A 255361-nucleotide genomic window follows, 5' to 3' on the forward strand; every position below is an offset into this window, starting at 1 on the left:
CCTCACCAACCTGATCTCCTTCTATGATCAGGTGACTGACTGGTGGATGTGGGAAGGCTGTGGATGTAGTCTACCTGGACCTCAGCAAGGCCTTTGACACCTTCCCCCATAGCAAACTCCTGGCCAAGCTGTCAGCCCCTGGCTTGGATGGGAGCACACTGTGATGGGTTAGGAACTGGCTGGAGGGCCGAGCCCAGAGAGTGGTGGTGAATGGTGCCACATCCAGCTGGCGGCCAGTCACCAGTGGTGTGCCCCAAGGATCAGTGCTGGGCCCTGTGCTCTTTAACATCTTTATTGATGATCTGGAGGAAGGCATTGAGTCCATCATCAGTAAATTTGCTGATGACACCAAGCTGGGGGCAGGAGTTGATCTGCTGGAGGGTAGAGAGGCTCTGCAGAGGGACCTCGACAGGCTGGGCAGATGGGCAGAGTCCAACGGCATGAGATTTAACACATCCAAGTGCCGGGTTCTGCACATTGGCCACAGCAACCCCATGCAGAGCTACAGGCTGGGGTCAGAGTGGCTGGAGAGCAGTCAGGCTGAGAGGGACCTGGGGGTGCTGGTCGACGGTAGACTGAACAGGAGCTTGCAGTGTGCCCAGGCAGCCAAGAGGGCCAGTGGCATCCTGGCCTGCATCAGGAACAGTGTGGCCAGCAGGAGCAGGGAGGTCATTCTGCCCCTGTACACTGCACTGGTTAGGCCGCACCTTGAGTACTGTGTCCAGTTCTGGGCCCCTCAGTTTAGGAAGGATGTTGACTTGCTGGAACGAGTCCAGGGAAGAGCAACAAAGTTGGTGAGGGGTTTGAAATGCAAGCCCTATGAGGAGAGGCTGAGGGAGCTGGGGTTGCTTAGCCTGGAGAAGAGGAGACTCAGGGGTGACCTTATTGCTCTCTACAACTACCTGAAGGGAGGTTGTAGACAGACGGATGTTGGTCTCTTCTCCCAGGCGGCCAGTACCAGAACAAGAGGACACAGTCTCAGGGTGCACCAGGGGAGGTTCAGACTGGATGTTAGGAAAAAGTTCTATACAGAGAGAGTGATTACCCATTGGAATGGGCTGCCTGGGGAGGTGGTGGAGTCGCCATCATTGGAGGTTTTCAGGAGGAGACTTGATGGGGTGCTTGGTGCCATGGGTTAGTTGTTTAGGTGGTGTTGGATTGGTTGATGGGTTGGACGCGATGATCTTGAATGTCTCTTCCAACCTGGTTTATTCTATGTATTCTATCCCAACCAAGCTCCATAGGATTTTGATGGGGAGTTTATCCACAGGGTAGGTGGAAGACAAGAAGTATCAGGCTAGGACTAGTTGTGTATACATATTCCCTATGCATACAACCTGCCCAGAGGCTGGGCAGGAGGTACAGTTTATAGGCAATGTGCTGTTGATAACAACTCCACATTTCACCTTTGCCCTCCAGAGTGTCCTTGCACAAGGGCAGGAAGAAATGAAGTACAGCTTCCAAGGTCCTGAGGTAAGTCCTTTAAAACCCCTTCTAACATTTCATAAATGCTTTAATCTTCCTCAAGCTGAATGACAGCTCTCAGAGGGTGGTATTTCACTTCTAGCATGGGTGCACATCTGGACAGTATTAACACTTGCATTCCTGATGGTGCTTCCCCTGACAACTTTGTACCCGCGATGCCCGTTCTAGTTGTGGGACATTAGTGTAACAGAAATAAATATATAGAGGAGTACTAAGGATACCATTTATTTTCAAAATCACTAAAAAACCCAAACAAAACAGTTTATGGCGATACAGATTTACATAACAGAGACAGTAAATTGAAAAATGTACAAGCTATTTCATGTTATTGCACTCACCTTTTTATAATATACAAGGCATATTAAAGAGTTTTCATTAAAAGAAGTTTTATTTATATAAATAAAAGTGTAACTATACAGTATCATACAATAAGTGTTTCAGCATAACACACAAAACCTACTTAAAGTGGGATCCCCATTACTCACATGATCTAGTCTACTCTTCATCAATATGTTCACTTGTACATTTACATACCCTAAATGTAGAAGCAGGTAAACATTCCCATCTGGGAACAGTTCCTTCAGATTTTGACAAGAACCACCGCAGTACACTAACTAGGGTTAATTTTAAGTGAGAGTCATCAGAAAATATTTATCACTCAACAGTTTCGTAATACTTATCTACCTTCATTATTTTTAGCAAGAAAATAATCCGATGTTGCTCCCTCCCTCATTTAGGCCTAAGCTCACATTTTCTAATACAGATGCAGTCCGCACAGAGACTGGAAAGAGCTTCCTAGTACAAAAGGCATGTATTGCACCAGAGCCCATTCTCATAGTCAGGACATGCACCCTGAGGTGCCCCAGGCCTGGAAGTGGCACCAGATCTTCTCCATCTACATACAAATTCACCTTATACAGAATGCCTTCAGGTCCCCAGTGATGACTTGTGGACCAAATGCAGAATTTCATCACGATTTTTTGTTCTTCCGAGGTGCAGCTGCAAGCCTCTGGAGAGTCACTGCTCTCCTAGGGCTTGGGCAACCATCCAGCTTGGCAAAGAATCACTATGGGGACTGACACGCCAAACATGCTTGCAAAACTACTGAATACTGATGGACTAATGCAATGCCCTCTGTCATTTCGGTGCAGCCAGACTCTCAGGAAAATAACACATACTTTTCCAGGTGCATAACCAAAGGTTCACTACATCTGTTTCATCTACCCATCCTGTAATAAAGCAGACACCTACACTGCATAAATCCTGGGGCTTTTATGGGGAATGTCACCCCAGCAGAGACATCAGGAAATGCTACTGTAATCACAACACCACCAGTAGCATCAATAAAAGTGTTTCTTGTTCTTTCACCAAAGAAAAAGAGAGTATTTTCAGGTACAGAAACAATCAGGGTTAAATACTATTCTTCTTGCTGTAATGTTAGTATTATGTCATTCTACCCATAGTAACTATCAGACTTAAAACATTAAACCTATCTCTTAAATTATAGCCACTACTGAATCACACACAAAAAATCCCCGCCTCTCTTTGCTGTTACTCATCCAACACATATCTACGTGCATGTAAAATAAAATACTCAACAGTATTCAATTACTGAAAAATTAAAGCCTTCTAAATCACTCACAATGAACAGTACCTGCAAATAAGCATCTGCAAATATTCACCACCTATCATCTTAAGACACTTCAAATTAAACTTAATTTACAAAACGAAGACTTTACCTTTGAGCTCATACTGGTTTAGAAGTGAGGGAGATACATGCCTCCCTCCACTGGAACCTCCAAAATTTTAAACTGGACTGAACAAAAATGCCATCTCCTAAAACACAACTGTGATTTCCCACATTAAAGCAGCAAATAGTCAGTACTGCACTTGTACATATTATACGCATACAGGTATGTATTCACTACGCTGCGTTAAATTCCACATGCATTTTATGTACCTATTATACACACCATTACGGTCAGATTTTGGTCATTCCTGAACAAGGCCTCACTTTTTAATTGTCATTGCCAAATGTCTTCTCCATGCTTTTCAGCAAATATGCAGGGGTAACCTCTTTTATTCCAGCACAGGCCTGCACCCTCAGTGGGATCCTATGACCACAAGTGCTGTTTTCTCCTGAAGACTCTCCCACCACTGAGGTGACTGGAGGCAAGGACTGGTCCTAACAGATCGGCTGAGCTTCAGGGTCACAGAAAACCCAACTCCATAGTCATTTCACTGAACCTAAATTATTTTCTGCAGAAATCCTGCAGGCAAACAGCTGTAGGACTACTTTTGTAGTATTGCTTTTCCTGTAACCAAAAAGATGTGACTGTCCCTGGACTCACATGCTAATATGCCATTGAAAATGAAGTACATCTGTTCTAACTTTTAGGCAAACCTTGCACAGCTTTTCTGCTCACCTGGTCTTCAGTTGCCTTTGCAGAACTGAATATTCCTCTGCACACCATGAGCTGCAGTCTAATGCAGCTGTCACAGAAATGAGCCAAAGTGAGTGCTCCGGTAACCTGGAAGCAATTGCTCCAAGCACCGTTGAATAAATGTAAATTAACTGAACTATAGTGCTATCTTGGGGTAGCACCAAGTGACAAGCTCAGACCTTTTCCTAGTAGCTACGCAATGTGTTGGCTTACTATAAATATAGGCAGCACTTCAGATCTGGACTGGTTTCAGGACAAGAGCTCTTCGCCCTGGGTATGTTGCCTGCAAGCAGCTTTCAGCCTAATGCGATGAACAACCTGGGCACTCTGAAACAAACAGCTTGTTCTCAGCTGATAATGACACAGGCCCATTTCCTCTTGTATCTCTTTTATGTTGCTTAGCTATCTTCGATGTATAAGAGAAATAACAGAGTCTAATCTTTTGCACCCATACACTCTCCTTGCAACACAGCAGACTATAAATAACACTCAGCCACTACTGATCCCTGGAGTGTGTCCAGCAAATCAAGGGAGGTTTTCCTCCCCCTCTACTCTGCCCTGGTGAGACCTCACCTGGAATATTGCATCCAGTTTTGGGCTCCCCAGTTGAAGAGGGACAGAGATCTGCTGGAGAGAGTACAATGGAGAGCTACCAGGATGATTAAGGGACTGGAGCATGTGCCCTACGAGGAGAGACCTGGAGCAGTTTAGTCTGGAGAAGAGAAGACTAAGGGGGGATTTGATAAATGTTTCTGAGGGGTGAGTGTCAAGAGGGAGGGGACAGGCTCTTCTCTGTTGCACCCTGTGATAGGACTAGGGGTAATGGATATAAACTATGGCACAGGAGGTTCCATCTCAACATGAGGAGGAACTTCTTCCCTGTGAGGGTCACAGAGCACTGGAACATGTTGGCCCAGGAGGTTGTAGAGTATCCTTCCCTGGAGAATTTCCAGACCCATCTGGATGCATTTCTGTGTGACCTGTGCTAGATTCTATGGTCCTGCTCTAGCAGGGGGGTTGGACTTGACAACCTTTGGGTGTCCCTTCCAACCCCCAACATCCTGTGATCCTGTATTACCTCTACTGTGACTAGAGGTCAGAAAAACGAAACGAAGTGCCTGCAGCATTACACCCCTTTGAATTTTGCTGTATCTATGACCATGGTTTCTCCCATGCACACTTTTCAGTTTCATCATCCAGAACCCTCAGCATCAACCCGTTCCTGATGCAGCTGGGCACACTTGTATCTTTCACACACATCCTCACCCACTCTCACACAAGCAAAAATAAATACGTGACAGGAGAAAACAAAAAAGAGCAATTAGAAGCCACCACAAGTATGGCCTGTTCAGATTCAATTTGTTATAATCCCCGTCACTAGACCACCACTTCCCAGCTTGAGTGTTTCAAGCCAGGCAGCCTTAAACCTCTAGTAGCCCAGCTTTCAGACACACTTAGCAATTGCTGAAGTCTGTGGGCTCTGCAAGTGCTCAGCACTTGAAATTATCCTTCTTTAAAAATATATATATATATATAGTAAAGGTGCCTAATTTTAGAAGTCTAAATTTGAAGATTCAGACCCCAATTTTTGTCACTTCCATTTTAATCATAACTAAGAACTCAGTCCACACCTTGGTGGACAATTACCTATTATTCGGACATGATTTTCTTGCTCACAGATTTATATTGCATTAATGCCAAGTGCTTTCAGATTTAAGTTGCATCCTAGAGCAGATTCAGTTGTGGTGGATGCTGAGTTAGTTCATCAGTTTAATCAGAGGATTTTTTCAGATCTGCAATAAACTGCTCATGTTTTAGGCATAAAAGTTGTGCAAAATTATACTTTCATCATGCATTTTTTAGCAAAACTGCACTTAGAAGAATAAAGTGAGATTGTTCCAGACATTCTCTTATTACAACAACAAAAAAGGACCAGACCCTAAGTAGGTGTCCTAAAGTCTTATTACAACTAAGTGATATAGTACAGTCTAAATACCCATCCTTGTCAACAGGATGGCAACCAACAATTTATATTCCCAGCGCTCTGCAGATACTAAAAATATCAGGGACAGGCACAGTGTTATTTGTCTCAGTCAAAATAGTTTAAATCAGACCCAGGAGAGGTCTTGAAGTTCCATTAAAACTGCCACATAATAAAAAAATGTCTTTAACATTTGGCTTTCTTTATCCCCAATAATTAAGTGAGATTTTTACGATGCTCATCACGTGCTTGCTCAGTGGTTCTTCAAGGCTCTTAGCACCTCTCTGTAGAACATTAAGACACTTTTGTGTGACTTTAGAAACAAAGATAGCTTGTAGCCACTTTTACATGTTTTTGTTTCAGCAAGTGTGATTAGATTTAGTGCTTCCATCATACTGCAGATTTGTGTTTTCTGATCAGTAACTGAACAGGGCCCTCTGGCACAGATTTAATAATGTTCCAAGCATCATAATGCATGAGGCCGAGTAATGATTTTCCACTAACGGCAAGAATTTCGTCTCCAGTTGCTATGTTTCCAGATTGCTCTGCAGCACCACCTAGGAACAAAAAGGGGGGAAAGTCAGTGTAAAAAAACCCCACAAACCCAAAACCCAGTAAACCTTTCTACTGTGATTAACAGAAATAAACCATTTTTTCAAATGTGACAATTTCAGTACAGATCACTTATCTTCAACCTACTCCATGCTGCATCTCACAGAAAACATTATTTTAACCCTAAATCCTTGTCCCCCCCCAAAAATGACAGGTTTTAAAGGAAGCAGTGTGAGTACATGACTATACTGTGTGTTATCTCTGTAGCTACAAGAAAACCTGCATGATAAAGTAAATATGCAGATTGTATGTAGAACTGATACATTTTCTCAAGTGGAATTTTAATAGGGTAATAATAAGGTAATGCAGTGGGTTGTAAAACCTGGGCAACAGGAATGAACAAGCCAATACAGGTGGCAAATACAGGACAAACACATTAGAGACAGGAAGGGAGACATCCTTCAAAGCTCAAGAAAAGTATTTTCTGCAATGACAATTTAACTAATATCAGCTATCACTGGGAGGGGAATTAAACTGTGTCTAAGAATATAGATTAATGAGACCAAAAAATGAACATATCCTTTACCTTCAGAATCACTTTCTAAAGAGGAGAAAACAAACACACATAGAAACTGATGCAAAACTCAGGAAATATCAGTTTGATTTTTTGCCTTGATGAGAGAATAAGCCACTGAAAAGGAATCCTGTAAAAATGCTGTCCACTCACAGACTGAGTTTCAGCATCCTTTAGATAGTGCTGCTTCTACTTTTTTTCATAATGAATCCCAGACTATCACAGTATCACACAGTATCACAGTATAACTAAGGTTGGAAGAGACCCCAAGGATCATTGAGTCCAACCTGTCTCCACAGACCTCACAACTAGACCATGACACCAAGTGCCACGTCCAACCTCCTCTTGAACACCTAAGGCATACTAAAATCACAGGATAGTTATGGGGTTTGTTTCCTTTCTATACATTTCATATAAATTTAACTATACCTGCTAACAAACAAAGCACCCAAGAGTGGCAGGTTTTGAATACAAACATTGCATATTCTTGGCAAAAGCTAATATTGATACTTAACAGAAAAATATCAACCAACCAACAAATCCCCAAACAAAACCCAGAAGACTAAAATTAATAATTGGTAATTATGCAGGATTGTGCTTTGAAACCACACTGATTACCTGCACAGCACTTCTCTTAAAAAAGAGAATCAGATGACGCATAAACTTTCTCAAACGTTACTTTACAGCAGTACTACTGCTGTAATTTAATGTCTATAGAGTAGTGGACAAGCCCAGGAAGTAACTGCATCATATTTAGTAAATCAGATTGCTTCACAAACATTTACTAGCAGATGCAAATCCCTAGCCATTCCCAGGAGTGTTTTTTTTTCACTGACCACTTTGGCGAGCAAGTATGTGGGGGGGAGAACTGAACTTTCTCTCACCACCACATAATTTCAGCCTAAAACGGTCACACAAGTAGTAAGAAGCAAAGGCCATAAAACCCACTGTAGCTTAAAGAAAAAAAAGAGTAAGAGAAAAAAAAAAGACCTCATGAATTTGAATGTCTGTACAATGCACAACAGGAAAACTGGCATAATATCCATTGCATGCTTGTAGTACCTTTAAATATTCTTTTTACGAGCAAGGGCCTGTCTCCGGCAATGGAAGCTTTTCCACCATCAAGACTGAATCCCAAGCCAGCAGAGGTTTTCAATAATTCAACACAGATGACATCATTCATATCCAGGTTTGGATCTGTGACAGAATATAGACAGCATCTTGTTAGGCAGTCAACAGTAAAGGACAAGCTGTCTTTGGTTGAGATTGTTTTTGCTGCGGTGACAAAGCAGTTCAGAGTTCAGTTCCTATTCAGACTAGAACATGCTGAACATGCAGTCATCCAATGAATGTGTATTATTGCCGCTGTGAATGGAAGACAGTACAAAATGTATTTACACACAGAGGCATTCTCATTTTGCATGTTCAACAAAAGCCTGCCATGGCATATTTGTGGGCAAAATTAAAGTTTGGCAGACTTATCAAAGAATCTGAACATCAACACAGTAACAGAAAAATTACAAAAATAGAGAGTGGGAAGCATTTCTTTTTCTTTCATTTGTTCCCACCTGCTTATTCAATGAGCTGCATCTTTGTAAGTAACAGAAATTAATCAAATGTTACATTGAATGAACATGTTCTATCCTCTTAAGGGCAAGTTTGTACTCATTCACAAGTATGAATAATTGCTTCTGGTCTCATTTCTATGGAAAGAACCATAATTACTTGTGAGCTCATTCTGCCTCCTAAATAGCAAATATTTTTAGAACACAATATTGCTGTAGCTGACATAAAATATTTTTTTTCTTAGGAGGAAGTAAATCTGCAGTTCTGGAAACAGGACCCTTTCTGTCCTGTATAAATGTAAAAATCACACAGTCCACATTATCACAGACTACGGACACCATTTCCTCAAACAACTGTAAATGTTTAAATCTAAAACATTAGAGATGTGCTTTGCCTCAAAGGATGGATGTTTTCCATAACCCAATACTATGTTGTTTATGAGATAATATTGCCCTCTAGTGCCTGCACCCAGCAGATACTCTGCATTTGTCAACTGCAGGACATGAGGGAGTTTAGGGTAGAAAGGGATTCCAAAGTAATTACACATATTATATACGTGGAAGCCATTCCAGAAGGGCTGATCCATTCCCGTACAAAGCATTTCCTATTTCTTCTAAGGTGTATTACAAAACTGTGCTATAAAACCCAGTGAAGGCATGAATTATAAAAACTACTACAGAGAGGAAAAAAACCCAATTACAGCCAGTGGATTAAAATTGGGTGAGTGGCTGCTCCATGTTCACATTTTGGGGTGGTCTGAGCTGCATGCTTGGTACTGCCCAGGAAGGCAGGGGAAATCACATCCCAAATCTCTCAGCAGGGAGCCATAACCACTGCACATGCCCTCTCAAGGACAGTGCACAGGACTGAAGTAGGTCACCCTCCTGCTCCCAAAGCAGTGGTATGCAAACAGGTGTCTTGATTCTACAAAAAATCGGAGAGATCTCTTTGTAACACCCCAAGTGCAGTCTTCACACTGAAATGCTGTCTTGTTCCCCAATAGGAACTTACCATTCCACTAACAGAATTCCCCTTAAACTATTTATCCCTAGATTTTTATGGGATGGCTGACTTGGATTTGGCTTAGCTCCACTTACTGTAATAGCAGCAGTTTTAGAAGAAACAGTACAAAATCTGATATTAGAAAGAGCAAGCTCAATTCCAATATTCCAAAGCATAACAAATTGCAGGGCCTGGGATTTTCTTTGAGGTTTGGTTTTGTTTCTTCTTGTATTTTTTTTCTTGTTTGCTTTCTTGTGCAGACTACTGTTATGACTTAAAATGACTTTATCCTGGATTGGAAGCATATGTGGAATCACTAACTTTATAGAAATCAGATTAGGCCCGAAATGTTCTTCTAAGTTTCTGTCTGATTATGATATTAAAAGAAAATCCCACCAAACAAAAAACCCAAACCAAACCAACCAACCAACCAAACAAAAAACCCAAACCCCAAACTGCATTTAGGCTCCAAAAAGAACAAATAAAATGTAAAGGTAATTTCATTTGCTCTCTTCAATGACATAAGGCACAGACACTTTTAATCTGAAACACATGGGCATTTTCCCCTTCAGTCTGCTCTGCTAGGGAATCCTTCCAACTGTTCTTGGACAAAGATCATACCTGTTCCTATTTCCATGGAAACATCTTTTCCAGACCCCACACATTTTCTGCCAGTAGCTGATATCTCAGGCCTGGAGGAATTGTTTGCTTTGTCTTTTTCCTTCTGGATGACGACGATCGCGTGTTTGTGTAGCCTTGCCTGATGAAGAGTATTCAGAACATCCCCATGGACTGAGCTTGCAAGAGACTTGCCATTGATTGACAAAACAAGATCTCCTCGATGAATAGTCCCTTCTTGAGATGCCACTCCCTTGGAAAACACTCTGTGAACCTACAAGAAAGACTTTTAACTTAAAGTTGCTTTAACCTTGTGACCACACAAGCCAAGGTGAACACTGAGAGCCCACCAAAGTTTGCAATCAATGTGCACTGCCTGGATATCAGGCACAATGCATTTCTCTAATGAACAGCCTCAAATACTAGGGTCTAAGTGACCAGACGAGAACTGCAGTTAGGGATGGGGAGAAAAGAGAGGAAGAAGTGCTATCATTGCATGGTCATTTCTAAACCAAAGACAACCAAAACCAGCTAAGGAATGTAGTGTCACAAATCGCTTATGCTCTTCCTGGACTCCTCACAGCTCTTTAATTAACTTATTGCAAGTAACACACGGGTTAAATCTACATCTATGCTACAGCAAAATCCAAGAACAACTTTGTGGTGTGTGACACCCACTCTCCAGATTCACTCTGACTGGGACATGCATCCTGTGCTGTTTTCAAATGCATGCTTTTAAGCACTGAACAGCATCTGTGCCCAGAAAGGCTCTGACATACTGCAGCTGAACAAGTATTTAATTGTCCACCACAATTGGCTGATCAAAAAGCATGCAAACAGATGTAAAAGTGATGATTTGGTGTCTTGAAATAAATTTTTCCTAGAGAATAAAAAAACAACTCTCTATTCAGAGTCGATTAAATTTGGAGTAAATTCAAGCAAGTGCATCTGAGACTTAGATGTGTGCCATTTACAGAAAGGAACTGACTGGAAGACTCAAGACCCAGTATTTAAAGACTTGCCTATCAGGCACTGTAATTTTAGCAGCCAGAATATGGTTTCCCACACACACAGGTCTAGGTCCATGGCAGCAAATCTGGACACAAGCACACATTTCTACATGGCATTCTCTTGGAATTTTTCCTAATACCCAGAATAATAGGAAGGAATTGGAAGCCTTTTAGCTCCCATTCTTTCTCATTGCAGGGCCATACTGAGAATGACACCTGCCACAACCCCATACAGATCCAGGGAGAGACGTTTCCAGGGAGTCCAAGCAGGCTTTCGTACCTGGAATAATAGCCTCAGTGATAGATGCAGGCACCTAACTGCAACAGGTAAGTGGAATAGAGAGGTCATATCAAAGACATCTGGTGATGTACATGAGGAAAAATTCCTTTACTGAGAGGGCAGCCGAACACTGGCACAGGCTTTCTAGTGATGTAGTCAATGTACCAAGCCTGTCAAATGTTTGAGAAGCATTGGACAATGCCTTAAATAACATGCCTTAACTTTTGGTCAGCCCTGAAGTGGTCAGGCAGTTGGACTAGATGATCAGAGAGTGGTGGTGAATGGTGCCACATCCAACCAGTCAGTAGTGGTGCCCCACAGGGATCAGCGCTGGGCCCTATCCTGTTCAGTATCTTTACTGATGATCTGGATGAGGGGATTGAGTCCATCATCAGTAAATTTGCTGACAATACCGAGCTGGGGGCAGGTGTTGATCTGTTAGAGGGTAGAAGGGCTCTGCAGAGGGACCTTGGTAGGCTGGACAGATGGGCAAAGTCCAACGGCATGAGATTTAACACATCCAAGTGCTGGGTTCTACACACTGGTCAAAACAACCCCACACAGTGCTACAGGCTGGGGTCAGAGTGGCTGGAGAGCAGCCAGGCAGAGAGGGACCTGGGGGTACTGGTTGACAGTAGGCTGAACATGAGCCTGCAGTGTGCCCAGAAAGCCAAGAAGGCCAGTGGCATCATGGCCTCTATCAGGAACAGTGTGGCCAGCAGGAGCAGGGAGGTCATTCTGCCCCTGTACGCTGCACTGGTTAGGCCACACCTCGAGTCCTGTGTCCAGTTCTGGGCCCCTCAGTTTAGGAAAGATGTTGACTTGCTGGAGTGTGTCCAGAGAAGGGCAACAAAGTTGGTGAGGGGTTTGGAGCACAAGCCCTATGAGGAGAGGCTGAGGGAGCTGGGGTTGCTTAGCCTGGGGAAGAGGAGGCTCAGGGGAGACCTTATTGCTGTCTACAACTACCTGAAGGGAGGTTGTAGGCAGGCAGGGGCTGGTCTCTTCTCGCAGGCAACCAGCACCAGAACAAGAGGACACAGTCTCAAGCTGCACCAGGGGAGGTTCAGACTGGATGTTAGGAAGAAATTCTCCATACAGAGAGTGATTGCCCATTGGAATGGGCTGCGTGGGGAGGTGGTGGAGTTGCCATCATTGGAGGTGTTTAGAAGGAGACTTGATAGGGTGCTTGGTGCCATGGGTTAGCTGATTACCTGGGCCATTCTATTCTATTCTATTCTATTCTATTCTATTCTATTCTATTCTATTCTATTCTATTCTATTCTATCCTATCCTATCCTATCCTATCCTATCCTATCCATCATTGCATCTCCCATGCAGGTAACATAGACTATTATATTCTGTGTGCTTATACTGGTCATATTTGGGAGCAAAGCACAGATTCCTGCAAGGGCTGCTGCAGGCCTCAAAGACTGAAAACATAACCTTCTTCTAATGTCAGCACTTAATGGATCTTTCTCTCTCTGGGCAGGCTTTAAATGTCTATCTTGTGCAAAGAAACTGACACATGGGACACCGGTTTTCTTGTAATTTTATCCCACGGATCTGTTTTTTAACAGCATATCAGTTGCTTGCTATCATTTTTTACACACCAATGTCATTTAACGTCACACAGTATCTTTGGTTCAGAATACCATGTAAGAATTTTTATATTTTTTTTTAAACAAGCTAACAGAACAATAATCCTCATTTACTGGCCACCCACAGGTCTTAAATAACACCAAAATACAATCTGTGAGGTGCAATCTAGAATGTTTCCTTATGTCTGAAACAGTCACTCTCAGGATTTGCAAAATCCTTAAAAAACTTTGCTGCACAAAGATAATTTTCAAGGGCTAGGGATAAAAAAACTCCCCTAAAAGGCTGCATGAACTGCAGTTGCACACACAATTTCATTTACACAGATAGGATTTAGATCTGGCCAATCCCACCCAGTAACAGGCCTTTAACAGACTGAAAACATAACTGGCATCCATCTCCAATGATAAAAATTAAGCTTCCCAGACACTCTTTGATTTCAGTAGCAGATGGCAATGCAGCCAGCTCTGAGAGAAGCTGCTTTATGACTGTGAATAACTTCCATTGAGTCTTGATAAACAAACACTTGATCTAATCACCAGCCTGAAATAAAGCAAGCTTTGCAAAAAACCCAACCAACTCCCCCCCAACCTCAAAACCCCAACCAACCAAACCCCAAAACCAAACCACACAAAGGAAAAGCAAAAACAAAACTCCAATAAAACAAACAAACAAACAAAACCACCACTGAGCAAACCTGGAGCCATCACTTACTGTGACTGATTTCTGTTCCAGATCTATTCCTCCAGCAACACTAAATCCCAGGCCAGCTCCTTCTTCTTTGTGCAAGACTACAAAGTATGTGTCTTCTTTATTCTAGCAGAGAAAGGGAGGTCAAGGGGAAGAAGAAGTAAAACAAAACCAAAGATCAAGACCAAGTTCCTGCACAAATTCTCAGTATCCTCAGATTATGACAGGCAAAAAAAACAATTCAAGGAATTAAGCCCAAGTCATTAAATGCATTTCTCTTCAGGCTGCATATGGGTAGCATCCAGAAAAGAGAATTCAGGTGATATCAAAGATTTATTCAGTCAATCCAAGGCTATAAAACAAAGCTGAAATTTGTATAATGGAAGGGTATTAATACCTTGGGCAGTCTCATTTTTACAGGCTGTAATCGAATTTACATTGCATGACATTTTGCAGTCAAAACTCAATAGTTCCCACACACCTTTCTAGAATAAGTATTGTACTTCCCAAGAATTACTAACACATTTTTTATCCCATTTCTCCTTCCCTTTGAAAGGCACTTATGAACGTGTAAAGCAGGGCAGCTGCATCGACCTCTTCCAGGCAGTGCTGGTCAGTCACAAGGAGCAAGTGCTACAAACAGAAGCTTTGGAAGGTTACATGGGACATCAGGAGAAACTGTGTCACTTGGCAGATTAAAGTAACGTGCCTATTAGTGATCTGAAAGGGACTAAAACCTGTGCTGTCGTGGAAATGAGAGCATATAGCACAGGAAGGGGATGGTATTAGTCTGCACCAGGGCTGAACTCGGCTTCAGAACAGAACAAAGATGTAAAGCTGATCTCTTCAAGTGATTGCCTGCTGACAAAATACAGAAATTGCTATGAGAAACAAGCAGTCCTGTCCAGCAAGTCTGATATCTTCCTAACTGTTCTTAGGACAAAACCAGACACTGTTACAGAGACCACATTTTGTGGTGTAAGGGATATTATAAGCAAGCATTTTGTGGACTAAGGGGATAGTAACCATCTGTAAGACAGAGCCTCAGAAGTAGGAAGTAGAAAGTACATCTTTTAGCTTTTCTCTGGGATCCTATCCAACATCAGTCATTTCCAGAAACTGTCAATATTAAAATTAATGGCATATCATTAGAAACCAACCTCTTAATCTGTTTAGCAGTCAATGACATATTTAGTCCACTAAAGTGGCATTGAAAGCCTTTCTTTAGAGGCATCCTTGCAATGCACAAAGCCAAACTCAGATACTGATGCCACCCTGTTCCACATCAGTGGTCCATCAGTACTTGAGGAGAGAGGAGAAGCCAGGGCTGAACATCTTAGCCCACAGTCTTTTGCAGATGTTAGGACCTTTCTGACCTGTATTTAAGTGAGTATTCAAGGTAAAACAATACGAGTTGAGTATCTAGGCTATCTCCTTTCAAAGTGCAATGAGTGTAATAGATACACATATGTATCTTTAACTGAATTAATGACAGTCAAAGTTGAGTTCACCATAGCAACCTTTTTGTTTAAGAGGTCACATTCTTTCCAGTCCTTGCTATCACAACTTCTTTTGCTTGAACTGGAGAAGAAAAATATCAGAGGCTCAGATATTACAGGGTTGTACAGGACCATATGTCCTGTGCCAGTCAGCAACAGTATGAATCCTGGCTTCCCATTGCTGAGGTCACGTATTTCCTCCCTCTCCAGCTCAAAGTGCTCTCCTCAGACAGCATGTGTACTATATGGCACAGAGATTTGGCTGAAGATGCTCGTTGCTTTGTTTGGTCACATAATGGAGGCACACGAGGCCTCCAGATGATCACCTCTGTTCAGCCTGTTAGCCAAAGATTATTGTAAGTAGAGATATAACCAAGAAAATGACTGTACATTTACTCTTTTTTTTGGTCTTTCTTTCTTTTTTTTTTTTTTTTTTTAATATTAGTAGCAGTTATTAAATCCTAGCAGGAAATTCAGCACTGTTTAGAGTAAAAGATGATGACAAACTTTTTCCTGGGAGGTTCTCAGTCCAAATCAGGCAGTCCATCTCATTGTTCAGCAATAGTCTAACTATGAAGAGCTGTCCTATTGTACATTTAAATCCAGCATTAGACTAAAATAAAAGTTTCCAGAGTGCCATGCTGGGCTTAAATAGGGGTAAGAAGTTATGCAGACAAGGACTGCATTCCAAAACACATTCAGATTTATAAATATTTGAGTTCTTGACCTTTGACAAATGGCATAAATAAATACTCTTTCCATGAGTCCATGCAAATTACTTTAAAGAACACCTAATTACTGTTGGCCAGAAGTACAATCCAATCCTAATTTTATCAGTAAACCTACCAAACCCCCTTAACTTACCAAGATCTTGGGACTTGCAAGATTTAGCTATTCTGCCCCTGGTAGAGTATTTTTGGAGGGTCCTGTTCCTCTCAGCCTGTTATGCATTTGAAATGTCAGTCTTTGTGAATAAGACTCAGGAATGTTCTGTGTCCACCAGAACAAGAGGACACAGCCTCAAGCTGTGCCAGGGAGGTGAGGAGAAAGGTCTTCACAGAGAGAGTTGTTAGCCATTGGAATGGGCTGCCCAGGGAGGTGGTGGAGTAACCATCCCTGGAGGTGCTCAAGAGGGGATTGGACGTGGCACTTGGTGCCATGGTTTAGTAGTCATGAAGTCTTGGGTGACAAGTTGGACTTGATGATCTTTGAGGTCTCTTCCAACCTTATTGATTCTATGATCCTATGATTCTATGATTCTATGAACACTGTAAATGCAGCTCACTCAGCAGTTATGCAGACCAGATGGCAGTTTCCCCTACCATGCTGTCATTATTTTATCAATTTATGTTCTGATTTTAAAAGGATGTGGATGTACCTCACTAACACAAACACTGCAAACAAAGGAGTAATACCCTGGCAATCATTTAACTTTGGATGCCTTCTATTAACATCTAGATAATGAATGAGGTTACCGTAATGCAATAATCCATTTCCACAGGAGAGAATGGAGAGGTCACGGTAGTTTCCCACAAACTCTCCAGCAGTCACTTCCTGGTGTTCAACTCACCAGTTCAGCATTAAATGTAATAATTCCAATTTCCATCACTGCTATTTCTAGCAAAAGGCAAGTGTTTCTAGGCACAGAGAGGAGCAAAGCTTTTCCTCTACTGTTGGGTAAGTGAGTCTGACCCAGATAGTTGGTGGAAAGTTAAAATTCTCATTGGCAAACTCAGAAGTTTCTCAGCTGTAATAATGACTGAAATGGAGGCATAGTTCTCCACTTAAAATAGGTCTATTTATTGTGGCCCAAAACTGCCTTCCTACTGGACAAACAATACCTTTTTGTTATACAAACCCCATTCAAATATATTATGAGTTTATAGCAGGCATTCAAAAACCAGCATTAGTAAAACTACCATCAACTGTAACCTACCCTAGGACTACTGAAGGAGCTCTGAAACTGATTGGAAGATATTTTAGCTTCCACTAAGAAAACCCTTAAAAATGTCACTGATAATCTAGTTTTATCTTACAAGTTTTTACCTTTATTTGTGCTTTGACTTCTTGGAGCATAGCATCAACATTACATTTTGGTACTACTGCTGACAAAACAGACTGCAGTTTTTGCTGGTCCAGACTTGAGATGAGAAGCTGATCCAAGCTAAAATTAGCAGAAAAATATAAAAGACAGCTTTAGATTTCTACACCATGTAGAGCTAGATATCAGGTATACAACAAAGGTTGCATAAGGGTAAATGATGAAGGACCAGCTCATTAACAAGTAGAAATCTTGAAAACAGGAAAGAAATGGCACGTTGGGAGAATGGGAATGGGCAGAAAAGGCAATTTAAAAATTAGTCTGAAAACTAGCCCCCATTCTGTTTCCCTCTGCCTTCCCCAATAGTTTTAGCAACAGACATTGAAAAAACCATGGAAACAGCCACGTCTGAAGGCTGCTTCTGTCAGGACAAGCTCATTTGTCACTGCAGGCTGTGCTGGCAGCCAGCACTGTGCAGTCTTCCCTCCACAGCAGCTGCTGTGCTGTTAACATGGCCAAAAGCTGACCCAAACCACCTAGAGGGGACACAGAGGAGTCTGGCCCTGCCAGGGTAAAGTGTTTCACCCTGTGCCTGCCTCCAGACAGCAGCATGGCAGCTCTAAGCAGTCAAGAGTGTGACGAATGGCACTCTAGATTGTGAGGGGAATGGGGGCTGGGGCTGAAATATGCTTTGGGGTGGACATGGGCAGTGGGGAAGCTTTGCCTTGGGAGAGGCTTGTGGGGTTTAAAACAAAACAGCAGTAGCAAATGAACACCAACCTGATGGACCAGCTGTTTCCTGAGCACTCCCCATCTGGAGAGCTGCCATGGGGCACATCATCATCTGAGGCAGATGCTGGTGTTCCTGAACCACTGTTCCGAGGGCTGCTGCTGTCCTTTCCCATCCCACTTGCTTCAGCAGGGCAACAGCGGGTTGGCAGGGGTGTGCTTCTCTGGGTGGGCATTTCGAGGGTTCTGCAGGGTGTGATTTCCAGTTCTGTCTTGAAGCATGCAGGCTGCAGGGGACCCGAGAAGCCCTCTCCACATAACTTATCCAGGTCGGGCATGCTGAGAGCCCTCAGCTCCCGCAGCCGTGAGCGGGACAGCAGTGGACGCCCCAGGCCCCGGCTGCGGCGCGCCTGAGAGGCTGAGGGGGGAAAGGCAGACGTGCCTGCCCCAGTGCTGTCCTCCTCACTCCTCTGGGGCTTTCCCTCCCCCTTATGACCCTCTGCCACATGCTTGGGTTCTGTGCTGGTGAGAGACTTGGCCATGGCATTGGCTGGGCTCGAGCTGGCACCATAGGAGCTCAAGCTCCGCCGCAAAGCCCATGGCATCTCGGCGGGGCTGGCTGCAGCAGGCATTCCACCACATGACCTCCTGGTGAGAGGGGACCTCACAGCTGAATGTATATCGATGGTCTTCACGATGGGGCGGTCAAAATTTGCTAAGTTTTCGAAGGATTTTATCCTTTGTTTGACAGAGAAGGATGAGGTAGGTTCATGTGGCCAGTTCAGCTCATAGTAGTAATAATTCTTCCTGAAGCTCCTCAGTTTATTGGTGGCAGGGCAGCTAACATCACTGGATGAGGAGCTGGTGTCATGGACCTTATGTATGCTTTTGGAGGTGTGTGTCTGATCCTTCCCACTCTGACCATTTGGCAGATTCAGATGGACCATCTTTAACATCCCTGTCACTGCCTGGGGGTATCTCTCTTCTGCGGCATGGGGGCCTTGCACAGGATGAACCTCTGCAACATGGCAGTCCTCCCTCAAGTGACCTGATAATTGGGCCGGCATTGAGTAAGTCCTTGTCACAGGTTTTGACAAGCCACAGAGATTTCTGTCTCCAGGGGCGTTTGATTTTGAGAAATACTGCATGGTCCCCATCTCCTCAGCCAGCTGAGGCACTTCTGTGTTCACCTCTTCTGTTTTGTCCAGCAATGGCATCTGCAAAAATGATGCTGGTGAGGAAGAGGCAGAGGATGAGGAGGAAGAGGAGGAGGATGAGGAAAGCTTCACCTCAATAAAAGTGCGCTGGATCTCCTGCCCTTCAAGCTGATCCTGCTGCACCAAGGGGGACCTCAATGAAGAAGAGCCTCCAGCAGATGGTCCTATGTTGTGCAGATCTAATTGCCTACAGTCATCTGCAGTATAGATGCTCTTGACTGCATTCAGGCCTGTTTCAGGCTTCTCAACCTTCCCTTTCACATATTCAACTTTTGGCATGCCATGTGGAGATGAAGTGACTTTGGACTGACCATCTCTGGCTCTGCAATCATCCATCTTAGTACTCTTACCCTGACACACCACAGGCTGCATGGAAACTTGCTTTTCTTTTGGCTTTCCCCATGCCTCCTGCAGATCTGTTAGCTCCCCACAGCCACATTTCATTTCATTGCTTGTTGTTGGGCTGCTGGTGCCATTCAAGAGAGGCAGAAGTGAATCTTCAGAAACTATCAAAGATGGTTTACTTTCTAGATCTGATTTTGGAGTCCTTGAGGCTGCTGAAATGGTCCTGCAAGGTTCTGGATTTGTAGGTGAATTATGGGACAATGGCATTTTCTTCCCCACAAGTTTTGGGGACAGCTGTGGAGAAACAGAAGCCCTTTTCTGATCAGCCCCACTGACTTTGGTAAGAATAGTGCCAGAAGAATCTGAATTTGACTTTGCTTTGCTTTTGATGGTGAACCCTTTCAGCTTTGGTCCTACTTTGGCTTTCTGATTATTTAAAAGAGTGTCCATTATACTTTTTTGTGCCATTCCCTTAGACTCCTGACAGGATTTTTTCTGTGAGGATGGACTGTGCGGTACAGCAGCTCCTTTGCAGTGATTTGTGCCTGAGTTTTGGACTTTTCCATTTGAAGTCCTTCCTGAAGTTACAGAATTAATTTTCTCATTTTTCCCTGGCAAGTCGTGAGTTGTATTAGCCTTTGGATCTTTAGATCTAGTAGGAAAGGGAGACCTGAGTGATATTGCTCTTGATGATGATGCATTCACATTATTGCTGTCTGTTTTAGAGAAGCTGGACAAACTGTTGTTTTCTTTCTTCACTAAGCAATAGCTAACAGCATGATTACAGTCATCAGCCACTGCTTCACTTTCAGATTTGGATCTCTGCTCATAGTGACATCCATCTTTCTGAACCAAGTTGTTCTCCACATCATTGCCATTTCTAGCAGAGCAAAAGCTTATCTTTTTGCAGTGCAGAGACCCTTCCTCTTTGCTGGATTCACAGCACTTCGTATGTCCATTACTGTTCTCCAATCCCACCTGTTCTTCTGTACTTAAGGCACCATTGTTACAGAAAGAATAAACTTCAGGGATACTGACTGAATTCTTTAGGATGTCTTTTTCTGGCAGGAAAACTGAGGAAGGAGAACACAAGGGTGCAGAGGACACATCTGAGCATTGTGAGGGACATGGAGTGGGACCACCATAATCTTCCAAGCCTAGTTTGTTAATGCTTGTCTCCAGTGACCCACACATTGCACAGCCTTCAGTTTGCAAAACTTTGCCACTGTAAGAGTCCAGTAGGGACAGAGAGGATGAGCTTGTTGCAGATGTGAGATGCTGATCCAGTGGGGGCTTTTGTGGCTCATTGTTCACACAACAAATCTCAATTTGCTCCTCATCTGATTCTGTTAGGGCACAGGCTGAAGGAGTGTTAGTAGAAGTGCATGGCCCAGGCAACACCTCATCAGCATTATCAAGGGCTTCTGTGACAGACTCTGCATCTGAGTGAGAGTCCTCAGCAGCTCCATACATTGACTTTGGAAATGGTTCGCTTTTTTTGCCTTCCAGACACTTTGCTGCAGGCAACTCATCCTCATTTAAGCTGCTAAAATTCCGAGAATAATTATTTAAAGAGTTTTTATTCACAGTAAAAAGCTTGCCCGTGTTAATGGAGTCCAACACAGACAGCCCCAAAACTCCTTGTGCACTAGCTCCACAATTCACATTTTTTTCCATCAGCTCCTCCTTGCCTGGCCGTGGCTCAGATCCAGGGCAGCCTTCGTCAGTCCCACAGCAGCACATCGTGGTGTATTCATCTCGGAGGGGGCTTTCCGCTCGCGATGGGGTGCGCGAAGCCCTGCTCTCAGGAGCACCCATTTGGCTGAGCAAGTCATCGATATCAGTGACAGGGATGGCTGCGCAGTCCCCGGCACGGCTGCTTTTTGTGGTACCTTTTCGCACGTCTTTGTTTGTGGCTTCAGGTGGCAGTGTTGCTCTCTCCACCACGCAGACACCACCAGCACTTTGCAGACCTGCTCCTTCTCTCTTACCAGCACTCAGTTCTTCCTCAGTTGCGAGGATATTGTTGACATCGGCCTGATTTTGACTGTCTACCCCTGGAGACAGGATGAGGTTTGTAAATCTGCTGACAGCTGCATCATGACAAAAATAAATACAAAGAAAAGGCATAATATTGTCAGATATAGGAAATGATACACAAAACACCAGGTTTTGTTACAAAAATAGACACTCACATAGTCAGACACATGATTTTCCTTTTGCTCTGCACCCTTCCTCTTCTGCAATGATGTTTACAATAACTCAAATTAATCATAATCCTGTGTATTTGAGTAGCACACAGGAAGTAGCGATTCACTTACCCAAGGTGAACAGGCATGATCTGTTTAATTCTCATCTTGGAAATCTCAGCAGTCAAACAGCCAACTACCAAAGTGTCAGTGTGCAGTAAATCAGGCTGAGCTGCACTGCCTCTCATTACCTATTTCATTGAAGATGTCTCCAATAGATTGCATAGCAAGCAAAGGTGAACAGGTAACATGGTGACAAACTGTGCATAAATAACTTGACTCTGATCCCCTTGGCACTTCTGCAGGTGTTTAATGTGACATGCATGGGTGATTTTATACACACATTAAGCATATGGGCTTTACAGGATTGTTGGCAGAGACCTTTCCTTGCTTCTAATACACGTTTAACCTACTCCTGGGCAACACACTGAGCTCCCTTTTACTGATGCACTATGACACATTCCTGTTCACACTGCTCTCCAGCTCTTCAAGTTTCAGCACTTCACCCTAAGCACCTGTTTGCACCTTTCTACTCTGCTTCTGGGACACTTGTTCTCATCCAAGCCGTGTTCCAGAAGCCACTTACTAGCAGATGAGGCCCAGAAGGTGCATGGAGAAGGAGGGGTGTATTCACAGAATCAGCATCCCTATCTGCACATTCAAATGTACCAGCACATCTCTCTAATCCTTGCACAAACCTGCAGGACTATCCACACACCTTAGGTAGCCAGGTTAAGAAGTGCAGATTCCTCCTGTAGTCAACCAAAGGAAAGACATCTAAGAAGGGCCATTTAAAACAGCTAGGTTAGGTTGTGAAGTACTGCCCTGCTTCAGCATGCTGGATCACACACTGAAGAGATCCTCTTGACTGCCAATGGCACAGGGTGAGGTGAAGCCTAAAGCAGAAGAATTGCCTGATAAAGGAGAGCCAATGTGCCTCTACTTCAATGCTACTAGCTTGCAAAAGCCACAGCAATCGAAGGAAACAAGGACAGGACTCTGTCAAGCCAGGAATTCCTTGAAGAACAACTAGAATGGAGGCATCTGGAAGCATTTTAGGCTCCCAGGTACTAGTAAGTACACAAGGAAGATCACAAGCTAGAATGAAGCAAGATATTATGTTCTTCTTGAATTTCAAAACATGCATTTCCACACCACATAATTTGTACAGTCTGTGGGGATGAATATATATTGCTGTAGCAGCATAAATCACCCCTGAGCAGAAACTAAGGAGGTATCAAACGTTTCAATTCAGACTGGAAAAATCTTCAGAAGAAACATGGAAATAAACATATTGCTAAGATTCTAGTTGTCTTGGGCTTTCCCTTTCATCTTTCTGCACATTAGAGGATTCTGACACATAGGAAGGAAGGAAGGAAGGAAGGAAAGGGAAGGAAGGAAAGGGAAGGAAGGAAAGGGAAGGAAGGAAAGGGAAGGAAGGAAAGGGAAGGAAGGAAAGGGAAGGAAGGAAAGGGAAGGAAGGAAAGGGAAGGAAGGAAAGGGAAGGAAGGAAAGGGAAGGAAGGAAAGGGAAGGAAGGAAAGGGAAGGAAGGAAGGAAGGAAGGAAGGAAGGAAGGAAGGAAGGAAGGAAGGAAGGAAGGAAGGAAGGAAGGAAGGAAGGAAGGAAGGAAGGAAGGAAGGAAGGAAGGGAGGGAGGGAGGGAGGGAGGGAGGGAGGGAGGGAGGGAGGGAGGGAGGGAGGGAGGGAAAGAAGACAACCTGGCTCACCAGTGCAGACAGTACCCTGTTTTTGTCTCTGAATGTAGACTGTTTCTCAAAATGCACCCCATTTTCCCCACTGAATTGATGTGAGAAGCTGGGGCAGCAGCAGACCCTGCTGATCCAAGGGAACTCAAAATATATGTTACGAAAGAAAAACTACTCTCTCACCTGATGCTGCTTTCTGGATCTCCAGGGTTACAGACGTGGGAAGACACTGCATAAGCAAGCAGATTTCCTCGTACGTCATCTTACTGACTGGGATACTGTTGATGGTGGTAATCTCATCTCCTACAGCCATCTTGCCCATTGATCCCTGATGCAATGACAGATTCAAAGAAAGTATAAATAAATATCAGAATCCCTTCCACAGGGGCAAAGATTGAAGAGATGTAACAAACTGCTTATGAACAACAGTCCTTATTTAACGTCATGGCAGAGCACAGGTACCACTGATGTCAGTTTGCCAACAGGGAAATAAAGATCAGACTGTGCGTTTGACAATAGGGGAATTAATGATCAGTCTCAAACAGGAATGTCAGAAGAGCTGCTGGTTTCTCTGAGAGCTCAGTCTCAGGGTGTAACACACAGACCTCTTCATTTAAATGAATTGGGACAAATCAGACCTAGACCGGAACACTGCCTATCATTTTTGCATTTCATGTATGTACTACATTCCTGGTCACAATCTCTCACTGGATTAATGGGACTCTCAGAAATAGCTACATTGGAATAGGACTGAGCTCTTAAGCTAAAAGCCGAAGTATGTTTCTAAACACTGCACAGTAAGTCAGAGAAAAAGGCAGGGAAAGAACTCAAATCATGATCTCTCACAGACCAATCTGAACAACTGCAATAAACCTCTTACCCTAGTGGCCACTAACTGAATTAAAAATGATACATCCAGCCTCCTTTCTCTTCCTGCACTTTTGTGTCTACATCAGCAACTCTACATCCATCATGAAGCAAGAATCCACACTAGTGCGTGCATGTATGAGATGTGGAAGAGCAGTGTGTTACGGGTACTACCATGGTGCTTGGCAAACCTGGCCAGCACCTAAGGCCTCCTGGTACCAGATTTGTGTAATACAAGAATACATGCATATAAAATGATAGAGCAAATAAACAGTTTTACCAGCAGGACTTACTTATTCTGTCTTTGCCCCTGGTGAAAAAGATAATAGCATTCCCTCAAAACTGTGACTGCAAGTAGGAATGAATCCATCTCAGCAGATCTGCTTTTGACTTTCTTTGTTTTGAATTGGCCAGGGTGTACCTCTGATTCAGAAACATTTCATTTAACAGCAGCTTCAGAACAATATGGGATGAGACATTCTGCCCAGCAGAGATGAACATCTCCCCTTGCACTTACTCTCAACAGATCACTTGCTTAATAATAGTAGTAGTAGTAATAACAATTAAAATAATAGTAATGACAATCCCTGTAAAGTGAAAGCAAATCACAACTTGGCAACCCAAATAAAAACAAATTACCATTTCTGCTGCTCCACCTGGCCGCAGCCCTGTGACAACAACCTTTAAGGGCATGGCCTGTATTTCCAAATCCAGGCCAAATGACTCATGCTCATTGCGGACCAGAGTGACTATTTCGCACTGGCCCTGCCCTATCCCATCAAGTGGTTCACACTTCTTGCTGTGAGGGAGCGTTCTCGCAACAGGCTTGTTGTAAGAGCCATGCTCCTCTGCCCTCTGCTTCTGAAGACTTCGGCACTCAGTGCTCATCATGCTTTTCACTCTTGTGAGTGCTCTGTGCTCAAGTTTTGGTGATCTCTTAGATTCAAGTTGTGCTTCTCGGAGCTCCTTCAAACTCAGGCTGCCAAGACGAACTTCAGGAACACTTGAGTAATCAAATGCTATGATGGGGAAGAAAGGAGAGTCGATTTGCTCCAGCGTGCTGTCTGCAGACTCCACAGAGTTGCTGAAGACAGGGGAAGACGTCTCTGTGCCACTGTATCTAGGTGACTCACTGTCCTGGCTCTCATCATCAATTTCTACAGATGGGGTTGTAACAACAATGCCAGCATCCTCCTGGCTCTTGGCCCTCTGGCTTCTTTGCAACTGGGAATTCTCATCATCATCACTAACATCACCATCATAGAAAACAACCCTTCTCTGTCGATGGAAGGGGCTACGGCCAGATTTGGGGCTGTCACTGAGGATGCCAGGTCGGATAGACTCCACAGGTTTGTTATGAAGGCAGGATGATCTCCCACTAGCTGGAGAAGCCAGACCATTTGCTTTTGCCACCCCTGTTTCTCTAGCAGCTATTAAAAAAAAAGAAAAAAAAATTGTACTTAATTTCTTAATTCATTTGCATTTATAGGTAATTATTAACACCATGTATCTGACTGCAGTATAGAGTACATGTGGCTCTGTTTGCAGGGAAAGCTTAATCTCTCCTTACCCTGCAAAAATCAGGTTACTCTTATCCTCCCTGTAACTACAGTAAACAACAGCAAGAGGAACAGCATAGAGCTCTACAATTTATGGGTAATTCCTGAAATCAGTTCATAGCACATCTGTTTCTGTTTTCCGTTTATTTCTGACCATGACCCAGAGAAGAAAGGGATGGAAATTCACATGTGTACTTTACACATCATTTCTTTCACATTATGCGTAAATCTATGCCCAGTACCACCTGCATAAACTTATAGAAAGTGAAAAATGCTTTCCTGAACAAAGACACAACCACCCCACAATCAGTTTCAAATTCAAGACTAATAAACCAAAGAACCCTTGTTTTGTTTTGTGGGTGTTTTATAATGTAAAAATACTTCTAAGCAGTAAGTACTGAATTTCTAGAGAGAAAAAACAAGAAAGACCAAGACAGTACTTGAGAAGCATAGGAAAGGGAGAATAAACATCATATTCTTTGATTTTGAGATCAGATGCGTGTCATAAAGGCAATGCAAGATTCTTTCAGTCAATTACTATGGGGAGAAAGACATATATGCAAAATATCTGACATCAAACTGAACATCTGATTATTTTTACACTGTTATACATGACATTTTGAAACAGCGCACTTGAAACAGCTACAACATTTCTATTAAAGTGCAATCCATCAGATGATCATCAGCCATGTGAAAAACACCCCTGTAGTACTGTCAATCTAGTTTTGGCCAAGACAGCCAAATGAAGTCATTTTCACATAATCAGAGTAGTAATTTGGACAAAATACCATGGAAATGAGCATTTATGTGCATTGTTGTAAACCCCTTCCATTTCCCAGAATTTCATATCATCAGCACTGGCTTGCACTATGCCGGCCAGCACTTTTAACCAGCACAGGAATCAGTGCAGTTCTCCTCTAATGCAAATCAGTGCTCAGTGACTCTGCCCTGTGCTAGTCAAATGACCAGACACATTTCTGTCACTTACTCAGGTTGCCAGGAAGAAGAGAGTTGTCATCCAAAAAACCATTTCTGTTCTTTTGACGGAGCTGCTCTTCATCACAGGAGCTGGTTACAGCATCAGAAAATGGGAGCTGGCTCGTACCGTCGTGTGAGAAGTACTGCGAAAGCTCTGCCTCAGAGCTGACAGATCCCTGCTGAAAAGAAGTGAGTCTGGTGACAGGCCATCATTGCTGCTTAAAGCCCCTGTCTACATGCAAGCACCACAAACTCCACTCACATTCCCACATCAATAAATGAAGTTTAAAGCAAATTTTTAAAATAGAGGTCTTGTCAGTATACTCAGAGCCAAACTGTCAAACTTGGATGGCTGAAATGCTGCACATCAATACATTTTTAGACAGTGTAATAAATAAGAAAGGATTCCTGTTTCCATGGCTATGCAGGTGTGGTTCAACACAGAAACAAGGGATGAAACCATTTATTCCCTTTGTACACCTTCCTCACTGAAAGAAGGAAAGGGTTTGTACTTCTGGACACAGTTTGTACATCTTCTTTGGCTTTTCCAGAAAAAACAGAGCTTCTCCTACAACAACTACAGAGAGAGACCTTCTGTTCACAGGCTAAGGTCTCTCCTGCTTAGCTTCATCTCTGAGTCCCACAGAGCAGGGGTGCCTTTGAGGTGGCAGGAGGTGGGAGACCACAGCTTTCTCCACCATGCTCTACACATCACTCCCAAAGGCTACAACCACACAGACAAAAAGGAGCTTGCTGCTGCCATGATTTAAACACGTGACATAAGAAACAAACCCTTTTATGGATCCCATGTCACATGGAAGCAGCATTGAGGTTTGGTTTTGAACTCTGATCAAATAAAAGCTTCAGCAAAAGAGGAATTTAAAGAAGACATTGTTTTTATTGCATCTAATCCTGTTACCCGGCTTGCTGGCTCCAGGAATCTCTTCATAGTCCAGCTGAGACCAGATGAGGTGTCTCCTTGTTTGGCCTTCACACTAGGAGATGGACTTTTCTGTATGGCTCCTGTTAAGACACAGATTAATTAGATGCTGCAAATTACAAGTTGTGGTCCATATATCCTCATTTGCTTTTGGAGTTGAGAGCTGCATTTAATCTCACTTACTTCATATGTGAATTGCTTTCCTAGAATAAGATTTATTTAACATTTCACAAGCTCTCCCTTTACCACACAGAAATATTATGCCAGCCAGGACCAGGACAGAGCTATGAACAAGAGGTAAGTAGGGGATGGTTTCCTTATCTCCTGGAACATAATGCTAAGTGCAACCTCAAAAGACAAATTAGCAGCCATTGGCAAGGTCTGCTTCAAAAAATGTCTTAGCTGACACAAATATAAAGAGGATAATTACAAATCTAACATTTCTGTCTAAAAATCACCTCACTAGTCATTCTGCCACTGCCAAGAGTTTCCTTTCATCTGTGTGATTTTAGTACGTGCTACGTCTAGAGTTTGAAAACATCAAACAAGTGCTAGAGGACACATTTTTATATAATCCCAAAGATTATAGTAAGAGTTAAAACAAATAGTTCAGTATGAAATACCTTGACTTCTTTAAATGGACACAACAACATTTTGATGGAGTTTATTCCTCCTGTCCTTTCCCTATTGGGACAGTCAGCTTCCCATCCATTTTGAAGAGAGAATCACAGAATCACAGAATCACCAAAGTTGGAAGAGACCTCAAAGATCATCAAGTCCAACCTGTCACCACAGACCTCGTGACTAAACCATGGCACCAAGTGCCACGTCAAATCCCCTCTTGAATACCCCCAGGGATGGTGACTCCACCACCTCCCGGAGAACTTTCTCCTCACCTCGAGCCTAAACTTCCCCTGGCACAGCTTGAGACTTGTCCCCTTGTTCTGGTGCTGGTTGCTTGAGAGAAAAGACCAACCCCCTCCTGGCTACCACCTTCCTTCAGGTAGTTGTAGACAGCAGCTTCTCCTCGTAAGGCTTGTGTTCAAGGCCTCTCAACAGCCTCGTTGCCCTTCTCCGGACACGTTCAAGTGTCTCAATGTCCTTCTTAAATTGAGGGGCCCAAAACTGGGCCCAGGACTCAAGGTGTGGCCTAACCAGTGCAGAGCACAGGGGCACAATGACTTCCCTGCTCCTCCTGGCCACACTGTTCTTCACAGTATTACAGTATCACAGTATCACTAAGGTTGGAAGAGACCTCAAAGATCATCGAGTCCAACCTGTCACCACAGACCTCATGACTAGACCATGGCACCAAGTGCCACGTCCAATCCCCTCTTGAACATCTCCAGGGATGGTGACTCCACCACCTCCCTGGGCAGCCCATTCGAATGACGAATGACTCGCTCAGTGAAGAACTTTCTCCTCACCTTGAGCCTAAACTTCCCCTGGCGCAGCTTGATACTGTGTCCTTGATGCAGGCCAGGATGCCATTGGCCTTCTTGGCCACCTGGGCACACTGCTGGCTCATGTTTAGGTGGCTGTCAATCAGTACCCCCAGGTCCCTTTCTGTTTGGGAGCTCTCCAGCCAATCCGACCCCAGCCTGTAGCTCTGCATGGGGTTGCCGTGGCCAAAGCGCAGCACCTGGCACTTGGACTTGTTGAATGCCATCCCGTTGGACTCTGCCCATCTGTCCAGCCTGTTAAGGTTCCTCTGTAGAGCCCTTCTACCCTCTAACTGACCAACATCTTCTCCCAACTTGGTGTCATCTGCAAATGTACTGATGATGGACTCAATCCCCTCATCCAGATCATCAATAAATATATTGAACAGGATGGAGCCCAGTACTGATCCCTGGGGGATGTCACTGGTGACTGGCCACCAGCTGGATGTGGCACCATTCACCACCACTCTCTGGGCTCGGTCCTCCAGCCAGTTCCTAACCCAGCACAGAGTGTTGCTGTCCAAGCCACGAGATGACAGCTTGGCCAGAAGTTTGCTGTGGGGGATGGTGTCAAAGGCCTTGCTGAAGTCCAGGTAGACTACATCCACAGCCTTCCCCACATCCACCAGGTGGATCACCTGATCATAGAAGGAGATCAGGTTGGAGAGGCAGGATCTGCCCTTCCTAAATCCGAATAGAGCAAAGAAAATTCTTCTTGGCAGCTGTACTTTCAGATCTAGCAAAACAAAGCAAGTAACATGAGCTATAGAGTTGATTCATCTGAAGTGAATGTTTTGGCTAAAATTTCTGCAGTGGACAGAGTGATTGCAAACCCTAAACTCTTCTGCTGCTTCAAGGGCCCACTGATGCTGGGGAGCTCAAGAGCATGTCCTTAAACATTCCTGCAACTGGAAAAGGGTACACATTAGGAGAGAACACGCTGCTACCTGTGATGTGAGAGGAACTGGCATCCTTGTTATCTCGGTGGGTAGTTCGTGCAATTGCTTCATCCATCTCCTGCTCAGAAACCTAATGCCAAATGGAAGACAGAGATCAAACTGGGTAGATGAGACAAAGAAGAAAGTCTGACCACTTACCACCACAAGTACGTGACCTGGTCAAAGAAGACCTGGTTAAGAGCTCCTAAGTACTGGTCCCCTGATTCAAACTCCCTCCACGCCACTCTTCTGCAGAAACCAGGATGCAGAAGCCTGCAGACCTCACAAAGACCATGTTCAAGCGCCACATTATGCAAGCAAATAAAGCTGCACCAGACTTCAAGAAATCAAATGAAGCCATTACAGCACAATTTTAACTTAATTAAGTGCTTTACATTAATTTATCAAGAAAATGTTACTCTAAAATAGACAAAGACTGTGTTGTACATCAGCAACGGAAAATACCCTACGTTTAACCCACCGGAAGAATACCAGACTTCCTAAGATATCAGCTGCCTTTTAAATTCTTGCTCCCTGCTTTCAAAAGGAAGCCTAAGTCAGCAATTTGCAATTAATAATTCTCTGGTTTAAGAATAAATACTGGTTTTCCGTGTTTGCTAATTTTACCCTGAATTACTGCCGTGCACTTAATTCTTATTGCTAGAAAAATCCATATAAATTTACAACAGGAAAAACTAGTCTGCAGAATATATATTTTAAAACAGCAAGTAAGTTAATTCTGTCAAAAATAATTTCTATGCACATTGCTTCACATGAATTAAAATTCAGCATAAATAGAGACTAGAAAGGAAACTCTTCCTGAACCATGAAGATTTGAAAGATTCCTAAGGAAACTCCAGCAGTTTAAACATAGTTTAAATGCCACATTCACTCAGAATAACAAGAAAGAGAATTTTGTGTTATTTCTCTTGGAAGTACATGAAAACATCAAAGTGAACATATTCAGTAACAAAATGTACTGTGGACCTTTTGTGTCACAAAATGAGACATCGAGTATAAAAATGTCCAAACCAACATGAGCCTTTGTAGAAATACATCTCTGTTTTCAGTCTGCAGGATGACCTTACAGAAAACCAAAAGCCTCTGAGCTCCTGGGTCACAAAGAGTTCCTACAGGACATAGACCAACCCCTAAGAGTATGTTTCAGGACCTTTATACACAAACCTTTGGGTAAAGAATGTCCCAGAAGTAAAATTAGGTGCTGGGCAGACTTCAGTATTTGTTAAAGCTAACCAAAAATCCACAATTCTGCAAGCTCTGACAATTTTTATTTTAAGCATCCTCAGTGGCAAATCAAACTGGAGAAGGACAAGCTAATTCTTAACCACAATGTGCAAGCTGGGGTATTATTAACAGCACATAAAATAAAATAAATAAAACTGGATGTGGTGGTTTTAGGTGATGCCTTTAAAATTTAGTTACAGATTTCGAGCAGAAAAGTAGAAAAATATAAATAAATCACTATTAGGTGTAAAAGGGAAAATAAGATTATTCTAAACAAATTCATTGGGCAAATATCTGGAATAAGAGGAGCTGTACCACAACAATGCTCCCCTTTTCTCTTCTCTTCTGATCTCTGGCTGTTTTGCTTCGCTCGGGAGAGATAACCTGCTTATTCGTCTGGCTTTGGCTAAGTCTAACTTTTCTCCCCCTCTCTCTTGTCCCTTTTGTACAGGGGGGTAGGGGAGCTTTCCCTGGTCTCTTGACCAGGGAGGGTTTTCATGCTGTTTGCTGATTGTAAATATCTGTATAATATCATAAATATTGTATATTTTCTACATATTCATTGCATTCCATTGTAGAGTGTAGATTTTGCTGGTCAATACAGCTTCATTTCCTTCTAACTGAGTTGGTCTGGCAAAAGTTAATTCTGGGGGGGGCGGGGTGGATTTCAACCCACCACACTGGATCAAAAAAACCCAACAACCAAAGAAACAAACCAAAAAAACTCAACCAAACCCAAACCACACACAATTCTGTAGATCCACTAGTGCTGTCAGAAAAACAGTAACAATGACATAATGATAAATATAGGTCCTCATGTTTATCCACTCCTTCAGAGAGCCAGAGATTCAGCACTGCCTGGGAAGAAAAAAATGCTTTAGGGTCTCTCCAGCTTAGCTTTAAGCTTTCCTTAGCATGTCCTGGCAAAGGATATGCTTTAAAACCACATATGGAAAACTGTAATGGGAGCTACTTAATAGTTTCCTTCTGTTACTGAGTAATAGCAAGTATCAGCTTAACTCAGTTCATCTTCTCAGCAGACACCTGGTTAGGTCACTCATCGGCTTTCAAGCCATCACCACAGCAATATGAATGACAGCGGAAAAAGGGCAGACTCCACTCCATGGAGTTTTATTCCATGCTGCTTACAGACTCTCCAAAAACTCTATTTTATGCTTTAATAATGAAATCAAAATGAGCCATCGTGCTGGTGCAGCACAGCATACAGACTCCCTAGAAATACTGTTATTTTAGGCTATAAGCCAAATTCTTACCCCCTCCATGCTTACCTTTAACTAACTGAGCCACAGCCTCTCTCTTTTTAACAGGACAAGGCCTTGCAGCAGTGATAATACACTCTCAACAGCAGACTCCTATTTGTTTGTTGTTTGTATATTGGATTTAGCAGAAAATATGCAACGAACTATAAAATAAGAAACCTGAGTTCTCCTAGATATGTATATATTAAGGCATCCATTTGTACTTATGAGTTCAAGAGTCAGAATGCTCTGCACCCACTAATGCAAATATTTTTACAGTTTCATTCCTGTTTAAACAGGAAGGGTTTGTGCACTTACGAAATTCTTTGAAATATTGAAATAAAAGAAGTTGTTATTCCCTACAGCTTGGTTAAGAGGCTTTCATCTTCTATCATCATTTTTTAAAATTGCTTGGAAATACTCTCTTTATAAACACAGCCTTATTTCCAAATTGCTCTTACACGGATTTCACAGTAGCAGCATGTTCCAAATTCTCACATCTTAATTCCTGAAAGAAAACTTTGATCTTTAGATAGACTTACTTTAAAAAAAAAAAAGAAAAAGAAAAACCCAACAAAACAGTATTCCTGCTACTTTGTTATAGCTGATCAGTTCAATCTGTTGTTATAGTTGATCAGTTCAACCTGGCCCTAAATCATATTCCACTCAAAGACAAACTAACTGCAAAATAACTTATAGGAGGAAAAGGATTTGTGCCATTATTTGTGCTGCCACTTGGTTCATGTACCAAGAAAGACAGAAACATGTTACTCAAGTAGTTCCAGGAAAATTGCATTTGATCAGTAGGTGACTAAATGAAAAAGCAGCAGGAACAGTCCAGCATGGCTACAGCTTACAAAACTGGAAGACAAAATTACAATCCTTCTTGCACAACACAATGCCATAGAAAGAAAAAATCCAATATTCTTCATTTGTGGCTTTGTGAACAGCAAGACACAAATTACAGAACCAGATGAAAACAGCCCAGATACAATAACACATTTTCTCCTCACCTTTGGGTTAGGATGCCGACTAATGATTAGGCTGACCGGACCTGGACCACATTCACTCAGGATGGCATAGGCTTCACTTAACGCTGCATGACGCAGACTCACTGAATCTGCCTCCAGGATCTGGTCACCTCGACTGCCAAGAGACACAGAGCTAGTTAATCACAACTGCCTTTTACAAAACCATTTGTGTTTTCAGCTGATGGCTGAGCTTTTCCAAAGATGCAAGTGTCTGGAACAAAGATCTGTCCTGCAATGAAGCCACTCTTGTTCCTGCTGCCAGTGACATGAATGCTTTATGTCCTGTTGACTTTGGGAGGTCCAGAGATCCCTTCTGTACTTACTGTCAGTGCTACAAACCCTTTGAAGTCAGCAGAGAAAAGTGTCTGCATTTGGATCAGGGTGAAAATAAACTTCAATTCCAGTTCTGTGGTCAGACACTTGTTTACCACAGAAGAGGAAGAATTGCAATCAGATAGGATGTTCCTTCCCATCATACTGAATTACTTAACACAAACAATGGTAAAAAATTAATGGTTTAGATATTAGTTTATGAAACATCTCCAGGAAAGAAAAATGAGCCTGATAAGCCTGTGTTTACTTAAAATTACGCATAGAACCCATTAAAAAAACAAAACAAACCAAGCAAACTAAAAAATCCCAAACAAACAAATTAAAAAAACCCTGAAACCCACAAAAACCCAACCCCTCAAATAAGCAACCAAAAAACTCCAATAAAACCAAACCTCTCCTGGAAGGAAAGCACTGATTGTTTAGTTTTGTTTTCCCAGTTTCTTAACTGTTGCTCATTGTGCTCAGACATCTGGAACTATTCAAAAGAAAAGATCATCAACTGGGGATATCATTAAAGCAGTCTTCATAATTACTAAAGCAATTGCTTTAAGAAGACACCCCCTGACAATCTACTACTGCTTATTTAAGTTGGGCTATTTGTGACAATGAAACTGAGTTTGCACTGTGAGTCCACATGCCAAAGGTAAAATTGAAACAGCACGTGGCAGCCTTCAGTAACCTGGACTTCTCCTATAAGCTTAGGAAAGCAAAGGGTGGCCCAGTGGCTGTGCAATCATGCTGCTACTTCACTCAACTTTTGTATTTACACAGATATTAGAAAATACATTAATAGGAGTCGCTTACACAGGCACATGATTGAGAGAGGGAGCTCACATACGAAGAAGCCAACCTCTCCTGGTACTGCAAAGCCAGTATTTGATCCACAAAACTTTCCAAAAAATCATCCTTTAAATTTTGGCTGATGGAGCCATAAACCACTACTGGGACAACAGAGGCAATGTCTCAAAGATGCAAGCTAGAAATCCTGGAAATATACCTGGATATAATCAATCACTTAAACCCTAAAACATGATACAGCTGTTACATACAGATGCAACAACTGCAATGTTTTCCAAAGAGGCTTACAAGAAAGCAAGTCACCATTAAACACTGTGTCCGATAGACATTTCTACAGAGTGGGAAGTCTCAAGGGTTTTGGCAAGGATGTCAGCACAAAATCATCTTCTTCCCTTATTAAAAAAAAATGAGTTGCTCTCAGTTTTTCTGGTGAGCAAGGAAAAAGAAGGCACTTCCCACACGTGAAAGCAACGCATTTTCTCTGCCTCTCTGCTCACACCACACATTCAGCGTGGATCACGCAGTCCCAGTGGGTCTTCAGTGCAACCTGCCCTCCTGTGCCATGCTCCCAGCACCCACCATTGATGCAGGTGGAAGTGTTTTGTAAAAACGAAGCCTCCAGGAGAGGAATATCAAACAGCTTTCTGTCACTTAATCCAACATAAAGCACAAGGGAACCCTAGGAATGACTGCTTCTCTCTCTTGTGGATCCTTAAAGACAAGCAAACTCCACGACAGAGTAAATAAGATGGGCAGATCAGCCTGCCATGATTCTGATTGACAGTAAGGCCAGAAAAGTGCTGCTGCTTCAGCCATGGGCACAGCCAGCTGCAAGAAAATCTCCCCCAGATCTTTCTTTAAGAGAGTTTCAGGTGACTGAGCTTTTAGCAGAGCTCTGCAAATTTCTTCCCGATATAAGGTCTCTGGCTGCAGCTCTGACAAAAAGATGTGAGGCTGCATTGCTTGCTGCAATTCTTCCTCAAACGGTGCTATTAGGTTTGACTCTCTCTATAGAGAGTTAAAACAAACAAACAAACAAACCCCAAACCCCCCACATTTTAATGACTGTGCTGCTTCCAGCATGAAGAATAGTGTTTCCTGGCTATTTAATACCATTTTGGAATGTCTTCATTTAAATGTGTACTTTTTGGTTAACCCTTCAGTATAAATCCCCTCCCTGCCATATCAACCAATTGGTGAATACACAGTCTCAACTGATTTTATGGCAAAACCACTCCAGCACATTTCTGCTTTAACTAACCTTAATCTGCCATCCATTTTAGCCACTGATCCTGGGGCCAGGCTGTGAATATATATCCCTGGAGAATTGTTTTCCAGTGTAAGACAACAGGCACCAATGCCCAGCCCAACCCCTGGCTCTGTGAAAAACAAAAAGTACAAAGAAAAGTAGCAGATTGTAATCACACAGGACACACAAGTGTTTGTGCTCCCACACCCCATGTGAGAGCAACCCTCCCTCATGTATTGTTTAAGGGCTGGCCTTAGGTGCAGTAAGTCAGGAAGCCAAAACCAACAGTGGAAATCAAGACTGAAAATATCTGATCCTGTTTTCTAAAATCCATCACTCCCAGCAGATTTTCTGTGTGCCGTGGGAACTGCCTGAAAATGCTGCACAAGGTCTGATCTGGTCCAAGGCACAAAGGAGTAGGGGCAGCAATTCAATAAAGATGTCACTTAAGATTATAGCAGAAAGAGCTGAGATGCTGCCAACTGTACTCATTGGTTTATGTTAATTATCTGCATGGAATTCCTCAGCAAAGATGTAGGAAAAAAGGTGTCTCTGGTTCAGTGACTTACTCCATCCACCTTCACATTTGCATTCCTCCAGGTGACAGAATCTTAGCAATTGTTAGACAACTTACATTTTCTCTCCACATTTTCAATCCAGTCCTTAAAATCAGCATATTTTAAACTTTTAATATAGGTCTATTTTTTCCACCACATATAGAATATTTTCTAGAGTATCATGTTCAATTGTTGATCACAAAAGCAACCCTCAAGTAGGAGTTAGAACAGCTCATCTGGGAAATTTTGAGCACACTGCATGGCTTTGCCTTACTCAGAGCTGCCTTTTACAAGAAGGGCATGGCCACTCGGGCTGATGCCAAGGTGCTGATTCATGTTTTGCCTGGTATCTCACAGTCTCCTTCTTTTAGCAGCAACAACATCATTGCTACCCCTAAGAGACTGCTCACTCTGAAGCAGAAAGGTGTGGATAGGGAAACCCTTGATAAGATTTTGCATTAGAGGATGTTTTTCTCCCCCATCCCGTGGTGCAAGACCAGATGAACACAGGTAGGTGCCTTGGATATTTAAGCCTCTAGTCTGTTACTAAAAACTTGCCTAAGAAGCTGAGATTCATTCTCCAAGCCCATTTCAGTGGACTTTTACCTTTATTGAGTGTCACATCCATGACAATCCTGTCCTTCGGGCCGGGTCCTTTGCGGCTGGAGGAGGAACTGTCCACCTCGTCAGGGCCAGGGACCAGCAAACTACCACTAGCACTGGAGCTAGGGGAGCTGGAGCGGCTCAGCAAGGTGGGAGTCACACAAGGTGTGAGGCTTGGGCTGCGCAGTCGAGTGCGCACAGTCAGTGTCACCACACCTTTCTTGAGTTGCTGGAGAGACAGAAGAGATCCCCAATAAGGTGACATGATACACCAACATTAGTCAGTAAAACCCGCATACAGTAACTCGTGGCAGCAACAGAATATAAAGACAAGGACACAAAATGGAACTGAAGAGAGAGGAGCATTAATCTCTCCTGTACACATCCATGTTACCTTAAACCTCTGAATCGCCTCCTGATGGGTCAGTCCTTGTAGAGATTCTCCATTAACTTCTAGGATTTCATCTCCTGGTAAAGAGATACAGAAAATGAAGTCAACAGTATACAAAGATGTAAAAACTTTTCCTATATGTAAGGCAACTGGATACTGTGATGATTCCAGTCAACTGCTCAGTAAAAAGCCTTTTGGAACTTATATTTTTACAGTTTGTTTTCACTTGTCCTAATGCTTTTACAAGCTAATAGTGACAAATCAGTGAAGACTGTTCTTCTGCAGAATCCTTAAACTGGCATTGTCATACTAAAAAACAAGTTGAAGACATTATGCATTTTAACTAAAGCCTGAAAAGCTCTTGTGACAGTTTGGGCTGTGCCTTTAAGAAAAAGACAGCTGCAGAATTCTCTAGCTGAATGTTTATGGGTAAAAAGGAAAATAAAGATTAACGGTAAATAAATTTCATTGGTCAGATGTGAGATGTACCATAGCAAATATCACTAACATTCTTTCTCTCACTCACTCCAGCTTCAGTCTGTTCTGACTTTGTTTCTTGGCCAGACTGCATGCATGCTGACCCTCAGCTGAAACTGATACAAGTAACTAACTTTCTTAACAACTGCTTTGAGCTAATGAATTTGCCTTAATATCCTTTTCTCTTTCTTTCTTCTTTTTTGCCTAATTAACTACTAGGGGAAAGGGAAGGAGGGGGAGAGAGATCTGGGGGGGAACCCAAGGTGGGATCCTCCTCTGGAGGATCTGTGTATGTGTTATTTCCTGTAAATTCTTGTATGATATTGCAAATACTATATATTTTGTATATATTCATTGCATTTTATTATTGATTGCAAAATACAGCTTTTCATTCGCTTCTCCTACTGGGCTAGCTGTGCTTTATTGTTGGTGCGTGTGGGCTAAAGCATCACACCAAGCTCTTAATATCAAGTCCAAAAGGACTATAAAAATCCCTAACTTTTGTGAAGTGAGAACCTAAGTGAAACACTATGGCACATCACCCTGAAACCAGTTCAGAGAAAATGAATCTTGCATCCACATGCAGAAAGCAAACATGTCTTCTTACTAAATACCTATGGAAGAAGTGTTTAGCTCACACACTGCAATAGCAAACGCTCTTCTCACCCCAACAACACATCCCATCAAATTTCTACCTGCTTTACAGGCTTTTGGTTTTACTACTTATACCCAGGTGTTTCAATCTAACTTTATTAAAAGGAGGGTCAGCATGATCCACTTTCTGCGATTTTACTTGCATTTGTGCAAAATTAGGTGGGGCAATGTTATCAGCCAAGTCCAGCCCTTCTCTCTTTTCCTAGCCCCAGTGAAAAAGGAAAAAAAACAACACCACAAAACAACATCAGAGTATGTGAAGCTCAGAATAGCCTGTAAATGCTTGCTGGGTTTATGGGATAGCTGCAACATATTGGCTTTCCATGGTGAGTGTGCAACCTATGCCAGAGGGACAGGAGCTTCCCTCTGGCAGGAAGTGTGAGAGTTGCCACCAAGCAGCCTCCAATACAAGCATGATGACATGTAAATAGGGGAATGATGATATGAGAACAAGAGAAGTAATGCAGGAGCAGCTTTCTGCGGACGACAAGTAATGCAACCCTTGCAGAAGAGTAAACATCTGCTCTAAGCTCATAGTCACTTTGCATTTTCAATAATGTATATGACTCAGTTTTTCTGGCACAGCATTCAAAGCAGGGTGCAAATCACAGATTGGGCTCTATGTCCAGCTCAGAAATTTAGACTGGGCAAGCAGTAATAAAATCAGGATGTAGCTGCTTCTCTAACCAACTGATTGATCTTTCTGCCAGCCCCACTCTTCCTTTTTTCTGGTTACAACTCTTGCTTGATTCATACCAAAATCATAACAGAAGTTCAGAGAGCATAAGGGCCCAGAGAGTCTCTTCCAACCCTGCCCCTCTGTGTAATTCCTTCTTGGACGAGCATCTTAAAGACAGGTGTTGGTTGGATAGATAGGTTTCTCTGTTATCACTGACCTTTTCCAACTGAAGAATTGCAGCTTAATGGCTTGGGCAAATAAAGTTCAGTGAAGCGGAAGGGAAAAAAACAATCGCCATTACACTCTCATTTCCCCTCCTCAATATGCAATATAATCAAGTTAAGTGCTATGAATGATCTTCCCCAGGACGGACACACCCCAGGGTGTGCTACATCCTCCACAGCCTCTTGCTGCTGGCTAAGTGCATGAAAAAAACCTGTACTTGAATTTTTCTGCTGGATTGAAACAATATCCCACTGTGATTCTTTATATGTAGTTGGATACTCTCTACCATACCTTCTTTAAGCCTTCCATCAGCAGCTGCTGCTCCATTCGGGAATATAGTCTTCACAAAAATTCCCATGCGTCCACGAGCAGAATCCTGACCTCCCACAATGCTGAATCCAAGACCCTACAGAAAAGGGAGGGGAAGACATACAGCTGGCAGCTTACTCTATGATCACCTGTATGAGAAAGACTACTGATACCATAAAAGACAATGCAAAGATTAAAATCTAAAAGCTTCCGAAGAACTGCACTGCCATTTTAGCCTCTGCTTGTATTCTGTCATGTACTTTAAAATCAACACACTTATTACTCCAAAAATTAGCAGCAGGAACCTTAAGCTGAAATATCAAAAATTCTATTTAAATACTTATTTTTTTTAATGCTGTGTCAGTGACTTTATGCTATCCTATTCATATTTTAAAAACTGTAACATACTTCTTTTAAACTGACAACAAGCAATTCCCAGTCCTCAGACCTATATCCAGGATTAATTGTAGTTTTCTCTCTTGTCACAGTTCCTGCATTTCCTCAGGAAAAAGAAAGACTTAAGAACATGACATAAGGTCAGTGCTGTAATGTCAGGAATGCAGCTAGGAAGGGGGCTGGCTTTGGGGGGCTGCCACGCACATGTACATTTTTAATCATTCTGCAGACATGTACCACGTTGTATTTAAATAAATCTAGATCAATACATTCCCAAGGGCTCCATCTGTTAGCTCTTGTCCTTGTGCTGCCCAGCTGGCTGTGGGACTGTCTTGCAAAGCTGATCAGGGAATGAATGAGCCCAGCAGAACGAATCTCTCCCACTACTGCAGAGTTATTTCCCTGACAAGTTACTTCCTTGATCTATTCCCTCCTCCCCCCATACTTCTCCTCTTGCCAGTACTGTACATGTATTTTACAGATTAAAGACATTGACAAGATGGACGAGGGAAGTGGAAAACGCTTGTGCTTCAGTGATCTGAAGCTACAGTTATTACTAGTGCCTCAGGAAGTGCTCTCCAGCTGAGAGATGCTGCCAGGGCAGGCACTTACACTGTGTTTACAACTTGATGCAACAACTATCTCCTTTGGTTTGCTTTGTGAATATAAAGCAGACCACCACAGTTACAAGCTTCTAGTGGTTTGGTCAGATATTAGTGAGTTCTAGAAAGGAAGAATGCTAGCTCCTACATGCAACACAAAATACCTCAACTGTTTACTGTGCAACTATCAACTGCGAGGTAACCTACAGAAAGCAGGAGGCTCCTTGCACCTTCCCATGCACAGACACACCAGCTTTCCCCATGGTTCTATGTGATGAGTTAGGAGAAATATGGCTGCAAAGTACAGCAGTTCCCACATTAGCCCACCTTCCTGGAGATGCACTGCCGGGCTATAGCAGAAAACCACATCTTGCGTATCTACCTATAGATGAAAACCAAGGGCAAAAACCTGGCTTCCAGCCACCAACATGGTAACTCCATGAAAACACTTTGCAAGTCCCAGCTCTGCAGAGAGATAATGAAGCAAATGCTACTGCACAAATTGTACCAGTACAACCCCTAAGAGTGGTCATCATTAAAAACATGGGTGGAAGGCACCCAAAATGGCAGCTGATTAAGGTGGTTACGATCACTAGAGTCTGCATGCTCTCCAACTGCTTCCTAACACCTTTGATCTAACTGTAGAAAGATAGGAGAGGGTGGCTTACCCCTACAGGAGACATATTCTAATTCTTATGAGAAAAATATTATGTGCAAAATGAAGAAATATTCACTTGGAAACATCATGGAAGACATGAAGTGCACAAAGCAAGGACAGTAATAGCAACCACAAGTCACTCTACACAGAGAAGTCATTATCTCTAACTATTTGCTGAGCCTAAAGAAAAGCAAGGTATTTGTTTTGTATTTGAGCCTGGAAGCCAAAACCTGCCCTTTTAGACCAAAATACAAATTTAGGAGTATTTCAGATTAAGACATGAATATTTTCAGCATATTTAAATGACAGGTCCAATACTACTGTGGATTGCATTAAGAAAATCAATATACACTCAGGCTATTTTATACACCTGTCTATTTTCCCTTAGCATTCGGCCAGTTTGTATCTAGCAAATGTGCAAAAACATTACTGGGGTGAGAAAAAGGGAGCCTCTGACCCAGAGGATTCAGTGCCCTCAGATAAGCAATCAACCGGAAACCTGTCTTTGGGTTTAACACTAAATTTGCAGTGATTTTTTTTCCCCCCAAAGTATCCAGATTCCACAGAGATAAAATATGTTCGTCCATAGAGATGGACAAACTGCCAGCAGACAGTCTTCTGTAGCTGCATCAACTTTTCATAAACATGCATATTTGTAGATCTATTATTAATATTTGGTATTTCAGTCATGACCACGTACATTAAATTAGAATGAAAGCTACCTAATGTCAAGTGTGTGATGCAAACATAGCTTCCCCTGTATCTTTCAGGTGTAACTTTGACATTTACATTTGAAAATGAGATATTATTGTTATCATTATTACTATTATTACTACTATTACTATTACCATCATTATCATCATCATCATCAGCTACCTTGAGAGCTGCTGGAAGTCCTGGGTATGGGAGACATATTTTAAATACCAGCTCTAGCTACACATGAGAAACCAGACACATGCAGAAATCCTCACCTTGCCTTGCCCTTTCATCAGGACAATATTGGAAATGATGGATGGCTGGGTCAGCCTCCATGGTGATTCCACTTGGGCAGCACTGAAGGAACGGGTAGATTTCTTCACGATGTGGTAGTCCTAACAAACATCAGCAAACAAGGGAAGTTGCTCTGATTGCTTGGCACAGGCAGTGGGATGTCATACTGGGAAAATTATGTGTGTTAGGGAAGGAGGAGGAAGGGATCTTACTAATATATTCAGAAAATCTTCAAGGGATGAAATCCTAGCTCATTACAGTCAAAGTGAATCTTGCCACAGTAATTTTCCTGCATTTTACACAGTAGGATGATTTTTGTAACATACCAGTCACAATTTAAATTAAAAAGATTAAGCGTAGCTTCACGATACACTGAAATCCTTGCTCTGACCAAAAAACCACCCAAACCAACAAAAAACCCCTAAGAGAAGTAGGATAGGTCACTGTTTAAGTCCCGAGATCTCTAGAACTGCAACTCATAAGATCTGTCTTTGGTCCTTCTATCACAGTTAGAAGCACCCTCTTTCACCATCCTCTGAGCAAAGTTCTCTACAGGTCACCAACACATCCATTTTAGGCTGGATGTTAGGAAGAAGTTCTTCATAGAAAGAGTTATTGGCCATTGGAATGGGCTGCCCAGGGAGGTGGTGGAGTCACCATCACCGGAGGTGTTTAGGAACAGACTGGATAGGTGCCATGCTTGGTGCCATGGTTTAGTTGATAAAATAGTATTGGATGATGATAGTTTGGACTCGATGACCTCGAAGGTCTCTTCCAACTTGGTCTATTCTATTCTATTCTATTCTGTTCTGTTCTGTTCTACTCTATTCTACTCTACTCTATTCTATTCTATTCTATTCTATTCTATTCTATTCTATTCTATTCTATTCTATTCTATTCTATTCTATTCTATTCTATTCTATTTTGGTGTCTAAACCTGTTTTTAATCCACATGATGTACCAACATGACCTTGTTTTGCTACCCTCACTTCTATGAGCTCCAGGCAGATCTCAAAGGATAGAGCACAGCAAGGTGCTTGGAGCTAGCCCTGGCTTTCCACCCACCTGCCTGGCTCCTGCTGACTCCAGCTGCTGGGGCAGAGAGTGCTTTCTTCCACCCCGGGAGTACTTCACTGCTATTTCGTAGTTCGATTCACCATTTTCCACTGTCAGCTCATCGTCTTCTCCCACAGACTCCAAACGGGATCCAGCACCTAGGGATAACCACAGAAACACATCTTGCAAACATCTCAGAACTGCTTTATCCTCTTGCCAGCACAGAATAATAACCTCCTGCAAATCCCAGCTTAAACAATGCTATGCTGCTCCCAAATGGGCAGTTAGAAGCCAGTTTTTGTCATCCTCCACTGAAAACTTTTCCTCCTGGCACAGGTTTTCTGTGATCTTTCAGTGGTGATGCTGAATTCTTCAATGCTGTCACTTGAGGTAGTAAGGAAAAGCAAATAATTGAGCTAGTAGCTCAGGGACAGAAAAGAAATTCAGCTGTTCTCACCCAATGGCACTTGCCAGTGCACTAAGCTCTCAAGCTTCATTTATTTAAAATTAAGAGGCCTGACACTGTAGCACTATTCATTTCTGAAGGTGTCATGTCACTTCAAGGGAAATTTTTCTGGAATGGAAGAAAGAAAAATGTGCCAAATAAATGGTATTTTCTTTCCTTCTGGCAACAATCCTAGTTGTCTTAGAGAAGAGTGCAGAGTTCATGTTAATAAACAGAATTATTTGTCTTGAAGGATCTCCTGTAATTAGCCACAGACAACTCTACTCCTCACACCAGGTCTCCTCCAATTCTCATTTCCTTCAAGGACCCCACAGGAACCCCATTTACAGCAGTTCCCACACGTTTATCCTTATCTATTTCACCACCATACACTGAAGAGCCATTAATCCCTATTTTACAGATGAAAAGACATAGACAGGCCACATTTGCCCAAGTTGGATTTCATAACATGGTTTGAAGATTATTTTAAACCAGCATTAAGCTGGAGCTGCCACAGAAAGCAGAAGTTCTGCTTTCCTTCCACCCTGACTACCTCATCCCTTACTCTGGGGATGGGTTAGAAGCCATGGACTGAGGCTAACCCACTACAAAGCTGTTCACAAGAGCTCTAAGCCTGTTTTCTGCCAGCTCCTCCTTGCCTGTAGGCTGTGCAAGCATTGCTGATGGGGAAGGATGGATCACAGACCTGAGGCAGCTGCTTGTTTCCACCCAGCATTAAAGCAATTCTGCTGCCCCATCCACAGGCAGAATCTGCACTGCCCACAGTGCAATTTAAAGATGTTTCCTGCAGGATGTGAAATTACTTCTGGTGTTAAAGCTCCCCTTTCCCTGACACAGAGGGTACTGCTGCTTCCTCACACAGCCAGGACAGCTGTCTTGGTAGGAGCTGGCATTCTGCCACTTCTTTCACTCCCAAAACCTCTTGGCACCTCTAACTAATCCCTTCCTATCATCTCTCCTAGAAAAACAGTTATACTTCTGTGTTTTCTGCCGATCTCTAAATGTGACTTCCCTTGCCATGCTGCAGCCCAGGCAGGGCATTCCTGGGGGATGCTCCAGGCTCACCCAAAGTCTAGGGGCATCAGTGCTCATTGGAGTGGAGCGAGATCCCCAGTGAATCACCAACACACAGTTGCAGGGGCACAGGTAAAGGAACTCCCTGGAGGATGCTAAAAATATCTGAGTAAATGAAAATTAAGGTGAACACAGCACCTGAGGAAGCTTCAAAAGTATTAGGGATGAAAACGTGATCAAGCTCTGCACACAGGTTACTGTTAAGCATTGGAGACAAAATGATAGAAAATGTTGTGAGTATTCACCATAATGGGTATTTTGGTGATGGCATGAGGAAACACACCCCCCACCTCATATGAGAGCACAATGAAATATATAGGGAGTGTAAATGTTCAAAAAAGAGGGGAGGGGAGGGCAGGGGAGGGGAAAAAAAAAAGAAAGAAGCTTCCAAAATTTTGCTTCATTTTTCCGACCATATAATAGTTCAAGTCAAAGAGGCTGAATGCAAACATTGTACAGGCAGGATTTTCCTTCCATATTAATTTAAGATGATCTCAAAGGAAAGAAATCCTACTTTTAGAGAGTTAAAATAAATATACAACATAACAATTCTACTCTTCTCATCTTTTATCAACCCATCTTTACCTTGGGATCGACTTCTGTATTTCAGTATGCCACTTCCCAGAGCTGGATTCTGGTTGTTTCCTTTAGACACTTCTGTAGAAGCTGCATCTTGAGACTTCTCTGTTTCCATCATCTAAAAAAAATTTTTACACATTTAAAAAGTATTTACTTGTAAACAAAAGAAGGTGATGTAATTCCTCTCATTTTACTAAAGGACAGAAAAATTCTACTCCACATCTATTTTATTTTTTCCAGAACAGGCCATTGTAATAAGCCAGCCTGTGTTTCTGTAAGTAATTTTCAGCAATGCCTTTGGACACTGTTGCAAACCCTTCCAATGGGTATAAGTACATTGTCTCCAGGGATCCTCTGCAGGGTACCACATTAATGCTCTCAGATCATCTGCAGCATCCACAGAACCTCCTTCAGATTCTTCTACATGCATTTTAACCACAATTTTAAAAAGCTGTGATTTCTGTGTAGCTTTTACTTTGTTCAGCTCAGTAAGCTTCCACAGATACCACATCTTTATAGGGAAACCCACTTTAAAAAAAGTGTTATATTGATGTTAGTGTCCAGAGAGGGATGTCTCTTAAGCACTGAAAAGGCTGGAAATACTCAGCTGATATTTACATGTAGAATCACAACAACGCCACACTAAGTAAATGCACCAAGTGTTTGTCTAGATGTAGATGATAATACAAGGCGATGATGCACAGCAGCATGGCCACACATCCTCTGTGTTCTGCTCCTACAGGGTCTGGAATGAGCAGAGATGCCCACATGCAAAACCCACAAAGACTCTCTACAGCCCATGCATTGTAGGAGATGCTGGTGACCTCCTTGTCCACTTGCTGCTTCCTTTACCAAGCTACAGCAGTCATACCTTCCTAGGTGTGCTACTACACAGTGATCCTCAACATGCTCTCCATGCACACCCTAATTCTTTAACACGTCCACCTCATCACCCATCACACGTTCTCTGTGCAATTACTCAGACAGCCTGTGGCAAAGATGACAAAATTTCCAGTACAGCCACTTGCTGGTTGCATTATACTTTTAAACTATTATGTAAAATGCTGGAAGTCAGTTAAAACAAACAAACAAAATCCCACCCAAATGACCAAACACTTATACTGTTAAAATAATTCCAAGTTCCTCTATTCAAGCTTTAAAATGTCAGAATCTTCCCCAGAACCTGCCTCAAATCCTTTAGTCCCTCTTACTTCAAAGGAAAGCCAGTTTGTATTTTGCACAGTCCAGACTATGTGATTTCCATTCAAAGGGTAAAAACTTATGGAAAACATAGAACTGGCAGATGACAGGAGCTTAAATGGAACTTGCTTTTTCAATATGCACACACATAGTTCACACATTGTTTACTCATAGTTTGAACATTTTAGCTGGTTCTTGTTAGTTTTTCAAGGCATTGCAGCAACTACTCCATAGTCCACCTCCAGTATCAAATGCTTTGCAGCTCACAGCTCCATGAAATCGCATTCATCTGAAGAATACTACATCAGCCTGAAAAAAGCCCAGTGCCACCCTGGCAGGATTTGGTCATCCTAATAAGGTATTCATTCCAGAAAAGATGTAAGAAATCAAAAACCTACCCAGGAGATGTAAACTGTCATTGATTAGGACAAAGTATCACAAACTCACCCTAGGAGACAATTGGGTACCCAGAAGACAGCAGAAATGTTTGGAAGTGAGCCAGGACTCCAGGGGTCATATAAAAGAAACTTGAATTTTACCACAACAGTCTGCATAACATTTATGCAGAAAGGCATAAATAATTTGCATAAACACAGAAAAATCACATAGCTGATGGTTTAAGTGTGCAAAACAATCAGTGCTCAGGGGTGGTATTAACTGTGGTGGAGAAATACTTGAAGCTTAGGGACAAAGAGATAAAACACGGATGGCTCACCAAAGCACACTGGCTGCTGTTTAACTATCCTAACAGACGGGATGGGTCTAACCTGACCTTACTGGAGCTGTGCACCACCCAGCTTGGTCATGGAGCTGTAGAGCTGTTTCATTTCTGCCACATGCATGGACACGAGACCACATACCTCTCAGTTCAAAGCCGGACTGCTTCCTCCAGCTCAGATCACCAGGTTAAAAATCTGAGGTAGTTTGCAGCAGGGTATAGAGAGAAGCTGAAATCATCACTGATATGGCCGATTTCCAACCCAAATCTGGGCTGAAGGGTGACTGATTTGGTACATATTGCATTTCTATTACACAGGATTTGGAGGTTTTCTTGCTTTTATTTGTTTTGACTGCAACAGAAGCAAACTACAGATGCATTCTGCAATTACACACATTTCCATCTAGCAAAGTGAAAGGCAAAACAGGAGACAGTTGCCACTTGCATTAAAACCATGGACCCCGCTTCTTCACCTCATCACTGCACAACCCCAGACGCTGTGACAATACAGGCAGCAACCCCCCAAACCCCACATGTGATCTGCAGAATGGCATGAGAGTGCAAACTGCCAACAGCAGGAAAAGCCTAAAGACATTCAAAGTGTCCTCCCCCCAAAAAACAAATTATCCAACCATGTTTCAGACTACAGTAAGAAGTGAAAACTTCTAAATTGCCTATGCCACTGTTGATTTCTTACTTTAGTAAAAATACTTTTCTGACACTAATCATAAACGTGTAGGGAAAGACACTCTAACATTTGCAAGGAAGTAGTATTTGTTAAGTTGTTAAGATTGTCTAATAAACCACCAGGACTGCTGTCCTGTTCAGAAAACACCTAGAAATCACACCTGCAAAGCTTGTGAGAACTCCCCAAAGCTGTGTGTCTGTAATCTTTGGCTTTCTTGTAACTTAGACATGAAGAAAAATCCAGCTCCACCTTATCCCTCTGGCCACACGTGAACATATCACTTTACTGTCTCAAGGCAGCTGCCCAGATTTAACCATGCCATTTTAATTTTCCTCACTTTCAAGGAAATGGAGCCTATTATTTCAGTTCTCTATGCCCCTTATTAAACTAAACCAATAAATCCTGGCCAACACCGTTCTGGCATTAAGGACAAGGGGAGCTTTAATACGCACAGTAGTTTGAAGGAAGATCTAAAAATAGAGCCCATTTTGCCAGCTCATTAAGTAGCTCTAGGATCAAGTGATGGTGACATCTCAATTGATTTCAAAGGAAACGGCAGCATCACGGACACGTGGTCCTGGCACCGCACCAGAACGAATAACTGCCCCCAGAGTCCTCACTTGGGCAATGCTCCAGTGTGACCAGGCCCTTAATTAGGTGAGATGAGGAGCAGGATTACGAAAGTCTGCATTGTTTAACTGCAAACAGCTTGGCAATCATCACTGATCTACGAAAACAAGGCAGCACACAAGGGATGATACAATTTAATAAGCAAACTGCTTTACTGCTGCTGCTGGGGAGCTCCTAAGCTGCTGCCTTTCCCATCAGCAAGCCCATCCAACTCCCCACGGCACAGCCTGCCAGCTGTCTGTGCTGAGGAGTGCTGGCAGTACACAGACAAGTTTAACCTGATTGTTAGGTAGTGAAACAGCAAGAATTAGACCAAGCTGTCAGCAGCACAACAAATTCAGCAAAGCAAATCCACCAGCAAGTCCCCTGTCTTTCTTTGAAGTGTTGACGTGAAAGAGGAACAGCCATGCAGGTCCTGCACACAGCAACCCTTGTGTAGACAGGGTTCATAGGACAATTCCTTGTCTTCAGTCCTGGTGCACCCTGGATAGTTTTTCCTAAAGCAGCACTGCACCAAACATATTTAATCATGAAACATCCCAATGCCTCTGCCTGTAGGGCAGCCATCAGGATGAACACAGCAAGTCGCCAAGAGAAGTCAGCATGAGACCATTCAGCAAAAGGTGCAAAACATCTGATGCCAGCCTGACTTCACTTGGTCTCTGCACAAAGACTTTATTCCTAGTCCCTCAAGACTAGCTGATACTTTAAAGGCTTTAACATTTCCACAAGTTTTGGAGATTTTCTTTCAATATCTATTATAATTCTAGTCGTTGTTCCAGTTATTTGTGCAATTATTTATTGCTTTATGAAGCACAGCATGTTTTAAGCTATAAATGTATCTGGTAGTCAAGGAACTCCACAGGCCCTTCTACTTTGCACAGGAACTAAAATACCTTCAATTTAATTGAATCCATCTCCCAGATAAATTACTAACTGCAGTACTATAATTTAACAGAATTAACACTGCAAATGATGCAGAGGATGTGCGCTTTCTAATCTTGGGAAGCACTGAGTTTTCCATGGCTTACTGCTCTGTTTTAGGGTACGTGCAAAGATGCCCAGATGCTGGAAAGAGCTGGCTATGCCAGTGCACCACATCAGGGTTGCAGGACCAAGGGGCATCTTTCCAAAACACAGCACCTCCCAACACTCAAGGAGCTCTTTTGGCTCACAAATCCAAATGAAATCCACATTTAGTTGGTTTTGGTGCAAGCTACACAACTCTCCTCTTTTAAAGACATTGCATTGCAGCTTGCCTCTGTCACGGTAAAAATACAGAGATCCAAATGGAGCCATGGATGGAGGAAAAGAAGAGGCATGCCACCTGCATGTCAGCACTAATTCAGTGCCTTAACAGGCATCTTAGGCATCTGCTTTTTTGCCCAGCACAAAGCTGCCAGGGCAGACAGCAGCTCTGCAAAATGGCCAGAGAAAGCTCCACCAGTGAGGTCCCAGAAGGGCTCAGATTTGGGCAGTATTTAGCACTGCTGGTGAAACCAAGCACCGGTCTACTTCCCCAGCAGCTCATCTGGGAATTACCTGTGCCAGTACCACCAGCTGCAACCTGTGCTTCCTCCTGCCTAGGCAAAGGGGAATCTGAGGCCTTCATTGCCTAGTTATAAATAAAGTGCTGTAAAACTCTTGGTTCATCTGCAGGTGTAAATGAGGAAATCTGATAAACAGTCTAGAACTGGACCTGCCCTGTTTTCTGAATAGGCGGAAATACCAAATAAACAAAGCAAAAGCCTTTCAATGTGATCTCTAAGAATGTCCAGGCACTCAATCTACCAAATGCTTGCGTTCAAAAGCCATCCTAAGCCTTCAATGTAATGCAGCAGTTGCTATGAAGGGGATTACTGTCAGCTTCAGGAGGTATAAACCCCCAGTAGTTATTTTTGCTGCTCCTTACCAAGTCTACATAGTAGCCATATACAAACCTGCATAGGAAATTTAACCTAGCACTTACCAGTACAAACTCAGCAGCAATATCTGTCCATGCACCCTCAAACAGCTTGGAAATGCATTATGGCAGAGCTGAGGTACTCTCATCTTCCAGAATGGTCTATTTATTTTGTACAACAGGGTCCAAAAACCTTCTTCAATCTGTTGGCTATGAGAAGCCCCGACACACTGACCATGGCCCAGAGAATGCTAACAGGTTCTTGATGTGGTAAGATCCCAGCTGTGCTGGCTCCAAAAACTCACTGGTGCAACCTTATGTACCTGGGCAGGTTTCATTTTCCAGTGCAAAATTACTATGTTTTGAAGAGACAAAGCCTTTAAAATATCCTTTCAAATAGGAAGAAATGCAAGAAATGGCTAATGCAGAGAAATTCTCTTAGAAACAGGTATAACAGACATGTGCCTTGGAAATAGCAAGATGCTCCCAGCTAAACAGTTCATAATCCTTTTTTGGACTAAGTTTACTCCTAAGGTGTATGAAGATTTTCAGTAAAAACAGCTTCAACCTAGAAGAAAACAAATGCACACATTTCTGGAATGGCACACAAACAGATGGCTACTGTTTTCCCCTTCATGCTTTATCCTTTTTCCTTCAAAACATCAAAAAGCATGACACGTTTGCATGCAATTCACTCACTGCCCACGAGATGTCTCCATGTGTTGCAAAGAGGTCCCATACTAGTAACATAGGAGATGAAAGTGGAACTCAAGTGTGTGCAAAAGCTGGTCCAGCACCTTCATTATTTGGTTGAGTAACAGCTTAGCTCATGGCTTAGCAAAAATCCAGAGCCAATGCAACATGGCAAACAATACATTGCTTCTGTTTTTAAAAATGTTGTTTTAAAACGACAACCCTCTACTCACTGTGAGGGACAAAGCAAGCAATAAACAGTCCTCAAAATAAACAACTATCCGAGGACAACCCAAAGCCTTCCTAATACCAACATCAACACACAGCTGCACAGAGAATTTCCATGGCACAGCTGGTGGAGAGCTTTGTATGTCAGCTCCAAAATCATGTTTTATGTCATCTTAGGTACATGAGAGGATATGGAATACCTATGCATGCATTGCCTTTCATGTCACTGTCAAGGAGCTGAACCCTTATGCATTATATATGCTGCACTTGTTTAAACACAGCATATCTCAAATGAGTTTTAAATGTGCCAAATCAGGACTGAACTGTGTAGACACAGGCCTGAGAATCTGCAGATAAACACACTGCAGATGTGATGATACAACATTGACACTAGCTCTCAAATCCTATGGCCTTTATCATCCTTCTGTTAATGTATGTGAACTGCATGGCTGTGACAGCATCTCTCTTGTTTCAAAGCCATGAGGGGGTTATTTTTAGCTTGTTAAAGGCAGTTGATCTCATTCAAAACTGGGCAGTTATCCAAACAGCCAAAGGAGAGAGACAGGCTGTACTGTATCTGTTGCTTTATGGGAAAAACCCTCATTCACAAAAACAAAGACCATGCAGAAGCTGTACTGCCGATAAAATTGTGTTTCTGTTACTCTGCTGACTTAGTTTTCAAGCATATCATATAGGAAGAGCAAAAACTTTAACTAAGTATTGTCTAACGTGGTATTTATGGTTGAGGCAAAAAAGGTTATCTTACACCAGCCCAAGCAACATGAGATATTTCACAGTTTGTAGGGTGCATTGAGTCTACAGGCAGCCCTCAGAGTACTGGCCTCTGGGTGAAGCAGTGTTCCCTGGCCTTGCCTTTAACATGGAGGCAGTAGAAACTGGCCCAGAAGGGCTGGAAGGTTGACTCAGAGAAGGATGCAACTGCTGCTGTTGCTGCTGCTGAAGAACTACCTCCTGACCTGAAGAACACATATATGTTAATGTCTCCCTGACAGGTTAATTTTAGAAAGTGTGAAAAAGAGTAATTCAATGACACTAGCCCTCTAGGGGCCTTTCACCACTCTTCCTCCTTCCTGAACTCATGTGATGTGTGCCCACACCTTCCCCAAGCCCTTGCCAGTACTACATTACCATCATCACTTGAACATCTTCTTGGCAGTAACATGAGCTGCAATTCCTTATTTGAATGTGATACAGCTTCTGGAAATCACACAAGAAGAAACAACATCCAAACTGGGAGAACAGGACTTAATCCCCCAATTTTTTGCCCCAATTCCTAACAACATTTACTCTAAAAACATGCATTTGGAGTCACTGTTAAGACCTAGTGTGTTTGCTCAGCTACAGCATGAATGAAGGGCACTGCACCCGCACAGATCCATGGATATGCTGCTCAAGACTGTATCTCAGGAAGGTACAGTCTGCCAGACTTTCAATAAATGCAGAATTTACAGCTGCACAGAAGTTCCTAGCCATGCTAAAGGTGCAGCTGGACTCTGCCCTTGCCTGTCCCTTATAAGGGTGATCTGGCACAAGGCAGGATCTGCATATATTGCAAGTCCCCATTATGAAGAGGAAAGGAGTCCTTAAAACCCTTCTGCAGGACAAGGGCTGGCAACAATCGAGCCTCATACCAGGCTCTTCATCTTCTCCCACTGCCAAGTAAAGTGTTTCACTGCAAAGCAGATTTCAGCCAGCAAAAGCTCTTTCTTGTTTTGGTTGTTGGTTTGTTGCTTTTTTTTCAGCCATCAAGGAGTGCAGGATTTTGAGGAGTGAGTTGTGTTTGAACAATCTCTTTGAAGATGGCAGTGCTCTAATGGTAATGAATGCTCAAAACCTCCAAGTAATGAGGGTCCCTCCCTGTGCTCTGCACACATCTAATTGTTGAGTTATGCTTCCTGTTCCTTCTCAATGCTAATGCTTTCTCTGAAATTCTCTTCCAATGTTTCCAGAAGAACTTTTGACCCCAAGAGTGTTTTTAAACTTATGTCATTGTTATCCTCTTCCTTATTATGCTTGCATGGTTACAGGTAATTATATATAGATTCCCTGGTAAAACAGAAAGGCTCACAACAGAAAATAACTAAGCAGCCCTACAGCTCACATACAAAATAAAAACCGGAGGGAAGTATGGGGTTAAACAAATGCATTTCTTCATATTCACAAAATTGGTTTATTTATCCACATTCAGCTGCATGTCCTTCAAAAAACACAAGTGGGTTTCAGGGATAAGGAAACCCAGCTCAGGAAAAAAACTTTAACCTGAGACATCCTAGGTTTGTTACCCATAGGAGGATCAAGACCTTGATGGACCATGTTCATCTCCATATGCAGCAGACCCATAGCTCATGTGAAGGTACACATCAAGCACATCAGGTCACTGCAAAGTGATGAAGCATGAGCAAAATGGACTTGTCACCACACAGCAGATAGTCACATAGCCAGTGATGCGGACAAAGGCTGTGTCCCTAGGGCTTGCCTGCATGGTGAGTTTGGGTTTGGGAAGGCAAATCACCTCCCTTCCCAGCTACCTTGAAAGAGGTAGGGATAACAACGACCTTATCAAATAAGGTATTTCTCTTTTGTACAAATCTATGCCACACAGAATAGACTCAGCTCAGGGTCCTGCCTCTAGCAACACAAGTAGCAGAAACCCAAGGAGAGCACAAATTAAGTACAGAGAACAGTCCCCAGCTTTCCCTCCCTGCCTCCAGTAACTACCAATCCAAACCCTTTAAGGCAGATACCCTCTTCTCATATTCAGTAACTTTATGGAATTTCAAGCCATTAGAATGAAGCTGGTTCAGGAAGTTGAAGACTTCAAAAATATATTGAACCACATAGCACTACCAGAAAAAAAAAGCAAAAACCTTTTGAAGCAACTAATAGTGGCACATGCCTCTGTCTGGGGACCCAAAATGCCCCAGATTAATCAGACACTTCGCAAACTCTTGGCAGAACTGCTTTCTCTTTGCAGTTCATTTCCAAGGTTGCTCCACCAGCCAATAATACACTGACAGATTTGATTTTGAGCAACAGAAATACTAGGAAGAGTGAATTAGAATTAAAAATAAATCATTAAAGGCAAATACTATCATCATCCTACTGGTTGGCATTTCATATCTGAAGTTAAAGAACATCTTGGCCAAACTCACACTGAAAGAAATGCACTTTAAGGATATTAATGTACTCTTTCTTCTGTCTGGTAGCACAAGTTTTATTAAAATTGGAACTTAGGGGATATTTCACGTTAAATAGGGCTTTACATGAGAAGACTGTAAAAACAGAGTTCCAATTAAATTGTATTATGATTTTTTTTTATTAATGAAGCACAATAAATGGACTTTCAAGTAAGACATGTAAGTGGTATTTCTCTTGAATTACAGTTTTCAAGTGTCCTTAAACTCTTCTGCTGTGTCCTGAGGATGGTGAACAGCTCACATGATATTTCCCTGGCTAAAACCAGTGGAGCAGAACTTAGGAGGTTTAAAGAACTTAGAGAGAGAATTTTTAACATGCAACCTACAAGGAAGAGATTTCTTTCTTTTTTTTTTTTTCCTTCACAGAATTAGAGTAAGCCACACTGGTAGCAACATTTGGGGGTCCTTAGTCCAGCTCACATCTCAAAGTAGATACAGCTTAGGTTATGTTCCTCAGGGCCTGGTCCAGCTGATTTCTATATATGTATAAAGATTACGATTTGAATATACACCTTAGTTCCAAGTGATTACTTGCCTGCTTCAGCCTTTATGAAATCAGCTGTGAAGTCATTAACAGCAAGTCCATCAGGTCTATAAATTATCATTCTGAATACTCATCACTGTACTATATTCACAGCAAAGTTAATTATAGAAGACCTTAGATAACCCTAAGAGCTCCTGCCACTTTTGTAGTATCTTCTACTCTTACTCAAGAATTAGATACTGAGCTGGTTAGAAAAGCAACAGTGAAGCTTCAGATGACAATAAAGCACCCAGAGTTACTTGTTACCTAATTGCCCAGCACCTGACAGCATGCCTTTAAGTCTCTACAAAGCCACGCACAATAAACAAGAAAAGTCATTAACTGTCTGTCAGAGGTGAGAAACTGGTGGTGAGAAAGGTAACTCCTGTCCAGAGTTTGGTTGGGAATCTAAGTCTGACACTTAAACTGAGTACCACCCATCTCAGAAATATAAACCAATTACACTTGCATTGACTAAAAATGGTCCATCTTAGTTCCCACGTTAATCATCAGTCACACTGTCACCCCTTACCTAAAGAACAAATATAATGGAATATATAGCAGTGAAAGAGAAGGCAAGACTCATCAAGAGAATAGGAGCAGTAAAGAACAGTATTTCTAAAGCAATTTTGCAGTAATCTCTATGACTATACATACACATATATATATTTAAAAATACAATCGTGGGATATTTCACATTTATACTCACCTTGAAATCAGCTTCTAAGCTTTGCTATGAAAAATGCCCCCCCTTGTTGCAAGGAGGGAAAAAGCCACTTTTGACATTTGTATTTTCCATATGTTTACCGTTCTGTGTCCTGCCTGTCACCAGGCAGGATTTGCAGAGCCCAGATCAGCTCTCCTGGTAGGTTGCCCTTATCTGATGAGGATGGATCAAGCTGCAGGTAGAATTTACACTGCACAGACTGCCCAGTCTAGGCTGCAGATATCCCCGTGTGCACCCTTGAGGCAGAGATAGCAATTACAAGGCGAATGCAAAGACATCTTCTGCTTTAGATTAGAAGAGGAAAGATTTCATGTGCTGCTCAAACACAAAGAGAAGAGGTCCTGAGAACTACCAATAACTTATGATATTCCTCCAAATTACATCCTTAAAACAAAACAAAAAACAAACCAAACCCACAAAGAATAAAATAATATCTTGTTGCTATTCTTCTGGGGTGTTTATTGTACTGAAATTTCTGTGATTGCTCCTCCATTCCCCAGAAATGCATTACTAAAGCACAGAGCTATTGCCATCAGGGCAAGCCAGGCAAGCAAATCAAATTGGCTACCACCATTGTCTGCTGCAGAGGCATTGGAACAGACATTGTGGCGGGCTCCAAACTCAGGTCCATGATGAAGGGCTTTGGCCAGGCTTGCGCAGCTGGTTCTTCATGGTGGTGTGCCCTCAGCACCTTCAGCTTTTCCCACCATTATATTATGTTAGTCTGGAAAGGAAACCCCATAAAACAAAGCCATCACTGGAAATGAGGCAAAGCATTGCTGGAAAGTCAGGAGGAAACCAAGTAACAAATAGCTCCCAGTGTCTGCCAAAACAGTCACTGGAACACTGGGGTGCTGCCTCTTGAAGCCACAGGTAATATATTTTTAACAAATTGATTTTAATGTTTAAGCACTGGTAAGGTACAGCCTTATGAAAAATCAGCAGAATTTGAAATATGATATATAGGAGAATTCAAAGTACTTTGATAGCCACAAGAATGCTTAGGTGCCCACTCAAGTTAGCACACAAACACTACACTGTTGTCATCAGCATCCCTGATTTATTTGTTTTTCCACTCCTTCCCACCAAAAAAAAAGGCATCCTGGCACACAGAAGAGATACAATGTGTAAATAACATAACTTGTCGCAGTAAAGACGTGTGTGAGAGTGAGGGCTGTTAAAGGCACAGTCTCAAAGAAAGTCAGAGATAACAGGCAGGTATGAAGTGAACACCAGCACCAGAGAGACTGCAGCACAAGATTCATCCTTGCATGCAGTCTTTTGATCAGAAATGAGAAAGCGTAAGAATACAAACTCAAAATAAATCACCAAACCAGTATCACATCTGAGTCATCCAAAAGTTTGAGAGATTTATTAAAATTGCTACAGAAGAGAGGGGGAAAAAATACAAGAAAGTGAATTAAAAAAAAAAAAAAAAAAAAAGGGTAAAAGCTTCAAGTGAATCCACCTGCTTTCCCTCACTGGAAACCTGCCTGCAAGGTCCTCAAAGTGGCAAACATCATTTTATTCTTTGTCTAGATAATACAACAGAGGCCTAGAACACTGATGAAGTTTCAGAGAGCTGTTACATTACAAATAAATAACAGTAATCCACTTAATCTCTGCTTAATGCAGCCCTGAAGGGAATGCAAGTGAGATTATCAACCAGCAGCATTCATTCAGCAGAACTTCAGTTACGGTTCATAGCCAGAAATTTGTATCCCTCCCTGCAAAAGCGTCTGTTGGCTTCAGCGGAGCAAATGAAAACTTCAAGTCTTGGATCACAAACTGTTAAAGAAGTTTAGTTACAAAAGGAGAGGAAAGAGGAGCATGTTACTGTGTAAGCACTGTGAGAGACTGCATCAGATCCAACCAAAGCAGCGAAGTGGGTGGAAAATGATCCAACAGCAGAGAGAAAAGCAAAACCAAGACTGCCACATAGCTTGGAGGACACAAGAGCTCCTGCTCCCTGTGCCACTGCTTTGCTGCAGCATAGTAGCAGAGACGGCAGATGCTCTGTGGTAGGTGGCAATCTCCATTTCAGCCTGTTACCTATGTCCCAGGTAAAGGAAGGGTGGGTGAGATTGCCCCATCCTGAGTACCTGCTCCATGTCAGGTTGTAGAAGAATGTGACCGATGCAAATGGATGCCAAGGAAGAGTGTAAAAACACCACACCCAAGCCACACTTACAGTGACCAGTTTTTCAGGGGACATTTCCACTCCTTTGACCTCGTCTTCTGGTTCTTCATTTTCCTTATTGTCAGTGCAAGAAACAGAGTCTTGGACTGAGCATGTACTAAGCAAGTCTGGCAAACTGGTAGATGGGTACTTCAGAAAATCCCCTTCAGCAGATTCCTACCCAAAAGACAACAAAACATATTACATCACACACACATGACACTGTTCCATTTTACCTGCTCCCTGGTAATCCTCCCCTTGTCACACATTTCCATGTGCTCAAAGATTGGTAGTCCAGTTACAAAAAGCAGACCTGGTTGTAGAGTGCATACATAGTAAACACAGGCCAAAACACATCTAAAACATTTATATTTCATAAAGCAGAATTTAAAATAAGTGCTTTCTCAGCAGCCTTCTGCTCCCTACTTTGGTGGTGATCAAGCGATCAAGTGTCACTGTGAGCAGACTCAGAGTTTACAGACCTCATTACTCATTTCACTGAATCCCAAATCACACTCTGTGCTGCTGCTCCCTCCCTGAGGATATTTGCTTTATACATTTCTCTATCTACATGCATAACAATAATACGGCAACAACCCTACCTAGGAGAATGAACAAAATGGAAACTGACACACAGATCCTCTATCAACTCAGTCCTGATGTTTCAGGATCAGTTTCCAGTCTTTGGCACCTTTTCCAGGAGGCAAACACATGCATTAGCTGAAAGCAGTGGCCAGACTCTCATTTTATTGCTTTCAGAACAAATCCTTCATTGAAGAGCATACAACAGGTCAAATTGCAAGGTTGCTTTTCCATAACAACAAATAATGCCCAGACAGAGCTGCTGGGGAACACTTCACCTATTTACACCTTTTCTGAGACTGCCTGGAACACAGCACAGGCTGGATTTCCCACCACTTGCCTTTCCAAGTCCTCCTCCCAGGGACCTGAAACTCATCCAAATATACAAAGATGGGCCAAGCATTCACAGCACGTTCAGGAACATGTTTCATGCTGTAAGCTTATTCATTGTGATTATTTTAATGCAGTCATCACATGAGCAAACAAATAATTTTAATGAGAAATGTATGCAGTTTACTACCTTGTGTTTTTGGCAGGGAGTCCAATTGTCTAAAGTAAATACAAAATGTACCTACTTCAGATCAAAGTCTGTTGTTTATGGGGTTAGTAATAAGCTATGAGCTTACAAAAGGTCATCAACATACTTCATCCTTTAACTGACAAATTAGAGAAGTTACAGGCTCTTCACTTTCAATATGATGGAAAAGAGCCTCTTATTGAAGAATATGAGCATAAAGCATCCTGGGAAGCCGTAAGAGCATCCAGACATTAAGCCTCCAGAAATCTGCATCAGGTTGACTGAGGCAACCTGCAGATGAAGCTAAGACAAATTTTAAAAACACTGACACAGTGGCTTGCTGACACTTCAAGCTCCACCTGGAAATGCAGTTATGATGTTCCAGCAAACCAGCTCAAAGGCCCGGATGGCCCCCACTTGCCACAAATCCTGGAGGTTTATGGCAGCTACTGATATATTTCCCATAGCTGTGTGTTGTATCCAGAGCAGCAAATGTGCCCAGGTGGTTCTGTATCACAAATATGCCCTTTCTCGAAGGCCCTGATGGCCCAGAACTGCAGACAGGTCCTCCTTTGAGACCCCAGGCACTTTGGGAGCCATTCAGCCACCCACCAAACACCTGCATCAGCCCAAGATGGGGAGGAGGAGGCTGTGGTCCAGGGAGGACAAGGGTGTGTAGTAATTTCTAATAGAAGTGTAACATCCCCTCATCCTCTCCCGCAATGAAAGCAGAATGAAGAGTTTGATTCATAAATGAGTTCCACTCTCATTTCCCTGAAATTTCATGCTGCTTTATCTGCAAGAGCTCCACTCCAAGCTATTAACAAGGGCAAAATAAGGAACCAAGAGATTATCATCAAGAGACCTCAGGCACACAGATAGGACAAGAGATGAGAGAGATGGGGGCTACAACAGGCAGGAAGCAGAAGAGGCTGAGAACAGCCTGCTTTATTTAGCATATATTTTAAGAAATGGTTCTGGTCAAATTTTAACTAACATCTGCATGAATAAATACAGACTCATTTACACACTTAATGACAGTGGCAATACCAGCAAATCATTAAGTTGGTCTATGCCCTGCTGATTTGCCATAGATTTATGGTAGCTAGTGATTTATTTTCCATAGCTGTGTGTTAAATTTAGGGGAGCAAATGTACACATGTGATTCCATATTAAAAATACACCCTCTCCATGGAACACTTGCACTAACTCTTGTGGATGTACATTCAGGAGACTATCAAGGAGACAATTGTACCTTGCTTGCGACCACCAGCTGCACCAGGCCAGCAGCTGAACGAAGGAGAGCCACAGCATCCTGGTGGGAAAGCCCAACCAGTGACTGCCCATTGATCATGAGGAGCTCGTCACCTGCTGTCAGCCTGCCGTCCCTGTGGAAACAGAGTGGGAACACAGAGCTGCTGGGCAGTCCTCTGGTGCCAATTTCCAGTGGCAAGCAGTGGGAACACAGAGGCACGGAATACGTGACCCGGCTGATGCTAAGGTTGCAGTATTATTGGCCAAAAAAATAAATGGTTTATGAAGGCATCCCAGGAAATCATAGTTACAACCAAAGCCATTTCACTCTGGGGCTGATACCCCTGAAGTCTTCTCTGTGCCCTACAGGAGATGATCAGAATGCGGCAGTGAGCCTCATCTCCCTACTGTCAGGGAACAGAGCCAGGGCTGGCAGTGAGCACCCCAAGTTGTGCAATTCACTCACCCACTCAATCACTGCTGATTGCATGGAGAAGACTCATCTTCCAGAAGTGGACTTGGGGAAAAACCCCTACAAGCCACCAGATTCCTTGGTTTATGCTCTGTCACCAAGCAAATGTTTAACCTCTCTGTAGTTTGGACTACACATGCTGAAAGAAGCTTCAGTGACCAATCTCTTGAAAATAAGTTTTCAAGCTACAAATCCCAGAATTATCACGCTCATACAACTGGAGGGCAAAACTCCCACACCTGTCTCAGGAGTCTGACTAACAGTGGTGCCATCACATCCACACCCACGAAGACACTACCATTGCTCACCTGTGTGCAGAGCCACCTTCTTCCACGTGGGTGACAATGATGCTGTGAGGGGACCGCTTCGATCCTCTGCCTCCTGTTATCTGGATTCCCAGCCCATCTGTCCCCTTCAGGATGTGCATCTTCCATATGCGGCAACCTTCTCGCTGAGAGAAAACGTGCAGAGAGTCCTTGAATTTGGATTTGGACACTGAGAAAGGGCTGGGTGAGTACAGGTGGGAGCTGTTTAGCACCTTGCTACCCATCACCACACATCCGTACAGCTCAAGCTACACAGGTGTTTTTGCTGAGCTTTGCCATGTTAGCTGTGGTCCAAGCAAAGGAGGTAGAAAGGAAGAGGCAGCACAGAGCAGTCAGCACACAGAGGTTTCCTTGCAGGGCTGTTTGCAGCTTTTCTGAGCCCCACAGAGGTGCCATTCTCAATGCCCTAATACTTCCTGGAGCAACTTGTGGACTCAAATTCCATCAAAATTCAAGGATGAGCTGTGCAGGGCTGCAGAGAAGCAAGCTGTTGTTCAAGGGGGATCTTAAACACCAGGTAGCACAGCACTGTTGCAGTAGAAACCAGATGGGCATCACATGGCAGCACTTCCACTCCAGAATGGTTTGCAGGATTTGAGATATAGGAAAAGAAACCTCTCAGCTTCAAATCATCAGCTGCCAATCAAATATTTCTTATTGGACAGCTATTCTACAGATTGTAAATTATAAATTTATCCACCACAGAGAGCAACTTTTCAGTCACAAGCAGTGTTTACGACACCTTTCTTTCTTTATTTGAATGATTACAAATATTTATCCAAAATATGGCTTACAAACTCCAGAGCAATCTGAAATGCAAAACAAACCCCAGTTCCCATGGATTCCTACCAGCAGGACTGGGCACAAGGAAAAGCAAGTGTGGCAGATACCAGCAATGAGAAAAAAAGGAAAGAGAAAAGCACACAAGCAAGCAAGACAGGTAAGGCAATTGCCAGGATTGTCTCAGAGGGGAAGAACTAGGATAAGAGAACTATGAGAAACCCAAGGAAGTTTTCAAGCTTGGAAGACAGTAAAATGCACAATTTGGAAGCAATTTTTAGGCCATGTGTTGCAGTCACCAGGCACCAGGTCAGCTATTTCTGACTGGGTCTGTTCTGCACACAAGTAACGTTCTCACAGTACGCAAACACCCAAGCAGCAGAGATGATTAAAATTTCATGCCAAACGGTGAAGAGCATGTACAAATTGGCGCTTGTTTCTGAGAAGACGAACTGCTAAATATATCAGCAAATTCAAGGCTTCTGTCAACAACCTGCAGATTTTAGGTCAATGTTGTTTATCAAAGCCTTTATTAAGTGAAGAAAATTAAGAAAGTGTGCTTTTTTTTCTTCTTCTTCTTTTTTTTTTTTTCCACTTGATCACTGGGGCCCCACGTTGAAACTTTAAAATGCAATGCAAGAGAAGATACAGGAACAAAGAGGTCAGTATCTACACCAATGTCATCAGAACAAAGTGAAAAATAATTGTGTGGCACAGCCTCTAAGACCACAGGTAGAACAAACAGGAAAAACAAACCAGGTGTCTTAAAAGGTAACACAAAAATTTGAGTCTGAAAACATATACACCTGTGGTTAATTTGTTAACTTGATAGTCATGCACATGGACAATACCCCAACAGGGATCCTCAATGCACTGATAAAAGCCCAGTGTCCTGCTGAATAACAGGACGCATCAGGACAGAGAATGCACTGAGATAGATATATGAGATGCTGTGTTAAATGCAGGGGCAAGAGTCAACTATATTTATCTGCTTTAAAAACAGAACTGAGTTACAGCACAAAAGTGCTCCAGAGGGGTTTCATTGCCATAAAGTACCTCGCACCCATAATGAAAACTGTGTAACAGAGAATTACAATTTCTCTGCCTCCTTCAAGCAAGCTCAGCTGAAACAATGACCATCTATTCTCCCCATAAGATGCCACTGCAAATGTCCCATTGTTAAATTCAGTTAGGAAGCAGACCCTCCAATAAAGTTTAACAATGCAGACATCAAATTGCATTTAATGATCTGCAAAAGCTTTCTGGAATGCAAGTTACGCAAAGGCCCACAACGTGCAGTGCCCTAGCTTGCATTCCTCAGCACTCTTCACTATCACACATCTCATTAATAAAAAAAAAAATAAAATAATCTAACTTATTCTTAACTGGCCCACTCTCAAATATTCATTCACATAGCAAAACACTTAGCAGCAAATGGCAAGACTCCAGCGCTCTTAACGCAAGCACCATCTTATTTTCATTGAACTCCCACTGAAATCAAAAGCGCTTGCAAAATAAAGCATTACTCAGTCCAAACACAGACAACAGAATGTAGCCACAATAAAGACAACAAAACCATTTGGCACATACCCAAGTTAAGTATTTCTTTCACTAATTTTCAAATGACATGGTCACCATCTCCTGTGCCAGAAAAGGCTGTCCCTCCAGCCCCTGCTGATCTGCTGCATGCATTTCACTGGGAATAAACAAAATGGTGTCGACTGGAAATCAGATCCACTCACCGTTCTTTCCCCCTTCTTCATAAAACATCCATAACTTTTCGTTTCACCACGTGCTACAAAGCACACCCCACCAATACACACATACCTCCGAGGTACATCACACCACCATGCTGAAAGCTGAGGATTAAAAAGCAGATTGCTAGCCTTTGCTTGAGGCCTCTTGGAGAAAAGGGGTGCTCAGCAGAATGCCCATTTCCTCCCTATGAAGCTGCTAAGGAGAGCAGCGAAGGGATTCTTCACGGCCAGCCAGGAAATTTTACTGCTTTCAGTGTGCTTCCTACGTGACTCCATCACAGGAAAGCCTTAAGAGTAAAGATCTGTGCCAATTCCAAGCGTTTGTACACACATTTAAATTTTACTTAAACCCCGTTTTCTTGATTTTTTTTTTTTGAGATTTTCAGGTTAAGCAACACAAAGATTAATGATTTGAATTTAAAAAAATCAGAACGATTTGCATGCTTTGATTGTAATTTATTTTTTTTTAAGGATCACATTTTCAAGATTGATTTCATTAGGAAAAAAAAAAAAAAAAGAAAAAAAAAGAGATTTAGCTCAAGTCTTCTCAAGTCTTTAAAGAAACTTAGGGTTCTGGTGTATTCATTCCACTCCAGAAACTTACAATACCCAAGAGAATCTAAGTGTAGTTAGGTTTGACAGTTAGTAGGTCTGATGCTACTGTCCTTGGAGCCTACATAATCCCTGCCCAGAGGAAGAAGAGTTTAATTGCTGACTAGTGTCCCAGACGGGCTGCACAATCCTGCTTGCTGCTTGGCTACTGCCAGTTTCTTGTTAACATCTGGACTTCTCCATCCTCTCAGAATAATTCACATAGCTTTCATTTAAAACTGACTCAGAATAATCCCCTCAGCTTTGTTCACAAGTGACACAATAAATCTGTACACACGCACCCAGGGCTCTTGGTGCAAAAGCATTTCACACCTAAAGGAGTGATGTGCTGATGCCAGTCCAGCCAGGGTATCTCAAACACCAAACATCCTCTACAAGGAGTGAGAGAGGCACTGCCAGATCCTGTCACAAACAGAGATTAGGCAATACCCAGCTCTGGTCACTCTTAAGAATTACAAAACCAATTTATGTCCCTTAACCAAAGGCAGGTCACAATAACAAAGCTGAGCACTTGAGGACTCAGGTGGAAAGAGATCACCAAGCAGCATAGGCTAAATACTACTATTTGACAACACAGAAAACTTCATGCAATCCACTTGAGATTTGGGGGAAAACAGACACTCAGAAAGACATCCATGTTTGTTTTGAGACTGTCAAAGGAACAAGAAGCCAAAATTTCTCATTAGAAATTTGTTCCCCATCTCCAGGGAACAAACGTTACTCTACCCAGAGCCACCCCATGGACCTTTCTTTTAAATCCAGAGTAGCAACAGATCTGTCTATGCAGAGGGAAAGTGGATCACATAGACACAATGGATCAACATGTGTCAATGACAGTCTCGTTGAAGTCCCTTCCAGACCTACATTTTTTGACTTATCTCACATAGCAAGCAGAACCACAAACGGTCATGCCAGGCTGCAGCTGGGCTAATGGCTAATTTTTGTTCTGTGCAGTTCCATCACTGCAAGGTGACTCAGCCTTCCTCCTAAGTTCACTCTTTCAAGCAGCAGCCTTTTTGACCAGATTTTTCAACTTGAAGTTGATCAACTTCAAAGTGCCTGAGCTACAAATAATTAAAATGTTTTTTAATGATAGTATGAATATTCTTACTCGGATTAATAGCAAGCAAAAAAAAAACTGGGTCATCTTATGTAACAGACCGCAAGTGAGAACAGAGAACACAGCTGGCAGCCTCAAGTGGGTCCCTGCAGGCCACTTTTTCTCCACCATGAAGCCATTGTACATCAGGCAGCCTCTGTTCAGAGAGAGCCTACATCTGGAATGAACTAGAGTGCTGCAGATTAGAAAGGAAGCACGCTGCCAGCGCGATGTGGGGAAGCTCGTCTTCTGCCTGCTCCAAGTGCATACCATCAAACGCTCAATTTCATAAGCACATCATTAATAAAACAAAAAGAAATGTTTTTCCTCTGAGTACTGAGGAAAATAAATAAATTAATAAAAGACATTGGAGACATTCTTCACCCCCCTTCTCTCTTCCCCCACTTCTTCCCCGCCCCCTCCCCCCCCACCCCCTGGCCTGTTTTTTCCCTGCTAATTGCAAGGGAGTTTAAAGGGTTTTGACTGATTTTGACTGTGCCATGTTCAAGAAGCTGCAAATCTACATATACAAAGGAAAAATTGCTTTGAAATTTTGTATTAAAGAAAAGCTTGGCAGGAGCAAGGTGTAAACAAATGGAAAACAGAAATGCAGTAAGTAGTTAAAAAGCCAGACAGTAAAATGTAAAATAGCTGTCTATGAAAAAGCACTTTCTGTCACAGCAGCAATTTGGCTGAACCTGGTGTAAATATGCAACAATTTTTAAATAAAAGCAGATACAAACCCTGATGAGAATGCCAATAACCACACAAGGTCTGTACACACACACACACTGACTGTCATGGGCCCAAACAGCCCATGGGATATATCCCTCCCTCTGCAATTCAACACGGATTTTTCCTTTCTGTCTGCAGGGACTAATTCTGACTTAAGGCTTCACAGGTTTTCCCTGTAGGAACAACAAGCGGTGAACTCCTCCTCACCAGCCACAAAGCTGCTTTGGAAATGGGAGACAAGAGAAAGTTTTAAGTTTCATGCATTAAAAATAATGTATTTCAGTAGGCTTCATAGGTGCTGGCAGCCGATGTACTGATCACACACAGCTGAAAATCAGCACAAAACCAGCAAAGAATCCCCCAAAGAGAAATGCATCACAATCAGACGAGTGTATAAGCAACTGCCTTCAAGCAGCAACCAGCACAGCATCCTCCTCTACAGGGACAGGGAGAGTACTTGGATGGCTGTACTAGAACACCATTCCCCAGCTCCTTTTACTGATGTGGGGTAAGTTAAAAATACTGCTACCAGATACCTGTTCCACCTTGGGTCAAATCATGCCACCTGCCACTATTTCCTTTATCCAATAGGCAGGTGGGAAAGAGAGATCACTAGCTGGCGAATTAACTTGCATGATCACATACCATTGGAGCATCTCAAACATGTCAGTCTTAAGATGAAATCAAAAGTCACCACTCTTCACATCACAGATATTAGCATGAATGGCTGGGTACCAGAAAATCATGCCAAAATCTGATTTTTGCAGATTCTTAACAAAGCAATTATTTCATTAGTAGATAATAAGTGTATTCTCATCTGATCTTAACCAGGTTATTTTTAAGGCTGATCTGACAGCTAGACCTGCGCTTTCTTCTGCTGCCTGAGGTCTTGGGTTTATTATTGTATAAACAAGCTAATCAACTCCAAAACAAATCAAAAGTAGGGGAAAGAAACCTGAATTCCTTTATCAGTAAGTTACTCCAAGACAGGAGTTCTTTGTCCACATCTACTGCCAGTGAAAGCTTCTTAGCACTAAGACTTTGGCTTTGGCTTCTACCTCTGGATGACTGGTGTTTCCTACACCACTTGAAAGAAGGGAAATCAAAACCCAAGCAGACCTTAAAACTAATTACAGTGTTGGCCACATTAACTTTCCACATCCTCAAAATATGTAGGAACCAACAGCACAGACACAACTGCTATTGCATTCAAGTGTCCAATGGTGATCTAACAAGTTCTTGTGTTTGGACAAACAGCCACCAGGCACTTGGCATGTTTTCACTGAAAAATGTGAGTACTTTCCCCATGAAAAGAGAAGCATCCTAGGGGATAAAGCCTGGGGAACAGTCAAAAGTAAAACCATACCCTCGCATAAGCGCAGGGTTAAAATACACAAAACAGGCATCACAGCAGAGTGCATGAAAATTTGGCGAATTAAAGCAGACTGTCCCCCAGGGATCCATCTCCCGAGGCAGGCCACTTGTTGACATCACTTCCTTGGCAAGGGCTTTAAACATTTTATCATCCATTGCAAGCACCTGAACTACATCACAACTCCTTAGAAAAATCTGGTGGAGTCATTTGTCATCCTGATCCATCACCATCTGGTCTGCACCTCTCTGGGCTGCTCCCCTCTCCTCCATGAACTGAAGCCTTATTGCAAGATCAGCCAAAGGATTTTTCAGCTATCCCTGACTGGTGAGCTCAGGCTTTTAAGGGTTAGAAGGTGTCTGCATTCCTATGAGTACCTTGCCCAATCTCTTTGTCTTGCTAGGCTACTTGGAGTGGCCGGTTAGTTAGTTTCAGGTTTCTCAGAAAACACCGTTCCATGCTTCCATGTCAACTAAAGAGGATTTCCTTGTGGAGACAAGTATTACAACTCTCAGCATCAGGAGTCTTTTGGGTTTGCTCAGTGGTTTCAGCACCCTGCCTCATAAATTATGTGTATGTAGCTTTATAATCCTCACTAACACCTGAAACATTCCAGCACCTAAGCACACAGCATAGTCTATCTTTAGGAATGTCCCCTTAGTTTCAGACATTCACACTTAGATTTCAGCAAAAGCCAGCCCTTCACATTCCATTAAAGATGCAGCTTGCTGTATCCTTAATGCCATAAGCGAAATAAAGAAAAAAGTCCCCCAAAACAAACCACTTCCTTGCAAGTCCTGTGTCCAGTTCTGGGCCCCCCAGTTTAGGAAGGATGTTGACTTGCTGGAACGTGTCCAGAGAAGGGCAACAAAGCTGGGGAGGGGTTTGGAGCACAAGCCCTAGAAGAGGCTGAGGGAGCTGGGGTTGCTTAGCCTGGAGAAGAGGAGGCTCAGGGGAGACCTTGCTCTCTACAACTGCCTGAAGGGTGGTTGTAGCCATGTGGGGGTTGGTCTCTTCTCCCAGGAGGCCAGCACCAGAACAAGAGGACACAGTCTCAAGCTGTGCCAGGGGAGGTTTAGGCTGGATGTTAGGAAGAAGTTCTACACAGAGAGAGTGATTGGCCATTGGAATGGGCTGCCCAGGGAGGTGGTGGAGTCACCATCACTGGAGGTGTTTAGGAAGAGACTGGATGGGGTGCTTGGTGCCATGGTTTAGTTGATTAGATAGAATAGAATAGAATAGAATAGAATAGAATAGAATAGAATAGAATAGAATAGAATAGAATAGAATAGAATAGAATAGAATAGAATAGAATAGAATAGCATAGAATAGAATAGAATAGACCAGATTGGAAGAGACCTTCAAGATCATCGTGTCCAACCTATCATCCAACACCACCTAATCAACTAAACCATGCAACCAAGCACCCTATCAAGTCTCCTTCTAAACACCTTCAATGATGGCGACTCCACCACCTCCCTGGGCATCCCAATCCAATGGACAATCACTCTCTCTGTGTAGGATTTCTTCCTAACACCCAGTCTGAACCTCCCCTGGAGCAGTTTGAGACTGTGTCCTCTTGTTATGGTGCTGGTTGCCTAGGAGAAGAGACCAACCCCCCCACCTGTCTACAACCTCCATTCAGGTAGTTGTAGAGAGCAATAAGGTCTCCCCTGAGCCTCCTCCTCTCCAGGCTAAGCAACCCCAGCTCCCTCAGCCTCTCCCCATAGGGCTTGTGTTACAAACCCCTCACCAACTTTGTTGCCATTTTCTGGACTCGTTCCAGCAAGTCAACATCCTTCCTAAACTGAGGGGCCCAGAACTGGACACAGCACTCCAGGTGTGGCCTAACCAGATAGTGTTGGATGATAGGTTGGACTCGATGATATCAAAGGTCTTTTCCAACCTGTTTAACTCTATTCTGTTCTATTCTATTCTATACTATACTGTGTGGGAAACTGTTTCATATTGGTGCTCTCACCTATGCCTTATTATAGCTGAGTGTGGCTGAGACCTGTAACACAACCTTGTGCATATCTGTGATGCCTTTGAGGGCAGCTCATTTCGAGGAGGACCCCATTTCAAGATGACACATTAAAACTAACTTACCGCAACCTACCCATTACCAAACTATCTTTGTGCCCAACCCTCCACCACATATTTGGAAAATTCAATCAAAAAACAGAATAGAAGGACAGGTTTCCATATAAAATTGAATCTACAGATGCCACAGCTGTAGCTATTGCTTAAATCACAGCAAACAAAGGTAAAATCTTAAGTCATGGCATGAGTGAGACTTAATACCAGAAAGTTGTGATGATGGTTGTTTTATGGCAAAGTGGAACATAACCAACAGCAAAAGAAATGAACTGTAATTTCACTACTAGTTACATCAAAGCCCTTCCTAAAACCTCAAGCAGAAGCAAGGCCAAGTTTTGTCAGTACTGTACAGCTACAATTAAAAGACAGCCCTTATCCCTAAGAGAGTTTACAACCCAAAACAGGCAGGGGAGAAGGAAGACATGCTTATCAGAGTGCATATTAAGACTTCAAGACAGTAGATAGCCCCAGGATTCTTGTTAATGAAAGATGGAAGCAGACATAACAGATAAAAAGACATTAAGAACAGAACAGATTCTGAGGAAGGCCTTTACGTGACTAAAGGTAACTACATTAAAACTAAAAATAAGCATTATTTATGCTCAAAACATGCCTCACATAAGGTTCCCATTAAAGCCTTGATGAAACAATAATTACTGCTTAGGTTGCCAAAAAAAACTCCACCACCCCAAAACCTGATGTAAAGCAACTCAGCTTCAGTGTAGTACCTTGCTCACAGCAAGGTTTTAATTTTTTGTACAGCAAGGGGATGTGAAATATTTTTTCTGCATCATGTTTAAAAAAATAGTACAATGCTTAAAGCCAGTACATTATTTCAAAGCCTCATGTTTTGATTCCTGTAATGTGCTATTACGCTTCCTCTTCTGCTTGGCAAGATAAGGAACACTTTCTGTTAACAAAAATGCAAGGTAAGGCTGACATTTACTAGTGCTAGTTGGTAAATACTACTATAGAATGGTGGTCAGCCTTTCCTAACTGCAAAGCAAAATGCAATTCCAAAGCATTCATCCTTTCCCAACACAAGCCATCTTAATAAGATAGCAGTAACAGGCCCAAACAAAGGAGAGAGTTGCTGATAAAACAAAATGCCATGCAGTTGCAGTGACACAAAAGCAAATGCTGGCTGCCAAAGACATGGCTGGTCTCTCTCACCCACACACATGCACATCTGTGTGCATCTGTGTACACACTCACAAGTCTGGAGGGGGGTCAGTCTCCACCTAAGCTGGGCTTAGTTGGTGTGTAAGACAGCAAAGCAGATTCCAGCAACTGCGGCCCACTGTAGAGTGGCTGAGGCGCTTAACATGGAGCCAAGATCTTGAAGCACTACTGTAAACCAGACTTCACCCAAAACCCTCTTGCCTTCATCCCTCCCTTTTTTTTCAATTGATGATATGCTGACTGCACGCCTTACAGAGCCAACAGACTTTGACATTTCTATCCTGGAAAGGCATCCTACCAGAGTCCTGGTGCAACAATCAGCCTGGGAGACCTGGAGCACACCCTACACTCATCCTCTGCCATGTATTTCACCCAAGGAGAAATGCAGCACCCCAGTCCCTCTCCCACATGCCTTCTTTCACTGTTAAAAATATTTTTACACTGTCCAGTCTCCTTTACACAGGTTCCACTGGTGACTACTAAATTTGGACGTGGATTTCAATCTACTATTAATCTGCATTCCTATTTAGAAGCAAGAGGATTTAAGGGGGTTCTAGAGGTGTTAATTTGTGGTGTTATTTTTTTGTTTGGTTGGGTTTGCTTTTCTTTTAATAGCTGGTGCTACAAGGACTTTCCAGAGCATCCTTCTAGGGCCAGTGAAAGCAAAGGTGGCCAATCCACTCTGGTACACTTCATCTTCAACCAACCATCTTCTGGCTGCATCACCAAAAGCTCCTGTTATGCCAGCAAAATCTGAATCTAAGTTATTCTTAGAAACTACACTTGCAATCCTTACACTTGCAACCCTGGCATTTTCAGCCTTACTTCTGATCCCTGCCTACACCAGCTGTACCTGGCTGTGTCTAGGCACTCTTCAGGAGCTAAACAGCTAAGGAAGTGATCCACAGTCCTTCCAGAAACACTATGACAGATTAAATAAGAACTAAACTGAGGGACTTTTTCCTACTGATAAATGCAGTGAAACCACAAAATTGGTATTATGTGAAGAAACCTTTATATCATTTTTCAGCTGACTCCAGCAGTCCCTCTCCAAGCTCTTCTTTCATTTGTGCCTTTATAAACCTACAATACATTGCCCTGTCTCAGGCCACTGAACGAAAGAAGTAAACTTTAATTTCTGTGTTTAAGCTCCCCAGTCTTCCCAGGATGTGATGGATCATTACTCTGGCTCCGAGATCACCTGGTCTTAAATCACTCCCCATGACTCCTACTGCAGCCAGTTTGAGTCCCTCCAAGGTCAGGTCTCATTTCCAGACCTTTGAGGTCTTCCTGCCAGGCACAGAGAGCCTTGCTGCTTTGAATCCACACATTCTAAAGGGCATTTAGGTTCATCCTAAGAATATTGCAGCATAACTTAACCACTTGTAAACACTAAATGCTGCCTGCTAATTGGCAGGTACAATATTTACTGAGGGTTACTTACCAGCAAACAGACTGGCAGATTTGTTTATACATTGCAAAGCAATACCAAATGAGCAGGAGAGACAGACCAAGATCTAGGAGATGAAAGCAAGCCTTAAGATGGGGACTGACACATGCACACAAACCAGTAACACAAGAATCTCCTGGAAGGTTCAGGTGACAAGCAAAATTTGTCTTGCCTTTCATTTCATGACTCAACATGCAGTGAGAAAACCAGAGAACAACCCCACAGTCATGGGAGAACAGCTAATGACACTGAAGCAAAAGACACTGAAGACACATGGATGCCTCAAAAGCACTCTCAGCACAACATCCTCAAGGCATCAGCCATGAGCTGGCTGCTGAATTCACTACAGAAAGTGAATTCAAGCCAACTTCTTCTTTGTTTTTATTAAGACTACTTCAAAGTAATTTTCCATAGGGAGAAGAAGAGATGTTCTTGGACTCTGTATTCCAATTTCAATCTGCCTCCTGGGGCAGGAGAGGGAGAAGGAGCAGTGGAGAGGACCAGCAAGGTCCTGCAGCCATGTCTGTTGCTGAGCCATTTCTTGAAACCTTTCCTCTCACCTGCAGCAGACCTCCAACCCACTGCAGGGTGGCTCTCATCTTCTTGAAGTGAAGGTACTGCCCCCAAATTCTCAGGGCTGACAGCTCTGGATATTCAATTAGTGAATATGTGGAAGAAACAGCAAGCATGGATTGGACAGTGGGGATGGAGTTGCATGGGTTCCTGTGGAGAAGGTGCTCTGCCAATGCACCCTGCCTCTGCCTGGGAGGAGCTAACTCATTCCACAGCTATGAGAGGTTTGGCTCACACTTTGAAGCCTGGAAAAGCACCGCAACTTTTGACACAATATCCTCAATGCTGTTTTCCCAAGGGTCCTGACATGACTGGATCTCACATACCTGAGTGACAGGCCACACTTAGAAACTGGAGCTGGAAGTGAGATTTAAGGCTCCCAAGTGTCTTTATTCCTTGCCTTTTTTTTTTTTAAACAGGACTCACAGTATCACAGTATAACTAAGGTTGGAAGAGACCCCAAGGATCATCAAGTCCAACCTGTCCCAACAGACCTCACGACTAGACCATGGCAAAATGACTCATATAATTTTGAAAATTTTATTCATTGTCCCTGTTCAATACCTATTAAGAAACTGAATTAAGACTCTCATTACTATGATAGCAGCAATCCCCATGGATGCTAAAGAGATGGATTTCTAATAAGGTCCCCTTGTCTTTAAGAAGCAAAGGATGAGCACGCATGCTCTTCAGGTTCCAGCTATTCACACTTGTCCTTATTCAGATGTCAGGAAAATGTAATTAATACTGACACACACAGAGGTCAGCAAAGTATTACAGGGTGGGTGAAAATCAAGAAAGCAAAAGAAGCTGTTTTACTAAATAACTGTACCTCCTAACAGGTTCCATGACAGATATACCACAACTGAGCAGATTGCATCTCTTAAATTTCCAGTGACTCAGCTACACTTTTACATTTTACAAAGCCACCTTCTATGTGCTCTGCATTAAAAATGTATTTATTGCTTACATGGATACATATATGTTCCGAATTAAACAATTTAATTCTCAGAACAAAATTACTCCAAATGTAAGGGTAACACTAGCACAAAATGGCTCTGCATTAAGAGTGCCTTTACATATACACATACATATTGGCTTTTCTCAGAACAGACTCAGATCATCTTCATTTATAACATGTGTTTCATCAGACGTTTTCCGAACAGATTCATGAAGTCTTCTCATGGACCAGAACTTTCAATGGATTTTTTAAATTTATTTTTAAACTTTTGATGTTTTCTTTCAGAAAGCAATTGCAATTATGAGGCTTGCAAGAATGGTACACAAGTATCTGCCCCTACCTGTTGCACCATGAAATTCAACATGTCTCACTGATGGGCACAGCAGGTTTTCCTCAATTACACTTCTTTAAGATCACTAGTTTTTAAAATGTGTTTAACCCCTCCAACGTTCTTTAAATTAAACTGGTTTAAGTTCACAACCCTCATCACCACCTCCCTGCATTGGGGAGCATTAATTCAGAAGACACATTTAAACCCATACCTTCCTCTAGAGAATTTAGTGATGAGATGTCCACTCATACTGCTTTGTTACCAGCTTTGAAGTCTTAAAACCAAAACCAGCTGCTGCAGCAAGCTTCAAGCCCAACAAAGCAGCACTCATCTGTTTATACTATCAGTGTCTCTGGGAAGACTGGCAGACAGCTCTTCTGATGACAGATGTATACTGAAACCTGATTAAGGACTTGGGTTATTTTTCTCCATCCCACAACACTACCATTCTAGCCAGGCAACAAACACCAAGATCTCCACTAGGACGAAGAGAGAAGCAATGAAAGCCCAGATCACCCCATCATCTCAAATATTAAGAAATTGTCCATCTCATCAACTCAGAGCAAAATTCACAACAACTTCCATGTGGTCCTGAAACACAGGCCAAACAAGTTCTGTAGAACAAATAAATGCACTCTTGACTGGTGCATCAAAAAGGCAAGCTTCAATTCCAATTCCAATATGATCATTAAGGTGTTGTTAAGATCAGACATAGCTAGATACAAAGTCCCAAAGGCAGAAGGACCATTAATGGTCCAATGACACCTCCAACCCTGACATAGTAAATTCATCAGCTGTCTAAGCAAAAGAAATCCTGAGGCCAAATGTGGCAGGAGAGAGCTATAAAGACCTCTGCCAAAGATGGAGCATGACAGAGGTTTCTCACAGTTACTATTTAATCATCCTGCCCCTACATTTTGGACCCTATCCCACAGACTGGTGCCCCAATAGCTTGGATTATCTCTTGAAGGCTCAGCCTGGGCATGAAACACTGAAAGCCAGAAAGCCACTTGAGACATACCCTTAATCTGCTAGCACAACGGCTGCTTCCTCCTCTGGAAAACGCAAACTTACCAGGGCAGACTGGTCACCAAGGTCTGGCACAACACCATCTGACAACCGGTACTGTCCCCCAGTGCCCTGGAGCTGCTCTTCCCCGTTGCTTTCTGTTTCAGACGTCTCTGGATGAGCAGCCTCCACTTCCATTGGGGTGCAGTGCCCATTTCCATGCTCCAGGCTCAGCTTTTCTTTGCTGTCCTTGCCGCCCGGTGTTCTGGTGATGACCCCAAACTTCCTGGTCCTTTTCCCATTTTGGGCAGCTCTGTCGCTGGGTTCAGGACTGGGCTTGGCTTTGGGGTCACAGCTGTTGCTGTTGTTGCCGTTGGAGGGAGGAAGAGGAGCTTTGCGCTTGATGCGGCGCAACATGATCAGGTAGACGAAGCCGCCATTCCAGCACTGCTCGGCCAGGTAACTGCAAGGAAAGGCATGCACAAGGATTACTGGACTGCTCATTCTGTGTTGCCCACATCCTGTCCTGGCACCCCAACAAGTTGCACCCCATGATGTTTGTGCACCTTCTCAGGCAGATGATTATCCAGAATGTGGCAAATTAGGACATCTTGAGGCATTGGCAAATGCTCTCTTCCTTCATTACTAGAGGGAAATAATACCAAGGAGAATACCAGGAACAGTAACAGCCCTACCAGCCATCCAGGCTGATTCCACCACAGTGTGATGATATTACAACTGGTAAATTCCACCAAACGGGTTCCCATGACCCCAGCCTCTGGCCCTGCAGCACAGCAACATGGAAAGGTGGAGCAAGCCAAGCAAAGAGTGTTTCCAGTGGGGCATTAAAATAAATAAATAAATATTTTTTTAAAAAATCAAAATCAGACAGGCTGCATTTGTGCAGCAGCCCAGAGAGCATTTGCATGTAAAATGAGTCTCCTCAGTGAAACTAAATCTTCTATCTCAGCATATGTACATGCTTTGAAGACCTCAGGGGGGGGGAAAAAAATAAAAATCAGCCACTGGGATAAGCAGGCATAGCACCAACAGCTTCAGTGAGGCAAAGTATGGCACCATAAGGAATTCTGGCTCCTGTAAAGGAACATGGAAATAAGTACAGGAAGTGTATTCCGATGAGAGCAAGAGTCAAGTTGTCGCAGATGTACAAGGTGCAGCCATCAGGTTCTGGTACCACAGCAAAGCATCACCTTCCCTCCCAAAGTCTCTGGACATGCCTTGAAGGAACTGACATTTCTGCTTTAAGCAAGTTCTTGGTGACCTTACAGAAACTGCACCCATTGGTGCAAAAGGGGAATGTAATTTCATGCCTCTTTTGGGAAAGGATATACCTCAGCCCAAATTCTTGAAATATTTGGGTTCTGAGCCAAGGGTGTAACCAACTGAGAGTACAAACAAGCTGGAATTTGTACTAAGCAGGTTTGTATGTGCCCTTTCACACTAATTTACATCCCCAAATATATTGCTCTGCTCACTAGTGAAAACAGTAAGAGTTTTCCAGAGCATCAAATAAGCCTCTGCTCCATCTGCAATGAACTCTTCACTAACAGTGAGCAGTTGCTGAACTTACAGCTATCAGAGATGAGAAACTAGGTGTGGAGTTGAACCATAGAAGACCCCAAGAGAAAATAACACAGTGCTTGTAGTTGACAGAGGACTAGGAACTCAGGAGTCATCGACCAATTTTTTTAAATCCCTGCTGCTTGTAGGCTAATTTTCCCCTACCCTTTCTTAACAGTTGTTTGGCCTTACATATAAGTCTTCAGACTTATTTCTGCATAGAGGTGACTTAATGCCAAAACAGGAAAAGTGGCTGTGATAACCTTTGAAGCAAACTTCAGTACAGAGGGGAAAGCAGACTCAATTACTCTAAGTAATCTGGATCAGCCTGGCAGAAGCTGGAAATAACACAATGGGGGTGTGTTTCTGTCCAGGGACATGAGCTGATAGTTTTAGTCCACTTTTTCACAAAGCTTAGATGTCCCCCTGCAGAAAATACTGGCATTCAAATAACTTTTATTTAATTAAGAAGACTGATGACCAAATTAATATGGCAACTACATAACTGTAAAAGCAGCCCTGGAGCAGCAGAGGGGAAGGAAAGTATGTTGTCTGTGCCAAATTTCCCCAATTAATATAAAGTGGACTCCTTGGATGGTTCACTCAGCAGTTTTCACCAGGCAAGTGGTGGGTTTTTGTTTGCTTGTTTGTTTTTTCCCTCTTTATTGCTGTTGCTAGTGTTGGACAGTAGATAGTGTTGGGTGATAGCTTGGACTCCATGATCTCAAAGGTATTTTCCAACCTGGTAAATTCTAAATTCTAAATTCTATTGTGTAGTTTGGGGGGTTTTGGTTTTGTTTGTTTGCTGGGTTTTTTTTAATCATTAAGAGTATTTAAATAAAGCCCTAAACCCATCTTTTTGGAAACAGCTGAAAGCAGAAAGCCAACAAGCCCCACTGTTGGAAAGTCTCTGTAGCCAAGGTCAGCTGTCTGGGTGGCCACAAGGTGATGCTTGGCTCAGGGAGGCACCCAGTACTGGTAAGACCTGAAGGGTTAGTAAAATAAATACATTTTAAAAACATCTAGAACTAAGATGGAAGTTTTTTTTTTTTATTATCAAGATCAAACAAAAACTCTTTTAATCAACAGCAAAGAGGGATTTTGTTCCAGAAACAATATGGGCTGCCTGTTTTTCACATTAATCTTTCAACTCAAATTTCAAGGCAGCCAGTAAAGTTGATTAAAATTCATGAATTTTTTTTGCTTGCAGCAATACCACTGCACTCTGATCCATCACATATTAGCCTGATAGCATTGCTTCTCCTGGCACATGGAAACAGAAAAGCAGCTCCTCCTCCTCCTCTTCCCATAATCCCATGGTTTACACAGGTGTTGCTCACCTTCTTTTTATGCAGAGTCAGTTCTGCTTGACTTGTTTTTGTGCAGGTGCATGTACGTGTTTAGGGTTTTGTTGTTGCTATTCATGGTGGTGTTTTAAACACCAATCTCTATCTCTGAACTAATCAGTGATGTATTTTTGAATGCCAGTAACAAAGTGCATGCATTAATCAACCACTTGATTTAGGAACCATATGGAATGAGAGGGAACTTCACATGTGTCCAAATAAAGCAGTTTTATATAGGCAAAAACAGTTTACTATTTCACCTCCACTTGTAGCACATTTATTCTGTTCATAAAGGAAAGAAAAAGGGAGGAAGATTTTTTTTCTATCCACTGTTCACAAATAACCACCCTTAGAGTCTGGAGTGGGCTTATATGGAGTGGTAATACATGCAGTTATGCTAAAATTATAGCCTTGAGGTTGTCTTGGGCACAGCAATCACAAAATTATAGAGTTCTCAATTCTTTGAGAAGAGTGGGGTCAGCAAAAGTGACACCTTGGGCTACCAGCAGGCAGACTTTGGACTGTTTCAGAGACTGGTCAACAGAGTCCCTTGGGAGGCAGTCCTGAGGGGCCAAGGAGTCCAGAAAGACTGAACAGTGCGCAAGAGGGAAGTCTTAAAGGTACAAGAACAGGCTGTCCCCATGTGCCAAAAGATGTCATTGGGGAAGAGGGCTGGCCTGGGTAAATTGAGACATTTAGTTGCAGCTTAGAGAGAACAGGAAAGTTTACTGTTATTGGAAGGGGCAGGCCTCTCAAAAAGGACTACAAAGCTGTTGTGAAGCTATGCAGAGAGAAAATTATACGGGCCAAAGCCCAACTGGAAACTAATCTGGCTCCAGCTTCCACAAATACATTAGCAGCAGGAGGATTAAGGAGAATCTTTGCCCTTTGTTGAATGGAGAGGTGAACATTAGTCGTCAAGGCTGAGGAAAAGGCTGACTCAGTATCTTCTTTGCCTCAGACTTTAGCAGTAAGACCAACTCTTGGCTGGATACAAAGCCCAGAGCTGGAAGGCAGGAATGGAGAGCAAAATGAAGCCCCCATAATCCAAACAGAGATGGTTAGTGACCTGCTGTGCCACTTAGACATACACAAGTCTGCTTGACGAACATGATTTTCTTCTATGACAAGGTGATCCACTTAGTGAATGAGGGAAGAGCTGTCTGTGAATGTTTACATGGACTTAAACACATTTGACACCATCTCCCACAGCACCATCCTGGAGAAACTGGTTGCTTATGGCTTGGGTAGATGGACATTTCACTGGGAAAAAAAACTGGTTGGTCAGGCTCAGAGAAAGGCAGTGAGCAGACTTAAATCCAGTTGGCAGCTGGTCACAAATGGTTTGCTCCAGGGCTCAGTTTTGGGGACAGTTCTCTTTAATTATCAACGGTCTGGACAAGGGTATTGAGAGCACCCCCAGTAATTCTGCAGATGACACTAAGGCTTGAGGCTAGGAAAGCTCTGAAAAGGGACCTGGACAAGCTGGATAAATAAGCCAAGGCCAAGTGCATGAGATTCAAGAAGGCCATGTGCCGGGTATTGCCCTTGGGTCACAACAACTCCAGGCAATGCTACAGGCCTGGGGAAAAGTGTCTGGAAAGTGCCCCAGCTGAGAAAGACCTGAGGGTGCTGAATATGAGCCAGCAATGTGTCCAGACAGTCATGAACACAAACAGCATCCTTGCCTGTGTCAGGAATAGTGTGGCAAGCTGGACCAGGGAAAGTGACTGTCACAGAATGGCAGAATGATGCCGGTTGGAAGGGACCTATGGAGATTATGTAGTACAGAGCCCCTGCCAGAGCAGGTTCACCCAGAGCAGGCAGCACAGGATGACATGCAGGCAGGTTTTTATTAACTCCACCTACCTCTTCGAGCAGCCTGGTCCAGTGTTCTATTACCCTCAACATAAAGAAGTTCTTCCTCACTTCCTATGTTCAAGTTTGTGGCCATTATTTCTTGTCCCGTTGCTGGGCACCATGAGAAAAAAGACTAATCCTACTCTCCTGACACCAGCTCTTTAAGTATTTATAACCATGGATAAGATCTCCCCTCAGTCATTCCCTTCTCCAGGCTAAAAAGCCCCAAGTCCCTCATCCTTTCTCCATAAGACACATATTTTAGTCCCCTGAGCATCTTTGTAGCCCTTTCCTGTACCTTCTCAGTAAGCTCTCTGTCCTTTGAACTGGATACAATACTAAGATGAGGCCTCACTAGAACAGAGTAGATGGACAGGAGAACCTCCCTCGACCTGCTTGCCACTCTTCTTGATGCATCCGAGGATACTATTGGCCTTCTTGGCCACAAGGGCACATTGCTGGCTCACAGTCATCCTGTTGTCTCCCAGGTCAGCTCCCAACTTGTACTGATATATGGGGTTATTCCTTCCTAGGTGCAGTACCTTACACTTACCCTTATTGAACTTGCATAAGGTTACTCTCTGCCCAACTTTCCTGCCTGACCAGGTCGTGCTGGATGGCAGCACAGTCTTCTGGTGTGTCACCCACTCCTCTCATTACACCATGTGCCTTCATTCAGGTCATTACCAAAAATATTGAACAGGACTGGATCTAGTACTGACCCCTGGGGGACACTGCTTGTTACAGACCTCCAAATAGACTGTGCCACTGACCACAACCCTCTGAGCTCTATTTTTAAGCCAGTTTTCAGTTCACCTATTGTAGGTTAAGGCTTAATTGTAAAACGAGAAAGATAAAAGTCCTCAAGGAGACTAGATAGTCCCAGAGGGGAGGGCACAGGATATTCATCATAGTATCATAGTGTCAGTCATGGTTAGAAGGGAACACAAGGATCATCTAGTTCCCAACCCCTGCCATGAGCAGGGACACCCCACACTAGATCAGCCTGGCCGGAGCCTTATCCAGCCTGGGCTTAAACACCTCCAGGGACAGCACCCCAACCACCTCCCTGGACAACCCATTCCAGGGCTTCACCACTCCCATGGGGAAGAACTTCCTCCTCACATCCAGCCTGAATCTCCCCACCTCCAGCTTCATTCCATTCCCCCTAGTCCTATCACTACCTGATATCCTGAGAAGTCCCTCCCCAGCCTTCTTGTAGGCTCCCTTCAGATACTGGAAGGCCACAATTAGGTCACCTCGGAGCCTTCTCTTCTCCAGACTGAACAGCCCCAACTCCTTCAATCTGTCCTCACAGGAGAGGAGCTCCAGCCCTCTGCTCATCCTTGTGTCCCTTCTCTGGACACCTTCCAGCACGTCCAGATCCCTCTTGTAATAGGGGCTCCAGAACTGGACACAGTACTCCAGGTGGGGTCTCAGCAGAGCTGAGTAGAGGGGGAGAATCACCTCCCTTGACCTGCTGGCTACACTTCTCTTGATGCAGCCCAGGATCTGATTGGCTTTCCATGCTGCAAGTGCACACTGAGAGCTCCTGTTGAGCTTCTCGTCCACCAGCACCCCCAAGTCTCTCTCCTCAGGGCTGCTTTCCAGCCAGTCACTGCCCAGCCTGGATTTGTGCCTGGGATTGCCTCGACCCAGATGCAGGACCCTGCACTTGGTCTTCTTGTACCTCATGAGGTTGGCTTGTGCCCACCTCTCCAGCCTGTCAAGGTGCCTCTGGATGGCATCCCTTCCCTCCAGCGTGTCTGCTGCACCACACAGCTTGGTGTCATCAGCAAACTTGTAATATTATAATTTGTTAGTTTATTCCCTTTTCCTGTATCTCTCTCTGTTCTGGGAGCGTGGGTTTTGTTTTTGCTTGCATTGTGGGGGAGGATTTGCCGGTGGGAGCTGTATTTCTTTCTGCGCAGTGAGGCCTGCCACGGATTAGCTGGGGGGTGAGGCCAGGAACAATTTGGATTGTAAGTAGATAGAGAGATACACACACACATTCCCTTAACACATTTTGTACATTTTACTTCTGTGAGTATTATTTCTATTTAAGTTCCAATTCTGTGTGAGTGTTTTTATTTACTTCTTTGGAACAGAGTAGAATAGAATAGAATAGAATAGAATAGAATAGAATAGAATAGAATAGAATAGAATAGAATAGAATAGAATAGACCAGGTTGGAAAATACCTTTGAGATCATCAAGTCCAACCTATAATCCAACACTATCTAATCAATTGAACCATGGCACCAAGCACCCCATCCAGTCTCTTCCTAAACACCTCCAGTGATGGTGACTCCACCACCTCTGGACATACTGTCCTCCATCTGGAGCTGTTCCAGCTCAAAACCAGAATACCACCCCACTGTCCATTCATCTAACCCACACATTTAATCCTGTTCTCAGCACTGCTGAGCCACACCTTGAGTACTGTGTTCAGTTTGGGGGCCCTCACTATGAGAGAGGATCCAGAGAAGTGCAACAAAGCTGGTGAGGGGTCTGGAGAACAGGTCTTATAAGGAGTGTTTGAGTGACTGGCATTGTTCAGTCTGGAGAATAGGAGGCGGAGAGGAGACCTTCTCTCTTTACAGCTGCATGGAAAGAGGTTGGAGTGAACTGGGGGTTGCTCTCTTCTCCCTAGTGTGAAGTAGTAGAATGAGAGGAAATAACTCCCAGTTGCACTGGGAGAGGTTAAGATTTTACATTAGAAAGAGCTTCTTCACTGAAAGGGGTATCAAACACTGGAATAGGCTCCCCAGGGAAATGGCTGAATCCCCCATCCCTGAAGGTGTCTGAAAGGTGCAGAAATGTGGTGCTAAGGAAAATGGGTTAGCATGAGACTTAGCTGAGTTAGATAATGTTTGGACTCAATGATCTTACAGGTCTTTTCCAATCAAAATGATTCTATGATTTAGTGAAATCAGCATAGCTGTTCTGATTTACTCCATATGTTGAGATGCCCTACAAATACCAGACATGCAGCCTGTAGTAACTCATGGGTTTATGTCTTCCTGAGTTCTTCTCAGCAGTTCAAAGCACACAATAACTTTGCAGGGGAGCGGGGGGGAAGGAACATAAAAGAAAAATAAATGTCTTTGCTGAGGGAGTGAGCAATTACCTTTGCATGGCAGTAAGTGATCACATACATCAGATGATATCAGGTATTTCTATACAGGGCAAATCCAGCTGGTACCAGTGATGCAGTAATTGGCATTACTATCTCAACATTTGTTTCAAATCACAGGCCAGGCATCCTGTGCTGGAAAACCAGCACTGGTATAACACCAAACTCACGGAAAAAGACAGGAAACTAATACATCAAGAATTTGCAGTCTTTTGGTATATTGCATTCCCAAGACAGCACAGTTAAACAAGCAGCCTGAGACACATTTAAGTTCTGCTAAGTATATGGCTGCCTACTTAGCCCGCTTCCTTTTCCTTTGCCAAAGATAAAGCAAAATAATAAACACAAAAAAGACCCCCAAAACCAATAAAAAACACCAAAAAACCAAACAACACATGAAATCACAGCAAGTTCTCAACACTGGACAAAACACAAGGAAGGTTGTATTAAATGAGTGAGAAGATTCAGCTATTTAATTACTTGCTATTAATTCAAGAGTATCCCATTCCAGAAGGGAGTAATGGGATGGATTCAATAAAATGTAATTATAGAGCCTCTAGGCTTCAGAAAACTGCAAAAGCTACAAAGGACCAAAAATTTTACTTCTCAGGGGATTTAATGTGTATGATGCAGACAAGTCTTTTTATAGATTAGGTCCCTGCAGAGCACTCACAGAGATTTTAGCAATCAATACACCAAGTATATCTCAGGCAGAGCGGGATCAGAGCTGATGAGCATATGAGGCTCTCAGCACAGATGTTTGGAATCAGCTGCAACCTCCAAGTTGTTGTTTAGTTTGAACATGGTCTTGAGCTTGGATGGATAAGGCACATGGAACTTTGATTGACACAAATTTATTGAAAACTGAGACTCTAAAACATACTATTCCTCATTTTGGTTGGCACCCTGGCACCAGCCCTGGTGAAACTGCAGCCACTCTTAAGCAGTGGGGCAGACTTGTTCTTCTCTGTAGGACAGAAACCACGAGAATGCTAACAATCCTTTAAAACAGGGTAAAATTATTTTGCACTTGAAACAGAGCTGGGAGGTAACCTCTTGCAAAGCTCAACCACAGGTTGGAAAACGCAGCTGGTGATTTGTAACAAGGAGCATTTAACAGTCTTTTTGTATCAGAGCTTTGAAGAGATGGACGTGTCCACCTCCTTCAGAGACTATTTTGAGTTACACAGCCAAATCCCATTTCTCTCCTACACAGCTGAACTGATTGCTGCGATTACAAAAACTGATAAACTTGCTGAGCTTGTTCCAAGTTCCTTGGCACGTGTGTGAAGTGTCAGACTCAGAAATGGTGTCTCAGAGTAAGTTAGTAATTTTTTCATTTATATATATTTGTGTATGTATGTATAAATATAAAGCTTTACAGACTTGACAAGAGCATGCTGTGAGAGAAGCTCTCCGTCACATCCCATCTCACTTGAACAAATGCAGATGGCCACACTGAGCTACAGTAAAACCAAAGCAGAGCCAGCAGCCACAGAAAGCATCTGGATCCATTTTAGGATCCAAAATATTGAAGAAGTATGTTTATTTTACACTAATAGTACTATTCAGCATTTCTCCAGAATCTTTCATCCAGATACATCAGAAAGTGCCTTGGAAGCAATACACAAAAAGAGTACAAACGAAATCTTGCTTATCATGCAGCTCACCAGGGCATGGAAAAGAAACCTCAGCCAAGACAACTGCTTTCAGTAGCCCCCACACCCCTTGTAACTGCAATGTCCTTAATAGACACATCACTAATTTTTATACTCTTCTCTGAAAGACTCTGACATGGTAAAAGGTCTCGAAACTCAATCTTCTTTAAGCTGGAAAGATGAAGGGCAGTGCAGATCCTTGCAGAGCTTAAAATGTCCTAACCAAGAGGGATTTAAAAGCTAAACTTACCAAAGCACCTCTCCATGATACTGACAAATGAGCTAACCTGCTTTTCCGGTAAAGCAAGGCAAACTAATGACTAACAGAGAGTGACTGATGGAAGAGTGCATGGGTCCTCACAAAACCCTCACTTTGCTGCCCTCACTGTGTGAGAATACCCAGCCCACTAAGGACAGATTTCAGCAAGCACTGGGGGATACTTTGCAGAGATTACTGTGTTTTCAGGCAGGACTCAAGTCTTCTGTAATGCATGCAGGCAAAGGAAAACTGTGCTCAAAAGTCTCAGGCTGACCTTTCTGCAGCCAAGTGTGCAAGAGGTTTCACTTCCTCTATGCTGTAGGGGCATCCCAAGGTGAGCCACTCCTCTGCCTCTCCAGAGGACTAAACTCTCCAACCACAACTTACCTCAGCACAAAGCAGTGGTGCTGGCAAACACACCTGCTACTTCAATATACTGTTGTGGGTACAGAACTACGGAACACCAAGAACAAGTGCAATCCAGCATCTCATAATCGACAAGCCCTTTCCTGCCCCAAGCTCTGTGGACAACAGTACACACAAAGGACACCATGTTCTTTGCCTGCTTAATAAGCAGGTGGAAAGGCAGAAGGGGAAGGGAAAAGTCAGTCATGAAGCTGAGACACTAGTAACACACAGGGAGTGCATTCAGACAGCCTGGGCTATTCAAGAGGGATACTGTGTACTTTTTGGGGACAAATCCTCAGCTTGTGGCCAAGGTTACAGAGCAGCTCTCCAGATCTACAGAGGCTGTAGCTCTCTATGCCATACCAAGTTTTTCACAGGATAGCTAGAATGGTGGCTTTCTGCAGAACAAAATTCTGATTTATTTTTTTTTAATTGTTGTTGTTGTTGTTTGTTGTGGTTTTTTTCCCCTATGATCTATTTTCCACTATTAAATTTCACAGAATCATAGAATGGTTTGGGTTGGAAGAGACCTCGTAAAGATTATCTAGTTCCAACCTCTCTGCCATGGGGTAATTTAATACCAAGAAGAACAAATGCTCCAGCAATGAAGTTTGCAAAAGTCCTTGGGCAAACACCTCTGGCGAGACTGGCAGGATGCCCTGGGCAAGACTTCATTGCCCACTGTGAAATCCTGAACTCTCAGGAAAGGTGAAAAGGGAGTGAAGAGAGGTTTACTGCTGTTTTTTTGTGGACTCCCTGCCGGCTTACAGCTTTTGCTGGAAGATGAGATTGAGTTCAGCCTTGCAACAGAGGCCCATGACTAAATCCTGGTAAGACACCTCATTCTGTTTGGTATTGATGCAATGGTGTGTCTTCCAAGTTTGGGAGATCTGAATTCCTTTTCCCTTGCTGTGCTACTGGTCCTTGCAGCACGCCAGGCAAGTCTTTCCACCAAAATGAGAGAGGCAACAACATGTCCTATCCCACAGAGGTCCTGCAAGGTCTAAGGCGGGGAGCCCACTGGCTTTAAGTGTTAGTTTCAGAAACACCTTACATCTGGTATCAGGAAACACCAAAAACCACCACAGCTTTCCTCCCTCCCTGAATCCTGCTTAGGTGCTGGCACAGTCATTTGACGAACAGTACAAAGGAAACAAATAATAAAGGAATTGATCCACCTTTAACTTAACCCAGTCAAAGCAGACTCTGAAAATTGCAGATCTCAAGTTGGGGAGTTTAAACCCAGCCCAATACTCTGATCTTGTCACAGCAGTGCAGGGACAGGAATAGGAGAAGCGGCTGTCAATGGCAAAGAACCACACCACTCACAACAGCAAGCCCCACCTACATGCAGCAGGTATGGCTGAGAAACGCACAGCTGCAGCCTAAGGGAAGGGAGTTGCACACATGATGCAGACAGAAGTACTGGCTGGCTCCAGTTGAACAGCATTCATACCTCCAGTTTCTAAAACTGAAAGGGCATCCTCACCACAGACAAAGAAGTCTAACTGAAGTGCATCTTCATCACAGGTGTGGAAAGATGACAGGCAAGCTCATTGCAATTATGCTGGCACAGCACAAGAAGCTTATTTCTGGCCTCCATGTTGTACAGACACCTCAGAAGCACATCCAGGCTGTTAGGAGAGTGATAAGCAGACCAGGGACCTCCAAAAAACCCAGTATCAGAATGAGGGAAGTGAACAGTCACACTGAGCCATCTCCCCAAGAGGATGACTTGAACAGCAGTTTCTCCACGTCTAAGGAACCTCCTAAGCTCTGACAGACATCCTAAACCTAAAAGATCATACAACTGCAGCCATCATGATATCCTCTGGGATTTGCTGATTTATTGGCTGTTCTAGCAGAACAGAGTAGTGACACTGCATTTAGACTGTAGAGATTTGGGACTTTAAAGCTTTAAAACACCCCTAATGTTACTGAACATGTAATTCCCATAACTGCATCTAGAAGTCCTGAGAGACAGATGTAGCGGGTACTTTTTGGGTTTGGGTTCTAGGGACTAACTAATGGGTATTAAGGAGACAGATTCTGTTTGTCATTGGTCAGCAGCAGAGTGTACAAACAGAAGTGGTCTAATCCAGTGAAATCATCACTGTACTGAATCACAATTTGTTAATTAACAGCTCAGATACAAGCAGACATTTAGCTCAACACATGGTGACACTCACAGATGCTGTTTCCAGTCACACACACACACAAAAAAGCAATTTAAAATTAGTAACTACCAGTTTAAAAATTATAAATACTAGGTTTCTACCTTTGCTGCAATAGGCCAAAGCAGATTCAAGTTACAACTGGCCATTAGTGCCTCCAATTACTGCTCGACCCATGCATATTCTGTTGTTCAGATGTGGTCTCTACAACCACAATGACATCTTATCCTGCCTTTCTGAAGATACTCACACCCCTGAAGCTCTGGGCCATACAAACACAAGTTGTTGTTTTTCTTTGGTGTCCCATGCAATTGCTCTTCATTTCCAATTGTTTCTTCTTGTGGAAGCAACTGCAAATGAACTTGGAGACAGGTCACGTTTTACACTTCTACACTTTTGCCAAAAAAGGCATCAATTTCTCTCACTCCAAGAGCCCAAAGGTGGACATGCCCTCCCCTGGAGAACAGGTCAAAGCTAGACACACTCAGGTGTTTCATGCCTCTTAGCTGCCACACACAGGTGAAGGAATCCAGTCATCCCCTACATTCACATCTATATCCACACACCAGCACTGTCAGCAATGGAGAAACATACCTCTTACTCCATTTTTACCAAATACATTTTCCAAGATGCCTTGATTTTGGTTTAACTGCCCTACTCAAGCAATGTTTTACCAGATTCTAACGTGGCAAGAGAAAATTAACAATGCAGTCGTGTTACTGCAGGATGCACAGAGGGAAAAAAATGCCCTAAAACTTCAAATGAAGCTCAATCTGCAGGGAGCTTGCTAGCCACTGTCCCTCCCAGTACCCCTATGGCCAAGGACTGTCATCAGGAGCACCTACTGTATCACTTCAGAACAATTTCAGTACAAGTCAAGAGCACACTTCTGAAGCAAATTTCATTTTCCCTACTGCTGTGCTTTAGCATGCATGCCCAGGCAGTCTCCAAGCTCCCACCAGGTTCTTCTCAGATGAAATTCAAGTGGCAGATGTGTGCCAATGCACTCTGGTTGCTGTGCTGTATGCTCCCGCTGAATACATGTCAGTGTTCAGTCCGTAAGTCTGCACTGGAGTAACCCCCAAAATAACCATACTGTGCAGGTCAGGTCTCAGCTCAATAGTTTCCTCCAACAAATCCCCTACCCTCTGGGCTACACTACCGCTTAACACAGATAAGGGGTAATTGCTTCATGCCCCTAACAAGAGTACTCTCCAATGTATTAATCTGCAGGGACTTTACAAAGACTGAAGTCTATTAAGTCCATGCATAATTTTCTGTTTCACAAGAAGTGCAAGGGCCCAGACAGACAAGACTTGTTTGTGGTCATGCTCAGCACACACACAAGAATAGAAATATCCTTTTTTTCAGTAGTTGCTGTACATTGCTGTCAGCCACAGAGCAGTACTCAAATGCTGCTTAATTGCAGAAACCGAGTCTGTTATGTTTAGTTTAGACAGTCAACGCTTTTAGAAGCAATACTTGAATCAGATTTAAAAAAATAAAAATAAAAAAAGAGGCACTGGAACTCTGACTTTCAAACTGAGAGAATTATGGCAAAATAATGACTTTGCTTTATTGAAGACTGATTTGCATCGAGTGCTGTCTTTCTGAAACTATTTGGTCTTGCATGGTAGCAACTTTGCTTCTTTCTTCACACTGTTCCTCCTGCGATGTAAGAATTACTCCGTACCAGGAAGCCCAAACAAGTTTATATTTGCAAAACATGAAATAATTCACCCAACTATGTGCACATGTGCCCCACATGAAGAAACAAGAAAGAGGTCAAAAGCTATCCACCTGTGACCCATGTACAAAGTACACGCAGTATGTAACACTTCTCCCATTTCACCCCAGTGCTTGAATCTTGTCACTGTGTTTCACACCTCATCACCAGAGCTCTCCACCTTTCATCCAGGCTATTTTAGGATCACCCCCGTAAACCAACTTCTTTCTAAGCATACAGCAATCTCTTACATAGTTTTGTCCCTGATTTCCAATCACACCAGGCAGCTGTGACAGCTGGGAGTAGAACCTGAGAGAAATGGTTTGCACTCAAAACTGAATGAGCTCAGAATGGTAAATATTCTTTATCATAATCCAGAATTGTTGCACAGATCTACATCTGTGGAAGGCTGCCACAACAAAAAATCCATGAGTGATTGTGATGACTCCCCAGGTGCAAAGTTTGCTGGTGGGAGGTCTGTGTGCCCACAAAGGCTGGATCATGTCCCTAGCTGGCAATGGCATGGCAGTGCAAGCAGTACTAGTGGCAGGCCCAAGCTGTTCTTGGGCAGTGAGGTCATTGCTCTCAAGATATAACTTCCTATTTTCTCCCAATGCAAAAATGATCACAAACACTCAAATGGAAGAAGAAAAACACACCCCACTGAAAGAGCTTTTATTTAAGCAGCAAAGTTTTACAATGGTATTTTAATTTTATTTATTTTTTTTTTAATTAACATCTCTGCAACATGGTTTTGGCAAACCACATTCCTTAGGTTTCAACGTTAGCTGTCATTCATGATGTACCCCCTTCCACTGAGAAGTGAAGGTTTTGGGTGTCTGTGAGCAATGAATGGAAGAGCCAGAAATTGAAATCAAGCCTATTTTACAGCAGGAAATGATACATGGGGTTAGAAGAGACTTATTTCCAATGCTTTTGCAAGCTCACTTGAGCTCATGACAGGCGCCCTACTGACAGAGATATGTCATGCTTCAAACAACTGCACAACTGCTGTGGGGCAGATAGGGAACCAACAAACTCATGGTTCTCATATCAATTCAAGGGGGGGCTAATTTTGCAGTAAGAGTTATTTGCCTTCAAAAGACTGCTTGGTTTTGAGTATTTTCCAGGTTTCTTCCTAGTACTGAAAACAGTAGATACTCCAACTGCTCCTTCCTTATGAAGCAGAAGGACGTCCATCATTTAGCATCCTTAGATATTATGACTTGACCACAATGCTCACAAAGACAGAAACAGGTATTTGATAGGAGAAATTCAGCTCTCTACTAACTGCAAAAAGAAAACCTAACCCTTTGTCAAAGCAGGGGAAAATTCTGAAAGTGTGATCAGACAACTTTGTAAAAAAACTTTTATAAAGACCCTAAACTTGCACACACAAATGCACCACACACACACACATTAATTCTTGTGACTTTAGGGCAGATTTCAGTCCGCAGGAGGCCTGAAGAAGAAGAGAAAAGGAGTGCATTTGGCACATGGTATGTTCAGTGTGGAGAGGCTCTCAGTGCATCTGCTGCAATGCCATCACCCATCACTGTGCTCACAGGGTGCACGAGACCATGCTCATGAACTGCATGAGAACAAGCCAATTGCTCCTCTCAGCAAGTCCACCAGTGCTTCATTTCACTTGCAGCAACTCTCCCACAGGATATTTTTGTCTTTGAGGACCATCACCTGCAGGGTCAGGAGGTTTATTTAGCTACTTTGTTCTTGGCTGAGACAGGCTGCACATACAGTAAATCCTGGAGACGAACTGCTTTCAGCTCTGACTATGGGCTTGCTGAACCATGCTTCCCCTGCATGCTGTGACAGGTTTCTAACCATTATAACCCTGCACAAAGCACTGTCTCTCTTGCTCAAGAGTTTTCATCAGTCACACTAAAACTTCCCTCTCCCACTGCATCTTTGATATTCCTAACATTTGGCCAGAATAAAGGACTCACCCTCTTTAAAACAATCAAACCATGCTGATACTCACCCAGTTTTAAAATTCCTCATGAGCAGCAACATTTCCTAGCCCAGCTCCCTGGTGACAGGGCCAGTGTTGTTTTTGCCCAGGCAAGTGCATTGCTTTGAATTCAAGTACTTCACTCACTGATGTGCAGGATTCCCAGGCAGTGGTAGATCACCAGCAAAACAAGAACAACTACCAACTTGCAGAAGCTGGCACCAACCCAGGCAAAGAAAACCACCTATGCCTGGATAAGGCTTTCCTCAGGATGATAGCCCTGTTGAAAATGCATGACTCAACCCCCTTTGCTCAATTACATTTAAGATCTAAAGACAGGACTCTGCAACAAAACAGTTTGCAAAGGCAGGAGTTTGGCAGTGCCCAATACACATGTATGCTTGCCTGTTTCTTTGGATGCTTGCATAAATCAGCTTCTAATTACATTCTACTTTCTATTTTTACCACAGCAAGTTTGGATGAGGCCAAAAGGGAGAAGGACTTACTGCAACACATGGCAGCAACCACAAACATTCCCTAACTTTCACTCAGTTTGCAACAAAATATGACAGACATGCCCTCCTCAGAGGGCCAGTGGATTAATGCTTGCAGGCACTTTCAACTTCCCAACAAACACTTTGCACATAGCAAAGTTTCTGGATTTAACATATATTTCACAACAACTCTGACAGCTACAAAAGATAGGAGCATACTCCAGCAGGCCAAATGGGGGCTGCAACCCCAGAAATCGATGGGAGACAGCTCCCAGCAGCATCCCTGAATGAGAACATTATTTTAACAGGTTAGGAAAGTGGATGGTACTCTACCTCCTGCATCTCCTCACATAACCAGCTTTCCCCATCAACAGATCAGGCCCTGTAAGCTGCTGCCAAAATTCATCAGGATTTGCCCCAAGCTGCAGCTTCATTAGATGTTGTCAGATGTAATACATTCCTGATTCAACGTGGGCATGACAGTAGAGGGAGAAAATAAAAACTAATTCACTTTTTAAAAAATTAATTATTTATCTATTTTAGTTAAAACAAAACAAAATGAGATTGCAGGCCCTCACCCTCCATCCTCTGCTGGGCTATCTCCCCACAATGTTTCTGCCTAAGAGACCTGTGCCTCTTCCACCACAAAGACTCAGAAAGGAGCTTCCCATTGCCCCTGAGCAGTGGTGCTTCCACTCAAATACAGTTCCCTCTTGCCCACACCCAGCCTCCAAGCAGTGACTGATGCTGCCCCCCAAATGTTGACTGTAGGTACCACAGGCCAGTAACCGGTCAGGCCTGAATCTGTTAACACAGAAGCAGGTAGGGGCATCATCAACCACTGCCCAGGCTGAGTGAAGTGTCCCAGCACAAAATCTGGGGCATTTTGGCTCCTGCCAAGTGGGACAGTCTTGCAGAAGTGGCATGTTGTGGAAGGGATGCCACTCCATCATCCAGAACTACAGAGTCTACAGGGATAGGCTTGCAGGACACACTTGATGCTGTGGCCCCAGTGTTTTACAGGTGAAAATACTCTATCAGGAGCAAAGCAGAGGGTGTCCCCAGTGAAGAGGCATGATGGATGGTGAGGAGGTACAGCACCAGTCCTGCTCACCTTTCATGGTGCAGAAGAGATGATGTCCATTGGCAGCTCTCCTGCTCCACCTACCATATCCTGGGGCTATTAAATGTCTGCTCAGTGCCAGAACACTTCCAGTACATGAGAAAGGTAGAACCAGGGAAATTGGGAATTTAGCACATCGGTCTGCACTGTTACTGTGACTCCTCATATATCACATGACTGACTTATCTCCCAGAGCAATGCAAAATATGAAACAACTGACCTCATTTTTGGAGGGGGGACAGAGGTGGTTTGTTTGGGTTTTTTAAACTTTTATTTCTAGGATCCACTCAGAAATCTCCAGTTCTGGCACGAGAAAGACCAGCACCACGACACAAGAAATCCCCTGTAAGCCTTTTGATGACTTTCATCTATTATTCACTTACTGCAAATCCTTGCCATTAACAAACTGCACTAAGGGAATCCGAACTTTCAGAGCCTCAAATCTCCTAATAACTATAGCCGCTTTCTACATGCTCAGGATTAGCTATGTCATCTAGTTAGAAACTCAAAGCTGCTCTTCATTATTGGATTTAATTTGACAGCAAACAAAGAAGAGATTGATAATAACTGCCACTGATTTCAGTGGTGCAGGAGTATTCATTACATGACATTTTCCTCCTGGATGCATCAAGCCCAGTGGCACAGATTTATGCTATGCTACTGTGCCAAAGACCCAGAAACCTCCCTCGAGCACACTAACACCAATCCTAGCAAACTGCATTGGAGTAAACTTGACGGCAAGCATGCTAACACTTCACACTAGCTCTTAGCATGCAAACTGAAGACGGTTTCACAACTATCTGCTCTGTAAATTAAGAGTGCTTTTGGTTGCTTTGAAAAATAGGAGCTTATTTAGTTAGTATATCAGCTTCTACAAAGAGCCTTCAAACTAATTAGCCATACTGAGTTACTATTAAAATACAGAGCTTATATGCAATACTCTTGACCGTAACTGTTGATGCTTTGGTACCAAAGCTGTAGAATTAGCACAGACTTTATCAGATGCATTTTTCCTATAGGCTCCAAATTCTATTTCAAAATGAATATTTTCCATTTCTGTGGTAGATGTGGGAATTCATTTGATTCATTTGCAAGTACAAAGCAATAACCAATTTTAGCCAACGCGCAGATCAAGAGCTTGAATATTTAACAGTGAAAGATAACATAAGGGGACTGAAGAGAGACACACAGTGAAGACAGTGAAAACAAAACCAAAATCTGCAATGAAAAAACAAAGATGGTTAAAAAAAAAAAAAACCACAAAAAACATTTGCTGTACTACAGACAAGCCATACAGTTGCTCTAGATCAGCTTTTACTGGGGGAAGTGGTGGATGGGAGGTGGTGCGGGTGGTGGCTGGTGCTCAATTTAATGCAAAGGGCAAACTAGCCAGAGGCCAACTCTCCCTTATGGATGCAGATATGCTGTCAAGCAAAACAAAGTTTACAAACCCCCACAAAATATGCAAAGCCAGAGAAGCAAGCTGCAAGGCTCACAAATTTTAATTCCAAGAGTTTCTGCCCATCCCTGCTTCTTACAGAACGGATTTATTTGGCAGGTAAGCCCTTGCTACTTAAGGGGGGGGGGGAATCAAAGGCAACAGCATCATAGGAAAAGAAATTTCCTTTCCCCTTTTGACGTCCATTCATCTGCTCTACAGCAGGTTTACTTACAGCAGACACCAGCAGGTATGCATCCAAGAGCTCAGTGCTGCTCCCACTCCCTCCAAACCAGCTCCCTCTTCCTCTCCTCCCCCACTGCCTGCCTTATCCACAGCACCCCAGCTCTTCCACAACTCTTCCAGATCACTTCCCTCCCCAAAGGTGTTACAAAGGTGCTCCAAAGGTGTTACAAATCCCGATTCTGAATTTCAGAGCAGAACCTTGCAGCTGCTGCAAGAGGAAATATGTAAATCACAACAGAAGGGGGAAACTAAAAATTCCCATTACAAATCATCACAACTAGTTCATTAGTAGCTTATAAGATATCATACAGTTAATTGCCTTTACTTCCCTTTGCTAAACTTTCACTGAAGATATTGATTGGACTTGTCAGCATGTTCTCACATAACACAAAATTCAATTAAAACACATGTATTGGATGTCTGCTTAAAAGTAACAAGTAACAACTTGCTCAGGTAGTTAGTTTAACCCAAAAGGAGGATGCTCCACAGCATATTTTTTAACTGCACAAAAATATTCCAGAAGCAGACTTCAAGCAGCAACGGCCTGCAAGAGCAGGACAGAAGCAGAGCACAACTACTGAATCTTATTTTACACGCTGGATCAGAGTTTAATCTGAGCAGCAGCCACATAAATCCAGAAGGGCTCTATTAAAAAACCAGTGCAGTAACTCATCTCATGGAGAGGAGCATAAATCCTTGTATTCCTTAAGCCTTTTGTTTAGTGACAAAAATTTCCTTGTTGGACAAGCAGGGGGTTGGATCATATCCCTGTGGCAGGACATTTCTTCTCCTCATGAATCACGGAAAGGCACTAAACAGCCCACACACAATGTCAGAGAAATACTACCTGTATATGTGCATGCCAAGCAACTCTGCAATGGGCACTTTAATGTAGTGATATTTTCAATTTCCCCAAAACAGCCATTGCAACCCTGTAGCAGCCCTTAGGCTGTCCTAATCCACCCAAACTTCCAGCAGCAAAATTTTAACAATAATCCCTCAGCCCCCAAAAACCGCTGCTACCTGCCCCACAAAACTATGATTTCCTTCCCAGAGCACAGAGATGGCTACTCCTTCACAGCCCTGTGGGAAACATAGCCAAGAAGAGCACATGATCTTTTCTTCAGACACATGCCACCACTCACTGAAAAGGACAAGACTGTCCTCACCACCAGTCAGGACAGGAGCCCTCAACCCCAACACCCAGCACACCAACAACTGCTTCAGGCACTTTTAAGTTCCACTTCTCACCAAATACCACCCTTCTGCAAAAAGGAAAGTGTTTGGTTGTTTTTTTTCCCCTAGTGGGAAAAAAAAAATAATTAAAATTACAGCAATTCAGCATAACAGCAACTTTTGAAAGACAGAAATATTCCCATGCACACACTCAGAACCATACCCACATAGAAGCCCCTGTGTTCAAAGATAAAGCAAATTTGTGGATCCAATTTGCTTCTCACATGAGAAGCAACAAAACACACAGCCTCCATTTGCTGTGCTCATGAAAGTTGTACACAGCAGATAAGCTTAACAACACAACAATAATAGACACTTCAGCAGCCACATGCACCCCAGAAACAAAGGACCCACATCCATCTTAATCAGCACCATGCCCTGCTTCCATGACAATGATGACATGCACGCCATGTCAAACATTAGGACTAAAGTATTAAAAACAAAACTAGAAAACTACCAAAAACCACAGTACAGGCAACTGTTGATCATCCTCTCCTTTTTATCTGGTGCCATCTTGATGCCAAGGTACTATTAACAGCTTCATCTGTTGTATGCAAATCATAGAATCTTAAAATTAGCCTGCTCTAGCCTTTACTGTGAAATATGGTAGCACTTACCTCCAATGAATAATTTTTCTGTCACTAGAATATTTGGTTTCACACTGATCAAATATATAAACATATACACATACAGATACAATGAATAACCTCTCCTCATATGGATGCCATAAAAGTACCATATGTTTTATGAATAGGACCAAGATGAAGTCATAAGCATACTGAGATACTACAGAGCCCACACATATGTAACACATAGAAGCAAACGCTCTGTAATATCAATGGACAAAATTCTGGGATGTGCTGGAGGACTGTTTTTGGTTACCTATCAGCTTGGGTGCCAGGACAAAGTCTAGAGTCTGGAGATGCTTTACAGAATAGCTGTTAAATCTAAGACAATAGAGGGCACAGGACTTGGCACTTAATGTAGGACAACAATATGTATATTAATAAATATTATAGGATCCCAAAAAATGGTTATCAAATTCCAACATTTTTATTACATCTGTTGTATCCTACTGGGTTTCGCACCTATCCTCTATGTACATCAAACACACTCCATGCAGTGAAACACAACGCCTTTTATCACCTCAGTGTGACTGAGCCAGTACCAAATTTGTCATCTCATTGCATTGTTTGAAAACTTGGGTTTCATTTGACCAAGCAGAATTGCCCCCCTAATGCAGTTATTGTATTTTTCATGCAAGACTCTCTACATGTTACCAAAACCAGAGATAGCTACCTGCCTGTGTCCCCAGAAGACAAGAGGGGGACAAGGGGCAGAACCATCCTCACAAAGCCCTCCTTGCAGTGACTCTGACTAAATCTTTGCACTTTGGGGAAGTTTTTGGCATGGACCCAGTAGAAATGTGCCAGAAACACCAGAGGAAGATGTTACCAGCTCTCCAGATGTTCCTGCCCCTTTAAGATACCAACGTATCTTCCTGTTTAGAAGTTAGCCTTCCCCTCCAAAAGTTTTTTTGCTCAATCCTCCCATCGTTTTCACATCCCTTGCAGGGGAAGAGAGGCAAAAATTCTTCTTTCATTCTGTTTCTCCTAAACACATAAACAGATGTTGGAAAGCAAGGCAGCTCCTTGCTCAAGTGAGGAGAACACAAAGTCAAAGCACGAAGCCAACTTTTTGATCAATACTCTTTGATTTAATTAGTTTTGGACCATGTTCAAAGCTGATGCCTAAGAGGAGTCACCACAGGCAAAATTCATTTTTCAGGAGGGACTGTTTTCTCCATCTGAGAAATAAAATTTAAAAAAAAAGAAAAAAAGAAGACATAAACCTAGAGAGATGAATATACCACCTAGAGAGGCTTGCCTGTAGCAAAGCAGCAGTCAACTGACATACCTGATAGTTGAACTCCTAGAAAGCAAATAGCTGTCCCATCAAATGTAGTGACATATTTTGTGCCATTTCAGTTTCACACTTCAACTTTGTTAATATATTCTTATTATTTTTCATCTGTACCTTCCTAAGTCAGTTCTTTGGATAGGGAGGCAGAGTTAGGGCCTCAGCAGTACTGCTCAGCAGGCGCCAGCATGAATCTCCTTCTCTCTGGAATTGGTCACAAAAGCCATTTGCTGCACATAAAAGCCTATCACCTCCTCTGGTTTAATAAATTTTATCTAAAAATAAAGACCTCTGAACATGAAACAGACCTGTTAACAGAACACACCAGTATCTCACTGATATCTACTGTATTTTAAGTTTCATTTACCCTCACCAATATATATTAATCCTAATGTATTGGATGCATACCAGAAGCTAAAAGCCAGGACAAGAGGTTTGAAATGCCAGTCAAGACAAAGTTAAAACTTGGCAGTTTAAACTCATATATAATCATCATTACTCAAAATGAAAGGAGGGCAGACCCTAGATCCCTATTAGATTTACTGACTTAATAACTTACTTTGTTTACTAATATCACTAGTACATTTACTGACCCTGTCACAAAGGATTCAGAAAGGAAGTCCTTAAGCTATGGCAATGATGACTGCAGTTGAATACTTGCTCTGTATCATCAATGACACCTCCAAAGGGGTCCATCAGTCCTGCAAACTCGTGCGCCAGACCCCGTGTTTCATCCCCAAATGAGCAATGAAGCCTACAGTGGAAACTTGGTGAAGTTAGGAGCTGGCAAGGGCCCCCCTACTCATCCCATCGTACCCTGTTACACATTACTCAGTATCTGCTAACACATCCTTGGCACTCACATCACAGAGGTTTCTCAAGGCTGGTCAAAAATATGCATGACAGAGGGCACTTAATTACTTCAACGTGAAATAAATTAATCCAAATCACAGTCTTAGAGCACTGACAGTGAATTAATCTCTCATACCAAAGCAGCACAAGGAGGATACAGCTGGAAAACCAGACACTCACTGCTGAGTACCCCACTGCACACAGAGAGGGCAAGCCCAGCCTTTGGACACGCTCCACCCTGCAGCAGCTAGGCCTGCACACATCCCATATCCCTGAAACGCAGGTCCATATTTCAGCTTCAACACCAACTAAGGAGCCCGAGGAGCAGCACTCACAGCTCCAAGCATGCTGGGCTACCCTTTAGCCTTCTTGCAGCGGGGCAAACAAGGTGTGAGTATGGCACCATGAGAAGCTCTGGTCTCAAAGGAAAACTTCAGAGATGCGGTACAGAAAATGTAGGGACTCCTACAGTAGCTCCACCAGGGTCCTGACCACCAACTCTGTGCCTAAGTGAACAATGGGAAAAAATCCCTGGATAGCACGTGCTATATGAAGTATACTGGAGGCATCTGCCAGTTTTGCTTAGACCAGCTTTATCAGTGTTTGGAAAACAATAAGCTCTAAGCATCTCCAGATGATCTGACCAGGCCTTATATAGGAAGGCCTTGGGCCCTGCCACAAGCCTGACCAAAGTCAATACCTATGTCAGGAAAGCTCTGCAAACCAGCCAACGCTGACTGCAGACAGGAATCCACCATGCCCACTGCTGCCTAAACCTGACTGTAGAAGAGTGGACTAGGAAAGAACTAGTCATTTATTACCAGACTCACACATTTTTACTTCCAAGCAGGTGGTAAGCTCAAACTATGACTAGGAGAAAGGTAGTCTGAAGCAACAGGAACAAGGGAAAAGACCCTCTATGGTAACCAAAAGAAGGTACTAAGAACAATACCTAATTCATAAAGTGAGAAATGTGACTGTCTAGGGGGAGGGAAATCACAGGCAACTTCTAATGCCCAGAGAATGTGGGATAAACCAACTATTTCAAACTTGCCTAGCACATAAGAATTGCTTTTTTCCCATTTTAAAAGCAGCATTGCTTTCACCACCAACGTGACCAGCAGTTACAAAGGGAGAAATCGCAACAACAAAATGCTGAACTATGGCATGTCAAAAGGCTGCTGTCCCACGCCAGCAATATTTGGAGCCAGGCTGTGCAGTTCGTTCCCACCCGCAGCCACTGACTGCAGGACGGAACAAAAGCCTACCGTGTATGCAGAAAAAGAGACAGTAGCATTCACAAAAACCCAAGTAAAGCTTTCTAGTGAGATTTCTGGTCTGGAATCTGATCTGGCCTGCCCCTAAAAGTCAAGCTTTAGCCATCTGCACAGTCTGTTGGCATATGACCACATTAATATTAACCCTTTAAATTAACTATCTGAACATGCTTGCTGCACCCTTCACTCCACCCACCCCCCCACTGATCCCACACTCTGCCACACACAAGTGCACAACACCAAAACATTTTGGCACAAGGTACCATGTCTTTAGGGGAATCAGCAGAAACTGCCCTCAATATATCTGTGGAGGCTTTTTTGTGGGTCTGTTTTCACTTGGGCTCTTCACAACCTTGTTTGTGGCTAACAAAGCTGCCTGGCCATGGCAGCTGGGCATGCATGATGAGTCAGGGCACATGAATGTCTTTTAACCTCTGTCCACCTGTGAGCTGGGAGTATTGGCTGCTCAGCTGAATGCAGCTGGGACTAGCTCTACTCCATGGAAGCAAACTCAACACATTCCCAGCAAGGTCAAACCTTCCTGATTCTCATAACCTTTAGCAGGGTCTTAAAAAAAAAAAAAATTTAAAAAAAAAAAATGAGAGAAACAGAGAAAGAAAGAAAGTGAAGCAAAGCAAGACAGACAAGCCCCAAACACAAAGTAAACTTTCCAAATGGCTGACAAAGAAATGCAGCCATCAGAGCACAAAATGTGTTGTGATAGTGCGGCACATAATACGACATAAATCGAGCACACACCAGAGCCTTAGCCCGCTTTGTGCTTTGCAGAGTCCACAACTTTTGAGTTCAATAAAAGAATAAGCACCCTGACATTAATGCAGGCATTGGCAGTAAATAAAGCCAAGTGCAGTTGTGCTCCTTTGATCAGTCTTTTCATAAAGGCAGTCTGAATAGTATTGCTGCTTTTCTGTATCTTAAGAGGCTTTTGCATTTGGAAAGTGTTATAGAAACACACTAGGAAAATAAGTAGTGTTTTGTTTCTCTTTCCTTTGGGGCTTTTGTTGTTGTTTTTCAAACCATAGACAGAAAAGTTAAACAATTGGCTCCCAATGACCCAAACAATGTGTTCAAATAAGGGCTTACAAAATGAAAAAAGTTCATCCACGTTCAGCTATTCTGCACTCCTGCCAAGTGTCTCAACAGCCTAATATCCTCGGAGACACAGACTCGTGCTATAATGTTTCTGTCCAAAGCTGCTGACTTTCAAGAGCTGAATACAAAAGCAACAAAACAACAGGCAGCTGCACAGTGGTGATCCCCAGTCTGAAGCAAAGCACAGGGTTCAGGTTTGTCTGGGTCAATGTTACTGCTTCCTTGCCAGCAGCATGAAGACAGGTATCAACTGAACCATACCTGCAATCTCAAGGATTTTAGCAGTCTGCTCCATTACCTAGCCAACATAAACTCAAAGAGCATTCTGCAGGTCCCTGCAGCTGTCAGCCAAGTAGGACTCCCACACTGGTCTGGTCCTTCAATTGTGCTTTGCTCAGCCACTGGGAACTCCCAGAAACTCCAGCTTCTTCAGAATCCTCAATGCCTGGCAATGATAGCTGGCATATGTTCTTCAGTCATTCAACTCTTACTGCTCCTCAATAGTCTTTCACAGGTTTTCACTATGATCCAGTAATTCAATTAGCATTGGGGAAAAAAATAGCAAAGCATCACCTTCTAGTTTTGCACCTCAAAACTAGATGCATGCATGTGTATATTTTATTCATGGGGTTATCACTCATCCTCAGACTTTATACGCAATAGTCTGATCCAGCTATAACTTATTAAACCATTTCTGCCAGTTGGTGAAAAAAATACTTGCTTCTGTAACAACTACTACTTAGACACATCACCCTTCATGTCCACAATGCTCTACAGGTATCCTTAAATCCTTACATCTCTAGGCTCCTGGAAGAAAACCTTTTCACAAAGGTGGTATTTTTAAATTCTACCATAAATAGAAATCAAATTTAATCACAAAATTGAGATGCTTACAGGTTCAATGACTAAACACATCAGCCCTTGTCAGAGATTATTGGTGCTTCTAAAACTGTTTTGTCTTTTGATCCATGTTAAATACGGGCTATTCAGCCAGAGAGACCCAAAGGAATGTAACAGTGAAAAATCCTCAGAAGCCTCAATACCATTGTTTTTTAGAAAGTCACACCCCAAATTATCCTGGATAAATGAAATAAAAAGGCCTCAAAAGAGCAAGGAAACAAATCTGGGTTTCCCTGTCTCACTTGAGCACTTTGCTACTTAGCTAGCACTTTACTGCACACAAAGCTCAATGCACATAAACATGTTAGTTTCTCTCATTCTTCGAACGCCCTTGAGGTTCCATATTCTACATCTTATTTCCTTGCTTGTCCCCCCAGGCCACGAGTCCCCTGTCCCTAGTACTCACCCCGAGGCAGCCTTCCCCCTCCCACCCCCCAACTGCAGAAAATACCTCCAAGCCTTGAGAGGGATGAAAGGAGGGAACTTTTTGCATAAAGCATGAGGGTCCAAAACACAATTACAACAACAACAAAAACCAACCAACCAAACAAAAAAAGACTGACCCTGGAGGGCCTACACTGCTGTGGAGGCTCCTGAGAGCAGTCCCACACCACAGAAACTCAGCCACTAGTTTGGGTGATAAAAGCTCTCTAAGGACTGAAATTTCAGAGATGCACAGATCTTAGAGCTGCCTGCTATGCCTTTTGGGATCTCACCCCATACTTGGAGGGAACCATCCTTTCAGAACACAAGTCCCAAGAGCTTTCTTTTCCTGAGAGTGACTTTTCCATTGTCAGTCCTCTAACAATGCCTTTTTCTTCTTTTTTTATTTTCTCTATTATTATTTTTTTACATAAGCTTTACAATCCTCTGCTTTTTCATCTGAGTGGAAAGCACTATATGACAGCTTTAAAATTTTTTTTTCCTTTAAACCCAGCACTCCCTCCTCAGCTATAATCCTCGCATTGGAAAGACTAGTTTGCAAGTCCCTGCCTCCAGGCAGCAATATCAGAGCAGTGATTACAGAGCCCAAAATCCAAGCAAAACTCTCATCTTTTAGCTCAATGGCCGTGACTTTAATTGCATGACAATAACAACAAGAAAATTAAGTGACAATTTGCAGTAATAAACTGTTTCCAACCCACACCATTCCCAGCTTCAGCCTGCTTCATCTGCATTTCCGGGGTCTTTTGAACTCTGGGGATAGCACATCTGAAAGCAACAAAGTGACTTTGACATTGGTGTCCCATTTTTAAACTCTCCCAGGCACACAGGCTTCTGAGACCCTTTGGACTTTTGATCATTTTCCAACTCAGTCCGGCTTTTCCTCCTCCCTCCAATTTTATATACAATGACAAACGTTTAGTAACTACAGGGACGCACTCGAATTCTTGCATTTTCTTTGTAGCATGACATGAACAGTATTTGTATACCTGAAATGGTAGAATTTTAGCTCCAAAATTTAGAACCAAATTTAAAGTCTAATTCTGTAAAATCAGAACTCGTTGATTTTTTTGTGGAGGTATAAAAGGAGAAGTTACCAGTGCCTGTATTAAAGAGAAGTCTTATTAGCCTTCTCCTCAACAGAAGTTGGAGGATTATTTAGTGACAAAGTAATCAACACAGTTTTGCAATGGCTGAAAAACACAAACTCCCTCCTCTTTTAAAAACTACAGTGAAGTCAGAGGAACTGCCACCATCCAGAACAAATCAATGACACACCCTGAAATCAGGCAACTCCAAGAGCAGAGCTTAAATCGGTCTGCTGCAGAAGTAGACGAAAGCTTCAGAGTTCAGCTCAGGATCCCATTAGTCCCAGCTATGCTTCATATCTGCCTTTCTCTTGCAGAAAATACAGTGTGGAAAAAAGCCCCTGTGGAGTTCCCTGTCTTCTCCCTGCTTCACAGTACAGTCCAGCCCCCAAAATTTTCATTTCTATGACCCATTTAATTCTTCATCAGTGCAGTATCATTTCTGGGCAGCACCTGGTACACAACTGCAGCTGCACATATACGCAGACAAGGCTTTATCAAGTGCTTTACTCCCTGCATCCTTGAATAACCATGTATCAGAGCTTCCTTCAACTGGAGGACCATGATATCTCCAAGCTGTACCCTCAGCCTGCAAAAAGCACTGATATCACCACAGGTGGGAAGCAAAAACCTAATCCCCAGCATCCAATCCCTTTAAGCTATGGTTTGGCAAAGCTTATTTTTTTTAGCTACTGATTTACACTGATGTTTTTCCTCACAGAAAATAGTTAGTAAGTGGAGAATGGAAAGACAGCATTCCTTTAAAAAAGGGAAAAAAACCAACATTCTGGAAAGAAACAGCATGAGACACCACACAGTTGTTTGAAATCTCTCTCCCAATACACATAACATGGGAGCCAACCCTAACAGCACTGCCCATTTGGAACAACATCCTAAAAGCTGGGGAATTTTTTGGCTTTCTTATTTGTACTTCTTTCCTTGCTCTAAACTTTCATGTTTTTCCTGTACTAGAGAAGAAGTTTCGCTCTGCACTACTGACCCGACCTCATTCTTAGCTATACAACAGACAGCTGCATCCCTTGTTGAATCTCTTCCAGATGTGATAGCAAACAGTACTAGCACCACTCCCTACACACACCCCCTCTGAAGAAGTTTGTTGTGCTAATTAATAATCTGTCTTCAGAACAGACAGTAACCAATGAGAACTTATAAACACACACAATCCCTTATATCACAGCTACTGTCATATGGATGTGGCAAAAGTGCTCCCAATGACACAATCAGGAATCAGGAGCTGGAACGCTATGATACAGAGATCTTAGATACACATATCCATGTAGTTCCAACCCCCCCTGCCATGGGCAGGGACACCTCACACTAAATCAGGTTGCTCAGAGCCACATCCAGTTTGGCCTTAAAAACCTCTGGGGATGGAGCCTCCACCACCTCCCTGGGCAACCTGTTCCAGTGCCTCACCACCCTCATGGTGAAGAACTTCTTCCTAACATCCAATCTCAATCTACCCATTTCTATTTCTTTTCCATTCCCCCTAGTCCTATCACTACCTGACACCCTAAAAAGTCCCTCCCCAGCTTTCTTGTAGGCCCCCTTAAGATACTGGAAGGCCACAATAAGGTCTCCTCAGAGCCTTCTCTTCTCCAGACTGAATCACTCAGTCTGCCCTGAAGGGGCCACCTCTCCAGCCTGTCAAGGTCCCTCTGGATGGCATCCCTTCCCTCCTGCGTGTCTGCTGCACCACATAGCTTGGTGTTGTCAGCCAAACTTGCTGAGGGTGCATTCTATGCCACTGTCCATGTCACCAACATGTTGAAGTGTCCATGCTGCCTTTGTAGACTCCAATCACAAATGCATGGAATTGCCCACAGCATAATTTAATCTCCTCACAGACCATAGTTAAACAAAACAAACAAACAAACAAACAAAAAAGGGCAGTCTATTCTTGGAGCCCATAAAATGGGGTTTCATTTGCGCCAACCACATAATGCAAGGGCCCAAGCTACTACAGATCCTGACAGGTTAATAAGTATGTCTCTGTGTGTATCAAAACAGAAAAAAAAGCTCAAGGGTTACCTATATGGTGAGAGAGATAAGGACATGACGTCAGGTATCACCTGTACTTCTGCATATGGTATGAAACCAGTGTAAATTTTGTACACTGGTTAGTATAACAAATGGCTATACCTGATCTGTATCAAACTGCAAGTGTGAGGCAATGCCAAGTATGCACAGATTCAGTATTACTGATCAGCAATGTCTGCCCCCAGACATGTCTTTCATGGCCTTCATGTGAGGATTCACACATTCACTAAAGCGTTTTTGCAGCCCCAACAGCAGTAACTCCAGATGAGATCTCCAAATGCTCCAGGAATGACACAAATGCCAGAGGTTACCTCTAGCAATCCAATGCAAGATAAAGAATTACTGCTGTTCAAAAATGTGCTCTCCTGACAGCTCTGTCTCTTCTGTACAGACATGGAAAAATCCTACCAATATCGTTTTCATGGCCTCAGTTTGACCTGAGCAAAGAGCTCAAATAAGAACTAAGGAATCTCAAATAAGAACTAAGGAATCTCAGTCTTCATTTTCAAGTGTTAGGAAGCAATCCAAATATCGCAGGGTGGTTTGGGTTTTTTTGCAGTTCTCCATTTAAGCAGTCTCTTGTGTACAGCTTTGCCCCTCTCACACAGCAAATTCAGCTGAAAAAATGAAACCAGTGAAAACTATTTGAATTTAGTTCCAAAAGCAACTTCCTCAAGGAGATGTTACAGGTATGGATAAGGAAACAGTTTGGAAGTCCTCACTCATCCCCATTTCTGTATTAGAGTTCAAGGCAAAATTCAAATGGGAAGAGATCTCTGTAATTTTTTTACACATGAAGTGAAAGGTTATTTGCAGTGCCTTCAAACTGTGGTACAACAAAGTCACCATGCACCAGCATGTAAAGACTCACAGGGCTGCAAGTTCTTCAGCTCAGCTCCTTTTCATGTCATCCCCTACACCTATGCTCCACAACAGCAAAATGTCCTTCAGTTAAGACGCAACAGCTGATTTAAAAGCTTCCACCATCAAAAGAAGGACATGCAACAAATACAGAAGTGAGGAACCAATTACTATTGCTGCCATTTCAGTCCTGAAGCCTCCAGCTTTTTATTTGATTGTCAAATTTGGTCTAGGCAGCTTCAGTCAAAACATCTTTGTACTTGTACTCTAAATATCAAGTACATGTAACTAAATCTAACACTTAAAAAACCTCTCCCTATACTTAGAACTAAAAGTATAATCACAGTGCATCTGGCATTTAAATAAAAAAACTATTAGCACAGGAAACACCCAGCACAAAAGAACCGGGTCAAGAAAAGACAAATGAATACAGAGAAGCAGCATGGGATTGGATTTAATACCATGTTTACTAGGGATCTGCTGTGCTTAGAAATGCAGAGAACTTCCTCTGGCAGGCCAAGCTCAGTTACAGGATTAAAAATGAAGGCTATGACTAAAAAGGGAGATTTAATTATCTGACTTAATTGGACAGAGGAAAACCAGCTCCAGCTTCAAGAAGGCAACAGAGTACTTTAGCAATAGCTAGGACACCTACAGAGCTCTTAAGAGTTGAAGGGGTTTTCGTATTTCCCAACAAAATGGACAGGTATCTTATTCATCAAATAAAGCAAAGGAAACAGGCACTGGAATTGAAAAGGGGAAACATGTTACTTGAGACAAACTGGATTAAACTATACCAACATTAACATGAATTAGTCTCTACTGTCAGCAAGGCCTGGCAACATTCTGATCCACCACTAGTGAACAACTCCATAAAATTTCAAGTCATGTTCACAATTGTTAACCAAATCACATACAGAACTGGCACTCACAGACACAAGCCAATCGCACAAAAATTATCCTCCTCAAAGCAGGCATTACAGCCAGCTCTGAGTCATGAAATGCCCTAGAGCAGGTCATTTGATGTTTTTGTGTCTCAATAAAGTAAGAATAACACTTTATTGACTTCATACTAATTGCCACTTCAGATCTATAGATGAGAAACAGTATGGATGTGATTACTAATAAATCACATCACGATAGTCATAGGCCAAAATTCCCTTTACTCATCACTCAGCAGTGAATAAGAGCGCTTTCCTCTTAAGTTTAATCCAATTTGTTGTGGCTATTTTCACAACAGCCTCACTTAGTTCACGGTTATATAAGGTTTCTGTGATTTCCTTCTCACCAGTACAGACCATTCTAAAAAGCCTAGGCCTGGGGTCCCATCCCAGATGTAAATGACAACCCAGGCTACTCCAGGTTTCACCCGGCCTGGTCTAGGAAGCCACGTAAGTCCATGCCCCACACAGATGTGGGCTCCCCCATGGCCCCAGAGCCACAAGAAACAAGCAAGTATTTCACCAACAAACTGGAGGCAGCTTTCATCCCTTATTAATCCACATGCTAAACTGGATTACCTAAAGCCTGATGCATCCCTGTGCTCCACACAGGTCACCAGCATTATCCCCATTGTGCCATGGAGAAAACTGCAATGGGATTAAGACGATTGCCTGAGGCCATATAGCAAATCCATGGCAGAGCAGGGAGCAACATCAATCAATGCCATCAGGGTTCTGTGCCTACGTGTTTTTGCACTCCAGTCCACGTGCCTGGATGACACCGCAGGCAGCCACTACATCAGCAAACCAGGGAAGTGATGCAATTAAGAATTACAGCCTCCTCAGGGATGTGGGAGAGTTTTTATCGCTGGAGGTTTTCATTACATGACTGTGAAGGCAGCTGTAGAAGATTATCTAGACTCCCCTTCCCATGAAAGGCTGGCCTGGATGATCTTTCGAGGTTCCTGCCAACCTGGGCTATTCTGTGAAAAACCAACCTGGGAGTGCAGTGAGGAGGATTTATTTCCAACAGCACTGCCACCCTGACCTGTTTGACTGTGTGCCAACAAAAACACTGGCACCAGTGCAAGGGATGAGAAAGCGAGGCCACAACCAAAGGAAATGAAGAAGAAACATGACATTCCTGTTTCCCACTGAATGAGTTCTCTGGACACTTCAAGAGAAACATTTCTGAGTTTCCAAAGGAAAATAGTAAGTGTGCAAGCAGGTCTCAATATTGCTTTTTTGAAACAAGTTTTTTCCCACTTGTGCCTGCAAAGATGAATCACTGCCTCCTGCAAGCTGTAATTTACTGGGAGGGCATCAACTGGCTTTTTGTGGTAGGCAGGTGAAACCAATGCCTCCCCACTTAATTGCCTGTTGTTCTCCAAACTCAAACCTGGTTGACTAGTAGGATCTCACAATGATTACCAAACCCCAAAGGCAGATTTAGTAATATACATTACCTGGCTAAGATATCACCCTCTGAGAAACAAGGCACCTTTGGAGGTGTCCCTTAAATTCAAAAGCTATGGTTTACTCCCCTTCCTAAGTGATATGAATCACCTGATTCTCAGGAAATAAGAGCTTGTCTTTGCCAAGAAAACTTTTATTGTGAAAGGTCTCAATGTGGACCAAGAAGGCACTAGTTAGATAGATGCAACAAAGGAATATCAACAGCTAATTAGTAACACTCAGCTAGCTTCCCCTTCATTAGGAAAAACCCCAAAATCTATACTACAAAACAGAAAACAGACCGAGGCTTTAACTCTCATGTAAGTGCTCATGAGCAAGTACCCCAACCCGAAAGCTATTTCACAGAAAACCAGGCATGATCTCCTCAACTGTTTTGTTGGGTTGATTTTTCTTTTTGTTTTAATATTTGCGTGTGTTTGGGGCTTTTTTAGTTTTTTTGTTTTAGTTAAACAGCGGCCACAAGAGTCTACCTGCACACAGTCCCTGTTATGCATAAGTGCATGACTGATTGGCACACTCTGAAATCACCTCACCCATCAGACCTGTGAGGAATTAGGCCTAAGAACATGAAGTTCATGAATTACAACAGCATGAGATCAGCACCAAGATTCTCAGCCCAGACATGAGGGCACTGGCATTGAGTACACGGTGCAAAGCAGCTGAGATGCCTTGGAAAAAACTAACTGAATCCAGGCTGTATGGGTAAGTTGTTTTGTAAAGCATACCTGGTGCTGGAGCAGGGCAGATCTCCTTACTGACAAAGCACATAAGCACTTTTTTGCACTTACATATTTTAATGTGACCTTCACTCAAACTAAGCAGTTTCCATGGGTAGGGGATCAAGGAACACTATGCCTTATTTCCTAGAATGTAAAGGAGATCAAAAACACTTCCTTAGTTTAATTTTTACATCTCATTAATCTGCCATGAACAAACAGGTTCTGTGATGCTGAGAGCCACACAGATATCTGAGCCGCTTACAATGTTTCAACGAAGGGAGAACAAAGGTTGGACTAAGTGATTACATGTTTCAAACCTCATTCAAGAAGGTCTTGCAGCTTCTTTTTACACACAAGGTCAGAATAAATGGAAACAACTGTCCTTCAGACCTAATAACCTCTCTTTTTGCACACCCTATAATTTCTGTGCCTTTCTCCTTACAATTTCCCTCTGTTTGTGCTACTAGTTCAGACATTAGAAATAATCAGGATATTTAGGACAATTCAGCTTAGGTCAACCACTTCATTGTATCCTCTGGGCTAAAGTAATCACTAAGGACTAGAAATAAAGAGATATTTGTCAAAGGCACTTTGGCTGTATTTATTGTATTGATACAATGAGCTTACTGGGTGTTACCTGATGGAGAAGCTATCATTGGAGATCCATTTTCCCACTGCAATACAAGGTGATTTAATATAAGTATGTAGTATCATAGTATCAGTCAGGTTTGGAAGGGACCACAAGGATCATCTAGTTCCAACCCCGCTGCCATGGGCAGGGACACCAAAGCCTCATCCAGACTGGTCTTCAACACCTCCAGGGACAGGGCCTCAACCACCTCCCTGGACAACCCATTCCAGGGTTGTAGACTCTCTGTGTCACATCATCACCCATTTACCAAAGAAAATTAAGGACAGAAAGGATGTGTGAATTCTCCAAAGACAGTGCTGTCCAGACGGTAGGAAACACTGAAAATACTGTCTTCTGTATTTGGAGCCGAGCCTTTCTGAACAGACCAGCATTCAGCCAGTGAGGATACATGGAAGGAAACTTTGCAAAGTGCCAAAAAACGACTTGTCTGAAAAGAATTCAGTAAATAGATTCCACTGTTTTGACCAGTGTAAGCTGCACCCAATGCTATCAGAGAGCACGGTACCACTTAACCATGTGGACTGCCTTGTTCAGTGGTAAGTCCTACCAGCTGAAGTCCAAGAAGGATAATCTGAGAGGTTCCAACAAGGTGAATCAGGAATGGTCACAGTGACAGATGCTGGCAAACCAGAGTACTAAGAAATCACTCCAAGGACCTTATCAGTATGTGATTTACTTTCACAGACTTGTTCCAGATTGCATTTATGGCAGAAGGGGTAAGATCAAGAGTATTTCTTTCAACAAATGAAGCTAATGAGGATAATCAATGCAACTCCTAAATACACAAACCATGCAGGTAATGAGTCTCATCTGAATTTTGCCTTTTCTAGCAAAAAACAGATGGATTGATCTGACCAGTTTCATCCACTCTGATCCAACATTTTGGATTAAGACCAGTGAGCACTTCAACTTCACCTCAGTCTTTCAGAGCTCAGGACTTCAAAAGATCCGCTGATATTAGGTACCCACTGCAATGAGGGGCAAAATATGAACAATGCAGTAATGTATTTAATTTCTTTCAATGGTTGAAAAAAAGATCTGGGAAAATAATTTTGTACTTAGGATCAATAATGGCTGAAATGTAATCCATTTTTGGTACAAGTTAACAAACAAATAAATGCTGTCTGGACAGAGTCCCTCTAACTGGCAAGAGAGGAGAGCAGCCAAAAAAATCACAGCCGAGATTGGATGAGTTTTGATCCCAGTGATTCACCTCAGTCAGAGACTGTTATTGGAAACACAAGGCAGACCTCATAGACCACTCTCAGGAACTATCTAAACCTTCCCTGCCTGCTCACATACACACCCCATTACATTTCTGGAGAGGTTTTCCATGAGTATTTACTATGTGGCCCAGCACCCTCACTGTGGATCACACATACTCACTCCCAGCCACTCCTGCAATTTCTTCCTTCTCTGCAAGTCATCACAGAATGCAGGCCTTTGGCTCCCAAAGAAGAAAGAAGCAGCAACGACTGGGGGACACACCTGTGTTACCATACATCTCTCCCAGCTACAACAATGCATCCCTTCACAAATGTAAAAGATTTACAGCACCCAGAGGAATCTCACACCCTGCACTGCAAGGCAGAAATGACTGAATTCCCTGACCACCACGAAGATATCCAAAAGCCTCATCTCCTAAAAAATTTTGGCATTTGATGGGAAGTAGCAAGTGGCATGCTCCCCAAGTCTCCTTTCTCTTCTCTCAGTACTGTTTAAAAATGTATCCATAGAGTTAAGGTAATATGGATGATTTTTTTTCAAAACTGGGTTTTTAATGCTTTCAAAGCATATGGAAAAAAATAGTCTACCATGTGGAACTCCTGCTGTCTAAAAGATATTTTAAACAGAACAATAGACTGGTTTTCATTATTCAGACAGTAATTCTGACCTGAGGTTTCAACGAGGCAAGTGATCTCTGTGAGGTTATCACCTGGTCATGCACATGGGTCTGATATTTGCACACAAACCAATGACTGCTACAAACTAGGCACCTATTCACCCACACCTGCAGCAGCACATGCTGGCAAAACAGAAGGTATGCCAGGTTTAAATGTACTGCTTGCCGTCAGTAGCTGTCACAATAGACCCTTCATCACTTAGAAGAGGTCATGTATTTTCCTCAGTTTACATCTTCAATATTAAAATGGACTGAGATGTATTTGTTTTGAATGGAGTTGGCTGTCACAGCCTAGGCTTGGGACCACAATTTCTGATGCTCAGGCTCAAAAGAGCAGAAAACCCTCTCCCTAACCCACTTCCATTCCCAAGGCACATGGTTAACTCTTCCATTTTTTTCACCGTGCTAACAAGTAAGAAAATTATTGCACCTGCAAGGTCTTGGACTCATACTAAATCCTGCCAGCAGGTGCTGAGTTGAGTATACTCACCACCATCACCAGGCTGTTAACCAGACACTACAGAAATACAGACACCTTTGGGTGCAGCAGCACTCAGCAGCCTTGCCTTAAAAACCCAGGCTGAGCTACCCCTATTTAACATCCAAGCAGCCTTTGTTCATTATTCTCCCCTCCACCAGTGATGACATTGACAGATCCATCCTTATCTCTTTCTGTTCCCTTTTCTCTCAATGTTTTCTTCTATGCACTATTTGCCCATTCATTCAAAGTCCTCCTCACTGCTAATTTCTTACACAATGCCCAGAGGTTATCCATCTCCAAAGCTCTCTCAAAGACTGTATTTTCACGAAAAATCAAAGCCCAGTCATTTCCTCTCTGGAGTTCTCTGGTGCATCCTGTTTATTCTGTCTCTATCTTGTTTGGATTAAAAACTCTTCAGAATAAGGACATTCCATTTTTTGTGTACTATACTGCTGGAAACACATGCACTACCTGATTCATAGCTTCTAAGGCTAGAAGGCAGCACTGCAATTATCTACTCTGACATTTTGCCTCCTGCAAAACATACTTCATTGGCTCCTGCATTAAGCCCCTGATAACCTCATGGAGCTATGCTGCTAACAGACCATGATCACCACAACTTGGGATTTTGTACTTTCCCCCCATCTTAGGTGCATATTTAGTGTTTCTGTCCTTCATATTCAAATCCTTCCAATGCTTTCAGAAGTTAGCCCACACTCATGTTTTAGGAGACATTCTAAAATACATATACCTTATTTCCATGATGTTTGCACTAAAACAGTTGTCAATAATTACTTATTATACTTTGCATTTGCTCAGTTAAGTTTATTGTACTTGTGCTGAAGTAAGGTTTGTTCAAAAAAACCAGACCTATAATATAAACCATAGAGTTAGAATTCTGCTTTTAAGAAAATGCTTCTGAGAAAGATTAAAGAACTGAAATGAACTGAGAAAAAAGGGGAGAGAATGAGCTGATGGCATTGCTGGCATGCAAGGTATTTTTGTGTTAAAAATGTATATATAAATATATAAAAAAATCTTTTCATACATTCTGAGTACCTGTCTTAACTTCAATGTACAACAGGCTACAAAATGTTCATCTTCTGAAGACCTCCCCCCAAAAAAAATAATTCTTTTGAGCCAAGTATTAAAAGCATTCTTAAAACAAACAGATAAAAGAAGAATTTTCACCAAAAAATCTGGTTTTCATCTGTCCAAAACCCATACTGGCTTCAATTAAAAGTCAATCAATCAATACCCAAGGAATAAGACTAATAATACTAAAACTTTTAAAGCTCCATCCAGTTATAAATACTTTTTTAAGTACAATCACCTGGCAGTGCAGCACCACTGACCTAACTTCACAAGAATGTATCAGCTGATGATGGCCACAATACTGTCAGGAGAAGAATACAGTGATTCTGCTCATTTACTGAATGGCAGAGAGGCTGGCACAGTCTGGAGGGAGATTAAAAATAAACAAAACCAAACAAATAAAAAAATCCACCACCACCAAGCAAACCAACAACAAACAAATAAACAAACCCCGCATCCTTCAAAACAAATGTATAAGCAAACCTCAGAGACTGCCCTGCCTTTTGCACTCAGAGCTCTTGGAGCCTGCAAGGTACCAGAAGGCTAAAAGTACATGGTGCAATGACTTTATCACTACTAGAAGTTACCCACCAAACTCAGATTTCATTATTCTTCTAAAAGAAACTGTAGTACCTCACCTACAGCTTAAGTTTCTATGTACATGACATCATACAAGATCAAAAGAACTTCCCCAATATTCTTTTAATTGCCATGATAGCTCTCTCTTATTTGGATTTTAAAATATCATCCTGGGATGCTTATAATGCAAACAGTGCAATGCAGCAACGCAGAATGGGAAAGGGAGAGCCAGCAAGACACTCATTTGGATAATTCTTGTCCAAACCAAGCAACACAAAACCCACAACCATCATCCATACAGTGGTATCAAGAATCAAACCAAACTAAACATGTGCTGCTTCCAGGGCTCACAGAAGGCACACGGATTAACTGACAATCTACTGCAGTATACCACAAAAATTGTGCTTCCAACTGTGTTCATAAATATCAATCACTAAACAGTTTCACAGGACACTAGCAGTACTTGCAGTGTATTTAAAATCCATGTTTCTCTGCAATGTTAGTCTAGAAAGACATAAGCAATGCTCAGACCACCAAGAAACTCTGAAGCAGCTTAAAACTCTTACTATATGAAATGACTGAAGCTCAGGATACTGCATTTGTGGATTGTGTTACATGCTGGACAGGCACACACTATACAGCAGCACCACCTTATAATTGCACAAGATGTCTACAAGAACATCCAAACTCTTGCAAGCTCAACTTAACGGGCACAAAGGCTAAGTGTCCTTACTGTCATCCCATGTCACTGGAGTTGGCTGGGAGCAGGACTGATGCCTTTGCTTTCTCAAAATCAAACAGCTTCACCTAAACTCAGAACAATTTATCTGCAAACTTTGCAAATTTACCATTACAAGGAGAATGCTTTCAGATAAAAACTGCAAGCAAAAGTTTTACTTGTTTGTTACTGGCACAGGACATTGATGGAGCAAAGATTGGCTAATTGTCCCAGGAATTCTGCTTCCTTGTGCACAGGGAGACAGCTTCAGCTTCTTCCAAGTTTTTGATGAAGGGTATTTATTCTACCCAAACTGACATTTTTTACTGCCTTGAAAGAGCTTAACAGCTACTCTGTAAGCAACACCAATCACACACACCAGATGAGGAATATGGCAGAGGTATGGTGAATCCACACACACCAGATGAAGAATATGGCAGAGGTATGGCGAATCCAGTCTAAAGTGAGCACACTCTCATACAGCCTCTGTATTAGGTTTAAGACATGCAGAGTTTAGATGCCTCCATACATAATCCACAGATGCTATCCCCCAGAATAACAGTAGAGTCTCTTAAAGGTAGCATCCCACCCTCAGGGTAGCAGAAAAGACTCTGGAGACTCTTCAAACAAGCCAACACATATGGGAAGCCCTGAACCTACAATTACAGCAGCCTATGGGGACAAGAGAGCCATCATGACTTCAGGTAGATCAGAAACCACGGATGAGATCCAGCCCAGCCCCACAGCATACTTAGGGCACAAAATCCATCATCACAACTGCTATGACTTACTTGCTTAAATAGCCACACAGAACCAGTTTTGTTAGGGCTATGTGGAGGGACGAGTCACACAGGCCAAAGGCAAGTATCTAAAAACAGCAGCAGGATGTGGATTATTTTATTATTTTGGAACTGAGTGCTGTGGCAGCCTTTTTGACACAGAAAAAAAATGTTTTCCTCTACACAACTAAAATAACATCTATAGGTTCCTAAAAATACCATTAGCTTTCAAAGAAACTCTTTGCAAACTAGTCAGGCTTGGAGTTATCAATAAATTGCAGCAGTCCTTCCTAAGGACAAAAAAGGCCTCTAGCTACGTCTGTGAAACGAATGTATAGAGGTTAGACCGCATGGAAAACCACTCCTCAATGAACCACTCCCAAGATTTTGAATAGTCTATTTCTTTTTAGTACTATCTCTGCAGAATGTGGTTAGTTAATCTCACATTTAACCCTCTGTGCCAACATTTGTATAGTTTCCATTGCTGTGCTGGAATCTCCACATAATGTGATCTGGCTCAGCGCTTGTGGTGCTCCCGGGATCAATTACCATTTTATACATCAGTGTTTCATTACTGAACCATGAATGTTCTCCAGCCAATCATACCCTCAGCTCTGTACTTCAAGAGTCTAATCTTTGAAAATTAGGTATTTGGCAAGATTTACTGCAAGAAAGGAAAATTGCTGGACTCATGCTGTTTTGAATACATCCAGCTTCCATTCACAAATATTGCCATTGCAGTGGCCGCTAGACACTTTCAGTGATGTGATTAAAAAGAAAGAGCAATGGTAATTGCACAGTGGAAATGTGCTCTCATCTGTCACTTCTCTTGGAAAATAATGAGCTCTCTTCCTCAGAAAAGTCTTCTAGAGATTAATGCTCAATTGGTGCAAATGAGCTTAGCTTTATTTATTCTAGGAGAAGATCTGGCCCCAAAGTCCTGATAAGCCATTGCTCCAGTACTCTTATTAATAGAAAATCCTATGCAAGAACTAAGACAGAACTTTGGCCCTGGGTATCACCCATAAATTCAATGACAGAGATTTGTCATGCTTTATAGCAACAAGCCATACCTAAGTGTGTACTTTAAATGAGGGTGAGATACAAGACAGCAAACTCTATAAATCTTAGCATGACAAGACAAATTCATTGTTTCCACTGCTCTTCTCAAGCTTTGCTGCCTCTTCTCCGTGTGCTGCAATGGGACCATTAAGCTCACCAAAGCTCAGGCTAAACAACACAGGGAGATCATTTGCAGCAATGTAAATATTTGAAATATTTGATTCTTGAGCAGCAACTCTGCTGTGGAGATTCTGGGGAATGGACGCACCACACGTGTGCAGCGACTGCTTGGGTCCCTGTGGGACTGGAGGCACCAGGGAAAGGAACTGTGCCACAAGGATGAAGACCTCGGGGAGAAAGCAAGTGTGCTCTTAAAAAACCACTGCAATTTAAATCATCTGTTTTGAAACTGCAAGTGCTGTGAAGTGACAACACGTAAGCCACAACCACATGTTAAAGAGCCTGTTTTAAATCATGGGGTGAAAATAAGAATACATTATAAGCCTGTTTAACATTCCCGGGCTGGTATGCAACTGTGAAACCCACGCAACACCACAGCTGTGGTAGCAAGGTCTTAAAATTCAAATGGATAGGAGAAAGCACCAGAACCAAAAATGAGGTCAGCACTCACACAGTCTGCTGCAATCGTCCAAACTCAGCCTTTCCTCTTCACACCACCAGTTACAACCCAGCTGCATCCAGGCAGCAGGGCAAAAATTGGCCTGCTACTTGGGAAGGATTTCTTGCACAGGCTTCACGGTTCAGCAGATCTAAGGCTTGTGGCTCAAAGCCTCTTACGATGGCCACCCAAAGTAAAAATGTATCCCTAAATAACCCTTGTTGAGAACAGTGGGGTTCCACACCTTTGTGGAAAGGAATTGGACTTCAAGCAGGAATTTTTAATTAAGTGATAAAACCCCTCTACCATATGACTTTAATGGATCAGGCTCCACCAATCACAGTGCCATTATTAAAAAAAACCCAACAAAACAAGAAGCTAAACAACCATACACTGAAATACTGGTGTACAAATGTCTAAATGGCAATGACCCAACAATATGGCTTTTCTATGACTTTAACAGAGGTTTTGTGAACCCAACACTAGCATCCTAAAGAGCAAAGATCAGCAGCAAGAAGCAGATGCCAGGCATGAAATAAATTTTTATAAAATAAAATAAAATAAACACTAGCTTTAGATGACTCTTCAACAAACAAACAAAAAACAACCATTGGATACACACTCCTGCTCCTCCACTGATTAATGCAAGGACAAAGCTCTAAATTGTTTCTTCAAGTATGTACACACAGAGCAAATTGTCACAGGTGGATTTTTGTGGCTGGACAGAAAATGCTATTAATTTTCAAAACAGCACAATCCAAACTCTCACTGTCTCAGATGAACATCTTGCAGATGTCACTGAGTTTTTGCTCCCCCATTGAGCCATCATGAATGGCTTGTTTGTTCATTTTACCTCCTAAAATTCTCCAGGTGAGCTTTTAAGCAACTGAACAAAGGAAACCCATAGTGGTTATGAGTGGATTTGGAGTACTTCATCACCTTCAAATGCTAATTTTAATGAACATCATACAAGTACAGCCTTCACTCTCTGATACACCTATATCTGCTCATGAATGTATAAAGCTAATGTCCTAGATCTGTCATGGTCTCCATTAATAATTCAGGTTATTGGCCATTTTAGGCATATACAATGTATACTTTAAAATTTAGCCTGTTTTGGGGGGTTTTTTTAATGACCCACTTCATGCACATGCTGGTTTTAGAAAGGGTTGTGCTGCTTGCTTAAAGCTCTGGGAGACCACAGTAGTAGTCTCCCAGCTAGAACTGGGCTTGGATGAGGCCCATTGGGATACATAGAATACATAGAATAAACCAGGTTGGAAGAGACCTTCAAGATCATTGCATCCAACCCATCAACCAATCCAACACCACCTAACCAACTAAAAATGATATGATACAGTCTGGTCTTCTGTCACTAACCAGAACACAGATGATGTTTTTCAAGACCATTTCCACGAGGCAACATAAGCAGAGGAGACAGTGACAATACTATTTTAGTAACACCTTCAATATTTACAGTTGACAGATTTGATAATTTTCATCTCCAGTCATTTCTACAGCCAATAAAACTCTCCAAGAGGAAATATTTAGCTTCGCACCTCTGACACATGTACGCTTGTTGCCTGTACCCTGCACATGCAGCATGTCCCTGTGTGTGGACCCTTTAGCAGCCCAGCTCCATCATCCATCCTATTTACTATTTTGGACAAATGACATAGCCAAACCAAGCTCCACCTCCCAAAATCCAGAAGAGAAGCTTGTGCAGATGTTGAAATTCTGGTGAGAAAGACAAACTATAAACACATTTACTAAAAGATCTGCCTTGGGACAGTCTTATCTAGCAATTCCACCAATTCCCTTGATAGGGAAAGTAGAGAAGCGTGAATGAAATCTGCAGACAACAGATAGCTGGGAAAGTCTGTCAACTGAGAGGATGGGCAGAAGTTTATTCAGAACATTTGAGGACTGCAACAACTGACAGAAGGTACAGTTTGTAATAAAGCCAAGTGCAGTCATGTACTTTGGGATTAAAGAAATATGTTCTGCAGTTTGGGAGCTTGACACTTGGAAGTGATATAGAAAGAGACTTTGGTGGTTTTGTAGCTCATGGCAAGAGCATAAAAAAGCCAGATGTTACCCAAGGTCTCAGCGAGGGATGGGAAAACATACAAGACATGAGTAAGGTCTCAGCTGGAACAATGTGCAATTCCAGGTTACTGAGTTCAAGAAAGGTTAACTGAAACTGGAATAGTGCAAGAAAAGGTCAGCAGGATGACCTCTCTCATGAGACAAAAAACTGTTGGCTTTGCTACTGGAGCAAAATGAAGGCTCTCTTTGGAGAGACAGAAAAGAAATAGAAAGGAGCATAAACCAGTCATAAATAGGTTTATTGTGGACCTTGAAAGGAGGCTTACATCCACCCAAACATTACTGTTTGAAAAGAGCTTACCAAAAGAAATAATTAAGCAGGAGGCTGACAGTTCAATGCACAAAAATTGACAGCTCAAAACAAGACCAACCAAGTGGAAAGTCCAAAGTTGGTCCTGACGACCTATCTCCTCACCACACACAGCCCAATAAGCCCACCAACCAAGGAGCTGAACTGCTACTTCAGAACCTCCCAGACCCTCCCTCACTTGCCACCAGGTCCTTTACTGTCATTAGAGGCACTTGGGGATGAAATATATGAGGAGCTCAGACGCATACTACTGACACACAGTAAAAGCTACTTTAGATTTAGATTGGCTTTCTGAGTCACTATACAGAGAAAAGAGGATTACTTTTCCCAAGAAAACCTGAGGCTTCCAAATTAAGACCAAGTAAAATGATGGAAGAGAGGCTGGTGAAGAGCACAGCATTTCACTCAAAATGGCTTGGGGTAGAAGAGAAACAGTGCATCAGAGAGAAGAAATGAGATAGTTACGGCTGAAGGCTTTAGAAACCATCAGTGATAGCAAGTGATTCACTATCATGGCTGAATTCCCCCACTATTCCCCAACATTGCCCAATAAAATTAACAGTGCAGGGAGGTTCAAATGAGGGCAGTTTGCAATCTTGATACTCCAAATTAATCTCTACTTCAAAGAAAAAACAAGAAGTTAAAAAGGAGGATGGGAGTGAGAGAAGGAAAACATAGAGGCTAATTAATGTCAGTCACTGTAAAACCCCATGACTGATGCTTTTGACATGACCCTTTGAGATTGTTTCTGCAGAGAGTGGAGCGAGCGTGAGACGAGTACAAGAGTGCTGCATCAGAAGTGGGATTATGCAGAGGATGCCTGTCAATCCACCCAACACAAACCCATCTTGCTCAGATATCTATATACAAATACCTTTTATATACAAATACCTTTTCCAGATGTTGTGGGAAAAGTTTATGGATATTTATGCCTTCTGACCCATTTCAAACAGCTAAGGCTTAAAATGCTTATGTAGCAGGATGAGTAGAAACTACTCCAAATTACTTCCATGCACAACTCCTACTAATGCAGTACAACTGCAAGGAAGGATTGCCTCTTCAAGCTTTTCTGTGAATCCACCATCCCACTGCTACCTTAAATGTAGAAAAGCCTCAAACAGTACTACTAGCTCATTCAAGGCTTTTTTCTCCACCATCAACTATTTTTTCCCACAGAGGGGTATCACATGTACGTATTTTTGTGGTTGCTGTACTCCACTCATGCTTGAAACTTTACAATAAAGTGTACAGTAATTTAGGGTGATTGGTTAAGAATTAAACTCCCTAGTGATGAGGAGTAATTAACCAAAAGTTCATAGAAACAGAAACAATCAGTTTCCCGCTATTCCTTGACCATGATAGGTTGCTTTCACTTTGCTGCGACTTTGGGATTAGTACATCCAACACCCCCTTTATTAGGTAGAATTCAGAAAGTTTTCATTGCCACACCAAAGACAATGATTTCCTTCCTACTCTTAGTACTGGCAGGAGGTTTTGCTAAACAATGGGATTGCATAGTGGAAACTGCTCTTACGTTATTGCTTTTGAGACCTTAATAAGTTATAAGCAGCTCTATGAAGCGTCCTTAAAACCGGCAGCATATGTCCCTGCATCTCCCAGGTGCTCTCGCAATTCACCTGCAACATAAACAACTGCCTCTGGCTGACTTCATGTTTGTTTTTAAAGGCCAGATGAGCTCATGGAAGAGAATATAAAACATATTTCCCCCTTTTCATCCAGGAGCACCCTGGCTGCTCAACACAGCTGCTGCATTTTGCAGGCAGCTGGACTCTCTTAAATTTCAGTTTTAATGGCAAAATTAACTTTTCAGCTATGAACCATATTCCAATTCAGCCTTCTGCATCCCCAACAGCTGTTTCCAAAAGGCTGCTCAAGTACTGTGGTTGCATGGTGTCTTCTTTAGAAATTTCTTCCCTGGAGGGGAAGAAGGATAACTTCAGAAAATATCTTTGGCTGGTCTAAACTTCTGCTGTAGAAGCTGCACTGGAAAGCACTGCATAGTTAAGTAAAAGCTAGACTTCAAAAGGGTTGCAGCAGCTGGATTTGAAAAGACATGAGAGACTGTCTAGCTTCATGCAAAGTTTAAAATGAGGCTTACATCTAGGATACAACGGCCACATTACTGTAGATTGGTGCAAATCACAAATAATTTCATATAAGTCCAGCTGGAAAGAGCAGCCTGAAGAGAGGTTTCCCTTTGAAGCCCCATAACTTCAGAGTTCCCTTGAAAGAGCCCAGGGACACCTCAAGTGGCTAGACATACACATGCTTTCCCTACAAGATACAACCTGCCTACCACAGCTCACCTCCCCTTTCAGTGGGCACTTCGCAGAGCTTCTCCTTTGCTGCTTCTCATAGATGAGTCCACCTCCACAAGGAAGCTTTCCATCCACAAACCCTTTCTCACTCTTTCCTCCCTACTCTGCTACTCATACATCAAGATGGGGGATTCAACAGGGCAGCATAGTTTTAGTGCTGTTTTCATCTCTGTTGGGTCTTGTCAGGCAGGTGGTGTCTGATGGTGCCTATCAAACAATTTTGCTTTCTTCACTCTTATTTCATAAACAACATCAAAAAGCTGAGGTGACTTCACACAGAAAATATTCCTACATCCTTTTCAGCCCTATGCCCTTTGCTGAAGAAACCAACTTTCCCCAATTTATTATCAATTGTCTCATCATCAAGCAAGCAATGAGGAAATCACACCAGAGATGCCACATGGTCAATAAACAAGTCTGTTCTGTACTCAAACCCAAAAAATCCTGATGAGTATCAGCTCAGCAAATCACACTTATCCCAAGATCACTGGTCAAGACCCATGAAATCAAGAAGTCACTCTCAATAAACATTTTCACATTAAAGAATCTGGGAAAGAGCCAGAAACTTCAGCCAGGCAGATGAATATCCAATACAAGCAAAGCAGTCCCCTATGGTTATCCTGTCTCTGGAAGCTGAACTCTTAGCAAGTAATTTACATCTCATGCTCACTCATATTTTAAACAGCTCCTTCCTACATGTCAGTGTGTTTAAGGATCGCTGTAACTTTTTTGTTTTGGCTGCTGCATCCTCCTCCTCTCTGTTCTTTCAGCTTTGACCTAGAAGAGCACAAAACCCTTTACTGCATCAGCCCCAAATCACAAAACATCCTGTCCCCAAAAGAGGAAGGTCAGAGTTCAACAACACAGGACAAAGATCTTTTGCCTGATATCATTACTCCCTCCTCAGACTGTGCGATCATCCGTGAACAACCAGCACAGAAGTTTGACCCTACCAAGAAATTCCTGACCATCCTGGATTATCAAGAAGAGCTTGAAAATGTGTTTCCTTCCTGTTCAGTAGGGTGAGATTCTTGGTCCTCTCTTCAGCTCCTGTGTCAGCAACATTGACACTGCGTTGCTGCCCTCCCAGCTCGCAGCAGCTGCAAGGATTTACAGATATATTCCCTATTTTGTACATATAGTCTATAGTCTATTTTGTACATACAGTAGTATTTAGAAGCTGGGCCACAGTTTCTTGATACAAAAGACCATATTCTACAAGTTACTGCAAATCTTCAACTACAGCATAATTTATCTGGAGCCAAGAGTATAGGAATTGTTTGAGATGCTGTGGGACGAATCTAGTGAACTATGACAATGTGAACCTTAATCTCCAGAAAGCAATGCTGGCAGCTATGCAGACGGACTCTCCCCTTACAGTATTCAACTTATGTTTCAGAATTTCATCAGATTTACATAAAATTAGGATTAGCCCATCACCCCTTGTCAGGAAGAGAGTTGTCTGTGAACTATTAAAACATGAGTATGACACACCCCAAAGTCAGCATGCCCGGGTCAGCTCATTCCAGCAAAAAGCTAAGCAAACACTGCCAAGCTGCATCCCATGCAGGTCAAGAAGCAAATGTTCTTGGGATCTATTTGACCAAAGCTGCTCCTGCACTGAGATAACCCAACAACCACCTTTCTACAAACAGAAGACCTGGAGATACATCTCCAGAATACCAGAGGGATCAAGGATTGTCCAGATGATCCTGAAGCCAAAGCATTTCAACCTCAGTTCCTTACAGCTCTGGAAAAATGGCCCAGGACTTTTAGATCGAGTGACAAGTGGCTTCAATCACTGAACATTATCAGCATTCAAGGAGCACTCTGCAGAACTGAATGAATCCTGCATCCCTGGGTAAAGCTTTCCTGGGTTTTTCCCTGAATCCTGGGTTAAGCTCTTGCTCATTTACTACATTTTGGCCTACAATAATGTAATTCCACTGTGTATTTTAACTGAACTTAGTACTTCTCATCAACAATCTCAAGCTGTTAAAAGTCCTTAGCCTACCAAAACCAGAAATGCATTTACTCCAGAAGTGATGGTATTCCTGCAACAAGCGAAATGTTTCCTGCCTGTCAGGTAATACTGAAGTCCAGCTCTGCAGATTGCACACATCCTCATAGGCAGATTCAGCTTCACTGTGAACCGAACCTCTGTGCCCAAGTGACGGTTACCACAGGGCAGGGTCTGGGCAAGGGGGAAGGATGGGGAAGAAGAGAAGTGGGAGGACTCAAGAAATGTGTCCCAGTATATAATGAATGAAAATACATGTGCATGAGTTTGTGTAAAGCTGGGACATACTCAGCTAGCTCAAACTTCACTAGAACACCTGTAGCCCATCACCTGTAGCATTTTCACAGGGCTGACTGTAGACAACACTCCAACCAAATCCTCTGAAGCGTTCTTCAAGGGCTACTGCCTTTCTGCTCTCTTTCAGAAACACTGTACCCACAAAAGCATGCATTTCTACTCACACATATCAAACAGGCTACCACCTCAAGTTCTCTGCAATCGCAGCTCTACCAGGACTGTGAAATGTACCTTCAATTAACTTACAAAACTTACAAAGCCAGAGAGAACCCAATTGACTGTTCTAACCTACAGCTAGAGGCAGGCAGGGAACAACACCCAAACCAGCCAACAAATCTTAACACTAAATAAACAATTTTATTAAGGAAATAACATCTGAATAAGACATGCACCACACACACATGTTCTGCAGCAAGAATCTCTGGTAGCTGATGTGTCTCTTGGTGATACCTAAGCCAGAAAATAATTCAGCTCAGCCTTGGAGGGCTGGTGATGCTGTCTCGGTGGTTGTAGCAGGCACAAAGCATAGTAAAAATCTAGGTGCTAACTTCAGAAGTTAAACAGAGCAAGTGTGCTAAGAAGTATCTTTTTTCCCCCTCTGCTGTGGTCTCCATGGGCATAACATGCTTTCAGAGACTCACCAACATTCAGCCTCCAAGGATAGGTTCTGGATGATCACACAGAAGCTGTGGGCCACCATAGCCCTCCTGAGGCTATCTTCTTCCCACAGCTCCTCCCCTGACGCCAGACTGCACGGGTAAGGAGGAACACCTCTGTGTGCAAACAGGGGGCACTGCACTAACACAGAAAAAAAAACAGTGTCCATAGGGAGGGATATGTCCACTTTGAGTGAGAATGCCACAGGAATAAAAAATAAATAGGTAGCACTGACACCACACTATGCTGCTTTCGTCAGTTCTTACCCTAAGACCACATGATTTATCATACTTAATGAGCTATTAAGTGGCACTGATGTACATAGGCTTGTTTGGCATCTACTATACTAAACAAGACACTTACATAGAAACAAAGCACAAGATCTTTGAAATTTCACATACCTGCCAGTTTCAGAAAATTACAGCTTATTGCTCTGCTCCCTCAAACAGCACCGCAAGGAATGATGATCAGTATCAGAACAAAGTCTGCCACCTTCTCCTTTCACTTTAGAGTATGCTGGGTAGATGTAGAAGACTGGCTGTCACAGGTAGGACAGGTACTCTGGCTCTACAGTCCAGTTAAGGCTCTTTTCCTCCTGTCTTCTGCACCTTAAGAAAGTTGACCTTAACTAAACCCAGGGCATATTGAAGATTCTTCACAAAGGAGGATCTTATCAATTCACTGTGCTTATGGAATACGATTCCCTCTGCTCAAACTCAAAGTCCATGCAGTCACACATCTGCTAAATCACAGTAAGATCCTTCCACACTGCCACAGGTTTTCTGTTTAAAGTGGATTAATAATTTGTGGGCGACACACTTTCCTGACCACATAGAAAAATCATGACATAAGGGATATACCATCAACACACTTCCACCAAACTATTACATACAGATATACCATTTGAGATTACTAACTCCTACAGCAGACCCATGCAAGAAATGAAACATCATGATTTTCTACATACTATTATAATATTTAATCACTACATCCAAAGTCTTTCCAAGACATAAGAAGTAACAGGAGAGATAAACTCTCTTCCCATGAAAAAGGATTTAATGCTCACTCCAGCGGGAAGGTGGAGGTATCCTGCTGTAAGAGGTCTCGAGATTACAGTTCAGGTCCAAGAAGAAACCTCCATAATCTTTCTCTCCCACCCTTTACTAATACAACCGGGAGGCTTCCCATCTCTCCATACCCCATCCGTGAAGGGGGATCCTCTTTTTGAGCCAGGAGATGGAGCCAAAGAGACGCTCCCTACCGTGAAGAAAGGGTGCGATGAGCCCGCGGGCGGGGGGTGAGGAGCTGGGAGGGGGGGGAGGGGGGGTGTGAAATCAGGTAGAGACTGTCAGTTTCTACTGTCAAGGCTGGCCATCCAGGATAATGAATTAGGATGCAACAGGCAAATGCCTAACTCACAAAACAGCTCTGGAAAAGCCAAGAAAACACTCCCATGAGCCAGGAAACACCACTATTCAACAATCTGAGAATATTTTTAAATTGAAAACTTAGGACATACACATGCTTCTAACCAATACCCTGACCAGAGGTGTCAGGCACCAAAAGTACTCGTGCAAGAGGGTGGAATTAACCTTTCTCACGAGAGGTGCTGCTATTCTCTACATTAAGGGATGGTATTTCCAAACAGCACAAGGTCCAGTGTAGATTATGGATGCATTCATAAAATCCCGAGTTTTGTGAGCTGAATGGCACACATGGAGCGTGCGCTGTTGTGCAACACAATACTTAAGATGCTTCCCATCTGCACTCCATTTCAAAGCATATTTTACTTGTTAGCTTCATTTAGAAAGTCCCCTCAATTCCGCTGCAAGAGAGGACCCTGCCAAAATGCAGAGCTGAGCAGAAGCATTGAATTTGTATCAACATAAAGTAAATATGAAGTAGGAATGAACTACGCCTATGCCCTGCATGTACAAAACCTACTAAACACCAACAGACTTTTGTTTGCTTGAGGATTAGAAGATATTTAGAGAACATCATGGCTGTGGCACTTGAATGCCACCAAAAGCTCTCCTAACTGAAAGCCAGGAATTATGATAGATTTAGGAAGTGATAATTCAGCTCTATTTTTTGCATCCAGTTGGAAGAAAATATATTTTCTTTATTAAAAGCCTTCAGTATACAAGCTTGCCAAGCGAAGCTCCTCTGCAAGGCTTTCAGCAGTGCTTTCATTTTAAAAATCTGTTATTCATATGTCCTACAGGAAAGCATTTTGTGACTCGAGTCCCTGAGATTTTCTACAAGCGAACTGCGCCGTGGGTTTGGACAGAGCGCTCTCCCCACAGGGAAGTGCCCCTCATGCCAGACCAGAACTAAAGTTTTTGCCCAGCTCCTAGTCAGGAGCCCCGAGCTCGGGTCCGAAGGGCGTCCTGCATCCCTGCCCCCCGCAGTCCTGGACCTGGCGGCCGACCAGCGCCGACGCTGCGGCTGCGGGGCCGCGGCGGATCCCGCGGGGCACCGCTAGCACCCACCGTCCGACTAGACCCCCTCAGAGCCGCCTGGCAACCGTGCACCCGCCCCCGCTCCAGCCTCCGACACAACTTGGGACTGCGGCTTCCGCGCCCCGCGCACCTCTCCGCGCCTCCTGTCTCCGCGCCGGGCTCAGCCTCCTCGCAGCAGCCGGTGGCCGCAGCTGATCCCCGCCGGCCGCCCCCCGCTCATTCGCTTAATCACCTGCCGGCACCGAGCCGCGGGAGCCGCTGCCCGCCGGCGGCTGCTCCGGCGGCTGCTCCGGCTGCTACTGCTGCCGCCGGCGAGAAGGCACCTTCGGCAGCGGCGCCGCCGCCTCCCGAGCGCGGGGCGCGGCTGCAGGCTGCCACGCACGGCCCCGCGTCGCCGCCCCGCCCCGCTCCGCGCCCCGCCGCGCCCCGGCAGCCCCGCCGCGCCGTGCAGGCGGGAGCGCCGAGCAATGAAGCCCCGCCGTACGATTAGGGTCCCACAGCACTGAGGAAGGCAGAGGCTGCCGGGGACAGCACCGGAGTGTCGTCCCCGCCCCCTCCACCCGATTCCTATTGCCAGCCACGGCCCCTCAGCTCTGCCTCCCACCGTCTCCCCGGAGCTCCCACGTACAAGCCTCGGAGTATGGCGGGGGGGGTGGGGAGTGGAGGGGAAGAGGGAGAGCAGGGCAGCCCCGCTCTGCCCTAGGGGACCTCAGCAGGTCGCTTCCCAGAGGGACTTGCTCCGTACTCAGTGTTTCCCCCTTTCTGCATGCTCCTGTTGAAAGCCATCCTGCATACTTTCCCCACTTTGAAAATGTATCCACTCAAGCCTTCCAAATGAAGATCTCCATTGCTGCCTCCACACAAGAACCAGGGGTTGTTTTCTTCCCTGGAGTGTGGTCTGATGCATCAAAGCCAAATGTCTTTATGACAGGCTGTCACTTAATATCTCAGGGCCATTTTTCAGGTATGTGGCAGCCAGTTCCTGGCAGGCCTATCAGCAGTCAGGTTATACGCAATATTGCATTTTTTACTTTTAAAGACTTAACTACACAGCTGTGGTCACAGTCGAATTTTGGACCTTGGGAATTTTTGGACATGCTGTGTTCAAGCTGCCTTTTATAACAGCTTAGCTTTGCTCATGGGAGACCTGGCTACCCTACATGGAAAGAACAGTCCCTCCTGTTTTTCAGGATTTCCAGCATGATTTTCAGCCTTCCAGGAGCTCAGAGTGAGACAGAAGTTCAGAGCAGACAGAAAAGATTCAGCTCTGTTCCTTGGAGCAAAATGCATAACCTGGTGTCAGTGCCTCAGCTTTCAGACAGCACAGGTAGTTAATTAGGTGCCAAAGCTGAACACACCAGTAGTTAACATACCTAGAGGTAACCCAAAGGGAAGCTTTCAGTCCTTGGGATGTGCCTCTTTCTGGGGCTCAATGCTGCTAACCAGGAAATGCCTCCCTTCCAACAGTGATTCATGGCCTGACATCTCCCGAGACAAAAAAATCATAAGGTCCTCCATTTAAAACCCAGAGATCAGATTCTGAGCACACTGAGAGGAGTATGTAATGGGTACAGGCATCTTCTGAGCAGTACTGGGGATGGGGAGTTCATCCAGGATATGGACAGCAAGTTCAGCAACCTCTGTTCAAGAGGAGAAAAATATGCACCAGTATTACTTTCCTAGGAAAATGAGTAGCCTCCAGATGACTCCTGCCTAAAGCCCTTTCCATCACCTCTTCTTTTTACGGTATTCCTCTGTGTAATACAGAATCCAAAATTCAGGACATTCACATGGGAAAAGAGGTTGTCCTGAGTCCCTGCTCTAAAAATTGTTTGTATTGTGCTCATAACCTGTTTATTATATTAATACAAAAGAGTTTTGGAGCAGGAATAATGCACTGGGATGCCTCCTTTTGTCTCCCTAACTATTTAGGCTACAGTCATAAACAGAAAAAAATAGACCACAGGGGTTATCCTGCAATCTCCTGTGATACTGGAAGTCCAGAAACCTCCATGTAATGTTTCTCCTATGGGCCACAAATATGGCTTAGCTTCTTATTCAAATGCAAAGGAAAATTCAAAGTCCTGCCTGGTAAAACTTGGGCAGAAGCAGCTAGAGAATGTGAGAAGGTGGTTTCTCCTTCAGGCTGGCATGAGGAGGCACAGTAGGGAAGGAAATAGCATGGAGCGTCCCCATGGGACAAGGAGATGGATGAGCTGCTTAGGCTCAAACAAGACCAAAGCGCCCTGGACAAGAGTACAGAAGCAGGCTCTTGGGCATCAGGAAAGTCCAAAACTGTTGGGCACTTCCTGGCTTGGTGACAGCTGCACAGGGCTTTTCTAGGCCTGTTTAGGAGCTGACATTGAAATTTTGGGGAATCTTCTCAGCTCTTATTTTTTAAAACATTGATAGCATTTAGATATTCTATGCACACACGTGCAGATGTGCACTTCAGAGTAATCTGTTGATATAAGCCAAACCAAGATTTGAGTCATAAGATATCTTACAGATAAAGCCTTGATTTATAAATATGTAGAACAACCCTATCAAAGGAAAACTGGCTTCATACATATGCAAGCAACAAGAATTTCTTAGAAGATATCATCCTCTTCTGCCCCACAGAGTCAGACATTAAATTCCTTTCTAGCTTGAATTTCAGGAGTACAAAATGAAGGATGGAGAAAATTAAGGATGGAGACACTGTGGTCTGATGAAACAATTTTGCACAGCAGTTGATAAAGTTGCAGTTGCATCTCATGCCACTGTGCAGGGGAAATGCTGCACTTCCCACAGTGCATTTTTGGCACTGGTGTTATTTTTTTAACTTGTCACCATCTTTGCACACAAATTCTCTAATACACTCAGAAAAATAGCAACAAACACAAATCACCTCAGAGCCATACCCATACAAACTAAATGTCACTGAAATCAGTTTCAGTAACATCGTAGTATTGGAAGTCAACACTTCGATGGAGCAAAAGAGGGGAGTTCACAAGTCCGAGATCTGTTCCTGAGTACCTAGAACTGCACTGCTTTTAAATCTTCTTTCAACTGTTACTTTCTGAAGCTGGAATCACCAGAGATATTTGCTTTTTACAAAAGACATAGACACTTACATTCTCCCAACAGCCCTGTGTCCTGGGCACCAGATGTCTGATACCCTCAACACAAAACAAATAAAGTCAGTTATATGGTACATGTTCCCAAGATCCCAGACTTCAGTGGATCTGATGGGCAGCAAAATGAATATATAGAGATTTAAGTGAAACTGCTTTGAAAACACAACAGGCATCCAAAGAACTGCACATAACCCAGAAAAACACTATGATGTTCCATTTTTTCCTAAAAGAAAACAACAAACTTTAGAATGCAGCCAGATACCACAAAAATGACACAAAAGAGGGTTAACACTGCACTGAAGTTTAGCATGCCAAAGCAGAGCTAGAGACTGCAAAGGCCATATTCTGCTCCCAGCCATGCCAGCGTAAATTTCAAAAATCCCTGCCTGACCTCCAAGTGGCTCTCTCCACAGTTTGCATTTAGACCATCCAGTTCTCTAAGCCTCTGCAAATAGCACCTCCTGATAGCCCCATTTCTGCACCACATGCTATTGCACTATGAGATGAATGCTGAGAGAAAACTTTTCCCCTGCCATTTGTTTTGCACGCCAGAACAAAAGTGGGGTTTGTTTGTTTCATGTTGGTTTTGTTTTGTTAAAAAAATTAAAAAAAAAAAAAATAAGAAGCAGCAGCAAGGAAGCAAATTTACTAGTTCCAACACACAACTAATTTATAGTCAGCCCTGGAAAGCTGAATACCACAGCCAGCACCCGCCAGAGCCAACCAAGGCTCAGCTAGGAGTTAACTCCCTCATCCTTTGTGGTGGCTGCAAACACACTGCAAGTTCATGGGGCATATAGAAAAATGCCCAAGACGAAAACAATTCCAAACAGCTCCATCTTGGTGGAAAACACTGCAGCCCTTAATCTTTAGTGGGGTTTTATGTGCAAATTGCAGACAGACAAGACCCTCAAGAGCTATGCTAGAATTATTTGTAAATACTGGCTTACTCCACCCACCATACAAATAGTAGGAAATGATATGGTTTTTAGTGATTTCTTGGGTTCTGATGTCTTGTCCCTGTGTATAAGAAGCAAGCTCCTCAGCTGTGCTTCTTATTTAATGGGCTATAGTCAGAGACATTTCTCCTATTATAGAAGACAGGGTTTCTTAGGCAGAATCTGAAAAACAAATCTTAAGCAGTATCAAAAGCTACTGGAAAAGTCAATTTTATTACTCTATTAATTTATCCATAATGATCATTTTTATATCACTCAAAATACCATCAGTAATTTGCAAGGAAAATATGGCTATAGGGCCTTTGTCCCAGACAGCTTACATTGTTACTTCCTCTACGAAGGCTAATTTATATTTAAAATCCAAAAGCTCACTAGTAATTGAAATAGAAATTTTAAGAAAATCTCTCCAATGGGCTGGTTTTGGGTTCTTTTGGTGTTGTTTCTTGTTTGCTTGTTTGCTTGCTTGCTTGGGGGTTTTCCTTGCTAGCGGGGAGGTAAGACTGACTCTATTGTTAACTCTCTTCCACTGCTTCCCACAAGCCCTCTTCTGGAACATATCTTCCTTATCACAGAATCACCAAGGTTGGAAGAGACCTCAAAGATCATCAAGTCCAACCTGTCACCACAGACCTCATGACTAGACCATGGCACCAAGTGCCACATCCAATCCCCTCTTGAACACCTCCAGGGATGGTGACTCCACCACCTCCCTGGGCAATGACAAACGACTCTCTCCGTGAAGAACTTTCTCCTCACCTCGAGCCTAAACTTCCCCTGGTGCAGCATGAGACTGTGTCCGCTTGTTCTGGTGCTGGTTGCTTGAGAGACCAACCCCCTCCTAGCTACAAACACCCTTCAGGTAGTTGTAGACAGCAATGTACCCCAATACCCAAAGGTTGAGCTTTGTGGGCAGAGACCTGTTCGTGAAACATGTCTGCTTAGTAAGCAGATATATTAAAGCTGATTTTATGCATTTACAGCTTATTTATAACCTGATTATTTCTAAAATGTATTACATTCATGAAAAAAACTTTCTAATTTTTACAGAACTGTGATGCAGTGTGTCTACATTTTATAGCTCTGACCTCACTTTTTATTTGATCTATTTATGTGATCGTAGGATTTATTAAGAGTTTACTACAAATTTGTAGGGGGTAAATCCTTCTCACCCGGCAATTCTCTTATTTACTAACTACATAGTACCAGAACAATAAAGTAACAGGGAAAATTTGCATGGCATTAAATATACTGTATCTAACTTCAAGATGCAAAGCAGTAACTCAAGACTGCAAAGCAGAAAACAGATACATGGAAATCTATTAGCACTGATAAAATAAAGCAAGAATAATAACCTCAAATTCACACAGTCTTAAAGTAATTTGTCTTATCAGCTACCTTTAACACCAGCTACAGTTATTATAACAAAAAAATTATGAAGCCATCTTTCACCTCTCAATCCTTGTTCACTGTTTACTTTTCTCTTGGTAATGTCCTCTGTTTCGTTTTAATTTCTGTTGACTTAGTACAATCACTTCTTTACAGTGTATAGCCCAGGTTTGAGATGTTACAGAGGGACATATATTTACTCAAAACAATCTGTTATCACTAACATTTTTTCTAGGGCAGAAACACCTATCTAAGCTTGGGGTTAGAAATTATTACTTGTTAGTGGAACTTAGAATTTCCATTAGCCTTTAAAAACAAACAAAATAAACAAACGAAAAGCGAAAGGCCTGGTTTTACCCTGCCTTGAATTCAGACTCCTAGCAAGACTTCCATCCACTACACAAGCTAGACATTTTCTCTCAGATAATCTTTCAGGCACCAAGGGAAAAATACTTCACAAAGATATAATATCTTATGTTATGTCCTCACCCTTAGATCTCTATTTTAATTCCATTCTTTCCAGCCCTGAGATGACGCCAGTTTTCTGTGCACTTAACCTTCATCCTGTATTGCACAATTAAGACAAACTTTTTCTTTTCAGTGCTGAAGGCTGTGTTCTGATTTTTCCTTACACTGTTTGGTCCAAAGGTTACCATTTAACAAAGTATCCCGAGGACATTTTTCACTACCAAGAGGTATTTTGACAAGAAGAACTATTTTTAACTCTGTTAAGCTCTGCTGAGTGTAAAATGTTGCACAGGGTGCTCAGCAGCCTAAGGGACCACAGCTATCCATGGGTTTTGTTTTCTTTGCACAAGAACAGCAATCTGAATCTTCCAGCAACAAGACTTTGTACATACAGTACATGATGTACATCTCATTAGAAATCCAAAGGGTCAACAGATAAGGGAAAAATGTACTTAAGACCCACTAGTTGCTAGCTAGAGGCAACAAGGCACTGTTGCAGGCTGGGAGGCCACTGCACACCTGCTACTCCCCATCTCTCACACCGGGATTTTCAAATCTTCTGAAGAAGATTAATCTGGCCAAGAGGGCAGCTACCTCATCAGGATGCTGCTGGCAATCTGCTGCAGGATGGTGCCTCCAGGTGCTCTCCCTACTTTCCTCCACTTGCTGTATTGAAAGTGATTTAGCTGCAACACAAAATGGGACAAGACAACACATCCCAGAAAAAGCATGAAGGAGGTAAAGGAAGGAAGGGACAGAGGATGGGAAGGCTGGGGCCAGTCCACAGTCATGGCCCCAACCTCAACTGCACAATGACGCTGGGACAGCAGAACAAGGCCAGGCCCTCTGCTGCTGAAGACTACCATGAGCACAATGACACTTAAACACACCTTCATCGGGAGTAATGGAAGCTCTGGTGCAGTGCATATTCAGAGCAGCCAACAGGACAGAACATTTTACTCATCTGCAAACACCCATCAGGATGCTTAGGCAGTACTTGCACAACCAGCACACCAGCTTGTGGGACTCGTGTGGCATGTACAGCTACACAAGCTCTCTGTTCAGGGGTTGATACCCCCCCAGCAAAGGCACTGCCCATATGTGCCTGTTCAATTCCTGTCAGTGCAACACTTTTCCCTTCTCTTTAAGTACAAAAATAATGTAGGTTACAGCAGAGACTGCTCCTCCAGCAACCTGTGCTCCACCCTGGAGTCATTTTATATTACTCTCCCCAGTGTCCTAAAGCAGGACTGCAGAGATTGTTTCAAATGTGGATTTCATTTTATGCTAGAATAGCCTCCATTAAAGCAATACACTGTGCTCTGTACCTTGTGATATTCAAGGTGGAAGCCCAGATTGTGTTTGCTTTCTAAACATCACCAGCCATCCTGCATTTTATCTGTGCGTACTTCCCAGCATGTGTCAGAACGTGCCATCCGCTCACCACTTATTAATGTTTCAAGAGCTTTCCTTAAAACATGCATGAGATTTAGGAAGGATTTTGTTCCAGGAGTCTTCTGACCATTCTGTGCAGTTAGAAAGAATAGTTCTATTTCACAGGCTGGATTTAATATACAGAAACATTCTGTGCAGTCAGAAAGAATAGTTTTATTTCACAGGCTGGCTTTAATACACAGAATCTTACTGCATCTGTTTCCAAATATTTTCTTTCTAAAAACATTACAAAAACCAGTGCCAAAATGTGCTCTTTAAGGAGGAAACCTAATTTGGATTTTTTGATCCAGATCATCTTAACACCCAGGCTCAATTTTTCTTGCTAAAGCAATCTACACACTACAGCTAACACAAACTTAATCTACGAGGCTTTTTACTTGGGCTGGATTGGTCCAGTGTGTCTCTGCTGTAGGCTCCACACCACCACTCCACATCAGTAGCATCAGTACTCATTGCAGATCTCAGGCATTGTACTTATGGGTTCCATGGGCAGGATCTGTCTTGGATTTCTGATCCATTTTGTATTTTTCACTAGGGTATCCCTGCACCTGTGGATTAGAGATTTTTAGAGGTTTTTGGAGCTGTGATGTTTCCTTTTCGAACAGTCTGTGGTAGCTGACCATATCGGAGAACACATCTTGCAGGTCTAGTTGTCCTTTTACATAGTCATATACCAAGAGTCACCTCTTTACTTAATCGAGTGGGATGAGGGGATTGAGTGTACCCTCAGCAAGTTCACTGACAGTACAAAACTGGAGAGGGTGGATGACACACTGGAAGGATCTGCTGACATCCAATGAGATCTGGACAGGCTGGAGAGCTGGGCAAAGGCAAACCTCATGAAGTTCAACAAGGACAAGTTCAGAGTCCTGCATCTTGGGAGGAATAACACCAGGCACCACTACAGACTAGGGATTGTCCTGCTGGAAAGCAGCTCCATGGAGAAAGACCTCAGAGTCCTAGTGGGCAGTAAGTTAACCATGGGACACCAATGTGCCCTTGTGGCCAAGAGGGCCAATGGCATCCTGGGGTACATTAAGAAAAGTGTGCTCAAAGGGTCTATGGAGGTTCTCCTTCCCCTCTACTCTGTCCTAGTGAGACCACACCTGGAATACTGTGTCCAGTTTTGGGCTCTCCAGTTTAAGAGACAGAGGGATCTGCTGGGGAGAGTCCAACAGAGATCTGTGAGGATGACTGCAGGACCTGAACATCTCTCCTGTGAAGAAAGATTGAGAGACACATGGGGCTGTTTAGTCTTGAGAAGAGAAGGCTGAGAGGGAATCTTATCAATGTCTACAAATATCTGAGAGGTGTCAAGATGAAGATGCTAGTCTCTTTTTGGTGGTGCCCAGTGATAGGACAAGGAACAATGGGTACAAACTAGAATATAGGAGGTTCCACCTCAACACAAGGAGACTTCTTTACAGTGAGGCTGACAAAGCACTGGAACAGGTTGCCCAGAGAGGCTGTGTGGTCTCCTTCTCTGGGGACTCTCCAAACACACCAGGATGTGCTCCTGTGTGGCCTGCTTTTGGCAGGGGAGTTGGATGCAATGATCGATGAGAGTCTATTCCAACCCCCAACATGCTGTGATTCTGTCAGTTACCCTGTTGTAATGCTTATGGAAATCAGGAACGGCTCCTCTATCTCCAGGTATTTGGGAATCACCTCCATCCCCATCAGTAACTATGTAATATATCTGGAAAAAAGAGTGAATAATTTGCCTTTTGATTGTACTCACAAAGAAGGGGTATTATGAATAGCAAATGCTCTGCTGTGGTTTCAGGCTGTCATTTGGTAAGGTTCCCAGCTTTTTTCCCAAGTCAGAAGCAGATTTTGCCATCAATTGAAAGAAAAAAGCTGGGGGAAAAAATCAGGTTTCAGTAACTACATAGGAACATTTTGATCATAACACAATCCAATGGTTCAATTTCTAATAAGCACCTGAGCTAGGGAAAAATAAATATGACAATAAATTTAAAATGTAAATATTCAATCAAGCTACTTCCCCAGGACACAATTTTCAGGATACTTTGATAAATGCTGCCAGAAGAGCAGGCAGCAAAACATAACCAAGATGGAAACCCTTAGCCTAACCTCACATTCACTTTTTTTGTTTCATTCCCTGCATAAATTTAGTTCTCCAAAGAGCAGTCTGAGGAACTCCAGAAACAGAAGTCCCTGGACCACATGAACAGCAGCACAAACCTCCTCCCTATGTCCACATCTGAAACTTCCACACTGCGCCAACACATATTCCTTGTGTTCCCTGACTGCCAAACTGGAGACCACAAAAGGAGGGGTATGTTTGTGAAGTGAGCATGAGAGAGGGTTATATTTGGGGGATAGGGTAGGAGGATGATCCCAGAACTACCAGGCTGTTTCCAGTTTGTAGCCATGCAGCCACGAGATTTAATCTTATTTTTCTTTTGTTCAGATGCTTATCTTGATACTGTGACTAGTTTCTCCTCAGCTGTTTACCAAGCACCCTGTTAATACTTGTGAGCAAGTTCTCACCAAATAAGAGCTGCATTTTAAGAGGAAACTATTTCATTACATTTTCCCCATAAAGCCCCAATCTGGTTCCTTTTTCTGCAATAAGCACACATTTGACATTCAGAGCTGCCTTACTAGACTTTTGCACCATTTCAGCTCTAGAAGAAGCTGTTATATGCTAAGCTTTCTAAACTGGAGTGATCGCTTCAACCAGAAAATTGGCACCTGCATCAGGCTTAGATTTGGGCCTTCTCACTTCACAATAAACCTCAAGTACTGTATTTGGAAATAAAACTTATCTGGGTGTTGCCTGGAGCATGACAAAAAATAATTTATTTTTTTAAAATATTGTTTTGTTTTTATCAAAGCCTGCACTAGGTCTAAAAAAGGACAGTGCTTTGGCCCCCAAGGCCTCAGGAAAACAGAATTAAGTCTTTTCATTCTGCCATTATTCCAGAAAAACCCTACAGGTAAGTAAGTCTCACTTGTTTACAGTGATGCCTCCTGGGAAGTGATGCTACTTGGGAAGAGTGGATAATGGCTAAATTCATAACCAGGCAGGTAACTCGTGAGCTAGGTCTTATTTGTATTGCTCAAATGTACTCCTGCAGAAACAGGTATTTCAAAGAATTTTAGCCCTTATGAAGCTGCTCTGACTTTATAATTGCCCAACAGACAGGTAGGTACCTGGAAAGAAATGTTCCACAGTGAAATCCAGCAGTTAATTAAGTGCTTTTTCCCAGGAGACCTCAAGCACCTGCAGAAAGTGAGCTGCTGTCATCACCTTCCTGTCATTGGTGCCATGACCTGTTCACAATGTGGAGAAAAGGCTTGACCAGGACCCAACACTTCTTAAGTCTCCACACGTGCTATCCATTAAGCTGTAAGATCCTGACAGGAGTTAGGTATGCAGCTCTAAGTCACATACAGTTTATGCAAACATAACTTACACAAAAATGATTTAAAATAGAAGCATGCAGAAGAGAAATGGAAGGTAAAGCAGGGAATCAGCATGGACTCACTGCAGAAAACAACACAAACTACAAGCAAGTAGCTAATGCCACTAACATGTGAGGAAGATTAAACTTGACATGGAATTTAAACTAATTGTTCACACTTATAACTTGATGTATACCAAAGTATAAGACATTTTTTAATTTAAAGAAGATCTTGACCTGGCTTCACCAAGTTATGTGTGATTCCTCTAATGCAGTATAAATGTAGTACATAGCCAACAGGTCCCAACAGCGCTGCATGTTGAAGATTATATTTAAGAAAGAGACTATGCCTCCTCATATAATTTAATACTATTATCAATACTTTCATTAAATGAGAGAATATCCTTGAGGCTAGGAAAACCTCAGGGAGCATGGGACCAGCTGACACCTGGACTCAGGATTGGCTTCCTTCATTATTAGAGCTGGCTGAACTGTTTTAACAGATAATGATATCTAATTTAATTACATATTAAACAAAGATTATTAATCATCCATCCAGAATTAAAGGATTTCTAAATCTATCTTTCATCCTGAATTTTATCTACTCTCTTGTCTTTTACCTCTTGTTTTCAGGCTCTTCTGAAATCCACCTGTCTCAAAACAGATGTTTAGAAATACAGCATCATAGAATTGTCAAGGTTGGAAGAGACCTTTGAGATTGTCACATTCAAGTACTCTACTAACTTGCATGGCAGCAACGCTGCTACTTAAATTCATTTCCACAGTTTATAATTTGATTCATGGGTCATCAGAGAAAGCACTTGAGGCATAAATAATCCTAATAAAGAGATTAGAGATTCTGAATTTCTCATACACTACTTAAAACAGAGTCTGCTTAAAGGCAGAGTCCTGCAGTAAACCCTAACTGACTTTGATTTCCACACACCAGTCACTAACTTCTGATCCATTTGGCATCTATACACTTTCTCTTTTTTTAGCTATTATTTCATTCTCCAGAGCATAACTGGTGAATTATTGAAATCTGATTTATTTTAACCACATAGTTCATCCTGATGAAACTGGCTAGTTTACTAAATAATTTTCTGCTCTGCTGTACATACCACTTACTTTCTGAATGTAGTCAGTGATTGGAAAACAGACCAGAGAGGAGATAATTTTCCGTATTGTTGTGTCAGATATGCAGTGGTGGAAGGAATTTCAGAAGGCAGAGCTTCTGCATTTTCATGGAGACAAAGAAGAAGCAATTCCACAGAAGCCCATAGTATTGTGGTATTGTCAGAGAACTTGGGCCATATCTTTGATTTTCTGTGCCAGAAAGCTGTGCTTCAGACCACTCATCAGCAACGAAGGCAGACAGAGTGTAGAGGAGGAGACAAAGTCATGAACCCTTTGTGGTTCTTTCAGTACTTGCAGCCATGCAGATGAGACACTCCCAGGGCTACCCACGTACAGAGATCCCAGCAATAGGTGAATCAGCCTCACACATACAACCACAGACCCAGAGGTAGCTCAAAGCAAAGAATAATCCCTCCTGAATGAGCATCTGTCATCAGACCCATGCAGAGTGAGAAATGAAAATAAGAATATTTAGTCGCCACTAGTGTCTCTAAAAATTTCCCCAGTTAATTCCAATTTACAAACTCTATCCTTTTTCTGTTAAGACATGGCTTAAGAGAAAGTCCTGCCTGGCCAGCAGCAGTAATTAAAAAGGAGTTCTCACCTCTTTAACTTGAAAAGGCTAAGTGAGAGCTGTGTCCTCAGATTTCTGTTGAGCTCCTATTACTCAAAGTAGAGGGCACATCCTGCTTTGCTACCTAACGTCTACTGGCTTTGAAACCAGTGTAACTATTGCTCTTTTAATTCACAGTCCCTTGTTTACAAATAGAGTACTTTTGGGAATAAGGGGTTTACTTGAATTAATTGCTTTTCCTGTTTGGGGAAAAACACACAATCAGGTTTATTCATTTAGAGAACTTTTCGACTGCAGATTGCCCATTTCTTTTTTGGAAGTGGTCTTTTACAAAGAATGATAGCCCACAAATTCAGTAAACATACGGGATTTGCCAGTTAATCCAATAAGGTCATTATGGTGATGCTCCAGAGGACTCACCATCAGGAAGAAAAAGGAGTCTAATTCTACAAGGATTTCCCTAAAGCCATTTTCCTGTTAGGAAGTCAAAAGCAAATCTCCCTTTCAATAGGCTTGAGGGATGGTAGTAAGATAATGATAGAGACAATAAAACACCGTTTGTGTCCAAGTAAAGATGTTTCAAATGATAAATCTAAGCTTTAAAGAAAACAAAACATCCTTTATCCATATTTGCCATATTTAACACTACAGTGGCTGAAAATAGGAGACAATATCTCTCAAGTTAAATTATTACAGTCCAGAGTGGACCCCTTCAATTCATACTCATTTTAGCAGCTGTAGATGTGAACAATTACTCTGAAAACTGAGCTGTTAGTCATGTCCATCAAATAAGCAATGCAGTCAATGAATTTGGGAATACCTAAACTCATAGTGAAATAAGTAGTAACACAAACTACTTCTAATTCTGAGGTCCTATGGACCCTTTGCCTTGATAGCTAGATTTATCCTTCTCACTGAAGTTCCAGCTACCAATCTAAACTACAACAAATGGTAGCTTCATTCTCAGAGGACTGGATTATAATATCTTTTACAAGCGCTTAAATATGGACTATCTGATAAAAGTCCCTGAAGCTGTACCAATGAAGTCAGGCCTTCATGAATAGTTCCCTCTTTGCATTCCAGCACAGGCAAATCTGCTCAAAACACATAACATGTTTTGGTGCTCCTTAAAAGAATTTGCTACTGAAAAAGCCCAAGAAACAATTTGAGTAATTATATTAGGTATATACACATCCTAAAACACATGTAAAGAAACACTTCGCTGCTGTCTTAATAAGGCTGGCTAAAATCCCAGTTGACACAACCCAAAAATTGCTTAAAATATTTATATGACATTGCCCTCTAGAGGAAACAGAAAAATCTGTTTTCTATAGATGAAAATATGAAATGTCAGCTTCAGCAGAACAAACAGTGTCTTTGTAGAAACCATTTTCCATGAGAATGTCACACACTGATTTGGCTCTATTTATTGTACACGAGTTTTCAAGCAGGAATTCCTCAAGCTCTAGTGCATCTTCCTTGTCTGGGCTCTATGTTTAGATAGATGCTACCAGAAAGTTTACTGGTTACCATATGTCTGTGTTTTTCTTTTCACTAACAGAAAAAAAACCAACTCAGGCCATGAAAAAATTGACAAGCCTATAGTAATCCTTCAGTTATCATGGCACAAAGAGATGCTGGTCAATGTGTGTAAGGATGACAACTATGAGTTTCATTTAATCAACTAGTTATTCTGATAGTCTGAACCCATTTCAATGATCAATTAATAAACTGAGAAAACATAGTCAAAATGATTGCTCTATTAGTCAGTTCTTTGTTTTGCCAGGTGGTTTGGGTTTTTCTTTTTTTTTTTTTTTTTTTCCAGAAGATCACAGTATCACAGTATCACCAAGGTTGGAAGAGACCTCAAAGATCATCAAGTCCAGCCTGTCACCACACACCTCATGACTAGACCATGGCACCAAGTGCCGCGTCCAATCTCCCCTTGAACACCTCTAGGGATGGTGACTCCACCACCTCCCTGGGCAGCCCATTCCAATGACGAACGACTCACTCAGTGAAGAACTTTCTCCTCACCTCGAGCCTAAACTTCCCCTGGTGCAGCTTGAGACTGTGTCCTCTTGTTCTGGTGCTGGTTGCTAGAGAGAAGAGACCAACGCCTTCCTGGCTACAACGACCCTTCAGGTAGTTGTAGAGAGCAATGAGGTCTCCCCTTAGCCTCCTCCTCTCCAGGCTAAACAATCCCAGCTCCCTCAGCCTCTCCTCATAGGGCTGTGCTCAAGGCCTCTCCCCAGCCTTGTTGCCCTTCTCTGGACACGCTCAAGTGTCTCAATGTCCTTCATAAATTGAGGGGCCCAGAACTGGACACAGTACTCAAGATCATGTAGTTATCTACAATATCTACTATGGAGAATATTAAAACCAGATCTTGCCACCTTTCTAAACAGCAGAAAAAAAGTCTTAGGCATCAGCAGAAACAACAATCCGCTTCAGTCCCATTTCAGCAGTTCTGCATTTTGAAAAAGCTTGAATTTATTTTCCATTTATTTCTTGGTTTTCCTAATCTTGTTAAAGACCCTTCAGTCTGGCTGGGCTTCCTGAGGCTTGAATGATGTAGGGTGAAGTTTCCTGCTAATGATTTGCCTTATTCTTGTCCTGTCTCAGTAGGCACAAGTCTTCCTGTGCTCCCCTAAACATTCTGGCAGTGTCTGCCAACTTACCTATTAATTGGTACTTGCCTGTTAAAAGTGTTCCCATTTGGAGGTCCAGATGATCATACTTTTCATTCAGAGAAAGCAACAAGAACAGTGAGTAATGCTGCAGAGCCTGTGATTGATACACAAGCTCTTGCTGTCATAGCCTATATCTGATAGAAAGGAGACAGAAAAATAAGTTTCAAGGAGCATGTGATACTGCTTGGTGCTGGAAGCAAGTGTCACATCAGATAAGAAAAGCAATGAGTTTTCTGTGGGGAAAAAAAAAAAGAGCCCATCCCCAAAGCCATCTACCACAGCATTTGTCTCTGGAGTTATATACTTTCCTCTCTGCTGATCACACCTACACCTCTTATATTCATCCTCTCACTTATGTCAGTAGATGGCAGGTTCTGCTGACTAGCCATCTATTTGAGGATGATATTGAGCATTGACTCTGCTTGTGGAACCATCTCTTGTTCATCATCTTTCAACCCTCCCTGTTCCTGTCCTTTCTAAACCAGGCCTGATTCCTAGTGACAGGGGATAAGTGGGTTTTAAGCTGCTGCTACCGTTAATGCCTTTAGCTCTAGAGGGTCATAGTTCAGACTTAGCGCATCTTCCAGGACAGCAATGATCAAAGGTACATTAGGCTGGGATGAGAATGAAATTGTAGCCTCTTTGCAGAGTAGCCCCAAAACCATACTGAGGAATGCTGCTTGCTTAGTCCAATGCTGAGAAACAAACAACCAAAAAAACCGAAACCCCAAACCCAAACAAAACAAAAAACCCCAAGAAAACATTTCAGTGAAGACTGAAGAAGATACGTGCCTTTCCAAGACTCCTGTCACATCAGTCAGTATGGGTAGGAAAAGATAACCTGCCATATATCTTGATATGATGCAATAACCCCGCTCCAGCTGCCACATCATCTTGCAGCAACTTGGTGCCCATGTCTCATGGAAATCAGTATTTAGCGGACAGCCCACTTTTTGGAAAGCCTTGGACTCTCAGAGTATGAAGATAAATTTACATTTACAGATTAGAATAGACACTGTGAATGACTGCACATTGCAAACTGGTGTGTAAGGGCACAGGCATGATAAAAGGAGCATGTATAATGTTCCTTGCTCATGTTTTTTAATGTCTCTATTTTTAATTATTGATAGCTAAAACACTCTTCTGTGCTAGCAAATGCACTGATGGAGAGGCTGTGAAAATAGCTGCTGCTATGGCTGAAGGCCTCACCTGCAGCTTGTCTGGGTGGTGGAAAAACGTGGCACAATTTTGCACATTCCAGCACTTTGTCAATTAGTTAAGTTCTGCTGCATCCTGACTGTGCTTCCAGATGACCTGAGAGCATGGGATGCTTGCTGTATGCAAGGCTGAAAATCCCACTCAGGATGGAAAAGGTGTCTTGCTGGCCCTTTGGTGTGAGGGATAAATGACAAGGCACAAGGCTGCTCCAGCAAACCAAGTTGTTCCCACAGTAGATACGTGGAGAGGGCAGAGCTCTATTCCAAACAGTGGGTTTGTTCTCTTGTAATTACAGCACAGTCAAAACTGTAAATTTAATGGAGATGCACAGCCATACATTTGGCAACAAGGTACATCCTTCTAAGCAACAAAACAAAGCTCACCCAAGAGTTCAAATCAACCCATTCTATAAACTCTGAGGCTTTTACACCTTGTAAGGCAACACCCCCAACCTCTGTCCAAGTATTTTCAAGACTGATGCAACCTCTCTGAAAAGAAACTTTGCAGAGCCAGGGCTGGGGAGCATTTGCTGCAGATCACCCTGGAGATGTTGCCTAATTACACAATGTATGCCTACTGGGAATCACATTTCCTGCCAAGAGAGGCCAGCTCTGTTGTTCAGTGATAACATTGTGAAGAAGGCAAAGACAAGCATATTGCTCCCAAAATCTGGGGGAAAACATGCAAACACATACAGGATATGAACCATTTAAATCAGTGTCAGCCTCTGCATCATCTTTTATGTTTTTTAGATAAAACTGTGCTAAGCAAGAAGATAAATAAGATGCAAACTTGAGGAGGAAAGCCTATTGAAGAAGCAGCTGTAGTGGTGAGATGCTGTAGTAGTGAAATGCTGCAAATCACCACCACCACAAGGGAATGGGTTTTGCCACTGCAGGGACTGGGTTCAGGATAGTGAGGTTGAGAAGGAGAGCAGGAACCAAAGGGTTCAGAGAGAATAGAATAGAATAGAATAGAATAGAATAGAATAGAATAGAATAGAATAGAATAGAATAGAATAGAATAGACCAGGTTGGAAAAGTCCTTTGAGATCATCAAGTCCAACCTATCACCCAACACTAGCTAATCAACTAGATCATGACACAAAGCACCCCATCTAGTCTCTTCGTAAACACGTCCAGTGATGGTGACTCCACCACCTCCCTGGGCAGCCCATTCCATTCACTCTTTCTATGAAGAATTTCTTCCTAACATCCAGCCTAAACCTCCTCTGGCACAGCTTGAGACTGTGTCCTCTTTTTCTGGTGCTGGTTGCCTGGGAGAAGAGACCAACCCCCACCTGGCTACAGCCTCCCTTCAGGTAGTTGTAGACAGCAGTAAGGTCTGCCCTGAGCCTCCTCTTCTCCAGGCTAAGCAACCCCAGCTCCCTCAGCCTCTCCTCATAGGGCTTGTGCTCCAAACCCCCTCCCCAGCTTTGTTGCCCTTCTCTGGATATGTTCCAGCAACTCAACATCTTTCTTGAATTGAGGGGCCCAGAACTGAAAACTGAACAGACCTATGCTTAGATTAATAAAGCAAAGAGGGCAAACAAGCTAAATGATCTCTGCTGACTCTGGGGATTAATGACCTTCTGCTTAAGTCTTTGGCTCTTGAGAGAGGATTTGGGATAAATCTCATTTCTTCAAAGCAATTTATTTCTCAACACACGTGACTAAGTCTGCGCATACCTTTCCTGATGATATAAAAAAAGAGAAGACAAATCTCTCTTAGTGTAGTTATATTTTAGGGGGGGGAATTAATATCCACTATGACTGTAAAATACGGCAGGTGTGCTTCAGAAAGGGCTTCATGCTTCAGCATACACCACTTTAGGAGCACAGTGAAACTTACACTGTGTCTGAGATGGGTTAGACAACCATGAGCTTCTTCTCATTTTGCAGAGTTTGAGCACACATTCACTGTTGCCCTGCTCACATCAGCTCAGCTGCAGGGTAAACCATCAGCCAACCCCCTGCATGCTGCTTATTTTCCATCCTTGGAACTCACGTGCCAGGCAGCTCAGAGGGCTTGTCAGCATATGCTTCTTATCCATGCCTGTAGCAACAGGCCCCAGGTCTCATCCTCTGTGCCCTGATCTATCACTTAGCAGCATGAAGACTGGTAATATGATATTAAAAAAAGGGAAACTAATTCAGCTCCACAGTAGGTTGAAGGTATTTTTTAGGTCAGTTATAAGAAACCTTCTCCTGGAGATTTTATTTTGAGGCCACAACCTCCAGGACCACTGTGTTTGTTTTTTTCTGTGTAGTCAGTGCTGTTAATATTTTAACAAGGAGCTCCCACAGAAATGTTTGCCCCTTGGCCAAGGGCAAAGGGCCAGGATATATTTCCATTTGTTTTCCTATTAAAACAAAAATATTTTCTTATGAACATAACCAAGAGAAGGCCCAACTAACACCAGGCAAAACAGCTGCTTATATCAAGCAGTGCTTTGTGTTGGCAGCACTTTTGCTTTAGGAAGGAGGTGAGAAAACAAAGTAAAACAGAGCCAACTGATCCATGCAACATGGCATGCCCAGGAGGTGGGGGCGTGGTGAGGCACAGCTTTCTGTGATGACCATGGGTAGTTTTCTTGGGGTCATTTTTCCCTAAGAAAAAGGATCTATAAAGGAAATTGCTCTGCCAAGTGGAAAATAAAGCCACAATAACTTCCAGAGAAATACAAGAACATCACAGACACAGAAAACTGAAAGCCTCTCATTTCACCATGACACAAGGACACTAACACACACACTCCAAATCCTGTTGAAGAATGGATTTGTTACTAAAAAGTTAAACTGTGAGGCCCAGGTGATGATCAGAGGGAGAACAGCTCTTGCTGCCTGTTCCCACACCATGCCATCCCCAAGTGGCAGTCAAAGCACCTGGAAGCATTTTGAACACACTGATGAATAACATGGTTCTAGAAAACCCTGGAGATTATCCAGAGACAATATCAGGGGCAACGCTTTTTATGATAAAAATTATTCAATTCAGACTCTTGAGGAAGGAGGAGCTCACTAAGATGTGCCTTGAATGATGTGCTCTTCTGAAACATTGTTTTTCTGACCATGTTATCATTTTTTTTTGAGCAGCTCTACTGAGACACAGACAGTTCTCATTCTCCACTCCCATCCTCAATAAATGTACCACCCTGAATTTCCTTGCATGCAGGGCTCCCAACACGTGGGCAAAGAAGAGCACCCTCCTGAAGACTACTGTTCAGAGCAGAATTTGGTTCCAAATACAGACAGGGGCCGCATATTTTCTTTCCAGCATCAGCAAGGACTAATTTGATACAGAACCTCAAAATTTCATCCAGCTGAGCCTGAGACTGTTATTGACTGCCACAGGCAAGCAGCACAAAGTGCTTTGCACATTTTGCGACCTGTAATTTGGTTAGATGTTCAGTATTGTGCTCTGTAATCATCTGCTAGCATTTCCAGAGATGCAGGTCTGTGTTTAGAAATGTCCATGTATCACACATCTACTAATATCACTGATGTGCTAGGAGGACTGGGATATCACCTTCCTACTTCCAGCTATCCTGGAGCACAAAGATGCAGCAGGCAGCAGCGACAAGCACTCAGGAATGATCTTGGCTTTGCTTGAAACCCCCCAGCTTCAGGTAAGTCCAAAGCTTCACCTTCAGTTCTGACACTTGAAGCTCATACTGCACTGTGCATTTGATTTCTGAATGTCTTTCTCAGTATCCTTGAAAATAAACTGATTTCCCTGACATTCGGCATGTTATATCCTGTGCTGGGGAGGAGTCCTAGTGAACCCCGCCCAGAAGACTGGCTGAAGAAAACAGAATAAGAAAACACTGTGCAAAGGTGTGGCTGTCAAAAAAACCCAACTTTGTTCATTTTTTTGGAAGAGATTCCAAGTTGCAAGTTAAAAACAAACCATCAAGTCCTCAGACTGTATTCCTACACGTGGTGACGTTTGGTCATTTTTGATATTTTGAAGTAGTGTGGTTGGGTTTCCTAAATGACAAAATTATAATAATATCTCATGTTTATACTATACTGTCATCAGTTGTAATGTATCTTACTCTGCTTTCTTCAAAAACAATTTAAATTTGGAAATTTATTCTGCAATGATTTTAAAGATTAGATATATATGGTGGAAGTGTCCAAGCACTGCAGCTACGCTGGATGAAATTTGTAATCAAATATTTCAAAATGAATGATATTCATGACAACATAATCCTTTTGCAATCCTCCTAGGACCTGCTCAATGAAGCCCCATTCAGTCATGCTCAAGATATGAGGGATTCATCTGTCATCTGCAGGAATACTAACAGCCTCCCTCCAGTAAATGAGTAATAGCTCAAAATGAGAGGCATAGTTCCAAAATACATATGAAGTTGTTGTCTGGGGGAACATAACCCACGTGCTCTGGAGATACAGTTGTATAGACATAAGAAAAATAAACATGCAGAGTTTTGACTAACCTTTATTCAGTACTCCAATACTGTTCATTTCCCTGCAATTGTGTTTGATAGACACACAATTTCCTAACTCTGAAGAGAGCAATAATTTTCCTTCACTCACTAACATCACCAAAAATGCCACCACCTACATCATTCCTCTTTAATGTAATAATACCCTGTTAAGCAAAGAGCTTTGATGATTATATTACTCCATAATGTTATTCTAAAAAAAAAAAAAAAAAGGAGAGGGAAAAAAAAAAAAAGAAACAAGCTCAGCAATAATCAATCTGTTTCTGCTGTTTACATTGCAATCAGGTGGAATTTAAATAAATAACCTTTCTTTACAGAAATCAGATACAATTTCCCTAGCAGGGAGAGACAGATGAGTGACAGCACACTCTGTCTAGGGTTGTCCATTTTTTTATGGCTCCAGTCATCTGCCCCATATTCTCCAAAGGCTGATTACATCCATAGGACAGCCATCAGAATGGACCACGTGCCACTACCACTCCTCTCCCCTTGTTCTGTGGATTGGTTTAGCCTGTTCCCTCCTCCCCCCTTGTCCAGTGTACTGATTTAGGTTCTCAGAACAGGAAGAGTTTGCCTGGTGAGGTTGAGCTAGAGGCAAAGAGACATGAAGCCCAGGATATATGAGCATGCTTCCTACCAACCCTGCCACAAAGGTGGTAACCATCCCCCAGTTAAGTGGCAGTCATGAGACTCTCATGCAAAATATCCCATTGTTTGGAAATAAATCATTGAATGTCAACCCTGAAACACCAGTGTGGACAACACATTCACCAGGGAAGATGGGGCTGCCCTGGCACACATGGCAGATAAGTAATAAACCTGCAGGCAGTGATTTTTGCTTATCTAATCCAGCCCAGTGCTACAGGAGCTAAAGCAGTATTTTAAATTTCACTGACCATGAACAGGCTACACTAAGTAGTAAGTAGTACATCACACCACAAATCACAGCACTCATACGCCTTTGTACCCACTTTGAAGAGTTTCTCACCCTACCAGAGAACAATCAGGCAGACAGAAAATAAACCAGAACAACTATTCAGTGTGATGCCCTGAACCAACACTTTAAAGAGCCAAGAGGAAAGGGCTTTGCTACTGCCATTGCAGCAGCAATAGGGAAATACTCTAGCAAAGCTGCTTCTTTGAAACACAGTCTTGCCAGAAGGGAGGTTGATCTTGCCTTTCAGCCTGTTACAAACTGAGACAGAGTTATATCCCTATGAAACCTACTGAATGACTCTCAGAGGATCCTGGTACAATCAGATGAACAAAGTGGTAACATGGGTTACATGGGTTTGGAGCTACCAGCCAGCTTCCCAAGAACCAAAACCAAGCAGTCCAAATTGAGAACACAGAATACATAGAATAGAATACATAGAATAAACCAGGTTGGAAGAGACCTTCAAGATCATCGCGTCCAACCCATCAACCAATCCAACACCGCCCAAGCAACTAACCCACGGCACCAAGCACCCCATCAAGTCTTCTCCTAAAAACCTCCAGTGATGGCGACTCCACCACCTCCCCAGGCAGCCCATTCCAATGTGCAATCACTCTTTCTGTATAGTACGTCCTCAAGGTCCCAAACTCTCATCTCTTAACATCATCCTTGTCAAATAGGACACTAAATTAGGCAAGGATGCTTTGGATGTTGAAAATAAACCAAGTTTTTACTAAGTCATGTCCTAAGTTTTGGCCCAAACTGGACGTAGAATATTCTAAAGCTTGATCTTATGAACAACACTGGCCTTACACCACCAAAGCTCTGCCTTCATAATGGCCAAAAAAAATTTCAACTAAGGAAAATGGAGAACTTGGTTCTCTTTAGCAGCAGACACAGTTTGCTGGTCTAATAACAGAGCTTTCCAAAAGGAACAAGGCCAAAGCCTTCAGAGAAAGGATGCAAAGTACAGATATCCAAACATTTTGGACTTGATTGAATATTACTTTTCATTATTGCCGGCCAGGACAAGCAGTTACAGTTTAGTGATGTCTGGCAAAGGGGAAACAGTAAACTAACCACTAACCCAAAACCTTTTCATTTTGGGGGTGCCACTAGTTGAAACTGCCACAGTAGCAATATTTATACACTCATAGAATTACAGACTTGATATTAGAGAGGGCTGTCACTGCACCTGCAAAATCATAACCAAGGTGAATAGCCCAGCACCCAGAGATTCATGAGTTACTGCTTTTATTCTGCCACATCACAGAACTGAGAATAGTGGTCACCCCAAATCTCCAATTGGGAGCAAAGTCCATGCACTCTGCAGGATTATAACTTGCAAGTGTCACTCCACCAAGGGCATTGTGGTTTTGCAAACCCAGCAACTAAAGCAGCAGATAAATAACCATCAATGCTACATTTTTTTTACAGATATTTTCTTTCTTGTTTTTCCCCTATTTTTTTTTCACTATAAGGTTTGTTTCCATTAAAAGTTCGTATTTGTCCCCGCAGCAATTCTCACTTGTTGGAGCACTTTCTCAGCTGCTCTAAAATGGTGTATTATTCCTAAGGCACACAAAACATACTGGATTACTCAGGCTGCACACAATAGAGCTTCCTTTAAAGAAGGGCCATTCCACTGGAGGTTTCCAAAACTGTCTATCTCCAAACTGAAGCCCTTTGGCAAGGTGGGGAGGATTTCATACCCCACGGTGTGCTGCAACCTCAGGTATGAATGAAGGTTTGCATCCTTATCTCTTAGAAAAGAAAGATCTTTGCCTTTACAAAGGGAAATGGGAGCAAATTTGCTGGCCCACAAAGAGAAAAGCTGTGCCAGTGACTGATTTTATGACATACAGTAGCTGAAATTTAAAAAAAAAAATAAAAAATAAAGAATCAGCAGTGGTCTATATCCTTGCAGAAACCTTCATTTCTTATTTAGCTCCTAGAGGTTTCGAGTTTTCTGGGACAGAAGACAGCAAAAGAGAGTGAATACAATAAAAATCAAAGGGAATCTATTAAAATGAAGTTGTTCTAATCGGGAAAACACAAGAGTGTCTTGCTTTGAAAAAGTTTCAGACAGCATTTAGTTGTCAAAAAAGTATCCCTGAATTAAAATGAGTCAACAAAAATGAAATGCACCTGTACTCAGGAAGACTGCTAAGTAGAGACCCTCCAGTGATTATGACATACTATTTTTTGACGTAATGACTTCTCAAACATTTCCAGTGGATGTGCAAGTAGTGGATGTAGGCTAATTATTGATTTGCCTTTGTTACTTATTTTCTAGAGACCTTAAGAAGGAATCCAGAGCTCTCCCAGGGGCTGTAAAGCAGAGGGCTAAACCTCTGCTCTCAGACACAAATCCATACCCACTGTGACCTGCACCATGCACTGTGAGAGGTGACTGCTGGTGGCTGCTCTTCCACCCTTACCTTGCACCAGTAACATCCACGCCGACCATCAACTGGCCATTCAGAGAGAGGATCTCATCTTTCAGGCGCACTCTCCCGCACTTCCCAGCCGGGCTGTTTTTCTTCAAGTCTGTCACCCAGATGCACCCAACATCAAGCACTGGCCCCTTATGTCCCTTCTTCTTCTTCCCTCCTCGACGCCTCTCCCCATAGTCCCCCAGAGCAGGGATATTTCCAAAGCTCAACCCAAGAACCTCATTTTTTTGCATCTCCTGGGCCAGGTACATGGTGCAGATCTCAGTATCTGAAGTCCCGCAACTCCCAGGCTGCAGTTTGCTCTCATCCACAGAGAAGTTGAGCTGGATGTATTCACTCAGCTTCTGGACAGCTGAGCGGCAGAGCTGCTGCTCAGCACCTTCAGCCCCCTCTCGACAGCTGTTCTGCAGCCACTGGCACAGGAGGGGGAGGAAGACCCCTGCGTTGTCCTGTGTGATGGGCATCGCCGTCCCTGTGCATCCCCTCACAGCAGCAGCCCTGACCCCAGTCGGCTTCCCAGACCTTGGCTCTGCCACCCTCTGCAGCCCCCTGCAGTGCCTGGGGCCATGCTGAATTGGGGTTGCAGATCCAAAGCAAGCCCCATCTAATCTCAAAGGGACCTTTTCTGAGCTCAAGTTGATCAGAAGCACAGTCAATGCTTGGTGTGAATATGCTGCAGCTGCCCCCACAGAAAGGTCAGTGGATAAAGCAGTGGGGAGTGTGTGCGGCTGTGCAGGCACGCCTGTTGTCAGGATCCCAACTCCGCTGGGAATGATGATTCCTTTCCACCACGCTCACCATATCATCTTGTCCTGCAAGGGGAAAACAGCATCGTTAGAAGTGCCAAAAATACTGCAAGCGTTCAACAGCCCCAGCCCAGCATCCCGCGCTGGGAACAAGCCTAGAACTGGTCTTGCACGGCCAGAGCCACTCTCCTTCTGCGATTTACCACTTGAGGGCACCAGCTGCTCTTCTCAGCAAGGGAATAAAAGGTCATGATTAGCTCCTGACCTGCCCAGTAAAACGGGGATTTGATGAGCCACGGGGATGCTCTCAAAGGAAACATTTCAACCACAAATCGACTCCAAAGACCACTGAAGGGTTATGGCGCGACACTGGCCTCACCAGTAACTGAAGCTGTTTGCTTCTGCTTCTGAAGACATCTCTGCCTTTCTCCATGCCAGTGGGGTTTTTTGTCTGGGATAGGCTTAGTTCAGTCACTTCTTTGACTTATCTCCCCTCCAAGCTGCAAGAGCAACAGGCAGCAGCAAACACAAAAGGTGAGGGCAGGCAATGGGGTCTCTTGTCTTACTGGCAGTGGTGGCTTCCAGTGGGCTAAACCTACCCTGCAGGTACCATGTAAGAGAGGTGCCTACTCAGTTTGCCAGGACTAGACTTGTGCAGTTGAATTTGCCAGTTTCCTGCAGTTCAGAGAGGGAGGCACACAGGCAGCAGGAGCTGGAGATTCACAAGAAAGGTGAGAAAAGAGGGGTTTTTTTCTGGGATCATGAGGATCTGTGAAACAAGATAAAATCCTGACACAAGTCAAGTCTGGTTGACTGACTTTTTCCTTTTCAGGAGTTATTTTCCAGTAGTGGATGCTGCTCAGTGAGCTGCGTATTAGGAAGGCAGAAGTCAAAAGCTTCCAGCTTGAAGCCTGCAAATCTGCTCCTTGCACAGGTCTAAAAAGAAGAGGTGATAATATAGTCACAGATTGCCCATGGATTAGGCTACCTGATAACAACTGACTCCATAGTAAGGGGAGAGAGTACAAGCATGAGATATCACCTAGGAAAGGAAAGCAGCAGGAAACAGAGTCCTGGTGCTTTTGGACCAATGTTTTCACATAACTGATAGGTCAAGTAATAAGCAGGTAAGTGTCTCCAGAGAGGAATGTGTTTGGGATAATAAGGTGGAAGGAAACTAGTGTAAGAGTGTCAGTGAAATGAAGAATTCTGCTATAGGCAAGGACTGGGGACAGCAAAACAGAAATGCCTGGCTTCAGTACAAAAAAAAACTGAAAACAAACCAACCAACCAACCAAAACAAAACAACAACAGAAAACCCAACACACACACACACAAACAACAACAAACAAAAACCCAATCCAATACCTGCTAGGCAAGAATTCACCGTGAAGAGTTTAAAGGAAAAAGAAGTCAAAGTGAGCTATAGTTTCTAGAAGAAAAAATATCTTGTGCTTAAATGACACAGGCACAATAATATTTCATTGCAGAAAAAGCATCAGAAGACTTGGCTACATCATGAGGTTTTTATTTACCTTAAAGACCAGAAGAAAGAATACTGAAAGGTTACTGAGCAGGAGTTAAAAAAAATAGGATGAACACACAGGCAGAACTATTAGAAGCATCAGGGCATAAAAACAAAATGAAACTTGGAGAACATGAAAAAACCCCAACATTTGTTACCCTTTATATGCATATTAGTACCAAGAAGAAGGTCTGGAAGAATGTTGCTCAAACAGAAAGTTTGAGATATTAGGGGTTGGAAGGGAGCTCCAGAGACCATCGAGTCCAACCCCCCAGGTTATGGAAAAATTACATTGAAAGAGGCAATGCTGTCTTGATTTTTGCTTAGTCCTTTTTGAAACAGCCTATTATGCACAGAGGATTAATACAGTTAATAAATACCATGACACATTATGACTACAAGGGCGTATTGCCCATTCCAGGGTTAGATCCATTACTCTAAGTCAAATATTTTTGAACCAGCAAGATGGGACAAAACCACCTTTTAAATTCTCTACAAAACCAGATAAGCCCTATCAAATACCTCCTTCCTGGTCACCTGTGAAAGCTCAAACAGGTATGGTATCAGAAGTCAGGACAAAGGCAAGTGCAGTGCCTATCTTCAAGAGAAGAAAAAGAAACAGCAAAAGGATGCTACATTAATCAGCCTACCTTTAAACCTCTGAAAAGCTCTAAAACAAGCAAACAAACAGCTGGAATGTATGTGGAAGATAACAAAAAATATAACCAGCAGCACATACAGAGGAGACAAGAACAATATTGTATCACATCACATCAAATTAATTTCTTTTCATAATGGAGAAGTTGTTAAGATACCATTTATCTGGGCTTTATTATAGCTTTTGACACTGTCTCAAACAACTTTCTCATAAATAAATCAGGAAAACATGATTAAATGAGATTATTATAAAGCCATATCCAGGGAGTAGTTATTAATGATATTCTGTGAAAACAGAAGGACACCATGAGTGGAGCTCTGCTGGATGTGTATAGCCTAGTTCTGCCCAGCACATTCATTAGTGACCTAGACGATGAAAGAGAGCACACTTATTAAATCTGCAGATTACACGAAGCAGGGAGTGCCTGCAGACACACTAGAGAACAGGATTAGCATCTAAAATCATGTTGGGGAAAAATAAAACAAAAAGTCAAAAAATTAGGATAAAGTTCATCAAAGACAGGTGCAGAGTACTACAAAAGGACAATCACACATAGACCAAGTTGGCTAGTGGCAAACATTCAGGAAGAGACACAGAGTTTGTGGTGAATGATTCCTGTCAGTGAAGTCTGGCTGCTGGGGGAAAAAAAGGGTCATTTTCCCAGGATGTGTCAAAAGGGACAGGTGTATGAAGTACCTCTGTAGCATCATAGGGGTAGGAAGGTCTCAGCAGCAAAACTAACCAGTTGGAGCAGAGCACTGACATGACTAGAAAACATGGCTTGCTAGGAAATACTCAAGAAATTCGGGCCTGCTAGTCTCAAAAGGAGAAAGCATTGCAGTTGGGGGTGTCCGACTAAAGGTCCTCATATACTTAAAACCACCCCACAGTTACTAGGTGGAAAAGAGCAGTCTACTTCCCTTGCTTGTGGTGGAGTAATGGATTTGAATCACACTAGCATTACATTAGCAGCTAGTTAACATTAATAAAGATAAATAATAGCAAAGCACTAGAGGACGCTATCTGGAGTGACGGGAGTCTCCATTACTGGTGACCTCTGCAGCGGGCTAAATACCCGCCAGGAGCAATGATTAGAAACAGCCTCTCTTGGGCTATGGGAGAGAGTAAATCTCTCCATTTCAATCATTCTTACTTTTTTCTTTTTGTCTTGATGAGAGCATGGTGAGAGGTCATAGAGTAAGTAACATCCAGTGAGTTATGACACAGACACCTTTATCATTTGCTTCAAGAGCAAGCACTGGTACAGCTACCAGTAACCACAATGGGTTCAAAACAGTTTCAGCTCTAGAGGTGATCAGACTATATCACTCTTTGAGTCCTTTTCTGGCCTAATAATTTGAAGAATTTTGCTCTTAGATGGTTAATTTTGACATTGGCTGGACATGTTATAGGCTGACCTTTGCAAACTATCCCCAGAGCAAACGCACCACCCTAGACTCTAGCCTGGAGAACCTGGGGCTCCTTGAAAGCAGCTCAGAATTTTAGCTCCAGAGTTTCCAAATGTCCTCTGTGTTGGCCAAGGAAACTTGATGTTGACTTCAGCTTCAATCCTGCAATTAGATGGGCAGGATGGAGCATCCAGGGGGATCTAGATCCCACACGAAACTCAGATCCATCATTCATTTGGTGACACTGATGAAGAGTTCTCTTCCATGCACACACGTCCTTCCAGAGACCGAGGATCATGCCTTGCTCCACACTGCTGGAGGCAGACAGCCTTCAAAACTCCATTCCTCCTCCCTGCAGGAAAAACTGCAGGCATCAATATGCTGTGGGTTGTCTATCTACGCCCCTTAGCTCTCTGCAGAGTCATGGCAGACATTTAAGATAATCATGAAGATAATTATACAGTACTTTCAAGGGAGTTGATTTACTCAAACAAAACCCTCTGGCTTCAGAAAAAATACTCCTGACAAGCATAAATAGGAAATATTCTTTCTAGATGAAACAGGCTGTGCAGCAATGAGCTAAACACCTCTGTGCTGGTGAGAAGAGCAGCTCAAGCTGTCCGATGCCAAGAGAAGCAAAGAATAGAAAGGTGGCAAATTGTTCATCAAGGGAAAAAATAGACCTGCCTGATAAAAATGGCAAACTCAACATTAAGATGAAATTGATTTTTCCTTTCAACTTCCACCAAAATAGGCTCAAGAAGCATGTGAGAAAATTGACTTAAGTCATGACCTCTTTGCTTACTTTCTGTAGGTGACAGACCCACCAAATCATTCCATCACTTTGCATGGAGTACAGGACTTATCACAGGATCACAGGATGTTAGGGGTTGGAAGGGACCTCTGGAGATCATCGAGTCCAACCACCCTGCCAGAGCAGGACCACAGAATGTAGCGCAGGTCACACAAGAATACATCCAGACAGGGCTTGAAAGTCTCTAGAGAAGGAGACTCCACAGCCTCTGGGGTTGCTGAGCCTGGAGAGGAGGAGACTCAGGGGTGACCTTGTTGCTCTCTACAACTACCTGAAGAGGGGTTGTAGTGAGGTAGAGGTTGGTCTCTTCTCCCAGGTGACCAGTACCAGAACAAGAAGACAGTCTCAGGCTGCGTCAGGGGAGGTTTAGGCTGGAGGTTAGGAGGAAGTTTTACACAGAGAGAGTGATTGCCCATTGGAATGGGCTGCCCGAGGAGGTGGTGAGGTTGCCGTCTCTGGGGGTGTTCAGGGCGAGGCTTGACAGGATGCTTGGTTCCATGGTTTAGTTGATTGGGTGGTGTTGGATGATAGGTTGGACACAATGATCTTGAAGGTCTCTTCCAACCTGGTTTTTTCTATTCTCTTCTATTCTCTGGGAAGACTGTTCCAGTGCTCTGTGACCCTTACACCAGTTCAGGTGCTGCTCCCCAAGGCTTACCATGCAAGCATTGCAATGGGCTAATGAATGATCCCCCTGCTTAATGTTAAGACTGTGCTTCCTGTTGTTGTCCTTCAAGGTGAACACATGCCAAAGGCAAGTGCTCCCTTGGATTTGTGAACTGGGCTCCAGCTTCTGGAAAGAAATGTTTTACATGCTGCTCTCAGGGTATGAGCCTTCTAGAACTTACTTTGTCCTGGATCCATCGATTTTGTTCATAAAGCACCCTAACTCTCATTTGTATTACATAGACTCATAGAATTGTTAGGGTTGGAAGGGACCCTAAGGATCATCCAGTTCCAACCCTTCTGCCATGGGCGGGGACACCTCACACCAGATCAGGTTGCTCAGAGACACATCCAGCCCAGCCTTAAAAACCTCCAGGGGTGGGGCTTCCACCACCTCCCTGGGCAACCTGTTCCAGTGTCTCACCGCCCCCACAGCGAAGAACTTCCTCCCAATACCCAATCCAAATCTACCCACCTCTATTTTTGGTCCATTCCCCCTAGTACAATCACTACCTGACACCCCCAAAAGAGTACAAAAGAGTTTGTTTTTATGCCCACCCTAGCATTTATACATGTTCGGAGTAAACCAGGAGATTAGTCCTATTTGGGATCTCAGTTTAGGAAGAACCTCACCATGCTGAGTTTTGGGTTTAGGCTCAGATTTACCCTCCTCTGCTGCAGAAGCTCACAGGATGCACCCACAGCCAATCCACAGCCCAGGAAAGGCACTCTCCTTTTGGGTCAGGTGCTCTCAGAGGAGAAAAAAGAACACCTGTATGAAGCAGGTGAAGCAAACACCTTGAAAAATTATGGTTCCTTCTCACCCAGCAATGCCAACAACCCAAGTACCACTCCTCTCCATTCAACCACAGAAACAACCAGCTACTTTTCTTGGCTGCAACCTGCTAAACCTCGGTACATGCCTTTTCCCAAAGGTGTGTGACCACCACCCAGTGAGCGAAGCAACCTGGTCCCTCCCTGTGCAGTCATCAGCCACCAAGGATCCAGCCAGGCAACCAATATGGTACTCAGCTATCACCGAAACATTTTTACCCTCAATAAACTCAGTAAATCTTAACCTAAGGCAGATTTACTTTTAACTTAAAGAGGATTTGCATCTCTTATTTTTCTGGAAAGCTGTCCCACCACACTGCATACTTGGAAATGGTCTGTGTTCATAATCAGTTTATACCCACAGATGTGTAGCTTCTACAGCCCCCTGCTCTCCTTTCTGTTTATCAGCTCTTCTCACCTTCATCCCTGGAGTACTTACAGACAGAAAAATCAGCCTTTACCTGCTCTTGTTCCACATAAGATGTGCTCTCAAAGGCTGAAAAATACCACCCACATAAATCAACTGGATATCTTTTTCTCCCCAGTGAAGGTTTTTAGTTATGGCTCAGGAAGTAACACACTTCATTCTTCATTTCCAGTCTTTTAGTTTGAAAAACTGAGTCAAACATAGGTGACACAGGTGAAGAGAAGTTACTTTTTTAAGGCTATCTTCATTATTGCTTACAGAAAGAATAAGAGCAATTCCTTTACAGGAGTTGAGGCTGGAACTGTCAAAAAAAAAAGCATATATGCATATTCAGGGGTTAAAAACAACTGTTTTGCTTCATTTCTCTGACAAACTGAGATTTTTCTTTCTACATCATCCTCAAAGGATTGATGTAAAGAAGTTCGATAATCACTTTCCCACAGTGGGGAAAGGAAATATTGAGGGGTCATTAAAATGTCCCATTACTGAGTTTTAAAAGGTGATTTGTGCAAACAGCCAACACAGAATCCTCCAGTATAACCCCTCTGGCATTTCCAGCCTAGCCTAAACCTTCAGAAAAACATACATACTGTTATTCTAAAAATTCCTTTCATCCCCCGAGTGAGATCACTTTGTAATTGCTTTAAAGGTTATGTTTGGCAGATACAGTTAATCTTATACATATATATGAAGACATTGTACTTGTTTTGCTGAAGTTATCTGGACATTTCAGCACCAGAGAAGGAAATCCACTACCAGCAAGAGTGGATTTCATTTCCTAGCTTCTGTCCGAGTGTGGCTTTCATTTAGTCTACTTTTTAGTTAGCAACTGATAGTAAAAAAGTAACAACTGAAAACAAACAAACAAACCCCCAAACAAACACACACACACTCCCAACCCTCCCCTAAGAACTGAACTGAGTTTTTACACTAAATGACACACAATTGCCAAAAGACAAATCTGTTCTAAGGGTCCAAGGTTTGAAATCCTCCAGGACAGTAGTGAATCTGTTTTATTCTGGATTGCTCAGTGGTATAATTCAGACACAGGCACATGGTTATATTTCTGCTGAATTAGCCAGAGTGCACATTTACAGGTCAGCTTTATTCCAGCCACAGGAAGACTACTGATGTTTGACTTGGCAATAAAAAATTAAATCTTACACTGGCAGGCTTTGAGAGATTTTGAACAAATTTGAATTGACAATGAGTTTTGTAGCAGTCAGCATTTCATGTTTCATGGCCCCAGTGCTTTTAATCCAGCTGCAGGAGTTGCACAGTCAAACCACAGCCTCAGGTGTGACCTCAACACAAGTAACCAACAAAAAGACTTGAAAACTGAGATTTTGATTCCTTCAGCTGAATTCTCATCTGAGCTTGTCACCATGGTCTCCATAAGCACTCTTAGGAAATAGTTGTCTGACCTATTGTAGATCTTTATTTTCAGACGAGATGCATGACATCTTGCAAGTGCACTTTTTGCTCTATTTCCTGAACGATATGTGGCTACATCAAAGAGAGATATCTGAATAAGATCAGATGCAGCCTACTCTAAAACATGCAGTTAACCAGACAAATTTGGCACAGGCAAATAAAAAATCTCACATAGCATAGCTACGTAAAAGCAGCGGCAAACTTTCTATCACCTCTCGGAGAAAGGTTCCTTGCACTGTTTTCCTAGCTGTTTTGATTTTCAGGTATTTTTATCAACCACATCAAAAAATAAAAAGATCTGTGCAAACATCCAGACCTCCTAAATCAAACCTGGTAATTAACAGGATGTTTATAGTGTCAGCTCAAGCAAGCCCTAAGAACAGTTCACCAAGAGGACACTGAAATAGCCAAGTGCAAAAACGCAAAACTTGTGAAGAGAAAGTTATACAGCAAAAAGGGCAGGACAGTCAGGTAAAAACCTAACTGTATACTTAGATTTGTTTGGAATACCTCTCACCACCAGCACAGTAATGCACACAAAGGGCTGTCTATAGGAGACATTTATAAACCAGGGGCTCTCATTGTATCCAAAACCACTGGCAATTACTGAAACCTTCAGTTAAGGAAACAGGATTGTCCTCACTTTATCACAAAGAGCTAACAGAGCTGCAAGAATATATGCATCCCATGCAACCCCATAGCCATAGTACCACTGGAAAATTCTTAAGTACCATACATGCCCCTGCCTGGCATCACATTGGGTCAATACTGGCAAAATACAGGAGGATATGGGAATCCTGGTGGACAGCAAGTTAACCATGAACCAGCAGTGTGTTCTTTTTGCCAAGAAGGCCAGTGGTATACTGGGGTGCATTAAGCAGAATGTGACCAGGAGGTCAAGGGATATTTTGCTCCCTCTCTACTCTGCCCCAGTGAGGCCATATCTGCAGTATTTTGTTCAGTTCTGCCTTCCCCAGTTCAAGAAAGACAGGGAACTACTGGAAGGAGTCCAATAAAGGGCAACAAAGATGATCGGGACCGGAACATCTCTCTTACAGGGAGAGGCTGAGACACCTGTGTCTGTTTAGCCTGGAGGAGAGAAGACTGAGAGGGGATATTATCAATGCTTATCAATATCTAAAGGGCAATGTCAAGAGGATGGGGCCAGATTCTTTTCAGTAAGATAAGAGGTAATAGCCACAAATTAGAACACAGGAAGTTCCACCTAAACATGAGAAAAAACTTCTTTGCTTTGAAGACAGCAGAAGTGGCTTTCTAGAAAGATTGTGAAGTCTCCTTCCCTGGAGACTTTCAAAACCCACCTGGATGTATTCCTACACAACCTTTACCTAGGCAAACCTGCCTTAGCAGAGAAGTTGGACTAGATCATCCCCAGAGTTGCCTTCCAACCCCTGCCACGTTGTGATTCTGCAATGAACAGGCCGCCTTCTCTTTCACCACTGCCATACTCCCCACTGGCTGTGCTGCTCTGTTGTGCACAGGATAGGCAGGGTGAGGCCATCCTCCACTGGATGGTGGGAAGGGAGTTAGGCTCACATAATTCCTTCTACCTTCACCTTGGATCATCTGAGCACAAGGTGATGGCAGTGCAAGACACTGGATCACTCTAAGTCCAGGAATAGTTGTTTTAAAACCACTGTAAAGTCTATAGAAGCTTTCACCACCGGTATGACCTAAAAGGATATTGAATATGTTCACTTTTGCAGCACCACTCAGGAGAAGCTGTTTTAGTTTCAAAAAAACAACAAACACTACCTTTTATTTCTATGTCCACACACAACATGAGCAAGTTCCTGCAAAGAGAGACATTTCCAAAACATAGTGGGAGAAACTCTACCAAAATTCAGGGTTCATGATATGCTGGAAAGGAATTCCACTGGATGAGTAACATGATGGGAGCTTACTGGCATTAATAAAATACTGTGAATAGGTGAATGCTGAAAAAAACATGTGCTGTGTGTCACCAGGTAACAGTGAAACTTGGAAGCATGGTGTTGACCAAAAGCTCCAGTTCACATGCCAAGGTCAGACAGTACTACAAGTCCTTCCCTCACTGCATGATGCTGCAGTCTTGCATACATCCAAGTAGCTCTCTGGGGAGAGCAAGTGTGATGCCTTCTGAGACAGTGAAATGGTCATGCAACAGTGTGAAAGCAGAGAAAGTTAAAGCCAGTTGTGTTGTACATGGTAAGAAATTATGGAGCTAGCGCTGCAATGATGCAGCTTCATGTTTTAGGTTTTCTGCACATTCAAAAACAACTTCTCAGCTTGATGAGGAAACCAAGCAAGTGTACTTTTTGACTTGCCAAAACGGCTGGGGTACAAAGGAGATTCAGGGACACAGCAAACTTTAAAACCAAGAGACTGCCTGTCTTGAAACAACAGACTATTTTCCACTATCATTCAGATGAACTAGAAGGAAGGCAGCAGGGTAGGAAGCTTCCGTCTGGTCATCCATTATTAATGACAGCGTCAAATCTAAAACTCTTTCTGATATCGATACAGAAGTCCTTTAGTATGATCAAATTATTCTGTTTTAGTCCACAGCCTCTTCTTACAGAAACTCTCTCCAGCAGCCAGCCTCTTCTCCAAGGCCAGGTCAGGTGGGACAATGGAAATGCTTTGCAATTTCTAAATGACTTTTAATATCTTCCCAGTATTCTTTCAAGCTGTATGTGCTTTGAGGATTTAAGGAAGATAGTCTCGCCTTTTTGCAGTCATTTAAATCTGAATGAAATGACTTATTTCAAAGACAAGACTTAAAATCAGCTAATTCTCACATGGTCTTATGTCCCAGACTGTATCAAAGCAAACTTCTATAGCTGCCAGATACTTAAAAATATCTACCCATGAGACCTTAAAGATGACTCAATTTTGTAGCAGAATAGAAAAAGCTTGCTTGAGGAAACAAGTTATTGTAAGCTTGTTGAATGATGGAAGAGCTATATTTAAAGAGTCCCTTCAAGTATGGTGCCCATACAATTCTGCAGCTGTTGAGTATCCTCTGTACACCAACATGTCTAATCATCCTCTGGATCTTGCTGAACAGTTCAGAGTTGGTGCTGGGAAGAATTTATAGAGTATTCTGAATTCATTTCTGGTATCATTTATAGAAGCAAAAACCTGGAGTAACATAATTAAACTCAGTAATGCTTTCCTGAATTTACTTTACAGTTGTGTAACCACGGTGGAAATCTAATTTTAAGTATGCAGATTCATATAAATTTCCCCTTACCACGTTTTAAAATAGCACAGCTCTCTCACACACACAGAGAACTAGTCAAAACTACATAGAAGTAACACAGTTAAGACTTCAAATTTACATTTAGACACCTAAATAAGTGACCTAGTTCTTAAAACCCCTCACTATTGTCACTTACTCCTGTACAACTTTGAAATAAGCACTCATCTACCTACACTTCAATAGCTACTACCCCAAATTTCTCAGTTGCAAGGCTTTCTGAGTAACAGGACTGAGCTTCCTTGGAACATTTTGAACGCTCCTATAGGAATTTACTGCACACCCCAGTTCTTTCTGAAAACAATGCTGACATAAGAGACAAAAAAGGCTTTGTAGATCTGTAATTACTTTTAAGTAATTCCAGCCTTCTCAAGACCTTCCTGTGGGAAAGACCTCTGCAATAATTATTCATAAAATGCAAATAACATGTTAAGTTTGGACTGCATTGTCTGCAGGAGACATGAATCCAGAACTGCAAAAAAACCCTCCACAGATGCGATACTCTAACTATACATAAAAAAACCCCCAATCAACCAAACAAAAAACCATGTTCCTAACAAATGGTTTAAGTGAGTAAGTAAGTACCAAGAAAGCATAGAGCTTAAAACATGCAAAGTGAATACAGTTAGATGGACTGATGTGATTTTAATGTGTTACTTCCACAATTTAAAAAAAAAAAGAAAAGAAAAGCTGGTTTCTACTACTTCCTAATTCCGAATTAAGACCATCAAAATTATTATAATCATTATTACCAGACTTAACAAAACAAAAATTTGCATCTTTAATGAACTCTGACCTGTTCACTGTAAATAATTATCAGCCTACTCTGAGTGCTGCTAAGTAACTATGCCAAGAAGAGTTTAAGAAAGGACTTTCCGAGAAGATCCTTCCTCTCTTTCACTTGTCAGAGTATTGCACCTTCTTTATGCTAAGGATGTCAAAAAACAGCATATGTCTCTATCAGTACTATCTACCATGAGGCAGTAACTGCATTTGCCTTCAACTCATCACTGTCTGAAGGAGTGCATCTCTGAGACCAGGACATTGCCTTGACCATAGACAGTACATGGTGCACCTGAAATGCAGGAGTTCCACAGCCAGAATCTCAGCCTCTGCACTCCTCAGTTTCAGTTTATCTTCTACTCCTCCCCTCAAATCAATGCAGAGGTTTTTGTGGCAACAGGAGTTTATCTGTGACCTCTGAAGGACACAAGCCACTGCATCATAACCCTCACATTCCTGCCTCCGTCCTCTTAAACTCCAGCTGAACTACAGCAAAAGCATGCATGCCAGACCGCATTTTTCTTTCCCAAATTGAAGGTTAACCCTGCTGGTAGAAGCTCGCTGGAAGCAATGAGCTGTCACCTCTCGGAGACAAGATGCTGCTGATGCTAACCATAGCATCCATTTCCTTCTGTGGCCACACCTCTTTTACAGCAGGGATTCAGGAGCCTCAGACCATCACATGGTCATCAGAAGCCAGCCCACTGTGTTCAGATGCCTTAACACCAGGGACATAAGCAGTACTCACCAAGATAGCCTGTGTAAGACTAGCCTTAGTCTCCCCTGACTTTCCTAAGGCAACATGCAATCATGCTTTTGAGCTCAGACAAATTTTAGGACTGCTTCTGAGGCTTCACACAACCAAGCCCAGGATGTTCCTCTGGTTCCAGCAATAGCTGGACTGGGTAGAACACTGCAGCTTTTGATGCAGTTCCTTTCAAAGAGTTTTTCTGACTGATGGAAAATTATCTAAGGTAAGCAAGGGCAGAGTGCAGCCTAGAGATAGAAAAAGTACAGCTTGTTAGAATGTTAAGGAATTTTTCCATGGCTTTTGGTAATTTTGAAGTATTATTCAAAGTATTTTCTGCCTGGACTGCAGGATCTACATCCCACCAGTAGAGCCTGCACTCTCAAGATAACTTCAGCAGTGGCTTGCCTTCTGGAAGTCTCTTCATAAACTTCAGCAGACTCCAGATGCCACAACCCAAATAAACACTGTGCAGACATTGACATTACTCTTCAGGGCCCTTGTTACCACTGCATATTGGTTAGGAGACTCATTTTTCACCCACTGACACCACATATATGATCTCACTAAATCTTCACACAGTCTGGGACAAAGCTTTCAAGCACAGAAGTTGCTGTCATGGCAGTTCTTATCTATCTCTTCAGAGCTTTAAAAGACTTCAGTGCTGAATTGAGCGCCAATTAAAAATGCATACATAAATGCTCTGGTCTATAAATAATGATTCAATGTTTTACTTAATCATGTGTTTTCATGCAGCCATTGTCTCTGCAACAACAAAGAGCAAAACCTGGAAAACAAAGCCTTGCCTCAGGCACTTTAAATATTCAAGTTTCTGAACCAATGTCCACACTGGGCTGAAAAAACAAAAGGCTAAGTCCATTCAGAGCAAACACATATAATAATCTTTACCAGCCCATATACTACTGGCATATTAACCATAACATGGATGTACAAAAGAATGGTAAGCACTTTTCAGGTGTGTGAAAGCAGAATATATTTGAAAGAAGTGAGGCAAGCTCTCTGAGTCATGCCAAAGATTTAGGAACATTTGACAAACCATCTGATCTCTCATCATAACCATTCTCTGTAATGGGATATAACCACTAAAAGACACAAAAAGAGCCACCTCACACCCCTCCTTTCCCCCAAAACCTTCTACCATTAAGCTTAAACTTCAAAGTCATCTTCATTTAACCAAATAGCCTTTTAAAATTTTTTTTTTTTTTAAAAAAAAGGCACTACTGCAAAGTTGGACTCAAATATTGTAAATTAAGTACAAATTTTGGTCTTTTTAAACAAAAAAGCTAGATAAGCATAGGCAAAAATCCAGATATTGAAAACTAAAGTACTAATCCTTCAAACACTTAATCAGCTATGTAATATTGCATACACTAACAGGCTTACATTGCATCTCTTTTATCACGTGCTTAGAGATATTCTTGGGATCAGGAGCTAAAATATGCATCTATTGTCACCAGCATATTCCCAACGACTGTATGAAATACATTCAATATTCAACATATATTTCAGCACAAGAAAATCCACCCCACTTCTTCATACTTGAAAAACCTTTTCTTAAGCACTTTCAGCTTTCAAAATCGTCACAGCACCCCAAGCAAGATATTAAGAGAGATATTTTATAGCCACATTACTGCACTATGTATCTAAGAAAAAAAAAAATAAAGTCAGTTTTAGTGCTGTGTTGATAAATGTTTCATCATGAGCAGCCCCCAGGGAGGAAAGACCCAGCACCAACAAGGAAAACAACAGAGAGAAGGAAATACTCTGAAACTGCAGCAAGAAACTCTTCCCAAGCAGTTGCCAGCAAGCACTGACAGCCAAGCAGCCAGGAAAGCCAGAGCATGACAAAGTGTTGTTCTTTCCACCCATCACCAGACAGAGCAGGTACACCCTTCCCTGCTTTGCTGGCCCGATGTTCTCCTGTTCTGGCAACAAGCAAGCACAGACCTGATTAAATAGTGTCTCTTTTCAAATAGTTGCTAACATAGTCCAGTTTGGGCAGGATGGGTAAGGAAGGGAGGAGCAGGGTGTTACAGAAAACTTCTTAAAGACCCTGTAAAACCTAAGCAGCACCCTCCTGGAGAAGAGAAGGATCAGAGGTGACCTCATTGCCCTCTACAACTACCTGAAAGGTGGTTGTAGACAGGAGGGGGTTGGTCTCTTCTCCCAGGCAACCAGCACCAGAACAAGGGGACACAGTCTCAAGTTGTGCCAGGGGAGGTTTAGACTCGAGGTGAGGAAAAAGTTCTTCACTGAGCGAGTCATTCGTCATTGGAATGGGCTGCCCAGGGAGGTGGTGGAGTCGCCGTCCCTGGAGGTGTTCAAGGGGAGATTGGACGTGGCACTTGGTGCCATGATCTAGTTGTGAGGTCTGTTGGAACAGGTTGGACTTGATGATCCTTGGGGTCTCTTCCAACCTTAGTTACTGTGATACTGTGATACTGTGATACTGTGATACTCCTCCAAAACAAAAAAGGAGGGCAGGTGATAAACTCAGAAACAATCATCTGCATCTTGATGGAAGCAGGTAGAAGATGAGACTTTCACCCTTGGGAGGTGAAGATGGAAAGTGTAGCAATCTCTGTCTTACTCAGTCACCTTCAAAAATGTTCATAAAGTGGTTCAAACCTCAGTAGAAATCTCCACATGTGGAGGGATTTCTGCAGGGAGGAGAGGCAGGAACACCATGGAAACACAGCACTGTCCCTGCTCTTCCAGGTTCCCCCAGCCATCAGAGATCAGTCCATCTCAGAGTTCCACTGAGGTCATGAAGTAGGACTGTAACACCTCAAACTAATGATGTGATGGCATCAAGAAAACATGTGGCAATAGCAGCTTTATCAGCAGCCTCAAAATAAGCTGGGCTGACCCCTCCAACACAAACCTCAGAAGGGTAAAGTCCTCCTTTGTTTGTCTTCACCTACTTTTCTTCCATTAGTTCTACTAAAATATGCAAGACTCCCTTCAGATTACTGCATTGCTTCATATTTTGGCTGACGACTTAGATAATACCCCGGGCAGGAGACATGGTGAGGGGCAGACACGCCACACTCCAAACCCCACCCTTGAAATTTTGTAGGAAACCATGCTGAATGGGACCACAAAAGACAAACCATAATTATGATTACAAATTATAATTAGAGCACACTTGTTACCTGGAAAAGGAAATTCTCTTTTAATTCCCTTTTTAACTTTTTACCAGAGACAGAAGAGGTTTTATCACAGAATTCTCAGGCTTGGAAGGGACCTCAAGGATCATCTAGTTCCAAACCCCCTGTCATGGGCAGGGACACCTTCCACTAGATCAGGGTGTGCAGAGCCACATCCAGCCTGGCCCTGAAAACACCCAGGGATGGGGCTTCCACCACCTACCTGGGCAACCTGTTCCAGTGTCTCACCACCCTTATGGTGAAGAACTTCCTCCTAATGTCTCATCTAATCTACCCTCTTCTATTTTTGCTCCATTCATTCAAGTCCTGTCACTGTCTGACACCCTAAAAAGTCCTTCCCCAGCTTCCTTGTAGGCCCCCTTCAGATACTAGAAGGCCACAATAAGGTCTCCTCGGAGCCTTCTCCTCTCCAGATTGAACATCACCAATTCTCTCAGTCTGTCTCCATAGGAGAGGCACTCCAGCCCTCTGATCTTCCTTGTGACCCTTCTCTGGACACATTCCAGTATGTCCAGATCCTTCCTGTAATAGGGGCTCCAGAACTGGACAGAGTACTCTATGTGGGGTCTCACCAGAGCAGAGTAGAACGGGAGAATCGCCTTCCTTGACCTGCTAGCCCAGGATGTGGTTGGCTTTTGGGGCTGCAACTTGACACAGGAGACTCATATTGAGCTTCTTGTCCACCAGCACCCCCAAATCCTTTTATATAGACTTCTGTTGTTGCAAAACATAGAATCATTCTGCTATCTTCACATCATCTGGTAAACAGCAACACGACAGTCTTGTAACTCTGGGCTTTATCAGGTGAACTGATTTGGTATCATAACATCTGTTTTGCAATTTTAGCACAATAGTTTGTAACTCTGGTTTCACTTTCTTTGTTCTGTCCCATGATGAAACACTAAGCAATATGTATATGTCAGCATGGTAGTTTGTTTCTAAAAGCTAATTAAAAATGCATTCTTTAAAAAGGAAATGTCTTGCAGTGAGATAGCAGGCCTAGATTTTTAAGCTTCTTTCATTTTTTTACATCTGTTCACTGAGCACATATAATTTCTCCCATGAATTATTTAAATGTCCCAGTGCTTTTCTCAGAAAAAGAAAACTGAGGCCAGATCACCAGACTCAAGATGGAAACCCCTCAAAATACAATAAAGCAGAGTTAGTAGAAAACTGTAATTCTTATCCACTGGGAAATCCCAGTAAAGAGATGTATTCACTGGAAAATCAGATTAAAACACTCGTACACTTCTGAGTAATATACTAAGAAATCTACAAATGTTTCCTTTTCTTTTGCCCTGTTGCCTGCCTTCATCATTAAAAAGCTGAAGTGTTTGAGTGATGGACACTGTTCCTTCAGACAAGGCTGATGAACACACATTCTCATCCTGCCATGCCTCACTTCAATGGAAACAGCTCAATGTGTATCGCAGCAGGCAAGCCAGAACAGGAGGTGTTGCCTGCCGTGAGGAATAACACACCACATGAGTTGCCACTGAAGGCTTTCCCACAAGGAACAGCTATTTTATGGTCTCACTATTCTCCACTGACAAAACACACAGAAATTTCTCACCTCTTCTATGAAAAGCTTGCAAGTACAAACTGTAATAGGAATCCAATAGGGAAAGAAGCAGAATTAAAATATAATTTCTTAAAACCATAATTTGGCAAGAGATATTTGGGATTGGTTTTCTTTGAATAGGCTTGATACACTGGGTTACAAGATTAATAAACAAACAAACAAACAAATAACTAAAAACCTAAGCTCTTGTTTAACCCATCTCAGCTACTCATCTCTGGGGTTTCCAACCTTGAAGCCTCGCCAAGTCCTCCTGGGTATAGGGCAGTTGCTCCCAGGATCTCCTCCTGCACTCAAAACCCAGTATTTGTACCACTACATCTTAAAACTGCTCATCTTTCATTAAAAATTTGTTGCATTTCACATACATAGAAAATGAAAAATTAAAAAAAGCAAGCATTCTTTGTCACAAGACTGTCATATGAGAAGGATAAAAATAAAGCAGACCAGCTTCCAAAGCAGAATTACAACACTTGGAGAGGATGAGGGGGGAAGAATTCCAAAAATAAGGTTGCCCAGATACATTATGTTGCTCTTCATAATTTTAAGATGGAAGGAGATGTTCAAGGTTTAGTTTTAGCTTCATCATCCACATGGCCACAGTCTATTAGGACATCAGCCCAACACATGGGTACTAACCAGTTCCTGAGTTGCAGAAGTGTGAACTTTCCCTAAGCTGCTGACCGACCTCAGACCTCAACTCAGGGACTGAGGATCCCTAATGACAGACAACAGCTTAGTCACAGACCAAAGCAGCTACACTGCATTCAGGTAAAATCATTGTAATGAATCTTAATGAAGGTCAAGCAAGCAGTCACCAATCTTCCACTACTTCAAACACCTTGGGAATGCGGATTGCAATGCCAACCTTTGCATTTAGCACAGTAAAGGCTTTGGAGAGCAGATATTTATTTAAGAGAGCAGACAGAAATCCAGCCAGGCTGTCCTTTCCAACTGGCATGCAGTGGATCAAGAGCAGGACCATGCCCTCAGTGAGAGAGTTTGCTTTCTTTTTCCAGTAAGCAAGTCTCAGCCTACCCCATGCACGCACCAAAGACCCACTTCCCAGCCATCTCCCCACTGTCCTTTCCTCTTCCACCCTCTATTCCTGACAGCATTAGTTTGTGATGTTGTGATCAAAACCTGCCCTGCTCCAATTTTCATGCTCCATGAGTCTGAACCACTGCAGTGGTTCACTTTGAAAGCAATGGCTTCTAAAAAACACAGGCAACCTCAGTGAACTTCAGAGTTCTTTTGCAAGTTACCAGACTAGTAACTTTTTTTTTCTTGGGAGCTAGAGAAAACATTGTCATGCAGGTGGTGAGAAAGCAGAAATTCAAAATCTGACAGTCTGGCTGCAAAAATGCTCAAAGCCCAACCAGGTCATCTGAATTGAGCAGCCTCCTTATTGCAACTTCACGAATGTACAATGTCCTCACGTGCTCTCACCCCAAGGATGCAGACAGTGGTTTGGTGGAGGACAGTGCCCTTCCACTGTTCCATGGGACGGAGGGATGATGACCACACATCAGCAGTCAACAGGACAGGAGCTCTCCAAAAGACTGGTCTAAACCTCTGTTAGGTCATCAGAGGCAGTCACTGAGCCCTGATTATCACAGCTCAGCTGACCTGCATGAATTGTTACCCTCTGCAAACTCCACCGTGTGGTGAGCCTGTATTTCCCCTCCAAACATATTACAATGGCTTGTTCTCAAGTCACCTCTAATTTTTATTTCCTGCTACAAACCAGGTTTCATGCAGTGCTGTGAACTGTCTTGGGGATACTAGGATTCAAGATCTCCCTAATCAGTTTTCCATTGAATAATCAGTGCAAAAAAAAATCTTCCTTAGTTTTACTTACCTATATACCACTCCTTCAGTGAGAGTGCCTGAACAGCGCAAGAAAATCTCTCATTTATGGACCTATGCAACACGCACAAGCAGGTGCTGAAGGTGATGATACCTCAAAAATCATCCCCATTTTGGAGAGATCTTTGGCACTAACACATAGAAAAGCTTCCTGAAGCACCAAATACAAACCTTTCATTCACACTCTAGGGAACCATACAGTCTTCCAAAGCTAAGGAATAAATGATACGTTAGCATAATGGAAAACAGTTATTTTCGAAGGTTATGATCTGCTCAGGGTCTGGGCATTTCAGCTGAGCTCTGTAGGTGTTATCATGACTACTCCACATCCTCCAAGAAAATTTCTTAGAGTTACATTAAGCTGGAAAGTACAAAATTAATCTTAAGATCTGCTAGTTCTACCCATTCTCTGAAAAGCCCTTAGGCAGGGAACTTGCTGTTAAGAAACCCAAAGGTCTGGAAAAAAATCAAAGCGACTTTTTTGCAGCCAAGGGGATCAGGACCTTACTCTGCTGTGGTTGTACATAATTTTTTAATGTCAAATATTCTTTGCATTAATATGCTTCTCTGTCTTGGGCACAGACAAAGGGAGGTAAGACTTCTGCTTTCTTGATTTTAACCTAGTATACCCATCTTCAAAGGTTGACTGCCCTTTTTCTGTCAGAGAAAGCATACTAACCTAGCTTGGACCAGACCACTGCTTGATCTCCCTACTTGAAACAGGGTTGAACTGAACCAATACATCCCTGCAGATTCCTCCACAACACTTTTTTTCTTAAATCTCGACTGATGTAGGTTGTCCAGCCTCTCTAGGTAACTTCCCACAGTGACTCCCACCCAAGCCATCTGAATTTTCTTCTCTAACACCTGAATTATTCCTCCTTTGTTACAAACCTATGTCCACGAGCCATTTTCTAGCTGATGTTAGAAGAGGATAGGTATGACAGCCCACATCTTTCATCTTCAAAATTCTTGGAAAATAGCAGAAATGGAGCAAAAAAGAGAGAGGACTAAATGATACAGACTGGGCAGAAATCCTGTGTTAATTTTATTCTCACATTAGATAAATTTGTCATTTTCATTTTATTCTAAATGTTAATGTGTGGCAACACCAGCTGCCAATTTAGAGACACATACTTGGCATGCCAAGATGTATGTCACCAAGATTCACATCCATTACTTAATTCTTCTGATAGTCACCAACCCTTCCAGAAAGACAGATTTACTTGGCACTCTTCAAAACCCACTTACTCAAGACTCGATGAACGATGCTACCTCAAATCACAAGCCTCCCAAACTCAAAGCTCTTTGTCTAATGAAAATTATTACTGCTTTTTAATAAGTTCTTCAGCATTTAAAAATAGCACTCCTCATTTCCTGCTCCACCGAGCACCACCTTGACTTCAAGTCAAATTATTCACAACCTCTTCTCCACCAGCCCTGGGGGATATAAGTCTTGCATTTTGGGGCTAAGTACTTCTCTCAACAGCTGTGAGAAGCTCTCTGAAGCAGGAAAGAGCAGCATACACCTAACAGTATCAGACATCAAAGCTAAGCCACTCTTTTTCCTATTTTAATGCAAATGTTTTTGGGCAACAAGCAGCAATACCAGCAGGACATTTTCAAAGCAATTTATATTCAAGTGCATTGTATTGTGCATTGTACACCGAAGAGTCCACAAAAGTGATTAACATTACCAAACTAGCAAGATTAAACAGTTTTAGCTTGATTTAGTTCTGGCCATGCACATTTCTCCCAGGAAAACACCAGAGGCAACACACTCACCTACAACACAAAACCAAACAGAAGTATAACAGACAGTATTAGAGTGTCACCAGCCTTAGCACTAAAGCACCTATTTCACCCACAAAACTAGTGCTAGCACAAAGCTCTGCAAAGAACATCAGAGTTTCTTGCACAGATATCACCCTAGATTCAGGCATGCAAACGCCCCAAGAACTAGCAGAGCCTTCACATGCTTTGAAACATCACCCTTAAAACCAGAAAGAGTGTTGTCAGGACCCATTGCACTACGAAGGGCATAAGGATCACCAAGATCAATGACCTTTACATTCTGTTGCCTTACTCTTTTTCAGAAGTTGTTGCTAAATACTTCACCTGCTACTTCTTGATTTTTTTCAGACCTTCAAATGCCCTAAATTTCATTGCACAGTTTTGTAAATTACTTTTCAGGTTACCTTATTCTTTCTTGTTGATGCTTCATGCATTTCAAATATTCTTGCAGGTAACTGAATCTCTTAAAAGTCTGGTCTTTTTCCAAGTCTGGAAACTTGACATTCATCAAATGTTTTTGCAAATATCCTGCTAATTGTTTCATTAAAACACATCCTTCTATTGACTACATTTTCATTGGTAAGCCACCAAAAACACCCACCCCAAAACCCAGTCACCCTAGTGTGACCTACTTTTGTGTAAAACTAAGAAGAAAGTTTAAGTTCAAACAGAATTTCTTCTGAAGACTTGAGGGAAAGCAGTGTTTGTCTGACAAAATCCTGTAACTGGGGGCTTGGTCAAATGGCAAAGTAAATACCACACACCAAGAGAGCTCCTTAGCTTTGTCCTAATGGTATTACATTATTTTTGATTCTGTAACATATGCAATAGGAGGAAAAAAAAAAAAAGAAAGAAAAAAAAAATCAAATTAAAAAACAAACCCAAACCAAACACAACCCCCACAAACTAAAACCACTACCAGCAAAAAAAAAACCACACACAAGCACAAGATGCATGACGGATGGAGGAACCTGGAAACTACAGACCAGTCAGCCTGACCTCAGTGCCAGGGAAAGTGATGGAGCAGATTATCCTGGCGGCAATAACTGCACACCTGAAGGATGGCCAAGGGCTCAGGTCCAGCCAACATGGATTTAGGAAGGGCAGGTCCTGCCTCTCCAACCTGATCTCCTTCTATGATCAGATGACCTGCCTGGTGGATGTGGGGAGGCCTGTGGATGTAGTCTATCTGGACTTCAGCAAGGCCTTTGACACCGTCCCCCACAGTAAACTGCTGGCTAAGCTGTCAGCTCGTGGTTTGGACCACAACACTCTGTGCTGGATTAGGAACTGGCTGGAGGGCTGAGCCCAGAGAGTGGTGGTGAATGGTGCCACATCCGGCTGGCGGCCAGTCACCAGTGGCGTCCCCCAGGGATCAGTGCTGGGCCCCATCCTCTTTAACATCTTCATTGATGATCTGGATGAGGGGGTTGAGTCAGTCATCAGCAAGTTTGCAGATGACACCAAGTTGGGAACAGATGTTAGTCAGTTAGAGGGTAGAAAGGCTCTGCAGAGGGACCTTGACCGACTGGACAGATGGGCAGAGTCCAATGGCATGGCATTTAATAAGTCTAAGTGCCGGGTGCTGCACTTTGGCCACGGCAACCCCATGCAGAGCTACAGGCTGGGGTCAGAGTGGCTGGAGAGCTCCCAAACAGAGAGGGACCTGGGGGTGCTGATTGACACCCGCCTAAACATGAGCCAGCAGTGTGCCCAGGTGGCCAAGAAGGCCAATCGCATCCTGGCCTGTATTAGGAATAGTGTGGCCAGCAGGAGCAGGGAGGTCATTGTGCCCCTGGACTCTGCATTGCTTAGGCCACACCTTGAGTACTGTGTCCAGTTCTGGGCCCCTCAGTTTAGGAAGGACATCGAGACACTTGAAGGTGTCCAGAGAAGGGCAACAAGGCTGGTGAGAGGCCTTGAGCATAAGCCCTATGAGGAGAGGCTGAGGGAGCTGGGATTGTTTAGCCTGGAGAAGAGAAGGATCAGAGGCGACCTCATTGCCCTCTACAACTACCTGAAGGGTGGTTGTAGACAGGAGGGGGTTGGTCTCTTCTCCCAGGCAACCAGCACCAGAACAAGGGGACACAGTCTCAAGTTGTGTCAGGGGAGGTTTAGACTCGAGGTGAGGAAAAAGTTCTTCACTGAGCGAGTCATTCGTCATTGGAATGGGCTGCCCAGGGAGGTGGTGGAGTCGCCGTCCCTGGAGGTGTTCAAGGGGAGATTGGACGTGGCGCTTGGTGCTATGATCTAGTTGTGAGGTCTGTTGGAACAGGTTGGACTTGATGATCCTTGGGGTCTCTTCCAACCTTAGTTACTGTGATACTGTGATACTGTGATACTGTATTTGGGGATTCAGTCATCCAACATCTCTGAGAAGATTTTGCCCTCCAGTGCTGTGATCTATGAAACTAAGAAGTTCTTTCTCTGTAAAGTTTTGTTTCAGCTATTGACACCTTTAGTTTATGCAAACTGCTTTGTCCTGAGTGCAGGAGCTGCACATGTTGAGTAAAGAAGTAAAATTCAAACCCAACCCCTGTTTTGCCCCATGGGTGATACTCAAGCTGATTCCAAGGACACTGCTTGGAAAATAGTACTAATAAAACATAAGAATGTCCCTTTGCAGTACTTAATACTGGCCCTCAAAACTCATTAAAAAAATCCATTAGACATTTTAATTCTAAACTTTTTTTTTTCTTTAATGGCTCCATCACACTAAATGGCAGTGTTTATCCAAAGCTTCCAGCAAACTCAATAGCAGCTTCTTCTTAATTTTACCATTTGCAAAGTAAGACAACCTTCACTCCACATGTGCATGTGACATATCACAGAATCACAGAATCACCAAGGTTGGAAGAGACCTCAAGGATCATCGAGTCCAACCTGTCCAACCACAGACCTTATGACTAGACCATGGCACCGAGTGCCACATCCATCCCCTCTTGAACACCTCCAGGGACGGTGATTCCACCACCTCCCTGGACAGCACATTTCAATGCCTAACAATTCTCTCAGTGAAGAACTTTCTCCTCACCTCAAGCCTAAACTTCCCCTGGCACAGCTTGAGACTGTGTCCTCTTGTTCTGGTGCTGACTGCCTGGGAGAAGAGACCAACCCCCTCCTGGCTACAACCACCCTTCAGGTAGTTGTAGAGAGCAATAAGGTCTCCCCTGAGCCTCCTCTTCTCCAGGCTAAACAATCCCAGCTCCCTCAGCCTCTCCTCATAGGGCTTGTGCTCAAGGCCTCTCACCAGCCTTGTTGCCCTTCTCTGAACACATTCAAGAGTCTCAATGTCCTTCTTAAACTGAGGGGCCCAGAACTGGACACAGTACTCAAGGTGTGGCCTAACCAGCGCTGAGTCCAGGGGCACAATGACTTCCCTGCTCCTGCTGGCCACACTATTCTTGATGCAGGCCAGGATGCGATTGGCCTTCTTGGCCACCTGGGCTCACGGCTGGCTCATGTTCAGGTGGCTGACAATCAGCACCCCCAGGTCCCTTTTTTTTTGGCAGCTCTCCAGCCACTCCAATACCAGCCTGTAGCTCTGCATGGGTTTATTGTGGCCAAAGTGCAGCACCCAGCACTAGAATAGAATAGAATAGAATAGAATAGGAATAGAATAGAATAGACCAGGTTGGAAGAGACCTTCAAGATCATCGTGTCCAACCTATCATCCAACACTACGTAATGAACTAAACCATGCAACTAAGCACCCTCTCAAGTCTCCTCCAGAACACCTCCAGTGATGGTGACCCCACCACCTCCTGGGGCAGCCCATTCCAATGGCCAATCACTGTGTAGAACTTCTTCCTAACCTCCAGCCATAACATCTTGCTGGACTTTGCCCATCTGTCAAGGTCCCTCTGCAGAGCCCTTCTACCCTCTAACAGATCAACATCTGCTCCCAACTTGGTGTCATCTGCAAACTTGCTGATGACTGACTCAATCCCTTCATCCAGATCATCAATGAAGATATTAAAGAGGATGGGGCCCAGAACTGATCCCTGGGGGACACCACTAGTGACATTCCCATGCTAAGGACACAAGTGATGCCATCATGAAATGAGGTTTTATAAAGTAAAGAGGACATAAGCTATGCAATGACTAGAACATGGTAGGTCTTGCCTCAGTTCTCCTCTGTTATAAATCTAGTGAGGGTTATTTTTTCTCATTGCTGTAAACAGTCTCACTGGACACGGACTGCTGGGGAAAAAAAAGCCACAAAACAACAACAACAACAAACCCCAGACTGCTGACATTTTCCTTCAGTATTTTTCTTCAGAATATCTTTCTTTTGGTAGATAGATGGATTTGGGGATGGGGAAATTTTAGTCGATATTCTAAGAGTAATATGAAGAAACAGCCTCAGGCAAGCTGGATAGAAAACTTTTGGCAATGTCCACAAATACATATGTGCTTTTGTATAGATAGGAAGAGAAACCACACAGAAAACAACCTAGTGAAAAACTATTTAAAAAGTAATGGTTACATTAAATTGTGAACATAGAATAGTAACTTTTTTAATAGTACTGCTTTGGAAACTACTTCTAATAGTAATCACAGGTATGTGAATTCCTTAAGTAAACAGCATGTTCCCTAACTTTTTACACTAGCACTGCCTTGAGCTTACTGTGTAAGCGAAAGAATCTGGACTTTGGCCACAGAGCATTTTTGTACTGCCTTTAACTAGGGCTTCCTGAAATCAATAGCATCCATACACTCCAGTGCACCAAGCTTGTTCCTCCAGGGTCAGAGAAGAGGCCCAGTTTAATATGCACTTAATTCAGTTAAAAGCTACATAACAACAGCCTATAGTAGATTTTAACCTCTCCTCCATGCATCGTTTACTAACCTGCCATTAATTAAGCGCAGTTATTAAACTAGTGTGTTTATAATTACTGTATTTTCCATGAATGAACAAAAGCTATTTATGGGATCCAACCAAATGTTCATTCATGGTGTGGGACTGAATGCAGATGCCTGAAGCCAGCTGGTATTTTGACAGTACAAACAGCAGTCAATAGACTCATAGAGGCAGGTCGGTACAAATATCTTCTTCCCAGAAGAAAACCCCATACTGGAGCATTTAAAATTCCTGCCTTGAATATTTTCTGCTGAAAAAGGCACTGCTGCCAGGTGCATACCTAGGTGGATACCTAGAAGAGCCTGTGCATGCATTAATAAGCCAAACTCACAGGTATAGCACTTCTGCAGATCTAACAGACTACCATCTTCATAAATGTATTTGAAATAGCTTGGTGCAAAGTGCAGTTAGATATTAGGAATGCTAAATATCATCACCATCAACCATGTGTATCCCACCAAAGAAACCTCTGGAAAGAATCTAATTTTGGTAGTAAGTGATGGAAACATGTCCACAGATGGCTGAGTGACACTCCTCTGTGTAACCAGTGGCATGATGCTATGAAACACCCAAACCTGTGCAAGTGGTCAGTGACGCAGGACATGCAGCCCATACCTTCCAAATATACCACATTCTCCACTTTCAGGTGAAACAATTAAGACTGTTCAACTGAAGTAACTGATCACTTGGCATGGAGGTTTGATAGTGCATGAGGTCTAAGGTATCTGCATGCTCAAATTAGCCACAGGTCTATCATCATACATTATCAAATTTAAACAAATTATTCAAGGGATGGCAAAGACTGACAAACAAAGGATTTTCCAGTTACATTGTTAAGGCAGAAACGTGTAACAAGCACATGAAAACACGCATACAGAGTTGAAGTAAAAACACATAGGGGTTTTTGACTGTCTTTGCCAAAATGAAATGGTAAAATGTTTTGTGCGTGCGGTTTTCCATTCATGTATTCATATACGACCCAAATCCCCCACATTGTTTCTGTCTGGGAGGGTTCTTAGCATATGGAGATCAATGGGAAAGGAAGACTGAGCTTAGGCTTCGTCCACAAAATCAGCAAGAAAATTGCCTTTCATCCAGAAATATAATGAAGAGGCCCATTCTCAAAATGCAGCATGACAGGTTTGTCGTACTGATGTCAGATCCTTCAGAGGGAAGGCAACTGCATGCGGCCTTTACATAGATCCCACTATCATCTCTTTTGTATAAGATACTTTCAATATTTGGAATAGATGACTCTGCAAGGAACATAAACCAAGACCAGGGTGTAGGTCCCTGCTGCACTGAATGCTGAGGCATGATAAATAACTGTAAGAAAACCTTCAGCGTTGAAAGGACCAACATAATTCTGTCCACTCAGGTGACAGCGTCTTTCCCCATCAAAGTGGGAGAGGTCTTACATGGAGAGGAGGAAACCATATCTGCCCATAAGGTCAGTGTACAGAGGCTGCTGATGTCATTTGATGATGTGACTACAGAACCTCCACCCTGAATTCAAGAGGATGGTTTAGCAAACTGAGAGGCAGCTCTTGTCACAAAGTCACATCTTGCAATGAATAAATGGCTTAATGCCCAGATGGAGTTCAATAATGAGTGGTGTGCCTCAGGGGTCTGTACTGGGACCAGGACTGTTTAATATGGAGTCACCATCACTGGAGGTGTTCAGGAGGAGACTTGATAGGGTGCTTGGTGCCATGGTGTAGTTGATTAGGTGGATTGGATTAGTTGATAGGTTGGATGCGATGATCTTGAAGGTCTCTTCCAACCTGGTCTATTCTATTCTATTCTATTCTATTCTATTCTATTCTATTCTATATGTTCATCAGTGACTTAGCTGGACCAAGTGCACCCTCAGCAAGTTCACAGACTACATGAAGCTCAGTGCTGCAGTTGACACATCTGAGAGACAGGATGCCACCCAAAGAGACCTGGCCAAACTGAGGAAGTGAGCTCATGAGATTCTACAAGGCTATGTCCAAAGTCCTTCACCTGCGTCAGGGTAACTCCCAGTACCAACACAGGCTGGGACATGAAGGGATTGAGAGCAATTCTGTACAGAAGGACTTGGGGGTACAGGTGTGTCAAAAGTGGACAAGAGCTGGCAATGTGTGCTTACCACCCAGATGACCAACTTGTCATGGGCTGCAATAAAAGAAACTTGGCCAGCAGGTCAAGGGAGGTGAAATTGTCATTCTGTTCTGCCAAGACTCCACCTGCAGGATTGAATCTAGCTCTGCAGCCCTCAGCACAGAAAAGACATGATCCTGGTGGAGTAGGTCCACAAGGGCTCCCAAAATTATCATAGGGCTGGAATAGCTCTCCTATAAGGACAGTCTCAGATTGTTGGCATTGCTCAGCCTGGAGAAGAGAAGGCTCTGGGGAGACCTTGTTCTGGACTTTCAGCACTTAAAGGAGGCCTGTGAGAAAGATGAGGACAGAGTTTTTAGCAGGGTCTGTTGCAATAGGCCAAGGGGTAATGGCTTGTAACTAAAAGAGGGTAGATTTAGATTAGGTACAAAGAAAAAAAATTGTACAGTGAGGGTGATGAAACACTTGAACAGGTTGCCCAAAGGAGTAGTAGAGGCCTCATCCCTGGAAACATTTCAGATCAAGCTAGATGGTGCTCTGAGCAATCTGATCTAGATGATGATGTCCATGATTACTGAATGGGCACTGAACTAGGTGTGCTTTAAATATCATTTCCAACCAAAAAACATTCTATGATTTTCATAGAATCATAGAATCAATAAGGCTGAAGAAGACTTCAGAGATCATCAAATCCAACCTATTACCTAATACCTAACACCTCCTGACAACTAAACCATGGCACCAAGTGCCACATCCAATCCTTTTTTGAACACCTACAGGGACAGTGGCTCTACCACCTTCCTGGGCAGCCTATTCCACTGGCAAATCACTCTTTCTGTGAAGAACTTTCTCCTCACCTCAAGCCTAAACTTCCCCTGGTGCAGCTTGAGACTGTGTCCTCTTGTTCTGGTACTGGCTGCCTGGGAGAAAAGACCATCATCTGTCTGTCTACAACCTCCCTTCAGGTAGTTGTAGAGAGCCTCCTCTTCTCCAGGCTACACAATCCCAGCTCCCTCAGCCTCTTCTTGTAGGGCTTGTGCTCGAGGCCTCTCACCAGCCTTGCTGCCCTTCTCTGGACACGTTCCAGCATCTCCATGTCCTTCTCAAGTTGAGGGGCCCAGAACTGGACACAGGACTCAAGGTGTGGTCTAACCAGTGCTGAGTACAGGGGTACAATGACTTCCCTGCTCCTGCTGGCCACATTATTCCTGATACAGGCCAGGATGCCATTGGTCTTCTTGGCCACCTGGGCACACTACTGGCTCATGTTCAGCCTACCATCAACCAGTACCCTCAGGTCCCTTTCTGCCTGGTCGCTCTCCAGCCACTCTGACCCCAGCCTGTAGCCCTGCCGAGGGTTGCTGTGGCCAATGTGCAGCACCCAGCACGTGGGCTTGTTGAAGGCCATCATGTTGGACTCTGCCCATCTGTCCAGCCTGGCAAGGTCCCTTTGCAGAGCCCTTCTACCCTCTAACAGATCAACACTTGCTCCCAACTTGATGTCATCTGCAAACTTACTGATGATGGACTCAATCCCCTTGTCCAGATCATCAATAAAGGTATTGAATAGGATGGGGCCCAGCACTGATCCCTGGGGACCACCACTAGTGACTGGCTGCCAGCTGGATGTGGCACCATTCACCACCACTCTCTGGGCTCAGCCCTCCAGCCAGTTCCTCACCCAGCACAGAGTGCTGCTGTCCAAGCCACAAGCTGACAGCTTGGCCAGGAGTTTGCTATGGGGAACAGTGTCAAAGGCCTTGCTGAAGTCCAGGTAGACTACATCCACAGCCTTCCAGGCAGTCACCTGATCACAGAAGGAGATCAGGTTGGTCAGGCAGGACCTGCCCTTCCTAAATCCATGTTGTCTGGGCCTGATCCCTTGGCCATCCTGCAGGTGTGCTGTGACTGCCCCCAAGATGCCCTGTTCCATAGTCTTTCCTGGCACTGAGGACAGGCTGACAGGACTGTTGTTTCCAGGTTCCTCCTACAGGCCCTTCTTGTGGATGGGGACCACATTGGCCAGTTTCCAGTCATCTGGGACGTCTCCAGTGAGCCAGAACTGGTGGTAAATGATGGAGAGCAGTATTGCCAGCTCATCTGCCAGCTCTCTCAGCACCCTAGGCTGGATCCCATCTGGTCCCATGGACTTGTACATATCCCAATGGTTCAGCAAGTCCCTAACTACTTTCTCATGGATTTCAGGGGGATTATATTGCTCCCTGACCCCATTTACCAATTCAGGAGGGCAGTTATCCTGAGGTCCTCCTGCCTTATTCTTGAAAATGGAAGCAAAGAAGGTATTTAGTATCTCAGCCTTTTCCTTGTCTTTAGTTACAATGTTCCCCTCCAAGTCCTATAAAGAGTGAAGGTTCTTCTTGCCTCTCTCTTTAGCATTAATATATTTATAAAAATAACTGGGCTTTGCTTCTCTAATTTTTCTCCCACATGATCTAACAACATCCTTAAACGTATCTCAAGTTGCCTCCCCGCCTTTCCAATGGCAGGACAGCCTCTTTTTTCCCCTTAAATCCTCCAGGAGCTCCTTGCTCATCCAGGCCGGTCGCCTTCCCCTTTGGCTCATCTTTCGGCACATTGGCACAGGCTGTTCCTGTGCCTTCAAGAGCTCCTGTTTGAAGTAGGTCCAACTGTCCTGGACCCCTTTGTTCTTACGGGCTGCTACCCAGGGTACTCTCCGAATTAGTTGCTTAAATAATTGTCCAACAAACAGCAGAAAAGCAACTACACAGAACAGGACCATCATGACTGCAGCCTCCACCCTTGGATCTCTGATTGTACAGATTGGAATGGTTCGTAAGAAGATAGGTTAAACAAGAAGGACAACTTTATCCTTATTCTGTATTTTACAAAAAATATTAAATCCTTGCCTTATTTTGCATCATGTTCAGAAAGAATCACTATTCTGCTTTGCCAGCCGCATGAAAAAGCTTTCACACATGTTCCTAACAGCGTTGCTACACAGCCCCTACTGACAGAACATATTTGCAGCACAGGAGAAATTACCTGTGGAGCATATTGGATTTCAGCCTGCTGACTTGCCTTCTAACAATTATTCTGCTTTTCAAAGCACAGACTCCTCCCCTTGCACAAGCAGATGGGGAAATGTCATCTCTTGTTCCTAGAGGAGCTTTGACCAATGTTCTGACTTGGGCATTAAATAGAGCAGAAGTCTGCAAAGCTACCTATGCTTTATGGCTTTTTTTTTTTTTTCTTTTATGCATGAGCTCTGCTGTCAACAATGTCAGCAGGAATATGCATGATGTTACAAGCAGTGTTTGTCAGCTGGTCACTTACTATGCAGCAAGAGGCTGGGAGCAGTGAAGAGTGGAAAATCAGAGCCCCTTTCATTTAAATTTATAATCTGCAAAACCAGGACAAAGAAGTAAAATAGCAAAAACTGGTCCAAGCAGTAAGGTGCTGAATGTGCAGGAGAGCTTGGGAGCTCTGGTGGTGACTCACATCTGTAAATGCATGTGAGGGGCATGCAACTTGAACAGGTGGAGGAATACATGCAACATTGAAAGCCACAAGGCAGCAGAGACCGCCTCCAGACCAGGGAAGGACAAAACCAGCTGAGTGTCAAGGAGCACAGCGAAAGGGACAGCTTGCAAGGTGTCTCTGCTCAGCCAGGTCACAGAAAGATGAGTGGCAGAGGTGGGGAGTTGCTCCAGGGGACAACTGGGAGAAATGCCCCCACTCCAAGGCAGGGTGTGAAGGGAAGCACTTGACACCATTCACAGCATCACTGGAGACGACAGTGGGCTCACGATGGGGGGACACAATAGGATGTTATTGCAGCCAACAGCTGGCAATGGCTGCTACAGTGAAAAGCTGGAAATCATTTTGCATTGTAATTTCCTGGGTTTGTATGCTCAGAATTATCATACTTGGTCTCCAGAGAAAGAATTGCCACTATTTTCAAAAATATTTCTTCTTGTGGAGAAAGAAATAGTTTTAATTAAAAACTATTTACTTTTGTATTGTGAGTAAAGATGAACAGGAAAAGCAGCATTTTCAAAACAAAGGAGAAATATAATTGCATTTCAGTCTAAAAGAGCGCCCTGAAACCTAGGAAAGGTGTCATACTCTGCAAGGAAGCAGGTCTCTGACAGCTGGGAAGGAGGATGAAAGCAGCTATGGGAGAGGTGAGTTTACCTCCACTTAAAGGATATATTTGTACATGCCACAAATAACTCTCCAAAAGGTACAGCTGAAAACAAGCATAGGAATTTTCTTGGTGAAGCCCTGGAATGGGTTGTCCAGGGAGGTGGCTGAGACCCTGTCCCTGGAGGTGTTTAAGCCCAGGCTGGATGAGGCTCTGGCCAGCCTTATCTAGTGTGGGGTGTCCCTGTCCAGGGCAGGGGGGTTGGAACTAGATGATCCTTGTGGTCCCTTTCAACCCTGACTGATACTATGATACTATGATAAATCACGTTTCACTGAGCTCACCATCACAATCTACTCAACACTTTAAATTTTATTCCTTTATAACCAAGCTTACCAACACTGCTTAAGACTGTCCAACAGCAGTAGGAAACAGAGCAGAGCAGCACAGCTAGATTTAGCTCCTATATACTGCATCCCTGCAGTTCTCCCCTTTCTAAACATTTGTTAAAGATGTATGTTATAAAGTCCATATATTGGAAGGCAAACTGGCACACAGGACACTACTGTTGCTTTCAAACCTTGCTATCTCATTTACAGATTGGATGGGTTTATTTGGTTTTCACATGAAGCATCAACCAACAGGGATAAAACAAACAGCACAAGGCACTTTGCAGTGCCTCAGATGGGACCCAAGAAGGTATTTCAGTCATGTGCTTCAGCTCTCAATCCAGACTACTGGGAGCATAAGAGAAATGGTAAAATAGAGTAATTACGCATAACAATGACTGAAGGACACAGTTGCAGATGTAGCTAGAAAACATCTTTTAAATGTTGCCTTCTTGACAAAACAGATGCTTAGTAAAAGCACAAATTAGTGCCAGGAAGCTTGGACTGCACACTCTTCCTTGTCTACAGAAGGGAGTAAAGTCCTGTATGGGTCAAGTCCTTTCCTGGGTGTATATATGTTTTTTCTCTACATTGTTCTTGTAGCATAACTGTTCTCCTCCAGATACACTAATGGCCAATGTGAGGTTATGCTTCACCTTTCTTGAAGAAAGATTAGACCTCTGGTTGGAAACTTGCCCTCCTTCTGCTCTTTTCTGAGCTGTGAGAGTCTACATTTCTCCCCTTGTTTCCAGCCCATCATTCAGGGATCTGCTTAGAGACTTTCTCACACCTGACCACATGCTTTCAATAAAGCATTTATATCACAAGTGGTGCCTGTTCTGTGTTTGGGTGCCTAAAATATCATCTTTTACTGGAATTTAGGCATTTCAAGATTTTACTTTTGAAAAATGAAAAGGCTGAAAGGTGAATTTAATCAAGGCAGCATCCTCACTCATCCAGCACAAACGTTGCTCTGAATTGTTCTCCAGCAAGTCTGGCCACTGAATTCCACTCTCAAAAGCAGGAGCTTAGAAGAAGGCACTAGAGTAAGGATAGTTTTTTGCCCTGAAATTCCCATCTCTGGCCATCCTAACCTGGCTGACAACACCACCCTCCCTCCCAGGACTACTACAGCCCTTTGAGACAGAAGCTTTGGCTGAGCAGCAGGTCAAGAGAGGTGATTGTGCCACTCTGCTCTTGTGAGACCTCACCTGGAGTACAGCTTTGGAGCTCCCAATACAAGAGATACATAGACCTGCTGCAACAGGTCCAGAGGAGGGCTACAAAGATGATCAAAGGGCTGGGACACCTCTCCTATGAACAGAGGCTAAAAGAATTGGAGATGTTCTGCATATAGAGAAGGTCTTGGGGAGACTGTATAGCCACATTTCAGTGTCTGAAGGGGACCTACAGGAACGCTGGGGAAGGACTGTATAGAAGGACTTGTAGCAACAGTACATGGGGCAATGGTTTTAAACTGGAACAGGGCAGATTTAGGTTGGACATAAGGAGAAAACTCTCTACAATGAGAGTGGTAAAATACTGAAACAGATTGCCTAGGGATGTTGTGGTGGGTTGAGGCCCCATCACTGGAGACACTGAAGATCAGACTTGTGGGGCCTTGGGCAGCCTGACCTAGTTGGAGGTGTCCCTGCTCACTACAGGGGTGTTGGACAAGATGATCTTTGAGGGTCCCTTCCAACCCAATGCAATATGCAAAATCTGTGAGCAGAGAGCATGGCTGGAGAAAATATCTCCAGTGGTCCAGCAGACAAGTCCTGCCAGGAAGGGTAATTTCCCAGCTACCTCCCTGACAGTAGAACTGCCTCCCCAGTCCCAGGGTAAGATGCCCAGAGCTGTTCAGACCTCCAAATCAAAGAGCTTTTTGTCTGTTTTCAGTACCATACTGAGAACTGCTCCCAGTGCAAAGGCTGGGGATGACATGAATGTGCCACCAGCCATTGTGCAGGGCTTGACTGCATCATGGGACTGCATCTAAAATGCTGACAGAACCCAGGGTATGCCATGAAAAATGCTCTTGCAGCAGACAAAGCAAGAAGCTGTTCAGTGAGGTTTTAACCACTCACACTGCCAAAGAGTTTGGAGCGTAAGAGATATTCTTGTATCAGACAAAAGTAAGAGACTCTGTTGGGAGGCTGGGGCAACAGAGACAGACTTAATTTGAAAAGTTAAGCCTTTTCATTCATGAAGCTACTCTGCAGCACTTGCAATATTGACATGAGCAGACAGTAATTGCCAGGATTGTTTTCTGCTGAGCTCTCACTTTCCAGAAAGTCATTACCCAATCAGTATGGAAATTCATTAGCTAATCCCCTCAGGATCACACTGTTAACAGAATTTGGTGGATTGCCTGGACACTGGCCGAAAATACTATATATGAACACACAAATGAAAGAATCATCTACAGCATTACTCAGTACGATACTCAGCTGCACTAGGCAAAGCCCACACTCATACACTGGGTGTTTTTCTGTGCCAAATTCAATCCAACAAATTTCCCAACACCATTCTGGACAATTCTGAACTGTTCTAAAGTGCATCAGTCTATAATTCCCCATAGTCTGTATTACATATAAGTTCTCATTGCCATGTTTTAACTGCATGTCCGCTGCGTCAAGAAGAAGAGCTGCACTGGTGGAGATGACCATCAGTGGGCAGCTCAGAACACACTGGGTGCCAGAGCAGAGCACACAAGATCTGTCCTCTCTTGGGTTGCCAGATAATGACTTGCATAGCATATATGCTAATTCAGCAGATGCAGCAATATTCTCATTCTTGATCCAAATTTAAATGGTACTGCAAGATGAATGAGTCGTGTGCAGAACCCAGATTAACCAACACAAGACCACAGGATAAAGAAAAAACAGCCTCTAGATTAAAGATCAGAATGCAGGGAATTGGCTGAGGGACAGGGAAAACAAACAGTCAAAGGATATCAAGGACACCTGAATTTAGCAAAATCAGGGAAACTAGGGAAAGACAAAACTGCATTTTGAGATGAAGATTTGCAAGGATTACTTCTTAAGAAAACAAATTCCAGGCAGAGTCTTCGGGTTTAGTGGGAGGCCATTGATTGCCAGGGTGAAAGCAGCCTGGGTGCCAGCTTAAGTAAACAAACTACTCTTAAAGTGCTGATTTAGTTAAGGTATACTTTGTCTCCAAGTGCAGAGAAGCTCTGGTTTCTTAGCAGTTATTTCTCCACAAAAATGTGTCTTCATATGAAAGACAGTGATTTGCAGAGTTAGCTGACAGAAAATGGTTGTTACCACGGGAGAGAAAACATACTTCAATTCCCAGTAGGTCTGCAAATCCCAAGTACTTCCCTAAATAAGAAGCACATGTTCAAAACATCCCTCTTGGGCCCCTGACACACAGGAGGGTACACAGCTGCACAGATGGGAATGTGATGGTGGTTTGATGATCATCTGCACCTGGTGGCATCCATGATACGACAGTGTTGGAAACAGGTGAAAAGTTTTTAAAAACCCACACCAATTTATGAAGCACAATTTCACATTTCCAAAGAGGTGGGAATGCAAAGCTAAGTACATAGACTAAGCACCTCTCAGTAGATATTGAGAGGTTTTTGGGTTTATTACCCAGAGCTCAGACCCTGTATTTAACAGAAAACCTCATCCAAAACTCTGAGTACTCCAGCTGTTACGAAGCTTTCTTCCAGCATCTCTGGGCAGCAGAAGCCCTCTATACAAAGCACTTTGGCTCAAATGCAGATGCCATATTCTCTGCACATAAGCTATAATCGCAATTGCATTGCTCTGACAGGCACTTGTGTCAAACAAGGTGGTGTCTATCAGCTTTCTTCAACTATGTATGTCTGGAAAAAAAAAAAAAAGTACTTATAAGATTTTGGGGAAAAGTGACTAAAAAAAGAAAACACAAAGGCCCTGCCCTCCACATATGCATGTCCTTAGACTAGACTTCAGTTTAATTGATCTTAGCTGGAGGAGCACATCCTACCTGTACACCTTCACAATGGTCAGACCTCAAGCACTTGCTTTTTCTTGCATGGTGACTCAGAACATCTCCATTCTGTTGACATGAGCACCCACAGGGACTGGCGCATCTTTCCATAGCAGTGCCCAGATCCATGCCATGGGGATGAAAAGCAACAGCCCAGTCAGGTAGATGCCCACCCCACATTTGTCATACCAGTAGCCCAAGCTTTGGGGCACATAGCATGGAAGGACAACCAAAAGGCCAGACCAGGCAGCCACTGACTTGGCTGCAGCCTGGCACTGCACTTGCAATTAACTTTGACTGTCTATAATTTGAAGACAGCACAGGCCACACCACATCACACAGCACAAATAACCCTCCATGTGGTACCAACTGTGCTTTTTATAAACTAAGTACCAGTTTCTGCTGCAATGTCTCTCCCAAGAAACTAAAGCAGAGTGCAAAATAATGCTTGAGAAAAATCTGATTTTGCACATACAGAGAACTGGGACAGCTACATCACAATATTTTTCTCAAGTGAAATATTAATTGCAGGTCTGTGGTGGTGTCTCCTTTCTTTGCTGAAAATGTTAGTGAGATAGTCTGTATCCATGGCATAAAGGCTGTGATGTGTTGAATTATTTTGGAACTAGTGTGGTTTTTCTCTCTGTTTTTTCATTGCTTTTAGAATAGAGTAACCAAAAAACCCACTCATATAGCATGCAAGAAAATAGCATGAAATAATTCAAATCCATAGAGCAACCTCAGCTCTCACTGGTTGCCTCGACAGTAGGGAAGTTGCCTGGTGGTATTCTAGAAGAGTCACAATTCTGCAGCAGGGATTCAAGGTCAGAAGGAAGAAAAATAGTCCCTGAATCATTGCATGTTAGATTTTGACAGGAAGAAGTTCAATTTCTATTATACAAAGAGCATCTTCATTAATGTTTTGTCTTAGAGATGTTGGGTAATCATGTCTGGTAAAGTCATCTTTATAAAGAGGTTCAGAAATAAAGACAGCCATTGCAGATTATAACCAGCATTTTTCCATTCATCATCACCACTGTATACAGTAAGAAAGCTTCCAAGACAACCTACTAGATGACCAGTAGAAATATTCCAGATTTGGGATTTTATTGTAAAGCTGTGTATTTCTGATGAAAGGCTAGGGGAAAAAAAATTCTCAGAAACAGAGGTCTGGACATAATAACAGCCTTCAAAGCTGTGTAAGGTTATAAAGAGGACAGCAGTGAATTGTACTCTATGCCCATTGAGATTAACACAAAAATTAATCAGCTTAATTGCCAGCGCAGAACACTTAGGTTACACATAACCAAAAAAAGCTGTAAGGACAGCACAGGAAGAAGCTGGTAAAAGATGTTTTGTAATGTCCTCCCCTTAGGTCTTTGAAAGAACAGACTGGTCTAAGTATATTGGTCCTGCTCCAGGATGGGCAGTTGGATCCCACAATTCCCAAAATCTCTTGTTGACTTTCTGGTCCATATGGCTCACTGGAGCAAATTAGATACCCAGCAGAAAACAGACACAATTCCCCTGAAAGCCTGAGAGGGCTCCCATGGAATGCTGCATTCTCAGTAAAAACACAGACATATTTTTTCTATACCAACCTCAAAGAAAGTGAAAGAGAATGGACATTCAGGAAGTTGCACTCAATACCCATATCAAGGCAAGTACCATTACAAGTATCCAGTGGAGGAAAAGTTTCTGCTTTGACTTCAAGGACAAAGCAGATGCTTCCAGCACCCAAGCAGACTCATTCAGCCAGAAACAACTGTTCCCACTACAAGCAAGAAAATCCATGAGTAAAACACAACAGTCATCACCACCAGTGACCACATGCACCATTACCTTGGTTACAGACTGACATTGATCTCAAATCAGTTGCAGTTGCAGTGATGCATCAGAGATGATGACTCTGAGACCTGGCTGGTCCTGGAGCTCCAAATCAGGTGGGATCTCCTGGCTTCCTACTGAGCTCCTGCTGTATCTCAGCAATAGCTTGGAGTTCACAGGCAGTATCTATGTCTTGCATCCATGTAAGTTTGTGAAGTTTGTACAGCAGCCGGTCACACCAGAAGGATAAGTATTTTCAAACAAATTCCCCAAAGCAAAGGAAAACATCTGGCACCCCCATACAAAAGTCTTCCCTGCCACCCACACATGGGCTGGACACCACGTTGTGCTGTCAAAAAACCTCAATCTGTTTTTAACAACTAAGGAAAAACATTTCCGGCAAAATGAAACTTAACCTAGATGTTCCTCTGCCAAATGATGCTGCCTCCTTTCTGGTTACATCTGGTGGGGAGGAAACTCATGAATTAGGAAAACAAAAGAATAAATCACTGGTCACTCCCACAAAATGTCTCCTGCTCCTGAGAAAAAGATCTTTGAAATGCCAAACCAGACAACTAAAGATTAGCAAAAGCTAATCTAATTTCTACCTTGCCTTGGTTTCTAACGGATCTAAAATTTACAAACCTCCCATGTAAAATATCATCAAGGTAAGATGCAAAGCAGGACACCAAGCACTGCCCACTCCTGGGTTACAGATAAGCAAGGCAATAGCAGTAGCACATTTCCAGACTTTGATTTCCATGGCTGAGCTCAGTAAATCAGAGTTTATAACAGAGACTTGCTTTTTTCCTGCTGCTGGGGAAGATCATCTAATCCATAGAGAGGAAAGAAGAATTTAAGTGCCATGGTTCTGGTGCACTGAAGGATTGATGGGGTTTGTCGGGGCAGCACTGCTTCTAACACCATCCCCAAATGGTGGAATCATAGAACAGCTTAGGCTGGAAGAGACCTTAGAGATCATCTGATCCAACCCCCATGCCATGGTCAGGGATGCTTCCCAACTAGACCAGGTTACTCAAGGCCCCATCCAATCTGACCTTGAACATCTCCAGAGAGCGGGCATCCACAACCTCTCTGGTGCCACCCTTATAGTGAAGAATTTCTTCCCAAGATCCAATCTAAACCTATTCTCCTTCAATTTAAATCCATTTTCCCTTGTCCTATTGGTGGACGCTCTTGTAAAAAGTCCCTCCCCAGCCTTTCTGTAGGTTCCTTTCAGGTATTGGAAAGCAGTTCCAAGGTTCCCCCTGAGTCTTCTCTTCTCTGGGCTGAACAACCCCATGCTGTTATGTATTTCTGGGATACATCACTGAATGGGGTTATTTGCTGTTTGTGGCAGCTCCTCTTGTCCTTTTCCCTGCTGACATTTTCGGGAGTTTGAGGAATTGGAGCTGAAGCATTCCTCTCATAAAGTCCTTGCTCCAAAACTAAAACCACTGCTGGACTCGTTGGTTCTCCATTCAAGTTTCACCATTGGCACATACTTTCACCTTAATATTTAAGGAAGATGAAGATAAAAAGCACACAATGTAGCCCTGATACTATGTTACACTCCTTGCCAAAACAGGGATGCAGGATTGTAGCATTAAAATCATACAGGCACCTTAATCCCTGTTAAGACTTCTCAATACCTACAGTCAGGGGAAATCACACTGGTTTAGAGAGAAACTGACACTCTTCCTTTCTGTCCTACCTTTTTTCTGCTATCTGAAGAAAACAAAATTAATCAAGTTCTTTAAAAGGGCAGTTGACCGACTGGACAGATGGGCAGAGTCCAATGGGATGGCATTTAACAAGTCCAATTGCCAGGTGCTGCACTTTGGCCACGGCAACCCCATGCAGAGCTACAGGCTGGGGTCAGAGTGGCTGGAGAGCTGCCAAACAGAGAGGGACCTGGGGGTGCTGATTGACACCCGCCTAAACATGAGCCAGCAGTGTGCCCAGGTGGCCAAGAGGGCCAATAGCATCCTGGCTTGTATTAGAAATAGTGTGGCCAGCAGGAGCAGGGAAGTCATTGTGCCCCTGTACTCTGCAATGGTTAGGCCACACCTTGAGTACTGTGTCCAGTTCTGGGCCCCTCAGTTTAAGAAGGACATCGAGACACTTGAAGGTGTCCAGAGAAGGGCAACAAGGCTGGGGAGAGGCCTTGAGCACAGCCCTATGAGGAGAGGCTGAGGGAGCTGGGATTGTTTAGCCTGGAGAAGAGAAGGATCAGGGGTGACTTCATTTCCAACTACAACTACCTGAAGGGTGGTTGTAGCCAGGAAGGGGTTGGTCTCTTCTCCCAGGCAATCAGCACCAGAACAAGAGGACACAGTCCCAAGCTGCACCAGGGGAAGTTTAGGCTGGAGGTGATGAGAAAGTTCTTCACAGAGAGAGTTGTTAGCCATTGGAATGGAGAATAGAATAGAATAGAATAGAATAGAATAGAATAGAATAGAATAGAACAGACCAGGTTGGAAGAGACCTTCGAGATCATCATGTCCAACCTATCATCCAACACCACCTAATCAACTAAACCATGCAACCAAGCATCCTGTCAAGCCTCGCCCTAAACACCCCCAGCAACGGTGACCCCACCACCTCCTCAGGCAGCCCATTCCAATGGGCAATCACTCTCTCTGTGTAAAACTTCCTCCTAACCTTCAGCCTAAACCTCCCCTGACGCAGCCTGAGACCTGAGGTGGTGGAGTCAGCATCCCTGGAGGTGTTAAAAAAAGATTGGACAGGGCACTTGGTGCCATGGTTTAGTAGTCATGAGGACTTGGATGACAGGTTGGACTTGATGATCGTTGATGATCTTTGAGGTCTTTTCCAACCTTATTGATTCTATGATACTCAGATGATAGTCGAAAGCACATGGACCAGCATGAAAAGAAAGGCCAGCTCATCAAACCTGCTGCCCTTCCAGATGCACGCTAACATCAGGCACAAGGTACCTCTTTTGAGTGTTAACCTGCCCATCAAACAACACAATGAAAGTGTGCTCTTATAGAACACCACAAATAGTTAGAAAGACTCATCACTCCCATCAAACAGAGCCCCAGCTACAAGATTTCATGTACCTCAGACAGGGATCTCTTTCTTCTTTGTATTAATTCCCTGTTATTGAAAGGTTCTTACGCTGTTAATCTTTACATCCATCTAATTACATGTGCTTTTGCTGACACATACTTTTAAGACGAAAGAATTTAAAAGTCACTACAATTGAATCCTTTGTGATGGCTTCCATTAAAAAAAACCAAAACTTGAAAATCAAAGCCATGAGAGAGAGAGAGGCAAACATTAATTAATAAACGCCTTCAGAAACCAAGCTATAAACTTCTAACAAGGTTTTGCCAGAAACAGGCACAGCCAGGAGTTTCTGTTGAAAGCCACATTAAGTCAGCTTGTAAATCGATTCCAGTTTTTCCTCTGTAAATCAAGAAAGTCTTGGGTACTTATAGAAATTACAGAATTTGGAGAGAGGGAAGGGCAGACTGAGGTCACAAAGCCACAGAGCCTCACACTAGACTTCCTTGAAGCTATTACAAGTGTCTATCATCATTTAGCTTAAAAATCCTTCACAACATAGGCCAGCTCAGCAATAATCATTGTCATCAGCAGTCCTTTCGGAGGAAAGCTGCTTGTCAAAGCAAAAGCAAATGGACAGTATTTTGCTCATGGCTAGAAACAAGCCTTTTAAAGTCTAATCAAGGATCAAGCCAGGAGCACTCTATGAGCTGCTGTTTTCCTGGTTGGTTTTCTGTTCAGTTTGATCAGCTGGTGGTGGTTCCTCCAGATGAATAATTTTGCTTGATAAACTGAACATCCCACTTCAGAACATACTACTGGTGCTGGATGATCAGACTGAGAACCAGCGCAGGGCCCAGCCTATCAGTCCCCAACTCAGAGCATGCAGAAACAGGTCAAGTTTTCTTATAACCCAAGGCACTACACTGACACCTCTCCAATGCTGGTAAATACAGAGCATACATAGAGAGACTTCAAAGGCTCCCTGGTATTTGAAACATCATGGCAGTCCCCAGAGACTCATTTTTGTGAAAGGCAGAAGGGAGGATCCCAGGAACAACTGACCTGTCAGCCACACCTCTGCGTCTGGGAAGATCATGGAACAGATCCTCCTAGAAGCTCTGATAAGGCACATAGAGGACAGGGAGGTGATACAAGACAGCCAACAGGGCTTCGGTAGGGCCAAGTCCTGTCTGACCAACCTAGTGGCTTTCTACAATAGAGTGACTACATCAGTGGGCAAGGAAAGGGCAATGGTTATCACCTGTTTTTCACACAATCCCCCACAAGATCTTTCTCTCTAAGATGGAGAGCTAAGGAGTCAATGGGTGGACTGTTTGGTGGATAAGGAGTTGGCTGGATGGTTACATCCATGGTAGTGGTCAATGGCTTGTTGCCCAGATGGAGAAGTGGTGTACATCAGGGGTCTGTACTTCTGTACTGGGACCAGTGATGTTTAATACCTTCATCAGTGATGTAGACAGTGGGATTAAGTGCATCCTCTGCAAGTCTATAGACGACACCAAGCTGAGTGGTACAGTTCACATGCCAGAAGGATCAGATGTCATCCAGGAGGACCTAGACAGGCTAGACAAGTGGGCCCAGCTGAAACCTCATGAGGTTCAACAAGGCCACATGCAAGGTCCTACAGCTGGGTCAGGACAATCCCTACTATCAATACATGCTGGGGGATGATTTAATTGAAAGTGGCTCTGTAGAAAAGGACTTGAGGGTACTGGGGGATGAAAAGCTGGACATGAGCCAAGAATGCAGACTTGCAGCCCAAAAGGCTGGGTGTATCCTGGGCTACACCAAAAGTAGTGTGGCCAGCAGATCAAGAGAGGTGATTCTGTCACTCAACCCTGGTGAGCCCTCAGCTGAACTACTGTGTGTAGTTTGGGAGCCCACAACACAGGAAGGACATGGACCTGATGAAGCAGGTCTAGACAAGGGCCACAAAACTGATCAGAGGGCTGGAATACTTCTCCTACAAGTTCAAGATAAGGGAGTTGAGGTTGATCAGCCTGAAGAAGACAAGGCTCCAGGAAAACCTTACAGAAGCCTTCCAGTACCTAAAGGAGGCCTACAAGAAAGCTGGGGAGGGACTAGGACAAGGAGAAATGTTTTTAAACTAGAGCAGGGTAGATTTAGACTGGACATTAGAAAGAAGTTCTTAACTATGAGGGTGGTAGAACACTGGAACAGGAGGTATTTTAAAGTGAGACAAAAAGAGAAGCTTCATTTTTTTCTTAAGTCATAAGCAAAAATATGGTTCCTATTCCATCCATCTCAGCTTCCTTTTTTTTTGTGTTAGCAACTCTTCTGTAGTTGTTAAAAGCAACAGACTTAACTGTACTGACTTCATTATCCTGTTGCATGCTCAAATTTTAAAGCCAGCAGTTTACTGTATGAAGGCAGAATACACATTTTTTTTTTAAATGCTGCAAATAAATTACTTAGGAAATCATACAGCTTAATAGGTTATCCACCATTATGACATATTACAGAAGTGACTTTTTTTTTGGCATCTTAGTTAGAGATGCATGTGTACTAGTCTGCTGGCCAAAACACTTCAAGATCAAAGAAGAAGCTGAAAGTGGACAAGAGTATTTATTAACTCGATGAGCACCACAATCACAGTATCACAGTATCACAGTATCATAGTAACTAAGGTTGGAAGAGACCCCAAGGATCATCAAGTCCAACCTGTTCCAACAGACCTCACAACTAGATCATAGCACCAAGTGCCACGTCCAATCTCCCCTTGAACACCTCCAGGGACGGCGACTCCACCACCTCCCTGGGCAGCCCATTCCAATGACGAATGACTCGCTCAGTGAAGAACTTTTTCCTCACCTCGAGTCTAAACCTCCCCTGACACAACTTGAGACTGTGTCCCCTTGTTCTGGTGCTGGTTGCCTGGGAGAAGAGACCAACCCCCACCTGGCTACAACCACCCTTCAGGTAGTTGTAGAGGGCAATGAGGTCGCCTCTGATCCTTCTCTTCTCCAGGCTAAACAATCCCAGCTCCCTCAGCCTCTCCTCATAGGGCTTGTGCTCAAGGCCTCTCCCCAGCCTTGTTGCCCTTCTCTGGACACCTTCAAGTGTCTCGATGTCCTTCCTAAACTGAGGGGCCCAGAACTGGACACAGTACTCAAGGTGTGGCCTAAGCAATGCAGAGTCCAGGGGCACAATGACCTCCCTGCTCCTGCTGGCCACACTATTCCTAATACAGGCCAGGATGCCATTGGCCTTCTTGGCCACCTGGGCACACTGCTGGCTCATGTTTAGGCGGGTGTCAATCAGCACCCCCAGGTGCTGAAGAAATCATCACCATGGCCATAGGCTGTACAAGCACAGAACAGACTGATATTGTCCTCAAAAGCTAGGTGCTAAAGCACAGGACACAAAACAGATCCAGGCAAGCAGTACAAGTCAAGAATGAATGAATGCATCAACACCTCACATTTTAATTTCACTGTATTAAAAAGGGTACACTTAAATCACCCTCTCTCCCTCATGTTGCCTCTCTCATTGTGCAACCATTATGTAAGGCAGTATAATTAAAAATAAACTTTTCACTCCCCAGCAGCAGTTATGCAATAACTTTTAATTAACTGAGATCCTTCATGTATAAAAGAACATTTAAGGAGCTTAAGTTATAATTCCATGCCTTTCCTCATAGCTTCATATTAAAATCCTGCAACAGAAACTATCTGCATCTTCCTTCTCATCTCTACAGTACAAAGACAGTTTGTCAGATTTTATTTGGTTTTATCTGCTTGCAAGATGCTGTCTCAGGGTCCTAAAAATGCAGAGACATTTTGTGCAATCTATCAGCAACTGTCTTCAGATGCAAGGCTACAGGGTGCTGATGAATCTTTCCTTATCAGAATGAGTCACAGAAATGGATTATCCACACTTAATCCTCCTCACACTGACAAATTTCCTGATTTTTTTTTTTCTCCAATAAAAATGATACAATATGAAAACTGGCCTGATGAAACTTTGTAAGAACAGTTTTCCCTTGGGACGCCCTGGCAGAAAAGAAATATTTCTCTGCCATTTTAGAAGATCACAGGGCTTCCAGCACCCATCCTTTCTTTCCTGAAAACAAGCACCTCTCTGCTTCCAGCACCCATTCTTAGCATTGTGGACAGATTCCTCCATGCCTTTGGTCACATCAAATACACAGTACTACTGAAGAATAGAATAAACCAGGTTGGAAGAGACCTTCAAGATCACCGCGTCCAACCCATCAACCAATCCAACACCACCCAAACAACTAACCCACGGCACCAAGCACCCCATCAAGTCTTCTCCTGAAAACCTCCAGTGATGGCGACTCCACCACCTCCCCAGGCAGCCCATTCCAATGGGCAATCACTCTTTCTGTATAGAACTTTTTCCTAACATCCAGCCTGAACCTCCCCTGGCGCAGCCTGAGACTGTGTCCTCTTGTTCTGGTACTGGCCGCCTGGGAGAAGAGACCAACATCCGTCTGTCTACAACCTCCCTTCAGGTAGTTGTAGACAGCAATAAGGTCACCCCTGAGTCTCCTTTTCTCCAGGCTAAGCAACCCCAGCTCCCTCAGCCTCTCCTCGTAGGGCTTATGTTCCAAACCCCTCACCAACTTTGTTGCCCTTCTCTGGACTCGTTCCAGCAAGTCAACCTCCTTCCTAAACTGAGGGGCCCAGAACTGGACACAGTACTCGAGGTGCGGCCTAGCCAGTGCAGTGTACAGGGGCAGAATGACCTCCCTGCTCCTGCTGGCCACACTGTTCCTGATGCAGGCCAGGATGCCATTGGCCCTCTTGGCTGCCTGGACACACTGCAGGCTCATGTTCAGTCTACCGTCGACCAGCACCCCCAGGTCCCTCTCAGCCTGACTGCTCTCCAGCCACTCTGACCCCAGCCTGTAGCTCTGCATGGGGTTGCTGTGGCCAATGTGCAGAACCCGGCACTTGGATGTGTTAAATCTCATGCCGTTGGACTCTGCCCATCTGCCCAGCCTGTCGAGGTCCCTCTGCAGAGCCTCTCTACCCTCCAGCAGATCAACTCCTGCCCCCAGCTTGGTGTCGTCAGCAAATTTACTGATGATGGACTCAATGTCCTCATCCAGATCATCAATAAAGATGTTAAAGAGCACAGGGCCCAGTACTGATCCGTGGGGCACACCACTAGTGACTGGCTGCCGGCTGGATGTGGCACCATTCACCACCACTCTCTGGGCTCGGCCCTCCAGCCAGTTCCTGACCCATCGCAGTGTGCTCCCATCCAAGCCATGGGCTGACAGCTTGGCCAGGAGTTTGCTATGGGGAACGGTGTCAAAGGCCTTGCTGAGGTCCAGGTAGACTACATCCACAGGCCTCCCCACATCCACCAGTCAGTCACCTGATCATAGAAGGAGATCAGGTTGGTCAGGCAGGACCTGCCCTTCCTAAACCCATGCTGGCTGGGCCTGATCCCTTGGCCATCCTCTACATGTGCCCTGACAAGGTCTACAGCAGATGTGCTCTGGAGATTCATAGAATACATAGAATACATAGAATACATAGAATAAACCAGGTTGGAAGAGACCTTCAAGATCACCGCGTCCAACCCATCAATCAAACACCACCCAAACAGCTAGCCCACGGCACCAAGCACCCCATCAAGTCTCCTCCTAAAAACCTCGAGTGATGGCGACTCCACCACCTCCCCAGGCAGCCCATTCCAATTCATTTCATAGTTTTGCAAAGTCCTCTTCTGCCCACAAACTAAACAAATAAGAAATTATCTAACCTACTCTTTTCAGAAAACATTTTCCCCATAAAAGCCTAACTAATCTACATTTGCTTGAAATGCAGGGTTAAAGAAAAATTGTTCAGCCAATTTTCATGAAAGCCAGTACCCTGCACCATCAGAAACCCCCTCACTGAAAATCTCTTTTATGTAAACCTCAAAAGAACAAAACTTGAGCTGGGGAAACCACCCACCCATTTTTAACAGGGATTTAGAAAGAGAAGTGCGATTTTTGCTGCTGTTTGCTAATCCTATCAGAAAGAAAAAGGAATCCAAACTGCCTGAAAGCTCATCCTTGAAAATAATGTGATTTTCCTATATGATTTTTAAAATGCATGTATTCACAGAATTGAGCTTAAATGGAGGGGAAGGGAGAGAAGTCTTCATACTTCTAACATGTGGTTCACGGCCAACTTTTATTGCAAAGCTGCCCCATCAGGCAGTGAGCTGACAGTCAGAATGGAAGCCAGGGCTTCATCTTTATAGTTATTTCCTCACTTATTGGATTTAGGTTTTTAGCGTCACTCTGAAATGCTGCCATGCTGCATTTAGTACATAGTAGCTGGCATCACTTTAAAGGCCCCAGCAGAGCTCAGTCAGCAGACCAGATTAGCTATATCACACAAGGAGGAGGGCTTGTGTGTTTTGGAGAGTGATGGGGAGGCAGGAAGACATCCCATTGAAGTGGTGAAAGGGGCAATGGTGAAGGGAGGAGGGGAGAGGAAAGCAGGTCTGCTCTTCAGTTTGACTTTCATCTTGGACAGCGTGCTCTACTTAACTGCACAAGGCCATTACACACAGATACAACTCAAACATCCTAGGGGACTTTGTCAGACTGTAGTGCACATGAACAGTCTCACTGCTGGAACAGAAGTTGGTGTCCTGACATGCCACATCAAATTTCAGGTTAACACACTCTGTCAAAACTGTGGAGCAACGCAATCAGGGCAGCCAGTGTCCTTCAAGTGACACTTGAAGGCACAGGTGGGTGAGCATCCTGAGCAAAGTGACAGCACTGAGTGGAGAGGCAGCACCTGCAGCAAACAACCCTTCTCCAGAAAAGGCTCCGCCACTACAGGTTTCATCTTGCACCCACATGAAGAAGGCTGCAATAGGATCCATCTCCATCCACACACCTGGGACTATACCTAGTTGCCAGCCACTGCAAAATACGTGGGGCCAGCTGCTTCCTGTAAATGATTCCTTCCTGTACAAAACACAGTTAATAGAATTAAATGAAGGATCAATTTGATCCATGAAGAATGTCAAGTGCAGAATTCTACAAACCATTTAAAAATATATGGTTTATTCAAAGCACGTGCTACATCATTAAAGAATTATAGATGACAGCCACAGAGAATGTGGATAAGGAGGAAATTTTAATTATTTAGAAATTTTCTTTTTCAGTTTTCCAGCCAGACAAGAAAAAATCATTAAAGCTGAATCACAAAGAGTGCACTGCAAGGCGGGGGGGGGGGGGGGGGGGGGGGGGGGGAGAAAGGAAAAAAAGCCCCTCACATGCAATTTGAGACACCAAAAGAAGTTAAACACATATTTGACAATCATCTATTCACTAAAATAGACATTTGGTTAAGCCCTTTGGGCTTAAGATTTTCCAAAATGTGTCTGCACTGTAAAATTAAGGTACCACTTAACGAGCCCGTCACTTTCTTGAGTGCTTCAGCATTTTTTCCTCCAGAACAGGAAAAGGAAGGGTTCTATTATTTTGGATCTACCTCTTGGAAACTCTGCTTCCTCAGCAGTGAGATTTTGCTTAGGGTGCAACTCCCTTCTCTGTTGGAGGAGTATGCCCTGCACAACTAATCTTTCTGGGAGGAGATAAAGGAATAGCAAAACAGTTGCGCAAAATATACGAGTATCTGGCAATTACACCGCCTTATCAATACATAAGAAGCATGTAAAAGGATAAAAACCTTTGGTCATGTTTTGGGCACCAACCACCAGTTCACTTTCTGTCATGAACCTGCTAGCTGTGCCTGTGTCACCTGTGACAATGCTCTTGCTGCCCTCATTGACCAACACTCTAGGGCTCTGTAGCAATACTCACATACACACCTGTCACCTCTGGCTTACCCAGGAGAAGTATGCACTGTTTAGGTAGTAAAGATGGCCTTTTGCAACTATAGTATTACTTTAAGATGGTGTGCACACAGAGTGCCATCTTGGGGCAACTGATATTACATTATCCAGACATTTTGGCACTATATGAACTAGACAGTGGATTAATTTCAGCTCGCTTCCATTGCCTATATTATATATTTAAGTGCACCTTTTAGCCATCAGAGAAAAGCTGGCTTTTTTAAGGAACAATACACTGGATTTTTCTAGACATCTACTTGAAGGGTGCCTGAACTGCCAAAGCACTTCCAGTTTTTATGCACTGAATGTAAAAGCAAAAACTCTGATGGTATTTGTATTTAGTCAGATGAGCACAAACCTGGACACCTGAATACCAATTAAACTAAAACAACTACAAAAAACACCCCCTGCAAGAAATCTAGCCTCTGCCTCCAACAAGTCAGTTGTGGCACAAGGGGAAAATACACACAGCTAATTCATGGAGAAGCTACTAAGAAGTAAACCACTCTATTAATGGCTCATACTATTCTCCTCCTGCTGTGGAGGCAGTGGAAAGTGCCTAGTCTCAGGGCTTGGCTCTGCTGGAGTTAGTCCAGGATCAGCTCAAAACTGATGCAATGTCTTACTTCTGATGCTCACAGAGCAAGCACAAACTCTCAAACCGGTGTTCAAGAAACACACCTACTCCACTGACAGCACCACAAATGCGGCAACTTGATGGTGCAGAGGGGTTTCCAGGATCTGTGCCCTGTCAACAGGAGTATGATTACCCAAAAATGACCACCCAATCTCAGTATCACACAGAGTTATTAGAAAGCAGAGGAGAAATGCACAGAGGAGAAAAAGAATTGTGTTTTAGCAAATCTTCTACCCTTCTTCCAATAAATTAATAACAACAGGAAAAAATACTTAGTTCTTTCTATAAATATATTTTAAGTATTACTACTGTATGTGGAGAAGGGTTTTTGCTCTTGCCTTCTTTTCCAAGCTTAAATCCTGGAGTGATCTCATGAGACAAACTAAACCAGACCCTCTGTGTGTGGACCATAAACTGCCAGGTGCCCTGGCACAGGTCAGTCCCAACAGCAGCTTTTCTCCAAAGAACCCAGACCAAAATAACCACATTGGGAAAACATCCTAAGCAATTACCTACCCACTTTCACCCTATCAAATACAAATTCTACTGATTTTCTAAAGTTCCCTGCTTTCTTCAGTGAATAATAAAGCTACACGAGGAAACCAGCAACGGGATTTAGAGGGAAGAGTTTCCAGCCCCCTTGAGGATAAGCAAGAAGGGATGAGCAGCAAGGGATGTTACAAAAGCAGAAATATATTTAATCTGTAGAACAGATACTAAAGCACTTTTTGTTTTTCTGCTTTAATACGTAGTGATGTCACCTGCTACAGGACAAAACCTGCACAGAACTGTCCTTACACAGAGCATGAAGAGCAGCGCACATGTATGGGAATACCTCCGCTTTGGAAAAAGCCGGTCTCTGCCTGACAACTAGCAAGCAGATAATCTATAAATCCATATTTTCATGCCCTTCCTTATATGGTTGAGTGGCTGGACCTAAAGAAGCATTTAGGAGAAGGAGGGATGGGCTATGAACATCTCTGCATCACAACTACAGACCACACAATAGTGTGCTGAAGACCTTGGGCATTATTACAAGGCCAGCTGCAATGGGCCCCCTTTCTGGGTGACCTTCTGCCCTTACGATTTAATTTACCAGTCATGCAGAAGTTTTATGTGTAACACTGGAACACAAGGTACCATCTCCCCTGCTGAAGGCTCAGATAGTGTCAGTCAAAGGCAGCTTTGCTACTACAGCACCACATCAGCTTTGCACAGGCACATACACTCTGACATCCCAAAGCATGTCTACACAGAAAGATTCACTCAGGTTAAAGTAAATTTGAATGCAAAACAAAATTGGTTTTCTTCTTGACAGGGACACTGAAGGAAATAAAAACAATTTGTAATAAAAGTTCCCAAAGGCCAACTGACAGGGAATTCATCCTAGAATCACAGAATCATTCAGGTTGGAAAAGACCTTTAAGGTCATTGAGTCCAACCATCACAAACAGCATTTCATGAAGACAGGTCCTTAAGTTTACTCCTACACAACTGAGATCCTCCAGCCAAGCAGGAAATCACCAATACCAAGAAAAACAGTGAAAACAAATCGTCTCACGCTTTTTCTGAAGGCCTTTGCAGTGGGAAGCAGGGCCAGTGCCAAGCAGAGAATGAAGACTTGCAGACCTGTGGTAAATCATTCCCCAGCCTAGACACCAGCCTTTTGGAGCGATGTTTCTGCAGCCTGCAAAGAGAAAGTCAGGCCCCAGACTTGCGTCATCCCACCCCTGAGTCATCTCACCATGCAGCTCCTCTCCCTTACCATCACTCCTCGGCTGGGCTCACATAATTACTACCACAGAGTTGCAATCATCCCTGCACAGTCGGCGCAAAGCTGGCATCACCACCCACACACTAAGAAACAGCCACCCTTGCCCCAAATTCAGCAGCTGAATGTGAAACTGAGACCCCAGGAAAAGATGGAGAGGTAGGGAGGGGTCCCCCTGGACTCCTGAAGGGATTCAGGCAGTGCATGCCACCTGCAATGCAGGATGCCCTACATACAGTGGATGGGAACAGGGACAGAGCAGCCATGGGGAATGGATGATCTGTGTCTTGCTCATGCCTATGACCAGGTTATGTCAGGTGCTATTAAGGCATGAAGCGTGAGCACTTGCATCTGAAACCCCACTGCAGGCTGCTCCAGCAGCCTTGAAATAACCACTCCCCTACCCCTTTTTCTTTCTAAATTTATTTTTCTTAGAAAAAAACTCTGCACCCTAGGCAGCAGTTAAGAGAGAAAAACATGAGACCAAATACCGGAGAGCAAACCAAGGGAAACTGCACCTCCCAAACCGCCCTCCTCCCGTGCGCTTTGGGATTGCCGCTGCCTCTTTGTCCGCTCAGCTCCACTACCCGTCCGTGTCCCCTGAAGGCAGAACTGCAGCCGCCGGGGAGCTCCGCTGCGCCTTCAAAGAGCCTAAAGTGGGTCAGCAGAACAGAGAGAAAACCCGATTTCAGCATGAAGAAAATGGGCAGACCTGCTGGCTGAGAGACAGCTTGAGGCAGGGAAAGGCACTCACAGGCGCCACATCTCCATGGAGGCAGAGAAAGGGGAGGATCGTTTCTCCCCTCTTCCAAAATCACAGGGAGGGAACTGTGCTCCCCAAATCCCTGAGATGGCAGTAACAGAAGCACATTTGGGGATGGGAGAGTATGAGAAGATAAGTGAATCCCTCTGTCCTCCATGGCAGGCTGCCTAAAGCCACCCTCACCCACCCTCCCAGTCAATTTGTTCTGACTAAAACTGCGTGAGGCAATTTTAATCTATCCAAATTAAAAATCCTTCATGAACTAAATGGCCGTGTATTGCACACTCCTTATCTGCACCCGAATAAGCCCAAAGACGCCAGAGAAAGAGCCCGAACAACAACCGCCAAACTCAGGCAGGTTCTTTTGGAGGCAATTAAAGGTGTTAAACAGAATGAAGAGGAGACCATCAGGAGGAATCTTTGCTTTCTGTGTTAGTCGGATGGAAACCTTTAACCTCGAAATCAAACAAGCCAAAACCCCTTCTGCATTTGCAGACAGAGTCCAGCAAATGAGTTTGGGGGCTGCCAAGTTCCAGGCTTGAGGGGGACTCTGAAGAAACATGTACATGACTGCCAGAACCATAATTAGGGTGACATTTGAAAATAAAGAGGTTTGCAAGCCATGGAACTTCGAGGAGCCAAGAGCTCTTGCAGAGACCAAGGCATTGCTCATGTCCAGAGCAGGTGATGGTGACTGACAAAACCCTTGTTATCCCCCACTGCCATTGAAAACACAAGAACTGCACATACACTCTTCCCACCTGGACTTCCTGAAACCTAGCATATAAATCTGACCTTGCTCTGGAAAAACAACTTCCCAAGCCACATTGCTGGAAGCTAAGCAGGCTTTACTCTGCAGATCCTGCATACACCAGATCAGATCCCTTTGTGAAGCCGAAGACCCACAAGTGTGGTCTGTGGGCCCACATAAAACCACCACACCCTTGTCCTGACTACCATCTCCAGGATGTGCTTACACATTTGCTGAAAAACTTCCAGCAAAAATATCATCTTAAGATACCACAGCAACAAGGTATGGGTGGAGAGAACATTCCCCACAAGAAAGAATCTGAACTCTGTAATTGCACATATCACATCTAGATATTGTTGTAAAGAGCCCTGTCTACAGAAGGAATAAGAGATTTGATATAATACACAAATAAAAATCAGAAATCTCTCCTGCCAGCCATGAAAAAGGCTATCAATAATTCATTTCAACAAAAAAGGAGATCAAAGAAAAATGCTGGTTTAGTTTGACATTTTGATATGTTGGTTCAGTATTCTTCTTTAATGTAATATGTAACAAACAGCTCAGTTCATCCATAAATGCCAGACACGCTTGTAAATTGTCAAATATAGCAGGTCATATTAATATTCACTCAGAGTTTTTTAATTAATTCACTTTGACTGCCATTACGTCTCTTTTACTGCCTTTATACAGTGGTTGTAGGTCAAATGGAGCCCAGAAAAATGCTACACAGAGTTTCTAGAGATAAAATTCCAAACGTGTAACCATATTTCCATCCATTTCTTCATGCTACTCGCCACATAGCCTGACGTTAACTAGGCAAAGGTCTTTGCTCAGAGACTACAGACTTCAAAATATGTTTTGAAGCTGTATGTTTTCATTGTTTTAGCCTTGCTTCAGTAGTTGTAGCCAAAACTGGGCTCCACTCTTCACCCATTTGTCAGGCCAGCTTCATGGATCTTCATTTCTTGCGATAACATAAATGCTTCTTGCTTGTAAATGACCCCGCTCCTGAAAAGCACTAAAAAACATGCATTCCTGACCCACAAAAGCTAGGAAGTTATCCCACATCAACCCTACATGGATACTGTATTTGCTGTGAACTGCTTCAGAAAATGATACAATCAAAAGCCAGAATGAGGTGCTTGCCATAAATCAGCTGCTGGTGTGAGTTCACTCTTTATATACAGTGGTTTAATTTCACTTACAATTTCCTTATGGGCATTTGGTGGAGTGCATGAAGTGCACTATACTCCAGAAAGCACAGGCTTACAGTCCACAGATTTCAGTGTTATGTTGCAAGAGGTATTTATTGCCATGGAGAACTGTTGGCAAATTTAACATCCATTGCTCAATTTCAGTCTGTGTTCTCTTTCATGTGCAGGAGACACAAGGGTACTTGCATCTTCTAAATTTAGGAAGGTTAGGGCAAATTTCTTCTAAGATAAAATCCTCTCTAAAATGCAGAGAACAGTTAACTCTCTGTGAGTTAGGAATTCCACAGTCAGGCAGAAAATTAAATACTCCTGTTGTTACATCACTCTGATTTAAGATTCTATTCAAATATTCAGACAGCTCTTTAAAAAAATATTTCCCTAGAGGAAGGTCCCTTATGGTAACAACTTTCATTAGAGACTGACACTGCACGTGCTATCTTTGGAGGGAAAGCAGCTGTCACTAAGGTTGTGAGCAGGGCTGGATCCTACAGCCTCTTGGTTACAGACCTGCAGGTCTGTGAATTTTCTATGCATCATAGTTTTAAAATTTCTGTTTACACTAGCTGCTATGTCTAGAAAAGAACTGTAGTTTAATGGAGGGGGTAACAGTTATTGAATGTGATGATGGTCCAGATGGTAAAGCTGCTATCTAATCCAGATGATAAAGTCATGCCATTTTTGTTACAACCAGTCAGTTGTGAACAGAAAAAAAGATCAAAAGGATTAATTTTACAATTTTTTACTGTTTGCAGAGCCTGAGTGCTGACAGTTGCATCTACTGGAATTCTATGGCGCTGCCAGCTGTCTACAAACAGTGTTCACAAAACCATGCATCCTTTGGTTGACTAGTTTTACCCATGCTGGCAAACAAAGGGGTCATCGTCCCTTGTGGCCAAGAAAGTGAATACTATCTCAGGGTGCATTAAGAAGAGTGTGGGTTCTTCTTCTCTCCTTCTACTCTGCCATGGTGAGATCACATCTGGAATATTGTGATCTCATGGTGTCCATTTCTGGGCTCTCCCCAGTTCAAGAGGGACAGGGATATACTAGAGAGGGCTAAGAGATTAACGGACTGGAACATCTGTTTTATGAGGAAAGGCTGAGAGACCTGGGGCTGATTAGTCTGGAAAAGAGAAGACTGCAGGGAGACCTTATTAATGTTTATAAATATCTGAAGGGCAGCTGTCAAGAAGAAAGTGCTAGTCTCTTCAGTGTCCTGTGACAGGACAAGTGGCAACAGACACAAACAGGCACACAAAAAATTCCACCTTAACATGAGAAAAACCTGTACTGTCAGAGTGACGGAGCACTGGAACAGGCTACCAAGAGAGGTTGTGGAGTCTCCTTCTCTAGAGACTTTCAAGACCCATCTGGATGTGTTCTTGTGTGATCTGCCCTAGGTGATTCTGCTCTGGCAGAGGGGTTCAACTCAATGATCTCCAGAGGTCCCTTCCAAGCCCTGCCATTCTATGATTGTGATTCTCTGCCAGAGAGTGAATCTCCAGAGGAAAGCTTTTTCCCCACAGTATTCAACCCCAAGAAATTCCATTGCCAGAAAATATCATCCCCACATAGAGTGTTTTTTGGCTCAGTACTATTTCTAGGGAAGCAGCTCAAAGGATGAGGTCTTCCTCAGGCCACCCACACCATTCCACCTACCTAACTGTCTCTTGAGCATCCCCCAGACCACACAGGTGTTGCACTGTGCCAAGGAAAGCAAGTCGTGGCTATGCTTGAAGATGGCATATTTTCAGGTGAAACCAGCTGGTTCTAAAGATGGCCTCAGGCCTTCCCTTATTCACATGGGGAATATGCATAGACATGATATAGGCATTCAAGCTAAAAAGAGCTCTTGAATCCATCTTAAAGCCAATACAATTTTAGTGGTGGGGGTTTTTTGGATTGCGGTTTTTTGGTGGTTTTTTTTTTGTTTGTTTGGTTTGGTTTGGGTTTTTTTGTAGATGACAATAAATTTCTTAAATAACTTGGATGCTTTTGAAAACTCTTGTTACTGTTGGAATAATCCCCAAAGAAAAGGGATTGCCAGTCACTCAAAGGGCTATACCACAAACTGCAAATGTCTGAAACCTATGTAAAAAAATTGCTCCAGAGCAGGAGGTGAAGAACAGCTACAGCCAGCTGACAGGCTGTCATGCAGCATGGTCCCATCTGGCAGAATAAATTTTTATTTCTGATTACAAAAAGCACAGCCTGGAGACAGAACTGCTAGATGAGGAGCTGGCAGCTCAGGCTGCAGCCTTACACTGACACAACTGCTCCCAGTACCAAGGGTGGGTGGTTGAAGTGGGTACATTGCCCACTGGACAGAGAAGAATGGGGGCACTGTGCCGAATTTACAAGGGTTTAAAGCACAATACCTGACTTAACATAGGCCTGTCCACTCTAAGAATTTTACTTGTCTCAAGAAAAACAGTGGGGTTGGGGGAAAATGTTTCCCCGACAGGCAGTAACCGCACAAACATGTTATTTGAAAGGCTGTACAAAGGTTAAGTCTTTAATCCCTTTAATCCAGACGACAAACAAACAAACCCCAAGAGTGGGATCTCAGGGCACAGTTGAGTACCACCAGGTCTCTTGCAAGGGCTCTCCATTCAGTGCTGCAGCAATTTAAGAGCCTCCAGCTAAAAAAAATGTTGTTGCAAAGGAAATAGATGCCTGCATTATTCTATTCCCAGTTCTTTAATGCTTATCACAGGCAATTTGGCAGTCCGGGCTTTTGTTTCAGTGAGAAGGGTTTAATCCTCAGGTCAGTGGTACAAGGGTTACTGGATTTCCAGGTCTGGCTGCCTTTGTCCTTTTACCAACACCAGGCTTTTGAGCATAGTGACTCCTCTTATCTGTTACTCATGCATAGAGAAAAGGCAGTTTCTCCTAAATAAAAAGAAGCATGGTTAAGGCAAGAGAGTAATCAGGTAGTAACACAGAGCAGCTTCAGAAGATAAACTTCAGTGTTCTTGGGGTGCAAGAGAGTTCCTCTTTTGGTACATTGCATGGAAAGCATTTTAGTCAGTGCAGTGCATGCCATTATTTACATAAACATACATACATATATATATATATATATATATATATGTATACACACATATACACACACTGCTCTCATATCACAGTACCATGATAAGCAGTTATCTGTGCAGGCACCCAAAGGGTTAATCATATTCAGGACATGACCTGGGTTTGTCAGAAAAGTGGGAAATTCCTCCACCTATTTCAGTGGGAATTGGGTCATGCTGCAACCATGCATCTTAAATGAACCACAGGAAAAGCATCACTAATTGCAGAAGTAGTGTTCATAAGCACTAGATGTGTGGCTTTGACAGTAAACTGCAAAGCCACACATCTAGTGCTTATGAATACTACTTCAGCAGTATAGGCAGCACACTTTAAATGCCACTATCCTTTCTGCCATACAGTTGATCAAAACCTGGTGAGATACCACATACGAGGCACAAGAGGCAGTAATTAAAATCCACATTTCCTCTCAAACCATTCCTCATCTTTACAGTATCTGAATTATCAAATATGAGTCACTCAGTGCAGGTTCTGTCAATTTAGGGAAGAGCTGGTGGACATGATTTAAAGGCCACTATTCAGCAGTACACAGATAAGCCAGCAGAAGATTTAACAGTACTGATGCAATCCAATGCTTAACATGAATTCGCAACAGTATTTTTTAAATCAAAAAGTACCAGTACCCTTTCTCCTTGTTTTGATATATTAGGGGATGATGCAACACCTCCCTAAGCCTTATGCCACTTTTCTACAAAGACAAGTTGGACCTAATCGCTCACTCTGAGCAGAGGTCAGGCCAGAGTCACACTGGCAGAACAGCAAGTCATAGGGCTGTGAGATGTCCTCTGGTTATTAGAATGGTCACCCTGGTGCATATCAAGCACATCATAGAATTGCAGAATGGCTTGAGTTGGAAGGGACTTTAAAGATCACGCAGTTCCAACCCCATTCCCATGGGCAGAGACACCTCCAACAAGACCAGGTTGCACGAAGCCTCATCCAGCCTGCTCTTACACACTTTGAGGGGTGAGATGCCCACAACTTCTATAAGCAACCCATTCCAGCGTCTCTGTACCCTCATAGTAAAAAACTTCTTCCTAATGTCTAATCTAAACCTACCCTGCTGTAGTATGAAACCATTGCCCCTTGTTACAGTCCTACATGCCCTTATAAATGGTCCCCTTCCAGCTTTGTTGCAGGTCCCCTTCAGATGCTGAAATGCTGCTATGAGGTCTCCCAGGATCCTTCTCTTCTCCAGGCTGAATAGACACAGTCCCTCAGTCTGTCCTTTCAGGAGAGGTGTTCTAGTCCTCTGATCAACTTTGTAGTCCTAAATCAGATCCACATTGGTAATTCTCATAGTGGTAGATGGAATTCATCACAGCCCTGATCACTGTGTTCCCACTGCAGCCAGAGCTGCAGAGCACATGTAGACAGAAAAATCTAAAGGCAGCGGAAAAAAGCAGACACAAATTACATGTTCTAGTCTACATGCTACAGCACACATGGGTAGAAAAAGGAGAAGACAAAGGCTCCTACACCAGCTAACCAAATTCAAAAGGATGTGCAATGGTACAGGGACCCATTTCTCTGCACAGGCCTCCATCTGTCTCTGGTCTCACCAAATTCTGCTAAAGCTTATTATCAGTTTGAGATGATATGTGCAGTGAAGGAAAAAAATAGATGGGGAGGGGAATGGGAAAAAAATAAACATGCAGCATTCATCCCCTTTTGTAACTGGGTCCTTGAATTACTGCTAGAACAATGCTCCCTCTGTCATGAGGATGGCAGGTATCTGATCTTGTTTTGTAAATCAGCAAATGTCACTACATAAATACAACCCAGGCCTGCTTTTATTTAAAAAGGAAATATCTTCTCTGGTCCATTTAGATCACTCTGGAAACAACCACCTCTTTCTCAACTCCCAAAACAGAAGCCTCATCACCCTAGTTTTTCATCCATTTCCACAGGGCCAAACAGTTGCATTTTAAGATTTGTTATAAAATCTAAAGGGCAATGACTATAGCAGCCCAGAATGGGTGAAAAAAACTATAAAGGCCAGCAACACCCCTTAGTTAGACATCCTACATGAAACTGCTAGTGCCATACACTATCAGGCTGCCAAGCTCCCTGCCTGCCTGGGAACTGACAGCCTTTCCATTCCTGACAGTTCACAAGGTCGTAGTCCCTGAAGACACTTCATTCCACTTAGTAGCCTGATTTTCCTTAGCCACATCAATTTCAGCTCTGTTCTCACAGCCAGTAGCTCAAGAATATGATAATTAAAGATTAATGTTATAAATTAATGGAAAGTTAAAAAATCCAGATTTTTTTAACATCATGCCAGATGTACTCATTTTTAAACTTTACTCTTGTGGTTTAAGACACCAGGCCAGCAGGAGTGTCACTTTTCCCCAGCAGACTGCAAATGCTTTCTTCCTTTCAGCTGCCAGCTACTTTTGTGGCCTTAGATATTTTTATTTATTTATTTATCCACTGTAACACATGAAACATTAAGTAACTTCTTTCCATGAAGAGATGAGTGCTGTTTCCCAATGACAACATGCTGAGCATCCTTAATAGCAGGAACAAGGAAATTAGTTCCCTAGAAAAAAGTGGGAAAAGGCAGGGAGAATGAGACTATTTCTGAGCAGATAGAGTTTAATAATGCAATAAAGCTGGGACTTCATTATAAATTATATAGAAAATATAAGCATGAAGAAACAGACACTTAAAGCCTAGAAAGACATGTTTACTGATACAAATTTTGGGCTACTGAGGAAAAAGCCACAGATGCAGTTGTATGTTCTTAATGATACTAAATCTCCCATAGCTGTGAGAAATGCCTGTTCAGAAGAACAGAAAGTTAGAGACTGAAGTGATTAACAAAAGCCATTCTAAGCCACAATTTTTCCTGTAAAAGCAGGACTGAATACACAAATTTTAGCATATGCTCTACTCATTTAATGTTTGCTGCAGCAGCAGCAAGAAATGGTCTCATGAGGCTATAGAGCAGCATGACCTCCTGATAGTACCCCACATGACCAGACAACCATATCTCACCATCAACCCAAGGCAGGACAAACCTGGTGACCTTGTCACTGCTTGCTGATTTTGATTAAACCCTTTATGTTGTCCTTTAAAACCTGAGTAGGACTATGTGGGCAAGAGGATTTTTCCTGATTCTGGTATTTATTTGTTGGGTCACAGAGGTAAAATTATCTCTGTTTGATTACTTAAAGCTGTTGGCTGTGGAGATAAGCTGTGCATTAGCAGCTGTACAGTGGGTGGTTAGCAGTTTTGAATCTGTAGTTGGAAGCAAAGAAGTAATTTTGCACAGCACTTCAAAACAGAACACAGCACTCAGGACAAATACCCCATAATAGCCCTATGCAGCAGTGCTTTCTGCAATGAGAAACCCTCTCATCTGCTAGTGTGGTGGAGAGTAAGTGCACAGCCATGTCCTCCTGTTCTCCACCTCCCATGGCTGCACCTAGAAAGAAGGAAGATTCTGAGTAAACATCAAAAGAAGCCTTATCTCCTGTAATTGCAACATCCACTGCTGATCTTTTAGGTAGGCAGTGATGAAGTAAGGACAAAAAGTCCAAGTGCAATTAAGAGAGACTTCAGGGCCTTAGGATGACTGGTTAAGGGATCAGGAGTGCAAGTGGTGTTCTCTTCTATCCCATGTCACAGGGTGTGATGAAGGAATAAGCAGGAAGAGCCAGATTAATTCCTGGCTCCAAGTCTGGAGTCACCAGGAGGATTTAGGGTTCTTCAACAACGGATTTATTCACAGGACACTGGGACTGTGGGCAACAGACAGGATACACCTATCTCATAGAGGGAAAACAGTCGTAGCCAAAGAGCCTGCAGGGTTCACTGAAAGAGCTTTATACTAGATTTGAAGGGTGAAGGGCACAAAACCAGGCTGGCTGAAAATAAGCTTGAGGACAGCACAGGAGCACCTGAGAATAGCCACACAGAAAACTGGGACTTCTCAATACATAAAGGTAGTAAGCACTATAGACCAAATTAACTGCATCTACACTAATGCATGCAGCTTGGGAAACAAACAGGAGAAGATGGAAGCCATTGTCTACCAGAAAAATTATGATATAGTAACCATCATAGAAACACAGTGGGGTGTCTCACATCACTGGAGTGCCACAACTGATGGCTATAAACTCTTGCGAAGGGAGAGGCAGGGAAGGAGAAGCAGTGTCATGGCCTTGTATGTCAGGGCATGTTTCAATTGTAATCAGTAGTTTCTTTACCCTTAGTAGTGAGATCAGTTGTTGGCTGGATACCCAGCCTCCTGTGATGTGAGATTGGGATGGGGAGCAGAACAAAGCCACATAGTCCAAAAGGAAATGGTTAGTGACCTGCTGCACCACTTACACATACCTAAGTCTATTGGGCCAGATAACATACACCAAAGGGTACTAAGACAGCTGGTGGAAGTGCTCACCAAGCCACTTCCTATCACTGGCCAGCAGTAGTGAAAAAGTGAGAAGGTCCCAGCTAACTGGAATCGGCAGATGTGGTGCCAAGGAGGATTTGAGGAACTACAGACAGAATCACAGAATTATTGAGCCTGAGAGATCAAGTCCAGCCTATGACCTAACACTACCACATTGACTAGACTGTGTCACTAAGTGCCACATCCAATCTTTCCTTAAAAACCTCAGGGATGGTGACTCCACCACCACCTTGGGCAGTCCATTCCAGTGTCTAGTTACCCTTTCCACGAGCAAGTGCTTCCTAACATCCAACTTAAATCTCCCCTGGCACAGCTTCAGGCCATGCCCTCTCATCTTGTCACAAGCTGCCTGGGAGAAGAGCTCTACCCCCACCTTAGTACAACTTCCCTTCAGGTAGCTGTAGAGTGTGGTAAGGTCCCACTTGGCTCTCCTCTTTTCCAGGCTAAACAACCCCAGCTCCCTTAGCCTCTCCTCATAAGGCTCTCCTCCAGTCCCCTCACCAGTCTCAGCACTCTCCTCTGGACCCACTCCTGCACCGCAGTATCTTTCTTGAAGTGAGGGGCCCAGAACTGCACACTGGAGGAACTGGCTGCACATGTCTTGGATAGATGGATGATTCACTGGGTTAATAACTGGCTGGATGGCCAGGCTCAGGGTGCTTACGAATGTAGTTAAACCCAGCTAGTGGTCAGTCACTAGAGGTGTTTCCCAGGGCTCAGTATTTGTGACAGTTCTCTTTAATATGTTTATCAATAATCTGGACAAGAGACTTGAGTGCACCCTCAGTAAGTTTGCAGATGGTAATAAATTGGGTGGGAGCATTGATCTGCTCACCATGGAAAATATTTTGAATATAAACACTGCTGGAAACAGCTCTACATCTAAACTCTCAATCTGCTAATTCACCAAACAGAAATTCCTTCCCCATTTGCATTTGTAGGAGAGCCATAGCAAGCCACTCCTTCCCAAGCCAGGACAGCTTTTGGTGTGCACATTCTCATCAGAGAACTTGCAATTTTTCTCCTCTTACCTTCACATTATGTGCAGCTGCTGAGCTTTAGTCCTGGCAAAGAAGTCTGGGAGCCAGAGTGGGGTCAATGCTGGGCAGCTTTCAGACTGCATGTTTTATAAAGAACAGACACGAAGACCAAAGAGCAGGAAATTGATAGAAGATAGTAAGGGATGAGAAATAACTCGGAGATAGGAGTGACAAGAAGCAGAGATACATACTTTTCTTATTAGAAATCTGCATATGAAAGCAGAGGGGAACATCCTCACACACAACAGACCTGCCCCATGTTATGTCTTCCCTTCTGTGTGGCCTGAGACAGAGCAGACACACACAAATTATTCTACAGTTTCAAAAGTCATCTATAGGGTTTCTTTAGTTGTTTGAGAATTTGGGTCTTTTTTTAACAGTTTTGGCACCACTCTACATGCAAGTGCCTTAATGTGGCAACAGCCACACAGTCAAAGCTTCACAAAAGATCTGTAGGCACAACTGATAATATCTGGAACACATTAAAAATTAGAATATATAGTTCCCTCAGCAGCTGTACTACTTTTCTCACAGTCTTTACTAATTAACATACATTGAGGAGGTATCAACAATTGAAGACCCAAGGTCATATTTAGCTTCCTTTTTGAACAAGGCACAGAATAATACCATCAGCGTTGACAATGCTGCAGTCTCAAATGTCACAGAACTAAAACTTCAAAGAGTTTCTTTGCCAAAAGCTCCTTTTTTTTATTTCTTTTATTTTTTTTCTCTTCTTTTTTTTTTTTTTTTTTTTTTTTAAATCACAGAAAATTTAATATGGCATCTTTGTGGAGTGGTCCATCTGATCCACTCAGCCACCTCTGTTGCTTCCCAGTCACACCAGCACAGAGACCTGCAAACCTGAGTGGTTTCTTGACCCAGCTGCCTCCCTGCCCTCCACTCTCATTCCTCTCATGAAAACAGGCTGTTTGTGGGCTGCCTTCCTTCACGTGTATTTCTCAGAGTGACAATTTGCATTATAAAACACATAGGGAGGAATCAATTTAAGTTTTGGTCCCAAAGGCAAGCATTAAAAACAATTCTGAGGCACTCCCAACATTCCTTCTGCCATCTTCCCCGCTCTTTAAAAGCTATCTCCACTATGTGACCAATCTTTATATCTTTTAGTAAATCATTTAAGATAGCTTTCTTTGATCACTACCTTAAAGAGTTAAAGGTTACACAGTCTGTAGTGTCTCATGATGAGAAGAGACAGACAAGACGAATGTTTTATTTACACTTCAAAATTGGATGCAGAAATATGTATAAAGGGATTAATTTTAATTACTGTCCTAATTTTGTTTTTTAAAAAAGCATGAGTTAAATTAATGCACTGCTACCCTGTGTATTAACAAATATGCCAAGTCCTTGTCTGTTTTAAAGCCCCTTTGTTGCTTAGAGGTTTTTTATTATATATCAAAAGCAGGCTCTGACTAGTTATTTTCAGAAACCATGCTGGAATAAAGCATGGGACAAATATTTTTCTTGCTGTTTAGCAAGGCTGCTCCCACAAGTGTTATCCTACAGGGTAAATGTTTGCACTATGGCCTTTGCGCCCTATCTTAAAGCACAGTGAAGGCAGCTTCTCCCTCCAAATTCATCCCAAGAACATCTTTGCTATTTGGAAAGCTAAAACTAGGTGCCAGCCCCACACCAGAAGCATTTGAGTGATGACTTTAACATTTTTTTCCCCTTGAACTGCATCTCTGGCGGCTGCAGAAATTAGATTCCTCACAGTTAAAGAGCAGGTGCAGTAAGAAGAGGTTTTTAAAGACCACATTCGATGTCTTGACATTTGTATTATATTTCATCTGTGCACAAAGCAAAAGCAGAATCACTAAAAACCAAGAAAGGAAAAAAAAAACCAAACAGTTCTGTCTTTCTGGAGCTCAGTAATCCAGGTCTTGGATATCCGAGTTTCTTCTACAGTTGCCACAGCCCCAGTCAGGAGAGTTACCAACCATCAGCCTTTATCCTTATCTTCTCCACACTGACTCATGACAAACAGAGAGAGGTGTCTGCCTCAGAGGCTTTGTCTACAGTACCAACCAGGCAAGAAAATCTCAAGCCATTTGCTGTCTCCAGAATCTCAAGATTCAGCCTCCTTATAGAATAGACTAGAATAAACCAGTTTGGAAGAGACCTTCAAGATCATTGCATCCAACCCATCAACCAATCCAACACCACCTAAACAACTAACCCATGGCACCAAGCACCCCATCACCAATGATGGTGACTCCACCACCTCCCCAGGCAGCCCATTCCAATGTGCAATCACTCTTTCTGTATAGAACTTCTTCCTCACATCCAACCTAAACCTCCCCTGGTGCAGGCTGAGACTGGGTCCTCTTGTTCTGGTACTGGCTGCCTGGGAGAAGAGACCATCATCTGCTTGTCTACAACCTCCCTTCAGGTAGTTGTAGAGAATGATAAGGTCACCCCTGAGTCTCCTTTTCTCCAGGCTAAGCAACCCCAGCTCCCTCAGCCTCTCCTCGTAGGGCTTGTGTTCCAAACCCCTCACCAACTTCATTGCCCTTCTCTGGACTCGTTCCAGCAAGTCAACATCCTTCCTAAACTGAGGGGCCCAGAACTGGACACAGTACTCGAGGTGCGGCCTAACCAGTGCAGTGTACAGGGGCAGAATGACCTCCCTGCTCCTGCTGGCCACACTGTTCTTCATGCAGGCCAGGATGCCATTGGCCCTCTTGGCTGCCGGGGCACACTGTAGGCTCATGTTCAGCCTACCAGCGACCAGTACCCCCAGGTCCCTCTCCACCTGGCTGCTCTCCAGCCACTCTGACCCCAGCCTGTAGCTCTGCATGGGTTTGTTGTGGCCAATGTGCAGAACCCGGCACTTGGATGTGTTCAATCTCATGACGTTGGACTCTGCCCATCTGTCCAGCCTGTCGAGGTCCCTCTGCAAAGCCTCTCTACCCTCCAGCAGATCAACTCCTGCCCCCAGCTTGATGTCGTCAGCAAATTTATACACAAGTTTGCTTGCAGCCTCTTAGCAATTTTGGCATTTTAGGACCATTTCTGAAGATCCTTCCTCCCAAACACAGGCTCCAATGGATAACCTCTCTCTCATCTGAGCTGTGTCTTCCTGCATAAGCTTGCTGAGATTCAATGTTTTCCCACAACCCCTACCACCAAGCGCCTGTAACTGACTTGTTTCTACTCCAGTCAGCAGCACTACTGAAATATAAATAACATTGTTCTGTTCCTGGTTTTCCATTTTTCAACTCCCTGCTATGATCATCTCCCATTGTTGACCCCAACATATATTTACATGTGGCCCCTCTATTGCAGCAGCCCACGTGTACTACTTCCCAGTCAAGCCCCTGCTATTCTTTCCTGTACTGGGAAGGGATGGAGAGGATCTCTCTCCAACCAGCTCCAATGCGCAGAGGCATCACAGCCACCACAGTGTGCCTATGCCCACATCATGTGGAAAGCACCCAACACACAAGCCTGATGAGGAGTGGCTGATGGAGCTGGGGTTGCTTAGCCTGAAGAAGATGAGGCCCAGGGGAGACCTTATTGCCACCTACAACTACCTGAAGGGAGGTCGTAGCCAGGTGGGGGTTGGTCTCTTCTCCCAGACAACCTGTGACAGAACAAGAGGACACAGTCTCAAGCTGTGCCAGGGGAGGTTTAGGCTGGATGTTAGGAAGACGTTCTTCACAGAGAGAGTGATTGGCCATTGGAATGTGCTGCCCAGGGAGGTGGTGGAGTCACCATCACTGGAAGTGTTTAAAAAGATACTGGATGAGGCACTTGGTGCCATGGTTTAGCTGCTTAGATGGTGTTGGGTGATAGGTTGGACTCAATAATCTCGGAGGTCTTTTCCAACCTGGTTAATTCTGTAACAGCAGACATGAGGTCCACACCTATAAAAACTTGATTCTGTGACACTTCCAGGGGGAGGACAGGATCTCTGGCACTACCAAATCCCCCTCATTCTCTTCTCCTTTTCCACGCTCCTCCTGTGAGCACCTTTCCCTCTCTCCACTTCCCAAATACATGGACATGACTACTCTTTAGCTCCTCACAACTTGACTTTAGTCTACTGCTCCTATCTCAGCAAGCATTCAGACAGTCCAGGCAGGCATGAAATGAAACCCCTAGCCACTTCAGAGCTGTTGTTGTGACACCACCAACAGAACCCGCCTAAGCTTTTTAGGCTAGCACAGCTGTGAATGATGGACTTGTGTAGGAAAGTCTGGCACCTTTCTGTGTTTCAGCCAAGGAAAAGGGAAGGGAGGGGTGGGGAGAGAGAGAAATAACACTTTCCCCCTCTGCTTGATGAAAGCAAGACCTGATGGAGGCAGGGAGGGAGAAACAGACGGGACACTAAGCTCCTTATTAATTAATGCATGTTTTCAAAAAAGAAATGCAACTGTGCACTAATTTCTGCCGGTTTCTAGGAGCTTTTGTGACCTTAATAATTCATGTTTATGCAAGCTGCTTATAATGTTAAGCAGTTGTTTTGTGTAGATTTTGTCCATCACATTTAACCAAGATGAATACATCTAGCTGTGAAATGAGGCTGGTCATAATACTTAAAGGGAAGCTTTAAACAGAAAAAAAAATCACAGTGGTTTTATTAGGACAAACAAAACTCACTGTTTTATCTGAAATTATTTCCCATCCATTACTGCTATACACAATGTTAAAAAAGAAAGAAAGAAAGAAAGAAAGAGAGAAAGAAAGAGAGAAAGAAAGAAAGAGAGAAAGAAAGAAAGAGAGAAAGAAAGAAAGAGAGAAAGAAAGAGAGAAAGAAAGAGAGAAAGAGAAAGAGAAGAGAGAAAGAAGAAAGAAGGAAAGAAGGAAAGAAGGAAAGAAGGAAAGAAGAAGGAAAGAAGGAAAGAAGGAAAGAAGGAAAGAAGGAAAGAAGAAAGAAGAAAGAAAGAAGAAGAAAGAAAGAAGAAAGAAAGAAAGAAAGAAAGAAAGAAAGAAAGAAAGAAAGAAAGAAAGAAAGAAAGAAAGAAAGAAAGAAAGAAATACAGAAAGAAAGAAATAAAGAAAGAAATAAAGATAGAAAGAAAGAAAGAAAGAAAGAAAGAAGGAAAGAAAGAAAGAAAGAAAGAAGGAAAGAAAGAAGGAAAGAAAGAAGGAAAGAAAGAAGGAAAGAAAGAAAGAAAGAAAGAAAGAAAAAGTACCTTTCCCCCACCCCAGAATCATACTTTCCTTTTCATGCTCCTTTTCATGCTTCCTCAGCAGCATTTCTAATACAAACTTTCATTGTTTCTCCAGGACATAATTGGTGTCTCCTTGCTTCTTTTGCTTTTCTTCATAGTGACAGGAGAGTAAGGGCCAGATTACAAATACCAAAGTGACTAGGAAAACTAAGAGGTGGATAGCACTTCTGAGACCACCTTTACACTCCGCTTGGGCTCCTGTAATGCACAGCACTACATAACAAGAAGACTGATAGTTCCAGGGAGAGGGTTCATTCTTCCAGGCTTGTGTCCATTACTCAGAGATACACAAGTCCTCTACCCATCAGGTAGCCACAAGAAAACATGCTAGCAGCCAGAAAAGGCAGCTAGCTGCTTATTGTCCTGAATGCTCTCATAAGCCTTTCCCGCCACAACAGATCAGAATACCCCTACACATTTTTCACTGAAAAAACCAGGTCTTAGGAAAATTGACATTCGCTTTTCACCAATACAAAGTAGACAGATTTTCTCACCTTTTCTTCAACATTTGGCCAGGTTTAGGAGGAACTGAGAATCTGGTCTTTCCTGGGCATCTTTGGGAAGGAGATGGCAATACTGTGGCGAAGGGTCACCTCTTTCAAATGCTGGAAGCATGCCCGGGCAGTTTTGGAAGCTCTTCCATAAAGACTCTTAGTTGGGTTTTAACCTGATTCAATTGAAACAGATTTTTATTTAAGAAAAATGGTGTTCCTTTCAGCTGGAATTGCTGTCTGCTCCACAATGTAAACTGCTAAACACAGGTTGCACCTGCATGTCCCAGCAAACAGAAAGTTCCTGTGTGCAGCAGAGGAAGAGCAAACTGTCCCTGCAGTGCCAGCAGCTTCATAAAATAAATAGAAGTGGGACCTGAAAGAAAAAGATAACTGTAAAAGCCAAGAGGTTTGGTGTTTTTCCAAGTTTGCTCTGGCTCCAGCAGAAATGGTCCCCAATGGATACACTTTTTTTTCTTTTTTCCACAAATAAGAGATATGGGCATTTAATACAACCCACACAAACATTGACACTTGGAGTGTACACAATGGACTTGATGTATCGACCACTTTTGGGGGTCATGCAGCCCAGCAAACTCCAGGCAATGATAGATGAAAGTGAAACCAGGTGGTTTTAAGACAAATACTAGGTCTCCATAGAAAAGTTTATGTTTAGTCTTGATATACTAGCTATCATTCCTGTTGCATTTCCAGCCTTCATTGAGTTGAAGTTTCAACTAACAATTACAAAAATAACAATGTAATTTGCCTTAGCAGCTTATAGTAGTTTTTAGAACAAGCTGCAGCCCCCGCTCCCGCTTCCACCCACCCACAACAGAAGGCAATGGATCCAGGCATAGTCCTGTGAGTACAAGCCCATGACAGTAGCATTGCCAGTAGCTACAATTAATGTCCTCTGTCTTGACTACCTAACAGTACACAAAGTTCAAAAACTTCCAAAACTTTTTTTTTTTTTGGTGCACATAAAAGATCCAGTCTAACAGTTTTTCTCACTACACACTAGGTACCTAAATCAGTTGGCATCTAATCCAAGCTCTGTCAGATTTAAGGCCATGCCTACCGCAAGGTAGGATTATCTCCAGGGAACATTGAGGGGAGACACTACAAAATGCCATGTCGTATCTTTCAACCAGCAACACTTCCTGTATCCCACCAGTGTGATTACCTCTGAGCTATCATTCCATCTACAGGAGGTATTAAAAGGCTACTGATAAAGTCATTCAAGGTAAGACTTTCTCCTCACAGACTCCATTTTTCCAAAGTCTCTGTACACACTGAAAAGACACTATCGTATTAGAGGACCACTCCAAAAAAGAAGTATCAATTCTAAGAGCTTCCACATGTTTCTCAAGCTGAGCTACCACTTTTCATGCTTGCCCATGCTCACAAAACAACCATGTAGGAGGTACAGGGCCGAGGACTAACAAATAAACCTCAGAAAATAGTTCATTTGGGAAACTTGCAACTGTAATCCCTAAACCTTTCCCTACCTCACTCCCCGAGACACATGTAACAAGGGGCCAGCTGCCTGCTGCCTCTTTGGCAGTGTGTAACTGATGATTTCACATCTACCAGACTGGAGGACTCCAGGTCCATCCATGCCAGGAGCATTACAGCCAGCCATAAGGTTCTGATAAGAAATGCTCTTCTGTAGTTGTAACTACAGGGCAGTACCTCACACTTAGAAACATTTAAAAGTTAAGAAATATATAAAGTGCCTAACAATTTACTGTAGCATTCTCCAGACAAACACTAGTATCTCACCCCCAAGAATCAAAAATAATTGGAGGTGGAAGAATATTTTAATTCATATAGATCTATATTGTAAAATGGCACTTGAGTGACAGGCAGTTACACATCAAGCAATTTCTATTACGTAGTGTATATTGGAACAGATACAGCAGGAAGGAGAAAAAAAACACAGGTCTAAATAAGCCAAGAAATAAAATTTGTGTGCACTACCTGTATGCTCAATGCAAACATAACCACAAACATTTGCATTAGAATAGTGCAGTAAATAACCACCCCACAGCTGACATTTACAGCTGCATTAGTAAATACATTTTCACTTATTGCAGAGAGGACAGCAATTTATTAAACCACCCAAACAAGGCATCTTGCAATCATGAGTCATGTTTTAATTAGGAAGGACTCTTCTGAAAGCAAAGCAGAGGGCTAAGTGAACCAGCAGGTCCTTTCCACCCTAGCTATCCAGGAGCTGTGATTCAGAATGCTCACTGCATAGAGGTTTGCTTTGATAAGCACATGGACATGAACTGAAAGACAAGGCTGTGGCCAAGACAAGCCCATTACACCCAGCTCCCTACAACCCCACACCTAACGGAAGTGACAGTGCACCATCTGGAATAACTGTGCATTTTGGAGCAGTGCTGTCCATTTGTTTGTGGCATTTATTTCCAGATGGGCTATGGGACAGATTTCCCACATAGAAATATTTGTAGTTCTATTCAGAAGTGAAAGATGAGGCTGTCTGTTACTCCGTACAACTGGGGAGATGAATTGCTGCTGGAATAGGATGTGCCACATTTCACCCCACAGTCCATGACCCATCAAACCAAGGATGACATTTCTCTGCTCAGCTTGTCACCCCAAGAAGTGGAGGATCCATACACAATCCATATGGAGGAAGGTCACTCGGTACAGATGAAATAATTCGCTTTTCTGCTGCAAAGACTAGAAGAATAAGGAATGGGGAAGATCGTTTAAGGGAAGTAGAATATAATCTGTGCTTCAGAGATCCTGGAAAGCAAATTCAAAGCCAGCCTTAAGACAGCCTCTCTGCAAGTTTATATTCCCAGATAAATATGGCAAGCATGTTCCCAGCAGAAGTATCTGCAAGGAGCACTCCAAAGAAGGAAACTGGCACTGCATGTCTAGGATACAGATGACCACAAGGCAGGTAGTCATCACTCACAGAAGTCTCAAGACCTTCAAACCCAAGTACAATGGGAAAACTGGAAAGAGGTTAACAACAGGATTAATATTTTCAAGACAAACAGATAGTTAATATTTAATACCTGCCCCACTTGTCATCTGAAATCCTTCATGACAGGAACTCAGGTCAGGTAAGACAGGGGCTTTAGTCTTTAACAGGAGGTCATTTGCCATCAGAGGTCCTGCTGGCCCTAATCAAAGCTGATGGGCTGGTAGGTAGGCATCACAACAAGCAGAGGCAGTTGCCACAGGTGCCCTCTACACTACCAGCACAGGGAACATCATCAAGCTGCTGGGGCTGTGCAGTTTGCATCAGAGCATTAGGCTTGCTTTGTAAGCAAATCCTTTGGGATACGTGTTTTGGTATGGAATTTGGACAACAACCATGCTGTTTTGAAGTGTCTTTTTGATGGTATTGAGAAATACATAAATATGCAAACAGATCTTGGTCCTCCCAAGACCACTACAACCACTAAAGTACAGAGATCAGTATTAAAGTTAGTCTGTCTACACACTGCTGGGCAATTGCTTTTGCTTTGGGAGCAAAGAAAGAATGAGGAATGTTAACCCCTTCCCTTAATCAGATCACAATTGCTGATTTATACAACTATCTGAACATAGCTGGAGGCATGAAAAACTCTGCCCCAGGAGGTAACAGGATGTCTTTTGCCCATCTGGGAAGAGGAGAGCATTGCTAAACTTAGACACAACTTGCAATGGCCACTTGGTATGATGATATCCAGTGAAGTCAAAAGTATTTACAGAAGACCAAGCAGCTGGGCTGCTTTTGTCCAGATGTGTTACACCCAGGAGGCAACAGCAGGATGTTTTCCCTGGAAGGCAACAGCCAACAGAATGGGTTTGGCATCTGTTTTAATAGGTTCTACCTTTGTCAAAGTTCAGTGCAAAGCCTGTTTGTCTGAGACCTTGCAAAAAGTGAAGTAAGCATCATTTTGTAGGTCAGGAAGGCTTTGGGGTTGGCACAGTGTCAGCTCACATGCATTCTGCAAAGTGCACTTTAATTTTTCATCATAACAGCATCTACAGACTTTGATTGAAATAAATAATGAACCAATTTGTATGATGAATCTACGAATCACTCTCTTCTGGTCCCCATCACAGAGGGGATTTTCTTCCCAGTGACAAGTGTTAATGCATTTATGCCCTAGTTTCCCACAGTGGATGTCACTATTGAAGTGTCAGGAAGGAAGGTTAGAGCTGCTTTTTCAGACTGCTCACGTCAGCCTCAGCAGTCCGTTTTGGATGAAAACATCCCAGCAGAACACAGGCTGAAAGAAGGCTGGATTTTAAACAGCACAGCAAAAGTCTTTATGATTAAAATGTGACATTGAATAGGTCTTTCTCCCAGTCTGAGTCAGGGAGGATATCTATATTCACTGAAATTACAGGGTTTTTTTTGCAGAACGGCAGAAGTTTCACAAGTCTTTAATGTAGCTAGAGACCATTTTCTACACTTTTCTTCTTCAATGCTGCTCTTCCTGGTAACACTCACAGCAGAAATCCTGACGTGTACCACCCCATTTCTGAGAGCTGACAGACAACAGCCAGCCATTCACCATAGAGGGACCACAAAGTGGTGCCTACCTGCACTTCTTACGAAGCAAAAATGGCTAAACCCCAAGCCCAGTGAGGTCCAGATGTCTGTTTTGGGCCAAGCTGTCTGTATGAATCCTGGTCATTTTAATAAGCACAATTTTATTAAGCATGATTACTTGGGGGTAAAAACAAACAAGCAAAAAGCCCAAACCAAAAAAACCTCACAAACAAACCCAAACCCCAACAAACAACAGTTATCAAAGGCAGCCTTACTGTAATTTCAAAGTTTTGCTGAATTGTTGCAGCACAATTCGATTTAAAGATGACTTTAGATTAAGAGCACACAACAAATGCTGTAACCCACCCAGGTGCTAATCCCCTTTGCAAAGTCTAACACTGCAGAGAAAGTGAGCAAAATGCTGGCCAAATCAAACAGTAATGAAATTAAAGCACAACAGGAATGGCTTACCACTATGTTCTAGCAGCACTTTTGGGAGGCTGCACCAAAAAGGAGCTATTGCAATTAGACAAGTATGAGAGGAAATGTATTAGACTGTGGAATTAGAAGTGCTCCCATCTCACCTGCAAAGCTTTACAATGTCAGGCAACGCAGCTGTGTCAGTGTGTGGATAATACATTAGGAGCCATTTTCAAAAAGAAAATTGTAATTATTTTCTCCTGGAGAGTAAGCACAAATTAATTTTATCCACCCAAATGACCTTTGTCATTGTTGGAAACTGCTGCTGGAGGACCACAGACAATGCCCTGGATGACACTACACCGCACGCTAATCTCTAGCTCCGTGCAGTGGTAACTGCATGAGACAGAATGTCTCAGGACACAGCAAAGGTCAGATTAGACTCTTTGACCTTCATGCTAAATTTACCAATTTAGTGAAATAGATAATATTATATATATATTATAGTATATAAATATATATATGAATAATATAAATATATCTATAAATATATATAAATATATATATATATATTAAAAATGACACAATTTTTAATTAAGACAACATAATACAAAGAGCAACACTGCTTGGTCCATTGCATGTCTATATTAAAATACAATATTCATGCATTCACTTTTGTACATGATCTAGCCAGGAGAGCTGTTACTGTTCTACTTGCATGAGTGATGCAAGTAGAAAGCTGAGACTCCCCAAAGGGAAGAAGCAGCACTCCATCACACCCCCAGCAGCCTCACCAGGGCCAGGCACACCAGTTGGGAATAATGAAGAATGGAACACTTAAGTATCACACATAGTACAACTTATGGACCTTAAAAACAAAATGCATTTCATTACAAGGGTATTGTTTCATCAGAAACAAAACCTAAATTACTCATTCACTGCTGTTATTTTTACACCATTAGCAATAGGGTACATCTGAGTCAGCCCTGGACATGCTGCCCAGCACAGTGTAAGGCTGTGCCAGGCTTTCCCTGGCTCTATGCAAGAGCCAGCTGTCGCATGAACAAGGGGGTCAAATTCAGAAGAACACTCTTTTCTACTCTTTCTTTGCATACATTAATCTACATACTTATTCCTGTTTACATTAGGAGATGTGTGCTGTAGAAGAGCTTACAGGATGTGTGTATCACAGCAAAGTTAATATTGCTGTTGGAGCCTCTGCCTCTGCATTTCCTGACTTAATGTTGCCCAGTTAAAACTTTTTCTTCTGTTTCTTTTTTTTTTTTTTTAAATTCTGCATTTGTCTAATGGAGTTTTATTAGTGGTTTGAACCTGTTTCAGGTGAAAATGCTATGTTGAGCACCTATTAACACCTGCAGAAAACTCAGCAAAAGGACAAGGACTATACTGAGGACAGTAACAACAAAACGTTATTCAATACAGGAAAGTGCACAAATACAGCAAGGGAAGTTACTTTTAGTAACAACATTGAGAAGCAATTTAAGAATGTGCCCTTATCATAAGACCTTTTTTATATGTATTACTCAGGTAAAATGCACAGCTTTTCATTTAGGGCGACTCAAGTGGCCTTTCAAGAGGCAAAGTTGTTAAAACAGTAAAAACAACAAAATATTTTTTTTCACAGATGTCATGACTTGGATTTTCAAGGCAGGAAGTGGAGAAGAGTTTTACTTAAGTGAACAAAACATTTCCCAATGTTTATGCAGATGAGCTAAGGCAGATGGACCTTACATTGAAGCCTGTTCCTACCTACCAACACACGCTGTGCACTCTTGCACCTAGCCAGACTCCTGCCCAGAGGTGTTTCTTTATCCCATAAAGCTGCTGAAAAGCTAGCCAGACAACCAGGGCAATATAACAAAGACATGCAACATCTTTCGAATTTGGCCCTTTTAACACAGAGGTCTGCTGTCACCACCACTGCCAAATGAGCCCTGCAGTAGATACACCCTGTGTAAGATGGCTGCAGCTCTCTGCATTCCTAGGCGAGCCTTTCCAGTGTCACTTGGACTTCGACCTTCTCTCCCTGCTCTGTTTCAATTCAGAACAGCAGGGTCTTGATTTCTGCTCCGGGAATCCTGAGCATCCCTGGCTGAACTCAGTCCTGCTGTGCCCCTGGCAGAGCTGCTGGTGACTGCCATTTCCAGCTCAAGAGCTGGTAAACCAGACTGAACATCTACTCATGTGTCAAGGGTTTTAGACTAGCACTCCCACCATTATTGTAAAAGGAACAACAAAAAAAAAAAGACCTTTTGTCATGAAAATTGAAAGACTCTTACCTCTTCTATTAAATAAAATGGAATAAAAAAATTCAATAATTCACATTCCACTTCTGTAAAATGTCTGTGAGTTTTATAAAAACAAAAAATAGGTTTCCTCCAGGCTAAACACTGAATCATTCTAAAGCAAAATTACTTCAAAGACACATTTTACACTCTATTTGTATTCAGGCATTTTGATTTTCAGAAAATTATGGCAATGGTATTATTGCAGGTACTGTGAGCTTTGGCTATCCAGGAGGTAATTTGTTCAGTGCAAGAGAGGGAGAAGCCACTCTATAAATGGCAAAATGTGTGAGCCATTTTATGGGATTTGCACGTTTGCAAGGACATAGGTCCTGGACATGAAAGTGATGTTTGCAGAGGGTACACAGGCCTTGCAGTCTGCCTCAAAATGAAGGCACAGGAACTTAGATCAAAGTGGTTGGATGCTCTGACAAGATCAGCTCACAGACCTTCCCGCTGTCCATTTGCCAGGAGCAAAACAAAACCCAAGCCCTGATGGCTCCACTAAAATCAAGAGTCTAACACAGGGACACCGCGGGCAGTGCCTGGAACCCGCTGCCTTTGCATCGTCCAGAGCACACCAAACCCTCCTGTCAATAGCCTTCGAGGGACGAAGGCGCAAAGGCACCTCGAGGGTGTCTCCGCCCATACAGGTCCGCCGTGCTCTCTCCAGGCAGAAGCTGAGAAGATCTTACAGCTGGTTGAGAGAAATTCATGAGCATTGGCGGCTACCGAGGGAAAGCTCTGAGGTTAACGGGATGGGCTATATTAAGCCCGTTTCTAGCTTTATGGCACCTTCAAAGGGGCGTCAGAGCTTTCTGCAGCCAAATGTAATGGTCAGATAGTTACAAACTGAAACAGTTTTAAGAGAGTACCCCAGGCCACCCGAAGGAGAGGCAGCACAGTTAACTTCAGAGTTTGAGGTCACCTCTTGATGTTTCCCTCTAACGCATCTAATCCACAGCTGCCATCGGGTTTACAACACTGCATCTATCACAGCCTGCTTTGTGTGGACAAGAGTATTTAATGACACAGAGAACTACCTTCTGAGGGTTAGGAGGGGGAAAATCAGCCACATGTTTCATGCTGTCTGATCTTATTAAACTGCTGCAAGGAAGGGGGGTGACTGGTGTTTTTCAGTGACTGTGACTCCTCTTCTTCATATCCCCAGGGCCCTGCTACACTGCAAGACAGTAACACACACTGTCACGACATGACCTAGTCCAGAGCACAAGGAGCTAGCATGAAGTGTCACAGCAGGTAATGGGGCTGCTCCTTGCTATCCATGTGGGCAAACTGGGGTCAGCTGAGCAAGATCAGGGCAGACCGTGCAAGCATTCCCAGACCAAGGGATGCACCCTACTGACCCCCCAGGATACTGAAAGCTCACCAGACCCAGAGGATGAACTCTACTGACACCTGACTTTAATCCAAGGGTTATGGGGAGGCATGCCACTGGCATGCAGGGGGCCGTTGCAGCCCACCCAGAAGGGAGATGAAACGTCCCAGGCCCTGAGGTGGGTGATGCACTCTGCCGACCCGAGGAGGTGGAGCCCTCGGGATAATAGAGGGGACACAAACTGTCCCTCAGGAAGCGGAGCCTCGGCGTGGCGGCAGCACCTCACCTCACCGACCGCCGGCAAACGCAGTCCCCCGGTGCCGGTGGCGGGGTGTGGATGACTCCCACTAGCCGCCGGAGGATGGAGCTTCCTCGACCTGCTGCGGCAGCGCAGGGAGGGGATCGCACAGCCCAGCTCAGCCCCGCTGCTACCGGGCGGCGGCGGGCAGTCCCTTCCCCGCGGGAGCGACGCCGCCAGCGGGGCAGGCAACGGCCGCCCGCCGCCCCCCCCGTGTCGCAGCCCCGCGCCTCTGCCGCGCTTCTCACTCACCTCGGCGGGACAGGGGGGATCCGGCACCACGACACCTGCCTGGCGTCCCCAGGGCAGAGTGGCCCCCTGCCCAACGCCTCTACCGCGTTGCCTGCAGCGCCGCCGCGCTGCCTGCTCGGCCCGGCCCGGCCCGAGGAGCGGCGGGGGCGGCCCCGACGGGGCGGGCGGCGCGGGGATCCCGCGGGGGGCGGCCCGACCGGGCGGGAGGTGCTGAAGCCCTTCGCGGGGCGGTGCCCGGGCGATGTTTCCCCACCCCGTCCTCCCCGGGGCCCGGCCTGACCCCCTGGGCAGCTCGCGCAGCGCCGGGGGGCACCTCCGGCTGATGGGGAGCCCGAGGCGGCCAGTCAGCAGCTGCACTGCAGGGGGGTCGGCGGGCGATCCAAAAGTGGCTTCAAATCCCTGGTCTCCGAGGAGAAAGCGTTGTTCTGTGCAAGACTTTAATATTTTCGGGCACGCCGCGATTTAAGTCCTAAGTATTTCCTTTATATTGCTTTTAATCTTCTGCCCTTGCTCAGCAGGCAGTGCTACTTCCAAAAAGCATTTAAATGAGCTGTGAATTACCCGTTGTTTGTTGTCGTTGTTGCTGTTTTAAGGGCTAATAGAATCCTTCTTTAATTTTAAAAAGTTTTGGTTTGGTTTTGTTGTTGTTGTGGTTGGTTGGTTGGTTTTACTAGAAAGTTAATTAAAATGAAAGTGCGTTTGAACATTCTTGGTTGCTTTTTCAGGTTCACTTTTTCTAGGCAATGGTCAGCTGCTCTGGGAGTCCTTTCCCATCTCAGGTACCCATACAAGGCTCAGGGAGTGTGTTTCCAGCAGTACTGCTGTTCAAAAATTAAATTTAAAAATAATAATAATAAAAAAGGAATTCAGATCAACCAAAGTGTCTCTAAAGTATTGCCTTTATTAAAGACTCTGTCAGGTAATCACGTTACAATTTGGCCCAGATTCTTTGCCTATCACTCCTTTGAAGATGATTTCTTGTGATGGCAATGTCTGGGCTGGTAAGTAAATCAAGCCCACTGTTTAAATGGAGGGTTGTCTAGAGGCACTTGTTGCAGTGACAGGCTCAGCATGAGGTACCAGGCAGTGCCTTAGGACTCTTCAACAGGCAAAGGAAGCTGTTAGTTGAGCTGAATTGTGCTCCAGATGCAGAATAGGTCCATGCAAACAAAAGAGTGCCCCAGAGCACACTGGTGGTGTTAGCCAGGCATGCAATGAGAAAAAACGCTAACCAACCCTTTCCGTGCTGCTGAACTCTGGTGTGAGGCACAAGACAGTAGATGTGTGATTCCTGCTGGTGACCTTGTTTCAGTGAGGAACTCCCAAGCACATGAAGCCAGTAATAACTACTGTGACTGGTGGGAGAACAGCTTCCAGCAAGCAAAGCACCTGGTTTTCCATCAGCCCTGTCAGCAAATATACTGGCACCATACCAGGTCACAGATTAACCAAGCAGGCTGTGTCCCACCATAGGTTTCTCCTGTGTCTTCACACTGCAGTGTAAACCACTTAGGTGGCTCCCTTCAGGGCCAGGGCTAATCCAGAACATGAGTCAGTGAATTTTCAGTGAAAATAAATTTTGGGATATATATTCTGCCATAAAAGTTCTGCCATAACTCAAGAGACCCATCAGTCTGACCTCAATGCCAGGGAAGGTCATAGAGCTGGTCACCTTGAGTGCTATAATGCAGCATGTGCAGGGCAGCCAGATGATCAGGCCTAGTAAGCATGTGTTCGTGAAGGGCAGATCTTGCTTACCAAACCTGATCTCCCCCTATGAAAAGGTGAGCCACTTAGTGAATGAAGGAAAGCCTGTGGATGTTTTTTTCTAGATGTTAGTAAAGCCTCTGACACTGTCTCCACAGCATCCTCCTGGAGGAACTAGTGACAACCAGTGGGTGGTTTGCTGGGTTAAGAACTGGCTGGATGGCCAGGCCCAAAGTGTGCTGGTGAATGGAGTTAAATCCAGTTGGTGGCCAGTCACTGGTGATGTTGCCTAGGGCTCAGTATTGAGGACAGTTCTCTTGAACATGTTGATATCAATGACCTGGACAAGGGAACTGAGTGCACTCTCACTAAGTTTGCAGATGACACTAAGTTGGGGGGGGAGTGTTGATATGCTTGGCGATAGGAAGGCTCTGCAAAGAGCTCTGGACAGGCTGGATCGATGGGCTGAGTTCAGTTGTACAAGATTTAACAAAGCCAAGTGCCAGGTCCTCCACTTGGGTCACTACAACCCTGTGCAATGCTACAGGCTTGGGGCTGAGTGGCTGGAAAGTTGCCTGGTAGAAAAGGGTCTGGAGATGTTAGTCAACAGCCATCTGACTATGAGTGATCAATGTGCTCGAGTGGCCAAGAAGGCCAACAACATCATGGCCTGTATCACAAATAGTGTGGCTAGTAGGAGTAGGGAAGGGGCCATGTCTCCATGCTCGGCACTGGTGAGGCTGCCCCTTGAATACTGTGTTCAGTTTTGGGGCCCTTACTACAAGAAAGACATTGAATTGCTGGAGTGTGTCTAGAGAAGAGCAACAAAGCTTGCTAAGAGAACTGGGATTGTTTAGTTTGGAGAAGAGAAGGCTGAGGGGAGACCTCATTGCTCTCTACAACTATCTGAAAGGAGGTTGTAGTGAGATGGGAGTCAGTCTTTTCTCTATAGTATCAGGTGATAGGATGAGGTTAAATGGCCTGAAATAGCGTCAGGGGAGCTTTAGATTGGGTATTAGGAAAAATTTCTTTCCAGAGAGTGGTCAGGCATTGACATAGGTTACCTAGGGAGGTGGTGGAGTCAGTATCTCTGGAAGTGTTCAAGAAACATGTGGCCATGGCACTTTGGGATATGGCAATGGTGGAGTTACATTGATGGTTGGACTTGATGATCATAGAAGTCTTCTCCAACCAAAACTATTCTATGACTCTGTGTAGCTAATGTGCCCCTGCCAGGCCATGGCTGATCAAGGCCCCTCCAGAAGTTCCAGTATCAGACTAATTCAGTCTCCATCACTGAATTTTCCATCCTATTCCTAGGGATCTGCCTTTGAATAATGCTCTGTTTAGTATTTATGCACATGAGAACAACCATCCTTTCGCAAATGATTCCTCTGAGCTGCCATACAGTTCACTGGAAAACATTCTGGCTCACAGCAATGAGATGGAGGATGAGAGCAAGGCAGGAGAAACTCAGAATTATCTGCTTTGACTCCTAAGTTCAAAAATGTGATTATCTCCCCATAGGACATCAAAAAATCCCCAGAGGTCCCACAGCACGTTGGGATAGCAACCCAGAGTGCTGAGCCCTTGTTTCTGTGCACAGATGTCCCCTATGATCAATTCTGGCAGGAGATAATGACCAATAACCATGCAAATGTGACAATTAACTTCAGCAGCAGCAGTGTATGAATCAGAATCACCAAAATATACATACACTAATTTCCAGTTATCCATTATATTCTGTTTTAAAGGTCCACAAGGCCAGCCTATTTGTGTGCCTTGTTGCTAAGTCAAGGGAGCAGATTATGCCTGAACCATTTCTCATGCAAATCAAAGCAATTCTATAGATTCAGGGGCTACACCAATGTAGAAGGGGCATAAAAAGGGATTTTGCTCTATCTTTATCTCCCCACACAAAGTATCACTTAAATCTCTCTAAAGGCAATCATATAAATTTCTGCATCAATTGTAAAATAGCATTGTAAGTACTGAGGGTTTGGTGCTCCTGGTGCAGAGCATTTGGCTTCTAGCAGGATTATACCACAGAGGCAAAGCTCGTGCTCATAAACAATGTCTTTTGCTAAGTACTTTCACAAGCAGCTGCTGGCATTCAATTCAATTTTGTAACGTAAATCAATCACTGCTTATATCTTCTGATTTCAGGCCAAAAGGTAGAAAAGATACAGTGCTATCATATGTGTTGTGTTTATTCTGCAGATCTCTAGGGAAAGGTCAACTTTACAACTGTAGTCAGTAATTCTGAGGGCTGCTAGGAATATTCTTTTACACATCTGACAAATACTATTTTTCTGCTGTGCTTCTGGAAGGTTATGCATCTCTTCTGCACTGTGAACATGAAAATCCTAATTAAATGTGGTTTCATGAGTACAGATCTCCAATCGTTGGCATATAGGATTTGCAATACTTGTATTTTGTGTCTTGGTCAGATGTCGATAGCACAAGCAGCATTGTGGTATCTTTCGGTCACCAATAAGTATATTCCTTAGTATTTTCCACACTTCACTTCCTAAGGAGTGCCCCAAAGCTCATCTTATTTTGCTTTAAATATGGGAAGGATGATAAAAGTAAAAGAGTTATCATGACCCCAGAGGAATCTGGTAAAGAAACTGGAGCCCAAGGGAAAAGGAAGAAACCAGAAAGCAGAGAGAAAGATTATATTAAGCTGATGGAGTAATGTTCAGATTTGGGGACTCAAATGCTGCTCAGATCATATAACCTCATGTGGCTATATCAGCAGGACAGGATTTCAGTAGCATATTTTCAGAAACCTGGAGTACTTTCAGAGTTGCTGCACAGCAGATTTTAGTCACCCTAACAACATTTTATCCCCATGCCAGGTTCAGCCATCTGCAGTTTTGTCATATTTTTCCAAGCACAAGCAGGATTCTCTGCCCTGACCCATGCCACCCTGACAGCATCCATCTTCTGCTGTGCTCTGGGGACCACTGAACAGCATCCAGTGATCCAGGCAGATCTGCTGAGCTATCACCTGCCCTTGGCTCTCCCTGAAATCCCTAGATGTGGGGGTCCATGTTATTCTGAACTTTTTCTGAAGCTGATTTGATGGGGCATGGGTCTAGTTTAGCAGCTTGGAGGACAGACTAGGTAGGGAAGAATCAAATGAGGAAGAACGAAGTCTTCATAACCAGGAGAGATGTAGGTGATGCTGCCTCTATTGACAGCAGAAAGTGGGGCAATAGTTATCTGGAGCTGATTAGCTTGAATTATTACTTTCCTCCAGCAGTTTCCAAAACTCAGGCTGTGATTTAAAATGCACAGCATGACTTCTCACACACTGTAGGCTCCACCTAGCAAGAATTGTGTTTTTCTGTGTTTATGGAACTAAACTGAGACCCTTTGTTTTAATATCATATCTCTCTTTACTCATCTCTGTCTTTTGCACAGAGACAAACACTCTTCTGTGTACATAGCTGGTATAAAATAGATCAAGGCCAAACCACCACTGGCTGAGCTGTAATAATTTCTATTTGGAAGAAGACTAAAATACACTGTTCTGTTGATTTCCTTGTCTACATGGAAAAATTAGCCAGCATGATTGTGGCAATAACCTAGAGTCATCATGGTCCTCAGGTGGGCACATTGCTTCATTTCTATGTGGAAATAATTACTTCAAAAGCAGAGCAATGTTTCTAGGACAGTATCTTATTCTGAAAGAGCATATCCTTACAGTTTCCACTGTAGCAGCAGTGACAGTATTTGCTTTGCATAAGCAAAGCCCAAGAGAGGGAATACATTACATATGTCTCCTCCATAGCATGGTGCAGTGAATATGAGACTAAAAGGTCTGAATAAGAGAAATCTTGGAAGTTAGGTGGAGCCTTGCACAGAAAGTGAACAGCTGTACTACTCTCCAAGCTGCAGTCACAGGTCAGCTCTGAACAGGCTTCTGTCATCTGTGACACTTCACTTTGTCCCACCTCAATTTGGATCACTAGCTACAAATAGGAGCAACAAACAAATAAACAAACAAAACAAAAAAAATCACCTTCACCAAATAATTGTGATACAGTATTTTTTTTACTGCCTACTACATCTTTAGTGCAGAGGTAAAAAAAAAAATGTAAGCTAATTCATCATCAGGGATGTCTTTCCTCCTGAATTTTCATAGACTACCTGTATGTCTTACTAGAATGTAAAGGTCCTCAGTAGCAATGGGTTTCCTCCAGACCTTAAAATTGGGCAGCCATTAAGAAGTACAACTGTCTCCAACAAACAAGGAGCAAAAATGCCACTCTTAAGATCTAAACACTAAAGAAAATACATACTTAGATACATTTATTATAAATTGTGGATACCACCCATTACATTTATTTGTTTACTACAAAATCCCAAGACATCTACTCTATATAAATAGTAAAACAGACCAAAATAAGTCAATAGTAATGGTCAAAGTGATTAAAATTCAAACATTCAGCAACAAATTGTCATAGAAACGTTAATTTTCCAAGCTCCTGAGAACAAAAGCCTAAGATTATTTATGCGCACACACACACACATGATACCATTCTTTAAAGACTCTTTTCCATGTAATTCCAAGGTCTACACTTGTTTCAGTTTCAATGGTATAAGCTATACAAGGTCAAATTCACTTGATTGCAGACTGAATGTTTGCAGAGACCAGAGAAATAAAGTCTAAGGTTAAACAAACAAGCAGACAAACAACCAAACACAGAACAAAACCAGAACAAACAAAGAACCCCATGCACACCAAAACACACACACAAATAAACAAAACAAAACAAAACAAAACAAAAAACACCAAAACCCCAACAAAACAAAAACAAAACCAAAAGACCTGTCACTAAAGATTGTCTTACAGTTTCTCATCAGGATTTTTTTCTTCTAATTTCTTTAGCAAACTAGCCCTCTTCTTCTTTGAATTATGCAGTGTTTTATCAAGCCTGCTCTGATTCTGTGTTTTGTTTCCCTTGAAGTAATAAAGTTAGGGTTTCTTTGATTTCTATTATCAGGTGATCAGTTCCTCCCTTTGTCTAAAGCAGTGTTCCCGTGTGCTTTAGATTTCACTCTTAGATATGTGAGCATATACAGAGTTATTTACACCTCCTTCAATTTGACCATCATCTCTGCACAAAAATCCACATCTGGGCATACCTGTTGCAGAAACCAGAATGTTTCATTCCTAATACTTGTTGAGTGGGTGCTGTCTTGACAAGATGATAAGAAAAGCACTGATTAAACCTTTTCTTGCATGGGACTGGTACCTAGGAATTATAGGATAATTGTACAGCAGATACCAAGTCCTGCTTAAATACTGCCAAAGCAATCTGTTGCCAGGGAAATGCACAAATAGAAGAGTCAGTGCCTTCTCAGTATCACATTAAACAAGAAATGTGCAAAGAGAAGTGTTTTAAGAGATTCGCTAAGTTTTGGAAAAGCACTGCCCCACAGTTAGCCAGCTGCCTGTACTGCCCTGTTTACAGCTACTGGCACTGCCCCCACTTTCATTAATATAGCAACCTTTATGGTCCACCAGAGCCAAGGAGATCAGACTGACTGTATAATGTAAACCACCAGTCTCATGTCCTCTCTTCACAGAAGTAGGAAGCACTTGCTTTGGACAAAGTCCTTAAACAGTCTGCTCATAGTTCAATGAAATACTTGTCACACATGTTAATCATTATAATCTTTTGCAGTCAGATAGTACCAGTCATCTGATGAGCTCAGCCCACAAATTTAGCTTGAATCTGATCTGGCATCTGCCTTCAAGCATGCTTTGATCTGAAAATTATGTTAAAACTCTGCTTAGAATTGTTTTTGTGTGTGCATGTGGGTCTGTGCGTGTGCCTGGACAGAAATTCTTAGTGTTTCGGTTCTGTTTGAATGATCATTGAGCATCACAGGCCATCTGCTTGTAACTGTATTTCTAGACTTGGGGGGAAAAAAAAGAAAAAAGAAAAGAAGCAGTATTTTAATCCTTTTGCTCATAACAGCAGTGTTTTCTCTACAAATTCAGGCAGCTCTGAAAAGGATGTACCATTTCCAAAGGCATCTCTCAAAAGGTTTTTGAATTCTCCATAATTCAATGTCTCAGTATTCTACCATGTCAAATAAGGACAAAAATGCATCTTTATCTAGCAAGGATCCATATGACAGGTGCTTTCCAAGACATTTTGAATCTCAGATGAAAAGTGCTAAAGAAAGGCAAAATAATCTAGTTAAATGAGGGCAAGGCAGAAATGAAGTGCACTGTCACAATGTCTTTGTAGATCACAAAGGTCTCTGTAATACTGCATGCAGAGGTTTGATATCCAGGAGAGATTTCTTAGTTTAATCTCTCCATTGTTAACACCATGGTTTATGCAACATCCTCCTTTTCTGTTCCTAGTACTGCTCAGGTTTCTCCCCAGATTGTATTTCTTCCAGTTGGAAATTCTTCATCAGAACACTTTTCTAAAAAAAGTAAAGCCTACCTCTAGATGCTTGCCAACTGGGTTGTAGCTGGTATTTCTTCATCACACTCCCATTGCACTGCCACAGCAGCCACTTCTGAACATCTTTTCGTTTAGGCTGTGGCAGTGTAATACTTGCTTTTGTATTTCTTGTACTCGCCCATTAAAAATAAAAGCAAACAATCCAGCAAAGCAAAGAAACAAATACAAACAAAACAAAAACCAAACCCAGCCAACCCACTGACCACAAAACCCAAACCCCCACATCAAACCCCACACAAACAAGCCCAAACCAAACCCAGAAATCCTGGAACAGGTTGCCCAGGGATGTAGTGGAGGCCCCATCCCTGAGGGTATTCAAGGTGAGGTTTGTCAGGTCTCTGGGAAACCTGATATTGTTGAGGATGCCCCTGCTTGCTGCAGAGAGGGTTGGACTAGATGGCCTTTGGAGGTCCCTTCCAACCCAGACCATTCCATGATTCTAAAAATATCCAAGACTAACAAAATACAAACTGACTAATGGAAAAAGCTATATGGTTGAATTTTTGCAGTCCTCAAAGCATGTGATGTGAAGTCTTTGGAAGCAGCAGAAGTCTCTCATAAGTGCTCCCATACCTTCCTTCAGCGGCCATTTCAAGCAACCAATATCTTGTTTCCTTTTTTAAGTAAAACATGATGTTATTCAGCTTGAACTACCTGAGGTCTAGAATTCTGAAAAAGCTAATAAAAAGAGTTTTCTACACAGTTCTATTTTTGGATCAAATCCAAAGCACTGCAAGCCAGAGCTGTTGCTTCAAACGAACATTTTTCTGTGTCATTGACACACAGGTGTGTTGTAACGAGCATAAGAAATTCAAAGGACCAGTGAATCAAATAAATCAGAAATTCTGATAGAGAAGAGAGACAAAGAGACAGACCTAGAAGATTAAACTGCTACACTGCTCTTGAAGAATTGCAATTTACAGTGATAAAAAATGTCCTTGCAAATAACATCATCAAAAACTACCAAGAGCTGAAATGTCAAATACTAATGCAATTCTACTAAATATTCCCCATATAAATCCCATTTCAGTGATATTAAAGAGTCAGAAGACGGAGAATTACCATCCAGAGAGGTGAGCAGTGGAAGGGAGGAATGGAGATATGCCTGAAGAGAAAGGATTCAGCTAAGGGCCAGAATTAGCAGCCACTTATGCTCTCCAGCCCTATGAATTTGTACATGGAAGGGAGTCAGCTCAGTAGCTGTTTATGCTCTTATTTCTTTTTGAGAGGCAGATGAATGAGCCTTGAGCCTTCTCTTTGTCACATGTCTACCAAGTTTAATGGAAGGCCTAGTCTGATTTTGAGTTAATTTGTTTGGAACAAAGAAGTCTAAGTGCCGCAAGCATCACGGATCAAAGGGGTATAAGTGATGCTTGTGTAATAACAAGGGGCTGTTATGCAGGCAGCCAAAGGCTTTTGCCTCAGATTATTTTATTTGATTTTAATATTTCATTGGCAATTTGCATCCTGAACCAGTACCCAGGACCAGAAGGCTTCAGGGGCACCCACATGTGAACCCACCACACCCTACCAGTACTGTGCTGCTCAGTGTGCTGCTCAGCAAGCTGCTGCTTTTCCTTCTGTCCATATAGCTGCAGCATCATGGACCTGCCTGCAGGAAAGGAAAAGGCAACACTGTGATGCTTCTTCCCAGGCTCTATTCCAGGTACAATACTTTGTGAGCTGGGGACTGTGTAGAGACATGGGAGCCACTTGGTTTCTCAGCCATGGGCCAGAAGAGAAATGGTCCCCATCAGGTTTTATTGCAAGATGAGAACATCTACAGGCTGGTGAAAGAGATGGGCTTTGGGACCTTGTGTGACAGTCTAAGCTACAAGAAGCTTTTGTCTTGCAAACCAAACAAGTTCGTGTCTGCATGAGGACCATTGCACCATGGTCTATGTCTGGGTACAGGTACAACATTTGACAACAATATTGATTGCGGTGTTTCTGAGGTTGTAATTAGAGGTTTGGTGGAAGGTCATTGTAATGTGATGGGTTGAAGTTTCCCATTCACATCAACTAAGCATGATTAACTCAGTCAGAAGCAAATGGAAGCTGTATTTACAAAAGCTACCAAAAAATTTGTAAGGCATTGGAACAGGCTGTGCAGGGAAGTGGTTGGATCACTGTCCCTGGATGTGTTTAAAAGCCATGTAGATGTGGTGCCTGGGAATATAGCAGACTTGGTAGAGTAGGATTAGTGGCTGGACTAGATGATCTTGAAAGTCTTTTCCAACCTAAATGATTCTATGATTAAGAGCAATACCAAAGCTATGGCTGTGGGCAGATCCCTCTATTGTGGCACACACGTAGCACAGAACAGAAAAAGCAGAGGAGTCCACAGCTGCTGCATCTCTCTCTACAGCTTAGCTCCCCAAAAGGCAAAAAGTAAGAAGAGATCAGGGTGTTTCTCAGAGAACTTCAAGAGAAATTCTCTGCTCAACAGCCTACCTCTGCCCGTCCTCCGTCTCTCCCAAGAGCACTCTTGCCCTTGTCTCTTTGAGCTGCTGCAGCCCTGTATAGAACAAGCGGTGAAACCCTGACAAAGGAGAAGGGAACTAATGGGATATTTCTATTTCTGGAATTGCCCATTAGAGAAGCTATTCTGTGGTACACAGCATGCCAGTGCACTTTAAAAAAAATAAATAGGAACAAGAATATTAGCAGAGGAAGCATATGTGGCCCCAAGACCATGACTCATCAGGTTAAATCGACCAGCTGAGGTCAGTGCTTCTATTTATCAGCTTTTAGTTGCAAATATGGCAATGGGGACAGTGATTCTATTACTTAAAATTTACATGCTGTGTAAAATAAGGCAGTGATTAATGCCTGTAACTAAGGCATCTAGCTAGCTAGATCTGCTGCTTTTAGAATCTGGAAGCTATTTCAAGGTCAAGAGTTTTAGTTTTATTCCTAAAGTGGGCTATCAGCTGGTAAGGTGGGCTTCCTACTGATTTCAGTATCTGTATTTATAGGCAATAAAGGTATTTTGTGATCTCATCAGCATCCAAAACCAAAGTTGAACCACAGCTTAATGAGAAAAGATCCACTAATTGCATTTCCACAGTCACCCATCCTTCCTCTATTGTGACACCATGAAGGCATTGACCATAAGCTGATGGCAAACATCAGGCAGTTCTGTCAAATACAGAAAGCTTTTCTACAATGTCTTGTTGGTTTTCCTTTTGGTGTCCCAGATTTTGAATACAAAGCATTCTCCTCTACTGCTGGTGTGTACCCTGGGCATCAATATGCAGGGGATTAGATTAGATTAGATGGTGCAGGTGGGGCGTCATCATCCTTCGTTTATTCATGGACTGCTGCATCAGGGCACATTGAAGCTGAGGCTCAAACAGATGATGGGAAAATGTCTCTTTGGGGAAGATCTACTTCTGTTGCCAGGACATTGCATGCAGAACAACTCTAATAGGTGCAAATAGCCATATATCCCTGATGTCTTATATGTGCATTGTTACCATTTTCACAGTGAAATTATCCATTCTGGGTTTTACTGTCAGTTTAAAAAAATAGTAAAAGATCAGAGGTGGTGCTGCTGGTAAAGTAACTGCATTATCTCCAGTTATCTCCATTCCCCAGTAGAGAAGCAGAGGTTAGCCAAAACTGAGCAACGCACTGCTCTATGGATATGCTGAAACATGTCCAGAGAAGGGCCACAAGGATGATCAGAGGGCTGGAGCTCCTCTCCTATGAGGACAGACTGAAGGAGTTGGGGCTGTTCAGTCTGGAGAAGAGAAGGCTCCGAGGTGACCTAATTGTGGCCTTCCAGTATCTGAAGGGGGCCTACAAGAAGGCTGGAGAGGTACTTCTCAGGATCTCAGGTAGTGATAGGACTAGGGGGAATGGAATGAAGCTGGAGGTGGGGAGATTCAGGCTGGACATGAGGAGGAAGTCCTTTACCATGAGAGTGGTGAAGCCCTGGAATGGGTTGTCCAGGGAGGTGGTTGAGGCCCCGTCCCTGGAAGTGTTTAAGCCCAGGCTGGATGAGGCTCTGGCCAGCCTGATCTAGTGTGGGGTGTCCCTGCCCATGGCAGGGGATGTGGAACTAGATGATCCTTGTGGTCCCTTCCAACCCTGACTGATACTATGATAATTCACATCCCACTGCTGTGTTGTCCTCCATTCCACTACTGTGCAGGTAAACAGGGGCCCAGCACTTCTGCTAAGAGAAAGCCAAATTCTAGTCAAGCGTCGCAGCTCACTCGTGTGGCTGATAAGGTACTCAGAACCCAGATCAACCACTGTGGCACAATCCCATCTCTGTTGTTCAAAACTAAGAGCAAGTAACACAGGGAAGTCCCAACCTCATTGCTGTAGTGCAGTGTGACAGCTGGAGGCAGCTGGTCTTCTTTGCCCCAAGGAGCGTGGGTGGGAAAAACACCAGTGGGGAGACCACAGGCATCTGCACTGCACATTGTAAGAAGGGCATCATAAGCAGAGTTTGCAAGGCTGGACCAGGCTTACCAAGGGTTTACCAGCTGCCACCTCCCCGCAAGGATAAGGCTGAAAGGTCTGTTGGCATATTAGCCATCCCATCTAGAATGGAACTCATCACTTCCCCTCTCTTTCTTCCCAGTCAGCCTGCTGATTTGTGCCTCACTCCTGCAAGCACACACACTCCAGAAATGAATCCATGTCCTTCCATGCTGCTCAGCCTCTCACACCCACAGCTATCTGTCTGCCTGCAGTCTCTTAGCAGTCAGATCCAGCCACCAGAATATGTAAAACTTCCTATAGGAACCCTGTAAGCCTGCAGTAATTACAGGCAAACTGTGGTGATGGTTGGGTCTGTGCTGTAATTACAAGCAAAAAGGAGAAAACCTCTAGGCAGGCTCTCAAGATCCTTAGATTACATCTCTGCTCAGCATAGCAGAGCTCTGCATCTTTCAGCCATGTCAGCTGATCGCCATGCAGAGTTTCAGGCAGTTTTATCTGATGCTCCTCAGTTATTTTGTTTGTTTGTTTGTTTGTTTGGGGTTTGTTTGGGCTTTTTTCATGGTTTTGCTTTTTTGGTTTGGTTTTTTAAGGCCACCTTTTCTTTGAGATATTTTGGTAAGATTTTTGTCCACTAAAGCCCTCACTAGATATCATTTCCAAGGTTCATATTCATGCATTTCATTATTTCCAGTGGAAATTGCATGCATCCCAGGTTCCTGGAGCATCAAGGGGAGGTTGATTTAACTACTTATGTCAGTCTGATAATTTTGTGCCTAGGTTTGGAGGCATCCTTTGTGGCCATTTCTCAACTAAGTGTTTGGTGTCTTGTTTTTCATGGCTGAGACATCTATGACTAAGGCTTCCAGAAAGATTATTCTATTTAAATACAGGTTAGCTACTCTTTGATTTGTGTGGGTGTTATTTTACTCAGTGCTTTGGTGTCTTGTGACCCACTTACAGGCTGAAACAGGCTCCAGTGAACTTTCATGCCTTAATATTCAGGTTACTCTGAACCTAGAGGAAAAAACCCAACAACTAAAACCTCTGAGGCAACTCTGTCCTTGAATACTAAATCAGAAATGGCTGAACTACATAAGTGATTGTAAAAAATGTAGTATCAGTTCAGTTCATGAGTCTCATGGGCAATGAAGGCCAAGCTGGGTCTCAGTGAGGCTTTGGGTGCTGGGCTTGCCTGGAAGGATAAGCATTGCCAAGGACTATCTTGAGCTTTTGTTAGCCCTCATCAAAGCTCATGTCTCACATCCGAGAGGGTCACAGGCCCAGGGCGTCTCCTGATTACACATGGTGGTTGCAGTGAAGGTGCTGCAAAAGCTCAGGTGCTCCTCACCCACCTCCTAATCCTCCCCCAGGCAGGAGAAAGCACCAGAAGATCTTCCAAGATTCTGTTGGAGAGAGTTTAAAAGGAAAAGAACATAAAATCTACTTCTACTCCAAAACAACAGTGCCCTTGTGGGGAGCTCTGTTAGTGCCTGGCACTTTATTTTACTGGTAATTGTGCCAGAAGAATGTGTGCTCCTCTGTCCTAACATGCCCTTAAGGAGTTTAAGCAGTTCAGTCTGTCTTTGAAGACATTGTGAGGTGACTTAATTGCGATGTAAATACATCTTCAGAGGAAAAAATATCACAATATAACATCTGGGATTTACAGTCAGAATACCAGCCTTAGAAACGTAGGACATTTGCATAGTATCAGCACTAGGTTAACCTTATCCAAATAAAGCTAGTGAAGTATGAAAAAGTAGCATAAGGCTCCCAGTCTCTTGTTAACCTCACATCAAGGCAAAATGTCTTACCAGAAAATCTGATTTAGCCAAAGCCTGTGATGCACAGTGGGAAACAGATACAGCTTTTGGTCAGGACACCACACTACATTTACTAGCTGTCTCCCCTGACCTTCAAAGTCACCTTCATTAACAGCCGCTTCATAAGCTCTGCAGATTCAAGCAATTGAGTTATTTCAGATCAATGCTAGTGAAGACACAGATGAGTAGAAATATCTCAATTACTCTCCACAGCCTGCAATACCTGACTTCCATAGTACACTATGCTGCCTTTTTTGTTGTTGTTTAGAGCAGTGCAATAGCAGGTCATCAAGGAAACCTAAAAAGAAAGCAAAGTGGCCAAGAATTGTGCTTTCAGTTCTAGAAGTATGAAGCACCAAAGTAAGGTGTAACAACATGAGAAGTTGCACTCAGTGCATTAGGGAATTCAGAAACTTTAAATGTTTGAAGCTTACTGAAAGCACCACAGATGGTCTGTCCCGTGATAAAAGCTACTTGGTTATGAGAGACCTCACACCCACACAAAGGCAGTAAAAGAAAAAACTGACTTGCAGAGACAACGAGCTCTTGGAGAGACATTGATTTCCCTGGCTGCTGAAGCTGGTCTGTGATTTCAGTGGGTTCACCTCACTGCTCCACTGCACCCTTGCTTTCTGATCTATCCTGGCTCTGGTGCATCCCAGTGTGTGTCTGGAGACACAGATTCCAGTAGCATCTGTAAATCATTCTTTATGTTAGCATGGGACACCTGGTTTAAAATTTATCCTATCTTTTCCTGAAGATTTTAATGCTCTTCAGAAAGGTTACTCCACATCCCCTGTGAATCAAAGCAGAGAGATAGCAAGACTAAAATTGGTGGATAGCTTGTAAAGAAATCTAGAACTCCTTAATTACATTGCTATGTGTGCACTTAATTAAATTAAAAAGCAATTACCACAATTTATTATATGAATTCAGTTCTTTAGCAAACTGGGATGGCAACTGATTTGCTTTTTGACTCTTTTTATTGTTGGTTCTCTCTAAATGATCCTAGATGATGTTTCACCTCATGGTGGAATAACAAATGGCAGTTTTGGGTTAGGTGCTTTGGCTGTTCATTCCTGAAGTGGCATTTGCCTTTTTCTTTTCCTGAAGCTCGTTGGATGGAGGTAGCAATTTGTTTATGGAACTTAAATGAGGCTGAATTGAAAAATGAGAGATCACAAGAACCTATGCTGAACACTGTAGTGTAAATGAGAGAGTTTCTTATTGCACAGACTTGTAGAGTAGGAGAGATTCCTGCAGGGAATACAACATGTTCATGCTGCACCACAAAGTTCGTTGGTATTCATTCATAAATATGGAGAGGTATTACTTAGGAAAGGAAGTATTTCCCCAGTGCATATATGCAATACTGTCTTTGAGGAAAGTGGCAAGTGTATGTATTTGTAGAAAACATACTAGACATTCAATGTTTCACAAAAGAGCTTCTCACTTTCACTGATTGAGCACAAGTATCCACAATGAGCACCTCTGTGCTTGAATTAGTGAAGCAACTTTATTAAAAACACTCATGGGCTTGCACGAAACGTGACAAGCCTCAGTCCACACAGTTCTGACAGCAGTGAAGGAAGGTGCAGAACACATCCTCCTTCCCACATCCCTCATGCCATGCTACAGGCAGGCCTGCTGGCTTGCTTGGGGTTTGCTGCCTGCATGATACCACATTGGTGCGTTACCTGTCGGACATCAACATCCCCTTACAAAAAATATTCTGGCAGTTTTTCTGGCAATACTCTGTCTGTCAAATTAGACATTAAAAATCTGCATTTGAATTCAGTTACATGAAAGAACTGAAGAATTTTCCTAGCACATGTTAAAACTTTTGAATGATACTGTGGGGACTGTTTTTCTTCTTCTCCTCAAATAAAACAAGACCACCCTCTCTTTCCCAGTTTCTCCTGCTATTTGACCAGCCTGCTGAGCAGGAAGCTTGTGGGAATACCCTACTTAGCAGTCACAGTCAAAGTGATGAAGCTGATCACAGAATTACAGAAATAGTAGCTGAAAAGGACCTTTGGAGGTCATCCAGCTCAACCTCCCACTTGGAGCAGGGTTTTTGCCAACACTGGATCCGGTCAGCTGTGGCTTTGTCTAGACAAGTGTGTAAGACCTCCAAGGGTGGAGATACCACAACATTTCTGGTCAGTAGTCTGTCCCAGAGCTACACTGCCTTTCCAGTGAAAACTTTTTTTCTGAAATCCAGTTTAAAACTCCAAAGGTGCAGTCTGATGTTATCATCCACTGGCAACCAGCACCAGAACAAGGGGACACAGTCTCAAGCTGTGCCAGGGGAGGTTTAGACTCGAGGTGAGGAGAAAGTTCTTCACTGAGCGAGTCATTTGTCATTGGAATGGGCTGCCCAGGGAGGTGGTGGAGTCGCCGTCCCTGGAGGTGTTCAGGGGGAGATTGGACGTGGCACTTGGTGCCATGGTCTTGTTGTGAGGTCTGTTGGAACAGGTTGGACTTGATGATCCTTGGGGTCTCTTCCAACCTTAGTTATACTGTGATACTGTGATTGTCTGCTGCTACTGGGATCAGTGCATCCCTGTAATTTTTTACAGAATCACAGAATTACAGCAAACATGTAGTTTGAAGAGACCTCAAAGATCATCCAGTCCAATCTTCAACCCAGCACTGAAGGGTCAAGACTGAACCATATCCCTAAGTGACAGGTCCACATGCTACTTGAACACCTCCAGGCATAGTGATGACACCACTGCCCTGGGCAGACCATTCCAGTGTCTGATAGCCCTCCCTGTGAAGAAGCATTTCCTAGCATCCAGACTGAACCTCCACTGGCACAGCTTGAAACCATTTCCACTAGCCCTGTTGCTCGGCACCAAGGAGAAGAGATTGCCCCCCACCCCAGCTCCAACCTCTCTTCAGGTAGTTATAGAGAGCTGAGAGGTCTCTCCTCAGCCTTCTCTTATCCAAACTAAACAACTCCAGCTCCCTCGGATGCTCCTTATAGGCCACATGCTCCAGGCCCTTCATGAGCCTTGCTGTCCTTATCTAAACATGTTCCAGAACCTCAATGTCCCTCTTGTAGTGAGGGGCCCAGAATCATAGAATTGTTAAGGTTTGAAGGGACACCAAGGATCATTTTATTCCAAGCCCCTTGCCATGGGCAGGGACACCTTCCACTAGATCAGGTTGCTCAGAGCCACATCCAGCCTGGCCTTAAAAAAATCCAGGGATGAGGCTTCCACCACCTCCCTGGGCAACCTGTTCCAGTGTCTCACCACCCTTATGGTGAAGGACTTCTTCCTGATCTCTAATCTAAATCTCCCCTCCTCTAGCTTGGATCCATTCCCCCTAGGCCTACCACTACCCAACACCCTAAAAAGTCCCTCCTCAGCTTTCTTGTAGGCCCCCTCCAGATATTGGAAGGCCACAATAAGGTATCCTCAGAGTCTTCTTCAAACTGAACAGTCCCAACTCTTTCAGCCTCTTCTCATAGGTGAGCTGCTCCAACCTTCTGATCATCTTTTGTTGCCCTTCTCTGAACACAACACTCAAAGTGTGTCCTCACCAGTGCTGAGTGCAGGGGGATGATCACCTCCCTGTTCCTGATGACCACAGTGTTTCTAATACAGGCCAGGATGCCATCAGCTTTCTTGGCCACCTGGGCACACTGCTGACTCATATTTAATTGACTGTCAATCAGAACCTGCAAATCCCTCTTCAAGTTGCAGCTGGTCTTTTTTTTACTCTCCACCATCAGTTGACCCCTAGAGCTTCTCTCCCTTAGATTAAACAGTCCCAGTTCCCTCTACCTCTTCTTGTCCCACAGGCCCATTACCATCTTCATAGCCCTTTGCTGGACTCTATTTCCTCAACATCCTTTTTGAACCTGAAGCTGGACATTGCATCAAGAATAGTGTGGCCAGCAGGACCAGGGAAGTCATTGTGCCCCTGTACTCAGCACTGGCTAGGCCACACCTTGAGTACTGTGTCCAGTTCTGGGCCTCTCAATTTAAGAAGGACATTGAGACTCTTGAACGTGTCCAGAGAAGGGCAATGAGGCTGGAGAGAGGCCTTGAGCACAAGCCTTAGAAGGAGAGGCTGAGGGAGCTGGGATTGTTTAGCCTGGAGAAGAGGAGGCTCAGGGGAGACCTCATTGCTCTCTACAGCTAACTACCTGACAGGTGGTTGTAGCCAGGAAGGGGTTGGTCTCTTCTCCCAGGCAACAAGAGGACACAGTCTCAAGCTGTGCCAGAGGAAGTTTAGGCTGGAGGTGAGGAGAAAGTTCTTCACTGAGAGAGTTGTTAGGCATTGGAATGGGCTGCCCAGGGAGGTGGTGGAGTCACCATTTCTGGAGGTGTTCAAGAGGGGATTGGACGTGGCACTTGATGCCATGGTTTAGTAGCCATGAGTTCTTGGGTGGACTTGATGATCTTTGAGGTCTTTTCCAACCTTATTGATTCTATGATTCTGTGATTCTATGGTATTGCTGATACAGACGAGATATCCAACATGGTTTGCATCCTTTCCAGCAGCAGCACTCCTACTTGGCTCCCAGACTGCACTAATAGTTCACTTTTTTCCTATCCCAGGCACAGAACTTTGCACTTCTCCTTGTGTCTCTTGTCCCATTGTCTAGCTTCTTTGTGTTCCTCTGAACTGAAGCTCTTCTATATTGTATGTCAACCACTCTCCCCTAACAATGTCACCTTTGTCTCTTCATACAGGTAGCTAACGATGCTACTGAACAGTATTTGTCATGATCTACTTACTAGAGCCCAATGGTCCAGACAATTTTCACCTCACCTAACAGGCCAGTCTTCAAGCCTGTACTTCAACAGCTTCTTTCCAAGAGTGCTGTAGAGATGGCATTGAAAGCCCTCCTGAAGCCAAACAGTCTTACATCCACTGCCCCCACACTATCCCCATATCCAGGCATTTCATTACAGAAGGCAGTTTTGTTGGTCAGGCTTAAATTGCAGTTCAAAAATCTTTAACTGGTTCCTAGTGTCTTCCTGCCCTGCTGCATGCCTGGACTCCAGAGGTTGTGCATCCTTCACTTGCCCAGTATTTTAGACAAGGCTGACCAAAACATGTTCTCAAGTTCAAAGACAGTGTCCTGAGGTGAATTCCCTCCAGCTGTATAGATCTGAGCATACCCAGCCTCTCTGAGCAATCACTGTGTCTGGCCACTCCCCTCCTTCCCGAGCGGTTGGAGAACACACTGAGCTCTCATGCAGACCAAGAGCCTGTATTTTGTGTCATAGAGTCAATAAGGTTGGAAAAGACCTCAGACTCTTTTCCATCCAGTCCATCTTGGACCATCCAGTCCAACCTGTCACCCAACACCTCATGACTAACTAAACCATGGCTTCAAGTGCCACATCCAATCCCCTCTTGAACACCTCCAGAAATGGTGACTCCACCACCTCCCTGGGCAGCACATTCCAAGGGCAAATCACTCTTCACAGAAAGAATTTTCTCCTCACCTTGAGCCTAAACTTCCCCTGGTGCAGCTTGAGACTGTGTCCTCTTGTTCTGGTGCTGGTTGCCTGGGAGAAGGGACCAACCCCACCTGGCTACAACCTCCCTTCAGGTAGTTGTAGAGAGCAATAAGGTCTCCCCCAAGCCTCCTATTCTCCAGGCTGAACAACCCCAGCTCCCTCAGTCCCTCCTCATAGGGCTTGTGCTTGAGACCTCTCATCAGCTTTGTTGCACTTCTCTGGACACGTCTCAGTCTCACGTCTCAGTGTCCTTAAATTGAGAGGCCCAGAACTGGACACAGTACTCAAGGTGTGGCCTAACCAGTGCTGAGTACAGGGGCACAATGACTTCCCTGCTCCTGCTGATCACACTGTATCTGATGCAGGCCAGGATGCTATTGGCCTTCTTGGCCACCTGGGCACACTGCTAGGTCATGTTCAGCCAGCTGTCAACCAGTACATGCAGGTCCCTTTCTGCCTGGCTGCTCTCCAACTACCCTATTGTCGTAGTTTGGGCTGGGTGCCCTCTGCTACAGGGGTGTTTCCTGTGTCCAGAAGTCCATCCCAGTGGGTGGACTCAGGAAATTAGGTATTTCTACCATAATCCCTTGCACCACTATAAATTTTGCGGTGGGGTCTGGCACTTCCTCTTTCCTTCCCTCTCCGAGACTTGGTAACTGGGGGAGAGATCTCCCGGCCATGGGCCTGATTGGGCCCAAGGCCACAGGGGGATGGGCAGTCTCAGGCCTGGCCAGCTGAGACTAGCCCAGCAGAGGGAGGGGGAAGAAGGAGCCCTGGGGGTTTTGGATGCACCCTCAGGTGGGGATGGGATCTTTCTTTGTCACTGCGCTTTGGGTGTTCTGTAACATTCACTGCTTTCTATTTAAACTTTCATCACTTTTGCAATCCGTTTGTCTGAGTCGTTATTTCTGCCTGTGGTGGGGAGGGGGTCTGCCCCAACCCATTACACCTATCCCCAGCCTGTAGCACTGCATGGGGTTGTTGCAACCAAAATGCAGCACCCAGCACTTGGACTTGTCAAATGACATCCTTTTGGACTCTGCCCGTCTGTCCAGCCTGCCAAGGTCCCTCTGCAGAGCTCTCCTACCCTCTAACAGATCAACTCCTGCCCCCCAGCTTGGTGTCATCTGCAAATTTACTGATGATGGACTCAATGCCCTCATCCAGATCATCAATAAAGATATTGAGCAGGATGGGGCCCAACACTGATCCCTGGGGGACAGCACTAGTGACTGGCTGCCAGCTGGATGTGGCACCATTCACCACCACTGGCCTTCCAGCCAGTTCCTAACCCAGTGCAGAGTGCTGCTGTCCAAGCCCTGGGCTGACAGCTTGGCTGTCACCCTCACTTGTTGATGGACTCACAGTGTTTGCTGTGGGCCGCCTCATCTGGATGCAGCATATGTGCAGCTGCAAACCCACTAGTGCTCAGTGTGAGAAGCCTTTGGGCATGGGGCTCCTAGCCTTAGGAGAGCAGATGAACCTGGGGGAGATTTGCTTCCAGGGCAGCCTTGACAGTTATCTGCACATCTGAAACAGTTAAGTGGCAAATCTGCAAAACCCCTGAGCAGCTTAACGACACTGAAGTGGAAGAGCTGGGACTCATTTGAGTGTGCAACCAAAATGCTGAGGACCAAGTAGACTTAGACCCTGCCCATTACAGTAATGCCACTGATGAACATAACCTGCAAGACAGGCCAAGAGTAGCATAGTCACAAACTATATTCAACAATTGCTTGTACTTTTAGTTATCTTTTAGGCCATTATCTTCTAAGGATACTCTTTAAAGAAGGCTGCAACAATGGTAGCTTCTCTCCATCCCTGTGCAGAGTAAACAAAAATGCGTCAAGACATTTCTGCGGTACACGGCTCACAAATCCTTAACCTCTGAGTTGTCAACCATACGTGATTTTGGCAGCAGGTCTTGTCCATTCTCTACAGAAGAAAGGAACAAAACCTGAGGATACTCTAGACAGATCAGAAAACTACTTTTCTTCCTCTTAAAGGAAAATGTTAGAAGTTAAATTCCTACAAATGCCATGTACAAATTCCCCTGCACGTCAGTGCATCTTGTACAGAGGAGGTTGTGTGTGCCTTTGGCTGAGTGTCTCAGATTTGGGTATGTAAAAACGCATGTAAATCTTCAGCTGGATCTCAGAAAGAAACTCTCAAGAGCTAGGGCCAACCATCAGGCAACATATTTGCAGCAAGGCATTTATTAATGCAGGGGATTTAGCTCCATTTCCTGTTTGCAACATATCCAACAAACAGACCTCAGTTGCTATTCCAAATGTGTTTATAATTACATCTTATTTCAGGCCTGTTTTATTTGTACATATTCCAGTTCAAGGAAGGTCACACACACTCCCTTGTTTCAAGTACAACTGCTCGCTTGCATGACGTGGTGTTCTGTTGGATGACCAAGACCTTTATGAACAGCCAGCTGTTCCTCTCCCACACAGACACAAACCCAGTCCCAGACACATCTGCAGCGTATCACTTGGTAGGCACAGGCCAGATGTCTTGAAGCACAACTTTCCAGTCTCCTCTGCCATGCTCAGAGAAACTCTTCAACCCTAAAGGTCTCCTTGGCACACACAGGTTAGGACCACTCTGAAAGCAGTCTCCAGGGGAAGATGCTCGGATCTATCATAGCTATGATAGCCCATGGCCTGCCCAGATGAAGAGCAGGAGCTCTCACATCACCCAAGATGACAAGTCTTCCTAGCTGCTAGCCCATGGCCAACTTCAGTTTCACTAGGGCAGGGTGAAAAAAAGGGTAATGAACCATGTATCCATACAAGATCGTTTCAAAGTGTCAGTGACAACAGTGCGTAAGATTAGCAACCTCAGGAATCTCAGCCCTTTCTAAAAGGACCAGTGTGACTTCTGCATCAAGGGCTCTCTGTCATAGCTGAAGTGGGTTACTGCAACATTGCTGCTTGGAGAAATGATCTGATTCTGATATACTCCTGCAAGTCCTCTACATGCAAGGTCCAAGATTCTTAATGGTGTGTAGGCATTGTTCTGTTTTAGCATGGCAAAACTTGACTTAGCCAAATCTTATTTTCAGAAGTGACTGAGGTCCTCAGGAGCTTAAGGAGTCATAGCAGGATTGTCATTTGAGACATGACTTGGTTTTCATTTGAACCAACAGGAAACAAAGAAAGCCCTATAAGGACATCCTGACAGTAGCAGAGAAAGCTTATGAACTGCCTGTCATTCCACTTTACAACCACCAAAGCCTTCTCCTAACACCTACTTTCAAAATCAGTCCAGGGCAAGAGAGGAAAAAAAAGCCAAGATTTTAATAAATGTATGAATGGAAGGGGCAACAGATGATAAATCCTGATGGACTAGTGCATTAAATGATGGAAACCCTCTTCTGAGCAGACATCAGATGCACTAAATGGGATGGAACTGAATGACATATTGGGAGTCAGGAAAGCAACACGAAAAACTAAAATATTTTTGTCTATTTTGCCAGGAAAACAACTTATGTGATCTAAATATATCTGAGTCTCTCTTCTCCCATTTCCCCCTTTTAATCAGATTAAACATAAGAAACCTTTCAAATAACATCTACAACATCCATAAACAGCCGGAGAAGATGCCTTCTAGAGCTGCAGCATGAAGTCAACTGTTTTTAACAAGCAAAAAGGCTAAAAGGGAAAATTACTCTTGTATATAACACTGTCACTGTGGAGTAGCTTGAGTAGGAGACAGCAAGTCCAAGAGCACTGGCTCAGGAACAAGATCTGCTTTCTTAGAGAACTGGCAAAATCACAATCCTCAGCTGCAAGTTCTCCCAGCCACATGAACAGCAGCTTGCTTTTGAAACAAGTAAAGAGCTGTTCAAGGTAAATTAGCATCAGGTTTTGTTCACCTTAACCAATGATGTGTCATAAGCTGTGTCTGGTGGCCAGCTGTTTCAGTTCAGACACCAAGGCAGCTAATGTTGATAAACATTGTATGTTGAAGAAGAGGTTCCTTGAGGTATCCTCAGGGAATCGGAGGGGGAAGCGACTCTTGAGGACAAGGTAACAGACAGTCAAGCTAAAGTTGGTTATAAAACTGAGAGCAAAAATAGATGAGTAGTAAAAGGCAAGAGTAAAACACCTAAGCTTGGAAATCAGTACACTGTTCACAGGCACCAGAGAGGAAAACACAAAGCAACAGAGAAAAGAGAAGTAGAGCTGACCAGAGACTGAAGTCAAGAGAGTAAAATGCCAAAACAGCATATCATTTGGATATACTGGAAGGTGGTGGAAACCAAATGCACTGCCATTTCTTGTTCTGTTCTTTTCTGCTGCCTTAAGACCCAGCTTTCTTGTCACTGTTTCTACAAAAGCTCTTTCTCCTCCTTTGTCAGGCCTTTCTTACCATCAGCTTTTCATAGGCTTCATGCTGTGGCTTTTTAAGCAGGAAAAAGCAAGACC

General features: G+C 43.3%; 1 protein-coding gene across 5 annotated transcripts; it reads right to left on the reverse strand.

Moving 5' to 3' along the window:
• Positions 1 to 4686: 4686 nt before the first annotated feature.
• Positions 4687 to 153231, reverse strand: PDZD2 (PDZ domain containing 2). Of its 5 annotated transcripts, none has more exons than XM_054177743.1 (24): positions 152434 to 153231; positions 75824 to 76220; positions 61780 to 61922; positions 61001 to 61133; positions 58659 to 58823; positions 45946 to 46057; positions 43830 to 43978; positions 42746 to 42865; positions 40101 to 40215; positions 37778 to 37851; positions 37387 to 37612; positions 36236 to 36353; positions 33826 to 33958; positions 30318 to 30399; positions 27908 to 28011; positions 26999 to 27167; positions 25091 to 25881; positions 23768 to 23912; positions 18119 to 21722; positions 17344 to 17461; positions 13823 to 13924; positions 10226 to 10496; positions 8099 to 8233; positions 4687 to 6467 (listed from the first exon to the last, which is right to left on the reverse strand). In XM_054177743.1, exons 1-24 carry the CDS (start codon positions 152910 to 152912, stop codon positions 6301 to 6303), a joined length of 8052 nt encoding a protein of 2683 aa, XP_054033718.1. In that variant the 5' UTR covers positions 152913 to 153231; the 3' UTR covers positions 4687 to 6300. The 5 variants fall into 5 exon arrangements, with proteins under 5 accessions (XP_054033718.1, XP_054033716.1, XP_054033717.1 ...); XM_054177741.1 differs by having other exon boundaries at positions 26999 to 27164; positions 152434 to 152982; XM_054177742.1 differs by having other exon boundaries at positions 18119 to 21686; positions 152434 to 152982.
• Between the last annotated feature and the right edge of the window lie 102130 nt (positions 153232 to 255361).

Source organism: Dryobates pubescens, chromosome Z (genome assembly GCF_014839835.1).
Source record: "Dryobates pubescens isolate bDryPub1 chromosome Z, bDryPub1.pri, whole genome shotgun sequence".
Taxonomy (NCBI): domain Eukaryota; kingdom Metazoa; phylum Chordata; class Aves; order Piciformes; family Picidae; genus Dryobates; species Dryobates pubescens.

Bases quoted from the DNA above. Each gene is read 5' to 3' on its own strand.
- PDZD2 (XM_054177743.1), bottom strand. From the start codon at position 152,912: ATGCCCATCACACAGGACAACGCAGGGGTCTTCCTCCCCCTCCTGTGC. The intron at 46,058-58,658 runs GTAAGTGTGGCT...AATTTTTTTTAG, and splicing joins CCCCTGAAAAACTGGTCACT to ATGATGGAAACAGAGAAGTC. The intron at 30,400-33,825 runs GTGAGGAGAAAA...ATTTGGCATTAG, and splicing joins GTCGGCATCCTAACCCAAAG to GTTTCTGAGCAGGAGATGGA.